The 288,358-nt window shown below is 40.3% G+C and overlaps 11 protein-coding genes across 28 annotated transcripts in view; 8 read left to right on the top strand and 3 right to left on the bottom strand.

The window, feature by feature from the left end:
* The window catches only part of RASSF1 (Ras association domain family member 1), a 34,824-nt gene extending 1,593 nt beyond the window's left edge, over positions 1-33,231 (top strand). Inside the window, exons 1-6 of the mRNA XM_034440489.3 lie at positions 1-719; positions 13,072-13,193; positions 27,293-27,397; positions 27,667-27,964; positions 29,176-29,291; positions 31,858-33,231. The exon at positions 1-719 is cut by the window's left edge and continues 1,593 nt beyond it. Coding sequence (XP_034296380.1) covers positions 389-719; positions 13,072-13,193; positions 27,293-27,397; positions 27,667-27,964; positions 29,176-29,291; positions 31,858-32,004 — 1,119 coding nt within the window. The 5' untranslated portion in view covers positions 1-388 and the 3' untranslated portion in view covers positions 32,005-33,231. The remainder of the gene's footprint in view (positions 720-13,071; positions 13,194-27,292; positions 27,398-27,666; positions 27,965-29,175; positions 29,292-31,857) is intronic.
* A 1,751-nt stretch (positions 33,232-34,982) lies between these two features.
* Positions 34,983-46,694, top strand: TUSC2 (tumor suppressor 2, mitochondrial calcium regulator). 2 transcript variants are annotated; one of them, XR_004595205.2, is made up of 4 exons: positions 34,983-35,347; positions 39,591-39,711; positions 43,483-44,019; positions 45,671-46,694. XR_004595205.2 is itself a non-coding variant. In XM_034440511.2 (4 exons), the coding sequence occupies exons 1-4, from the start codon at positions 35,202-35,204 to the stop codon at positions 45,719-45,721; spliced, it is 378 nt and encodes a 125-aa protein (XP_034296402.1). In that variant the 5' UTR covers positions 35,071-35,201; the 3' UTR covers positions 45,722-46,694. The 2 variants fall into 2 exon arrangements, 1 of the variants encoding a protein (XP_034296402.1); XM_034440511.2 differs by having other exon boundaries at positions 35,071-35,347; positions 43,483-43,542.
* A 43,230-nt stretch (positions 46,695-89,924) lies between these two features.
* HYAL2 (hyaluronidase 2) lies at positions 89,925-103,077 on the top strand. 4 transcript variants are annotated; one of them, XM_034440531.3, is made up of 5 exons: positions 89,958-90,268; positions 90,500-90,719; positions 92,498-93,470; positions 100,790-100,879; positions 101,824-103,077. In XM_034440531.3, the coding sequence occupies exons 3-5, from the start codon at positions 92,541-92,543 to the stop codon at positions 102,226-102,228; spliced, it is 1,425 nt and encodes a 474-aa protein (XP_034296422.2). In that variant the 5' UTR covers positions 89,958-90,268; positions 90,500-90,719; positions 92,498-92,540; the 3' UTR covers positions 102,229-103,077. The 4 variants fall into 4 exon arrangements, with proteins under 4 accessions (XP_034296450.2, XP_034296422.2, XP_034296432.2 ...); XM_034440541.3 differs by having other exon boundaries at positions 90,133-90,268; positions 90,500-90,731; XM_034440559.3 differs by lacking the exon at positions 90,500-90,719 and having other exon boundaries at positions 89,925-90,268.
* Positions 103,078-118,102: 15,025 nt separating this feature from the next.
* HYAL1 (hyaluronidase 1) lies at positions 118,103-127,880 on the top strand. Of its 6 annotated transcripts, none has more exons than XM_034440582.3 (4): positions 118,103-118,915; positions 122,715-123,761; positions 124,558-124,647; positions 126,614-127,880. In XM_034440582.3, the coding sequence occupies exons 2-4, from the start codon at positions 122,847-122,849 to the stop codon at positions 126,962-126,964; spliced, it is 1,356 nt and encodes a 451-aa protein (XP_034296473.1). In that variant the 5' UTR covers positions 118,103-118,915; positions 122,715-122,846; the 3' UTR covers positions 126,965-127,880. The 6 variants fall into 6 exon arrangements, with proteins under 6 accessions (XP_034296473.1, XP_034296462.1, XP_087743820.1 ...); XM_034440571.3 differs by having other exon boundaries at positions 118,193-118,874; XM_087887694.1 differs by having other exon boundaries at positions 118,359-118,874; positions 122,760-123,761.
* Positions 127,881-130,441: 2,561 nt separating this feature from the next.
* Positions 130,442-161,119, top strand: HYAL3 (hyaluronidase 3). 2 transcript variants are annotated; one of them, XM_087887690.1, is made up of 4 exons: positions 130,442-130,535; positions 154,241-155,224; positions 157,560-157,649; positions 160,562-161,119. In XM_087887690.1, the coding sequence occupies exons 2-4, from the start codon at positions 154,304-154,306 to the stop codon at positions 160,985-160,987; spliced, it is 1,437 nt and encodes a 478-aa protein (XP_087743816.1). In that variant the 5' UTR covers positions 130,442-130,535; positions 154,241-154,303; the 3' UTR covers positions 160,988-161,119. The 2 variants fall into 2 exon arrangements, with proteins under 2 accessions (XP_087743816.1, XP_034296511.2); XM_034440620.3 differs by lacking the exon at positions 130,442-130,535 and adding an exon at positions 134,478-134,619.
* Positions 130,446-140,735, top strand: NAA80 (N-alpha-acetyltransferase 80, NatH catalytic subunit). 2 transcript variants are annotated; one of them, XM_087887691.1, is made up of 2 exons: positions 130,446-130,535; positions 139,526-140,735. In XM_087887691.1, exon 2 carries the CDS (start codon positions 139,580-139,582, stop codon positions 140,588-140,590), a length of 1,011 nt encoding a protein of 336 aa, XP_087743817.1. In that variant the 5' UTR covers positions 130,446-130,535; positions 139,526-139,579; the 3' UTR covers positions 140,591-140,735. The 2 variants fall into 2 exon arrangements, with proteins under 2 accessions (XP_087743817.1, XP_034296527.2); XM_034440636.3 differs by lacking the exon at positions 130,446-130,535 and adding an exon at positions 138,704-138,826.
* A 9,464-nt stretch (positions 161,120-170,583) lies between the features above and the next one.
* LSMEM2 (leucine rich single-pass membrane protein 2) lies at positions 170,584-177,435 on the top strand. 2 transcript variants are annotated; one of them, XM_087887688.1, is made up of 4 exons: positions 170,584-170,696; positions 174,127-174,270; positions 174,476-174,715; positions 176,909-177,435. In XM_087887688.1, the coding sequence occupies exons 1-4, from the start codon at positions 170,675-170,677 to the stop codon at positions 177,040-177,042; spliced, it is 540 nt and encodes a 179-aa protein (XP_087743814.1). In that variant the 5' UTR covers positions 170,584-170,674; the 3' UTR covers positions 177,043-177,435. The 2 variants fall into 2 exon arrangements, with proteins under 2 accessions (XP_087743814.1, XP_087743815.1); XM_087887689.1 differs by lacking the exon at positions 170,584-170,696 and adding an exon at positions 170,860-170,950.
* A 3,206-nt stretch (positions 177,436-180,641) lies between these two features.
* IFRD2 (interferon related developmental regulator 2) lies at positions 180,642-203,215 on the bottom strand. The gene is made up of 12 exons (XM_034440658.3): positions 202,709-203,215; positions 193,290-193,406; positions 192,462-192,546; positions 189,487-189,611; positions 188,050-188,207; positions 187,863-187,913; positions 186,572-186,753; positions 186,201-186,306; positions 184,295-184,432; positions 183,278-183,406; positions 182,869-182,964; positions 180,642-182,117 (listed from the first exon to the last, which is right to left on the bottom strand). Exons 1-12 carry the CDS (start codon positions 202,752-202,754, stop codon positions 182,037-182,039), a joined length of 1,314 nt encoding a protein of 437 aa, XP_034296549.1. The 5' UTR covers positions 202,755-203,215; the 3' UTR covers positions 180,642-182,036.
* On the top strand, positions 202,694-234,954 carry MST1 (macrophage stimulating 1). 4 transcript variants are annotated; one of them, XM_087887687.1, is made up of 20 exons: positions 202,694-202,823; positions 205,697-205,841; positions 206,713-206,849; positions 210,721-210,853; positions 212,171-212,283; positions 213,433-213,547; positions 214,783-214,919; positions 216,185-216,305; positions 217,562-217,680; positions 218,861-219,020; positions 222,263-222,393; positions 222,965-223,067; positions 224,494-224,630; positions 225,862-225,897; positions 226,094-226,205; positions 226,771-226,848; positions 228,754-228,900; positions 230,915-231,021; positions 232,748-232,887; positions 233,499-234,954. In XM_087887687.1, exons 6-20 carry the CDS (start codon positions 213,489-213,491, stop codon positions 233,658-233,660), a joined length of 1,749 nt encoding a protein of 582 aa, XP_087743813.1. In that variant the 5' UTR covers positions 202,694-202,823; positions 205,697-205,841; positions 206,713-206,849; positions 210,721-210,853; positions 212,171-212,283; positions 213,433-213,488; the 3' UTR covers positions 233,661-234,954. The 4 variants fall into 4 exon arrangements, with proteins under 4 accessions (XP_087743813.1, XP_087743812.1, XP_034296539.2 ...); XM_087887686.1 differs by lacking the exon at positions 202,694-202,823 and having other exon boundaries at positions 205,719-205,841; positions 218,858-219,020; XM_034440648.3 differs by lacking the exons at positions 202,694-202,823; positions 205,697-205,841; positions 206,713-206,849 and adding an exon at positions 207,240-207,635.
* Positions 234,955-236,749: 1,795 nt separating this feature from the next.
* Positions 236,750-271,289, bottom strand: LOC117679059 (acylamino-acid-releasing enzyme-like). 2 transcript variants are annotated; one of them, XM_034440688.3, is made up of 22 exons: positions 270,886-271,289; positions 270,605-270,725; positions 268,454-268,580; positions 261,808-261,895; positions 260,752-260,827; positions 257,666-257,784; positions 256,732-256,869; positions 255,385-255,476; positions 254,689-254,729; positions 252,907-253,028; positions 251,695-251,755; positions 251,378-251,472; positions 250,534-250,585; positions 250,023-250,111; positions 249,101-249,239; positions 247,202-247,291; positions 246,709-246,789; positions 244,922-245,010; positions 244,127-244,317; positions 243,697-243,799; positions 242,859-242,965; positions 236,750-237,396 (listed from the first exon to the last, which is right to left on the bottom strand). In XM_034440688.3, exons 1-22 carry the CDS (start codon positions 270,916-270,918, stop codon positions 237,282-237,284), a joined length of 2,169 nt encoding a protein of 722 aa, XP_034296579.2. In that variant the 5' UTR covers positions 270,919-271,289; the 3' UTR covers positions 236,750-237,281. The 2 variants fall into 2 exon arrangements, with proteins under 2 accessions (XP_034296579.2, XP_034296569.2); XM_034440678.3 differs by having other exon boundaries at positions 249,089-249,239; positions 270,886-271,070.
* Positions 271,290-274,858: 3,569 nt separating this feature from the next.
* Positions 274,859-287,949, bottom strand: APEH (acylaminoacyl-peptide hydrolase). Of its 2 annotated transcripts, none has more exons than XM_034440707.3 (22): positions 287,716-287,949; positions 285,693-285,822; positions 284,975-285,101; positions 284,437-284,527; positions 284,074-284,149; positions 283,629-283,786; positions 282,602-282,739; positions 281,910-282,001; positions 281,413-281,453; positions 281,199-281,320; positions 280,576-280,636; positions 279,645-279,742; positions 279,217-279,268; positions 278,943-279,031; positions 278,637-278,775; positions 278,412-278,495; positions 278,233-278,313; positions 277,724-277,812; positions 277,122-277,312; positions 276,939-277,041; positions 276,725-276,831; positions 274,859-276,497 (listed from the first exon to the last, which is right to left on the bottom strand). In XM_034440707.3, the coding sequence occupies exons 1-22, from the start codon at positions 287,725-287,727 to the stop codon at positions 276,395-276,397; spliced, it is 2,184 nt and encodes a 727-aa protein (XP_034296598.2). In that variant the 5' UTR covers positions 287,728-287,949; the 3' UTR covers positions 274,859-276,394. The 2 variants fall into 2 exon arrangements, with proteins under 2 accessions (XP_034296598.2, XP_034296589.2); XM_034440698.3 differs by having other exon boundaries at positions 287,671-287,801.
* Between the last annotated feature and the right edge of the window lie 409 nt (positions 287,950-288,358).

Raw genomic sequence — 288,358 nt, 5'->3', positions numbered from 1 at the left:
GCCCTTTTAAAGACGCAGTCCGAGTTAGCACAACCGCCGCCGCCTTCCTCCCCAGACTTTTACGCGCGGGAGAAGAAGGCCGTTGCCGTAAAGCCCAGAAAGCCACCCCGTTTGTTGTAGGGAAGAATGGGGTGAGAGAAGAGGAGGAGGAGGACAAGGCTCCGCTGACTGAGTTCTGGCAAAGAAAGATCCCCTGTGGTTTTGTTCGGACCGCTTCAAAACGGAGGGAAGGCAAGCGGAGAGCTGGAGCGAAGAAACCGCAGGAGAGGGCAAGGATTCCGACGAGCTCTGAGGGTGAGGATGGGAACGCCCCCGGGCCCCCGATGAAGGACTCCATGCGGGTTCCCAAGCTCTTGCTTCCCTTCCGCCCTCGGCGCAAGAAGGGGCCATGAACCGTCCCACGCACCAAGAGATGATCGAACTGCAGAACCTGGGGCTGGAGGAGCAGCTGGACCTGACGCGCGGCCCGCGAGGCGCGGCCGACCGCCCCGTCCGCTTAGAGCGCGCCAACGCCTTGAGGATCTCGCCCGGGAAAGTGCCCGAGCTTTTGACCCGCGTTCGCCAGATCCGTCTCCTGGGCGGCCAGACCGATCCTAAATTAACCGAGGAGCTCGGCGAAGGACACCTCTTCAGATCCTGCACTCAGAGTCAACCCACTTGGTGCGATCTGTGCGGGGAGTTCATCTGGGGCGTCTACAAAAAGCGTCTCCGCTGCATTTGTGAGTACCGGAGCTTAACTTTCCCCAAGTCCCGCTCGCAGAAATTTCGGGGAGAAACAGAAGGGCGGGAGGTAATGCCTAGTGGAGGATGCGTAAAGTGGCCAATTGGGGTACCGTTAGTAGCTTTACAGTTTGGGGTAGGTTTAGTTAGCACCGTTGCTCCTATTCCATGCAAAAACCGCCTCCGGTTGTTACCTTGTTTCCGGCTGAACTTTTGTAACAACTGAGTAAGGCAGGCACAGATTCAGCAGGGGAAAAACTGATTAACTCTCTTTTTAAAAAGTGCAGTTTAAGAGCTGTGCAAGAAAACCAAAGTGACAGATCTCTTGAAAGTGGTATTTTGCATTGGTTCAAGATTTCCTTGAAAGTTGTGTGTTGGGGGAAATTGCATTTCCTAAAGACTCTGTATCCAGAGCAACTATTGAACATGGGCATGCAATACAATTAGGTCTTTTTTTCCTTTTCAATTTCTTTACCATCATTGGTGATGCAAGCTGACTGTGTGCTGTGTGTAAGAGAATACTAAAGAAGGGGGCTAATTAGGGTGTGGGCAAATGTGTCACAGTGTGTCTGTGAGGGTCTAATGGGAGGACTGAGGTGCATGTTCCCTGTGGAGCTGTTTCTGCTCTTCCATTGTGTTTTTGTGTATTTGTGCACTGGGAAGCCCAGGATGGGTAGGATACCCTGTGCTGTGGACTATAGCTATGTGCTATAGGACTCACTAGGAGAGAGCCAGAGAAGAGCTTAGTATGGAGCAATCGGCAACATTCCAGAGCCGCTGCCCAGCTGTTTCTCCTATAGAGGTTTCCTTTCTGGAAATGTTTTGCCACAACTCCTGGCCACAACTGGCCCATATTTGAACTCAGTCTTCTTTTTGTAGGCTTTTTGTACAAAATTTGGTCCAGTTTTGTTTGGATTAGGGAGAATAATCCTGTTGACAGACAAGTAGTCTCTAGGTTATTTACCTAATTTCTTTCTAGCATTTTCTTTTATTACAAAGAATAAAAATATCTCTTTTGCTCTGTAAAAGCATATGAATGAAAAAACATGACATTATTATAATACAACTACAAATTAGGGTTTAGAAATTGCTGTGAATTAGTAAAATAGGAATCTATTTAAGTCTAAGAGTACATGGCAGTATATATATTTACTATATTTTTAAACTGGGGCAAGTTGTAATTTGAAAACTGATTTGTGTAAACTTGAACAGAATTGGAACTGTTATATACTATCAAGTACAGTTCAGCAAAACAAAAGTTTTTAAAGTCCAATGAACTCTGTATTTTTCTATAAATAAAAACAGTTTCCTGAATTCTGCAATCACTTGCTTCCAAAATAGTTTTATAACTATAATTTGATCAGATCCACAGATAAACAGAAACTGCATTGTTCATGCTTTTTTTATCTCTGGCGGGAACAAGATGGGGATAGTGCAGGGGTGAAATGCTCCTGGTTCGGACCGGATTACCTGATCCGGTAGCGATGGAGGCGGGTGGTTCGGAGAACCAGTAGCAAAAATCCCTGCCCCCCCCCCATGCCCAGCTGAGCCGCAGAATCATCAGAGGCTTTTTTTTTTTTTACTTTTAAAAGCATTTTTTCTACCACCTCTTCAGAGGTGGTAGAAAAAATGCTTTCAAAAGGCTCTGACAATCCCAGCTGAGTTGCCTGATCGGCAGAGGCTTTTTTTCTTTTAAATGCCTCTGGCGATCAGGCAACTCAGCTGGGATCGTCAGAGGCATTTAAAAGAAAAAAAGCCTCTGCTGATCAGGCAACTCAGCTTGGATCGTCAGAGGCATTTAAAAGAAAAAAAGGTTTTTTTTTCTTTTAAATGCCTCTGACGATCCAAGCTGAGTTGCCTGATCGCCAGAGGCATTTAAAAGAAAAAAAGCCTTTGACGATCAGGCAATTCAGCTGGGATCGTCAAAGCCTTTTGAAAGCATTTTTTTACAACCTCTTCGCCGAAGAGGTTGTAGAAAAAATGGTTTTAAAAGTAAAAAAAAAAATGGCCACGCCCACCCAGTCACATTACCCCCCCCAACCAAGCCACACCCACAGAACCGGTAGTAACAAATTTTAGATTTCACCACTGGGATAGTGCAACCATCCTTCCTCTACTTGACCTCTTAGCAGTGGTGGGTTGCCCCAGGTTCGGACCGGTTCACAAGAACCGGTAATAAAACTGGTGGGAGGCTCTGCCCACCAACCCTGACATCATCAGAAGCTTTTGCGCATGCGCAGAAGTGTGCATGAGCGCAGCCCCATTGCAAACGGTAGTAAAGGTAAGTACAACCCACCCTGCCTCTTAGCGACCTTCAGTACCATCAGCCATAATATTCTTGAGGAGTGGTTTCAGAGGTTGGGAGTGGTGGGGGGGCTCTGTGTTGTCCGGGTTCACTTCCTTCCTCTGTGGCCACTCTCAGTGTTGAAAGGAAGCGAGAGGTCCAGCCTTCATCCCCTGCTTTGTTGGATCCTGCAGATGTTGGTGCTCTTTCTGCTTCTGTTTAACATCTGCATGAAGCTGCTGGATGAGTTCATACATCACTATGGACTGATATGCTGATGACACCCAGCTGTATGTTTCAGCCCATGGTGAGTTAAGCAATGGTGTGAGCTCTCTCTCAATGCTTGGAGGCTGTTAAGGACTGGATGGGGAACAGGGTTCCTTGGTCCATGGAGAATTGACACCATTGGTCTTGAATGGGGTGGCACTGCCCCAAACAGACCCAGTGCATAATCTGGGGGTTCTCCTGGACTTGCAACTCCTGCTCAAGGAGTAGGTGGTAGTTGTGGCCAGGAGGCCTTTGCAAAACTGCAGGTTGTTTGCCAGTTATACCCTTTCCTGGATCAACAATCTCTGCTCACAGTCACTCATGCCCGTCGCTCTAGTCACCTCTTGTCTTGACTACTGCAATGCGTTCTACATGGGGCTTCCCTTGAAAGGCATCCAGAAGCTCCAATTGGTTCAAAATGCAGTGTCCTGTATGGTTTTGTGCAGACCCAGGTGTGCACATGGTTCACCCCTCCTTCAGGAGCTACATTGGCTGCTGATTTGCTTCCAGGTGCAATTCAAGGTGCTGATTGTCACCTTTAAAGCCCTCCTGGCTTGGGACCACATTATCTGATGGGCCATCTCTTCTTGGTTATATCCACCCATTTCACTAGAACAGAGATCTTGGAAATATTTTCCGGGATGGAATACCCGGGACTGTCCAAGAGGCAGGTTGTTTAATTTGCCCAGGAAATACCTCCTTGTTTTCAATTTGAATCTCTATAAAGCTTCCATCCAAAGGTTCTTGCCCTACCTTTGGGCATTATGGAGAATTAATCTGTACCCCTTTCTCTATGGCAGCCCTTCAAGAATTAGACCACTTCTATTGGGTGTCCCCTTCACCTTTTCTTTTTTAAAACTAAATATAGTCCATTTTTTAAACTGTTCTTCGTAAGATTTAGTATCCACGATCCCACCATCTTTATCAGCATTCTCTGCATTCTTTTAAATTTCTCAGCATCTTTCCTAAATTGTGGGAACCAGAATTGAAGAGAGTATTTCAGGTGCAGTCTGTTCATGAGGCATAAAACTGAACTATCATTTCCCATCATTTTGATACTGCCTTTATTGATGCAACCCATTGCTCTTTTTGGAAACTGCATCTAAATCATTTATGAAAATTTTGAAGAGCTGAACTAGGACAGAACTCCAGGATACACCATTGGATATTTCCATCCTTAATGACATAGAACCGTTAAGTCACACACATTGGATAAGACTAATCAACCAGCTGTGAATGCATCTGGCAATCCCACATTGTTTCCTTTTATAAAGAAGGAGGCTGAAATCAACTTTACCAAATGCTACATTAAAGCACCCTTCATGCACAGCATTTCCTTGGTTTTCTAGTCATTTTCCAGAATGAAGGCAAATATATGTGTCCTAGGATAATGTTGCAGGATCCAATCTGGGTCAATCAGTGGAACCAGCGGTTTTGTCATCCAAACTTTTGGACTCGTGCTGGAGCCCATCTTCAGGGAACTCCTCTCTAGCTCCCTGAAGATGGGCTCCAAGTGATTGACCCAGATTGGATCTAGTCATTTTGTTTAAAAAAGTCCACACACATGAAGATTTATTTGGCATGAGCAGTATGCAAATAAGCGGTATGCTTGATTATCATTTCTAGGATTTTCCCAGATACAGATGTCAAGCTGATATTTTCTCAAGTCCTCTTCCTTCCTCCTCTTCTTCTTTCTAAAGATTTAAAGCAGCACTGGGACTTCTCTAATTTTCTCACATTTCCCCTAAACTTCAGGAATTCTCATCATTGGTTCTAAGACCACATTCATTAGTTACTTTAGCATCCTAGAATATTATCAGTCCAGACCTGGGGATTTGAATTCATTCAAAGTTGTATGAATTCTCTTATTAGTTCCTTATCTATTTTGACCTCATTTATCTCCCCCTCCCCCACACACACACAGTGTGACAGATTGGACCACTTTCTTTATGTAAAAAGACAGGTGCGAACTTGGAATTAAGGAATTTGGCTTTTTCCCTGTTGCCCATTACTACCTCGCTATCCTCTCCAACCAACAGATTGACCATTTTTATTATTTTCCTCTTGTTCTGTACATACCCAAAGTTCTCCTCTTCCTCTTCCTCCTCTTCCTCTCTCTGCCCCTTCTTTTTTCACACTTTCTAACATTCATAAATTTCTCAATGACTTATTAAAGAGCAAAAAAACTGGTCTGTGCAACCCCTGCCCAGGTTAAACGATCAGGCATTTATGCAATCTTTACACATAATTTACATAAATTGCATAGCCATTGTCACTGCGTTTTTGTATTTACCAGATGAGCTCTTATTTTTGAACTTTCAGACTTACCGTAGCTTGCCAAGTTCTTATCAGTAAGCTAACTGCGCATGTCCACATTTTTTCACTTTCTTCTATCCTTTCTTTGTTCTCCGGCCAGGAGAGGTGGTCGGCAGGAACGTTGCCAAGATGTAATTAATTAGCTAGTAAGATGTTTTATTTTCTTTATAACAAATAAATGAGTTTTTCTTAGAAAATATATCTTCGGGTTTATTTTCTTAACGTATACTTCAAGGAAAGGTCACGATCCATTCTCTAAATCAAGGTGCAATTACCCAAAAGCAGAATGGGATTAATTACCACCCGACAGCCATTCCATATGTAAAGCATACTCATAGTTAACTTGCTTATCCTTGCATCTTCTATCTTGCCTAGTAGTATTGATAGGACTGGTTTGAACTTAATTCTATCTCTCTCATTCTCATATAAATGTTTACTATATTCCTTCCCTCGCCTCAGCTCATCCCAAACTATTTGATCGGTTTTCTTGATTCTATTCATTCAACCGGAAACTCTTTCCTTTGTTCTTTTTATCAATTAACACTGTTAATTGGAACCAGAGTTTCCATCCTAAGTGATGTCATAAAGTGTGATGTTACATTACTGCACCATTTAGTGACAGAATACCTGCAGTATATTCACATGCTTGGGATTCTCATATATAATCACTTATGTTGTGGCAAGCATAATTTAAATATAAAACATAAATGCTGATATATAATCATATATACTGTACAGTACAATTTATATTAATAAATCATAAATATAAATGTTGATATATAAAATTTAAAAGTTAAGTTTCCTTGTGCTAGTGGACAACTGGTACTTTAAAAAGGTCTGCTGACTATTAAGGAACATGAATTGGAAGGTACTTTTGAACTGATGTATTGATGATGGCTTTAAAAGTATCTCGTGGGCCAGTGCAAAAACACATTGATGGGCTAGAAATTCTTTGTTTTGAAAAAGTAGGATTCATATTTTTTTTCAGCAAGCAAACTTGTGGTCACTATAATAAGATAGTCTTTGAAAATGGTTGGCATCCCTAGTTATCCCTTCATAATTTCAGTATCACTTTTTCTGTCAGATTACAATTTCTTCTTGAAACTAGGCTATTCATTGAATCATGCCTAGCCTCCTCTATTAACTGAAGCAGGGTATAGCTAAGTTTAATTAAATTAGTTGCTAGCCAATCTGAAATGAAATATAATTGTGTTATACTTTGGTGCTCAATTCCATATCAGAATCAGGCATGTATAAGGAAAAATGACTTTAAATTATCACTGAATCACACCGATTGGGACTGGGTGGCAAGGCAGCATACAGAGGAGGAGTTGTTGTTTGACAGGCCAAGATAGAAGGAAGTTATAATCCATGTCTTGTTACAATATGATGAAATAAGTAACAATTCTGTTGCAGTTTTTCAATATGTGAATTGAGAGTTTCATTAATAGAGAACTATTAATACATAAAACCTCTTCTAAGAATAACATAGCATATTGTCTGGTTCTATTTATTTTAAAAAAAGTATGAATATGGACATACTGTCTGGGTCCCTAATTTGCCTATGACCTTTTCCTTTCTCTAGGTTTTGTTCTTTTTTGTTTAATAATTGGCCATGCCCCCATACCTTCCATTTTGTGAAAATTGACAAATCTGGTCCTTGATAGTCCAAGCGCCTATAACATATCCTCCAAACATGTCAATAAAACAAGAAGAGCCTGATAGTACAGTGGACTAAAGCACTGTTATTAACATCTGCTGCTTGCAATTACTGCAAGTTCAAATTGCACCAGGCTCAAGGTTGACTCAGCCTTCCATCCTTTCAAAGGTAGGTAAAATGAGGACCCAGATTGTGGGGGCAATAAACTGACTTTGTATAAATATACAAAAGTATGAAGGCTATTGCTTAACACATTATAAGCCGCCCTGAGTCTCCGGAGAAGGGTGGCATATAAATTAAAGCAAAAAAAATAGGTGGGGGAAGGAGGGAGGAATTAACTCTGATATAATTGTATGATCTGGTTTATGCACTTTTCTAAACTGTATTTGCAACATGTGTAAGTATTGGTTGATGCTGACTTACCTTTATTGGCCTCAACTTTCTAGCAGCCAAGTAAAAGGTAATCACATCTTCTTTAAAATGTATCTGTATTCACTAGCAGGAATTTTATTCTGAGCCTGTCATTTTTCAGGATGTTTGCTTTGTGTAGTCTGAACTTTATCCTGATTCCCGCCCCCGCCTCCCCCCCGACTTCCTTCCCTAGTCATATGGGAAATCATTTTCTGTCTCTGGTGCACTACTATGTAGATTTATATCTCACATATATATACAGAGTAATATTGTTTTGCAGAATCAAAGACAGTGTTTACATTGTGAGTAAGGTGCCTTGATGATATAGTCATCTCTAATATAAGATTTTTATCCCATTGCTCGTTTGTGTAGTTAGTAGGGCATAGTCCAGTATAAAATGTACTCAGCATACCAATTATGACATTTACCACATTGAAAAAAGAGTGTATGCAAGTTCCTCTGATGTGGTGGATGATGGGATTAAGTCATGTAATATCACTGGCAGAGAACATACAGTACCCACCAGACTCTTTGTTATGTTTGTTGCAAGAGAGAAATACAGTTACTCATATGGAAGTGATGTAATTTTTCCATATATCCAATTAAGTGAAGTAGATATTAACTCAAGACTATCTTCTTGTGTTCTAAAATCAGCAGATGTAAATAAGTCATTAGGGGATATCTGTTTTTTAAAAGACAGTGTGACTAATCAGGCCCATGTTAATTGAATTCAACTTTTTATTCCTTCAGTATCCAACCAGATGTTTCTGGAGAATGTATAACTAGCCTAGAGTCACAATATCACCCTCTCATATCATTCATATTCCTCAGCAACTAACATTGACAGTCAAACTATCTTTGATACTAATATAATTATATAAGTATCATGACATGATATTGATAGCTTTATCCTTTATTAATTTGTCTACAGGTAATTGTCTTATATAGCTAGACAGCATTGTGCCCATTAGCCATTTTTATAACATATGTATTGTGTGGCAAGCCAAATATCATGAGTGTGATAGCATATTTATAATTTAAAGTATAAGCTTTTATGAGCTGCTGCTCACTTTATCAGATGCATGCTGTGGCTTGACTAATGTATTAATATTTCCTCTATACTTGGAGCTCTAAGGCCTATGAATTTAATTTGAGTTAGGACTCGGCAAGGAATATATATGCCACTTCTTTTTATAACTAAAATTTATTCTGCATATTAAACAAATGAAACAATAGTACGATGTTATAATTTTATCAAAATTGTTTCATTAGAAATAAAAACAATTGAATTTAGAAAGTTTTTGTAGAAATGATTAGCTTCCCTAGTTTTGCATAATTCCTGAAATTCCTTAATTTTTCTCTCCAGGAGCTATTCATCTTTACTCTATATAACAGTAACTATAGAAAAACCATAACTTGTATGAGCAGGAAATTGCGAATGGATTCAGCATGCTCATAACCAATTTATAAGGTTTTGTTATGGTGAAAAATTGGAGGAAAGAGTGCTTTATACATTGCCTTGAGCTGTTGAAGAAAATATGGGATATAAATCTAACAACCAAGCCATCTGAACATCCTACTGAAGAGTCCACTAGGTCTTTAAAAAATGATTTTTTTTTTGTCGGATTAGCTAGTTAAAATTATCAGAACCATACACATTTTAAAATCTAAGCCCATTGATTTTGTAATATTGGATACTCCAATTAAAAGCAAAGTAGAAGATTTTGGCTTAGCACAACCAAGCCAAGAGTTTAACATAGATTCAGATTAGAATGTAGTATAATCTAGATATATGAAATACCACAGCAGGTGGCAGCACCTAGCTGACCCTGTTATAACCCTGTGGGTCTTAATAGGCCAGGTTGTTTTTTTTTAAAGGAGCCTTTGTACACAAGACATTCATATACAAGCAAATGGATGTAATTGGATACAATTCTACATTTTAATGGTAGTAATTTTATTCATAATGCAGTTATAAGTCCAGTAAAGGCATAGAATAAAACTACAATCGATACATTAATTAGATACTACCCTTTGAATTTTGTGTTTTGTTTTGTTTTGTTTATTTTTCTTGGATGATGAACAAGTTTACCCCAAGCATGTTTAAACTCAGTTACTGATGATTGACCCACAATCTCCAGAGGAAGTTGTTTCCAAGTTTCCACTATTCTTTCTCTGAAGTAATTCTTTCTAACATTATTTTTGAATTTTCCTCCTGTCAGTTTGAGGTTATGCCCTGTGTTCTTGATTAATTAATTATAACAGAAATAAAATAAGAAACCTCTAAATTAAAGTGTTCATGACATATAATATTATTAATCGCTGTACATTCAAAGTATTCAAAGAAAAATAAGTATTTGTTTATTTTACAGCAACTTCACAGGAGCCAATGTAAAAGAAGCAATTTAAGACTTTTTAAAAAAACTTTAAGCACTGTAATCAAATTTTAAGTGTAATCCTGGCAGAAATCTATTGCAGTGAAATGGAGCTCCTAAGTGTAAAAGTGGCTGTTCTAGTATGTAATAGATTCAAATGACCCTGGCATAATCCTGGGACAAAACCACAGGTATCATCAGCACAAGGTTTTTCCAATAACTAGTGTGCATATATCCAGGGTGCACTCAGTCAACACCATCAATTTGTAGTGGTATCTTTCTTAAAATCCCAATTTAACAAATGCAATTTTAAAAAGTAGGGCATAGTAAGAAAGATACAGAATAGGACTACTCTGGACGTGAAGCAAAGGATGGAACTAAGTCTTGGAACCCAGCCAACAGGCTGCTATAATAATTCAAGTGTGACGCAAACAGGGTACAAACCAAGACCTTGACTCTCTTAGTAGTGAAAAACCACCGGATTCTGCATTCATTCTGTAAAAATAACAGAATTTCATATTTTTTCACCATTTTTTCTGAATCCATATGGAAAAGTATGGATAATGATATATTTCTGGGGCAGCTTTAGAGAATGGAAGGAGAAGGAACAGTATCATGATGATTCTCTTTCTCTCTCCATGGTCGATGCCAATTCGTGTTGGGTTGGGGAGAGGTCAAGCACAAGCCCCTTTTGAATGGGCTCTCAGCACTTTAGACTCTCCTGGCTCCTATTTAATATCTACACGAAGCCATTGAGTGAAGTTATTAAGAGCGTAAGGTGCACTATCATCACTGTGCTGCTAGTATCCAATTGTACTTATCCATCTTGGGCTGACCAAACAATGGCTGAGAATCTGGAAGGGGGACAACAGGCCTCGACTCAAGCACAGAAAGATGAGTTACTATGGTTTTTAAGTCCCCTTGTTCCAGACATTTTTCATCTTTGGTTGTGAATGTGGGTGCATTTCCCAGTCAGAACTGGTGTGCAATTCGGAAGTCCACCTAGATTCACTGCTCCTGCTCAAAGAGCAGATGGCAGCTACAGCTAGGAAGGTCTTTGCTCATCTTGGGCCCAGACTGCACCCATTCTTGGACTGGGAGGCCTTGCTAATGGAGAGTCATATCTCAGTCATTTTTCATTTGGATTAATGTAATATACAATACTGCATGTGGGGCTATCCTTTAAGAAGAGCATTTAGATGCAGTAGAGCAGCACAGCAATTTTTGCTATTTTTTGTTATGCTCATATAACACCACTGCTCTTCATGCTGCATACAAGTTGCTGATTGTCATCTCTAAATCCCTAAATAGCATAGGGCAGATTATTTGGGAGACTGCTTCTCTTTCATTATTTCTGCTCACCCTATGAGATCTAACAGAGAGGATGTTCCATGCCCTTTCCATCAAACAGTGTCCTTTTGTTGGATACCAGAGTTGTTCCTTTTTGGTGGCAGCACCAGCTTTATATAGTACCTGTTTTTCCAGGCCTTTGGGTGACAAGGTTCGGTGAACTCTATTGCTGGTGGGGTTTTTTGTGAGTTTTATTATTTAATCTTGGGGATCAGGGATTTCATTTGTGATTTTTAATTTCCATATGCCATCCATAGGCACTTTTGTGAGGTGATTGGCACTATAAATTATTTAAATAAATAAAATTAATTAAAGGTCTTAAAGATAGCCTATTGTTGATTTGGACTCCTAAACTCCTCACAGCTGGGCAGATCTGTAACACACAGATCTGAAACTCAAAGTGAAAAACAGGAAGAGATGAGACAAGATGACCAGGGTGAAACAGAATAGCCTCTATTTTATCTATGTTCAATCTAAGATAGTGGGAACACATGCAATCCTGTGTATAAACAGAAAACTATGCCACATTGTGTCATACAGAGTAAGAACATCTGGAAAGTGTCAACGTATATGTGGTGGTGGTTGAATTTAGAATACAAAACCAGAGAGCCAGAGAGTCTATAAAGAGAATACTAAAGGACCCGATGACAAAGCTCAAGAAACAGAGTTTGAAGACTAGAAATAAAATGAGATATTCTGAAACATCCTTTTTTAAACACTTAATTTTCACATTTGTGAACATTTTTCATCTGACTGACTTCTTAAAACACCTGCTATGCATGAGTTTCTTTCAGCTTGTTTTCACAAGTATTGTCAATTTTTTTTCCTGAAGGTATTGATATTTCCACATAATAGAAGATATCTCATAAATTCATAGGCAGAAAACTATGTAAAAATGACATCATGAGGTAAATTCTGCCCTTATATTCTTGAGTACCAATGTCTGATCATAGATTTTTCTATCATTATATAACCTGTCTCTCCACTCCAAAATTAACTGTGAACAAGTCTGAACCAGTCAGTTTATAAAGGATGTTGCAAACCATCATATAAAGAGCATAGGAAAACTGAAGAAAATTAAACAAGCACATTTTGATGTTTGACTGCAGTCCATTCTGGCTGGTCTAAGATACAAGCACAAACTACTTGGAATGTACATATTGAGAGAAAAAAGCAATCAAGGAAGGCATTTTCTCTGTTGAGGATGGCACTGTGCCCCAGCACCATATGATTGGCATTAGACATTCCTTTCAAATGAGCATATCTCCCATGCAGCAGTTACAGTTCAATAAGCAGTCTCCTTCTTTAAAAATAAGGCTTTTATCTTTACAGGCAGCAAAGCAGCTGTCAAAGAAAGGTGATGCACTGGGATACAGAAGCTCTTTCAGGCCTTTCATTTAAAGCATGGGAGATCTCAATCTTTATTTGGCCTGCTATTTTTCTGCCAATAATTGTCAATGGCTGTGCCCCAGAGATTAGGCCTGCATGACACAAAAATATGAAAGTTGAAATGAAAATTCTAAAGATTATTAAAAGAAAATGTTCATTAAAATTCCGGGGTGAAAATATGAATGAATGATCAAAGGGTATCTTTGAAGTTACATGAACTGCCTGATTGCTTGTTTGTGACATTTCTTCTCTACCTTATTTTGTCCCTTTAACTTGTTGTTTTTTTAAATTTTCCATAGACTGCAAGTTCATCTGTCACTACCGATGCCGTGCCCTAATCCGACTTGATTGCAGGGGTCCCAGATATAAAAATGAGCAGGATGAAGGCAATGAGCAGACAATAGAAAAAGACACTAATGTGGTAAGAAACAGTTTTAAATAATAATGCAACGGAAGGAGGAGGTTGCATGATAATATTGGAATGGCAAGGAAAATTCCAAAATGAAGCAAAAGATCCAAGAATCCATCTTAATATTTTCTAGACAAAGGATTTCACACAGCAAGTGAATTTCTTCTAAGTTCACTAAGAGCCACCACTAGACCAAATGGGTCTGTAGTCAACATAAAGTGAATATATATTGCACTAGGTGGTCTCTAGTACTGCTGGTCATGGTGTCTGGGGCTGCTGGGATTGCTAGTTTTACAACATCACAAATTACACCTGATTTATAAGCATTTATGAACATTCCCAGTAATAAGCTTAGTAATATCATTCCAGAAAAGTGGGGGGACGGGACTATCATTTAGATGACTGTCAATAATCCAATTTTCCTCTGTGAATTTTCCTAAAACAGACGGGAAAGCTTTATTGCATTCACAAGCAATAATATTCTATTTTCAATACAATATGAGACTTGGCAGAAGGCAAACAAGATCATAAATGTGTCAATGTGGTTTTGGAAGATTGAATTTCATCTTGTAATGGTGCTTCTGCTCTCTACAGCTGGAGCTTGATGCTGCCAAAATGACCCTGGGGTCAGGATTTGCAAAAAACAAGCACCTAGATAGGCAATACCCCATCAGATCAGCTGGAAAGGTTCACTGCAATTAACACTTTGCCATCTAATGGAGCTATAGAACCATACCACTTAGCAACATCACTCATACTCTGTTCCCAGAGGAGAACAGATTATCTAGCATCCCTTACAGAAATATATATCCAATGCTCTTCTATTTCTGTTATGCACTGCTGTATAATTTAAGTTACTGTACTACTTAAAAGTCTAGCTGGCTTGGTCTCTTTCCCTTTCAGTACTGCTTTACTCAGATTTAATTGTTTGGGGAACACTGCCATTTCAGAATGCAGGTTTGAAATTGCTTTTTTAAAATTCTCCTCCTTTTAAAGAACACTGTCATAGCAGGCAAGAGGTGTTAGATTTTTGCTCTTGCATTACTATTATACAATTATAGCATAAGGAATATTCATACATGCTATCAATGCCTGCAGTCTGAAATAATGATCCCTCTTCTTTCTTGCCTTAAAATTGAGACAAGTAGTCCTTGATTTATGACCAATCTCTTAGTGATCATTCAAAGTTACAATGGACCTCCCCAAGGCTACTAACAATCAGGATTGCAATTGGGGCAGTTGGCAACCGGCCCGCATTTACAGCCATTTGTAGTATCCCATAGTTATACGACTGCAATTTACAACACTTATTGCCAGAAACTAGCATTTTCTTCCAGTTTGATTTTTAAAAATGCCTATTGTGGATAATGGATTTGCTTAATGACCACATTTGTTTAACAACTGCCACAAAAAGAAGTTAAAAAATCAGGTGTGGTCATATGGTATCCACTTAATGACTGGCACGACTCATAACCTTAATTCTGGTGTCAATTAGTCTTACGGTAAAGACTATCTGTATTCAGCTTTGTGGTTTGTTAGTTGTAATCCAACCAACTCTTCCTGTCTTGGCTCTTATTATCATAGTGGTTGAGGTGCTGGCTTAGAAACCAAAAGATTATGAGTTCCAAGCCTCCCTTAGGCATGAAAGTCAGCAGGGTAACTCTGGACCAGTCACACTTGGCCCAACCTACCTCACAGGATTGTTGTGGGGAAAAATAGACAGGAATATTAGGAATATTGTTTGCCACATTGAGTTATATATATAAAAAGAGTGGCATAAAAAATCTAGTAATAAAATAGCAAAATTTCCACTATGCAGTGGAAAACATGAAATTGATGTAGGATTACAATACCATCCATCCATTTATATGCTATTAAAACTATTGTTCATGTAACTTTTTAACTGGGCAAAATAGTACATGACAGGATAATTTTTCAACCAAGGTACCTCCAATGGCTTAATTTACAGAATGAGTCCAAAATCTGGGACCCAGGACTCCCATTGAATTGAAATTTAGTAACTTGTATGAAACATATTAAAAGGGACGCATTGGCTCGGTGGCTAAGATGCTGAGCTTGTCGATCGAAAAGTCGGCAGTCCAGCGGTTTGAATCCCTAGTGCCACGTAACGGGGTGATCTCCCGTTACTTGTCCCAGCTTCTGCCAACCTAGTAGTTCGAAAGTACGTAAAAAATGCAAGTAGAAAAATAGGGACCACCTTTGGTGGGAAGGTAACAGCGTTCCGTGCAACTTGGCATTTAGTCATGCCGGCCACATGACCACAGAGACTTCTTTGGACAGCGCTGGCTCTTCGGCTTTGAAATGGAGATGAGCACCGCACCTAGAGTCAGGAACAACTAGCACAAATGTGAGAGGAGAACCTTTACTTTTACCTATGAAACATTTTATGACATAAGATTATAAAAGTTTATGACATAGTACAAAATATCCTAAAACATTTCTTATGCCGATGTTTGTCTGTGCTATTCTGGTTCAGCATGGGCTAGTTTCAAGGCAGGCACAGCTCTGAAGGCATTGAAAAATCTGGTAAGGAAATATCTCTTGAAAGGATAACCCAAGCGGTCACGGGTAGTCTAATAAGTATTAAATATGTATATATTGCAGCAACAGTGCTAGTTCATCTTCCTCTTATTACAGAAAAACAGCCAAAGATTTGTGTATTATTACAGCGCTCTAGGAGGTACTGCAAAAATTTCTACTTTTCTTTTTGAGTTTCCTTCTGAATTCTACTTTTCCTTTCTAGTTTCCTTCTGAATCCTACAGTTGGTAGACCAAAAAAAAAAAAAGAATTAATTGCCCTACGGCTCTGATTCTTGTTCCTAGCGAGCAGAAAGGAAAATCAATTCGGTTAAAGAAAACAAGCAAGAATAACTTTGTATTCCTCAAGCGTGCCGCCGACCATCGGAAAGGGAAGCGGGGTGGGGCGGAGGAAAAATGACTCCTATTCCGGGAGGGCTGGAAAAAACGCGCTGAAGACAAAAGCCAGCAAAAGCCGTGACGCCAACTCGCGCGCTGGCTACTTGGACGATGAAATCACCCCCCACCCCAGCCGCCCTCACAAGCAGGAAACGGGCGGGGCTCGTGGCCTGAGAAGCAGCAGCAGACGGGCTCTCTTACTCGTCCAATCAGCAGGCGGGCGCGGCCGCTGTCTCCTTTTCAATCCCAACGGCTGCAGGCGGGCGTGCAAAAAAGAGGCGGAGCTTCCTTCGCCGCCGGCTCCTCCTCCTCCGTCCCAAGCTTGTGGCAGAGGGCGAGCGGGAGCGTCGGTTTGGGCCAGCCGGGGTCGAAGTGGGGAAGCCGCAGAGACTCACTCAAGCCTTGGCGGGGTCGATTCAAAGGGGCTCCTTTTAATCCCCCAGTGCCAAGAGGAAGAGGAGAATCAATTTTCCCGGGGCTCGAGTTCTCGGGAGTTTTAATCGTTCGTGGCGTGGCGGAATTTTGTGAGTTGGTCGTAGCTCCAGCAGGGGACAAAGGGAGGCGGTGAGTCAGTGGGGTCGAATAGGAGCCTCTTGAGGAGCAGCGGCGGTGCGAAAAGAAGCTCCCTGTCCAGCCGTGCCCAGTTGCCGCTCTTCCTCCACCGGCGAAGTAGATTAATTATAGGGCATGAGGGAAAGTGAGGAGGCGGCCACTCCGTCCTTCGAGATGACTTGGAGCAGCACGACGAGCAGCGGCTACTGCAGCCAGGAAGACTCCGACTCCGAGCTGGAGCAGTACTTCACGGCCCGCACCTCGTTTATCCGCAAACCCCACAAGGAAAAGGTGAAAGGCTCACACGCTGCCATCCTCGCCCCCCCTCCCTCTCCATTTCCAAACGTGGCTTTTCTCCCAGCCGGGAATCTCCGGGAAAGCTGGTGGTTTACAGTGTTTGTTGCTCTAGCTATCCGTTACACTCTGTAGTTTGCGGTGAAAGAGAATCGAGCAACACCTGGATCTTGTTTTAGCTTGTAGGGTGGATAATTTCTAGAGTATTACATTTCTTACTGGCTTATTTATATTCTTTGCCTGTAATGTGGCATATTCAGTTAAAAGGACTTTGCCGATCCTGATTCCCCCCCCATCCACCTAATCTAGTTTACCCACAAAATGACTTTTGTGCTGTACAGCATATAATATAATATAATATAATATAATATAATAACTTTATTGTCATTGTATGTGTATACACAGTATATCCATGCAACAAAATATTAGACAACAGTTGCTCTCTAAAACCAGTAGCTGAATCCAACCATGTTTCTTTAAAGGTATTTTATTCTGTGGCTTGAATATCTGCATTACACCCAATCAGTTATTTGTTTAACCATGCTATAATATGCATATGTAATAGCCATGGAGTGCCTATATGTGTTTATTTGCTTTCGCCTAGTATCTGCTAGTTGGATGAACTTACCTTTTTCTATTCTCTGAATGGAAATATATATTTGTTTCCTATCCTGTAAGTTACATGCTCAGCAGTAAATTTAGGGAATCTTATTCTGTATCTTAGTTTGGTCTGCATGTTTTTGCTTTTCTATGTGCTAATACAGTTATTCTGATCTTTCATATATCAATAGAAGTAGGAAAAAGGAAACTAAAAGTCATGAAGATAAGGAACTATGCTTCAATAATAAATCAGTACTGTACTTATGTAACGGCTAAATGTAATTATAATTATAGCATGGTGCTATAATGTAGTGGTGTAATGATCATTTGTAAAATGTTTTCTGTTAATGGGTTGTTGGTTGATGGAGGACTGGAATGAAGGTACTTTTGATAATGTGATGCCATCAAATGAAGATTAAAAAAATTATTCCTTTAGAGTATTTCTAGCTTATTGGAAAGCAGTTCACAGGTTCTGTAGGCTTTCAGAGATTAATCTCTGTATTCAGATATTAAAATGGTTTGGAAGCTATTGACACTGCCATTTGTAATCTATAGTTGCTGTTTGCATAGTTCTGTTCTGTTTCGTTTTGTCCTTAAGCTTGTAGGGAATACTTTGAAAATATAATGTAGTGGTTTATTGAATTTAGAAGTTTTAGGGAATGTCTTTATAGGATACCATATGTTCACATAATTATAAAGCAGTACATATTCTTGCTGCACTTTCTTTAGGGACATTAACTGGGGCTAAGGGAGACAACACAATAGAGAATGGTTCTTTTGGACTTGGTAGGAAAATATTGTAGAATAATAGCTTTCAAATAATTTTCCTTTGCTATGCTGTTGTGCCACAAAACAAAATATAGTATCTAGTTTACCTAAACAGCCAGCAAAAGCAGTTATGTTACAATTATCTGAATTGAAGGAGTGTTAAAAAAAGATGGCTTATCTTTAATTTGTAATAACCCATGATAAGGTCATCTTCTTCATGTCTTAATGTGTGATACATTAGCTCAATCAGGCTTGTGGTTTAAAATATGTGAACCAAGTCTGAGCTATTTCCATTATAGTAACTGGAGCCTTCCATATAAGGGAAGATAATGCTCCTTATTTCTGGAGGCAAAAAGTCATTTAATTCTGGCTTAGCTTTCAGCAGATCTCATTGCATTGGCAATCAATAATAGGCAGCAAAATTATCTGTTACAAGACCATAAATCATGGGTAATGGGCACATTCGGAAGACATTTAATTGAAAGATAAAAGACAATCATAATTAAGGAAATATGATAGAGCAGAGTTGCAATACAGCCTGCCTGAATTAACAAAGAGGAAGTTGGTAACACAGTATATAATACCTATTAGTGTTCAGGTCTAGTAGCAAGTCAGGCTTGAGAAGTAGAATTACCAACTCTGAATCCACCAATAAAGCATCTGTAATCAGTGTGATGTTCTCACATGATCTAATGTGCCATATGAGGTTTAATTTTGAAAATCTCCACTAGCATGACTTGTTCCTTTCCAGAAAGAACATGTCTATCTTGTTTGACCTGTACTGGATAGAGGTAATAAATGAGAAGTCTGTGTAATAAGCCTAAAAACTGTAGGCTGACAAAGAGTTTCCCTAATGAGTCTGAAAACTGTAGGCTGACAAAGAACAAGAATGAATGGGATTTTTATTCATGCCCCTATCCCTATTTTTAAGGGTATGGTTGTTAAGATCAAATAATGAATTCTGTTTACCCATTCTGAAAGAGATGAATGGTGTTGGGATACAGAGAATAGCATTCTCTGTAGAAGTCTTTCTCTTGAATAGCTTGCCCCCAAGGCCGGATATGTCCCACCTTGGATATTTTTCCATAAAATGGTAAAGACAGTTCTTTTTGGAGGAGGGAAAGGGCTTGTCCTTTGGCAGCAAGTTTTGCTTGCAGTTTTTATGAATACTTTTGTTATAATTGTTTTATTGTCTATTATTTTTCTGAATATTGTATGGCTCTTTTATTATTTTTTGTAGTATTTATTGTAGGCTGCCTAGAGGTTCAAGAGCCTAGAGGTTCAAGGAGCCTTGGTGGAGCAGCGCACTAAAGTGCTGTTAAGTAGCACTTAGCTGCCAGCTGCCTGCAATTACTGCGAGTTCAAATCAGACCAGGCTTAAGGTTGACTTAGCCTTCCATCCTTCCAAGGTAGGTAAAATGAGGACCCGGATTGTGGGGGCAATAAGCTGACTTTGTATAAAAAAGAACACTGTTTGGGGGGGGGGGGGCGCGAAAGCCCTACTAAGCAGGTATATACAAAAGTATGAAGGCTATTGTTTAACGCATTGTAAGCTGCCCTGAGTCTCCGGAGAAGGACGGCATATAAATCGAACCAATAAATAAATAAATAAGAAGAGGCAGCATACAAATAATTGTAAGTAAATAGTAGATATGTTAATAACATGCTTCCAAGCATCCCAAATCCAGTGAAATTCATTTGAAATGAAACTCTGGGTAATTTACAATCAAGAAGAAAATCTCATATACACATTAAAACCCATAAGCAATAAAACCAATAGTCAAAATTGTTCTTAGTCCCAATTGCTCCCATTGCTAACTATTATTGATGATATATGCCAAGTCTGCCTTAGTATATTTTAGGAAGATTTCAAAATATGTCTCTTTTCATTTGTGATATGGAAGTCACTGCAAAACTGGCTGAAGTTGATCCTAACTTGCTTTGTGAATGTCTGCTTAATGTCATATTCTGATTGTCACTTCTATCTCATATGAGAAAGGAGTTTCCTAATATTATAAATGAAGGCCTTGGCCTACTATATTATTTCATTTGATATGTCCTAAATATAGTCCAATGGATATTTTACAAATAGTTCCAATGTTGATTTCTGGTAACAGAAATGAATGGGGAGAAGAAATGGTAAAAATTCACCCTGGATTATAAAAAAGGAACCATTTTGCTTAACTCTGAAAATTATCAGAAATGACCCAGATATTTAATGCACAGTGTAAACAAGTTCCCAGTTGGAAAGAGAAGCAATTACATTGGAGAATGGGTGGGTTTTTTATTATAAGGTGCTGTTGGAAGTGTATTTGACTGAAAGCCATAGTTGCATATACAGTGGTAAGTGGTTTGTTACATGGAAGTGAGAATTATGTATGTCTGGAAAAACATTAGAGTAAATGAACTGAGGTATCAATGGGGTGTCTAGCATACACGCACACACACACACACACACACACACACACACACACACACACACAAAAGGGTCAAGAATATATGGTGTTGAATCAATATAGATTTAATACAGATATGAGTGACCAGAAATGCTAGGACTGTCAGTGCTAAGTAATGCAGCCACTTGATATTATACTTTACAATTTCATCACTTAGTGATGGCAATCCTGGTCCCAATTGCCATTATAACATGAGAACTACCTGTATAAAATAAATATATGAAGGAAGAGTGAATAGGTCAGGAGAATTATTTCTATCCTCAAAAAGAAAGAGAAGTTTATGGAACAAGAGACAGTGTTTGAAGTGGGCTATTGATGTGATGGAAGCCGAGTGTCGGTTCCGACGGATGCCCTAATTAAATCATGAGTCTCAAGCTCATATCAGATTATATACATAGAAAAGGATGAAGAATGTTCTGAATAATGTTTGTGGAATACACACACACAGAGAGCCATCTCCCTAGTGAATAGTGATAAATATATTTCAGTATTTATTTCAAGAGTAATAATTGTATTCGCTTTGGCAGCACATATACTAAAATTGGAACAGTACAACTGGCAAGTTCTCTTGAACTAGAAATGGTACTATAGTTTGTAGTTCTCAATCAGTGGTATGAATATCACTTACATTGAGATACAAAAGTAGTTTAGATGTAACACAGTAAATAATAATGCTTTTAAAATAATACCTGTAAAAAATGTAAATGTTTTGTCTTTAAAATAATAGCATTTTGTTTCTACTGTATCACAAAACATTCAGATTCTTGGATGGTGATTAGTAAAAGTTCCTGATCAATAAAAAATTCAGAGTTATATTCGAAGATTTGAATGTTAATGCTAGTGTAATCACGGAGCATGATTTGCCACTGATTACTGTATTTGAACAAGCTAGATATAAGGGTTGTATATGCTATACAAAATTTACTTAAGTACTATAAGTAGGAGCAGTTAATTCATGCCATATTAACATGGTCAATGAGTATTTTCATAAAAAATTATAGTTATCCATCTTGGGTCCTAGAGGCAGTTCTGTATCATGTAAACAGGATATCCATGTCCCTGACATGCTGTTCTTGTGGATGGGTGGGATTCTCTATCTTATCCAGGTCATAATTTACTTCATTGTCCCACCCTTATGGATTTCCTCTTGCTCTTTTCCACAGGATGCAACATTTTGCTCATTAGATCAGATTACTGTACGTGAGAAATCCTCTTTGCCCTTATATACTCAGCTTCCTGTAAGTTAGTTGTGACTTAGGCTTTAGTGGACTTCTCATACTTCATGAAAATCACTGCAGGGTACTGAATTTATTAAATGTATTAAAAAGCTAACCGTTCCCTATTTTCAAGACTGGTTTAATTAATAGACTTTAAAAAAAGAGCTAATAAAACAAAATTGCAAGAAAACACGTGGTTGGCTTTAGTAGCATAAGAATGTCACATTAAGGACATGAGCCAAAACAAAGTTGATTAAATATATAGTGAACCTTTTATATATTTATTTATTTATTTATTTATTTATTTATTTATTTATTAAATTTATATACCACCCTATTCCTAAGGGACTCAGGGCGGTGAACAGCGAACGATAAAAATACATGTAATACAAACGTTAATAATAAAAAACCAATTAAAATATACTATACTAAAATATATGAATGGGGACACTCCAATCTACCATCTGAGTGCAGTCTGAAACACATTTCAGATCCCATACCCTCTCACTTGCAAGAGCTGATGCTCTAGTTGGCTTTTCCTGCACTTTTCCCCTTCAGGAAAGGTGAGGATGGCAGAAGCTTGCAAAATCTGATACTCAAGAACACTGCAAGCGATTGCTCCACTTTAGTACATTCCCTGCTTAAAGACATTAAGTCTTGTTTTCTAAAATCAAAGATGGTTTGATTAGTGGGGGAAATGCAGCAGAAGACAGACATTTAAGCTATTTATTTTCCTACCTGACTGATAATTAGGTTCCACTAGGTAGAATAACTATTCTCCATCCTTCTCACATGTACACATATTTTGGAACTCCTGACTTGAAAGAGGGTTTTTTTTTAAATTAATTTGCTTATCTAAAAAAATATCCCAGGGCAGTATATGAAGACTATCCTCATGTTCACCTTCTAAAATATTTTCATGATTTTAATTTAATGATACACATAAAACAAAAACATATCCTCGGGATGGAAACTGTTCAGATATGTTGATAAAATGGTTGTTCTTAGATGCCACCTGAGAGAGTGCCAGAGAAAGATAGTTTCTCTGCAAAAGTGGTGCTTCTGTTTTCACTCTTTGCACGGCAGAATATTATCCTGAAATCTCTGACACCAAAAATACTTTTTAGGCATAACCAATCTAGATGTTTTTTAACACGGTTCTTCATTCCATTTAATATGGGTGATTTTTTTGGTGATTTTCTTAATAATGATCAGGCTAAGAAAAAGAACCTCTCTCAAATAAACCTTGTTAGTCTATAGTTTGGGCACCTTCTATGTTTACTTTACAAATATAAGGGAATTGGCAATAAACAGATTGATGATAATCCTTTAAAAATACTGGAAATCCTAAAAGATGGACCTCTCGGGAGTCTCGATTACATTATTTTATGCTGCTCTTATACATTGTAAAACTCTTGTTTCAGTTGGAAAAATGGCATATAATTTTAAGATTGTCAATGTTTTGCTAGAAAATCCTTAAGATATATGTCTTGCTAACAAATTCTTCTTCTTCAGCTCCTCTGTCTACACTTCAGCTTGTTTTTTCATTATTTCCAAAATTTTGTATCCCACCTTTCCTCCAAGGAACTTTACGTAATTTTGTATCTCAACAGCTGTGCAGTAAACTAAACTGGTTTGCCTAAAGCCACCTACAAGGATTTTAATTTAGGATTACCACATGCAAATATTGCATTTGAATCTCTTTATCAAACTGATTTAATTATATAGAAATCGTTAAAAGTTTTTCTGTTGTCTCTTTCATATGTATACAATACAATTTTAAGCATAAAACTATGCATGTCTTGCCTCTGAAGGATTCTATCTGAGGAAATGGGAGCCAATCACATAAATCATTGACTCATGTGCTTACTATTGTGGTGACATAGGAAATGATTTTCAGTAATCCTTAGAGATTTCCAATTGGTTTTTAATGATCTCATCTGGAATTCCCCACAAACTCCCATCCTCCACTAGAGAATGCCAGCAGGAAAGAAGGCTGATGCAATCAGAAGCAAATAACTGAAAAGCTGGAAAGAGAAACTGTAGGGTTTTGTTACACTTGTAGGCAAAAGTTGTTTTACTTGTGCTGTTCTCTAGCGTGAAAGGTGAACATGGAACCTGAAATGTTCTTGTTAACCTAAAGTGTTAAATTTATAGAATAGAAATTCCTGTATTAAATTCTTAATTTAAAAAGACTTTTAAAAGCTTGTCTACTGAATCTTGTTTTTCTGAGTAATATCTTTTTATAACAATAGAATTATGTATTGTTCAATTATTAGCAAAACAAGGTAGAGTTATTCAGTGGTGACTGACCAAGAGCTTCTCAAGATAGTTGCACCTTGCAACACACAGATTTATTTATCCATCCTGCTATTACAAGATTGTAGTCAGTAGCTGTAGCTATGTATGAGACATCCCATTATCTCAATAAATACAATTTAATCCCTAACAATTAAATACATGATCAATCCCTCCCCCTGATTTAGGGACCAAGGCTTGTCTAAAAAAGGAAGATCTTTATCATCTTGAGTGCAGCTCTTCCATAAGTAGGGACTGCCATAAAATAAATCTTACTTTCTGGTCTATGCTTTTGTCATTTTCTGCCAATGCAGGCCTTAAGTGCTTTGTCTAAGTGTTCTTGCAGGATGGGCTGATTCAGATGGTTCCTTCTGCAGATTGTTCCTTTGCCCAGGAATATATATATCATTTCTGCCTACAAGTCCTCACTTAAAGTTGGGACTGGGAAATTTCTTTCATTAAATGACATAGTCATAATGCACAGTGTCACATGACTGCTGCTTAGCCACAGAAAATCTGACACTCCTGGTTATTGTCGTTAAGTGAATCACCATGCGTCATTAAGCAAAGACTTCATATGGTGACCATTTGCAGCCTCCTGCCACAGGTGTCATTGACTTTGCTTGCAGGATGCCAGAAAGAGGCATCTTTCGGAAACTTCACAATCACAATGGTCATGGGACTATGCAGTGTCATAATTGCGAGTCGGGTGCCGAGTAACCATGTGACAACAGGGTCTCTGCGACTGATGTGAGTACGAGGACCATTGTAACTAACACTCGTTCAGCATTCGTAAGTTTGAGCGGTTGCTGAATGACTAGTTAAACAAGGGCCATCTGTACTTGGGCAAAGAGGGAAACTGCCCTCCTCCTCTCCTAAAAGAACTATAATTATTTCACAAATTGAGTGATTAACTTTTATGAATATTGTATGCCTCCATATTGGAACTTTGCTCTCCTTTGATGACTCCCTGCCCCATTGTTACAATATTGTGAAAAAATCTTAAGAGATTAATTATCTTGCTTTAAAACAAAACAGCATCTGTTTGTAACAATAATATACAAATGTATTCAGAGACATTGTTTTCCCAATGTCTTGCTATATACAGCAATAACACAAAACAAGACTTAATGTTTATAGGCAATGTTCCTATAGCATGCCTTTTGCCATCCCTTTTATGGCACGGTATTAGAGAAATAAGAAAAAAATAATGGTAAGGTAGTAATTAAAACATACATTTATTTTATATTAGTATAGTTCCAACAAATTTTGCATAAATAAGCCTCTTTAGTTCATGGTTATCTTTACTAAATGCCAGTTTTGTAGCTGCTGGGAATTTCAGGTGGTAGCAAGATGCTGTAAATTTCAGGAGTAATTTTAACGATTTCTTCTGGCTTTCTTGTGGTAATAGAACTCTGGCTGGCAGCTTGCTGCATACTAATCATGAGACTAATTAACTTTCATATAATTGGGTTTGGTGTAACATCAAACAAAGGTGTGGTGTGTGATTATTTCAGTTTCTCTTGTTACGCCCAATGATAATACCAAAGGATTTTGTCCTCTGCTTTTTACAGCTGATGCTGGGAAATGTGAGATTGCTTCAAGAACTACAGCTCAGCACAATGAGCTCACTCATGCCTTGAGTGAATAAAAGAATTGGTGGAATAAAACATAGAATAATGACTTCACCTGAAGTTTGGGGAAGCTGGGGTTGGGGTTTGGATCTCAATATCATATTTCATTATACTATCCCTCACTATTTATACTATTGTAGTTAACAGCTATATTGTCCAGAGAGGAATGTATACTGGTACTACAAAACGATTGTTTACATGTCTAGATTTCCAAGAGAAGCTTAGATTTTGCCAGAAGCGTTTTTATCAGGGCAGAGCCTTAGTTCATATGCTATTTCCATTGTAAACGGCTTTATTAGCATGTATCTAAACTACATTTTGAATCCAGAAAGTTTCAAAGAACAATTTCAGTATTAACAACAGCTTCTTAGAGATTCAGACATATGTTTATCATTTAAATTCCCCTTTAGATTTCATCTGTAATGGTTATCCTGGTTAAATGAGGCAGGGGAAGCTGTCTGTAGGAAGCCTGAAATAAGATTGTATAAAACTAAGCATTAAAAGCAGCTTTATAACTTTTTAAAATGAAGGTACCGATAAAGGACATTATAGCATGCTCACTAGAAAGTACATATACATGCCTATATTGAGAGGCTCTTATGTATTTCAGCTTTGCTTTGGTAGACATAGTCCCTCCTTCCAAAGGTAATAACAAGATTTTTGACTTTACGCAGATTGCTGTAGTAGTTGAAAGCAGTGGCTTACCTCCAAATACATAAACTCAGTGTAAGGGAAAGTATACCTGCTTTCTTCTCTGTAAAGGAAGTTTCCTTGGGCATAGGTGATAGCAAAAACAATTGTAAAATGATATTGGAACTTCCACTTGGAGGAAAGGCCTCTGTTATATAAGAAACAGGAAGAAAAGTTGAAGTGTGTATATGTATGTATACTTTACCTGTGGGGGGAAAGGATGTTCCCCATTGATACTGTATAGGCAAAGAAGTTTTTGGAGTTCTTTGGTGAATTTCAAGTAAAATATTCTCATTACATTACTAAAATAAAGCGGGATGAGAAAGTCTTACCAAGAAATCTTTCTTTTCAAGAGCTGTGGTGGTGCAGTGGTTAGAATGTAGTACTGCAGAGTAATTCTGCAGACTACCAGCTGCCTGCAATTTTGCAGTTCGAATCTCACCAAACTCAAGGTTGACTCAGCCTTCTATCCTTCCGAGGTCGATTAAATGACCCGGTTTGTTGGGGCAATATGCTGACTCTGTAAACTGCTTAGAGTGGGCTGTAAAGCACTGTGAAGTGTTATATAAGTCTAAGTGCTATTGCTATTTTTCTCCTCTGCATTTTATTTTTTCTGAGACTGATAGACTAACTAGACTAATCTAAATTTATTGATTCTTCTGCAGGATGAACAGATTGACTGGGAGAAACCCATTCTGTCCCAAGCTGACATTGAACAAAAGATAAAAGAATATAATAGCCAGATAAATAGTAACCTCTTTATGAGTTTGGTAAGTTTCAGAACAACTGTAACTCAAAGCCCCAATTATATTTCTACATCTGGGCAAGAGAGCCCTGTGTCTTCCCTTAATCACTAACTTAGTCATTTAAAATATTAACATTGAAATGATTTCATAGTTATAATTCCTAGCTGTTTTTAGCAAACAAAATAAAAATTCCATTCAAATCTTTTCTTCCCAAATGTTGCACCTATGACTTTCTTCGAGATAATTTTTTGCTGGCTTCTTTGCGCAACTCAGCTGTTCTTCTACTCCTGCAGAGTAAAGATGGGTCCTATACTGGCTTCATTAAGGTACAACTAAAGCTGATCCGTCCTGTGTCAGTACCTGCCAATAAGAAAGCACCCTCAATCCAGGACACTAGGAAGAGTTCTGTGCGCAACCAGTCTGTAAAACGCCGAACTTCATTCTACTTACCAAAGGATACAATCAAGCATCTGCATATAATTTCTCGTACACGGGCCAGTGAAGTCATTGAAGCCCTGCTCAAGAAATTCATGGTTGTTGACAATCCCCGCAAATTTGCCCTCTTTGAGAGAACAGAAAAAGATGACCAAGGTATTCGATCTTTCCTTTTGAATTTCTTGAAAAAAACTAACATGTAACTCATTGTAAATTGGATATATCTTAAGGACCATACTGACCAGGGAAGTTGCTTGGTCAGTACACAAATGCAGTGAGAGGATGCATAAGAAGTCAAGGGCCCATGGAATTAAAACGAATCCTTCTGTGTTACAGCCCTCACCTTCTGGAATGCTTCCCCACATGAAGGTAGACATAGCAGCCTCCTTATGGGACTTCCCCAAGACTGTTAAGCTTATTCTTCTTGAATAGGCCAGTAGACTGGGAGAGGTGGGAAGTTTTGAGGATAGGATAGTGCTTTTTCCTTTCCTCTCCTCTCTTCTCATTATGGTTTTGCTTTAATTCTGCTGTAATTGTGAATCATTTGAACTGGGCAGCAAAGGAATACTTTTATGAGGGACAGTGCTTTATTTAAGCTATTAAGAGTGATAGTATATGTATCAGTGTGATGGTCAAAATATTATGTTTGCTAAGCAACAAAATAATTTTGTTATTTAGATAAAATAATTGTTAAGTGCGTTTTGCCCCATTTTATTACCTTTTTGTCGCAGCTGTTAAGTGAATCACTGCAGTTAAGTAACACGGTTGTTAAGTGAATCAGATTCCCCATTGACTTTGCTTGTCGGAAAATTCCAAAAGATGATCACATGACTCAGGGACACTGTAACCATCATAAATATGAGTCAGTTGCCAAGCATCTGAATGTTAATCAGGTGACCACAGGGATGTTGCAAGGGTCTTAAGTGTGAAAAATGGTCATAAGTCACTTTCAGTGCCATTGTTACTTTGACCAGTCAGTAAATGAACTGATGTAAGTTGAGAACTATCTTATGAACTAAGTTCATATTGAACGAGTTTAAAAAATATGAGGTTGAGAGAAAACAGACCATAAACGACCCAGGGCAAATTTATCTTCAAGATAAAATGAACAAAGAATTTTAATGAAACTTAGTGTTCGTTTAAGAGTGTTCTTGTTCTTGTTAATTATATATCAGGGCCGAAAGTCAGCTGGGAGGAAAAGAAGTCAAATCTTTAATTTTTTCCTGCTGCAGAATTTCCTTGTGAGAAAGTTTGTAACTGATGTATTAAAAACCTCTTCCCAGAAGAGATTGATTTGTCTATTTTACTTCAGTCTGTGCTACCTGGAGGACTCAATCATTCATCTCCTTCTTCTTTCATTGTGTCAGTATATATCCGTAAGCTTTCTGATGAGGAGCAACCCCTGCGTCTCCGACTACTTGCTGGTCCTAACGAAAAAGCACTCAGTTTTGTTCTGAAGGAAAATGAGACTGGTGAAGTCAATGTGAGTATAGATATTGATGTGTCTAAAGCTTATTGTTGAACCTGCGTGACTAAGTACAATTAATCACCTTGGCATTAGGACAACCTCCATAGCTATTTGGTATCTAGCAGCTTGGCACTGGCCTTGATCTCCTAGTTTTAGTTGCATGATTTTTAACAATAGTGTATATATCTGCAATGTACAAAGTGTTGTGGTGCAATGTTTTTTGCAAGAAAGCTGCCCTTTTTTTGAAAATTATAGCATACAAAAAATAATAGTGAGTACAGAACAAACAAACTTGACTATTTAACAGATGTAATAACCTTTAGGTGACTTTTGCTAAGAATCATGTATATATGAACATAGTACTGTTGAGGCTTATTTTATTAAAATGAAAGGAATTTTGTGCCACAGACCTGAATATTAGTGTTTTACAAGTAGTATTATGAAAATTTTCAAGAAAACCTTTACATTTGCTTGAATTTAACATTTACATAATGCTGCTTGTTTTTGGAAATCTTGAAATCAAAGATTCAAAGTTGGAATCCAGTTAATGATAAGGGAAAAGACCACATCTTGAATTTGAAATGCCATGTTCTAAACTTGAAAAAGTTGTTCTGCTTTTCCAGAAAATCTTAATAGCTTGAAATGGGTTGGAACGCTTCCAGTAAGGTCAGAACAGCTATTTTGAGCTTGGTTAGGCATTTCAGATTTGAAAATGTTTGCATATTCCTAATTTTAGGAACTAGAAAAAGGTTTCAGAATGTTCCACAAAACCCACAGTACTGTTGTACTTTATAATGAGGAACTAAACTGGCTAGATAACAATTTACTATACTAGAAGTTGTTTTGTTGCTGTTTCTGACTGTTAATATTCATTTATTACATCTATTTAAGAAGGTTAAATTCTGAATGCCCAATAAAGTAATTTTAAAGCCTATAAAGATCTGCATTGTGTTTGATGACTCAGTGACATAGCCTAGTCACTTCAGCCAGGGTCAATATTAGAATCATATGATGACATTTATTATCTGCTGGATATTGTTATGCTTCCTTTGTGTTAGGCTGATTTCCTGGTGAACTCAGGGATGTAGACGGGGGTGAAATCCAGCAGGTTCTGGAGAACTGGTAGCGGAAACTTTGAGTAGTTCGGAGAACCGGCAAATACCACCTCTGGCTGGCCGCAGAGTGGGGAGGGAATAGGGACTTTGCAGTATCCTTCCCCTGGAATGGGATGAGAATGGATATTTTGCAGTATCCTTGCCCTGTCATGCCCATCAAGCCACGCCACGCCCACAGAACCAGTAGTAAAAATTTTTGAATTTCATCACTGGTGTAGACATATAGTTTTCTTGGCAATAGCACAGAAGTGCTTTGCTATTGCTTTCTTCTAGGAAGTCTATTCCAAGTTACTCTCCTCTTTCTATGACCCTCATCTTCCCCTAAGTAATCTCATCTACATGCTAACAAGACCCAATCTTATTTACCGTATTTTTCAGTGTATAAGATGCACTCCCCCCCCCCAAAAGAAGTGGGTGGAAATATCTCTGCATCTTATACAGCAAATGTTGCAGAAGCCCCGCCTACCCGCTGGCCCCCACCATTTGGCCTCTGCCTCCCAGCAGTTTGCTTCCTTGCAGGCAAACAGCCTGATTTAGCACAAGCAGCTGATTGGCAGTTGGATCTGCCTCCTGGAATACTGCCTATCAGCTGTTCCAGGCTGCGGGGATCGCCACTGTCCATTGTCGGCATCGCTGCCCATTGCCGCTGCCGCCTATCCCTGCCCCCTGGAACAGGCTGAAAATGGGATGCGCAGAGAAAGAAAATGGGGCGCATGGAGGCTGAAAACGATGTGCGGAGGCCGAAAATGGGGCACATGGTGGCGATAGGCAGCAACGGTGGTGATGGGTGATCCCCGCAGCCTGGAAAAGCTGATAGACGGTATTCCGGGAGGCAGATCCAACCGCAGCTGTTTATGCTAAATCAGGCTGTGCTGAAGCTGACCAGGCTGTTCGCTGCAAGGAGGCAAATTGTTGGGAGGCAGAGGCAGATTTTTTTTCTTGTTTTCCTCCCCAAAAACTAGGTGCGTCTTATAGTCCGGAGCGTCTTATAGTTTGAAAAATATGGGTAGTTTCCAAATCCAGACAAAGTTGTTCAAGTGCTGCCACTTTCTGAGATATTCATAAGTATTTAAATTTACTAAATATTTCTTCTTTCTGCATTAAGAACGAACACCAAACTGGACATTATTTAAAGCCATACTCAAAGCTGTTTTGTAAACTGTAGAACAGGAAATTACCAATTTGCCTTCTACTTTGATTTGTATCATACCCTTGTACTATTTTTATGTGTTTCTTTTAAACACGAGCCATTGACAAAGGGTATATTTTGTGTTATGCATAAGAGATATAGTGGTCCCCTGCTTTTTCTGTGCCAGAATCTTTTGTTAGGATTAGTCCTTTATTTTAGATTCTAGAAAAATAATGTAAAAGGTGATGAAATATATCTCTATTAGTGGTTGTACTCGTAAGCTCATCACTATGATACAAACACGTGATAATTACTTCGATTTCCTTACTTTTTGCAGTGGGATGCCTTTAGCATGCCTGAATTGCAGAATTTTCTGCGTATCCTGCAGCGTGAAGAAGAGGAGCATACTCGGCAGATTCTGCAGAAATATGCCCGTTGTCGCCAAAAAATGCAAGAGGCTCTAGCTGCTCGCACCCCTGGCTGATAAAATGCTATATCCCACACCCAGCACTCCAGTAAAGAACAGATGCCAAAAGCAGTGAAGCCAAGTAGACTGCAAATGAAGTGATCCTTCGACTGTCTGTGGGATGAATGTATCTGGAGGTGGTGGGGAAGGGACAGCAGGGATGTATGGATCTCTTTGTGAGCCTTTGATCAGTGCATATGTGTGCTCCCTTGGAGTGAGTGGATAGTAAATGTTGCATGCATGGCACATTTGGATCAGGTGAGAAAATAAAAAGGTGTTTGCAGAATGTGTCTGAAGATGGGGATTTTAGGGCAATACTATAGCACTGTTACTGAAAAAAGTGCCAAAAAGCTAGTGCCACTTTTACAGTAAAAGACTTGCTGAGTTATGTTTCTCTGGGATTGGAATTGGGCAAGATTTGTGGTTAACTTAAAAACAACTAGAGTAGCTTTGAATCTAGAAGTATTCCAGGAAGAGAGGCATCCACGGCACTTTTCTTTAAAATATAAATATTTTTATTTTTATATAAGGTAATTAAGATTCCTTTTAAGGGACTAGTCTAATTCATTCAACCCTGTCTAAGCTCATCTTTAGTAGGAACTTCATGGTCAGTCTGATTAAGTGAAATCCACTGCTTCTCAGATGAAGTCATTGCTAAGATTGATCATGCAGAGAAATGGAGACTAAAGTTTGCCTTCTCGCAGAACTATAGAAAAGCAGTTGATAGAAACATTGATAGTGGGGAAAAATATTCTGCCAATATTTTGCTCTCTTAATGGAAAGATTGGAGCTAGCTGCTTAACAAATCTCAGAACTCAGGCTTCTCTTCTGCTATAATCATAGCTTTGAGTACTTATTTTTATATGGGCACATGCATGACTGAGATCTTGATGTATGGCTGTGGAACATCTTAGTTTTGGGCAGAACCTAGCAGGAAATTTCCTAAGTTGCTGCTCAAAACATCTGTGGTATGGGAAGCATTTGTACTGCTACAGTAAGTCTCTTTGGGATTTAGTAGTTGAGTATATTGTCAGTGTGTTGAAAAATATTTAAAAAATAAAACCTAGGCCTCTGCTATGTCTGAGGAATCCTGTTTAAAATTGTTAACTGTCTTGAACATTGAATGGGTTAACTAGGATTGTTCATTGTTTTGAAAATTGAATGGATAAAACATTTGGGGGGATTGATTAGGTTATGAATGATACTGCTTATATACCAATCAATAAATGATTCAGGGATGAGAAATATTTGGTGTAATATTACTTTCTTGCTCAAAATTTATGCCTAGAAATGTAGTATCTGCATGTAGTATCACATCTATTAGTTCCTACAGTACAAACCATATTCATACTGTGTGTTTTAATCCTGATCCTCTGCCATCCTTGAAACCCAAAATTGATTGATGTGCCTAAAAATTAGCTGGATTGAAGTAATATGTTCAGCCAAAGATTTTATTAGGTACACAAACCAGAATAATTTTATCAATGACTTATTGTGTAGTATTAATCAAGGTTTGTTTTTTTTGGAAAAAGCCATTTAAAAAGCTCGGTTTAGATTCTGGCTGAAGTATTACTGCCTTTTGTGGACTATTGAGAGACAATAAAATTAATACTACATCTTATCTTTTTCCAATTAAGATACAATTTTGCAGCAAAACTACTGTGCTATGTTGTTCTACATTGCTGCATTATGTTTCTTTTATATGGTGGATCTAAATCGTGGTCTTTTATCCAAACCCTGTAACTTTCAAGTGTTTTTAAATAGATTAATACTTGGTATAGCAAATACATGTACAAAACATATAATAGGCTACTTCTACATAGCTAACATAAATGCTTTCCAATGGAAACCCTCTTTGCCATATTTACCATGGAAAAGGATCTGAGATGCTTATGTTGTGGAATTAATCAGCTCAGCTGGAACCCCCATGGCATCATGGATATAGAAATAGCAGTTGTGATCTCTGAACAACATCTTCCAATGTGAAAGAATCCTCAAATCCTCAATCTTAAGGTTATCAATATTCATCATTTGCCACACTTCCCCATTATGAAAGAGTAAAACTACTTAAGACTTATTTATATACCCACCATCCTATTTTGCCTATGTCAAATAAACACAGCCTAAAGTCTATAATTTATTGCATAAAATTTGACTTTTTAATTGTTCTAATATACAAAATTATTTCATGTACCCTCTTGAAGGTTTGAGCAAATGGTGGTGTGGCTACTAAATAAACTGGAATTTAAGCCAATTATAAACAATATGCAGTATTTCATGTGCAGATATTGGTGAAATCACATATAGCATATTACCAAGTAACAAATTATCAATTAGAGGCATTACTAAAATTACCTTCTGGGCAGCACAGCTTACTGTAGATGTATAACAATAGACTGGGGCAACCCACGTTTAGCTTAAGTCCAACACAGATTCAATTATGGATCTAACTCTCACTTCAACTCACCTCACTAGGATATAAGGACAACAAAATAAGGAATGCCTATCCCCGCCGGAGCTCCGTAGAAGAGAGGAAGTTTACATGAAAATTATCTGGGTACTTATATTATGGACTGCTGATAAACCATATCTCCTATAACAGCTTGATTCAAATGGCTGGCATGACCTTCGTGGGATGATCATTCCTTTATCCAAAATATATGAAATAAAACAGCATTCAACCTAACACAAAAGGACCCTAGCACCCTGATACAATAGATGACTTTGAATTATAAATGGCTTGTGTTTTAATAGCATGTGACAGCATTAGGAAATACAGTGTTCTGCCAAGACTGTCCATAGCAATTGTATACTGTATCTGCTAAGAAACAAATACGGCATTCTGATCGCTCCGTATCAAACCGTTCCCCGCGGGCCTTTCAAAAGAGGCAATTCGCTTGAGCGGGTAACGGGACATCTTCAAATCCCCCAGCACGATTCCTCCGATGCGGCCCGCTCGCAGCCGGTTTGCGGTCAGCGTTTTCAGTTCCAGAGCCAACCGGAAGTTGCGATTGGCGTATATGCGCTCGAGCCCTTCGTATAACTCGGCGCCTCCCCCCTCAAGAGTGGACTTTCGGAATGGGCGGTGCCGGAAGTTGCCCCGTGGGAGGGGCGAATTTCCGGCGCGAGGGAGGATCCGTTGCTGGCCTCCGGGGATCGTCGGCCGCCTCGTCCCTCCTTTCGCGGTCATGCTGCTCCTCCTGCTGCTCTGAGCCATGGGCGCCAGCGGCTCCAAGTCTCGAGGCCTCTGGCTCTTTGGCTCGGGGGGGCCAGGCGGCTCCGAGAGGTCAACGGGCGATCAGACGCTGGCAAGAGCTCGGGGACTCTGCTCGGCTACCCCCTTCGTCTTCACCCGCCGCGGGTAAGAGGGAAGCTGATTGGGGGGGGGGGAGCGGATGGGCTAAGGCGGTCTTGCAAGCTCGGCTTTTTCCCTGCCTGCTTCGAGCATCGGACTTCAAGTAAGGAGGGCGGCGGCCGCTTCCCTCCAGATGCCCTCCTTGCTTCGGTCGCTCGCAGTGGGGGGGTGGGGGAAGGAGATTGAAGCTGCCCGATCTCCCCGTACTTCTCCCTCCTTCATCCGACGACCTCGGGGTGACCCAGAGACCATCATCGGAGCTCTCGTTTCGGACAGGGCCGCTCCTGAGATGCTACTTTGGGAAACCTGCCCAGGGCCTTGAGCCCACCAGTTCTTGGGCAGCTCGTTTCTCGGGAATGCACTATCTGACTCTGTGGTTACATCCCCAAACCCCCATAACTTTAACCTTAGGCTGTCTACTGTTGACCTCACCCCATTCCTAAGAGGTCTGTAAAGGGCATGCATAAGTGCACCAACGTGCCAACCATCCCTGTCCTAAAGTCCCCTTTTATTCGTAACTAACTTATGATTCATAATCATGTTTATACTTATATCTGTTATCTTATACATGTTTGACATAAAAAATAAAATAAAATAAAACTCCATGAATGATGGTGATGATGTGCCAAGTCGCTTCCGACTCTTAGCGACCACATCGATTTTGTCCGTGACCATCTGTCCTTAACTTGGCCTTTCAAGGGGGCATTCATTACCACTGTGACTGGATCCATCCACCTGGCTGCTGCTGATCATCCACTTCTTCTCTTCCTTCCCTCTTTCCCAACCTTAGAGATTTTTGCTTACTCAACAGTGAAAGAAAAGCATAGAGGTGCTGGCAGAAGATATGATCTGTCTCTCTCAGTTGTTAGAAATGCCTCAGGAGAAATAATAAATCGATCATTTTGCTGTGATAGAAGGCAGGAAACAAATGACCTTGCTTCCTCGATATTTATTTTCTGCAAAATATATAGTGCACTTCATATGCATGGTAAAAAAAAAAAAATCCCCCATGAAAGTTCAGTGGAGGAGAAAGAGGTAGGGGCACTTTAATTTAGAATATTGTTACAGAATAATTACAGCTCCTTGACAATGTTGATGATCTATTATCAGTTGCATTTATTGAGAGTGAGAAGCCTCAGTTTATAGCTCTCTTGTTCCAGATTGCTTGTGATAATGGCTTTTTACTCTGACATCGATTCACCATCTGAACTGTTTTGCAGCCCGTTTTGCAAAATCTTTGAAGAACACATCATTCATAATTCAGTAGTTTTTGTAGTCCAGATTTAGCTCAATTGTCAGGAGCAAAATCAGTTATAACTGTTAGCAGACGGGGAAATTATCTGGATAGCAACACTTCTTAAAGAATATTAGGAAAAATTGGGATCAAATGCCCAAAAGGGTAATGAAGACGATCAGAGGACAATACATCAAATCTAATGAATAAAGAAGATTGAGAAATATTTAGCACTGAAAAGAAAAAGCTGAAAGTAGGGAGGAGAAATATAGTAGAACTCTTATCTGAATGCGTATTACAAAAAAGTCCAGTGCTTCATCATCCCGAAGATCAGAATAAGGGATTTAAATTATAGTACAGAAAAGCAAGTTCCTGAGCTGAATTTTGCTGATACTAAATGGGCTTAACAGTGAAACTTAACACAGAGATTCAGTAATTGGTTGTGTTTCCTGGACAGCCATCCATCAGGGATGCTTTAGGATTTGTACATTGAGTCAGCTGTTGGATTTATTAGTCCTTCCAACTCTATAATCTGACAATTCATGTCAGATTATAGGCAAAAATGGCATGCCTGTCTTCCTGTTGATTAAATTAAATTAAATTTATCAAAATGCACAACTTTGAGATATGTGTAATTATGGCTGAGAGTTCCTAAATGAAATGTCATTGCAGTCTGACTGCAGCATTTTACTTCTCATTTGTATATGCTTGACTGTTCCAGTTTCTTTCTCCAATTCTCATTCATTTTGCTTCCATTAATTAATAAAGCAAAATACAAGTCGATTTCATTTGTAGTTGCAAGTATGGAAAAAACAAATGTAAACAACTTCAGTTATCTGAACATCATTTTTCTGCAGAACCCAGGTTTGTTAGTGAAGAGCGTCTGCAATTAAATTTGGCAATATTTTCAACTGTTTAAGTGTACAGTTTGAAGCAGTCAGTTACCAGAAAAAGTAATTTACATGTATGTAGCAAATGATGATCTACATCTTTCTCTGAAATACAGGTAGTCCTTGACTTACAATCACAATACACTCCAAAATTTCTGTTGTTAAGTGAGACATTTGTTAAGTGAATTTTACCCCATTTTACGACCTTGTCACACTTGTTAAGTGAATCGCTGCAGTTGATATGCTAGTAACCTGGTTGTTAAGTGAATCTGGTTTCCCCATTGACTTTGCTTGTTAGAAAATTACAAAAGTTGATCATATGACCTTGGGACACAGCAATGGTCATAAATATGAACCAATTGCCAAGCATCTGAATTTTGATCACATGATTATGAGGATGCTGCGAAGATCATAACTCTGAAAAATGGTCAAGTCACTTTTTCCAGTGCTGTTATAACTTTACGGTCACTAAATAAACTGTTGTGAGGACTACCTGTATAAGGAGACCATTTGGAATTAATCCCCATTATATTGGATATTTATGGTATATTAATGCATACTTGTGATATCTTGTCACTTAAACAGTTTTTCTACTTTTTCTTTTTTTTAAGCAAATACAAAAATGTGTAGTTTAAGTATCTTTGAAGTATTTCACGTTTCTGTAAATATATGTGAAGTTTTAAATGATAGATTGAGCCTCAAGAGGAGTCTCCTCTTTCATTTTAGGTGTTGTTAATGAGTGTCATATAAAATGGCAGTTATCTGCATAAGTTTTATTGAACTAGAACATGATGAAAAATCATAGAACATGGCCAGAAGTGATGCACAACTATTGTTGTTTGTTCCAACCTGCAGCAGAATCCATTTGAGACTTCATCTTTTTGATTTGAAATCAATGTCACTATATAAAGTTTGTTTTAAAAGTATGTTTCAGTCCTGCTTAGAAAATCAAGATTTTTTAAAAAAGAAAAAAATAATGATCATACAAATATTTATTTATTATTAAATCTGTTTGCTCCTCATCTCGCTGCGAAGTGATTCTGGGCAGCTTACAACATTAAAAACAATAAAACATACACACACACACACACACACACACACACACACACACAAAATAGATAGATACATATATACATATACATATACATACATATATACATATATATATAAAAACACATTAAAATAGTTTTATGACTAAAAGATGGAGATAAAAGGAGCAGGATGGGAGGTAGGTGGGATCTGCTATTGGTCCATCAGCCACTTCCGGCGTGAAACTCCCTAATTGAAACCCCCATCAACTGGCAGAGCCATGTCTCCAGGCCCTTAGGAAAAGTCAGGAGGGTAGGAGCAGACCTCATCCCAGGGGGCACGATGTTCCAAAGGGCAGGACCCACATCAGAGAAGGCTGCTCTGGACTCCACCAGCTGGAACTCCCTGACTGACAGGTGTCCGCAGCATGCCTTTGCCGGCATGGGTGAGCAGAGATCAATCCCATTGGGATAAGAGAGTTCCTCAAGTAACCTGGACCCATGCCATGAAGGGCTTTAAAGGTAATAACAAACACCTTGAATTGCACCTAGAAGCAAACTGGCAGCAACTTTCAGAGCAGCGGTATAACGTGGGCCATTTTAGTAGAGGACCCTCCCCAAACTGCCACATACAGTTGTAGCTTCTGAATGCTCTTCAAGGGTAGCCCCATGTAGAGCACATTGCAGTAGTCTAGACATGAGATGACCAGGGCTTGAATGGTTGAGCACAGGGACTCCTGATCCAGGAAAGGCTGCAACTTGTACACAACCTGAAGTTATACAAAGGCTGTCCTAGCCATGACTGCCACTTCTTTTTCAAGCAGGAGCCATGAGTCCAGGAAGAACCTCCAAGGTGCGAATCAGGTCTGCCTGGGATAGTGCCACCCCATCCAGAAGTCAAAAGATGTCAGAGTCCCAGATCTTGAAGCTCCATGCACTGAAAGCCATTCGGTCTTGCCGTGGTTCAGCTGAGGCCTGTTGGCAGCAGCAAATGCCATCTCTCTACCTCCTAATGACAGTTAACATGATCTGTACACTGCTTCATCATTTTGCCTTTGGTTGATACTTCCTTTTCAAATTTTCTCATTTCCTTTCAGCTCTATGTATTATGATGAGGATGGTGATCTTGCACATGAGTTTTATGAGGAGACAATAATCACCAAGAATGGGAGGAAGCGTGCCAAGCTCAAAAGAATTCACAAGAACCTGATACCTCAGGTAATGTTTATGATTGTGTTTTGGATTCAAACTACCGTATTTTTCAGAGTATACGATGCACTAGACTATAAGACACACCTACCTTTTTTGGTGAGGAAAACAAGAAAAAGAAATCTGCCTCTGCCTCCCAGCAATTTTGCCTTGTTGCAGCAAACAGCAAACAGCCTGCTTTACTTTCATTTTTGAAAGTCATTTCAGCATAGCTTGATTAGCACAAGAAAAAAAATCTGCTCCCAGCAATTTACCTCCTTGCAGCAAGCAGCAGAGGCCTGCGCAAAACAGCTGAGAGCAAAACAGCTGAGATCGGGAGGCCGATCCAATCAACTTCTGCTAATTAGGTTGTGCTGAAACTGAAACACGCTGTTTCTTCTTGCTGCTTGTTGCAAGGAGGTAACTGCTGGGAGGCAGAGTCCAAAGGGTGTGGGCCAGTGGGTGAGCGGGGCTACATTCAGTGTATAAGATGCACCTAAATTTTCACCCGCTTTTAGGGGGGGAAAAGGTGCGTCTTATACTCCGAAAAATACGGTAAGACTCAAAAACACTAAACAAGATGGTTTGATCCAGACTTTTCAATCTGGTCATCTTCACACTTGATAGAAGCTCCCAGATTGTGATCCAGTATGCACCAGATTAGGGAGAACTTGATTAATTTCTGTATGTTGCAAGGCTTTTTTTTTTTTTGTATTGCTGATACCATTGGATTTATTGTAAGAAAATACGAGCCTTTGAGATGGCTTTCTGCCATATGAGAAAAGATGTTTGATTCTGCAGCAGAGATTTTGAAACTGCTGCACTTAGGAGTCTATTTATTTATTTATTTTATTTTATTTTATTTTTCATATTTGTATACCGCCCTACTCCCGAAGGACTCAGGGCGGTGAACAGCCATAATAAATACAAATACATATAGAAGTTAAGAACTATTAAGAAACAGATTAAGTAATTTAGTAATTAAGTATTTCAGCCTGCTTTCTCATCAGGGATTTTTGCTATACTTGACACTTAAAATATTTATACAAAATGAAATATTGTAACTTTGATATGTTGATTTATTCCTTTGAAGCAGGGGTGAAATCTGTAAATTTCTTACTACTGGTTCTGTAGCTTGGTGGTGGTGGGGTAATGTGACTGGGTGGGCGTGGCCAATTTTTTATTTTTTATTTTTTATTTTTTACTTTTAAAACCATTTTTTCTACAACCTCTTTGGCTAAGAGGTTGTAAAAAAATGTTTTCAAAAGGCTCTGACGATCCCAGCTGAGTTCCCTGATCGGCAGAAGCTTTTTTAAAACTCAGCTGGGATCGCCATAGCATTTAAAAGAAAACCCCCTTATTTTCTTTTAAATGCTCTGACGATCCAAGCTGAGTTCCCTGATTGGCAGGGGCTGCCGATCAGGGAACTCAGCTTGGATCTTCAGAGCATTTTAAAAAAAGGGAATTTTTTTCTTTTAGATGCCTTTGACGAGCCGCGCGATCATCAGAGGCTTTTTTTTTTTTTACTTTTAAAAGCATTTTTTCGGCCGTAGTTGTAGAAAAAATGCTTTTAAAAGTAAAAAAAAAAAAGCCTCTGATGATTGTGCGGCTCAGCTGGGCATGGGGGGGGGCAGGGATTTTTGCTACCGGTTCTCCGAACCACCCGCCTCTATCGCTACCGGATCGGGTGATCCGGTCCGAACCGGGAGCATTTCACCCCTGCTTTGAAGGAATAAATGCCTCATTTATGAAGGTAAACCACATAATCTTAAGTATAAACAGATCTTTAGAATATTCCATATTTGTTTTTTAAACAATCAAATGAAACCCCAGAGACTAAAAACAGAGAACATAAATCTATACTGAATAGGCAATTATTACAATAGAGTGCCTTTGTCATCCTTGAAAATACTTTTTTTTTTTTTTGGTAACTTGATTTGGTTTTACTTTGACCAAACATTGCTCTTCTTTTTGTAGTGACCTATGGCATATATAAAATATTTATTTTTCTCCCTGGTCTCTAGCTAGCATGCCCAGAGGAATGCGTAGTTAATTGGAAATGCTGTCTCTGAAGACCTAGTCTTTGAAGGCCTGTCAGTGTAGTAATTCTACCACCGAAACTGTGAATGCTTTCCTTTTGATACTCTATACAAACTCAAGATCTTGAAAAACTGTTTTGTTCTTCGAATAACATTTTGATATTTTGGACTTCCGAAACTTACCATTTATAGTTTAAAAATAATATTAAAATAATGATGGCACAACTTTTTTTAAAGATTTTTTTTTAGTTCTGTCGTTTTTTTCCCCCATAAATAACTCAAGGTGGTGAACATACATAATACTTCTTCCTGCTCCTATTTTCCCCATAACAACCACCACCATCCGTTAAGTAGGTTCAGCTGAGAGAGAGTGACTAGTCTAAACTCACCCAGCCACCTTTTAATTCCTAAGGCAAGTCTAGAACTCACAGTCTCCTAGTTTCTAGGCCAGCACCTTAAGCACCTCAGATATTCTTTAATTTACGCTGTTGGGGCCTGCTTGGTGAGTCATGCCCAGTTTTACAACTGTTTTTGCCATGGTTGTTAAGAGAATCACTGCAGTAGGAAGTGAAGCATGTGGTTGTTGAGGGAATCCAGCTTCCCCCCCTTGTCTTTGCTTGCAAGAACTGGCTGGGACGGTCACAAAGAATAATCACATGATGCTTGAATCATGTCAATGCATGTCAGTTGCCAAGTGCCCACATTTTGGTCACCTTTAGTCTTAGGGGAGCTGCAATAGTTTTAAGTGCAAGGATCAGTTGTAAGTTACTTTTTTCAGTGCTGCTGTAACTTTGAACAATTGCTAAACAAATGGTTATAATGCAAGGACTATCTGCACACCAAACTGGTTCTTTTGTTTTGTACTATGGTTTGTTATATCTCTAGAATAAAACTTGCATAAGAAAATAGTTTTGTTTCCTGTACTGTATCAAGCTTTCTCAAGCCTATTTTCTGAGGCAGCGCTGGAAGATAATATGTTTCCTATGGGAGAATCTTGCAGACAGGTTCTAATGCACTTTTATTTAGCTGTGTTCATTCACATTCATTCAATTATTCACTGGCCTTCCTTTTTTTCAAATGGGTTTTTTGTTTTCTTTAAAAAGCTGGACGTCTTTCTTGGGTAGAAAATAGCTGAATTACAGAATGATGAGGATAACAGTGATTAGAACCTCTGAAGTAGTTAAAAATGATAAACACAGCTGAAGAGAATCGGGGGCTAAGCAAACTTTAGCTTGATAAGAGACATTAATCCTCTTTGTTAATATTTTTTTTTAGTCCTACTCTTTTCCTTTTATGTGGTTGCCAGGAGTAAAAAATGACTTGATGGCACATAATCACTCTCTTCCCTAATCCACAATATTTGTTGTTTGCTCTGCAACCTGATTCATTAGTCAAATAGCTCAGGGGTGAACTTCACTAGTGCAAGTCACATTAGAAAGAATTGTGCTTGTCTGATCACAACAGTTTGGTCCCTCTAGTGATAGAAGTAAGCTGTTTGATGAAAATTTCAAGGGTCTTACTACTTTCTGGTCCTATTCCTCAGTCTCTTTCTGCAGATAAATGACCACTTTTAAGTCATCTTTAGTCCAACGGTATGGCATGTCTTAGCCTACTTGCTTTTCTAATGTTTTCAGATTTTTGGTTATGAGCAAGACATTTTTTTTAGCACCAATCTGTCTTAGGTGGGGAGATCATCGCAACCCTCTTCTTGAAAGTTAATTTTGGTGACATTTCACTCACACTGTATTCTTTGTTGTTCCAGGGCATGGTGAAACTGGAGCACCCTCGGATTCATGTGGACTTCCCTGTAATCATCTGTGAGGTCTGAGCCAAGAGAAAGTTACTGTGTGCTGTCAGTACATCTTATTCGGCCAGTTTTACTGCACCTCATGTAAACCATGCTAGGCAGCCACATGTCCCTGCAGAGGATGAATTGGGGGCACGAACAGACAGCGGGCTTTGATGCTTCTCTGCTTGGAGGCAGTGACAGCAACTGCGGCACTGGGCACACTTCTGACTTATCAGGCATAATATTGTCTAAGGATGTATATTAGTGGGACCTGTGTCAGATGGGAAGTCAGGCCTTGATTAGGAGCCTACTCAAAATTTCCTTCACTGAGTCAACTAGAACGTTTCTAACAGCTGCTCATTGATGCTTAGGGGGCAGCAGATGTCAAATGTCTTGACACTAGAGGGCCAACTTGCACTTTTTTGGGAACAGATATTCCGCGTGATTACCCCAGTCAGCTTTTACAAAAGTTGATAACTGACATTTCAGCCTATTCCAAGATGAGTAAAGGTGAGCAGAAAACTTCTTACGCTTCTTTGTCCACTCACTCACCCACTTACCTTATAAGCATAGGCCGAAAGACTTAATACTCGACTATATCTTTGTGGAGGCAGGGAGAGTAATGTTGCACTTAATAAACTGTTCAAAACAGAATCATTTTTGAAGTGGTCGTAGGAAACAGACAGACAAGTAGGTTGTCCTCTCTTTGTTATATTTCCCTTGGGAGTTGCACTATTTCCTTTGCAGGTTTCATCTTTTTGAACTTTGCAAGATAGAAGGTGTGAAGTAGCATCCGGATATGAAGCTTTTCTGTTAAAGCGCACCAAATAGATTACATCTTAGGAAGCATTTGTCTTTCAAGAGGGCATCCTTCCCTCACCTAGAGCCCTCCAATAAATGCTAGAGCACAGTGACTGTAGGGCAGGGATTTTGCTAACTGGAGCTGATGAGATTCATAATCCAGCATCTTCTCTGGAGAGCCCCATGTCAGGAGAACAGACTTCTCTCTTCATTCTTGTGGTAAAATAACTTGTTCCCATATTGGTTTCCCATGTTGCACATGGAGAGCCTCCATCTATGGTCCTCCATGTGTTGCTGAATTGCAGATTCAAGCATCCTCCGCCATCGGCCATGTTGTCTGGGATTGCTGGAGAGCCAAAGGTTTCCATCTCTTTCTTAGTTTATATTGTCTCTACTAAGACCATAGTACTTTGGTCAAAATGTTTGCCACCTAATTTGGCTTGTGCATTTTCTCCTTCATCTCCCTCTGCTGGCAAATAATAACAAAATCCTGTGATCTTCCTTTGGCAGACTCCTTGGATTGGACCAAGTAGTGTCTGATGGGGGAGAATGCAAGCACACTTGGAAGGAGAGTTACATCTTTTCTATTTTGAAGGGCCTTACCCTTCTCCCCGATGTATGAATGTGGAATGTTTTGCTATGGTACTGATAGCTGAGCAAGTACTGAAGCAGTATGCCTACCTCTTCATCCCAGGCTTCTTGCTTTCACGATGTACAGCTATCTGCTGCTGAGAGGTGATCAGGCAAACCCCATTAAAGGCACTCTTACAAAGAGGCTTTCATATGCAATGTACAGCCAAACGATCCTTGCCTGCCTGCCTGCCTTTTTACCCACCCATCGGACTTGGTATTAAGCTTTAAAACTGGAGTATGGGTGGGTTCATTGCACATCATATTTCTTTCCCAGAGTGTGTCATTGCCTTTCTGAGCACTTCAGGCATTGCTACCTCAATGTTCAGTATAATTAGCTTGTACACAGTTGCATCGCAATATTAATTAATGTGCATCCTTTCATCTCCGCTCATGCAAAGAAATCATTTTTAAGCATTAAAAGCCTAAGTAGAAGGGCCACAGACTGCCTACAGCAATGCTGACAGAGGTCTGCCTATTCACTTTCTTATCTTTGCTCCTCTTAGCTATAAGTCTGTGTTACATATTAGGATTGATACTTGGACCATAGTTCCCATTTTTTCCTCAGTTGCCACTGCTTTGCATAATCAGGTTATGAGTTTACCAGTTGTATGATTCTGTCAATAGAAAGTGTACAAACAGCCAACACCCCTTGTGAAATCTGAATTTTGATTCACTTTTAAAGTGAGTAAAGTGATAATTAGAATCTGACATTTCTGATCTTTATTAGGGAAGGAAATGTCATTGCAGTGAAACAAGAGCATCCTGCGGATCGAGATGAGTTTGCAAACTTGCTGGACCAACAAATGCTCCCATCTCAGCACGATGGTCCATAATGAATCATAGGTTGTCATCAAGGAGCTGAACTATGCTACTTCTTGAGTAATTGAGCGGAAGGCTGCTTATTAAGAAGCTTACCTCAAAAGTAGGTCGGAAGAAGCAGTTTGCTTAGTGTTGGGTCACATTTTATCTTCAAAATGGAATATTCTACTCCCCAATCTAGAGATTTTCTTCATGGGAGACAGTGGAAGGCATGTTGGTTACAGTCTTTCTTGTATCTACATTTCTAAAATACCTGGTTTATGTTCTTCCAGTGGTTATTTTTTGAGCAAGCAAATGCCCTGTGATCAGAAAAGTACTGTGCTATGTTGGGTTTCATTTTCCTTGTGACTTGCACAGCAAGTTTCTCCCACTGTTGTTTTGACTGGCATCTAAATGGAGCCTCTGTGCAAAGGAGGTCTCATTTCTGCCGAGCTTGACATCTCCTAAGCTGCAGTAGATTCCCAGGAGAATATCGGCAGCTGACATCTCTTCAACTCTCCAAGGCCATCCCCTTGCCTGTCCACTGTGTCTCCAGCTGTGCAGTTGCTCTGCTGGGATTCTGCCACCCCTCTCATCTTGCTTTCTATAGCACCTCGGCTCCTCATGCAAATGGCAGCTGTGATGAGGGAGAGGGCTTGTGGAGAATACTTTATATAGGATGCTGATACTGTGAAAGCAGATGATGGTATATAGACAAAAATATTGATATATATCACTATCTTTGGAATAAGCAAAAAGCTCTATTTCATTTTAATGGTCCTTCTGTGCGTGTGGTTGTGTAGAACTGAACCCACTGGCACTGCCCTTTCTGTTCTTGTAGCACACAGAAAGGAATCCTGGAGGCAAACATGTACGATATCTATTTCCTCTGCCTTGAAGTGCATTTGTTGAATTTTGTTAAATTTCAATAAAATTGTTTGTATATCCCAGAATATGCCTATACTTGTGGTTCTGTTTGTTGTTCAGAAATTCAGTTACTTCTGACTCTGTGACCCGTGAGGCATCATTTAATTAAGACTGACAGTAACTGCTTCTTTGAGTCTGGTAAGCTCCAGCTTGCATTAGCGGCACTAGTATATTAGTCCCCTGTCTTCCATTAGCCATGGTTGGCCATTTGAGATCTAAGTAAAAGTTAACGGTGGTTTCCTTGGACATCTCTACCAGTAATGCCATCACTGCCACTTTTAATGACCTTGCTAATCTTGGCACACACTGACTATTTATTTATTTATTTATTTATTTATTTATTTATTTATTTATTTATTTATTTATTTATTTATTTATTATTAGATTTATTTATTTGATTTATTTGATTTATATGCCGCCCTATCTCCAGCCAGACTCAGGGCAGCTCACAACAGTAAAAAACATCTAATGAAAAAGTTAAAAAGAAATTAAATCCAAATCTCATAATCTCATAATTTAACAGTTAAAGGTACAATTAAGACTAACAATTAAAACTAATTTTAATTATTCTCTTGGAGTTGTTGGGTTAGGTTAAAACAAAAGTTCTAGAGTCATTGAACTAATATTCTAATGGTGACAGTAAAGGATCAAAAAGGAAAAATTCAAGTTCAAGTCTGTGTTGTGGATAGTCTTTGTGTGTGTGTGTGTGTCTGTGTGTGTGTGTGTGTGTGTGTGTCTTTGAGTAAGTGTTAATTCCCAGGGGCTGCCTGAATGAAAACTGTCTCTGCAGTTTTCTTGACAAGATTTCAAAAGTGGTTTGCCATTGCCTCCTTCTGAGGCATGAGAGTAAGTGGCCCAAAGTTACCTAGCTGGCTTTGTACCTAAGGTAGGGCTAGAATTTATGGTTGTACGGTTTCTAGCCCAGTGTCAGAACCACTACACCTAAATGGCTCTCTATTGTGTTTAGAAATTGATTTTAAAAATTCCTTGATAAGGCTTAAACTTCTGTGCTGTGGCTTCCTGTGTAAATCAGAGGAAGCCAAATGTCCTATTGCAATAAAAAGTGACCTATAAACTTATAGGAGACCGGTTACCCATAATCCTGTAGGAGTCATCAGCAGGCCACCAACCAAATTGAAGTCTTTCAATGCTCCACTCTATTCAACAGTTGAATAGAGAGATAGGGCCATACGTGACATGGGTTAAATGTTTCAACCCATGAGGTGGTTACAAATTGAGAAAAAATGTGGTACAAACCACTATCAATTGATAATCCCCTATAACAGGGTTGTCAAACTCACGTCACAGCAGAGTCGCGTGATGTATCGGGACTTTTAATTCCCTTCGCTAAACCAGGCATGGGCATGGCCAGAGCGTGATGCATCCAGCCCGGGAGTTTGACAGCCCTGCCCTATAGAGTATGGGAATATTCTGCAGACACAGGAACTGGGCCCTATGAGTTGCTTCATCATGTGTGGTAAAGGCACTTTTCTTGTTGCATAAATAGAATTAAATAATTGCGTGTGTCTTTATTGGCCAGGAACTTCCTTTAAACGGCAGTAACTTATGCACATGTTTACCTTACAAGGTGGCATCATTCTGTTTCACAATATATTTACATTTGTAGACCCATTAAGGAAAATTATGTAAATCGTCCAGATCTGAGGGGGGAAGTGCAGTCTCCGTGGTGCTAAAAGATGGGATCCTTTCTGTGTCCACCAGATGGCAGAGTTTAGCTTCTTTTGAGCAGGCCCTTCCTCCATATTTCACAGAGGATCATTTAGTTTTTCAGATTCATTTCAGGGTTACGAGAAGGAGTGCGGTTTGGCTCATCTAGCCTAGACAATGAGTGATTTGTTCCAACTTTGCCCTGTGATATTTCACCCTCTGCTGAAGGGTTTATTTGGAATTGCAAAAAAAGTGACTCAAAGCCATCTGCTTCTGGCTGCTGCCTAGAGAATCTCACTGTGGACATAGTTCTTGGAAGTGAGAGTTGTGACCAAAACAAAGTTATGAACAGGACAGCACTTTTATCAAATAAACAGGCCTTTTGAGGTATTTCCTTATGGAAGTTGCAAGCTCTCATTATGATGTCAAATGTCAGGTGGATTCCCTTTACGGGATGGAGGCCCCATATTCAGTTAGCTTCCAGTTACACAGAAAAAGGCTCCTTGGCTTAATAAAAGCTGCTGTTGAATCCAATACGTTACAGCAACGATACAGGAACAATACATGCTCCTTATCTCCAACAGAACATAACAGTATGAACTGTTGAGTCAAAGCTGATACGTTGACCATTTATCAAGTAGAAGGCAATATATCAGCATTTATGCCAATTCCAGTTTACATGGACATCCTTCAACATTTTGTTGTTGTTCTTAGTGTTTGTCCCACTGAGTTGCAGGGTCTGCTTGTTTTGCACCAAACTTACCTATTCACATAGCAAAATTATTAAAGGAAGGTGTGACCAGGGATTTTCTTTTACAGCCAGCCTGAGGCTGATCAGCGCTGAGAGGAATGACTGGCTCAAGGTCACCCAGCTGTGTTAAGTGCATAGGAAAAGACTAGAACTGGGGTTCCCCATTCCTAGTCCCACACTTAATCACCACTTCATACTGACCTTCTGCACTACCTTCAATACATTACAACTAAATTGGACTTCCGGTTTGACATCACAGCGAGATCGGATGCAAATAGCGGGGCTCCGCAAACTCACATTGAATCCTCCTCGTTGGAGGGCCCCCCCAAGGGGCTAAAGTCACCTTGTAGGGGTGACAAAGAAAGGAAGGGCGCCCTGCAGGTCTCCAGCTGGACCCAGGGATTCCCTCCCATCAACGATGAAATGGAGAGGCAGCCATTATGGCTGAGGTGAAGCTGGGGCAGCTGAAGAAACAAAGAATGTGCTGGAGTGGTGTAGATGAACAGTGATTGGAACTGAGTGCGGTGATTCTCTTTTTTCCTAGAAACTAACCCTGGAAAAGACTTTGAAATGCTTGTTTAAGTGGCGAATAATTACAGAGAGAAAAATTACAGACCCGAAAGAAAAGGAATTAAAGGGAGAGCGCAAAATCTTTAAAATATAGAAAGATTGGTGTTTTAAACTTTATTGGCAATATTTTGGTAAGGTATTTTAAAATATTTGTCTGAATATTGACTATTTGCAAAAACTGAAATAAATATTTGCTAGATTTTGTGCAATGTTGAAATTTAAAATTAAGGCGCCATCTACTGATTTTTAATGGAATATATAGTAAACTCTTACAATCTTGGAAAGTACTGATAAGACAAAAGAAAAAAAAGTGGAAATAAATAACATCTGGAGGACTGCTGTGCTATCTACTGTTCTATATCTGTCTACTTCATGGTTATTGGAGATTTAACTGTGAGATTATGGAAGACATCTAAAGAAAGCTACTTTTAAAAGCCAGGATCTATAACTGACCTTACAGAGTGGATTTAAGGAGATATTTGGAAATCTTCCTGGATTACCTAAATGGAAATTGACTAATTGTGGAACACAAAGAACTATAACTATTGCATTCCCCCAAGGAGCAATGCTAGGATTGAGCAAATGGTTTCTAAACTGGCTTTCTGAGGTCATAGACAATTGAGACTTTGGGGCGGTGACAGATTACTGACAGACTATTGAGCAATATTTGGACCTATCAAAAAAAGACATGATGTTGCACCAGGGGGAGATGAGTGGATTTCAAAAAGAAATGGTGTTGATGCTTCAAGGTACTGATGATATGTTGATAACCACAGGGAGATAAAAGACTTAATGCATGACATTGTGGGGAAATCAGAAAATGTTCAACAAGGGACAATGAATAAAGATCACAGGAAATAGAGGAGATAATAGAAAGACTAGAGGAAAAGACAGAACAGATAAATCAACGAATAAAACGAGAAGAAGGAGAAGACAATAAAGACTTAAAAATCAAATAAGGGACAATATATATTAAGAGAGAAAAAAATGGGATTGGATAAAAAGAAAGATAGTTTTGAAGAGAAGATAGGGGCTTGGGCAGAACCTCCAGAGGTACAGCAGCAAGAGATAGTAGAGATGGAAGAAATATTTGGGCTAACTAGTAAAGATGTAGACAGAGACAAAGACCCAAGGGAGGAGTTTGGGAGACAAGTCAAAAAACAAGTAAGAATTGAAATACTAAAGCGGGCAAGAGATGATGGTTAGAAAGGGAATGCTGTTTAGTATAAGATTGGCTTTATTGAGAGATAGAATAGAGGTAGAAACAAGATCAAGGGGGAATATTATTATACATATTTTTATATAATATACTAAAAGTAATAGATATAAAGATTAGATGTTGAAAGATGGTAGCACTATGTATATTTAAATACTATAGTGATTGTTATTAGAATGGCGCACAAAAACACTGAACAACTAAACAATGAAGGAATGCACTCTAATATAAGTAATAATACCACAATTACATAAGTATGATTAATATAACAAATATTATTAACATTACTCTTATTATTTGTATTTAAATGAATGATACCCAGATCCCTCACTGTTCATATAATGATATTGATGTATATCCAAAAATAAAAAATATATAAAAAATACAACTAAACAGGGTCTCTTTATTGACCTGCAGTGTTTATATAACAGATTTATTAAAAAATAATTTTAAGTGGTTATTGTTTAAATATTAACTATTTAAAGTATTTATAAACTAGTTGTAATAAGGTAATTGACAGTCATGAAAACTCTTCTACATTCTTGGTTGTTTAAGCAGTGGCTATATGGCCACCATCATAGATGCTGTCATGGGGTTTTCTGTGGTGGCAATGTCCAGATGATCTTGAGAGACTGCTTTAATTCTGTGGCCAGTTTCACACGTTGCATTATTATGGCTTATTTGATTTGGATTTACCGGTAGATGTTTTATAAGTGTAACCACTTGAAGTTCATTCAATTAACCAGGATTAAACAAATTATGTCTTAACAAATCTTCGCTCAAAACAGGGCTTGCAAGGCAACCAGTGATGGGGTCGTGACAGAATACTTTTTTGGCAAAGCCTTCAGCTGCAAGATACCAATTTGATGCAAAAGTCTCTACAGCAACCTCGGCAATTTTAAGATGTATAAACTTAAACTCCCAGAATTCCCCAGCCATTGTGGAATTGAAGTTGAAATATCTTAAATTTGGTAAGGTTGAGAAACAGTGCTATAAAGTGTTAAGCAAGAGTACAGTTGCAGAACATTATTTGAGTATACTATTAACACACTGCATTTGCCTTTCAAAAGAGGAACAATAAGGGCTGGAGGAACGCTATGTAAAGCTCTGACCATCTGACAACTCACCCTGCAGAGGGGATAGAATCATGGAGGAAGGGAATGGAGGAGGAGTATGAGGCTACAGCAAGAGAGAGAATTGAAAATGTCTGGAAAGAGGCTCACATGCACCAAGCACAAGGCTGGAAGAGAGAGAGAGACCTCAGTACAACTGTATGGAGACCACCAAAAGCAACTTAAAATGTATTGTAAGCTTCTACTTTTTAAGAGCATCTGAAGGGAAGCTGAATCAAAGGAAAGCACATTATTCTGTTTTGTGACTATAACACCAAGGCAAAGAATTCCCTCTTTTATATTTCTCTTCTGATTTTGGTGTGTGCAAAATGATTGCACACTGAAAAGAACCAGGGCAAAGAGGAGTCACAAATCCTTCTGATTTCTCTATTCAATTCCCATTTAAAAAATCACATCGATCGATTGGTCATTCCAACAAGGCAGCTAGGCAAAAAAAGTCAAAAGCGAATGACATCATCAAGCTTTAAAAACATTTAAAATGTGTAGTTTTATATCTGTCAAAAATGTTATTTTGTATTTTGCAGAATTTTAGAGTCTCGGCTCTTTTTAAAAATGTTTTATGTTTTTATTCAGGACAGTAGACTTCTAGGCTGGGAGTCTTCAAAGCATATGTACTTTACAAACCCCACAAGAATTGTACTGATGACTAAAATAGACAAGTGCCCTGCATAATTGATAAGAGTGTCAGTTTTTAGCATCCACATCTTCTGGATGATCTGGCCTCCACCCTGGTCTCCCAACGTTGTAACCATGTAGCTTGCTGCTAGTTGTTCTCGCCTCTTTTCTTCAATCTTTGCCAGCATTATGGATTTCTCAAGGGAGTTGGCTGTTTGAGTCCAGAGTATAATCTGAGCCTGGAAATTTGTGCCTCAAATCAGAACTTTGAATTGATTAGTTTTATGATTCATTTGTTTGTTTTCTTGGCATTTCATGATATTCTCAAGAATCTTTTGCAATATCAAAGTTCAGAAGTGTCCATATTCTTTCTAACCTGTTTTTTTCAGAGTTCACTTCCATAAAGTATGACAAGGAAAACCATTTCCTGCAGAATTATTGATATTTGTAGATAGAGATATTGTATTTTCCAAGATCTTCATAGCTACTGTACCAAGTGCTAATCGGTGATGTATTTCTGGACTGTTGGTGCTATTATTGTTGATAATCAATCTTAAAAGATAGAAGTTATCCTCAATATCTTCATTTTCAGTTTTAAAGCTGGCTGCTTTGTCATTTATTTTCACTTCTTTACATTAAATCTTAATTCTACTTTCACAATATGCTCATTCACTTGCATAATTAGAACTTACAGATCATTTGCAGCTACCAGAGTAGTATCATCAGCATGACACAAATTATTTAGGTTTCTTTCTCCAGTTTAAGACTACATTCATGTTCTTCCAATGTAGCCTCCCTCCATACAGATTCAGCATATAGACTGAATAAATGAGAGAGTATACAGCCAACAGATTCTTCATATGTCTCTATTGTCCAATAGAGGTATCTGGTTGTTTTAGGCTGGGCAGTTGGGATGACCTTCATGCCTTGGGTGACTCTGTTGGGAATATACAGTCTTGGTGTTTGCTTATCACTTCCAGGAATACCCCCCTTTACACCACAATGAGGCAACATAGCAAGGCTTAAGGGATGGGGGGAAAATGCCCTATAGCTCACCTATTATTTGGCATCACAAGTGTCTTGAAGTCACAATTTTGTGGAAGTGACAATCGTTTATCACAGAACTTTTTCTGCAGAGTGTGTAAAATGCAACAAAATTGAAATGTCATTAAGAAACAAGTCACAAATGAGTTATCCAAGAAGACCTGATGGTTTAAAAAAAAAAAAAGAATATGTGATGTATTAAGCCATAAAAAGCAAGGCCAGGTAAATAAAGCCACATTCCACTAAAAGCTGACTTCACTGCTTAACAAATCCCATACATAGTTACACAATTCAAAACTACTCCCCTACTTTTGCTCTTCCATCAGGGATCAATATGGCCACTGCTGTGCCTGGGGAATCAAGTTCCAACTAATCTTTAAATATCCCATTCTCCATAGGCATTCTGTCCCATATACAGTAGGGAACTTCACTGACATAGTAACTACATTAAGTACTAAGGATGCTCTTATAATAATATATGTAAGTTTCATTGATGAAGTGACTTTAAAATAAGATTCACTGTTCTGTAAAGAAATCCTACCAGTAAGCAAAGATGGCAATCTTTTCAGTACTTCTACATAACTATGTGAGTACAAGTTTTCTCTCTGTGTGTGTACATACCAGCAGAATACACCTGATCTGAATTGCACTTTGTCAGACATATAGAGTAGTGTAAAGAGGAGCTCCGGACAAACAATGCTCTATAACTGGTTTCTCCATCATATTCCAGAGGGCTTCAAGAGAACCAACTCATCAGTGTATTTGACATATTGGTTACCATCAAGCTTCATAATCCATCAATTGGTTTGCTGTTTAAGCAAATACTTGTATGCAGGCTCTTTCATGGATTTTAAATGTAGCTTATGAATGTGCAAATGTGACAGATAAAAACAACACAAAAATATAACAAATGCTGCTTGAAAGCGACAGGCACTCCCTAATATTGTCTACCTCTTATTCAAAAGCACTGTTTCCTAAATCTAACAGGACAGGGGACCACCCTAACCTCAGGGCCAAGTTCTTCCAGAATGAAGTGTCTGCAAATGATAATGTCTTTCTTCGAGGCTCTGCTCTGTAACCTCCTGGTTAGGGTAGAGCCTACATAGAGCAGATGGTTGGGAATATAACAAGGACCTAAGCCACCAAATAAACACCTTACATAAAAAGCCCAGAATCCTACAGTGTCCACTGTCCAGTGCATTTCCTATAATATAGCTTTTCATCTACTGAACCAATCTTCAGGCAGGAGGTTGTCTTCTGCCAGCTGTAATGTCTAGGCCATCTTATGGGTAGCCCCATGTCAAGCAAATTACAGTGGTCAAAGAAGAAGAAGACTTATGCCTTTGTCAGAACTTCCTGGCTTAGGAAAGGCCACAACCATTGGGGCAGCCAAAGCTGGTTGAAGGCTTTCCTAGACAAGACATGTACCTGCTGTTGTGATAGAAGCTGTGAATCCAGGTGAACCCCTAGTTTGTGCAGCTGCACCTTCAAAAGGTGTACAACCCCATCAAGAGCTACAGATGGGACCCCTTTGGTCCCTGAAGGCATCTGCCTAAACAGTAATTCTGGCTTGATAAGATTTCATCTGTTTCCCCCCTCCCTCAATTATACATTTTATGAAATAGTGGGAGGAAGTAATAAAACAAGTAGTGTGATATCACAGCACACATTATGTGACTCACATACTGGTATCTGAATTCAGGATGCAAGCACAAAGGTCAGGATTAGTGTCATAATGCCATGACGCAGGTTTTACTAAATTTTGGTAGTGTGGTTTGTACCAGATATGGATGACCCCATAGAGTAAACACAGAGCAGCCATGCCAGGTGTCACTAGAATTCAGTTCCTGCTTAAAAAAAAAAAATCTAAGAGCATTTCCCCATAAATTGAGGAAAAGGATGCAATTGTGCCACTATTACTATCAACCAAACTGGGTTGCCTCACATATGAAAGAAAATCTAGAGGCTAGGTTCAGCATCCATTCGCAAATGTGCCTTCTCCAATAATTCAGCAAATGCCTTTTGGCTTTAAATTTCTGAAATCTTTTCCTTTGAAGACAACAAAAGCTGAAAACACTTGCAGGGGTGAAAAGGCAAAACTTTCCAAGAGTTACTGAATACATTTCCAAATCCATCTGGCCTCCAAGCTGTAGCCTCCAGAGACTGAACTAATTCCTGCCTGAAGCATTAAAGAGGCCTCCCTGGCTTTGGTGATTATGCAGTTGTAGCCCGAGTGACAAAAGGTGATTCACTTCCACACAGCTCATACCACATGCTGTGTGTGAGATCACAGGAAGCAGCTGATAGGACTTTGGTGAATGCTGCCTGTGCCTAGAAAGAAACCATTTTCAGTCTGGAGGGAGGAGGTGATCTCACACTGCCCCTGGAGTTGTATCAGCACCAGTCCTACAAAACAGCCTTGATCACAAAGCTCATTTGCAACCAAGATTGAGAATGAGGGACAGTATATCAGAAACAGAAAGGTTGCCTTATAAACTATGAAGTTGTGGGCGCTCCATCACTTGTAGTTTCCAAGAAGAGAATAGACAACCATTTGGATTGGTATTCTGCTTGAGCAAGAGGCTGAACTTGGAGATCTCCAAGGGCTCTGTTGTCAGTAGACTAGAATAGAATAGACTTCTTTATTGGCCAAGTGTGATTGGACACACAAGGAATTTGTCTTTGGTGCATATGCTCTCAGTGTACATAAGAAGACAAGATACACTCGTCAGGAATCACAGGGCACAACACCCAGTGACAGTCATATGGTACAATAAGCAATCGAATCATACTAGGAAATAATCAATATCAATATAAATTGCAAGGATACAAGCAACAAAGTTACAGTCATGCAGTCACAAATGGGAGGAGGTGGGCGACAGTAACGATGAGAAGACCAATAGCAATAGTAATGCAGCCTAATGTGAATATTTTGACAGTGTTGAGGGAATTATTTGTTTAGCAGAATGATGGTGTTTGGGAAAAAACAATTCTTGTGTCTAGTTGTTCTGGTGTGCAGTGCTCTATAGCATCGTTTTGAGGGTAGGAGTTGAAACAGTTTATGTCCAGGATGTAAGGGGTCTGTAAATATTTTCAAAGCCCTCTTTTTGACTCGTGCAGTATAAAGATCATCAATGGAAGGCAGGTTGGTAGCAATTGTTTTTTCTGCAGTTCTAATTATCTTCTGAAGTCTGTGTCTGTCTTGTTGGGTTGCAGAACCAAACCAGACAGTTATAGAGGTTCAGATGATAGACTCAATAGTTCCTCTATAGAATTGTATCAGCAGCTGCTTGAAAAATTTGAGCTTCCTGAGTTAGCGCAGAAAGAACATTCTCTGTTGTGCTTTTCTGATGATGTTTTTGATGTTAGGTGTCCATGTTAGGTCTTGAGATATGAAAGAATCTAGAAATTTGAACCTAGAAATTTGAAAACAGTGTCTACTGTTGACACTGTGTTGTCTAGTATTGTAAGAGGTAGTAGTATGGGAGGGTTTCTCCTAAAGTCTAACACCATTTCTATGGTTTTGAGTGTATTCAGTTCCAGATTCTTCCGGTTGTACCACAAGGCTAGTTATTCAACCTCCCATCTGTATGCAGATTCATCGTCTCGAATGAAACCAATCAATGTTGTATCATCTGCAAACTTCAGTAGTTTAACAGATGGATCGTTTGAGATGCAGTCATTGGTATATAGAGAGAAGAGAAATGGAGAAAGCACACATCCTTGGGGGGGCAGTGCTAATTGTACAGGTATCTGATGTTATTTTGCTTAGCTTCACCTGCTGCTTCCTGTCTGTTAGGAAGTGGAGTAGTGGAGGAGGAGAATAGTGTCAGTCATAAAAGTCTGTCTTTTTAATAAAATTTGTTATGTCATTCAAAAAAAGTTGTTACCGGACTCCTTCTAATTTCAATAGTATCAGGTATCCTTTGGAAGATATTGCTGATAAGATGGTACAGATGATTTTAGCCTTCAGAATGACCCCAGCAAGCAGAATTCTTGCTGGGGTCATTCTTCTCCAAGCCTTGATTTCCCTTCTTCAGGCTATCTGAGATCCCCAAATAGACCAACTGTGGCACAGTGGTTAGAGTGCAGTACTGCAGGCTACTTCTGCTGACTGCTGGCTGCCTGCAATTTGGCAGTTCAGATCTCACCAGGCTCAAGGTTGATTCGGCCTTCCGGCCTTCCGAGGTGGGTAAAAGGACCCAGATTGTTGGGGGCAATATTATGCTGACTCTGTAAACCGCTTAGAGAGGGCTGTAAAGCACTGTAAAGTGGTATATAAGTCTAAGTGTTATTGCTATTGCTATAGGTGTTTTTGACAGAAATATGAAAGTGGTTTACCATTGCTTGAAGATTTTGGAGTAGTCTCTCATCCAAAAGCTAATTGGGTCTGATTACACGTAGTTTTGAGGGGATCAGATAAGTTCACATAAATATAAATCAGATTGATGGATATTCTTTCAAGACAAAAGAAAAGGGTCTTTACAAGCTACAACATCAGTAAAAAGAAGGGGGGCAGGTTGGTGTAGTGGTTAAGGCAGAGGTGAAATCCTGCCGGTTCAGACTGGTTCGGGCGAACCGCTAGGGATTATGGGCATCAGTTCACCGAACCGGTTGTAATTACCCCTCCTTGGCCCCACCCATGCCCAGCCGGTCGCCGCTCATCTCTTCCAGCCGCTCGATATTCCACAGAATTCAATGTTAAACGCAACAGAGAGAATGCTAACTTTTCTCCCTCCATTCAGAACGGAGCTGCTGCAGCCTGTCCCTTTTAAGGTAGTCCCCAGGAGGGAGGGGGACAGGGGAGGGGGAGCAGCTGGAATTGAGCCGTTTTTATGAAAGGCAGGAAAATGGGGAAGGGGATTTTCCTGCCTGTCATCCATTCCTCAATCTCAGCACAGACTGAGGGAAGGATGGTAGGCAGGAATATTCCCCTCCCCATTTTCCTGCCATTCATGACAAGGAGTGGCTGGGAGGGAAAGGGCTGGTGAGGAGCCCCTCGATGTGAGTGATGTCAAGTTGGCTATACCCACCCAGTCACATGACCTCCCCCCCCCAACAAGCCATGCCTACAGAACCGGTAGGGGAAATTTTTTAATTCCACCCCTGGATTAAGGTGCAGGCCTAGAATCCAGGAGATTGTGAATTCTGGTCCCAACTGAGGCGTGATAGTCAGCTTGATGACTTTGGATCAGCAGCCACTCTCTGTCGGTCCAACCCATCTCACAGGGTTGCTGTTGTAGGGAAAAGAAGCGAAGAAAATATATTATGTGTACCAACCTGATCCCACTACCAGGCCTCAGCCCATTCAGTCATGTGAGCCGAGGGCAAACTCGCATGCAACTCCACTTGCATGAGGGGCACCTCATTATCTATCCATCCATTTGCGCACCTGCCGGGTTGCCCATAAGACAATGCTATAATAAAGGCAGAATTAAAATCTAATCAATAAATACATCTAATGTAATAAATAAAAAGAAGCAAAACATCCACAAGGTTTATAATTGGTACAGTACATCATTATGATTAAAAACAACAACAACTTTTGTAGCCCTCTACAAAAATGAAGAAGTGCTATTTGGATTTTTCCAGTTTTTTGTAGCGGAGAAATCCAATTATAAAGAAAATCAAAGCAACAGTCACATTATTAGGAAGTTGCTTCTTTATCTTGACGTTATTTCTACAAGGTTTTATTTTTATACAGTTAGGAGCAGCAGATGATGCTCAATGTATTATTACTGTGATTCTCAAGCAATCTGGGCTGCATAGTCATCAAGAGGAAAATACATTTTCTCAATGGAAAAAGATTTCATTTTTCCAGGTAGAAAATGAGATCATGGTAGATACTTGGAAAATATGATATTCCGCTCAGTGAAATAAAAAAAAACAAAACACCCCAAGAAGTGATAAGCAAGCAGCAGGGAGGAAATAAAAAACTCTTTGCATTCGAAGCCCAAAATAAATAAAGCCAAAACCCACTTTGGCCAAACTCTTTCTCAAAGCAGCTGCCAGATAACCAAGGCCAAGTGCAGGCCTGTTCTTCAGAGATAAGGCCCTTATTACTTCTAGCCTCAATGGTGGGGGTAAAACATGGTGAACCTCAGAAGAAAGGATGTCCACACCCAGGAGAGGGTGAAGGACTCAGCATGATGTTTGCCAGGGTAAGTTGAGGCGGAATCACCTCTTCCTACCCCAGCCCACTACAACAGAGGCTGATTCCCTTCTCTTCAGATGTCCCAGAGACTGAATGAAGAAGAGGGATGGTGACTTGTGTGGGCCCAGATCTCACTTACTCTTCACAGATTTTCCTCTTATTCTTTGGCTGGCGATTTCTTTGCCTTGCAAAACTGTCTTATGATCTTGAAGTGGTTGCATTACAAGGGCTGTGAACATCCTTAGATCAGGCAATCTCCTTCTCTCCCTCACCCCCCTACTTTTTCCTGTGGGTGATTTTGGTTCCTTTGTCTCCAGCACTTTATTGTCCAGCAAGTCTTCCTGAGACTGAGCTACTGTTTTTCTCTCTCTGCACTATGCCAAGTTGCACCTTTTGTTCCTCCCAATACACCCTACCCAGCTGTCGTTTACACCCAGAAGGGCCTGGAAAGTGGCAGGTTTCCTCCTCCTCTTTCCTAAACACACACACACTCACACTCATATTCCTCCTTGCACTCAATATTCAGGCATTTTCTGCAGGTTTTTTCCTTTTCCTTTTGCCTTTTAAGTCACTCTTTCTGCACGCTAATCCTTCTGCTTGGAGCTTGTCCAAAATGTCTGCTTATGATACTTGGGCACAGGATCTCATTTTCTCACCTCTGCTCAGTCCCAGTTGCAGCTCAAATGTGTACATGCGCATGCGCGGCCAGCGAACCAATAGCAAACCGGTTCAGATTTCACCCCTGCGTAGTCCCAACACATCTGGGAAGGGCTGGTTTATACTGACCTCCTTTACAGTTTTCATAAGGGTTGGTTCATAGATTGGCTGCTTTTTTATTTGCTCACGGAGAATTAAAGACTGGCTTTTCTGAGAAACTAAAGTCGAGAGTGGTTCCTATTCCCATTCACAAGTATTCTCTTGAATAGCATAACCTGAATGAAAGATTTAATGGTATATATGACAGTAGAAATGTACTTCGGAATGAAACAGGGCCTATTAATAATGTAGAGGGGTCAAATGCATGAACAAAGCCACTGCCAAGAATATTTAACTAACTTCGGATCAGCAAGACCCAACACACTGTCTGTATCAGTAAAATCCATCATGAGTGATGACCAGAAGGAAAGTCAGTAGGCTGTGGAGAATTCTGCGGAAATGAATCATGTCTCTAAATGCTCTCCACATGAAGGCATAGTATGGTCAGCACACATAATCCTGAGCCCTTTCTGTTAACCAGGTTTGTTTTGAGGGATCCTTGGTGCTCTCTGAGCTTGGTTGTTTTTTGTTTTTTTTTTAATTTGATTTATATGCCGCCCTTCTCCGAAGACTCAGGGCGGCTTACAATGTGCTCCGCAATAGCCTTCATCCTTTTGTATATTTATATAAAGTCAGCTTATTGCCCCCACAACTGGGTCCTCAATTTACCTACCTTAGAAAGGATGGAAGGCTGAGTCAACCTTGAGCCTTGGCGAGATTCGAACCCTGCAGTAATTGCAGGCAGCTGGTCTTAATAACCAGCTTAATAACAGGGTGCCTTAAACCCCTGTACTACCAAGGCTCTTTTCTTGCAGATGTTTCATTACTGAAACTGGGTAACATCATCAGTGCTAGTGATGTTGTTGAACAAGCTATAATGCCTTGCTTCTCACTGCATGCTAAGCTGTCAGTCACAGTTTACAAATACATTGCATGATATTATCATTCAAAGGACATAAACCAGGGGTGAAATGCTACCAGTTTGGACCGGTTAAGCTGAACTGATAGCGGCGGCGGATAGTGGTTCGGAGAACCGGTAGCGGCGGCACGAGGCTCCGCCCACCCGCCCGGATGTCATTAAAACCAGGAAGCAACTTGTTTTTTACTCTCTGCACATGCGCAGAAGGCTTTGCGCATGCACAGAGGGTCCAAAATCACACGTGATGCGCATGCATGGAGCACACATTCCAGACTGGTAGGGAGGGTAAGTAGATTTCACCCCTGGCATAAACAAAATAAATTGCATCACCCATAGCTGACTCAAGTTATACAATGCATGTCATCTGCAGGATAATACCATAACAAGCGTGATATCTCTTGCCTGCCTTGCCCTTCAGTTGCAGGCATTCTCTTGGCTCCCAGTTCCTAGGAGAGCCAGTGCTTTGGATGGGGAATGGCAGCCCTTTAGAGCCACAACTTTTGTTTATAAAAACATGTGAAATGACTGAAAATTGAGTAGGGTCCTTAATTCTAGTATTTTCTCTGTGTGGATTCTTTATGTAATCCACATACATCCTGCCTGAATTCAAACATTGCACTAAGCCTTTAAGTACGGTAGTTTCTTTGGTTTGGTTTAGTTTATTGTTTGAACTTAGCTATTGTGTTTTGTAGAATCTGGTTTTTATGGCTTAGTGTGGTATACCAACGCAGAGAATTGTGCCTTACTGAAAAGCCACAGTTAGGCAAATTCTGGCTTGGTGTGATATGAAAATTCATTCATTCTCTCAGGGATTGTCTGTGGAGATGTGATTCAGAAATCCATGTGTTCTGAAAATTTGTATAAAATGTTTTATAGATGGCATTTCCCACCGGCAAGACTGGCAAAAATGTATAAAGATCCACTAAATGTTGGAAGTGCAATCAAATACCTGGTTCATATTACCATATGTGGTGGACATGCCCAAAAGCTTAAAAAATACTGGATGAAAATACATACTTAATTGGAAAAAATGATAAAACAGCACATAGACTTGAAACCAGAGATATTTTTATTGGGCATTTTACCGAAAAAATATAATAAAATAACTATGTATTTGGTTTTACGTATATTAACTGCAGCCAGAATTGTATTTGCACAACAATGGAAGAATGATGAGATCCTGACAGATGAGAGTGTAATTAAGAAAATATTAGAATGTGCAGAAATGGATAGACTAACACTTAATATTAAAGATAAAGGAGAAACTGAATATATTTTGATATGGGACTTATTTTATCAATGGTTAGACAAGAGAAACAGAAGTTAGAAATGGGGAGACATAAAAAGAGGAAATGTGGAAATGGAGAGTTGTTAAAGTATTATTATTATTATTATTATTATTGGTTAATCTTTAGTGAGATTCACAGCCTTTGAGGCTAGTTAATAGATCAGCAGCTCGAGTCCTAACCAAGGACCTAGGAACTGTTAAGGTATCGTCGGAGGATGTAAGCTGTTCCGAGTAAGGTTGTTGTTGTTGTTGTTGTTGTTGCTGTTGTTGTTGTTGTTGTTGTTGTTGTTGTTATTATTATTATTATTATTATTATATTACTAATATTATTGTGATGAATACTATTGCAAACATTTGGTTTATGACTGCTTAAAAACAATTGTACCCAGATCGCACACTGTTTGATGGAAATTGAATTTTTATATGTTATATAAATAAAATAAATAAAACATGAGAAAAAAAAGAAATCCATGTGTTCTGTTGCTTATTGAAGATTCCTTTGTTTATTCTGCCTTTTACAACAAATGGATTCATTCTTCAGCTAGGCTTGGCTAAAAACCACCTACACCTACACACACGTAACTTCTCGTACTTATTTCCTTTGGGTGCAAGCAGCATTATTCACAACTCAGAAAAGGAGGAAGTAGAAAACCAATTAAAAGTTTGGAGTATGAAAAAAGAAACATAGGGCAAATTAATGTAAGCTCACAGCATTCACTCTAGCTTTCTATCTCTTCATCCTTGTTTTCTCAACAGCCATACACCAGATGATGCACAGTGTTTTGTTCTTCTGGATGTTCCTGGAGCCAGCTTAAGAAATTCCAGTCCAGGTAGGAGTGAGTTGTCAATGGAGCCAGGTTGATGGTACAACTGGACTATGACCACCACAGACCTTGACTGGTCATTTCTCTTCCCCTCCATACAGGGAAGGCTCTCTAGTTCTGTGTTGGCAGGTCCCTCGTGCCTTTATTCTGCCTTCCAAGGCTCTCTGACACTAATGCAAGCTACCCCCTTCCTTTATTGTACCTTTGTTCCTTTGGTGCTGTAATGATTAAAGGAAAGAGACAGGTTCTCTATTCAATCTCTCATTTCACTGCAGATCCATAGAAATCTATTTTTATTTATTTATTTATTTATTTATTTGTCAAGCATATATAAGATAACAGATAAAAGTATAAACATAATTTGAATACATGAAAAGAATAAGAGTAAAAATGGAATATTAGGATAGGGACGGTAGGCACGTTGGTGTGCTTATGCACACCCCTTACAGACCTCTTAGGGATGAGGTGAGGACATGAGGTCAACAGTAGACAGTCTAAGGGGGTTTGGGGATGAAACCACAGGATCAGGTAGTGCAAGGAATTTAGCAAGGAAGAACCGAATAGCATTCATCCTAACTCTGCAGCTTCATTGCAGTGGGGTTTGTCTTGCAATATAAAAATTGTGGTTTGAGAGAGGAACTTTGCAGAACTGTGGGCAGGGGTTGGGAAATCAAAGGAAGGATGTTTCATCCAGTTTGGCCAGAAACTAAAAGGATGCCCATTGGGAAATCTAAGGTTTGAATGGGTTTGGAGGTGGGTTTGACAGGATGGGGACGGTCATTAACTTAATGACCATTATTAATTTAGCTGCCAGATAATTTTAAAAATTGCAACTGCTGACCATAAACTTCTTAAGTAGCTTCTTCCTTACTTTGTGGGGTTTTCTTTTGTTTTGTTTTGTTTTGTTTTTTGACATACCTAATTCTCACTTCTTTATAACAATATGGGCTGAAGTGCACTCTTACACACTGTCATTATTTTGCTTCTTTCAATAACATTCATTCTTGTAAAAGACTGCAAACTATCCACTACCATTCTACTTCTTAAAATTTCCTTATTTTTCTATTGTTAGTAAATCAAGTACATCCAAGCTCTGGATGGCCTTTATTCTGCTATTGTTTAAAAAAGCTGTGAAGACATGACTCTTCATTCACGGCTTTGGTGGGGGAGAATGAGACTCCTTGCTTCATTCCATCTGGTCTGTCACGCTTGTCATCTTTTCTCTTTTATGTTTTATTAACTTTATTGTGATTTCTTTGATTGTTGCGAGCTGCCCAGAGTTTTTGAGAGCTTGTCAGTATAAGAATTTAATAATGGATTGACTCTTTGATTGATTCCCAGTCAGTTGATATAGTCAATTGTCTCACATATGAATTCTGGGTAGCTCACAATAAAGTGGGTAAAACAAAGAAAACATATAATATATATATATAAAAAAAACCTAGCAGCTTAGCATTATAAAATAAACTTATCAGTAAAACTGGGCTTTATTACACAATGGGGGCCCCAAACCTGAACACAAAACCAAGTTTTTAGGCCTTGCAAAAGGCCAGCCGGATCAGGGCTAATTTAATCTCAGGTAGAATGATGTTCCACAGGATGGCTGCCTTCCTCCTGAGCTGTGGCAGCTGTCACTCCTTAGCTAATGGTATCTGGAGCATGTGGGACTGGAAGAAAAGAGAGATAGTCCTTTAAGTATCTCAGTCCAAAGTCATCATCATCATCATCATTACCATCATCATCCTCTAAGTTTTTTTTTTAATCATATAAATGAAACTTGCAATTTTTCACTTCATTTCCCTGACAAACTACCTTGGTCAGATCCATATTCCCCATTGCATCATAAAAGATAGCATACAAGATAACATGCAATTATTGCCATTCTCAGCTACCAGAAATGGGAAATGTTGAATAGGGCGAATGGTAAGAGGAATCTCAGTGTGGATGGCTGTTTGTGTAACCAAAGATTTGAAAACAAAGTTTTGAAATCAAATGATTGCAATTTGGGAAGGTCAACCATAACTAGTTCACATACTAAATATTTTTGGTTGGGCTGATCCAGGGGTGGGTTCTACTTACCTTTACTATCGGTTCGCAATGGGATCGTGCGACATCCGGGGCAGTGGACGGGGCCTCCCGCCGGTTTTACTACCGGTTCTTCCGAACTGGTCCGAACCGGGAGCAACCCACCACTGAGCTGATCCCTTGCAAAATTTCTTTGCATAGATTGTTAGTTCTTGTTGTTTCTCTAACAAGCAGGACTGAATCAGACTTGATGGAGTTCTGCTTTGTAATTGATCTCCAAAATGTTTGCAATATATTACTTCCCCCTTTCTGGTTATTCTATTCCATTTGCACTGAACTTGAAAGGGTGGAAGTCATATGAGGTTTCCCCTTGCAGGGCTCCCTCTCGTCATATGCTTTGCACTGTCTGCTCCTCAACACACATGCACACACACACACACACCCCTTCTCATCTCATATGAGCTCATTTCCTTTCTTTCTCAGCTCTTCCTGCTACTTCATTTTGGGCCACAGAAAGACTATAAGGCCTTATCTTTTCTCTCGAGAAGCCATGATGTCATCCATAATACAATGGCTGTTTGCAAGCACTAAGTTCTTTCCCTTGTGAAAACCAAGAATTGTAGTGACTAGACAAGGTTTCCTTGGCCTGATGGGACCTGTGCAGTTGTATATCTCCACATCTGGAGGATAACAGGTGGGAGAAGGTTAATTTTGGCAGGAATTAAATTATCTTCTCAAGTTTATCCTTCAGGAATACAATGTGTTCATGAATTAATGAATTAATGAGTTTGTTACGGATGATTCACATCCTGGCCAGTGTCTCTTTTCGCTTGTACCATCGGGCAGAAGACATCAAAGCATAGCCAGTCGGACAAACAGGTTTAAAAACAGCTTCTACCCATGGGCTGTCAGACTCTTAAACACAATCACAATCACTCCACGCACATACGGAAACGTATGACTAGTCTTTTTCCCCCAATTACTTGTATAGGGATTATTCTCTATACTATTTATGTTGTTTTCTATTTTCTGTTATGGATTGCACCAGAGAAGCTAAACCAATTTTGTTGTATATATGATGTACAATGACAATAAAGGCTATATTATAATGAACTATCTTTTTACTACAGTTTTTAAATCATACCTCTCATCTCTGCTGTGTCCAAAGCAATATTAATGTTGAATTATGGAAGTGGCTTAAACATTTGTATTGTAATCCTAGGAGAAATGTGACAACTTATATTTTAAAGAAGGCAAAACAATTGGAAGTGGAAGGCTTTGCAAAAACCATGACGTCTCAACATGGGAATTTCACATGTTCCAAGCTTCCACATGCACAAACAGTACTGATAAAGATTATAGATTCTAGTCTCAGTTACATATCAGCATCATTTTGAAGATGTACTTATCCAATTTATAGTTTCTTCATTTACAACAATGCTTTCCATTCCAGAACAATGTGCCAAAATATAATTACAGTAAAACATTCCTTCAAAAACCACACATACACAAAAAAAGCTAGAATGTGAAAATGGTCCAGCAAATACTTTGTGCTTGAAAATACTGTGTTGGTGCCAAGATAATCTATGCATATATGGATTAGATTTGGAGGGCCATCCAACTGCATAAGTGTCTGTGCAATGTACAACATTAAAAAAGAAGAAAGAGAGAAAAGCAAAAGCACAAACCATTGGAAGATGAATCTCTGCAAAGGTTTTCATGGCATATTGTTTGAGAAGGAGCCTGTGTCCAAGAAAAATCTCCAGAGCTTCCACCAATCTCAAATGGAGAAGGGCTTCCCCATCCAGAACTAAAGATGGAAAATTTCCAGGGAGTGAGAGAAAACCCACAATCACTCAGTTGTGTTAGGACTGAGCTTATTCCACCTCATCCAGGCCCTTATAGCCTCCAGACAGTGGAACAAGGCATCAAGAGCATTACGTGGGGAACCCAGAGTCAAGATGTATAATTGGGCATAATCAGCACGCTGATAGTACCAGAACCAAAACTACATAACATATGACACACCATTCCTGTTCTGGCTCTCTTAGTATCATCAGTATGCGCAATCGGTGATGCTTCCATGCTTTGCTCTGGCCTAAATGCAACTAAAATATGTTCAGATTATCTTTTTCCTCCAGGACCTTCTGGAATTGTAGCCCAAACACCTTTCAATAACTTTCCCTTTAAAAAAAAACAAAAAACCTCTTGCTCAATCAGAATCTAACTCCAGGTGGATTTGAGCAACTTTGTCTGCCAAATAGTAAGAATTCCTCAGAGCAGTTCTGAAGAAGATACTGTGGCTCATCCCTATTTTATCATCAGTACACAGATAATAAAATTTCCTATGATGATAAAAGCAAAGGGGGAGAGCCTTCTCTGTGGGGGCACCTACCCTCTGGAATCAGCTGCCCCCAGAGATAAGGAGAATCCAAGACCTCGGTGCCTTCCGCCGTGCCCTTAAAACCTTCTTTTTCCAGCAAGCTGTGCTGGCCTAACACTTTTTAAAATGTTTTTAATTGTTTGTTATTGTTTTTAATCATGGGGCCAAATTTATATATATCTTTTTTAATTGTATTTTAATGTTTGTAGTTTATGCTTTTACTTGGCTGTTCACCGCCCTGAATCCTCAGGGAGAAGGGCGGTATACAAATTTAAAAATAAATAAATAAATAAATAAATAAATAAGTAAGTAAGTAAGTAAGTAAGTAAGTAAGTAAGTAAGTAAGTAAGTAAATAAATAAATAAATAAATAAATAAATAAATAAATAAACAAACTATTTTTCAGGTCATATCAACATTTTTCTGTAACCCATTAGAACAGAACAGAACAGAACAGAACAGAACAGAACAGAACAGAATAGAATTACTGAAATTGTGTGAGCTAGAAAACTTTTTGCAGGCTGTTCATTGCCTATTGGATGTATATCAGAGAGGGGAGAGAGGGAGAGGAAGGATTGATCAAGGAGAAGGGTGTTTCCTTGTCAGTTCTGTATCCTGTCTCATTTTGTCCTCTGTGTGAATGTGAAGATAAAACCATAACTTCCTAATGATGTGCTAGAATTTATTTTTCATTATTTGAAAAGTGGAAGAGGGAAGGCGAGTAGAGGACCTGAATAATCAGCTTCATTTTGAAAGGTTTTCAGGTCTACCCCCCTCCACGTTTGATCTCTTCTTGCCTGATCCATTCATAACTATGGGAGATATATTTTACAGATAGACCCTGACTTATGACCCCAATTGAGCCCCAAATGCCTGTTGCTAAGTGAGACAGTTGTGAGTTTTACCCCATTTTACAACCTTTCTTTCCACAGTTGTAAAGTGAATCACTGCAGTTGTTAAGTTAGTAAGTGTGACAGACGGTCATAAATCACTTTTTTCCAGTGCCATTGTAATTTCAAACGGTCATTAAACACGGTTGTAAGTTGAGGACTACCTGGTGTTGCCCTATCTTTACCTTTTAAAGTAGTAACGTCTCCATCTACCCTGTATCTCAAAGAATGTATCCTCTACTTTAACATTTGATTGCTCCTCCTCCAGATGTTGTACTGGCACAGCAATTTCTCTCTTCTTTGACTGTCTTATTTTAGTATATGCTGCTCAGATGACAGATAGACTTCTTTAGCACCAGGTTAAATTTGCACAACTGTTTCTTCTATTTCATCTTGGATTTGCTGAAGGTCGGACTCACTGGCCACTTTTTTCCTTCCATCCCCATATAGATATGGTCTTCAGATTCTCTAATGTTTAGACGGCCCAAGGGTTTAGAAATTAATTCTGTATCCTTTTCTGCCCTCTTCCTCTCTTTTCCTGCTACATCCCCATGAGACAATTCCTTCTCTTTCCTCCTTCCTCCTTTTCTGCCTGAAGCCCGGTCTCCTTAGGGCTCTGACTGGGCAACCAGCTTTCCTTCCTAATGCCCTTAATATTTATGTAGGTAAGATATCAATGTTCAAATTATGAGGCAGGGATGGGAGATTCTCATATGTCCAGAAGCTCTCCTTCATGTTACTTTTTTTTCTGGCACTCTGAGCACTGATAATATTTTACTTTTCTCATATCAACATATACATCCCTAAAATATAATCAAGCTATGTGAACTTCATTATGGCTAGTTGTAAGGAGCAATTTCAAGATTTTTTGGGGGCTGGGTTTGTGCTTCACGAAGCCAAAGTGTGGTTTATTTATCTATGATTTACATTGTTGTGTGAAGAAAACCATTGTGGTTTTATAAATCACGATTAACAGCTTAGCATGGAGTATGACCCCAGCTAACAAGGTTCAACGGTGCTTAATGTGAAATGTAACTGCAATGTCTCACATTTCGGTTTAGCCTTTCTTGTATTCAATATATGTTTGAATAATTCAAAATGAGTAAAGAGATTTTCTTACATTCATTTCTGTTCTCCGTGAAACTGAAACTGAAATATTGTTTTTTTTATCTGTCTCATTCAGAATTTTCAAAAGAGTTTAATGAGTATTGAAAAGAACTGGAGCTAGCACGAGAAGGCATAGTTCATTTTATTAGAATACAGCATATTTAAGTATTGCAGGCCCAACATTCCGGAGAATGGATGAAAGTCCAGGTATCTAGATCAGGGCTCTCCAACCTTGGCAACTTTAAGACTTCTGGACTTCAACTCCCAGAATACTGGCTGAGGAATTCTGGGAGTTGAAGTCCACAAGTCTTAAAGTTACCAAGGTTGGAGACCCTTGATCTAGAGGAAGTCAAATACAGTAAGTTGCTCGTAAGACAAATTCACAAACAGGACATAGGGCTGAATGCAAATCTTCATTTACAATTCAATAGTATTCATTAGTATTGTATTAAATTAATGCTGTGTGAAAGAACCATAATAATGAAGTAGCTCCCAGCAGTTTCCCCAAGATTCTATTTCTTCATAATTTCTCTAATATGAAACAAACAAATGCAATTGGAAGTCTTTCTCATTAGAATTCCCTCTGCTCATATACCAAATACTCTTCTATCCTCTGGTCCTCTGTTGTTGTTTTTTTCTTTTCCACTTTCTCCATTGCCATTTTCTATTTAATTGCACTGAGGAATCCGTCCTGTGGTGATACACTTGGGAGTCTACAGTTCAGGAGATAACCATGATCAGGAAACAAAGCCCTAACATCTGGAAGTCTTCCGTTTCCTCTGAGTCTCCTTGTGATCTGAAAAGCCACGGTGTCTGAGGACAGGAAGAAACACAGGCATAAATGCTGGCTCAATTGTCCTAACACAATTATCAGCACTTTAACAAATGGAGGAAATCCTGTTATCATAGTCCTGAAATGTCTTCTCAAGCCTAAATTAAAATAACCGACATGACAAAGTTAAGAGTAAGTACTGTCCAGATAGTCCCAAGGACAGAAGATCATGTTCCTTTACACAGACTCTATTATTTATGTAACCAGGGAAAGGTGAGAAGAGGTGCATGTGAAGATTGGTTTACTTGAATAAAATTTTGCACTGCAAATATTTTGGGCAGAATCAATTGTCCCTGGATTCACTTTATCTGCTGGCTTGTTTAATTTCCAAGGGTGAATTAGCAGCAGAAGGGAATGGAAAGAGATTCCCTGCCACCTAGCAAAAGAAAGGTTGTGTCTTTCAGCTCAGACCTCTTTTATACCCAGGAAATATTTCTATAAGCAGCTTACAGAGTTTGTCATCTGGGATGCACAGTGATGCACAAATGACTTGAACAGGGAGCTTGAGTGGAATCTGGAATTTTCTGGAAGCCCTTGCTCTCATGAGGAAAGTCTGTAGATGGATGGTTCCTTTGTTGGTAGATGTGATCACTGTTAACTTCTTTTCTCTCTCTCATCAGAATGATAAAAACAATAGCTGCCTCAGCTCCCTGGAGAAAAAGGAGAAATCCAAGACCTATCAAGTATTGCAGAGACTGAATAACTGCTTGATCCACAGTGTCCCCATTCTGCTTCCTTCTTCCTTCCCACCCTTTACCAAGTACCCTGCTTCCCTGAAAATATGACTTACCCTGAAATTAAGTCCTAGCTTGATTTTTTACATGTGTGGCCAATATAAGCCCTACCCCCCAAAATAAGCCCTAATTAAGATACTACCCACTCCAGAGTGCACGGGTAAATATTAAGTTAGGGTGGGGATGGGGGGTGGAGCTGCCCTACTACTTACCTTTGGACAGTTGCAGCCAGGCCTCACACACTCCGACACCTGCCTTTCCGGCCCATTTTTTTCTGCAGCCGGCAAGACTGGCAAGGCTTTCCTGAAGGCCTCTGTAGCTGATAACAAAGCTCTGGATCAATCCAGAGCCTTCAGGAAAGCCTTGCCAGCCACAGAAAAAGAAGTTCCTGAAGCCCTCTGACAGCGAAAAGGAGGCTGGGGGTGACGCGCGCAAGTGAGGTTAGTCAGTGGATGACATCTCCCGAAAATAAGACCTGGTGCCTTTTTTCGTGGCAAAAAAAATACAAGACAGGGTCTTATTTTTGGGGAAACATGGTAGGAGCAGAAAGAGTACTTCAGACATTTCCAAATTTAAATCTTTTTATGTGAGGAAAATGGAAAGCATCTTTAAAGCATTGGAAATGACATTGAAGCATGAGCAGAAATAAGATAGCTGGAGGGAAAAGGAGATTAGACAGAAAGAGGCACTCCTTTTGAGGGAAGATTGATAGTGCCTTATAATCAACCCATCAGTTTAGGTAGGGAAATGGGATTATCTGGGATGATGATGATGATGATGATGATGGCGATGATGACTGTTATTTCAGATGGGGGGACAGTTTTCAATTCTTCAGGAAACGCTTTAGTAGGTATATCTGATAGGAATTATGAAAATCTAGAGAGCCAATAGATGGTAGCAAAGGGATAGAATATTGTACACCTGAGTCTATTCTTGCTATCTGGTGGTCATTTGGATTGTTGCAGCCTAGCACTGATAGCCATAGAAAAGACTATAACAATATTTATTTTATATGTGAAATTTAAAAGGCTGCCTAACTTTGTAAACATTTTAGGAAACATAGTGTACCACATTTGGAACAATCATAAACTATCAGACATAGAAGAATTATGTATCTCAGAAGACAAAACATTCAAATTATATCCCACCTCACACCCCAATTCTTATAAGAGACTTGCCATCTGCTCTAACTCAAGGGCTGGGGGAAAAGACACATTTTCAGAAACTTATGAAGTCAGAAATAGTCAGGGTAGAGGCATATGAATCTTTGGTGGATAGCACTAGCAATATCATTTAGACTCACATACCACTTCATAGTGCTTTTACAGCCCTCTCTAAGCAGTTTACAGAGTCAGCATGTTGCCCCCAACAATCTGGGTCCTCATTTTACCGACCTTGGAAGGCTGAGTCAACCTTGAGCCAAAGAAACTGCCAAACTGCTGGCAAGCAGCAGAATTAGCTTGCAATACTGCATTCTAACCACTACGCCACCATGGGATACTATTCTACTATTCCAACGGATAAGTTCTGTGCAGTGGTAGGTTTCAAAATTTTTTGCTACCGGTTCTGTAGGTGTGGCTTGGTGGGCGTGGCAGGGAAAGGATACTGTAAAATCTCCATTCCCTCCCCAATCCAGGGGAAGGTTACTGCAAAATCCCCATTTCCTCCCAATCAGCTGGGACTTGGGAGGCAGAGAATATATGGGCCGGGACCAGTCAGAATTTTTACTACCGGTTCTCCGAACTACTCAAAATTTCTGCTACCGGTTCTCCAGAACTGGTCAGAACCTGCTGAAACCCATCTCTGGTACTGTGACTGGGAAGGCCTGCTTCCTGTCAGGTGTCATTGTTAGATTATTGGGACCCAGAGCCTGCCAATTCTTTCTGTCTGATTGTCTTTGATTCTCTCTATGTTCTGAATTTGCATTTAGTTGTCTCAACAACTAAACTAACTTGCTATAGTTATACACTTTATAGACAAAATTGCTCATTGTTTCAAAGTCCAGTCAACTTGAACTCCTTTCCATACGAACGAAGGAACATATATCCGGTTTCAGGAAGATTAGCTACTGGAAATTAATTACGCAAGCTAGAGTAGCCGAGGGCATTTATGCTAGTACTCGTGATGTTTCAAGAGTCACTGCTTGAAAGCATCAGCTTCAATCCCAACAGCATGGCTGTTTTTCAGCAATTAATTAACAATTCTCTTGCAAGAATTTAACTCAGTCTGCACTTTGACAGCATGGCTCCTATTAAAAAGTGCCTTTGTGACTAGTCAAATCTCAGTTGCTGCTCCTTTGTAGGTTTGTCCTGGGCTTGTATGCCTTTTCTGTAATCAGACCTTCTGTGATCCTGGCTGCTTCGGGCAACTTCTTGTTCTGAGCTTCAGCAGGGTGGAGTGTTGTGAGAACAAAAATAATTCTAAACTTGGAAGGATTTTGCTGAATGTTACATCTTATAGCTACTAAATATAGACTTCCACTTTTCCAGCTTGTGATTTAGATTTACTAATATATCTTCAAATACTTTTAATTTGTGAAGCTACTGGATCCAAAATGCTTTGATGATGTCTAAGGAGAAGAACTAAGCCTAACAAGCAGCAGCTAAGGACCTGAACTCTTTTATAATGTTAGGGAGAAGGGAAGATTTAAACCACTGTGGCATAGCCACATATCACACCAAGCTTTAAGATAGCTTGTTTGATTTTGGTTTAGGAAATCATTGAAGTCAGTCATTGGAATTTAAAAGTTTTGGTACAATTCATTAATTTTGCTACTGTGGCTTATTCAACAAACTATTTGGAAGTATTTAAACAAATCATAGCTTAATGCAATGTGTGAGTTCAATCAAATTATTTGTGCATTTTGGGGGGAAATAACTTTTTCAAGGAAATTATCAGTCCTTATCTATTATCTAATGTAATATAGCTCAAAATCAGGCTTATGAGCTGGGTAGAACTAAAAAGTACCTGTGCTAAGGCAGGCCTCCAATTCAAATTTTACCGTGCAAATAGACATACGTGTATCATTCTACTTTTTATCATCAGTCCAGGTGTATGCATCAATTTTGTACTGTTTTTGCATTAATCTACACTTAAAAAACAGATCCAAAATCTTAATTTAAACATTTTCTTATACAATATGCAAATAGAAATATACCTCACCATAAAACATACATACTGTATTTTTTTTTTTTTTGGCCAAGAGCTGCTCTGTAAAAAATCTGTAATGTTTTTGGGATACAAACTCCATATGTAGCCATTAGTCCAAAGAGTGTGGACTAGGCCATCTACAATCAAATTCAGAATGATTAATTTCTCAGTCAATGCTGATTGGAGTGGGCAGCAACAGTAAACAAACAAACAAACAAATACTACCTTATACTGAGTCACATTAACCTCATATACAGTAGCTTTCCAAGTGTCTTGGAAGCAGATTTCCCAAAAGTGCCAATTAATGTGGCCAATTCTAGTTCCAACACAACTGCTGGGTGCAATGTTGTAGAAGGCTGGGCTGGACTTGCAATTTAAGCTATTTCATTCCTTTTGGATCTCTCCACAGTCCAATATTGTAATCAAGATTTTTTTTTTTTTTTTTTTTACAAAATGCACTGAAATGTTAAAAGTGATCTGTAAGGTCTTTCCATTGCCCGAAATGAATGGTGTTTCCAGTGGGAGGCAATCAGGGAATTTTGGGTGGATGACTAGGAAGCTATCAGTGGGCCTAGGCAAGGAGAGAGAGAAGAGCAATTCTAGCAATCAGGCAGGCAGCCTAGCACTCCTTGTTCTGGAATGTCAGCAAGCGTTTTCAGATTTCCTGTTATGAGACCAGCTTCCTATATTTCATCAGTAGTTTCCTTCAGTTCAGGCGGCATATGAGTTTCCTGCCCTATCAAGAAGTCAGATGGAACTGTGTGTTATCTCTTTGACAGGATGTGCCTTTTTTCACTTTTAACAGGAAAAGGGAACGATGGCTTTTATAATAGTCACACTGGGCTGACACATGGGTCACATCCTATAAGATGAGCACCTCTTGGGTGTAAAAGGGACAAAGTCTCTGCAGATAGACAACAGCACAGTGGGAAACTGATTACAAAAACTGCTGTGGTCTGATGTAAGAGGTTGTACTGGAAAGCAAGTGTGGAAGTATTTCAGGGCTGTTTGCAATTCTTGATGTCCACTTTGAAAGGTCCTGGGCTAGACATGTGTCTGGAGCCATAGAAACTAGATGTCAAGGAGAAATATTTTAGCTAGTTGATCCTAGTCCTTGGCTGTAATATTTTACAGCCACTTTATTTTACACTGGATGAAGGCTCGAAGGTTGGAATTGGAAAACTCAAATTGAAAATTAATTGTGTTGTGCTCAAGTAACATGGATGGTATCCACACATAAGAAATTGGGGTTTCTGAAAAGACTGAGAAGCAGTTTTTGCCAATATACTGTACTGGTGGCTGCAGCAAAAGGGGTTTGCTTAAAGGTAGCTTCAAATGCAATGGTGCTAAGATGCTTTTTTAGGATCCCTCCTTCACAGGCTTCCTTCCTCTTCCCCAGCATTGTTTCTCCCTCATTTCTTTCCTCATCCTTGGTATTTCTTCTAACTTCATATCCTCCCTTCACGATGTCCACTCCCTTTTTACTCTCTCAGATCATCTCCCTTCTTACTTCATCTCCTGGATTGAACCAAATTAGCTTCCTGGGTTTGTTTTGTCTTTTTGAGGGAATTTATAGCAATTAAATAACCAGAATGATACCCAAAGTGACATTGGTGGAAACTTCAGAGTGATTCTAAAATAAGCCAATTTGAAAGCTGATTAAAAAGAAAAAAACCCTAAGAAGGGTGAGATCTGACTAGTGCTTGGATGAGAAGTCACCATAAAATCATAGCAGGTTAGGCTGGGAAGCCAGGAAAAAAATCCTAGAGAAGAATCCGAATGAATCTGGTGGAACTTATATCAGGCTAACAAATTTGCTTTTGTAAGCTACAGCTCACTTTATTAGATGTCTTTTAATCAAGTTTGTTAGTCTACAACATTGTCAAACTGTGATGAAAATTTAGTTCTTCTGATTTTTGGCTTTTACCGATTAGCTACTACAGTCTAATATGACTCTCCTGCTACAATGCCCTGGAAAAAGAAAATGACCAACCATTTTTATTTTGTTTGTAAGAAAACTACATGAAAGTGTCAATTTGTCACCAGAAACTGCACTTGCCTCAAGGGGTCAAGAAATCATTCTTCTCTACCATTAAGGCTTTTGCAGAGGCACATCAAACAGAGTTTACTTTCAGGCAATCAAAGGATTAATATATTTTGAGAAAAACATTTATTTAATAATACACTCTGATCCATTTGATTATCAGGATTCATTTCAATCTGTTCTCGGGCCTCATTATGAGGCCAGGAATGCTTTGCTGTCTGTAATCACAGATCTAGGATGAAAATGAACAGGAGGGAATATGTGGTTACAGGTTGTTCTAGCCATCTCAATGGATTTCAATGTCATCAACTATAATCTCCCCCTGGCTGAAATGCGATTTGAGGTAGTGTTCTACAGAGGTTTTAATTTCTTTTGTCTTCAGGAAGCAATGCTAAGGGTCAAAATTCAGGATAAGTTTGTGGCATGTGCTTCTCAAAAAGTTGCATTTTGTCACTTGTGTTCTTTAACACATATGTGAAGCTGTTGAGAAAGACTTCCAGAATTTGGGAGTTTGGTGTTATGTCTTATTTTCACTGAAAAGAGTGCCTGGTATAGTAATAAATTAGATGGGAGGAAAAAGGGAGAAAGAGTTGCAGTATATATAAAAAATATCCACATTTGCTGAAAAATTTAAATAAATGAGCTTGGCAATATGTAAACATACATAAGGGACATGCATAAGCGCACCAGCGTGCCTACCATCCCTGCCCTAATGTTTTCTTTTATTCATATCCTTTTCATGCATTTATAATTATGTTTACACTTGTATCTGTCATAAAATACATGCTTGACTAAATAAAATAAATAAAAATAAAAAATATCTGGATTAAAACAAATACAGGAATAATAAAAGTAACACTTGTTTTGGAGGCTAATATCAAATATCCGACCAAGGATAAGAAGTGAAATACATCTTCAAAAATAAATTACAGATCTTTCAAAGAAGTATGAATCAGATATTATTATCCTGATATCTGTGCCAAGCAATCTTACCAGAAAATTCCTGATAATTTTCTCCTTCAGAGGATAAAAGAAGTACAACATGATTATGTATCCTTAACTTGGTATTAATAAGCAAGGAAGATTTATAGACACACCTGTCCTCATTGGGACTGAATCAGAGTCATTAACTGGACCATTATGTAAGTAGTATTTTCTCTCTTACTATAACACCATATAAAATCTATTGTTCTTCACCACCTACTCCCTTGGAAACTGCCAGATAAAGAGGCATGGGTGTGATCAGAAGAATGTTTTGGGAGTGCCTGGCAATGTGGTATGTTGAGTTTATTACTATATTGTGTTGTGTGTTTATTATATATTGTGTATTCAATTTAATTTTGTATTCTTGGCAACTGCTTAGATTAGTTTCCCTGCAGTTTTCTTGGCAAGGTTTTTTTTGGAAATAATTCGCCATTGTCTCCCTCCCAGGGCTGAGAGTGACTGGCACAAGGTGACCTAGCTGGCTTTGTGCCTAAGGCAGAACTAGAATTTACAGTCTCCTGGTTTCTAGCCTGGTGCCTTAACCATAATACCCAATTGGGTCTCCTTATAATTCACTACAATTCGCCCACTTTGTTTTTGACATGATCTTCTCTCTAGGCTTCCAACAAGGTAGAGAGCAGGCAATCAGACCTCAACCTCCTCTTTGGGGAAGAAGGGCCAAACATTTGTGTGCTCTTTGCCACTTTCCCTGTATTTATCAGTTTCCAGAATTTCCCTGAAATTTCTATTAGGAGGGCGGGTGGCTTCTCAGCAGCTAATCATGTTTCAATTTCTAGTTTCAGTTCCCTCAAACAAGAAGATCTAGGGGGTTGCAGAATTATGGTAAGGATGGCCTTCTCTTTGGGAATAAATGTCCCCTGGTGTCTTTCCATGTATTTCTTTATTTTGTATTTGTTTTTTGGATAATTTTTATTGAAAATAAAAATAAATGAAAGAAACATGAAAACATTTTAAGAAAAAAAGAACAAAAAAAAGGAAAAGTGCCTAAAAAGAAAAAAAGAGAGAAAAAAAGAAAATATAAGCAACTTCCAATTTTCTTTACAGCAGTTACGAACAAGCTATTTTCTCTCTTTCCTGACTCTTTAAAATTTCATACATATTTCCCCTCTTTCCATACTCAATACTTTTTAATTAACAAAAACCAGAATCACCCAGTTCATTTTAAACCATTTTCAGCAAAAAGTCCATCAAGAGTTTTTGATTTTTTAATGAAAATATTTATTATTTTACCCTTTATCAAACCAGTATACTTTGTATTATTTCCTAGGCAATCTTCATGTAGATGTTTTCTTTGAGCAAATTAACTTGGTGTTGAAGTATTGTTGTATAACTTGGTCTCCTGTCGTCTTCCCAATAGAGATATATCTCTTGAGGCATATTTTATCTTTATATATTTTGAACCAGTTTGGTTTGATAGTTAAGGCACCAGACTAGAAACTGGGAGACCACGAGTTCTAGACTTTAGGCATGAAAGCTGACTAGGTAACCTTGGGCCAGTGTCTCTCTCAGCCAACATACCTCACAGGGTTTTTGTTATGGAAAAAGAATAGGAGGAGAAGGGAGTATTAGGTATGTTTATCATTTGGAGTTTTATAAAAATAATAAAGGCATGATATAAAATTAAAAAATAAAATAAATAATAAATAAATCCATATTCCTCATTATTCCAGAATTTCTCTCAGTCTGAGACTCATTAAAATAATTTAATTATTTAAAATTATTTAAAATTCTTTTAAACTTGAGAAATGCTCAGATTGGAGTATTGGAGGAGGCAGATAAATCAACCTAGAGAAGAATGGCAAAGTCTTGAAAGTCAGACTGATGCAATGCTGTGATTTGTGGATGTTTTCTTTGCTGTTAAGTGACTTTCTGAAGCAGGAACATCAAGGGAAAAGAATTATTACCTTGCCTATACTGAGGTGCCGTGTAACGGGGTAAGCTCCCGTTACTTGTCCCAGCTTCTGTCAACCTAGCAGTTCAAAAGCATGTAAAAAATGCAAGTAGAAAAATAGGAACCACCTTTGGTGGGAAGGTAACAGCGTTCCATGCGCCTTTGGCTTTTAGTCATGCCGGCCACATGACCATGGAGACTTCTTCAGACAATGCTGGCTCTTCGGCTTTGAAATGGAGATGAGCACTGCCCCTTATGTGTGAGGGGATCCTTTACCTTTTATACTGAGGTGAGCACTTACAAATGAGGACAATGAGGACCATCTTGCAGTGATTCAGAAGCGGATAAGACGGGCAATGGGAACAGCAAATTTATGGCAGCATTTGTTGTGATCTCAAGGATGGATTGACAGTAATTTAACTCACAAATGACCCTGAACTGGAAGTGATCAGGTAGTGCTGAGTTGATTTTTTTTTTAAAAAAAGAAATTATAACTGAGACCAGTAAAAAACATTTATTTGCTTTATCGAAAATGTTACAATGATGCCAAGCAGGATTTCATGGCAGGAAAAGCAAATGGAAATAACAGCTCAAGATGGGTAGAAGTTCCTCCGACAGGAGCACCTGAGTAAACAATCCAATTCCAGGGGAAAATGGCAGACATCAGAAAAAAGCCAATATAGCTATACAAAAAGCTTCGTAAAGGCCTGAAACAAAAGAGTTGGACAGAACTATAGTGATAATGTCAGGAAAGTTGAAGCTCAGAATAAATTGTGGTTGGTGAACAATACCAAGGGCTTCTGAATAAAAGGAAGAGAACAGAATCATTTTAGCAGCTGCTCAGGGAAGATGGCAAAATTCTAACAAGTAACAAAGGGGGAAAAATGAGCTATTCAACTCTTATTTTGGCTCTGTCTCCTCCAAAAATAGAATGTGTTTCTTCAGACACATTCTGAAGGATACTACAGTTATTGTATTCGAAAGGAACTTGCAGGTGACCTAACTGAACATTTGTGTTATTTTGTGAGACATCCTGGAAAATGGGTAATATTCCAGACAGAGGAAGAGCAAGTATTGTTCCTGCCTGCAAAGGGGAAGAAAAGGGGGGATCTAGGAAACCTCAGATCAATTGGTCTGACATCAGTACTTGGAAAGATTCCACAATGGGTCAAAATGAAATTGATCTAAAACAATCTCAGAATGATCACAACTCAGCATGGATATGTCCAAAACTAATCATGCAGATTGACATTCTCTCATCTTTGATTGAATAGCTTCCTTAATATATCGTGGAATTCTGTGGAATATATCTTGATTACAGTAAGACACTTGACCAAAAAAAATCTCATTTTCTTATGAACAATGTGTGGACAAGGTACTGGCTCAAAATCATGTTCAAGAGGACTCATCTATGGTTTCTTAACTAGAATGAACTGCCAAAGTTGATTCTGGAGCCTGGACTTTTCCATGTATTTATTTATTACATCATTATTTATTATATTTCCCTGAGGTGGGAGAATACTTAACACATTTGCAGGCAATACAAAATTAGAAGTGAGAGCTAATATCCTAGAAGAGGGGTCTCCAATCATTGGCCCATGGCCCACTACCAGACCATGGCTTATTTGGAACTGGGCCGTGTGAACAGCAGGCTGGCATGCACACATGCACGTTCAGCTCAACTCACACAAATTGAACTGAGTGTGTGTGTATGTTGGCCCACCACATGCGCACATTGAGCTGCGTGCATGGCCCTGTTCCCCTCTCCCTCCCAAGCTGGGCCACCAAGCCGCAAAAGCTGGGGACCATTGTCTTAGAGGTAAAAAAGAAAATTCAAAATGATGTCTATGTGCCTCCCACCCTACTGGCATTCTGGAAAAACCTAAAGGTACCACTGTGATCTCCGTCCTTGGGCTAGGGTACTGGGGATCCTGCTGGATTGTACATAGCTGTGGTTAACCTGATTTGCCATTGGATCTTGTTTCTCTTTTTTTTCTTCCTAGGAATGAGAAATAGAATTGTAAATTGAAATTTTACAGAGGCAGATGCCAAGTTCCAAATCCATGTGAAGGCTGTATATTACCTGGTTTGCATATAGTACTTATGTGTTATTGATGTACTTTGTAAAACAGCAGGACTCCTCAACATTTACGGCTTGGAGGCCCGGCTGAGGGCGAGAGGAGAACAGGGCCGTGCAAGCACTGGCCTGGTGCATGTGCAGCTTGACTTGAGTGAGCAGCGGGCCAATGTGTACACATGCAGCTCGACTTCTGTGAGTTGAGCTGCATGCGTGCATGCTTGCCAGCCTGCAACTCGCATGGCCCAGTTCCAAATAGGCCACAGTCCAGTAGTGGACCACACTCCGGGAGTTGGAGACCCCTAGTGTAACAGATGTTTTTCTTCATTGTTCCAGGGCAGGATTAGGGATGAAAAATAATGGATTTAAGTTACAGGAAGGCAGATCATGACTGAAACTGAAAGAACAATTTGACTGTGGAACCAGTTACTCCAGAGAAATAATAGCATCGCCATCACTGTATGTAATCAAGCAGAGGCTAATCAGATGGTAACCAGGGGGTGCCTTCGATGATTCCCTCTAACTTCAAATTCTCTATGATTCCACAGGTAAAATATTTGAAATTTAATCCTAAAAAAATAGAATTGCTTCTGATCATTCAAAAGACAGAGCTACCGTAGGTATGTAGAGTCAATCTTTGTTGAATAGGGGTTGTTCGAAAACCCTAAAGACTCTGGTTTCAGGTTTAGCCATGGATGGATAAGTAGATGGAAGAATATTGCCTAATTTAATTTAGTTCAACACAATTCAATTAAATGATTGCATTAGAGTTCTTTGGATAGGTGAATCTTATTATGGTCATCGATCAAAAGGAAAAGAGGAAAAAGGCAAAAAGGAAGAATGGAAAAAGATAATTCTAGTCCTTAAGTGTTACTAAATTTTGTTATGCTCTCTGAAACCTTCATCCTACTATAAATAACAATTGATAATCAATAAAGGAGAATATTTGTAGCTCAGGGTTGAAATGAGGAGTCCTTGGTGGGGTCCTTGGAATAGCACCAATGATGTTACGTAGTTTGGGAGTGAAACATCTGCAAGAAAACAACCAAGATCAGAAAGCACCAAGGACCCCTCAACTGCAGGGGTGAAATCCAGCAGGTTCTCACAGGTTCTGGAGAACCAGTAGTGGAAATTTTGAGCAGTTCAGAGAACCAGTAGCGGAAATTTTGAGTAGTTTGGAGAACCGGCAAATACCACGTCTGGCTGGCCCCAGAGTGGAGAGGGAATGGGGATTTTGCAGTATCCTTCCCTCAGGAGTGGGGAGGGAATGGGGATTTTGCAGTATTCTTCCCCTGGAGTGGGGTGGGAATGAAGATTTTGCAGTATCCTTCCCCTGCCACGCCCACTAAGCCACACCCACTAAGCCACGCCATGCCCACCAAACCACACCCACAGAACCAGTAGTAAAAAAATTTAGATTTCACCACTGCTCAACTGGTAATCATTACCAATTGCAATTCATAGTAGGATGAACTTTTCAGATAGTATAACAAAATGTAGCAACACTTAAAGAGCTAGTATTGTCTTTGTTTTCTAATAAGTATGCAAAATAGTAGTAACCAATTGCTTTCATACTGATGCCCAAAGTCCAGAGATGGAGCTTAATGTCAAGGAATCTTTGTATACAAAACTGACACACAGTGTTTTTCCAAAGTAAAATTTCTGTTGAAAGAATATTATAGTATCATTAAACCAGTACCTATATCACAATGTTTGTATTACAGAAATGCAGTTTTTTTTCTCAGATTGTGTAGTTACAATTCTAGCAACTGGTTGTGTGAGCTGTGTCTACATGCCACAATATACACCACTGGGGCATTTATGTTGTAGCTTGAAGATTTTGGAGGCCGAGTGTATTCAACAGCTGCTGCCTGAGAGTAGAATGTGGTCAGCAAAGCTAAACTATACAATCCGCCCCCCCCCAACCACACACATGTACACACATGCTAATGATCTACTCCAGGATCCTTTTGTGGAAGGCTTTTACTTTCATTCTGTAGGGACTATCCAGTCTTTCCTCACCTCTTGAAGTATGGCCATCTGTCCAGACTGTTTTAAATGAAATGAGTAACAGCCACATCTTCCACTGAGAGTGCAAACATGCTACTTCTCCACCTGACTTTAATGAAGTCATCACAATATTGTATTTTATAAAAATCTGGGACATACTTTAACCATGGGACTATTGCAAATTCTCTAGTTTGAGCACAGGGCTTAGACTAACAGTACTCTAACTTTAAAACCAAATACATATTTGCAGATTCAAATACGGGAAGGGGTGGAATTGATAATGATTGAGATGAGAATTGTGGATTGGAGATTTTCTCAGTCGGCTCCAGGGAAAATCCTTCCTTTAGGGAATTATTTGTATTTGGGAGAAAATCCCTGGCTGATCTCGTCTGCAACCCCCAGCTGAGTTCAATGGCGCTATTTATCAGCTATGGGTTAGATGGAGTGAAAGGATTTTCAACAGGAGCACGGTGAGTAAGGAAAGGATTAAACTCTTTGTTCCAGCTGCAGAATTCTGAATATGATCACCCCTATACTGGTAATGTGTACGTTTTCAAAAATCTGTATGTTAGCTGCAAAAATATAGTTCATGCCACTCTTATTTTGGTAGCCAAAGTTCCATCTGAGATATCTGGTTTGGATGCTATAACTTAGAATCAAATAATCTGAGGGTTGGAAATAGGCTGGAAGAACGTTTAGCCCAACTCCCTGCCCTGAACAGGAATTTACTAAACTATTGCTGACCGGTGGCTCTCCAGTCCCAGTTTAAACACTTCTGATCATATTTTAATAATAGTTGCATTGCATTGAATAAAAAGTATCTAATTCCCTGATCATTTGAAACTCTGAGCTTGCTTTGGACGGGACATTTTTAGACTCTCTTTCAAAAACCTTGAATAATGCGTATATACTGGTCTTATCAGAGGCAACAATGGGCCAGGGAAGAATATCCTTAACGAAAGCAAAAGACAATGTTTACATTCAAACAATGACATGGGAAATCACTTTTTATGCCCTTTCTAAACCTAAGGTCTGTAGAGATCTCCACCTCCTTTCTTGGATTTATCTGCTGGGATTTGGAAGCTTCCCAGTCCCTTTGTGTGGGATCAAGCTCTGTGCTCCTTCCCAGTCTAGTCAGCCCCTTTGAGAGTCCCATTGTGAGCAGCTGTGGCAAGGCCTTTATCTCAAGAGATTTGCAGCCTTACTCAAGTGCATTCATTCCCTGCCACCCCTCCCACTGGGAGCTGATCCTTTGATTAAGTGGAAAGAGTCGGGCTTTTGAGGAGGCCTCTGCTAAAGCTTGCTCTCAGGGAAAGGAGGAGGGGAGAGCGGAGTCCTTTGTTTTCCCTTTTCTGCTATCTTGCTGATCAGGCCCCTTGCAACCATTTTGGGGGCATCTAAAGGACCCATCTGCTCTAACACCCTCTGCAATTTTGCCAATGGGAAGCAGCAGTTCTTGGTTTAGAGGTTTTCAACCACAACTGGAAACTTTTCCAGCCAAACTATAATGGGTTCTAGCCTATTTCTTCCCAAAGTATAGTTTTGCTATTTGAAAAAGGAGTAAAGTTCTTGCTCTGGGTGTAACTGAGATTAAGTTTTCAAGATGGATGCCTTAATTATGGCTCCACCTATCCATTTACCCTCTTCTCAACTTGGTGGGCTATGCAGCCCCCACTCAGTTATGAGGGAAGTCACCCCTCCTAGAAGAATGAAATATTTTGAGAAATATTTAAAAAGGCAGAATATTATATTTCCCCTAAAAGAGAAATGGAAATCTTAAGGGCTGTCAAACTCCTGGTTCATGGGCTGGATGCTTCATGCGTGGACCACGTCCATGCCTGGTTTCGGGAAGGGAAAAAAAGTCCCGATACATCATGTGATGTCGCTGTGATGTGAGTTTGACACCCCTGCTTTATGCTACCCTGTTTTCTCCAAAATAAGACATCCCCTGATAATAAGCCCAATTGGGCTTTTGAGTGCATGGCAATAAGGCCAAGCGCTTATTTCAGGGTTTAAAAAAATATAACACAGGTCTTCGGGGAAACACAGTATCTATATATAGAATATCTATCCTTCCTTAAGTTAGTTATGGTTTATTCAGGTAACCTTTTTCCTGTCTGGGTTTGATATACTGAAGAGAGCCAATTTGATGTAATTGATGTAATCAGACTAGAAAACCAGGAGACTGTGAGTTCTAGTCCCTCTTTAGGCATGAAGTCAGCTGGGTGACCTTGGGCCACACACTCTCAGCACTAGGAAAGAGGAAATTGCAAACCACTGAAATACACAGGCTGGATTCTTGTAAGAAACTTGAAGCTGGCTAACTGTGGCTCCCCAAGAAGCAATCAGGAGTAGGCAGGGGACAAGAATAGTAATCTGGATCATGGTGCAACAAGAATGCCCTTCCAGAAACTCTCCTGGCAGCTGCTGTAGCAGATTCCTGAACATGCTGTGCTTTTAGGCAGGTACATTTTCCTTTTTGGGTGACATCTGGTGATTTTTATGTCATTCTCCTGTCCTGAATGTTGCCAACAATACTGCTGAGGCAGATTTCCACTAAAGGTAGAACTTTTGACGTATGAAATTGATTCATTCAGAGGGAAATCTTGGGAGGATCCCTTAAAATATGAGGCCTAGGCAGAATAATTTCCTACACAGGAAGGAAAGGGAAGTCCTCTGCACTGCTAATTGCTCAAAGTAAGATGTTTAAACTCTTTGCAATTGTGGGAAGCCCAGAAGATTCCAAAAGGGGGAGAAAGAAAAAACTTTTCTGAAATGCTACACTTCCTCACCCACCCACATTCTCTCTCATGCACACACAAACACTGAAATAAACTTGACTGGAGGCCAGTCATGTTCCTCTCATGGAATATGGCCAGTGCCTCAGCCAATCAAATGCCAAAAAAAAAAAAAAATCTCAAGAGATAATTAGCTCAAAGAAAACCTTTCAAAATAGTATGGACAATATTTCCCAACCTGTCTGGAGATTCTCAGTCATCCAGGTCATGGTTGTCCCAAAGCTGCTTTTTTTAAGAGGCAACTGGACTTTCTTTCTTTTTTCTTGAAGACAGATTAACAGAGTTGGAAGGGAGGAAGGAAGCAGGAGACCCTACACCATTTCTGACAAATGGCAGTCCAATCTTTTCTTGAAAGTCTCAAGTGATGAAGCTCCCACAACTTCCGAAGGCAAGCTGTTCCATTGGTTGATTGTTCTTACTGTCAGAAAGTTCCTTCTCAAAAAGACATTTTGCTTCTCACCCAAAAAGCTTCTTCAATTGAGAACTGAAGAAACTTCTTGATGAGAAGTGAAACGTCTTCAAGGACACATAAAGAGAGCAATTGCCTCTTGAAAAAAGCACCTTTGGGATTTCCCAACCTGATGCCCTCCAGTTGTGTTGGATCAACTCCCATAATCTCTAGTCTGCTCATAATCATGTTCCCATGATTCCCAGATGTAAGACACCAAGTTGGGATAAAGAACTGAGTTGTTCTGGAAACGGTGTCAAAACTACTGGTCGTTTAGTCCTCTCTATTCACGCCAAGAAGATAATGGCACACCTGAGATTGAAGTACAGTTTCCACCTGTTTTTCTATGTCAGATTAAAAGGCAAAAATTGCAAGTAGCATTTTGGATGTCTAGGACGCTCTATAATGCAGCTGACATTTATCAAAGCCAGGGACATGTCGGTTTCTCAAGTTCCCATCAACTCCCAGACAAGCTTTTTAGGGATGTATGTTTATACAGCGGGATCCATGTGCAAAAGAGAACCAAACAACAGTACTGAACCCTATTCAAGCACTGGGCATTCTGGCTGTCAGAAGCTATTTTTCTTCCTGATTTCTAGTGGCACTTTGGAAAATCTCCAGCATGCTGGTTGGGCAGAATGTGTCAATTGTTTCAAGAGTAGAATCCTCCCCGTTGCCAGGACATGGGAGAGCTCAACCAAAACCCACCCAGTCAGGCGGCTGGCGCATTGCTGGGAAAAAGGCTCTCCTTTGCCAGACAATGGCCATTCAGTCAAAACTGCATTGCTCCTGTGGCAGCCATTTATCTGCAGTCTATAATCAATGAATACTCTGAGGGACTCCAGCCTCTGGACATAGCAACCGCTTTGTGCCTCAATAATAGAGCCAGTGCTCCCAAGGTCATCCTTATACCAATTGCTACCGAGAGATGCGGTTAGAAAGGAGGGAGGCCAGCCAGTGGACCTTCTTCAAGGCTGTTGTAGCTCTTCGTGCTAGAGGTGGCTCAGAAAAACTGGTAGAAGCAGAAACAGCTAAACACTTTAGTTAGCCTCTCTTCTTTCCCAAAGCCCAGACCTACCCACTCCTCCACTTCAGAAGGCTTTTCAAAACAGATTATTGTCTGTTTTCTCTTCCAGGTGCAAGCACTTTCTCAATGGGTTGGCCTACAACTTTTAGCTCCAACAAAGAGAAGGAGGGGGAAATGATGGATATGATAGTGTCTATCCATAGAATCTCAGTCATCCAGGTCATGGTTGTCCCAAAGATGCTTTTTCCAAAGGCAACTGGACTTCCTTGTTTTTCTTTGAAGACATTTCGCTTCTCATCCAAGAAGAGAACTAAAGAAGCTTCTTCGATGAGAAGCGAAACTTTTCAAAGAAAAACAAAATCCAGTTACCTTTTGAAAAAGCACCATTGGGGTAATTCAATAGACCTAATGCAGGGGTCAGCAACCTGCAGCTCTCGAGCCACATGTGGCTCTTTCGCCCCTCTGCTGCAGCTGTCACTCAAAATATGCGTCACAACTGCCAATGTGCGACACCCGCCGGTACGTGATTTATTGAGCTTTTCAACCCCTGGTAGGCCAACCATGGATAAATCCAAGAAAAGTTTCAGAAGAAAACAGAATGTTTTCTGAAATAGTCAGACACAGGAAGGGTTTTGTGGCTCCCGGTGTTTTCTTTTCTGTGTGAAACGGGTCCAAATGGCTCTTTGAGTGTTTAAGGTTGCAGACCCCTGACCTAGTGGATGCCAGGTTAGGAAAAAATAATAAAGGTAGTCCTCAATTGACAACCATTCATTTATTGACCGTTCAAAGTTAACAATGGCACACTTAATATAGTTGCAGTATCCCCATGATCATGTGATCAGAATTCGGATGTTTGGTAACTGACTCACATTTATGAAGGCTGCAGTGTCCCAAGGTCATGTAATCCCCTTTTGTGACCTCCTGACAAAGTCAATGGGGAAGCCAGATTCACTTAACAACCATGGCAAGAAAGGTCATTAAAATGGGCAAAACTCAACTTAACTACTGTCTCATTTTGCAACAGAAATAATGGGCTCAATTGTGGTCATAGGTTGAGGAGCTACTTGGAAGCAGATATAATTATGAATCAGCAAGTCTAAGAGCCAAATTTCTCCTTTACCATAAATCCACAACCTGACCAGCACCACCTCACTGGTTGTGCTTGCACAAGTCACTGTACCAGAAGGTAGGATTAGAAGCTGGGTCAGATGAGTGAATGTATTGGGGACCAAGTTGTTAACTTCCAGTTCTAGCCACTTTTTCACCTGTGAATGGAAAAGACAGCATCTTCAGCCCAACAACTTTTGGGAAAAGTAACTTTATAGGATTGCTAAAATCCTATATCCTTCTAAATCTTAATTGCCGATAGGGATTCATTAAGCCCTACATTATATGACATCCCCTGATCTAGAAGCCACTTTTCTTAGTTGAAAATATGAATAAAGACCACTCTGTTCATTCCATTTGGAAGTCTGTTTTGCACGTGGAAGAGGCGCTTGTCAACTGCCTTGGGCAATTTTGTTGTCACACATATTCCTAATCAACCCATGAGAAGAGCAACTGTAGGACTTGATGTTTTACTATGGATATTCCCCCCTTACAAAATCGGAGAAGGGCAAATACAACAATATAATACATTCTCCGATTCTGTAAAAAAAAAAAAAAAACAAGAATAAGACATCAAATCCTACAGTTGCTCTTCTGATGGGTTGCTTAAGGGTACCTGTCTGACTACTAAAGAATCCAGCTACTTCTTGTGCCCCAAGCGAGGCTCGCCTCACCGACAAGTTATTCCGTCTAGGAAGAGATTAATTCTTGTTTCTTTAAGAGGCGAGCCACGCTTGGCGCACAAGAAGTAGCTGGATTATACCAAGTGACCGCCATAGGTGGGGGGAAGCATTCAGATCCAGCAGACACACATGCATTATACTGTATTTATAGCCGACGGCGAAAAATCAAGATTCTGGAGGATGTTGTGTCACTTTTTTCTCTCGCTTCCAATATTTCTCCCAGAGCATTTTGCTGGAACGAATTTTTTCGTCGATGGGGGAAACTACCCCCCGTCTTTAACTCAGCATCGTTCCGTCCCCCCCACCCCGATCTTTTAAAGGAAAAGTTGAGGCGCCGGGGAAGACGAGTGGGTGGTACCGGGCTCACGGTCCCTTTAAGAGCCGAGCGCTCTGTGCCCGCGAGGATATTGTACTTAAAAGCTGGCAAGGGGCTCGATGAGTTAAGTATCCAGGTGAGTTCTTACAAGGAGAAGCCCGGGGGGGGGGGGAGGTGCGGGTGTTTGAAATGAGGGGGGGGGACTTATGGACGAGCTACTTGGAAGCAGAATCCGGAGCTTTGCTGACAATTTGAATCGGCAAAGAATGGCTGAAGCTGGGAAGAAAGAGGCGCGTGGGGAATGGGGGGGGGGGGTGTTTAATGCGGGTTGTCCGAGATCGCTTTTTAAGGTGTTTTGTTTCTGCAGAGCCGATCCTGATTCGGGGAATCCCTCAGCTCGTCTGCGGAAGGCTCGGTTTTCCTGCGAGGCTGCGGATCCCTTTCTGTGCTTGGTTTGGCAAAGCTCCTAGCCCAGTTGATTGAAATGCCTGCTCGATCGGAGCCGCTGAATGGAAAAATAACTTCTCCGTAAACTTTTCTCCAGCGCCCCCCCCCTCCCCCCCCAAACCTCCTATGAATCTCTCGGGGTGAGGAATCTGGTTTGTATCTTGGCTAAACTAACAATTTCAAACTCCTGGATTTAAGGGCGAGTTAGATCGCTTTCGCTCACTCGGAGCGTAGCCCCCTTTTTAAGGGGTTGTGGTAGCACGTGGGGATGCGCTTCTCCGGTCCTGCACCCGCCGGGATCTATTTCCTTTCAGCTGCGGATTTTTCACACTCTGCTGAGGCTTTTCTGCCTCTTGTCTGGTTGCTTCAGGAGGCGCTCCTGAAGGCCAGCATTCTTGTGTGGCTTTGTTAGTTCAACAGTTGCTGACATCCACATTTTCCCCCTGCGCCTTCCTCTCTCCCTTGTTATTTGATAGGGGTTTCTTTTCGTTTTTTTCCGCCAAAGAAAGCAACTTTCAGAGAGCTCTTTTGCTTGAAAACTTTAAAGCTTTAGTCCCATTAACTAAGTAGGAGGGTGGGAGCTGAACTTCTTGCAACAGGAAAGGCTTCTACTATACAAGTTGTGGAAAGAGCTGGGGGTGTGTGTGTGTGGTTTCTATCCAGCTCATTTTCTTTCAACTGAAGTTAAAGCATCTTTAGACATTACAGAAATTTGAGGGGGACGTGTAGGGTTCTTCAAACTGTGTTTCACAGAACCCTAAAGTTGCTTGAGAGATTGGGGGAGGGGGGAGTTTGCTGAAATTCAGGCAATTTTCTTTCACCAGAATTTTGCCTCTTGATTGAGGTTCTAGGATTTTCTTTTTTGAAACCTAAAAAGGCTCCAGATTCTGAAAAAGTTTGAAAACTATTGCTTCAAAAGAACTAAGCCTATTTGGGGAGAGATTCCATAGAATTCTTTAAACCCCTCTGCCCCAGATTCTGTTGAAATAGAATTCTTTTGGGAGACTTCTCATAGCCCTAGCACACTGAAGGGAGCATTTCCTATTCCACAGTCAAATTGATTAACTTGTTTCTTTGCACTCTGAGTGTCAGAGTGCTTCTGATGGACTCAAGAATCCATGGTGCTTCTGATACAATTTAGATGTTCATACTGAGTCAGGCAATGTCCCTTTGGGAGGCAAAATAAGAATATTCCCTGTGAAGTGTAGTTGCATTACTGGTGAGCCTGGAATTGTTCAGGAGATATATTACATGCATGTCATATACTCTTGAGTCTTAAGGCTTCAAGGAAGCAAAATGAATATGAGTGTAGTATTTACTGTTGATTGTTTGCTTTTGTTCATTTCTGTAGTGTGTAGGGGGAATTGCTCCAGTCTCAGGCGAAGAGCAAATAGATTTTGACAGGTCATATAAGGGTTATACCTTAGCAGCTGTTTGAATTGTTGGCATTGCTGAAAAAGTAAAAGAATATTGGCTGCTGGATAGGCGCAGTCTTGCAACACTAGACTTTGTAATAGGAATTCTAAGAATAAATAATAGTTTCGCAGCTCTGCTACAAACTTTGTTAATCAGAGTAAATCAGAATGTTAGGTACATCCTGATAAGGGTATTTCAGGTCTCCATTTTACATCCCAAATTAAGAAGGTCTGGTTTCCCAACTTTTGAATACAATAAAAGGTTATTGTTGGCAGAACAGATTCAAGTTAAATTTGAGGAATTCTTAAAAAATAAAAATAAACATTGCCTGGTTAATAGCACAGACTAGACATTCCATTGCTCGAGAGGGATGGAGTTTCTACTTTGTTCCAGAACTACAGTATCTTGCCCAACATTGAGATCTCTAGATGTTTTAAGGATGCTATTCCCTTACTGCAGGTTATGGAAGGCTCGTAATAACGCTTCTTCTTTTTCTCTGCAGGCTTTAATCTGCCATCATTCTGTTTTTAAGTGACTTGGAGAGAATGCAGGGGGGCAATGCACTGGCAGTGCCATGGCTCATATTCCTAGCTGTGGCTGGTGCTCTTGGGCAGTATGACAAGCCTGCTTTCACCCCCATCTTCACCCGCAGGCCCTTTATTGTGGCTTGGAATGCACCAACCCAGGATTGTGAGCCTCGCTTCAAGGTTCAATTGGACTTCTCTGTTTTTGATGTTCAGGCCTCGCCTAATGAGGGCTTTGTGGACCAGAACCTGACCATTTTTTATAGAGAACGCTTGGGCCTTTATCCCTACTATGATGCGAACAAAGTGCCAATTAATGGGGGTGTCCCACAAAACAGTAGTTTGGAGAGACATCTAATCCGGTTAACGGAGAGCATTCAAAAATACATCCGGTCCGATTCAAAGGAAGGATTGGCAGTCATTGACTGGGAAGAGTGGAGACCCATCTGGATCCGAAACTGGCAGCCCAAAGACATTTACCGGAATGCCTCTCGTAAACTCGTGCTGGCTCGGCGTCCTAAATTGCAAGAAGATCAATTGAAGAAGGAGGCCCAGTATGAATTTGAATCATCGGCTTGTGATTTTATGAGGGAGACTCTGCGAAATGCCAAGAGCTTTCGTCCACGACAGCTCTGGGGTTACTACCTCTTCCCAGACTGCTATAACCATGACTATCGCAACAACCAAGAGAGCTACACTGGTCACTGTCCTGATGTAGAGAAGACACGGAACGATCACCTGGCCTGGCTCTGGAAGGAGAGTACTGCTCTTTTCCCTTCCATTTACTTGGAACGTGAATTGGCCAACACCATGAATGGCCGCAAATTTGTGAGGTCTCGAGTAAAAGAAGGCCTTCGTATTTCTCAACAACATCATGATAACTATGCTCTACCTGTCTTTGTCTACACCAGGCCCACTTATAGCAATCAGCAGGATCTTTTCTTGAGTGAGGTAAGAATACTTTCTTCTTGGAACTGAGAAACATTATTCAAGAAATTGGGATCTTGAGCAACAGTCTCCAATTCAGGGCTAACCAACCCCTGATACAATTGGAAGGTTACCTACTTGGTATAGAATGCACTCCCGTGCCCTGTACTGCCTCTTTTACTGCCATTCTGCACAGACAAAAATGGGGACTGGGTCCAGCACTTGGCCTGGCACAAAATCTAACTAATGGTCTGCTTTTGATTTCATAAATTACACTGTGACTAGGTTGCCGCATCAATCTCAGTTGATTAATCCATTATTTGCTTAACTATTGTGTGTTGAATAAATTATAATTACGTGCATTTCTACATCATGCTAAATTATAGGAGCCCTGATGGTGCAGGAGTTAGAATGCAGTATTGCAGGCTAACTCTGCCCACAACCTGGAGTTCGATCATGACATACTCAAGGTTGACTCAGCCTCCCATTTTTCCAAGGTCTGGTAACATGAGGACCCAGATCGTTGGTGGCAATATGCTGACATTGTAAACCACTCAGTGAGTGCTGTAAAGCACTATAGAGCGGTATATAAATCTAAATGCTATTACTATTGCTGTATATAAACCACAATTTGCTAACCCCGAGTATGCTAAGTTAAGAAAAAATCAGATCACATTAGGGTTTAGTGTAATGTATAAACCCAGTCTTTGTGCAGAACCTAGTCTATTAATTTAAAACTAGTTTCATATAAAACATTAGAACTGGTAATTTGCAAAGTGTTAATATGAGGAAAGCATCAAAGCATTAAAACAGCCACTTTCTGCATTAGACTCCAAGCATTCGCTTTGAAGATTATCCCTATGTATGTGGTCTGGGACCACCATTAAAATGCTGTGCATGCATATACATGAACATACATAATGGAAATAATCTTTCAATCTTTCAAAGCAGGTGGGTTAAGCTTTCTAGAGGATGTAGATATTTTAATACCCATGTGTTCATACCCATGTGCTTTTTACAACACCCATTTTTAGTACCTTAGGGAGCCCTAAGATGTTTTTTTTAACCTTGCAATTCTTGAAAAGTTAACATTTTGGAAGTTACCTTATTGGTAGGTATAATACCACAGTTCAGCAAGATCCAGGTCTTTCCCCACCAGATATATGATTAATATACCTCCTGATGTTTTACTCCTTTATGGAAAATAGAACACATCAGCACTTAAAAGCACTGTTTTGGAAATATATTGGCCAAATAGAATTCTAAGAAGTTTATGGAGCAATGTGATGAGAACAACTGCTTTGGTCTATCAGTTGGACCTGCACTGCACTGATTTAGAATAATTGTGTAAATACCTAGGTAGGGAACATTCACTCCAATTTGTGGCTCCAAAGGGGCTAACAAATATTCATACACAGTAGATATGATTGAGGTTTAATTGAACATCTAAAAGGATGGCTTAAATTTCCTCCTAAATTGAGGGGAGCCGACTGCAAGGGCAATTTGTTCCATAGTCTATACCACTTCAGGAGAAGGCAGAATTGGCTGTTGATATTAATAGTAGAGTGTTGCACATCTGCAAAAGATCCCCCATAGAAGTTCGAAGATTGTGCGGTGGGAGGTATGGACCTAGGAAGTCTTGCAAATAATCTGGATCAATTCTGGATCCAAGACCAAACTACAAATCTGGTCCTTCAAGGTACAATAACTCTGTGGAGAGTATGCATATGTCAAATCCAAACCTAAAATTGGTAACAACCCTGTCTTGTCCAAATTCTATCTGTTCTGTACCCAATCCTTTGTGGCTTGGAGACATGGAGCTTTTCAGTTGTGAGTTTGCAGGAAAGAAATGTAGCTGGCTGTTACCACATTATCCTTCCCAGAAGGTTTGTGTATTTACTTATTTATCAAATTTAGGTACCACCCATCTCTCAGAGTGACCCAAAATATGGGTCATCAAAATTGATGGTTCTTAGAGCCCCCTTCCCCGACCAGTTTGCAAGCAGCTGAACAGAATTTTCCCATGCTGTCTTCTACTAATGCCTGGACGAATGAGGTCTCATTTTTATATACTTATATGTAGTTCTCTGTGTGTAATATATATATACACATACTTTGTATATTTCACTATCATGTGTTAAGCACAAATCTATGCAGCGCTCCAGATTGAAAGATAAAAAGGTGATTTGAAGTGGGTACGATATATAGGATGTAATATCTGCTATCTTCAACTTCTTTAAAGAATCTTTTTCTGAAATCTCCAAACTGCCCTCTATGTTGCCCTCTATGTAATTCCTGGAAAAGCCATACAACATTTATGCATCAGGAGTTACAAAAAGATGCTTTAGGAGTGCTGAACATGCTCTCAAGCACATTTCTGCCTTCAAAACTGAAGCACTGTAAACTCTATTAAAATTCCAGAAAGAGAAGGAAGCCGTTGAGTTGGATCCCTATCCCAATTAATTCAAACAGCACTGCAAAAAACAGCCATCGTGGTCTAGGTGGGTCTTTTAATTGGGATTCTACATTAAACAGGTGTAATTGAAGTAAACATGGCCTTTTAATGGCCAGAAAATGTTGAGGAGGTAGAGAGGATTTTCTTTTCTCTCTCTCTCTCTTAGGGTGTTTGGGACAGTTTGGGAATTTCTTTGTTTCTCATCTTGAACCCCATTAAGCTTGTTTTAGGATTTCCAAATCTAAAGGAAGAAATGGTTATTTCCAGGCATGAACAGGGGTTGGGGGAAATCTAGAAGTGCAGTAATTGATACCCTCTTCCTTGCGATTATGAGTAATGGCAACTGGGGTACTTGAGTGCTGGGGACACTTTCCTTCCAGCCTTTCGGAAGTTGCATAAAAATGCTTTTGACAACTGTTGGAATATGGATCATTTTTGCTTTTTTCTCAGTATGTTTGAAGTTTGTGGTAGAAGGTGCTGAAGCAAACTGGAGCTGCAGCTTAGTAGATTTAAAAGAGCTGTGATTTTCTCTGTAAATGCCTTGTGCTTGCAAAGTGCTGATGGTTATCTTAAAATAAGAGATATATGTAATAGTAACCTCAATGCACTTCTTTATTACTATAATTCATATTTCTCTCATGCTTAGCAATGGTACAATTTTGCACTGAAGCCTGCAGTGTGTCTAGGCCGTCAAACTACCATTCTATGGGGCTGCTACTTCTATGAAGTAAAAGCTTGTAAGAGGATGCTTTTAATCCCTGCAACTAGAAAATCATTGAGATGTACTAAGGAGTGCTTTGAAGATAAGCTGTACAATGAAGCATCAAAATGAATATAGACATGTCTAGACAAAGATAACTAGCAGCTCAGCCATTTTTTCCAAATTTGCTGCCTTTTCAGTTAGTATAACAACAACCAACATTAGGAATATGAACCATTGAATTCTGACAAGTACAGTTTCATACGTTGAGTGCAGTCAGGCTGAATTAGTCTGATCCAAGGTCTAATTAGCTGGGTTGTTGCTGGTGATAAAACTGGAGGTTTAAGCATTTTGTGGCTAAAGGGTTACCGGTAGTACCGAAAGGATTTATTATCCACTATCCCTATCCATAACCTAGAATCTTTTCTTTTACACTTCTTACAAAATATTGGACATTCAAGTTGTATACCTACAGTTTGAAACCTGCATCAACAGGTAACCAGTGCTGAAACTCAAATGAATGTTTGAATTATTGATTTTGCTTCTACTTTTGAACAGTGGCTTCTTCTCAGTTCCCAAGTTATGTTCCAAATTGCATTCATTCATTCAAGAACATTGGGCAGCCATTGTAACAGCAAAAGAAACGTTTTTGCTATAAGTTATTGGATCCATCCATACTCCCTGCTCCACCTCATTTTCTGCGGATTGATTTGCATAGGTAATAAACTGTCATGGCAAAGTAGCACACATTACTTTCCAGTCTTGGGTTACTGGATATTACTAGCTGTTCACATTCAGATCAACATCTCTGCAAATATGGAGGTGGGCAGATCTATATATTGGTCATTGTCCTCTAATTTCCAATGGTAGCTGGCCCTTCCATCGAAAAGCTGATGAGTTTGGTTATTAGTGAGTGGAATGTTGAGCCTGAAGAATAAATCATACCTTAGAGTTATCCTTTGGCTTCTGAACCAATTATGAGCACACCTACTATTAAAAAGGTGAATTTGATGAATCTAGTATGATCACTTCCTTCTTGGGAGTAAAACTGGCTTCCTGTTACCAGTGAAAGGATCAGGGTAGCTCAGCCCCTTGAACAGTTACTTGATTATCTGACTTAATAGAAGGGTAAGTTATGACGTGGAAGTAAGGATGAAAGCAAAAGGTTGAAAGGGTGTCTGGTTAATGTACTCATTAGCATAAGACTGAAAAAATGTTATTTTCATCTGGGTGAAGTTCTCTTTGCTTGGCTTTGCTTCTGACCCCCTCTACTGATGGGCTTCTTTGATCTACTCTTAAGTTGTCAGGCTAAAATAGTAAGCATTTGCAGAGTCCAGGCATCAGAATCAAACTAGAGCCTATTTTGCAGCCACTATAAGTCTTGTCATCCTATCCTGGCAAACCCAATGGGCCCAGAGTGGTGCTATTAGATCAAATGCCCTGACAGTGATTTCCTGGTTGGGTGGAGGTACCATGATGTTCACTGATGATTTACTAGTCCATTGGAGAGAGAGTTGTGCTCCACAAAGAAGTTGTACTCCAGAAAGGAATATACTGTAGAGGAAAGTATGGGTTGAATAAGAATAGTAAGTCAGACACATTTTGGGGTTCATCCATCTTGGAGACTATTCCTATTCTGGCCCACTTATAGAAATATATTTAATCTTACCTTTGCTTGCAAGCAGTTGGTTTGTAATCCAAACATGGAGGACATGTGCTTGGTTCTTTGCGGTGGTCAAACCTCTTCTATATAAGTTTTGAAACTTTGCAAAGTGGAGGGGTCTGTATCTTAGAATCTGGAAGACAGAGGAACCCAGGAACTTGGTATGACTTTCCTCTCTCATCATAATCCTGGGGATCACTTTATCTCTAGGAGACGAACAAAATGATGCTTGGAATACTACTAGTGAAGGATGATAAAACATGAATTTCACCAAGCATGGATACAAGCTCTCCTGTGTCCTTGTTTAAGGTTAGCTGATCTCTACTAGGGAAGGATCACCTTGCTGTTGTGATGTGTTTGCACAATATTTTGCTGATAAAGTCTCTCACAGTCTTGACTCTTCATGGGCAGAATTCGGTGACTGAGGTGACAATCTTGAGATATTTCCTGGAATTCCTTTTAGTCTCTGCTATGATGAAGTGGATAGATGCTCTTTGACATGAGTTCTTCCACCAGTGTTAAATCTATGCTCCTCATGGTTCCTTTTGGGATGAGGGAAGAATGTAACAAGATGGGCCCAAGTGGTAGTCAGTATGTCTTTGGGGAAGGACTGATGCCAGCTACCCTGAAAAAGATGGTGGTACTGTATTCCTTCTTTTAAAAATCTTTCCCTGGTGCAGTTCATTTTGGACAACTGTTAAGTTTGTCTCCAGCCTTTCCTTTTTGGATGTATCAGTTGCAATTGAGGCTTTGCTAACTGTGACTCTAAATTACTGTAAAGTGCTCTACACGAGGCTACCTTTGAAGATCAGAAGAAATTACAGTTTGTTCCAAATTTAGTTGCTCACTTCTTGGTGAATGAGACTCTACAGAGCCATGTGACTCCTGGGCTGTTAGTTCTATGTTGGCTGCCAGTAAAGTGCCTGAAAATTTGGCAATTCCTAAGTATCTTCAGGGCGAAAAATCAACAAATCAGCTCACCCAGTAATGCAAAAAAGGATGAATAGTGCCCCATTCGGGAGACATGGGATAGTTAAACAGTATTTCTCAGTAATGCCCCCTGTTTTAAGGAAGCCAATCAAGGCTCATCTTTTCTGGATGCCGAAGCAAACTGAACACTTCCAGTGTGCTGAAGGATGACGGGTTGATGCTATTGAGGGTTATAAAGTATTCCTGTTTTTAAGAGTTTAATATTTATATTAGTAATGTTCTGTTGATGTTAATGATTGAGGGCCCCTGGCAATTGTGTCAGAATACAAAAGAAAAAAATTTGCTTGCCACAGCTAATGTAGAAAGCTACTTGCTAGATTATTGTGGAATAATAATAAGTGGAATAATAATAAGTGGAACAACTTGCCTCCAGAAGTTGTAAATGCTCCTAACACAGGAAGTTTTAAAGATGAGATTGGATAACTATTTGTTTGAAATGGTATAGGGCCGTGATGGCGAACTATTCTATTCTATTCTATTCTATTCTATTCTATTCTATTCTATTCTATTCTATTCTATTCTATTCTATTCTATCCCCATTCCCATTCCCATTCCCATTCCCATTCTATTGATTTTCCCCACCTTTACCTATAAGTAGCTCAAGGTGGCAAACATTCACAATACTCCTTCCCCCTATTTTCCTCACAACAACAGCCCTGTGTGATGGGCCAAGAGAAAGTGCCTGGCCCAAAGTTACAAGCTGGCTTTTATACCTAAGGCAGGACTATGACTCATAGTCTTTTGTTTTCTAGGCCAGCACCTTAAGCACTACACCAAAGTTGTATTATTTGAAAATACAGGATGACAGACAAAGATATGGAGTAGGACTACGGTCTAGTAAAGCAATTTGGCCAGGCAATTTATGAAGGGAAAAGGCACATTTTTTCTATTTCCTATTCAGGAGATGATTCATCTGCTATGATTCTGCCAGAAATATATTACTTCAATACCCAAAGGTTTTGAATAATAAAAGGACCTTTTTAAAGCTCTTTTTGCTAAAGATTTAGACCCACGTTTAAAGTATTATTTGTTTTTATATAACTAATAGTAATTATTAGTAACTTATTGGCATCCATTCTAAGCAGGAAAACATTTTACTAATCAGCTAATGTCCAATTTTAGTACTTATATGCTTGTACAGCTGGTCATCAACTTATAACCATTCATTTGGTGACTGTTCTAAGTTACAACGGCACTGAGAAAAGGGACTTATGACTGTTTTTCACTCCATGACTCTTGCAGCATCCCCATGGTCACATGATCAAAATTCAAGACACTTGGAAACTGGCATGTATTTATGACAGTTGCAGTGTTCTGGGGTCAAGTGATCACCTTTTTTTTTTTAATCTTAAGCAAAGTCGATGGGAAAGCCAGGTTCACTTAACAACTGCAGTGACAACTGTGGCAAGAACGGTCGTAAAATGGGTCAAAACTCACTTAGCAACTCTCTTGCTTAGCAGTGGAAATTATGGGCTCAGTTGTGATCATAAGCTGTGGAGGACTACCGGTAACTCTTTTTGGCTATCTCATTCCAGACAGATCTGATCTCCACCATAGGTGAGAGTGCTGCTTTGGGGGCAGCGGGTGCTATCTTCTGGGGAGACGCTGGAAACACTGGAAGTAAGGTATGTATTATTTCCCCTCCCTCCTCCCTCATTCCTACTTTATATGATCTCATGCTAAGCCTCACACACAGTAGTTTTCCCGTGGATCTCTTGAACAAACCTTTTGATCTCTCTTCTGTTAGGAGCATGTCAGGTCCTGTACACTTTATCAAACGGCTACTATCCCAACAATGCCTCCCTGACTGTTCTCAGTCTCATTGGTGTTAGGTGGAGCTGTTTGGACAAGTTGTAAGTGAGCTTATTAAGAGGCGGGCTTTGCACATTTCTGGAAGGATGTAAACGTAAGAAAGGAATTATGATAGGTATTTTGAGTTACAGTAAAAAAAAATACTTTACATCTTTAAAATATGTAACTTTTTTATGAGCATAGAGCTAATTTACATTCTTCAAGTTGTTAATAAAGAATAAAGATACAAAAAAAAAGAGATACTGCAGCAAAGTTTAAAAAGTAAAACAAAAACATCATAAGGAGGAACTTTCAATTACTGTTTTCCCCACCTTTCCCTTTCATATCCCTAACCACTAATCTCTACTTAAGTATTGATACTTTGTTTGGAATATTGAAAGTTGTTGCTTAAATTTATTTGAATAATTTCATCTGATATTTTGATTGCTCTCTCCTTGAAAACCATATTCCAAATGCCTATGCCTGTCTCGCTATATGATGTATCATATGGAAAGAGAGCTATTCCTGCTTGAATTGAGTTCAACGTCTGTTCAGAATTTCTATATTTTGTCATCGCTGCGTATTCTCCAATATTGGTCTCAATTCTTCTATTGTTGGCAGGGTTTTACTTTGCTGGTGTTGTGAATTTCCCTTGATCCTTCTCATTTTCATTATATCCACGAACATTTTGATGGCATTTGTGAAACAAATCCTTTATATGTTGGACCCGTTTCCTGCCTTCTCATATTTTACTCATTCGGATTTTCTTCTTCTGCAGAAAAATTGCCAGCTGATTAAAACATACATAGAAGAGCCCCTTGGCCGTTACATCATCAATGTGACAACCGCAGCTGAGCTCTGTAGCCAGACTCTTTGCAGGGGCCATGGCCGGTGCCGCCGCCAAGAAAGTGAGGCCAGCATCTTTCTGCATCTCAATCCAAACAGCTTCCAGATCTACCGGAATGAATCCAAGCATCCAAAGCCACTCATGGGAGCCAAAGGGAAGCTCTCTCAGGCAGACATTTCCTTCCTACAAGCCAACTTCCAATGCCATTGTTACCAGGGGTGGCATGGAAAAGGGTGCGAGAAGCAGCTGAATCCACCCGGAGGTGGCCCCTCTATTTCTTACACGCTTGGACTCCAGTTGCTGATGACTGTCTTCCTTCTGGTCTGTTTGCACTAGGCCACCTCTCCAGTGGAATCTGTAGGGTGCAAGGGAATCCATGGTGCTTGGAACAATAGGAGAGGCGGTGCAATAGGCAAGGAAGGTAGGCAGCCAAGAAAAAGTAGGGGCAGAGCCCTTATATCTTTATTTAGCAGTAAAGTAGCAGACCTCTTAAAGAGACGGCTCTACCTCTCCCCTCAGCACTCCCAGCCCTTCATGAAGCAAAAGAGAAAGGATCCTTCTAACCACTGAGATTGCCTCTTCAGAGAACTGGACAAGTGGAAGAAAGGGTGCTTTAGAGACTGGCAAAGGAAAGATGCTTCACGGGGCATGACCTCTGTGGCCCTTGCCTTGGTTTGTCTGGTAGCTTCTTTTTATCACGGGAACCCATAACAACGCTGTAGGTCAGCTACCCAAAAGAGAGGCTCACACAAGGGACCTGGGGCCAGAGCACAGGCCCTCAATGCCTACATCCAGTCCTTCATCCTTGCTTTGGATAAGGACTAGGAAGGGGCTGCTTGGCTCTTCTGTTTTAGGGAAAGGTGCCACAAGCAATGAGAGGCCTTGAAGCACAGGTGTGGAGGTTTCATGGAGCTGCTGTAATGAAGAAAATTGCTGCTGTTCTCCATCTCTTTAGATAGGTGGTAGAGAAAGAGGTGAGTCCAGGGGGATTACCTTGGAGAGTAATTTGGAAATCACTCTTTGCTGACTGTGGGGTGGGCAGCACAGTTTTTAATGGCCCAGATAAGGCAAATGACAGGGAAAAACATGCCTGGTTTGTCTGTGGCCACTGTCAACTTGGAAGCCTGCACCTCTTACAGGAAAACCAAAAAGTTTTACCTCAGAATTAAAGAGACACAGAGAAAATCATGTGTGTTTTGTATTGTGTGAAGAAATCTTGCTGCTTGCCCTGGCACTCTTTCTTCCCTTTGCTCTTTGCCAAGAGGGACATTCCAGCTGAAAGCAACCTCTAGTATGCAATAATGGATTTGGCCTGCTCTTTGCATGACTTCCCCAGGGCAAAATTTGCCTTTGTCACAGAAGGTGGTCCCTTGATGGTGCCGATTTCAAGCTAGGGAGAATACCATATAGCCTGTGCTTGATAGAGAGGGTCCTGGCCTCTGCTGTGACCAAAGGGATAAAGATCAATTGCAACAGTTGTCTTTTTCATTCAGAGTGAGGACAGGGGAGGCTCACTTGCCCTCTTCTGGAGCAAGCACTTAGCTAGCAAACCCTTTGCCCAGTTCTTCCTGTTCCTTGCCATGAAATCAGTGCACCCTCTTTAGCGAAAGCTAGGCTGCTTTCGTGGGTCTGTGGGTCTCATGCAAGAAAAACAGGAGAGGGAATTCCCTAGATTAAGCCCTACTTATTTCTTCCTTGTGAAGAATAGCTGGCATTTTGTTGTTACTGTCTTTTAAATCGGCTCCAAAGTTTAGCAGAGCCAGACCTCCCATTTGACAAAATGCAGAAGCTCCCACAACCAGCCTATAAGGAGGAATGAACCAAGACATGCCAAGATATTTTGTTTTTCAGTATAGTAAATGTTCCAAGCTTGAAACATTTAAAGCAACAAGTGGCCATTTTATTCCATTCTATTTCTATTTTTCACTATAGATAACATTTTGCAAAGAGACTTTTACAGATTAAAATAATCTCCCTGGCCAACCTTTCTGCAGGTTAGATATCAAATAACAACATGGATTATTTCCACATCTATTTGGTAATTTTAAGATAATAACTACTAGGGAGTGAGAGTATATTTCAAGTTCTTTATGGTGAGCATTTCAAATATTTTGAATTCTTTTTTGTCTGGGGGAACAAACCCATTGAAAAATATTTCCAATGAAACATGAGTTGGGTTTGGAAAATTTTTTTTAAAATTTTGTGCATACTTTACTGGTAAAACACATCTCAGTATTATAAAAGGGCTTCTTGGATCATGCTCGAGGAAATTCTGATACTTCATGGACTTCAGTCTTAATGGAAATTTTACCAGAGTAGAAAGATGTGGTAGAAATCTAAAACGCTTAACTTGATCAACAAAAGGCAGAGATATAAAAAATTAACACCGCCCCCCTTCCATTGATTTTGCAGGACAAAATAAATAAGCACTGAACTCCTTTTGTCAAATTCTTGGCACTGGTAACTTGTTTTGTTTTCTTTATCAGAACCATTTTTAACCTTCCAATGATCAAACTGGGAATTTGAAGCCTTGTACACATGTGGCCATTTGTTTCATGAGGTTAGATTGCATGTAGTTGTGTACAAAGGACAAATACAATTGTTTTTCAGGATGGGGAGGTGCCATTCTTTTACACTTTTACCTTGAAATGGGATGTGGCTTATACCAATCCTTGCTACTCCCCCAGAATGAATCCGTCTACTATATAACCTTGGAAGTATATCTTCTAGGTATGACTCTGGTATGACAGTGATCAAGGTGGTTAAATTGCCAAATTCTTATTTTAAATTGTTGCTCAGGGACTGTGAGCCTAACCCATTGCACATTTCTGAATTGTTCTCCTAAAAGCACTAGCTTTTAGCACTAGTGAAAATATCAAGGCCACTGAATTATAAATGACGTCACCTGTTCACAAATGCAAAATCTCTCAACTACCTTAGCAGAGAACATGGCTAGAATTCAGTGACGTGGTCTGTCTATCTGTATCCCTTTGTTCCAATTCTAAAAGGTTGGTTTCTCCCGCCTCCCACTACTTACGTTCTGCTGCACAAAACGTTTTCCACCCCTAGTTTAAAAAAACGCAGCTGCCATTGGAGATAATATAGTTGCTACTGCACAACGTAGTTGGCTGGATAATTAAGAAAGCAGTGGGAAGAACATAAGAAGACTAAGCCAGAAGAAAAAGAGGAATGTTTTTGTAGCTGTTCTGTTGGAATTCCTCTGCTGGTGAAGTTCAAAAATCACTGTGTTGGTTGATGCTGAATCAAGGGATCTACACTAGTAGGTGGTGAAAAATGCTTCTTTTTTTTTTTTTTTTTTTGCTTCTCTACTTTTGCCCTTTGAGATTCAAATCCTATTGACATTTGGAGTCTGCTTAAACATGCCATGATTTTACTATTTGTCCTCACAATTCCAGCTTTTATTAAAAGCTCAAATAAAGTTTGAATACATGGACTAATCAGCAAGAAGCTGCTTGATTAGGAAGGAAACAAAAGACTGCTACAAGTAGCTACAGGCAAGGATTCTGTTCAAGTAAACCAATGGATGAAATTCAGCTGTTGTAACCACTTGCACTCATATGCTTCTCCCCTGCTTTTTAGTTCTGGTAGTAGATCCATTCTCCTTAATTCTTAATCCTCCTTCAGACAGCATCACCATCAGATGGATTTGTAACTGGATGACCAACTGCACTCAATGGAACTGCATCTACATGGAATGAAGTATGCAGTGGGGTACCCCAAGCTCTGTTTTAGGCCCAGTACTCTTCAACATCTTCATCAATGATTTGGATGAGGGTATAGATGGAGAACTCATCAAATTTGCAGATGACACTAAGCTAGCAGGAATAGCCAACATTCCAGAAGATAGGCTTAAGATACAGAAGGATTTTGACAAATTTCAACATTGAGCAGTATCTAACAAAATGAAATTCAGTAGTGAAAAAAGTAAGGTTCTACATTTAGGCAAGGAAAACCAAATGCACAGGTACAATATAGGTGGTACCTCGCTCAATAGTAGTAACTGTGAGAGGGATCTTGGAGTCCTAGTGGACAATCACTTAAATATTAATCAGTAGTGTGCTGTATCTGCCAAAAAACCCAACAGAGTTCTAGGCTGCATTAACAGGAATAGAGTCAAGATCACGTGAAGTGTTAATACCACTTTGTAATGTCTTGGTAAGACCACACTTTGAATACTGTATCCTGTTTTGGTCCTCATGATATAAAAAAGATGTTGAAGACTCTAGAAAGAGTGTAGAGAAGAGTAACAAAGATGATTAGGGGACTGGAGGGTAAAACACCTAAAGGCAGGACCAAGAATCAATGGATGGAAACTAATCAAGGAGAGATGCAATTTAGAACTAAGAAGAAATTTCCTGACAGAACAATAAGTGGAACAACTTGCCTCCAGAAGTTGTGAGTGCTCCAACATTTGAAGTTTTTAAGAAGAGATTAGACAACCACCTGTCTGAAATGGTATAGGGTTTCCTGCTGGACTAGAAGACCTCCAAGGTCCCTTCCAACTCTGTTTATTCTATTCTATTCTATTCTATTCTATTCTATTCTATTCTATTCTATTCTATTCTATTCTATTCTATTCTATTCCTAATAAGGATACTCATTGGCTATTGACATATTGCAGTTGGTAATTGTTGACCTTGTATTTCTCATTCTAGTAGAAGGGCACCCCCTGGTGCCACAAAAGAGCTAGCAAATCCATTATCTCCCGCCTAGACCAACAGAGATTGTAGTTATGTTTACATGGGTAGTAATGTCTCATTTCCTTTAAAACAAAAACATCTGTGAGCCTCAGGCAGTGATTTCTCTAGGATGTATTCTGCAACATTGCCTATCAGATGGCAGGCAGGTTACGGTAAGGCCCATCAACATCAGTTTTCTCCTGAGTGCATATTATCCCCCAAAGTAGGCCTGGATGATTCCCCTGAGAAAAGACTCATAGACTCATATGTAGTAAAGACCCTAAATCAGAACATATTTTCTATCTTTTATTATTTCATTCCATCTCATCACATAGATTGCATGGTTCCCTTGAGATCTGGAATATGCCGAATACCCTCAGATTCTATATCTGTTTTGTCACTGTAGTTCAACCATTTGCCTTGGTTTAAGACGATTAATCTTTGGATTCTTGAAATTAAGCATAAATTCTCTTTTAGTATTTAATCATTAAACATGAGTTAGAATAAGGACATGAAGCGAGTAAAGAATATTAACTATAGCTTAAAATCTATTTCACAAATTTGGCAATTCAGCATTCCAGAGCTACAACATAGAATAGATGCTCAGTTTAACAGAACACAAACGTATTTCATGCAAACCCATGATAATTTAAACTTAAAACATGGTTTCCGAGAGTGTTATTACTGATGTCACAATTATGTCTTCTGCAGTTGTATTGTTGACGGATCATTTTAGACAAATCATGATTTCTGAACATCTCACAGTTGGTGGGATCCATACAACACATAAAGCCAAAACCAAGTAAACCACTTGGCTCAGTGTAAACCAGTTCCATCTACAGCTTTCTCCAGGAGAGATCTCTCCAGCATGGGCTTAGGGTACTGAAATTCAATGTGTCTGGAGTACATTATAGTAGATTGCCTGAGGCAGATGTACTGCAACCTCAGACCAATTTTGTACAGGGAATATTGAGAAATCATTGCTCAGTAGGAGAACATAGAAAAAAAAATTGTTTTTGTTTTTTTAATCCCTGTTACTGCCTGTAATAGAGGCCTCCAATAAGTTTCAGAAAGTCGGAGGGAGAAAAACCAAGAGTATAGCCATCCATTAGAATAGAGGGCACAAAATCAGATAGGACTACTGACCAAAGCCAAAATATAAGGTGGTGAGGTGTAATGGTTAGCATGGTCTAACTAAGACTTTGAGGGAACCAGGTTTCAATTCTTACTCAGCATAAAGTTTGATAAGTGACTTTGCGTAATATGATACAGTTGGGAAATGTCAACTTGTAAACCTTGAGCTGCTGGGAAGAAAGCTATGCACCACGTGAAATATGGCAGTTCACACAGGTAGATAGGAATAAAGCCTTAATCATAACAACAATGTCAAGAGGACCTATATTCGATAGATTTTAAAACATTAGCTTTGTATTATTTTATTCTTTTTGGTGCAGCAGTACGTTTAAGCTACATATCTACACCAGTTCTAATGTGACAGAGAAGGAAGAAAGGAACATCCCATTCAGCAGCATTTATAATATCTATCAATGGAAAGGGATAAATTGATATCCTCGTTGTTGTTAGTTGCGAAGTCACGTCCCACCCATCGCGACCCCATGGACAATGTTCCTCCAGGCCTTCCTGTCCTCTACCATCCTCTGAGTCCATTTAAGTTCACGGCTACTGCTTCAGTGACTCCATCCAGCCACCTCATTCTCTATCATCCCATTCTTCTTTTGCCCTCAATCTTTCCCAGCATTAGGCTCTTCTCCAGTGAGTCCCCATTACACTTACAATGACAACCTCTCTCAATAAGGAGTATCCTAGGTGTCTATTTTTGCACTGTTGACGGATAAAACAGTTATAGCACTGGCACTGAAAGTTATTTATTATTTGTTTATTTATGAACCACCCATCTCCCTCAGAGAGGTAGTGTACAATAAAATATTAAAATATAGAAACATCATATAAAAATTTAAAAGGAGGAAGAAGGATGATTAAACTGTTAAAAATTAGTTTAAAAGCTGAAGAGAGAATCTCAGGGCACCAACCAGCCCACAGCTGTGTGCTCCTCTGGCTCCCCTCACAAGGCCGCAGAGCCATGTTTTAACTCCTACTGTATTAGGAATTCCAGGAGAGGGGGGGCTTGTCTCAACTTGGGGGTGGGGGAGAATATTCTGCAATATTTGGCAGAGAAGGCTCTCTTCCTGAATCCCATCAGCTGGAGTTCTTTAAGGAACAGAGTCTGCAGTATACCTACCTACTGACCAGGTGGGATGGGCCAATGTAATGTGACAAAGACAGGTCTGTAAAAAGATGTTTTAAAAATCTTAAATGATGCTTCCAGGCAATCCAGCTTTCAAATATTAAAGAAATGTCATTTCTTTGTGACATTTAAATATATACAGAGACAAAGACTTCCACTACTTACAAGGACAGGCAATTTGTGCTGCACACTTTTGGAGACAAAGTGTATGGGTTCCTGGAACACAAGGCCAAGGGGGGGGGGGTGTCATCACTTTTGCTTTGTTCAGGAATTCTGCTCCTGATCCCAATTTTCCAGCTGCAGGGAATAGGGAAAAAAGGTTGTTGCCTTTTGCTGAGCCAGTCTGCAGAAGAAAATGGACGGGGCTCTGTGGACTGCCAGTAAAGGGGCAGAAGGCTGTACATTGCCTTGATATTGTTCAGCAAACAATCAGGAATTCACTAATCTTAGTGCCTGCTGGATCTGGCAGAAAGCAAACCCTGAGTCATATAAATAGTTCCGAGTCCCTCCATTTGAAAGAGGCCAGAAACCTTATTTTCTGCCCAACTCTATTCCTTGCTGATATTCAAGATAAGTACTCCAGCCTGTATGCAGACAGAAGGGAACAAAGTGTAAAGCAATTTTGGGCTTTCCCAACTAAGATGCCAAAGATGGCTGGGTGAGCTACAAGATGTTTATGTTAGGGAGATCAAATTTTCTGTAGCTACAAGAAAGAGCCCCAAAGAAGTAATTGTGAGGAAGAGTGGTCGGTCGAAGAAAGTACACTCGCTGGCTTAATCCACGAGGAAGAACGTGAGTTGCAAAACCTTCTCTCACAAGTGATCATTACCCTGAAATCAGGCCTGGGGGTAGAAATTGGGCAGGTCACCTTCTGGGAGCCTTGACTATTTCCCTGCTACTAGAAGAATGAAGGCCAGGTATGCAGAAGGTGCAGGACACAGTAAGGAAGGAGAGTGTTAGAAACTGAGGGAGGAAGGGGATGAAATTAATGGCTTCTATGACGGAAACAGTAGGAGAATACCTTGTAGGGGAGAGAGGGGAGAGGGGGAGAGGGAGAGAGGGAGAGAGAGAGAGCATGAGATGTGCAATGGCTCCGAGCTGAGTCTATCACTGTCTTTGCCTTTCTGCTGTAAAAACAGGTGAAATCCAGCAGGTTCTGGAGAACCGGTAGTGGAAATTTTGAGTAGTTCGGAGAAACGGTAGCAGAAATTTTGAGTAGTTCGGAGAACCGGCAAATAACACCTCTGGCTGGTCCCAGAGTGGGGTGGGAATGGAGATTTTGCAGTATCCTTCCTCTGCCATGCCCACCAAGCCACGCCCACCAAGCCACACCACGCCCACCAAAACCAGTAGTAAAAAAATTTGAATTTCACCACTGTGTAAAATGTATACCACAGAAATGAAATAGCTCTGAGTAGAGGGGTCTTTAAAAATGGGCAACCAGTTGAGGCATGTCAGCCCAATGTGGCACTCCAGACAAAGAAGCAAATACCATATAGCCAGGACTACCTTTATTGTAACAGCAGTAACAGAGGTTTGCAAGTCTGAATGTGCTTCTTCATGTGAACTAGGAATGGGCTTGCCTGCGGTCTTTTCTTGGTCTAGGATCAAACCCCTCTTATTTGATCATTATCTTGGTAGCAGCTCTTCCTCCTGTCCTCCAAGGCTATTCCCCTTGCCTTCTAAAAGGCATGTCTAAAGGACAAGTAGACAATCGGAAGATAGGCCCTGTAGCAGATCTTTGTTCCCTCTCAGAGTTTCTTTTCCTAAGGCTTGCTTTGTCCTTGTTTCTGTCCTTCCTTGATGGCCTCACGCTGCTACCTTTTCATTTCATGGTACTGGAGATATCGGAGTTGCATTTGCTCTCTTTTCCTGCATTCTGCAAAGGCACCTAATTGTTAACTTCCCTGAAGACAGATTGGGTTAGATTTGATAATAAAGTTAGGCTGATAACCAAGGCATGGTATACAATGTCTTTGCCTTATTCGTTCTCCTTGTCCCAACCACGGGAAACAAAATAATATGTAGTGAGCACAATCAGAAAACTAAATGGATATGCTTGTATCCCCCCCCCCCCGCTCTCTCTTTCTCTCCCTCCCTCTCTCTTCTCTTCAGCCATAGACTTCATAATCAGGGGGAGGTTTAGAGGTGGGCAAGCTTTTGTAGCCAAGAGCCTCACTTCACTTCTTTTTTAAAGAGATGAGAGTGGCAAAGGGGATGGAAAAGCGTCTCATGTGTGGTTGAGATGGATCTGAAAGAGCCTTTATTGCTTTGGGTGTGTGTGTGTATGTCATAGGCCTTTTTCAGGACTTCACATTTCATTTTGCAAGTTTCCCACTTCAAGATGGTGAGAAATGGCATTGTCTGCTTTTAAGCCCATGCTTCCAGAGGCCCCACAAAGAAGAATGGGGGGCTTTAATAGTTTTTTTTTCCGGGGAGGGAGAGGGAAGGAAAGGGATTGAAATTCCTCCTCTACTTCCATTTCCTTTTATCATGTTAATACAGTCACATATCTGCCAGCCTATCATTGTCTAAGTCTCTCAGGGCTGTGATTCTAGCATGGAAAAAGGGGCCATGGGTGGCTAATCCTAATAACCCCAGAAATTAGTGCCTGCATTCATGGCCTAATGGATACCGTGTCTCTTATTTCAACATCAGGAGCTTTTGCAACAGACAGAGAACAATGCTATCAATTTGTCTAGTGCCTGGAATAACATTTGTGTGCGTCTCTGACTTGGCAGAAAGCCACATCAATTCTCTTCTAAAGTTTCCTTTCTTTCACATCACTACCATAAGCCGTGTCATCTCAGGAGACTGACTGAAATCTGTGTGACCCTCGACTCTTCTGAAATACCCGCTATTTAAATCATTCCTAGGAATCATCCAGCTACATAGCATCGTCCAACTGCAAGCAAATCCCCAACGCTTACAGTCCAAGGCCAATTCAATTTTCCAGGACCAGAAACTGGCCTTCTGCCCCAACCCTATAAAACCATCTAGGGAAAAAAAAAATGGCACAAGATGTTAAGTAATAACATGATCTCTTCTTCCATGCTATTTGCAGTTTTACATTTCATCGTGGATCTATGTTTTATTTTAGTCCTGCCCATGCTTAGAGAGAATATAATATGGGTAGGCCTACAACCACAATGGAGACCAACATTTTTGATGCTAAGTGAAACATTTGTTGAGTTTTGCCTCACTTTATGACTTTTCTTGCCACAGTTGTTAAGTGAATCACTGCAGCTGTTAAAGTTAGTAACACGGTTGTTAAGCGAAGCGGACTTGCCCATTTGGCTTTGCTTGTCAAAAAGTCACAAAAAATGATCATGTAACTCCAGGACACTGCAACTGTCATAAATATGAGTCGGTTGCCAAGTGGCTGTACTTTGATCACATGGCCACAGGGATGCTGCAACAATAATTGTAGAAAATGGTAATAAATCACTTTTTTCAATGCCGATGTAGCTTCAAAGCCACTAAACAAACTGTTGTAAGTCAAGGTTTACCTGTATGATATATGCACTACTGAAAAATAACAGAATCAGTGTTTCTTCTTTTCTCCTGCTATTACCACTGAGAGTCACTATGTGATGGGTAGTAGATGCAACAAAAATATATATACTGCTCAAAAAAATAAAGGGAACACAAGCAGAAGACATTTGAGATCTGAATGAATGAAATAGCCTTATTAAATACTTTGTTCGTTACATACAGTAGTTTATACACTGCTCAAACAACTAAAGGGAACACAAAACTACTGTATGTAACGAACAAAGTATTTAATAAGGCTATTTCATTCATTCAGATCTCGGATGTCTTCTGCTTGTGTTCCCTTTATTTTTTTGAGCAGTGTATATAATCAATAACATACACATTATTGAATTCTAGAACTACCAAATCTGGACTGCAAAATTTCCAGAACTCAAAGAAGTCATCCCTAGCATTCAATCCTAAGGAAACTGATGTCCATTGGATCACAAGGAGTCAGAAGCAACTGAACAATTAAACAAGTAGAGGGCAGCAGAGTTAATGTTTTTTTAATCTGTTTGCTGCCACCGAGTGGACATCTATGCCTTTACAGCTCAACTCCAGTAGCATTGTGGAATGCCAGGACACATGATGGTTTGTAATGAGAATTAATCAAACCATGGAGGTCCATCAGTGGTTAAATAAGAGATTCCAGACAAGAGCTATTTCGCTTGATAGTAGCAACTGCTTAACATAAAACTGTGTAGTTGCATTATTTGCAATCCTACATGCGAGTGTGTTAGAGGCTTCTATAATTTGGATAAATTGGCTGCAAATAGATCAGTATTCTCTTAAACAAAATGGTGTGAGCTACTTTGGAAGAAAATGATTATCCCAAGTGTAGAATACACACCCAAAGGTTGGGTTCAAACTTCATGGTTAGGGGAGCCTCTGTGAGTTGGAAAGTCATAGTTTAGGGTGATGCATGGATTAAGGAATTGTGGTTTATCCAATGAACCACAGATGCAGTATAATTTATATCAGTGTTTCAAACATGGCAACTTTAAGAATTTGAAGTCCCCACATGCTACATTTGCCAAGTTTGAAAATAACATTGATTTGGATTATTTGAAGTCCCAGCCAACCAACAAAAGAGTAAATCTAACCGGGCCCTTTTTATCTTCAGTCTGGCAGGAACCCTAAAATCTAAGGACTTTAAATATTGACCTAGTAATAAAAGAGTACACCTCTGATACTTACAGTCCCCTGCTGGGAAGGATTTGGAGCCTTTGGTTACTAAAGCATAACTCTCCTGGGAGCCTGTTTTGGTGGACTGGGAAGGGAGAGGTCATTTAATATCCTGTAGCTAGTTCTTAAATAGCAAGCAAAAAGAAACAATGGGAGAGGCAAGGGCTTACAATAAGATATTCAGCTAAAGCATTTGCCCAAACTCGCTCGAGTTCCAGGAGTGGGCTACACCCACCTGCCAACATTTAAAGGGAGAATTCAGAAAACTCGGAAAAATGCCAAGATGCCATCCTTTTGGGAGAGCGTCTTTAAACCCTTTCCTCCCATCCACATTTATGGAAAGGTTATTATAAAATGGCCAGAAGGAGAGCAGATCTATGGGCTCAAGTTGGGGTGCTTTAATTATGGCATTAAAGGTGCATAATGCTGCCTTGGATTTCTTTTGTCCTCCCCCATTCTCCCAAAACAATCTTGATTCCTTCCAAAACTGCCATCAAATTACAATTTTTAATATGCAAAAAAGGGGGGAAACTGCATTGGAAGCAATCGTAATTATCTAATGTAATCTGTTTAACTGAAATACTACTTCACTTATGCAAATACCTTATCCTAGCCATGGCCAATTCATCATCCCCTTGTTGCCTATTTCTTGGAACAGGTCAGGTATTGCTCTGTTGCCTTTAGTGTGTAAAAAAACCACACATGTTTTTAAAAATAATATATGGGATGTATGTGTTGCTTTCCTTTATGCACTGTATATGGTTTTTCCTCTTTCCTATTTATCCCCAGTACAACCCTGCAAAGTAGGCTGGGGGAGAGAAACAAGGGGCCCAAAGTCACCCAGGGAATCTCTCCAGTACTAGCTCAACATTCAACCCTCTTTCTGTTCCTACTATCACAACGACATTCTGAATGCTTGCCAGATATGCTGGGTCACTCAATCCATATTCCCCATTCCATCTGGATCATATTCAGAGCCCTCTGCTGGTAGTGTAGAAAAGTGTCCATTGTTGTTGTTTTTAAAAAATAGGGCAGCTTTAAGGGAGCAGGGCGTGAATTGGGGCTGGATAACAGTAGGGTTTATCATCTCCTCAGAAGCATCTGGTTAAAGTGAAATCTTCTCCCAAATCTAGAGGAAGTCTGCATAAATTAACCAGGAGAATTTTTGCTTTAAAAATAGCTACTTTGATAGAAATAGTTTTACCAGTCAAACCAGGAATTAGTACCAGCTTTTTTTATGTGGTGCTGTCTAAATTGTCTTTTATTTCTCTGAATAAAATAGTGAGTTGCGTTCAATTCAGTTCTTATACATCTTTCAGCCTGACCATGATTATCCACATTTTTATTTATAATCTTTTTATGGTCTCAAATATTAAATTGCAACATCTTCCAACTATAGGAAAATATGACATATGTAAGCAGACCAGTAATCTTCCAGGAATACTGTATTTCCCCTTTTAATTTCCTTTTAAGTTGCCAACTGCATCATTGAGAACTGATCTTTTCCAATCTGACTTTTAAAGTTAATGACATTTATATTTGATCTCTTTAAATAAAGTTTGATTTTGTTTATCTCTGGTAAAAGTGGTGTATCTGCCAAAGAAGGAGGAGCAGAATAATCTAGTCATTTGTCTCCATGCCATGTGGCCAAGAATATTTGCCACTGGGAATATTTCTCTTTTTGTATTTTTACCCTTTGAATCCTCAGAAAAGGCAATGCAGGGGGAGAACCCACACAGACGTTGGGGTAGATGCCAAGTGGAGCACCTCCAGGAAGTTACCCTAGAGTAGGAGGCAGGGCCAGGGTATGAAGATCAGTGATGGGTTTTAGCGGGTTCTGATCAGTTCTGGAGAACCGTAGCGGAAATTTTGAGTAGTTCGGAGAATCAGTAGTAAAAATTCTGACTAGCCTCACCCCCATCTATTCTCTGCCTCCCAGGTCCCAGCTGATCGGGAGGGAATGGTGATTTTACAGTATCCTTCCCCTGGAGTGGGGTAGGAATGGAGATTTTACAGTATCCTTCCCCTGCCACGCCTACCAAGCCACTCCCACAAAGCCATGCCACTTCCACAAAGCCACACCCACAGAACTGGTAGTAAAAATTTTTGAAACCCACCACTGATGAAGACCCAAAGGCTCCTGGAAGAGAACGGAGACTTCAGTCTTAGAAAAGCAATAGCACTTAGGTCTATATAACATTCCATAGTGCTTTACAGACCTCTCTGAGTGGTTACAGAGTCAGCATATCTCCCCCAACAATCTGGGTCCTCATTTTAGCGACCTCAGAAGGATGGAGGGCTGAGTCAACCTTGAGCCAGTCAGGATCAAACTCATGGCTGTGGACAGAGTTTGCCTGAAATATTGCATTCTAATCACTGTGCCACCCCCAGAATAGCAATGTTTTTTTAAAACTTTTTTACACTTTAAAATGTGTAGACAGTATGTTGCTTGGAGAATTCTGGGAGTTGAAATCATTTTATAGTTGCCATTTCTGGAAAAAAAAAACCCACATATACAGTCTCAGGCATTCTATTACAAAGTTTCTATTGAATTTTCAGTCATATTTCTTCCCAAGGAAAATAATCTAATAAAGCTTTTGCAAATTCTCTTGTCTCTCTATATAGAACATAGATCAAAATATTATTCCTGGGTTAGAAATAATTTAAAAATAATGATAGGACAGTTGGATCTGGAGATGGTAGGTGCTTTCTTTCTGCAGGCAAATACCGGCTGGGAAAACCTTCATCAACTGATTTCTTCTTATTTGGCAGCTCACAAAGGCAGAGAAGAAGCCATTCAGGAGATTTAAGGGGCAAGATTCACAGGCATCTCTTTTGGGGGAAAATGCTAGAATCTTTAAAACTGGTATCTTTAGAACCAGAATCATGATACTGAACTGAGCAGCTTGTACTTGGCTACCTAACATTCCAGCTAGGGTAGCATATTGCAAATTTAATCTGGTGTGCTTTTGGAGAGCTGGACAGAAAAGAATCCCATTTGTAACAGCAGTAATTGTGGTAATTAAGGGCAGCTGTGCATAGTATAGTTGATCCAAGTGAATGCTAGCTAGCTGGCTTGAATCAGCTGTTCCCCTTTGCCTGCTTCTCAGCTTCGGTTTCTCATTAGCAAGACTTAAGAGCCTTCCCCAACTTGGTGCCCTCTAGGTGTGTTGGATTACAACTCCTACAATCCTAGGCTGGATGACTTTTGTAACTTGAGGGGTAGCCAGATAGATGATGATTGATTATGCAATAGATCTAACCTTGGAAAACACCCTTCTTAAAAGGCCCAAAAGGTACCCCAGCGGAAGTAGAGTTACTTTTATTCTGAAGGCAACCAGCTTCTTTTTCAAAAGGAAGTAGATTGGATTGTGCTTAAATCATCTCTCCTGAAAGGTCCATCTTCAGGATGGAGATTCAGGACCTGAATTTCCTCCGCATTATTGAAATTTAACTCTGTTGTTAAAAATAGGGCCAACAAAAATCATTTTTCAAATCTTGACCTCATGTCGCTTCAACTACCTTTTTTCCCCCATTTCTAACCCAGCCGCACAAGAAATGGAAGAGCTAATCTGTCTCTTTTTCAATGCAGATTCACAAAGTGATGTGCAAGTTGTGATTTCTCTTGAACTTTGGCTTGTAATGTGCTCTTAAAAGCAACACAGGATCACCATCCCAAACAAAACAGCAGCCAAATCTAAGTGGGATTTGTCACTTGAGGATAACATGGTGGCTAGAGCCACATTCCGCACAATTATTTTTAAGCAGCTGATTGTTGTAACCCTCAACAAATGAGGCCAACCATGTTTAGCATTTCATGCTAAATTAACCCAAATTAAGCACTTTATACGGGATAGCATGTTGTACTAACCAACTTGTAATTTCAAGTGCAGCACAATCACTGTCACAATTCTGTCTATTGCTATGTTTTTGAAGAAGTAAAATATTGAAACTTGTATGCCTTTGAATTTCCACCCTCCCCTGCTTCTTTCGGTGCTATAAAATCCAACTACCAAGGGTAGTTTTCCCAAAAGACCATTGGAACCATTTATTATTTTGACAAATTGCAAGTTATAATAGTCCTAATAGTGACTGGATTCAAGAAATGGGCATCCGTTTGAGGGAGGCAATTTTATCTATTATTCAAAAATGATTCAGGAAATAAAGTTCTGCGGTACAAATTTTATGCTATTTTGTAATGTTAAGACAATTATTATGCCCCAAGATCGATTTAGACATCTGTTTGACATTTGTTTAAAATGTGACACATAATAATGATGGCTTTCCCCTTTTCCGCTCTTTATAGTTTTTCTATTTCTTTCTAAAAAACCTGTTAATAAATTATGATCAAGTTTTAAAAAGCAACAGGCCCATCAAGCCACGGGGCGGGACAATCGGGAACATTCCCTCAGTCCGCCAAACGTCTTCCTAAGGCTGCCTCTATTCCAGAGAAGAAAAGGTTAAACTCAGCCTCCCCATCTGTACTTAATCCCCCCCCCACACACACACACACCAGTCTGTCTCCAGAAGCCGGGGAACGTAATTGTTTCCTTGCACAGAATCTCTCCTGCCCCCTCCTCTCCGCCAAAGCAAGGGGTGTGGGGGGGTCGAGCGTAATAGAAACCAGACTTCTAAAGAGAGGGAGATTTCTTCCCCGCCATCGCCCCACTGTCCGCCTCCCCCCCTCCCGAAGTGCTTGGCCAGCTGTTTTTCTCAGGATGCGGGGAAAGGAGGAGGCGAGAGCTTTGTGCTGCCCTCTACCGAGCAACGCGAGCTCGCTTTCCTTTGCCCAGCCAGAAGCGGGCGGTGCAGATATCCCGTACGTGGGACCGGTTTTTGCTGTTTGTTGTTCCTTCCCAACGCCGGATTTTCGCTGCCCAACTGTATAAACTTTCTGAAAAGTTGCCCTTGATGCAGAACGCGGATCCTTCCCGCCTGGGCCGAGATCGATTCCGCACTGGAGGGAAAGCGAATCGATACGCCGAGCGGGCCAGGAAGGCTGAACCCGCCAGCAGCAGCGCCTGCGGATCCACGTCCCCCGCTCTCGCGTCCTTCCCTGCCCTAAGCAGGCGTGGGATTTTGAAACGCCACGAACGACCTCGCGGGCCTGCTTCTCCGACAAACCGCGATATAGAGCTGATTAGGTTAACCTGGAACCTTTTCCAGCCTCATGGAGATGCCAGACTAGCGTGCATTCACGTGCCTCGTCCACTCGTGTTGGAAGTGACGTCCCTTGTTAGCCCTTATAAATTTGGCAAGCGGGAGGGTCGCGCGTCATTCCTCGGCTGGAGGGGCGGGTGAGTCGCTCGCGTGCGCTCGAGGCATTTGCTGGCTGGAGGTGAGCTCCTGCTTCCCTCCGCCTGGGAGTCTCTCTCTCCCCCCTACTCCCTGCCCCGTGGTAGGGAAAGCCAAGACAGCTTTGCAATAGTGGCGAATAATTGGCAGGCTATTCTAGATGGGGCCGACCGATTACTAAGAATTTCGGGATTCCACCAGGCAGTTCGAGAGGGGGATAATTTATTGCGCCCACCCCACCCGCGCCCTATTCCATCTTTAAACCGAGGTACAAATGTTTGGGTTCCCAAACCACGGCCACAGGAGCCCAACCTGAGTGCCTAGGATGTAATTAACGCGTGTTAGGAGCTAAGCTTCGCTAGTAACTTACTTAGAGCTTTAGATAAGATCTAAATAATATAGCATTTCTTAGCCCATGTAAGGCAGGGAGCTCTTGTGCTGTATAAAGCCTCAGGTACTTTTCAGTCATGCTGTATATAGTTTAAAGATATATAAAAAAGAGACTTGGCACATAATTTAGGGTTTTTCAGATTGTGGGTGTTAATATACAGTATATCAGTGGTGAAATCTAACTTTTTTTACTACCGGTTCTGTGGGCATGGCTTGGTGGGCGTGGTGTGGCTTGGTGGTGTGGCAGCAGAAGGATACTGCAAAATCCCCATTCCCTCCCCACTCCTGGGAGAAGGATCAGGGCTGGATTTAGATGAAAAGAGGCCCTAGGCTATTTCACTTATGAGGCCTTTTCACCTATAGTGAAAGTGTAATTTTAATTTTGCCAACAATTTGAATGTAGGCCCCTCTTGATCTTGAGGCCCTAGGCTGAAGCCTAGTTAGCCTATAGGAAAATCCGGCCCTGAGAAGGATAATGCAAAATCTCCATTCCCACCCTACTCTGGGACCAGCCAGAGGTGGTTTTTGCTGGTTCTCTGAACTGCTTAAAATTTCCGCTACTGGTTCTCCAGAACCTGTCAGAACCTGCTGGATTTTACCCCTGCAGTATATTATAATATAAACATAGCCGCAGCAATGATGGTTACATCAGTCTGCAGAGATCCAGGTCAAAAGAATTAATAGTCTCCATAGGTGTCTTTATGAAAAGGACTGATTAAAGGTACATGAGGTTCTAGGTGATTTTGCCGCTGTGCTCCAAAGTGTTTTATTTCATGTTTAGTGAGATTGAAAATTTAAAACCAACACATCCTGAATCATTTTGCCTCCATGGATATATCCTGATGAGCACTTCTTCCATTCGAATAAGATGCAAATACAGTTGTTCATTATGTGGCTCGCAGGAAAATAATCCAATGGTTTCCTATAAATTGGGAAATCCTGCAAGATTGTTAATATGGGCCAAAGAGTTTAAATATTATTTAAATATGTGAACAGCTTGCAAGCGCCGAAGGAGAAAAAGTGGATTAAATTAGGAAAGTTTGTTGCTCACAGAAGCTGTTGAATTCCAACTCTGATCAGCCCATTTTGAATTATGGAAACTGTAGTCCTACAACATTTGTAGGATAAAGACTTTGCTCCTTAAATGTAAATGAAACTGAAATGTGTAAAACAAAATGGCCAGTTAATTCATATTCTTAATTTTTTTATGGATGGTGATTGGATTTAATGGTTGGATCTTTTTGTGCTGAAAGATCAGATGCTGAGAACACTTAAGCAACTCATTTCCCTATTCTTTGTTCTGACATTTTAATTCTCAAATGGCTCTAGTTTTCCTGTGTCAGATTCTCCCTTGGCAACATACTTTCTGAATAGAGGGGTGGAAAGGGAAATGTCCAGAGTTGGAAATTGCTATACAATAGATTTCCCCATATCCCACTTTCATTTTTATAAACATCTCAAGTGGCAAACATATCAGACACACCTTTCTCTTCCCATGTTCCATGCAACAGCAACTCTGAGAGGTGAGTTTGGCTGAGAAAGAGTAACTAGCCCAAGGTCATCCAGCTAGTTTTCATGGCTAGGTAGGACTAGAACTCACAGTCTTCTGGTTTCTAGCCTGGTGCCTTAACCACTAGACTGAACTGGTTCTCTATATTTGTGCCAAAGTTTAAAGAAGAATCACAGTACTGATTTTTTAAAAATTGGCTATTCTGCAGGAATAATTTTGACTCTTTTGTTCTATTAAAATAAATGGCTAAATGTCTTTCAGAATAGCTTTGTTCTGATTTGCTCTCCGAATCCTAATGTGAAATGCTGTTCTTTCATACCTTCTTACAATTCAGACAGAAGTGTTGCATTATAGGGATAATATCTGAAACCAAGGTGGCTGTGTTGCCTTTGGCCACTTGCAAATCCAGCCAGATTTACTGTTTGCCTACCTGTTTCTCTATTAATCACAGTATCTCCTAATGCCAGCCACTGCCTAATGTCCTATGTTTGTTCATAGCAGTGTTATCTTTAGGTTAGTATGTATGCATTTCTAAGGGCAAATCTCTTCCTTCTTGAACTTACATATGCTGGCAGAATCAAATTTATAGCACTTTTAAAGTTACTGCATAACTAAATTGTGACTACTAAGCCTAAGGAACAATAGGGAATTGAGAAATTGTAGGTCTGATTAATTGATCACTTAGGAACATCAGGCTTAGCTAAGGGTTGTGTAAAGATTTTGGTTTGGCAAAATTTTAGTGGTAGAAGTTTGTAAGGAGATGTGGAAATTTGGGGTAATTAAAAGGCAGCAGCTGAGATCTATTTTATGCAATTCTTGTAACTGGATTCAGCTTGATATTCCATCTCATCTAATATTTTGGATATTGGTTCTGCTGATTTAGCAAAATGGCTTTAAGAGATTGAATTATGAAAGAGGGTGTAATTTATTCAAATTTGAGTTGGGTCACAAACTTAGGAGATAATTTGAACCAATTCTCCTCTCCCAGTATGGAAATAGAAATATATTTAAGAAGATATTGTAAGATTTGCCAAGGTGTGCCAGATATATTCTTGGAACATTTGCTGCATCTTCTCCAATTTGATGCCCTCCAGTTATTTTGTACCACAACACTAATAGTTCCCAGCCAATTATAAATCATGCTGTAACAAAACAGTAATTGAAATAATCTAATCCTTCCCCTGTCCTGCACTTCTATTTCAGCTGTTTCCTATTTTCTCCATAGGAGATAGCTTTCGATATATATTCAGCTGATTTAACCATTTCTTTCAACTGACGCCCCCTGTTATGACCTTTTCCTATTGGTGCACTTTTCACAAGATGAGAAGTGACTGCCTCCAGAAAGTCATTAATGAAGCTTTCTTTGCGAGAGAACATAAAAGCAAAGAGGGATATTATTTATTATTTTAGGAATAGTAAGCAGTACAGGTTGGCCTCAACTTACAACAGTTCATTTAGTGACTGTTCAAAATTACAACAGCACTGAAAAATGTAACTTATGGCCATTATGACCTTGGTCGTCTGATGAAAATTCAGATGTTGGCAACTGACTCATATTTATGACCGTTGCTGTGTCCCAAGGTCATGTGATCTCTTTTGTGACTTTCTCACAAGCAAAGTCAATGGGGAAGACAGATTCACTTAACTGTGGCAAGAAAGGTCATAAAATGGGGCAAAATTCACTTAATAAATGTCTCACAACAGAAATTTTGGGCTCAATTTTGGTCGTAAGTCAAGGACTACCTGTACCTGAACTGTTAACCAAGAACATTGGAAAAACAAAGATTAAAAATTAACATTGAATCCCAACAACATTAAAGATCCCAGAAGGACTTCTGTTTCTCTGCCATTTGATTTTGCTCGGATGAACCTTGAAGGGTAGATAGAAAATAAAAGGATAGGTAGGAATTTATGATTTATTCTATATTGTTTCTTTTGACAGTTACCTACTCCTCTTGTTGGTGAAATTATTTTCTCCATTTACCAGGAAGAACTACAATCATTCTTTTACACAATTCACTGGCATTGAAAAGCAGAAAAGACTTGAGCATTTAGCTGGAAAATAGGTTGCAAAATGGAGATGCGCATGGAATACTTGACTTTGTGGTTCTGCTTACTAAATGTATTTCTAATGGTTTGGAACCATAACATGACTGAAGGATCCCCAGCAATATTGGGCCACCCATTCATCTCGGTCTGGAATGCACCAACTCAAATATGTGAAGAAAAATACAGAATATCCCTTGACCTGAGAATTTTTGATCTAATCGTCAACCCAAATGACTCATTTATAGGGAAAGACATTACTCTCTTCTATAGTAATAAATTTGGATACTATCCCTATTACACTAAGGATGGAGTTGCCATCTATGGCGGTCTTCCTCAAAATGCTAGTCTAAAAGCTCATCTCCAGAAGATTGAACAAGACATTAATAATACCATTTTGGATGTTGGCTTCAGAGGTCTGGCAGTTGTGGACTGGGAACACTGGCGTCCCTTATGGATTCGGAACTGGGCTTCTATGAAAATCTACCAATATAAATCCATAAAGTTAGTTAAGGAGCAGCATCCTGATTGGCCTGCTGACAAAGTGATCAAAGTGGCCCAGTTAGAATTTCAGCAATCTGCTTCGGCATTTATGGAGCAGACATTGGCCCGTAGTGAAACCCTGAGACCGAAGGGCTTCTGGGGATTTTATGGTTTCCCCAATTGCTATAACAATCAGTACCAAGATGCCAATTATACTGGAGAATGTCCAGAGATTGAGAAACAGAGGAACAACAAATTGTACTGGCTCTGGAACCAAAGCCGGGCTCTCTATCCCAGCATTTACCTCCCCCAAATTCTCAGACTGACTCACAAAACTCTTGAATTTGCTCGTCATCGAATCCAGGAGGCCTTCAGAGTTGTGAAGTGGACACAGAATGACATCCCTGTCTTACCCTATACTACCATTGTATATGAGTTTACTCATAACTTCCTCACACAGGTAAGCAATTTTCGTGTCTGGCCCAGTGCAAGATTTGATAAGCCTTGTCCAGTGGGAATTCACCAGAAAACATTGCATGGAAATAAGAATCATGGACTTTAATAGAATATCCTTATCAATATAAAAAAGAACACCGCTTAGGGGGGCCCGAAAGCCCTACTAAGCAGGTATATACAAAAGTATGAAGGCTATTGCTTAATGCATTGTAAGCCGCCCTGAGTCTCCAGAGAAGGGCGGCATATAAATCGAACCAATAAATAATAATATAATAAATATCCTTAAAAGTTTTTGGACTCAATATGGCATCACAATTAAATATCTGTTGCTGTAATTTTTACTGAAAAGCCTTTTTCCTCCCCCCTTGTCCTGGTAAATACTTCCAACATATCAATGTGAAAAATTAACATCTTTCTTTTTGGCAGTTCAGTTTTATGCTTGATTTTGGACTTAACAGCGTTTCATGTTTAGATGAGACAGGATCAAAAATTAATGTAGGTCAGATGTGACATATCAGTGAGGCTTTTTATTGCATTTTTATTTTTGTTTTGGGGTAAGAAAATTTTTTATGGAAGATTTTTCTCTTTCCTCCCATCTCTTGGGGTGGGGGTGGGGAGTAGACTTGAAGCCTAAATGCCATAATATTTAATTTTCCATCAATAACACAGAAGTTGTCCTGTTAGTGTAGAGCCAATACAGTCCTTTTATATAGTGTCTATAGTGTCAGAGAAGGGGTGCTAAAATTCAGATCTTAAACATGATGTGTTTGAAATTACCCCTTAATATCCTTGTTTTGTAGGAAGACCTGGTTTACACCATTGGTGAGAGTGCTTCTCAAGGTGCTGCTGGAGTTATCTTGTGGGGTAGTACAAATTTCAGTATATCTCAGGTGAGTGTGGCAAAGAAGTCAGAGCTGGTCAGAGGGCCATGTGATGCTAGGTAGGAGAATTACAGAGGTTCAGTTTTTAGTAAGATATATCATTTGGGTGAAGGCCTTTCCAACATTTTTTTTCAGTCCATACATTATGGATGTATAATATATTCAGTTACAGGATAAAAATGGTGTGGTTATTTCACTAGAGGACCTTTGTCAGGACTTTGATGAACAAATATGTACTGCTGGACTTCTCAGCAGCATTTGATACGATCAACTAAGGTATCCTTCTGATTTGTGGTTACTTGAGCAGGATAATCATTGGGGGAACCAAAGAATGATCAGGCCCTTGTCTACTTTAGGGAGAGATGCTTCTGGGATCAATCACTTTAACTCCCTCTCCATACACAAACATAATTCAACATATACATACACACATACACACACACACACACATATATGAAGCCACTGGAAAAGTTCATATGTTGGTTTGGATGAGATGTCATCAAAATTATAATGACACCCAGCTGTACATTGTCACATCAGGCTGTATTGGAGATGCTATAAATTATATTTGAGCTGCTGTCTGGAGGCTGTTAGGGTTTGGATGGGCAGAAAGAAGCTGAGATTAAAGCCCAAGAAAATGGAGTTATTCTATGCCTGTAAACATCAGGGCTGTCTGATAATATTGACCCCTGTAATTGTTTCTAAAGAGGTTGTCCTGTCTTTGAATGGGCTGGTGCACAATTTAGATCCATACAGCTCCTAATTGAGTGACAAGTGGAACTGTGACCAGGTAGTGTTTTTCCTGGCTTCAACTGATGTACCATTTGCAGATGTACCTGAATCAGGTTGGCACAACTTAATTCCATAATAACCATGTTTGCCATTCATGTAAACCAATTAAATTAAGACAAGTCACAATAGCATTTGTGGTGGGATGTAGTCTGGATTCCCAGGAGGGAGTGTATTCCAGAGGAGTAAAAGACAGCTGAGATAGTTTGTGTGGAAAGAGAGTTAAGGCAGCTCCTCCCAGAAGTTCTGAGAATATGTTAAATGGTGCAAGTAGTCTGCTTTAGTTTGGCAAAATTTCTGTCTATAGGTGAAGGACAATGAAGGAAACTGCTTAGAAGAATCTCAGTGTGTGTTTCTTGGTTTTTTGGGAACCTAATAGCATTTGAAATTGAGTCCAGGGCCTTACTAATAGTTAATACAACAGCCTCAAGATCATCATAATTATATAAAAAAATCCTTGAGAAAAGTCCAGTTGCCCCATTTCACCTCTAAGTCATCTTCAAAGGTATCTCCCACCTGAGATCTAAAGAGTTCTGTTGTTTTAGCCTCTCAGAGGTTGTAAAGATCTGATCTTTCCCTAAGCATTAAGCAAAGATGGGAATTGAACTGGGAGGAAGTTTAGTCTGGTGCCTGGGAGGAAGGGTACTTGTATTTTTAGCCTACTTTTAATGGATTGTTGTATCTAGGATTATCCTGAGATAATGGCCATATAAATCCTTTAAATAAACAAACCCTGTGTAATGTTTGTCCTTTTATATCAACATGTCAACCACACTGATGATGACTAGAATGTCAGATGCAAAGGATCAGGACCATACATAAAATGGCAACACAGAAGGTTTATTCAAATATATACACAAAAATCTAGTCAACAAGTTCAATATTAAATTGGTGCCAGATAAGGGTCAACGGAATTCAAGTGGGGCTGGACTTAAATTGTTTGTGGCAATGACTAGGCTAATGACATGTTTAACTGTGCCCCCCCCCCACTCCACTCTGCCTTGTCTTTTATATAGAATTAGATATGTGTTGTCATGGTCATCAAGGAAACATATTATCAAGTTAAGGGAAAATAGTCAATAATGGATGGAACTCTTGTGGGAAATGTGTTCTGAAGTAATATGATCATTGCAGACAATTTTTTAAAACTCATTTTTTTCTGGGCCTGTTTATTTGTACCTTACAGGAAGCTTGCCTTGAAGTGAAGGAGTATGTGGACACAGTCCTTGGCCCATACATTATGAATGTGACCAGTAGTACTAAGCTTTGTAGTGAAATACTCTGCTCAAAGAATGGCCGCTGCGTGCGGCAGGAGAATCACCCAGAAGCCTTCCTGCATCTCAGTTCTGCCAGCTTCACTATTAAGAAGCATCACGTCGCCCCTGGCTTTATTCTGATTGGCCAGATGTCAGTGAAAGATCAAATCAAGATGGCCCAAGAATTCACATGTCAATGCTACGATGGCTGGAAAGGATTGCATTGTGACAAGAAGTCAATCCACAATGAAGTATTCAGTCCTCACTTTCATGATATATAACACATGTCAACAAGAAAAACTCAACCTGCAGAATTAGTCTGTATAAAATTAATATCTGATCAATATCTGATTAATATTTGAGAGACTGTAGGCTACATTACAGTCAGCCAAGCTGGTTCAGAATTCTGGCAGCTGTAATCCCATCGCCTGTGAAAGGCAGAAGTGGCTGAAAATTGGGCTTCATCCTTTTGCAATGATACTCAAAGGCATTGGCAAACCTTTCCCTCCTCTGTTGAGCGTAAGCAAAAATCCTTCTAGAAATGGTTTTCTGCAGTCTCTTTGCTTCTATTACAGTTTTGCCTTGCAGCATAAAAAAGCTGGGATGCTTTTTCTCTTGATCATAATATGAATACTGCACTGACAACAAATGTGCTTTTCTTATGAATATATTATATTTGCTTTCATTGCCATCTGAAGAGTTAACATCAATTCTTTGTGATGACATGTCGATGCACACAAAGGGATGCATGCTCGGGAGAAAAGACACACTTCATTTCTTTGGGATACCCAGAGTTTATTCTTACAGTTGTATGATGAGGGTTTTGAAGGAAGACAGCTCTGTCAGCCATCAATTGCCTTTAAAATAAGTGCAAATACTTCGGCATACTATTGTTGCACTGGTGCTTTTCTAGGTTGTTGAATGACTATTTTTATGCAGAGATTTTGTGATTCAAGTAAAAGGCCTAATCGGTTACCAGATTCTGTAATTGAACTGCATGCATGTATATCTGCTAAGGCTACCTCCGGTTAGATATCCCATCTCAATTTTATGTGTGTTACATTATTCTGCTACAGCTTAGACACTGACTTTGAGAAGAGGGAACCAGGGCAATACTGGCATGTTACTGTGGAACTGAGCTGATGTAGCAGTTGTTTATTGAAATCACAAGATTGTTATTTTATTAAATTATTAAATTAATAATTAAAGGACAATTAATTTATTGAAGTGTTATAGCAATAGTAATAGCACTTAGGCTTATATACCGCTTCATAGTGCTTTTACAGCCCCTTCTAAGTGGTTTTACAGAATCAGCATATTGCCCCCAACAATCTGGGTCCTCATTTTACCAACTTTGGAAGGATGGAAGGCTGAGTCAACCATGAGTCGGTGAGATTTGAACAGCTGAAGTAGCCTGCAGTACTGCATTCTAACCACTGCGCCACCTCGACACTTTATGCATACATTGTGCTAAACCAAAAGCTAACAAATCACTGTTACCAGGCAGGAACCAACTACACATATTTTACATATTGAACTGCATGATATCTAGTACTCCATATAATACCAATAAGTGTTATATCCCCAATGTATATAAACCCACACTTGCCAAATATCCCAGTTTAGCTGGGAGAGATGGTTCCTTTACTTAAGGGGGAGGGGGAGAGGTAGAGTCATTCTTTCTAGAAAAATTAACCCTGGAAAATTCTGATTTCTTCCACCTCAATGGGACAAGAGGTAGAGAGGATGTTTGCCAGTTTTCTTAGGAGCACAGAAGCAGGCTGGCACCTGGGCTGGATACTCCTGCCTGCCTTGTTTGGCGTGCTAGAGAATACACAAGTGAGTCATCTCCAGCTGGTTTGGCACAGGCATGTGACAATTACTGTAGGAGTTCTCGTCATGTGACTCCTTGAGACAGAGTTGCAGAAGAGTGGTATATATCTATAGCACTTAGACTTATATACCACTCCACAGCACTCTCTGGATGGTTTACAATGCCAACATATTGCCCCCAACAATCTGGGTCCTGATTTTTCCAACCTCGGAAGGATGGAAGGCTGAGTCAACCTTGAGCCCAGTCAGGATCAAACTCCAGGCTGTGGGCAGAGTTTGCCTGCAATACTGCATTCTAACCTCTGTGCTAGCAGGGTATATAACAGAAAATGCTGGCCATGAGAACTTGGCAGGTTTATTTTATGTAGTCAAAAAAGTCAAGATGGCCACAGCCATGTTTGAAGCTCTGCATTGGGCACATATGATACACAATGTGGGAAAAAAATAACAAACCTATTGCACAGGAGCTGCCATTTTGACTTTTTTTTTTAAAACCATACCTTGAGATGTCATGAGCTTGTGACTTCTCAGCCTTAGGGGGGGGATTTACGAGTTCTTTGTACTGTTAATCATTGGATAAATATATGTTTCATATTCTTAAATTACCTTACATCTTATGCTAGGAAAGAAAAAAAATGCCTTAATTTGTGAAGGGCAAAACGATGCCCTATAGCTGTGTATGCTTTGAAATGACTTGGAAGTCTTGATGTCAAGCAGGACCAGGGAATTAAAGGAATTCCTTAAAACTTTGTTTCTGAATCTTGGTAACTTCAAAATGGGTGGACTTCAACTCCCAGAATTTCCCAGCTATCATGTTGGAGAGAGGAGTTCTGGGAGTTGCAGTCTACACATTAAAGTTGTCAAGGTTGAGAAACATAGCCTTAAAAGCGTTTCTTCCTAGTTGTTTTTGAATCTTCACCATTAATAGCTCCAAGCAGCAAAGCTCTTGGCAAAAGAACTGAAGATTACAGTATAATTCAAAAACATCCGGAAAATACCTTGTTATAAGTGTGGTAGGTTTACTGAAGCTTAATTCCTGGTAAATCTGCAAAGGGAGGAGCCCTGAATATTTTACTCTACTGTAAGAAAAAAAAAGGATTCTTTTTCATATTAATAACAAAATAATGCCTAACCTTTTAAAGCTGAGTTAGTATAATACATAGTACTGTATAATAGTACAGGCCAGCTGTACTAACCTGAATTTAACCAGTCTTTCCAAGCAAAAATAAGATAACCTCCTTTCTCACAGTGTTTTTAAAATGTTAAAACAGCTTTTGTTTTCCATTTTTTGAGCCTAGGCAAAGAATCCAGGCTTTTTTGTCTTTTCATCCGTTCCTTTTTCCTCCCTCAATTTACTCCACACCTTACACCAAGGGTCCCCAAATTTGGCAGTTTTAAGACTTGTGGACTTCAACTCCCAGAATTCTCCACCTTAATTTAATCCCAGCATAATTCTGGGAGTTGAAGTCCACAAGTCTTAAAGCTGCCAAGTTTGAAGACCTCTGCCCTACACACACATCTACGGAGATTCTCTCTCACACACACACGCACTCTCCAACACTTCACGCGCGGAGCACCGAATCGTCTCTCCTTCACTGCACCCATCTGTCGCTTTCTAGCCCCACGTTCTTCGATTCCCCAACCCAGTCACGCACATCTTACGCTTCCTTTGCCGGCCCTGCGTTCCTGCCCAGACGTTTGCCTTTTTTCCCCCCCCTTCTTCTTCCCAAAATGAATTAACGGCTCCGTTTTCTTTCATTTGATGCAACCGAACCTCGAAAGGAGAAGCGTAAACAGAAACCGGTTCGCAAAAGTTAGTAAGAAAAGGACAATCTCCAGAGAAGGAAAACCTCCAAGCCGCTAGAGGGCAGTGTAGCTTTCGGGACGGGGGGGGGGAAAGGAGGGTGCAGAACTTTTCTGCCCTCGCCGCTTTATACGGCGTGCAGGACCGCGGGCGAGCTCGGGTGGCTTGAAAAGGCAGAGCGTCCGCACGGCGTTTCCCACGGTTGCTAGCACGATGTTAGTATTTATTATTAAACCCGCTTTCGGCATTAACGTTGGTTGGGGCAGGGATGAGGGTTTGCAAGGAGAGAGAGAGGCAGGATAGGTTCAAACGGAATCCTCTCTCATTTGCCCGACGGGAGATCGGAAAAGCATCGAGGAATGAGAATATTCATTTGGGAGAGAAAGCAGGAATCGAGGGGGGGGGGGCGTGGGGTGCGAATAGGTTTGACTGACAGCTGCTTGATTCTTCTTTCTCTTGCTCCAGAAGAAGAAGAGTTGGGTGCCCATAAAAGGATAGGAATCTCTGAAGCGTGGGAAGCGCTGGGGGGTGAATGGTGGATCCCGGTTGAGACGCTTATCCCTCTAAAGGCAAAGAGAGGGATTCCCCAAACCTATTAAAAGCCTCTTTATTTTTTGCACCCAGGAAGGAGACGAAACGGGGGTGGGGGGTGTCGGGTGGGAGGTGAAACGTCCTAGAAGTAGCTCCTTCCAAAACGAAGCCTCTGGTTAAGCGCAACGGCAGTGTGGAGAACAACGAAGGGAACTTCCCCTGCATTTCCTCCTATCTCTCCTTGTACGGTTTGGAGAGGACCGTTTGCAGTCTCGGTTCTTTGCTGACACCTCGCGTCGTTTAATGGGAAAAGTCGTAGCTGCCTTTTTTTTTTTTAATACGGCTTCTGGAAAAACGCCACAAAGAGTCCCGGGTGACTCTGCTGGCAAAAGCGAAGGGGCGATTCAATGGAAGAAAGCCCCGAATTTGGGATGGGTGGCACAGGGCAATTTCTCGGTCTATCCTCGGATAGTGAGAGCCAGCGCTCCTGGATTAGAAGATTAAGGTGCTGCAGGGGTGGTTTTCCTCATGGAATTGAAAAAATAATACTCTAGTTGCATCCTCACATATAAGGGAAGGAGAGCTCACTGTGTTACTATACTGTTGGCCCTTTGAGATAGTCCATATTAGAAAAGCAACCTCCTGAATACTAGTTTTATTATAGATTACAGTAACAAGTTTAGTAGTTCTTCCCCATTCTCCTGCCTTTATTAGGGTGGGTCAGTTCTGAAACACTTTCTCAAATTTCTGGTTTGGGCTCAGATTTCATTTATCAGAATTTATTGCCTAGGCCAGGGGTCAGCAACCTGCGGCTCTGGAGCCGCATGTGGCTCTTTCACCCCTCTGCTCCAGCTCCCTGTCACTCAAAATATGCGTCACAACGGCCAATGTGTGACACCCGCCAGCATGCGATTTATTGAGCTTTTCAACCCCCCGTAGGCCAACCATGGATAAATCCAAGAAAAGAAAAGTTTCAGAAGCAAACAATATTTAATTCAACTACATATGCTAGTTTTGTAGCCACTCAAGAAATAGTCAGGCACAGGAAGGGTTTTGTGGCTCCTGATGTTTTCTTTTCTGTGTGAAATGGGTCCAAATGGCTCTTTCAGTGTTTGCAGACCCCTGGCCTAGGGTTTGACTTTTCCTTCTATCTTGGTGTTATTCTCACAGCATATTACAGTTACAGAACTGATTTTGCTTTTGGGGTGTGTGTGATAATGTTTGGACAATGTAGGAGGACAGCAGTGTTAGTCTTACAGTGGTAATAAATTCAGGTAGCATCATTTCTAATTAACAATGTAAGTAAAAAAGAATAAGGGTATGCCTTTTAATAACATTTGTTAGTCACAAAAGGTGCTACCAGACACTTCCTAACATTATGGACAAGAAGCTTGTTTCCTATTTTTTTCTGGGGTGAAACTGCCTTCAGGGTAAGCTGGCCTTTTATTTCTAAGTTCCTATGTATTTCTCAGGAAACAGATTGTGACTTTTCTGCAGTTTATTCTTTGTTGGCAAATACAAAGTTGAGTAATTATGTAAAATCTGGCATTAAACTGTAGTATTAACATAGGATGTTGCTTGTTTTCTATCCAGTTTAGGCACTTACTTGAGGCCACATAATTGTAATCTAGTTCAATCCAGTCCTCCTGCAGCACTCTGCCAGCTGAAAATGGGGGCTTCCATGCTGCCTGTTTTTGGCCAGCAGAGTGCTTCTGGAGGCTGGGGAGGCCGAAAATGGGCCGCATGGGGCCAACATGCACCCCCTCAGCTTGTTTTGGCTGGCAGAGGCACTGTGGGCCGGTCCTTTGATATTTCCAGGCCGACCCCGCGGACCACATTTAAGCACCCTGCGGGCCGGATCCAGCTCAAGGGCCTTGAGTTTGACACCCGTGATCTAGGCATTCGATTAAGCTCAGAAAGCTAAGTATTTGAATGGGAACCATCAGGAAATATAATGTTGTAGACTTAAGTTAGGAAGGTGAAGAAAAATTCCCAGAGACGTTCATGGCAACAATAGCAATGCTTTGAAAACTATATGGATGTGTTCACGAAAACACTATGAGCCAGACTTGAAAGACCTTTTTGTTGTTTCTTCTAAGCTCCATTTTCTGGGTAGATCCTCCACTCTGGATAATGGACATTCCTGAATATTTGTTGTTTGGGCCACAATGGCTTATGATCCCCTCAAGGAATCTTCTCTTAAATAAAAATAAATAAATAAATAATTTTATTTCTATACCGCCCTTCTCCCGAAGGAATCAGGGCGGTGTACAGCCTATTAAAAAACACAAAGACAAACATCAGTTAAAAATAATTAAAATTATTACATAATTCGGCTGAAATTTAAAACCCCAAAAATTTAAAACCCAATTTAAAAATTATTAAATTGATAGCCTGGCTTGGCGGAACAGCAGGGTCTTGAGGGCACAGCGAAATACACGGAGGTCGGAGATCTTGCGCATTTCCGGGGGCATTACTTCCTTACTTTTTCAGTAGTTATTATAAAGAGAAAAAGAGTGCCAATAAATTTCAGCCTGAAGTCCAGGACCCAGCTCACAGCACAATGGTTAAATCAACCAGGTGTTCCTTGGATAGATGCTTGGTGACTTATCTGTCACTTCTCCTTCACTATGTGTTCTCCTGCTAATACCAGTGGATAGAATTCTTATGGGGGAAAGATGATAGTTTCTTAATGTTGGAGAGGTAGAGTAATTCACTCTGTGTGTGTGTATGTGTGTGTGTGTGTGTGTGAGAGAGAGAGAGATAACATGAACACATTAAAGAAAAAGGATACAAAATAAACAAGGAAAGAATGGCACGTTATATTTGTATACATGGATGTATGGAATGTCTGAGTGTGACAAGGACTCTCTGAATTTATAAGACCTTAAATTGACATGTGAGTTTAATTTAAGATAATCACAGCCCAGTGTTCTTTCACTCTCAAGATGGTTAGAAATGGCTAAAAGATATGGGATGGGACTGTGATGGCTTTGGAAGGTAAGCATTGAAACAGTGACTTCTGACAGAAAAGAAGTTATTTGTGCCTCTCTTGCGTGTTCATTCAGTTGGTCAATAAATATCTGAGCATGCCTCAATGCCACACTGGGTTAAACACACTAACAAACTGATGGGAGGTGACAAGGCACTATAAATTAAGCTAAGCAGTGTACCCATTGTACAGTCAGCATTGTTTGTGTCCATACTTTAATGGTATAGTCTGTCTGAATGCAGAAATGTTGGGGAGGAATTAGGGCATGGTAAGATGTCAATCTAGTTTGCCTGTTCAACCTGCCCTACTTTGTCCAATGTTCCACCCTAGGTAACCCTGATTGTTGTCTTTATAATAGGACCGGATGTTGCTTGCTAAAGTATACTGGATGGTAATTTATTAGAGAACAGATTGTCAGAATGCTTTTGCCTATATTTGGACTTGCCAGCAAGGATAGTTTTAAAAGATTCACTTGAGAACCCCTTAGAATTTGCTGGCTGCTTTTGATTGTTGAGCTGGGGAAAGGTGCCAGCCTTCGATTGTAAGGGCTGGGCAGTTCAACACTTAATTTACATTTCAGATACTTCCCCCTTTACCAGTATTCAAATTAGCAGCCTCTTCTTTCTTTAAAAGAAGTAATGGACAAGAAGAGCATGTTTAGTTCCTGCTGTGCTCTTGTGAAAGCAACTAAACTGTTTCCACCTGTTGTTAGTTGGCAAGCAGAAATTTCTAAGGAGAAAGGTGGTGCTACTTGAAGCAACTCCCATTCATTGAAGGTATTTGGTGCTTTTTTCCTATTTGCACTTTTCTTATGCATAATACTTGGACAAGGATATTCTTGGCTTCCTTGATCAGATATTGTAGAGTACTAGGCAGTCTAAGTCTTGGAAAGAAGGGCTGTGAACTAAATGCTCTTGTTGCCTACACTGTAAAGGAACAGGAACTATAACGGTCACATTGTCATATAAGTTGGGTTGATTTTTGAGAGTTATAACTGAGGAAGAAGTTGTTGTTAGTTGCGAAGTCGTGTCTGACCCATCGCAACCTCAACAACATTCCTCCAGGCCTTCCTGTCCTCTACCATCCCCCGGAGTCCATTTAAGTTCATGCCTACTGCTTCAGTGACTCCATCCAGCCACCTCATTCTCTGCCATCCCCTTCTTCTTTTGCCCTCAGTCTTTCCCAGCATTAGGCTCTTCTCCAGCGAGTCCTTCCTTCTCAAAGTATTTGAGTTTCATGAGGAAGAAGTACCTTTCCCTAAGTAATGTTAAAACAGAGAGGATGAGAATCTTCACCCAGTCAGGGAACCCAAGAAGAGAAATATGGTTGACTAGAGCTTTCAAACCTGATTGAATGCTTTATTGCCATTTTAAAGCAAAGCAATTTGAGATTGACACCAAGGTGAAATTAGGGAGAGCCCAAGCTACAGATGTTGATCATTGGCCATTGCTATGACTGATATTTTCTCCTATCTCAAAGCTACTCTCTTTTTCTCTTCTCTCAATACCATTATCATAGTGTTATCTGTATTTTTCTAATCTAGCTCCAGAATTCTGATAAAAATCAGTCCCATGCAGTATGCCAAATATTCAGGATTTAAGCAAGGAAGGGATACCTGATTTACTGTAGATTAGAATTGATGTGATAGTTAGAATTCCACTTTGTGAAAAGGACAATACGTTTACCTGCGATTATGCTTTCTGCTCAGTGTTCTAATCTGTATTAGGATAATTTTCCAAAACATTTGTGGTTCTGCCATTATCATTAGCATTATGATATATTTTGTTTCTCTTATTTATTTATTTATTTTGCCAAGGGTGATTTTTAAAACATTTTTATAAGGCAAGTTACATGTTTCTCAACACAACACATTGTGCAATTATAATAAGATTGCACAATTTCAATAGAATAATGGGCTTAGTATTTTTGTGCCTGTTTTTGGGTAAGTGATAATAAACATTCTTCAAAAGTCGTTTGCAGGACACTTTACTGTAAATCAGTTGGCAAATTCTCAATTTCTTCCCATAATAACAACATACATTATTACTAAAATGAAGATGCTTAAAAAGTAAGTTTTTGACATATCTGGGTGGTGTTTTGATACAGAGGGTCGTACCTGTTTGGTCTGCCAAAGAGACACCATCAGTTATCAATTCTATTAAACTGCTACCTGTTAATTGCTTCCTACCATCTGTACTTACTTTTGTCCTTTCAGATCAGGTGAACATACTTTCAAATAAAACTCTGACCTGTACCCCCAGCAGGCACATGGGCCATTTGGGGCGAGAATGTGGACATTAAAGTAATACTGGTGCTTTGCTTTGTAGCATGACCACTTCCATTTATATATTAATGTGAAAAGTCACGCCTGTGGGCATAGTGACATCTCTGTTTCTAAAGGTACTAAGATATTGTGCAGCTAGGAAAATGAGGTACTTAAGTAGGCAATTGTCTCACAAAATTCTATGGCCGAAGTGGCTTACAAATTGCATTTTATTATTGAAAGAACATGAATCATGCATATCAAATATAAACATCAGCATGCAAAATAATTCAGTATTTTACATCAATCTTCGTTTCTGTTGGAGACTCAAATAGCACATTGTTGGCTCAGCCTTAAGATTTTACCCATTTTTAAGGAGGTAGTATAAAGATTTGGAGTTCTTAGTATTCTCTGATCTTGATTGTTTGCTTCCAGACATTTCATTACTCAACTAGGTTACATCACCGGTGCTACTGAATGTAAAGCTTGCTCCCTGTTATATTCAGTAGCTTCCTGTCAGTATTGGTGGAAGTGTGGTTTTCTCCTTAGTAGTTCCTTAATTAGGGTCCTGCTTGATTGGTATTAATGCCTGCTTAGTTTATGGGCATCTAGGAAAGAGAACAAAAGTAGTATTCTACCTAGAAGTATGTGAATGGTAGATATCCCTTCTGGCCATTCCTAACTAGGCAAGATGGAGAGACAATCCCCTCAGAGCATCTCATGTGAGTTAGATGGTATCTCAGATGCAGTGGCAGTGCTGGCTGTGTCTCTGGAGGCTATAAGGGTCTAGATGGGGAGGATCCCCCAGGACCAGATGATTCTTCATCTTTGATTCTGGATGGGGTGATACTTTCCTGGACTGAACTGGAGCACAATTCTGGGGTCCTCCTGGACTCACAGCTCCTGCTGAAGGAGCAGATGGCAGTTGTGGTAAGTGGGGGGGGGGACTTTGCATAGATTTGTCTGGTGCACCAATTGTGTCCTTTCCTGGACCGGGAGGCCTTGCTTGTGGTCATTCACGCCTTGGTCACCTTCCGTTTGGACTACAATGCGCTCCACTTGGTGCTGCCCTTGAATACCAGCCAGAAACTTCACCTGGTCTAGAATGCAGCACCGCACACAGTAATGAGACCTCTATGTAACACCTCTGTTGCACGAGGTGCACTGGTTTCCAGTTTCTTTCTAGTGCAATTCAAGGTGCTGGTCATCACCTTTAAACATTTATAGCACAGGGGCAGAGATACAAGACCATCTTCCCCTAAGGACATCTACTTGTCCTACCAGGTTACATAGAACGAGTATATTCCTAGTCTCTTTCCATAAAATTGTCATCTGATGAGAGCTAGGAAACTTTTCCATGGCAGCCCCTGCCCTGTGGACCACTCTTCCCCCTGAAGTTTGGCAGGCCTGTACCCTTTTAGCCTTCTGTAAGGTTTTAAAGACCTAGCATTTCTCCCCAAAATTGGGAGATTAGATGATGGCACATGATCACAGAGTTGTGTCATGTTATTAACAACTGCATTGTTATCTTAATATTTTATGTTTTAATTGATTGAATATTAATGTTTTGAAAACAATTTTATGTCTTTTGATTTTTAATGGGGAGTTGCCCAGAGTTGCTTGAGAGATGGACAGCTATATAAATGTTGTAAATAAAATAAATGGGTTAGAGGGATTGAGTTCTTTTAAATAAGCTCCTTTTTTCTTTGTTACTGATAAATAATGGGGAAGTCCCCCATACCTTCCCAAGTGGACCAAATGTATAGAGTGATGCTCTCTTTTCAAATCCTCACGCCAAAATGCCTCCCTTGAACAAAACTGCTCCATATTCATACTTGATTCACATATGTGCAACTCTGTGGTCTAACTGGAAACATCAATACTTCATCTGTGACTGGTTATGGGAATGTTTCAACATACTGCCTTCGTGCAATTTGCCACATCCATGGCCTCTGGGAGACATTGGAGGAAGTATTGCGTTGTGCTCTGGAGAAACATTCGAACAGTCCCACAATTGGCTTGAGCTGTTCCTTCCAGAGCTCAAATGATCACGTAAGATTGTTCTAGTATACTAACACTACATGTTCTTGCCAAACAATGGTAGGAGACTGCCACTAATTCCACACTATTGTGACAACATGAGACCTGCAAGCAATTCTGTGTGCCCTAGTTACCTAGACGTGATCTAGGCTATTGTGATGGAATGTGTACTCACAGCATCAGAGGGGGTGTATTTTGTTAATTTAGAGCCTTTGCCAAGAAGCCTGGATTAAGAAACTGCTTAGTCCTGAGCTGGACTAAATTCACCTTAGAATCTCTCAAGATATATCTGATAGGAGAAAAGGTAATATGGTAGTTTTAGTTTAGTAGGTTTCTGTCCATTAGGTGCAAGCAAATAAAAGATTTAACTTGATTGGATTTCATTGTCTCATCTGTTGACTTGGGCCTTACAGTTATGGCAGGCAGAAATGAGAAGGCATAATAAGAGCCATATTTAGCTCATATCTCCTGGTGAGGACCAGAGATGTGAAGTCATTATGACATTACCCATCAGTGATGTCATATTACAGCATCTTAAATGCAAGGCTGCTTCCTACATAAAACTTAACTAGAGTCACCTTGACTGTTGAGAGAAGATAAAAGAGCAAATTGGACTTGGATGTTCCTTTAGAGTAGATTGCTTTTTTACATACAGATCGTCTTTTGTGGCCTATAAGCAGGTGATCCAGCTATTTCAGCAAAGGTTTTACAGAGAGTAATATATTTTTTGAAAAATAATGGTCTTCTATGCTTGTGGGATAAAGAGGAAACCTACAATCAGTTCCTCTTTTTTGTTAAAGGTTTAAAAGCAATAGAATTTATATATTATTTCCAATGGGGAGAGTGAGTTACCAGACTGTTTTCTCCTAATCTCATGCAACTATATGTAATCTATTGCATTTGCGTAGCTTATTCAGGGTGGTATTCCATACAGACATTCTGCTTGTTGGTTAACACATGGTAATTTATATTTGGACAGTAAAGAAAATGAAAAGAAAGTTTCAAAGTAGCAGCTTGTAGGAATTTGCCTGTTTTCTATTTGAATGCCTATCATCTTCAGATATCAGGCCCATGAATGCAAGCTGTACTCCAATCTTTCTTGAAACTACTGGAGCAGGTTGGGGAAATTACTGGGATAATAGAATGGTAGTGGTTAAAATAATGTTTATTTCGATGTACAGTATGTGCTATTAAATGGATTTCTGTATTAGGTCCATTTGTTGCTGTCTGGGTGTATTTCAGAGGACGCTAATTTGGGCTTAACCTAGGCAAAAGAAAGAAGGAACTGCTGAAGTTTCCCTGTAATGTCAGTGAGATGATTAACTCTCTGGGAAGTAAGTATGGATTGCAAGCACATTTCATTGTGTTTGTGCTTTCAGGAGTGCACCAAACTCTCTCTCTCTCGCTTGTGAAGTTTCATCACGGTGAGAAAAATGGGTTCGGTTTCAGAGATGCTCACAGCAGTCCCCCTTCACAAGAGGCCTGATCTCCTGGAGGCCTGTGCTGACCTCATCAACGAAGAGTGGAAACGGAGCCGGACCTCCCGTATCCACTCCCTGCAAAAATCTAGTGACAACTTTCCCATGTGCCTGGTACTGATCAGAACTTTGAGGCTAACGGAGGAAACTGCAGAAGGGAAGACGTCTAATACCCAGTGCCAACTTCTAGGACATGCCAGGTTATCCCGTGTGGTTGGCCAATCTAACAGTTTGTTTGTGGAGACCGTGGTGGTTGCCAAGGCCCTCCGTGGAAAGGGCTATGGCAGGAAGCTGATGGAAGCTGTTGAGAACTTTGCCAAAGCCCACAGCTACCAGCATCTGTATCTCACCACACATGACAAACAGCATTTTTATGCCCACCTGGGCTATCGCTTATCCAAGCCTGTCCAGTGGGCTGGATTCATCAGTTCTCTGGTACCTATGGAATTTTTGGAGAACTTCTCTACCCCTCAACATAAGATGGAGCTTCCTGCACAATCTGGGAAGCATAATACAAATGCATCTTACCAAAGCAGATCTGGAGCAAACTTTCCTCCTTCACCATGTGCTGTACCTCTTTCTTCTTCTCCTTTTTGCTCAGTAGCCCCCCCTTCATTGCCTTCTCCTTGTTCTTATCATTCAGGGACAGCTACCATTTCTCCCCGTCCTCCGTTGCCAGGTCCCCACCCATCCTTTGTCCAGTCCAGTCATGCTCTGGTTCACTCTTCACTGTCAGCTTCCCCATTTGCCTCTGCTGCCCCAGCTCTTCCACCTTCTCCTCCTCCTCCTCCTCCCCTTCCACTTCCAGTGCCTCCACCAAGAGCCTTTTTAGTAGGCCAACCAAGCTCCGGAAAACCTGCCTCTTCCAGGGTTTTGGAGAATACATTTGAAGAACAAACGCTTTTAGAAACACCTTATCGGGATCTGAAAGGGCAGCCCATATTCTGGATGAAGAAGGATATTTGATTTTCTCCCGTCATGTGACTGTAAAATAAAGATGAAATAAATGAATAAGGAGGAAAAAGGGAAGCCTTTCTTGTTTTAAAAGGAAAGCCTGGCTTTGTGAGACAAAAGATCGCCATTTAAAATGAATAAAACAATGCATTTGGTTTTCTGTTGTTCTTATCAGTTTCCTTTCCGTTGAAAGTTCAAGATGCTAAGACTATATATGTTAGATACACTTTGAAGGCCAGCACTTGATTCTCATTGAATTTCAGTAATTATTGGCAAAGTTGTACTGTTGGGGCTATACCGAGCTGCCCTATAGATTCCCTTGCTTCTCCTGCATTGCATGTCCCAATAAACAGAGCACCTTCAAAACTCTGCAAGGTGTCCCTTCTGACTCTGCAGGGAGCATTCAAACGAACACGTACATTTGCAAGTCTGTGGTGCTGATGCATAAAGAGACTACCTTTGCCATCCCTTCTGCTAGACTTTATACAGGGTTTAACTACGTTTTATTGAATAAATTTGAGTTGATTTGGTTTATCAAACTTGCTAAGTGATAAAGCTAGATTTACAGCCATAGCAGTCAGCTTCTTGTAACTCATCGGTTCAAACTCAAGCTATATTTATTTACATGTATTATAGCTGTCCCACTCCGATGAACTTGGAGTATACAAGACCAGAAAAAAGAATCCATAAGATCAAAACCTAAATACATAGATATTTATCTAATATTTGATTTCGATGGATGAGTCATTGCCTTCACTTGAATTGAATAGAACTGAGGTGCTGCTTTGGTGGGGTAATAGTGGAGCAAGCTTGCTGCTTCAGAAATTTGTCCCATTCTTAACTTTTACCTCACGAATGGCATCTGTAATAAAAGTTCTTTCCCATTAGCCATCATACACTTATAAAGTGATTGTGTTTAAAGTTTTGTGATTGTGTTTAAAGTTTGGTTTGAGGAAAAAACAACTCTTTAATTATATTGACTCCCAGGACTTCTAATCCACACAATCTGGAATTATGGGCTTTGGAAGCTCTAACCTGGTGCCTTCCAAAGAAGTTTGTGTATAGGTTGCTGTGATAGCTTAATATTGGCTCCCTGGTGAATCCACCTGCAAGAGCATTGCATATTGTGCAGCCAAGTGTTGGATATATTCAGACAGTTTATGGATATAAGTAATTTAAATACATGAAGTAATGCAATGTGATACTTCTATTACAGTATTTAGAATTAACACTTGACTTGCAATTCCAAATTCTTTAAATTGCTTTTTGAAAATGAAGAGGGCAAACCCCGTCAGAATTCGTTCACGAAGCAGCAACCTTGATACAGCTGTAAAGGAACTATTAAAACAGCATGTGCATGCAATTTTTTGAGGGATGTATAGGAAATGGTATTATTTCTTCATTAAATGTTGTACATTAATGTTTCTTGATACTTAAAGTCCTTGAAATGAAAAATTTCCTTTTCATATTAAAAGCTGCACAGGTGACGTTGGGCATACAGAATACCAGGTGTTGGCAGATATGCAACACTTCGGCCTAAAGCAGTATTTCTCATTTTTGCCAATTTTAAAACGTGTGGGCTTCAACTCCCAGAATCCCCCAGCCAGGCTCGGAAAATCAGAGCTCAAATTCACGCGTCTTTAAATTGCCAAGGTTGAGAAACAGTGGTCTAAAGAATATTGTTTTTCATTTTAAACAGGAGGAAGGTCATAGTTCTCAACGTATGACCACAACTGAGTCCAAAAGTTTTGAGTTCAAAATTGAAAGAGTTGCCACGCTTCTGAATTTTGATCATGTGACCACGGGAATGCTGCAACGGTTGTAGGAAAAATGGTCATGTCACTTTTTATAATGCCATTGTAACTTTGAACAGCCACAAAATGAACTGTTGTAAGTTGAGGACTACTTTTACTAGTAATTTTTCCAATATAATGCTTGGGATGGCAAAAGTTGCTTGCTCCCTATTCTATGGAAGAGACTAGAGCAGTGTTTCTCAACCTTGGTAGCTTGAAGATGGGTGGACTTCAACTCCCAGAATCCCCCAGCCAGCAGCGCTGGCTGGGGGATTCTGGGAGTTGAAGTCCACCCATTTTCAAGCTACCAAGGTTGAGAAACACTGGACTAGAGGTTTCTTCCTCACAGCTCAAAGTGCTTTCCTCCATGCCTGAGCTAGAAGACCAACTAGCCATTTGCTGTCATCTTTAACAGCCCTAATTATTATCTCTTCCGGCTTGAGATAATAGCTGGAGAATGCACTTCCCATTTTCAATGCGGGGGAAGCCTGTCTGTCTTCTCAACACGCCCAGCTGATGGAGAAACCAGTTTTCAGTCTTAGTACTGCTGTACTTGTGATGTCCCAAAGGTGCTTTTTCAAGAAGCAACTGGACTTTCTGGTTTTTCTTCGAAGACGTTTCAGTTCTCATCTTGGATGAGAAGTGAAACGTCTTCGAAGAAAAACCAGAAAGTCCAGTTTTCTCTTGAAAAAGCACCTTTGGGACAACTGGATGACTGAGACTCTCCATAGACATGTACTTGTGATGATTTTTGCTCATCAGCAAGGTGATGCCTGACAACATCCACAAGCTCAGCCATTGATCAGAATTCACACACCCTTTCAGAGGGGCGCCTCTCCCAGTTTGGTGGAACCTACATCAGCTGACTGATTGAGTGATAGTAATAACAGGTGACTAATAGCCGATAGTGATAATAGGAGTGGGGGCTTTTGATCTATGATGTCTTCAAGCCAACCCTGATATAGAGATCTGATTTAGTTCTGGTAGCTTTTAGCTTGAACAATGGTTGACGGATAACAAGAGGCTGCATAAACTGATTCTTCGCTGCATCATTAGGCACCCACCTTCTAGAAGAAGACCAATTTAGCAATTATGTCCCTGACAGAAAACAGAATCAGAATCAAACGGACGTCAGAGTTCTTCTAATCCAATCCTCTGCTCAAGGCAGGAAACCTTATACCATCCTGGTGAGACCTTAAACCAGGGGTGAAATCTACTTACCTTCCCTACTGGTTCGGAAGTGCACATGCTGTGCATCACATGCAAACCCTTCTGCGCATGTGCAGAGGGTAAAAAACGGAGGGTGGGCGGAGCCCCACGCTGCCGTTGCTACTGGTTCCCCGAACCACCCGCCACCATCGCTACCAGTTCAGCTGAACCAGTAGCATTTCACCCCTGCCTTATAACATCCTGGTAACTGCTTGTCCAGTTTAATTTTTAAAAAGCTCCAGTGATGGAGCATTCACAAATCCAGGAGGCAAGCTATTCCGCTGATTAATTGTTCTGTCAGAAAATTTCACTTCTAGGTTGGATCTCTCTTTAACAAGCTTCCACTTGTTAAAGTAATCCTTGAGATACGACCACAATTGAGCCCAAAATTTATGGTGTTAAGTGAGACATTCGTTTAATTCGACTGATTTTATGCCCTTTCTTACCTCAGTTGTCAAGTGAATCACTGCAGTTCTTAAGTTAGTAACGTGATGGTTAAGTGAATCTGGCTTCCCCATTGACTTTGCTTATCAGAAGTTTGCCAATGGTGATCACATGACCCTGAGACACTGCAACCGTCATAAATATGAATCAGTTGCCAAGCATCTGAGTTTTGATCATGTGACCATGGAGATGCCGCAACGGTTCTAAGTGTGAAAAACAGTCATAAGTCACTTTTTTCCAGTGCCGTTATAATTTTGAACGGTCACTAAACAAATTGTTGTAAATTTTTTTTTTTTTAATTTATATACCGCCCTTCTCCCTGAGGACTCAGGGCGGTGTACAGCCAGAATTAAAAAACATGAAATACAAATATTAAAAAACAATTAAAATATATATAAATTTGGCCCAAAATTAAAAATACAAACCAATTAAAACATTTAAAATTTCTTCTTAAGCCAGCCCGGCTTGCTGGAAAAAGTGGGTTTTAAGGGGACGGCGGAAGTCACTAAGGTCTTGGATTCTCCTTATCTCTGGGGGCAACTGATTCCAGAGGGTAGGTGCCCCCACAGAGAAGGCCCTCCCCCTGGGGGTCACCAGCCTACATTGATTTATTTATTTATTTATTTATTTATTTATTTTTGAATTTGTATACCGCCCTTCTCCCTGAGGACTCAGGGCGGTGAACAGCCAGATAAAAACACCAGATACAAATATTAAAACACATTTAAAAATATATATAGATTTGGCCCCGTTAATTAAAAACGATCAGCAAAACAGAACAATTAATAAAACCCTTAAAAAGAAATTAAGCCAGCCCGGCTTGTTGAAAAAAGAAAGTTTTAAGGGAACGGCGGAAGGCACTGAGGTCATGGATTCTCCTTATCTCAGGGGGCAACTGATTCCAGAGGGTAGGTGCCCCCACAGAGAAGGCCCTCCCCCTGGGGGTCACCAGCCTGCATTGTTTGGCTGATGGCACCCTGAGGAGGCCCTCTCTGTGGGAGCGCACGGGACGATGGGAGGTCGTCGGTAGCAGCAGGTGGTCTCGAAGATATTGAGACCGAGGATTATTGTATTTGAGGATTGTATTGTATTGTAATTGAGGATTATCTGTATTTCTTGTCCTGCCCTCTAGTGCTTTGGAAAAGGTCAATCCCCTCCCCTATGGGACAGCCCCTCGAAGTGCTGTAGGACAGTTATCATGTCCCCCTAATACTTCTCCAATAGGCGTGACATAACCTTGCTCCATCAACCATTCATCATATGATTTATCTCCAGGCCCTTTATCATCTTTGTTGCTCTTCTCTGTATGTGCAGTACATCAGTGGTGAAATCCCGCTGGATCTATCTGGCTCGCACAAACCGGTAGTGCCGGTGGCGGGAGGCTCTGCCCCCCCCAGGAGTCATTACGTCCCGTTTTTGATCCTCTGTGCATGCACAGAAGAGGCAGGCGCGCGCATAGCACGCTTGTGCTTCCGCGCACTCCTGTTCCTAAACTGGTAGCAAAGGTAAGTGGATTTCACCGCTGCAGTACATAATGCACTATGAAGTGGCAGAGAGAATGGGATCTTTCCTGCTTTACCCTGTATCTCCAGTTCTCCCCATCATGGTTAGGCTTCTGTAATTTGGCTGATCCAGGTCTCTGAGTCAGAAATTGAGTGAAATTCCATTTTGGAAGAATCAGACTTGCTGACCTAAGCGTAATGGTCTTTCAGGAGAGTACCACGAGACAGAAAAGGAAGGGTGTGGCATGGTGTGGTGTGGCTGCACTATTGACTTGGATATCATGATCAGGTCAGCAAGTGCCAGGCTGGTACCATTCCCAAGAGATCATCTAGCACTGCCATTGACAAAATGTTGCAGAGGCATATCAGAAAAACTGCTATTGCTTGGTGGCTACTGAAGGGAGAGAACACTGGACATTGAAACATCTAAATACTTCACAATGCCTATGGATTGGAGACAAGAGGAAGCAAGATTATGGGAACATGCTGTGGTTAATTGCAAGTGGGATAAGACACAAGTGTGGCTTGGAGAATGATCTGAATCTTGCGTTGCTTCCTTTTTCAGCAAATTGGAAGTTCTCATCAAAAAAGGTTTGTTTAAGTTCCTTAAATGCAAATCTCGCATCACATCACATCCCCCTCTTTATACCAAGCATAAATATTTGTCTCCATATGAGCATGGACTGAACCCCGGAGCATAGATAGTATTTGAAAAAGAAGGTCAGAACAACATAGACTGTTACTCCAGGAAGTAAAAAAAAATATATAGCTGGGTTACTTCTGAAATAACAGCATCATTTCCCATTGTTGCACTGTTTTATTAAAGGATAGCCAGGCAGCGTGCTTTATGAATTATTTCTATTCATGATGCTTTCTTTCAGATTAATATAGAACTGGTGTTTTACTTGCTTTCAAGGTAAGCTTGTCTGAGTTTTTTTAAGCAGTTGAAAAGAGAGAGTCCTTGTTAATTTAAAAAAACTTAGTACTGCATTATGAAAATTATAAAATTATAAAAAATTATAAAAATTTGCATTGCCCTCAACATACAGTACTTCAGGTTTGATATAGCTATTCTCAATCTGGTCCTTTTCCTATCCAAATTACTAATCAGAATATTGCAACATGCTTTTCCTCCTTTATGAATATATAGGTTGGTGAGAAAAGAGGATAAATAGAGAATAAATAGAAGAAGCTGTGAAAAGTGTGCCTTGATTTGAAATTGTTTTCTATTGCCCCATAAAATTTTGTGAGCTGAGTTATTATAGATGGAAATATAAAAAGGACTCATCCAGTCATTCCACTAAACATGATAGATTTGCTTCTAAGAAATATTTGCTATACTGCCCAGCTGTTAGTGCTCGTTTTTTTTCTAGTAGCAACTTGGATTTTACGTGAAATTAATGCTTTTTCAGATTTAGCCAACAGAATGAATTACCGTAAGTACTACAATTTGCAGAACATTTAGAACAGTGCAAATAATAACCTGTTTTTAAAAACTGACTTATGTAAAGGAATGCCTAAAACATATTTTCATCATTAGTTGAAACATTAGAAATAATGTTCGTGCTTCAAAGTTCTTCACACTTTTCCATCAGATAGAGGAGACAGCCACAAATGAAAGGAGTTTCTTCAGCTTAAATAATATTTATTATGTGACCTACTGGATTTTGTACTTGATCTGTGCTGAAACAACAGAGAAGGGAGTTGCAAATGGCCAAAAGAAATGGTCTAAAGCAGGGGTCTCCAACCTTGACAACTTTACGACTTGTGGAGTTCGACTCCCACAATCCCTTAGCCAGCGCAATGCTGGCTGAGGAATTCTGGGAGTCGAAGTCCACAAGTCGTAAAGTTGCCAAGGTTGGAGACCCCTGGTCTAAAGAAAAGAGTCTTTAATTTGCTCTCAGTTTTGTTTTGTTTTGTTTTTTGTGGTAAAGTTGGTAAAGCCAAAGGGCAGGGGGCGGATGAAAAGTGGGGTTGCTGAAATTGGCATTTGCGTTTAAAAACAGTCCTGAGCTGAAATGTGAAAAGAGGTAGCAGGCATTTTTCCATTAGGTACTGCAGGTGCTGTGATGGTTCAGGCAGCAGAAAGGACATTCTAGATTTGCCAGGTGAAAAGAACAATGGCTTAGCATATGAAAGCCAAATGTTACTCTGAATTGTCCCCCTCAGTGGAACACAGGTTCTTTTGGCATGCAAAAGAATGGAATGGAAAAAGTGATTTATGTGATAGGTATGTGTACTTCAAAGAAGTCACAGCGGGATGCGTGTGTGGGAGAAGTAATCAAAATTCAGCAAGTAATTTTTTTAGGTCAACTTTTTCCCAGAAGATCACAAAACAATGTAATTCTTTATAGTATGAAACTCTTTAAAGAGTAACTTCATAAACTTCAGAACTTGGGTAAATAAAGCCAAAGCTTTTGCTATGTTATCTCACTGTATGGCTGTTTCCCCTGAGTCTAAAAGACAGAATAGAATTTGACAGCTGAAAAGCTATTTCCTTAGATTAGATCAAATTGTTTATTTAGGGAAATTATATGACCACCCGTCTTAACCAAATAACTCTGGCCATCTAACAAAACTGGTACTTAAATAACACAATGTAAAAACCATAAGGCATCACATAATTAAAAATGCCCAAATCTGACATCCTGGCCCCAGCACCTAAGAAAAAACAGGTCTTCAGATTTTGTGGAAAGCTAATAAGAGTCCCCCCAAGACTCAAGGGGGAGGCTGTTCCAAAAGGCAGCTCTCACTGGTCATAAGATGTACCTCGTCAGTATCACTGAACAATGTAGTTCATGAAAAGAAACCAGAACATGCCCATCCTGCTGGATCATGTCGCAGCGAGGTTACATGGGCATACCATGGACTAATGGTACAGTGGTGAAATCTGAACCGATTTGCCACTAGTTCACTGGCCGCGGATGTGCACTGCGTGCCAAATGCATGCTGCGTGCGCATGCATAGTGCGTACCAAATGCACACTTCATGTACACATGCACAGTATGCGCCAAACTCGCACTTCACACAAAAAAAGGCTTGGGAAGATAAGTAGAACAGTGAGGGGGGGTAACAGCTGTGCCGCTTAATTTAGATTCACTAGGAAGCAGGATTTCTATTTCTGATCGTCAGAAATACCGGTTCAGAGGAACCAGAAGCTTTTTTTTTTACTACCGGTTTGCCTGAACCGGTAGTTTTTATCACTACCGGTTTGCTCGAACCGGTGCAAACCAGTAGCATTTCACCACTACAATGGTACTTTTGAATGATTTTATTTATTATTGTGTTAATTCGTGTCCTGTTTTTATTACTTTTATAAATAACTCAAGGTGGGGAACATACGTAATACCCCTTCTTCCTCCTATTTTCCCCACAACAAGCTTGTGAAGTGGATTGGGCTGAGAGGCAGTGACTGTCCAGGCTTTTATGCCTAAGGCAGGACTAGCACTCATGATCTACTTGTTTTTAGCCTGGTGCCTTAACCACTAGACCTTTTCAAAAGCAGCCTGTAGTTGCAATGCAGGAGGCCATTGTTATTTTGAGGAATTTAGTGACATATTTTGATTTATCCTTCATATTGAGAAAAGTCTAGAAGGTTAGAACTCATTCAGAGCTGACCTGCTTGGTTTGCACTCTTGTTTAATGAATAAAGGAGAAGGTGGGTGGTGAAGCTTCACATAATTTCAAAGCTTTACTCACTGTGAAAGTTCCAGGCTTTCAGTTCCCATGCCTGTGTCATTTGCCAGCCAATCAAGACCAGGTCTTGCAGTCTTATCATCATAGCAGGGCTATGAAGTCATGGTGCCAGGTTTTGATAAAAACTTTAGGATTATTGTTGCTTGTTGGGAGCTTCTGCGTGGAATCTAGCATTGGTACTGTGGAAACTGGCTACCCTTGGATTATCTCTGCTGTTGTAATTAAGGAGCTCCTGGCAGCTTGTAAGATATTTGGGTATTATCTTGTTGGTAGGTATGTTTTTTTATGTTATGCTTTTAACTGCTTGTTTGAGCTAATAATAAAGCTTAAAATTCCTTCCTTTATTGGATTTTTATTTACTGTTCATTGCCTCTGGGTCAAAAAAAAAACCAAAACACACCAATTGCCTGGGCACCTGATCACTGCCCTGATATTTGGCAAAACATAATTGGCAACTATGGGGATGTAGTGGCTCAGTGGCTAAGATGCTTAGCTTGTCGATCGAAAGGTCAGCAGTTCGAATCCCTAGCACTGCGTAACGGGATGAGCTCCTGTTACTTGTCCCAGCTTCTGCCAACCTAGCAGTTCGAAAGCACGTAGGAAATTCAAGTAGAAAAATAGGGACCCCCTTTGGTTGGAAGGTAACAGCGTTCCGTGCACCTTTGGCGTTTAGTCGTGCCGGCCACATGACCATGGAGACGTCTTTGGACAGCGCTGGCTCTTTGGCTTTGAAACGGAGATGAGCACCGTCCCCTAGAGTTGGGAACAACTAGCACATATGTGCGAGGGGAACCTTTACCTTTAATTGGCGACTAATGTGTGATCCAATCACATTGCCCTTTTGAAGAAGAAAATGTCCTAAGCAATGTGATAGTGGCCAGAATTATATTCCTGGTTGGCTCAGCAAATAAGTCTGGGGGCTAGTGGCTCAAATATTAAACTGCCCCACCTGTGGCAACATAACTCTGTGGCAGCACCTGCCCTCTGGAATGACCTGCCCCCTGAGATACGCATGATATCAGACCTCTGGACTTTTCGTCGGGCCCTGAAGACACACTTGTTCCATCTAGCTGGGCTGGCTTGATCCCATCCTCTCAGTTTTTTAATCGAAATTCGGTTTTAATTGGGTTGTTTTAAATTCGGGCCAAAATTATTTAATTGTTTTTTAAAATGTTTTTAAATTTTATCCTGGCTGTACACCGCCCTGAGTCCCACAAGAGAAATTTCTATTATATATTATATTATATTATATATTATATATTATATTATATATTTCTATAATATATTCTATTATATATTATATAGAAATATAATAAAATAAATAAATAAGTTGGCTTAACTTCAACTCCAAATGTGGTGCTTGCATTCATTTATTGGAAGGGGGAGAGAAAAAAGGACAGAAGTCATTGGATGGATTAGGATGGGTCTTTTGCATTGCCACTACACAGGGATTGAAAGGAGCATTCTTGTAGGCTTTTACAAAATATTGCCCTCCTCATTACTGAATACTGAATCCCAAATTATTTCCAATTAGTGCTTTTCAAAATATAAAGTTTTGTATTTGGTGGCTTTGAATTTATCCTGACTCTTGGACAAGCCTCTAAGATTTATTGGCTAGGTTTTTGGGAAGGGTTGGTCCTTGCTTTGCTAGGGCAGAGAGAATGGCTGGCCCAAGGTCACCCAGTTAGTCCTGGGCTAGAATTAATTCTCAGTCTCCCCGTTTCATGCCTGGTGCTTTTAACCACTTTATCAAGCTGGTTCTCAAAGATAATTTATCCTAAGCAAATTTACATTCAATGCCTCTCATTTCAGCTATGAATATGGCACATCAAAGAGGGCTTTTCAAGTGTCCTATTATTCAAAGCACAATGCTATTCTGTTTCTGGTCTTCAAGTACATTCCTTGAGCTATTTCTACCTTCTCCAAGATAAAAGTTGCTCTCTTTCTGTTCACTTTCACACACATGGATGGAACACACACAGAAGCATGGATAGATATTAAATAAGAGTATACTGTATTTTACTAAAATAATCTCCATTAGTATATTTCTCATACAAAAACACAGATCAAACAAAAGCAACAAAACAGAAGCAGGAACATTATTGACAAATATTATAGAATTATAGGCTTGGAGGTTGCATTTCACAACTTGTGAAATAGCAGCTAGGAGAAAAGACTTATTGCCTTACTGCTAACAGGAAATATTGTAAAATGGTGAGGTGACTGTTGGAGTATTCCCATGATGATCATGTTACTAATGTAGACCCCAAAGTGTGAGCAAAATATTGTACAGAGAATTAATTTTTTGGGTCTGCAATGAAGTTTGGATTTTAAGCCTGGGTATAAGTGTGGAAAAGAGTTTGATGTTGACTTATCAACTACATGGGAAGTTTGTAGTTTTTATTTGTAACCAGTTTAGTTGAATCAGAAAGTTTGGATTGGAAGAAATGCTCTGGTCTAGCCTGCCCTAATATAGTGCCTTCCAAGTGAAGGTGGGGGGCGGGGGATCAGTTCCCATAATTTTTCTGGCTGAGGTTTATGAGAGTTGACATCTATTTGACAGCAGAATGGGAAAATTGCATTTTACCTTATCTTGGTTTCTTTAAATGTGGGAGAAGTCAAAAGCCTCATCAATGCAAACTAGGTTTTTGAAATTGTAGAAAGAGGTTGGTCTGCAGTTTCTTCAACTAGGTATTAACAAAGCAAACAATCCAAACCACCAAGTGGAAGCTGCCCAGACAGGAACTTGCACATCTTGGTTGGGAAGATACATAACTGCCATAGAGTCATTCCTCCCAGCATTTTCTGTGTTGATCCAAACATGTTTTACTCATCAGAATTTAATTTTAGGTCATCTAATTAACAACAGCCTTTGCCTGGCAGTTCCCACTTAAACATTCTCACCATTTCCACCTTAAAAATTTAGTCCTTGGATTTATCTCCTGAGGAGTTCCTTCACCTGTCTGGATGTGCTCAGTCAAGCTGTGGAGAATTTTGCTTCGTCCCTCCTCCCCTATGCGTTTCCTTAGGAACCACATGCCAAAGCCTATTTATTTTATCCTTTTTATGATTTGAAGGCCACTTATCATAATCAATGTCCTTAAGTTATTTATAGCAGCTATAAAACATGAAAAGCATCACTTAAAAAGACAAATATTAGAGACAGGTGCACCTCAATGCATTTCAAACATGGTCCTCCACTGTGAAACTGGCCTATTTAAAATATAAACTATTGTCTGGATTTTCATTTTCTCCTGTTGGTTTTAGCTCTCCTTTTTTCCCCAGCTAGTTTGGCTCCTTTAATTATGATTTGATAACTTGAGTTTTCCTGGTACCAGGGAGATATATGCCAAAGTATAACTTTATAGCCAACCATCACTATGATGGATTATGAACACGCACTAGCTGATCTCAAACAGCAGGCCATTGATTTAGAGCTGCAAGTGGACTTTCCTGTGGTACCCAGAAGCACCTTTTTGAGGTACACTTTTTCCAATCAGCTAGATATCTTAGTTGCATAATGATCCCAAAATTTAGAAGGGATTTATTCTTGGCCAGATTCAATGCCCTCCCAACAGCCATTACTAAAAGGAGAGGCATCACTTAAATGGTAGAATATATTATTCTGTAATGTCTCCTCTAGGCAGGTGTTCGGCAGGAATATATTTCCCTCTTTATTCTAATTGTGATTTTTGTGTTTTATTTGCTATGATCTATGACTGAATAAAGATTGATTGGTTGGTTGAGACGAATAGTGGATTGGGAAAGCTCAATGGAAAAGATATATTTTTAAATTTACCTAACGCATACCTACTGTAAGACTTGGTTTGTTGCAAAAGGAAGATGATTGATCCGCACAGGACATGCCCACCACAAGGAAGACTGTTTCCTAGTTGTTATAGAATGATATTTTGCAAGCCATGGGCCTAACAAGTGAACTATCTCTTAAGATCACAGATGTTTATAAAGCTGATCTAATAGTAGTAATTCTGTAAGGCAACTTGATTCCTGATGATCTACAGCAGGGGTGTCAAACTCAAGGCCCGGGGGCTGGATCTGGCCTGCTGGGTGTTTAGATCTGGCCCATAGGCCCATCCTGGAAACAGTGAAGGACCAAACCGCGATGCCTCTGCCAGCAAAAACGGGCTCCTGAGCTCAGTTTTTGGCTGCAACAGCCTCCTGCAACCCTCTGCCAGTGAAAACAGCTTGGGAGTCCATTTTTGCTGGCGGAGCGCTCGGGCCACAATAGGCGCCCCTGACACAAGTGATGTTGAGCTGGCCACACCCATCCCAACCACGCCCCCCGTGGGCCCCCCAAGGTCAAACACAACCCTGATTCCGCCCTCAATGAAATCGAGTTTGACACCCCTGATCTAGAGGTGATGCTTTCTTTTGCTCTTTTGGCATCTGTTTTAATCCTGACACCCTTTCTTTCCCTCTTCACTAGCAGGCTTTTAGAAAAACAGCAAGCAATCCTCACAAATCTGAACAAGAGAACCTGAGGCCAGAAGCTTCATACTTCCTACTCTGTAATAAACAAAGCATTTCTCTTATGAAGCCGGATTCTCAGTTTAAAATTCAGCTTGTACAATGAATGTGTCAGATAATTTGATTAAATGAATGAATTGATTGATTATATTTCTGTTCTAGTTTTCCACAATGAATAGATTATGGGTCTCTCCGCCCATCCCTACACCATTGTGAGAAGGTGACAATTTGAGAAATAATGACTATCCTGAAGTCAGGACAGTGATTCATGAATAGTATGACCTTAAAGCTGTCCCGCTGTCCATAGTACAACTCATTGGTTATTCTGAGGGAGGAGGCAAACCTGGGTGTCCCCAATTCTAATCTGACATTTTAACTGCTATGATTACAAGGTTCTCTGTAGCTAGTGGTTTAACTTTAATTAAGTCAATTTATTTTTTAATTTTCTGTGTATTATATGCTATTGAGTTAGAAGTAAATAAGAGGCAGACAGATTTTATTTAATCCATCACTCCCTTTCTCTTTGTCAGGGGATACATTTATGAACAAAGCTTGAGGAGTTCCAGAATAGATACTAGCTTATTCCATCCACCATGATCCTGGAGAGAATTATCTGGATCTGCATCACCTTCTGTACTGCGTCTGTTAGACCCCTGGCAGGGAATAGCTGGAAGCAGGCAGCTGCCAGTCCCATCATCCAGCATAAACCATTTGTTGTGGTGTGGAATTTACCCACAATCAGATGTCAAGAGCATTTTGGGATCAGATTACCTCTGGAAGTCTATGGCATTGTGGAGAACAAAGGCAATGTGTTCCGTGGACAAAATATGACTATTTTTTACAAAAACAAGTTTGGACTATATCCCTACATATCTCCACAGGGTGACTGGCATAATGGGGGGATCCCTCAGAAGGTTAAACTGAAGAGACATCTAGAGAAAGCCGCTAAGGAAATCACAGAACTCTTGAACAATAACTTCCAAGGTCTGGCAGTAGTAGACTGGGAAGAGTGGCGACCTCTCTGGAGAAGAAACTGGGGGCCCAAAATGGCTTATAGGGAGGCCTCTAAACAATGGGTGAGGAAAAGATTTCATGGACTCTCTCCTGAGGAGCAAACTCACTTAGCTCAGGTAGAGTTTGAAAAGGCCGCACGGGTGCTGATGGAGACTACTCTAGCTCTGGGAAAGAAGCTGAGGCCACATGGTTTCTGGGGCTTCTATAGGTTTCCTGATTGCTTCAATGACAAATGGGGGAAAGTGGAGAACTATACTGGCCAATGTAATCCGAAGGAGGTCCTGTGGAATGATCAGCTCATGTGGTTGTGGAAGATCTCCTCAGCCCTCTATCCCAGTATCTACCTTCCACTGAAAGTACCAGTTTTGTACCGCCAGCATTATGTACATCACCGTCTTGGTGAGGCATTCCGTGTGGCACAGTTTGGCACAGAGCATCCCCTTCCTGTGTTACCATATTCCAGGGTTTCCTACAGGCGTTCTTCAAAGTATCTGACTGAGGTAAGCACTCTGGGGTGCTCAGAGTAGGGGGTAATGATAGATCCAGGGTTTGCAAATCATAGTTACATTATTATTTGGCTGGAAAACATTTTTTGAGCTGTATTCACTTCTATGGTACATGATTCCTTCGTTATATTTATCTCACTTTTTTTCCATAGTAGTTCTGAATGACATATATGGTTTCCCCATCCACACAGTCTACTGTCAGCCCTGTACTGCATTCTTCCAATTATTCTTGGAGTAGATTAAATGTGGGAGAAATTTCCTGCTTCATGGCCATTCAGTAAACAGTATTTCAGTCTTGAGTCATCAACTGCAGTAAAAATACTATGTTTAAAAATGGAACTGCAGTAAGTAAGGTCCATTCATTAATTTTGCAGATTATTGTTTTAATAGAAAGAAAAAAGCTACTTATTAACAACAGCTGTAGAGACAAATTGCATCTTTTTCAAACAGGCTAAACTGAGTAATTAAGCAAAAGGAGTTTGCTCTTGTTAGATTTTTATTCTGACTATAGGGCTATTCAGTGTTGTAGATTTTCCTGAACATTTTGAATTGGAATTTTTTAAAAGAAAACAATTCTATGGAAAATGTTCAGTTTGCATTGAAAAAAAATCTCATATAAATAATACTATGCATAATGGAAAATAGGAGTTGGGAATTTTTTACAGAAAATATTTTTCCATACCATTACTGTAATGTAAAGTATTACTGGGTAGTTTAATTTCTTTCGGTGTTCCAAAAATGTGTACACAGAACTAAAAAATGATTATTGCTTGGATTATAGGTATTCACTTGGTCTTTGGTGCAATAGTCAAACAAATCTGTTGGGCTCTTCAGCCATGAGGACACATGCAAGATTTGTTTGACCAGTGAATTCAATAGAACATAAGTGTCTCTTGTGAATAATAAAGTCTCTGGCTGGCTATATGACTTATCCCAAGCTGGTGATCCTCCAGCTATTTTAGACTCCAATACCCAATTATGGTAGCTGAAGCCCAGTTCATCTCATTACTCTTCTAACTCATAAGTACTGATTTGGGGTATCTATAAGGAAAAAGATTACGCTATACCTCTAGGTCTCTGAAAATAGACCTTTAAGCTCCATTAAAACCAGCTTAATAGAGACTTTATATCACTAAAATTATAATGTGAATCTCTCATCAGAGTCCCAAAGGTGCTTTCTCAAGAGGCAACTGGTCTTTGTTTTTTCTTTGAAGTTGTTTCGCTTTTCATCCAAGGAGTGAAATGTTTTCAAAGAAAAACCAGAAAGTCCAGTTGCCTCTTGAAAAAACACATTTGGGACAATCATGACCTGGATGACTGAGAATCTCCATAGACATCTCATACAGAGTTATTCACTATCCCAGTGGTGAAATGTAAAATTTATTACTACTGGTTCTCTGGGTGTGGCTTGGTGGGGGGGTAATATGACTGAGTGGGCGTGGCCAACTTTTTTTTTTTACTTTTAAAACCATTTTTTCTACCACCTCTTCCGCTGAAGGGGTTGTAAAAAAAATGCTTTTAAAGCCTCTGACGATCCCAGCTGACTTGCCTGATCGGCAGAGGCTTTTTTTCCTTTTAAAAACTTTTTTTCTTTAACCTCTTCGACCGAAGAGGTTGTAGAAAAAATGCTTTTTAAAGCCTCTGATGATCCCAGCTGAGCCGTGCGATCATCAGAGGCTTTTTTTTTACTTTTAAAAGCATTTTTAAAGCCAAAGAGGTTGTAGAAAAAATGGTTTTAAAAATAAAAAAAAAAAGCCTCAGCTGGGCAATGGGGGTTTTTGCTACTGGTTCTCTGAACCACCCGCCTCCATCGCTACCAGATCGGGTGATCGGATCCGAACCAGGAGCATTTCACCCCTGCACTATCCACTATCATGTCCTGCCATTCTGTTGAAAGGGGGGCAGGGAAGGAAGGCTTGCTGGCATTTTCCACATACTTTTGCTTTTGCTGTAACTGCTTGGGAATTAGGGAGGGGGATTGTCTTCAGAGATGGAGCAGACTGCTTTCCAGCCGGTTCCAGCCTGGTTCCAAGGCCGTCGTGCCCTGAGACTACACTGTTATCTGCCTAGCACCTCAGCGTTCTCAAAATAACCTTGCGGCATCACATTGGCTGCTGGTGGACTGGTCAGGGGGGTTGGGTTTGGGGAACCAGGAGAATTGCTTTGTGCTCTGTGGGGGTTTTTCAGATTCTGCCTGACTTTACTGCAACCACTTTCTCTCAGTAAAAGTTCCTTTGATTCAACTTAATGGAATCAAGAGTTTTGCTTTCCTGAGGGACCAGCTGGGACAGGTCCTTACATTTTCTCTTCTTTCTTTTGTTTGATTCAGGCTGACTTGATAAATACAATTGGAGAAAGTGCAGCAGTTGGCAGTGCTGGGGTTGTACTCTGGGGCGACCTCTCCTACTCCCGGTCACTTGTGAGTATTTCTGAAACATTTGTATGCTCCGTACTGTGAAGGTGAAACTTGAGCACAGGTCCATATCACTTCCTCTGCACCAATGGCATTCCTAGCAACTGTTGGGGAGATTCTATCCAGCTTTAAACTCTGGTTTAGGCAAGATACTGTAGATTCATGAAGTAATATGTTTTCCTAATAGTGAGATTTCACTAATTCTCTATAATTCTTTTATGGTTGGGTCTTCTTAGAGGACATTGTTCATCTATTTGTGCCAATAGGCCAAAACCTGTAACATTTTCAGCTTGAGCGGACCTAATAAAATATATAAATTTTCTGGAAGACAAAATCACTCAACTTCATTCCCAGTTAGATGCCAGCGTGGTTGCTGGTCCAGTGGAAGCCCCTGAAGCAGGTTCTTGCCCTGCTATCTGGGAATAGTTTGACCCTGTTGCTCCCGAGGAAGTGGACAAAATCCTAGGGAGTATGCGCGCAAGCATTTGTGGATTAGACCCATGGCTTGTGAAAGCTTCCCAGGAGGTGACAGGCAGGTGGACTCTGGAGGTGATTAATGCTTCCCTACAGGAGTGGACAGTGCCCCAGCACTTTAAGGAGGCTGCGGTCTGCCCTCTTCCATTGCTGGACTCCACCCAGTTGGATAATTTCTGACCTGTCTCCAATCTTCCCTTTTTGGGGAAGGTTGTCGAGAAGATAGTTGCAGGGCAGCTCCAGAGGTTTCTGGATGAAATGGATTATCTCAACCCCTACCAGTCATGATTCAGGCCTGGATTTGGGACACAAATGGCACTTTTGGATGATCTCTGGTGGGAGCGGAATGGGGGTAGTCCATCCTGCCCTGTGGAATGAACTGCCCCCAGAAATGTGCAAGATCTCCAACCTCTGTGTATTTCGCTGTGCCCTCAAGACCCTGCTGTTCCGCCAAACCGGGCTATCAATTTAATGATTTTTAAATTGGGTTTTAAATTTTGGGGATTTTAAATTTCAGCTGAATTATGTAATAATTTTAATTATTTTTAACTGATGTTTGTCTTTGTGTTTTTAATAGGCTGTACACCGCCCTGAGTCCTTCAGGAGAAGGGCGGTATAGAAATAAAATTATTTTTTATTTTTATTTTTTTTTATTTATCCATCCTTGCTGTACTTGACCTCTCAGTAAATTTCAATACCATCGACCATGGTATTCTCCTGGAGCGCTTCGGGGGATGGGAGTGGGAGGCCTTATGCTATCCTAGTTCACTTCCTTCTTCTGTGGCTGCTCTCAGTCAGTGTTGATAGGAGGGGAGAGATCCAGCCCTTGCCCACTGCTTTGCGGGGTTCCGCAGGGCTTGGTACTCTCTCCACTTCTGTTCAACATTTATATGAAGCCGCTGGGTGAGATCATCCGTTATCATGGACTGAAGTATTACCAATATGCTGATGATACTCAGCTATATGTCTCAGCCCGTGGTGAGTTAAGTGATACCATGTCCTCCCTCTCGCAGTTCCTGGAGGCTGTTAGGGGTTGGATGAGGAGCAACGGGTTGAAACTAAACCCTGGCAAGACTGAGTGGCTCTGGGTTTGGGGTTCGTTGGCTCAGGGAGAATTGCCATCTTAGATGGGGTGGCACTACCCCAAACAGACCCTATGCGTAATCCGGGGGTTCTTCTGGGCTCACAACTCCTGCTCGAAGAGCAGGTGATGGTCGCGGCCAGGAGGGCCTTTGTGCAACAATGAGTTGTGTGCCAGTTACACCCTTTCCTGGACCAACAGTTCCTACTCACAGTCACTCATGCCTTAGTCACTTCTGTCTTGACTATTGCAACGTGTGCTACATGGGGCTGCCTTGAAGAGTATCCGGATGCTCCAGTTGGTGCAAATGCAGCGGCCCACATGGTTTTGTGCAGACCCTGGTGTGCACATGTATCACCTCTCCTGTGGGAGCTGCATTGGTTGCCGATTTGCTTCCGGGTGCAATTCAAGGTGCTGGTTGTCACCTTTAAAGCCCTTCATGCTGGGGACCAGGTTATCTGAGGGACCGTCTCTTACCAGTCACATCTACCCAACCCATCAGAGCAGGGAGGCAGGGAATGCTGCGGGTCCCATCCCCGAGGGAGATACACCTGGTGGGACCCAGAAGAAGGGCCTTCTCCGTGGTGGCTCCCTCTCATTCTCCCAGAGATTAAAATGGCCCTCACTCTAATTCTCTTCTGGAAGGTGCTGAAGACCTGGTTCTGCCAGCGGGCCTGGGGAACCCAGAGTGGGATGAAGCCCATTAAATGGCTCGTGTGACCGGCTGTCGCTGGGGTGGGGGGTGATTTTATTATGATTTTATTATACTATATTAATTTATTTGATTCTTTTTATTAGTTTTATTGTTTTAAATGTGGTTTTATATTCTGAAGCCGCCTTGAGTCGCCATGGGCAAATAGGCGGCAATATAAATTTAATAAATAAATAAAAATAATAAATAAAATAATAAAGCCAATTTGTGTTTAGAGAAAAAAAAGGGAAACATTGCCTTCTTCTATCACAGTATTAGAACACACAATGATCAAACAAAAATTATAGGAGGTTGAGGCAATATTTTATATATCACATAAATCAAAATATGGAATTTTCTACTGCAATATATAATGTTTACTGCAAAGCTGGATGTTTTTAAATCAAATTCATGGAAGAAAAGACTATCAAACAGTATTAATCTATGTACTGCCTTCCAGTATTGATGGCAGTGTACCTTTCCATGCTAATTGCTGAGAACCAGGCATGGAAAATACTAATGTGATCCATATTCTGCTTATGAGTAGAAGTCCCTGATTTGTCCCTCTAGTAACAGAATGCTGGAATGGATGGTTCTCTTGGCCTGATCCACCCTGCTGCTTTTTGAGTTCTTCAAAATCCAAATCCTAATTCTGATCTTAATGTTCTCCAGGAGAGCTGCAAGAGTCTTCACCATTATATCACCACCACACTGGGACCTTACATCGCTAATGTGACTACAGCAGCAAACAGATGTAGTCGCCAGCTATGTCATGGGAATGGACGTTGTGTGAGATGTGACCTGAGTGAATTAGGAGCCTTTCTCCATCTGGACCATCAGCTACAGGAAGGGGACTTTGGGATAACAGATTTTCAAGACCAAAATGTGTCAATGCAAGATCATTTTCAGTGTCAATGCTATCCAAAATGGGCTGGCACCCACTGTGAGAGGCCACAGAGGATAGAGCCCTTTGAGATACCAAAACCTAACCAAGCTTCACACTATAACAATGTATATGATGCAGTTCATGATGGTGACTTTGATTTGGGATCAAATATCTGTCCTACCTCCATTTATGGTAAAGAAAAAGAAAGATAACGATTTCTCCAAAGCAGCACTTTATTGAGTAGGAATCTTGATAGGTTCTAGGAAGTGAATGTTTCCTGATAACTTGAAGAGAATGACAGAATTCTTGAATTATATTTGGATAATTGCCTTTCTTTTACCTCATATTTTCTCTCTATTGTCTTTATTTACATTTAACGATGCCCTTGAAGTGATGTCCCGGTGCCTGGAGGCCATACGGATCTGGATGGGGAGAAACAGGCTCAGACTCAACCCATCCAAGACCGAGTGGCTGTGGTTTCCGACGTCCCAATATAGTCAGCTGGTGCCATCGCTGACTATTGGGGGCGAATCATTGGCCCCCATGGAAAGGGCTCGCAACTTGGGTGTCCTCCTGGATTCACGGCTGTCTTTAGAAGAGCACTTGACGGCCGTGACCGGGAGGATTTTTCATCAGGTTCGCCTGATCCGCCAGTTGCGTCCCTTTCTAGATCGGGACTCCCTACGCGCGGTCACTCATGCCCTCATCACCTCCCCTCTGGACTACTGTAACGCTCTCTACATGGGGCTCCCCTTGAGGAGCACTCGGAGGCTCCAACTGGCGCAGAGTGTGGCCGCGCGGGTGGTAATGGGAGCGACGTGGCGCTCCCATGTAACACCTCTCCTGCGTGAGCTGCACTGGCTCCCGGTGGTCTTCCGAGTGCGCTTCAAGGTCTTGGTTATCACTTTTAGAGCGCTCCATGGCTTAAGACCTGGTTATTTACGGGACCGCCTGCTACCACCAATAGCCTCCCACCAACCAGTACGCTCCCATAGAGAGGGGCTCCTCTGGGTGCCGTCGGCCAAACAATGTCGACTGGCAGCCCCCAGGGGGAGAGCCTTCTCTGTGGGGGTACCTACTATCTGGAACGAGCTCCCCCCGGAGATACGGAGGATCCCGGATCTGCGTACCTTCCGTCGCGCGCTCAAGACGTTCTTATTTCATCAAGCTGGCCTGACCTAAGTTTTTTTCCCCCTTTTTAAATGGAAATTTTAAATTTGGTTTTAAATTATTGGGGTTTTAAATTTTCAGCCAAATTATTTAATTCGTTTTACTTTATTTTAAATTTTGTATTTATATGTTTTATTCTATGGCTGTTCACCGCCCTGAGTCCTTCGGGAGTAGGGCGGTATACAAATTGAAATAATAAATAAATAAAATAAATAATCTTAGCACGAACATGTTCTGGCAATAACTGTACTCCCTTGACAATGTCTTAATCTTGCCTCAGTTCCTAAGGGAGACAGGCTTAAGTCTTTTGCTATATTTGTATTAGAGTTAATTTAGCAGGGAATGTAACTTAATTCTACTTTTCTGATGTTACTGGACATGACAGAGAGAGGATGGGGAAATGAATTGCCCAGTAAGACTGGCTTTTGATGCATGTGTGGATCTCTGTATCACATCTGCTGTGTCATAATTATTTTTCTCTGTCTCTCTTTCACAAAAGCACACCTTACAATTGTATGCAAACAAAGTAGGTTGAAAGCACATCATCTCACCCCATTGTCAGGTTGGATTTTTCTCCAAAACTATTTATTGGGTTCATTTAACAGAGCACCTCATGCAAGACTCTGAGAACTTTTGGCCATCTCACCGAGTAGAGAAGACCAAAAGGCCTCTGAGTCTTGCATCAGAAAGGACGTTCTATTTTGTCAGCAAAAATGATAATAATCAGTCACTTCACACCTAGTGTCATGATGGGTGATTGAACATAGGACTGCATGAATTTGATCAGCACTTATTGATAGTATCATTTTAGAATTCTCACTTGCACTTTGCGTTTGAGAGGAAAGGAAGAATTAAGCCTAAATTAAATGCAATTATTTTGAAGCTAAACCGACTATATCAATTCCTAATAAAAGAATAGTTGCTTTTATTAACCTTTAAAGGAGAAACAAAGAATTACAAACACCAACAAAACTATCTTAAACCAACAAAATAATGCAACAGTTGGAAAAAGGCTACCAAAAGTGAAAGGACACTGTTGCCCCTATTTTCATCTGACCGCAAATAAATTCACACATTCTGTTTCCAGACATGGTTCCTTTGCCACTTGCTACTAAATAAATCGACAGATGTGGGGCTGAGCACAACGTTTAGTCTCTCTCATTGTATTTTCCAGAACCCAAGTAGAAAGATTTTTGTTGGAGATTATGGAAAGCTGCTGCTGGTCAGAGTCCTATAGACCATACAAAGGTTCCATGGACAAAGTTAATTCAATTCAAGGCAGCTCCATATGTTATTTACAGTATGTTCTTGTGTGTTCAACTGTCTCCCTGAATATACCGATTCCTAGTTTTTGTACAATAGGAGATTAATTCCCTGAATGTCAAATCTCTAGAAAGTCTCCAGGCATCTAAAGTAGATGTAGAAATAAATTTGATTCATCAGTACATTAATGGACTTTCTAATTGTGGAAGAACACCATGGAATATGAGCCATTGTGAACTTGGATCATAGTCTACTGTACATTTGTAGTCATCGGTAACAGTGGTGGGTTGCCCCCGGTTTGGACTGGTTCGGAAGAACCGGTAGTAAAATTGTCAGGAGGCTCCGCCCACCAACCCAGATGTCATCAGGAAGTTTCTGTGCATGTGCAGAAGAGCGTGCGCAAGAGCAATGCGAGATCACGCGTGCAGTCCCATTACGAACCAATAGTAAAGGTAAATAGAACCCACCCTGATTGGTACTGTATTCATATGATTCTGGCCAGTATTGAAAGATTTAAATACTTTCTCTAAAACAATATATTCAACAGCCTTCTAAAGCACTACAAGCTGCACCCTCGGACAAGAATGCATTTCTTTGTAAGATGCAATGTGAGACCTAATTTCCTGAATTCTCATTTAGGTTAAGCCATAGTTTACTATAATTGATTAAATAAGCCACAATTGTCTGAATTCTCACATCATCATAAACTATGTTCCAATAAATTAAAGCAATACACGAACTTAACCAATTTGCTTTTGTCTCCAGTCCCAAGATAGTTAAAATATGATGTTAAAAAAATGAATAACTGGTATGCTTGAAATGGATCTAACATAAATAAACTAATATTCAAATAATTATTACTATAAGTGAGGAACATTTTATTTATTTATTTAAAACATTATTCAGCTGTCCATCTTATACAGAACTCTGAATGGCTCCCAATCAAGAATTAAAACAACATTAAAAACCATATGAAAACTATTAAAACCATAAACATTAAAAATAAAAACCTGTTGCCATGTCAAAGGTTCAACATGCAGCACATGTTGAGCCATCACATCCTATCTCAGTGCTAGGGCTTGGAAAAGACAGATCTTCAGTGATTTTTAAAAGATAGGAGGTTTGAACCTTTGGGCTAAGAATTTTTTCTATAGGGCAGGGGCTGCCATGGAAAAGCCATACTTCCTGGCTCCTTCCAATAAGATGGCAATGTTTAAAGGAAGGGACTAGGAAGGAGGTGAGCAACCTATGGCTCTGGAGCCGCATGTGGCTCTTTCATCCCTCTGCTGCAGCTCCCTGTCGCCACCACAATTTTGAGAGGAGCTTCTGGTTATGGGGAGGAAAAGCATGGTGGATCAGGAAGAGACTCTATGGCAAGGGGTGGGTTTTCTGGTCAGCTCCACAATTGATAGGTAGAGGAAAAAGGGTGCCGCACTAGGAGGAGACACTCTGGTGGGGGAACTGGACTTTCGGTCGGCTCCAGAATTGAATGGAGGGCTTCCTGTTAGGACCTTTGTGGCTCTTTGAGTGTTTAAGGTTGCCAACCCTTGGCCTAGGAAAAGACCCACCTATCTAATGTGGACCAGTAGATGTTTTTAGAGAAAGGCAATTCCACAGATAACCTGGTGCTGTGCCATATTGGATCTTAAAGGTAATAACCATCACCTTGAATTGCCCCCAGAAGAAACCGGAAGCCAGTGCAGCTCATGTAACTGAAGTATTAAATGCGTAATCTAGAGACACCCATCACTGCGCATGCTGTGGCATTCTTTATCAGTTGTAGCTTCTGAACGGTCTCGAAGGGCAGCCCCATGTAGAGCACATTGCAATAATCCAATGGGAACTACCAAGACATGAATGATCATGAGCCCGGCTTCTCAGTCCAAGAAATGGTGCAATTGGTGTACCAGATGAATCTATGTAAAGCCCCCACCCCACCCCTCCCCAAGTACAGCCACCACCTGCTTCTCAAGCAGGAGCCATGAATCTAGGAGGACCTTGAATTTGGGGACCAACTCAGTCTGGGAGACTGCCTCCCCACCTAGAGTCAAAAGAAAATATCATTTGGGCCTAGGGTGTGGGCAAAATTTAGAGCCACTCCATCTTGCCAGGGTTGAGTCAAAACCAGCACTGCCACAGCATCACCTGTCTGGATAGGTGCAAGGGATGTGAAATTAGGTACTACTACAGTCATGTCAGGAGCATTGAAGCACTTCTGGGTTTAAAGGATTGAAAAGTATCACCATTGCCCAGGAGGACGCCCAGTTGGGGTCTTCTTTCATGTCCCTTCTTTCATGTCACGTTAAATATAATTAGGTGTTATTCACATAGTGATGATACTAGACCCCATACTGATGGATGATCTCCCTCAGTGTTTCATGTAGATTTTAAAAAAAGGGAGGTGAAAGGTTCAAGCCCTGGAGCATCCTACATTGTAGAATCCTAGAGCTCAACCTCTCTTTTTGTACCAACACCAACTGGAACCAATTACAGAAGTAGGAGGAGAACCATCGTATCCCAGTGCCTCCAACTCCCAACCTCTGAAGCCGGTCTCAAAGGATACCAAGGTCAATAGTATCAAAACCCTCTGAGAGGACCAGGAAGGCCAGACTGGTTTCATCACCCCATCCCAAGCCCTCCAAGTGTCATCAATGCCATTTCAATGCTGTGCTTTGATCTGAATCCAGACCTAAAAGAATCCGGGTAATTGGTTTCATCCAGGGTTCTTTGCAGCTGGGCACCAACCACTTTCTCAACAATCTTCCCTAAAAAGGGAAGACTGGAGACTACATAAATGTTGCCTAATACTATTGGGTCGAAGGAGAGCATCTTGAAAAGGGGGATGCACCACTGCGTCCTTCAGGGTAGGAGGTGCTACCCTCTTCTGGAAAGAGGCATTAATCACTGCTTGAATCAAACCACATGCCACCTCTTTGGAGGCCTTAACCAACCAGAAGAGGCATGGGTCCAGAATGTAGGTGGCCAAGCTCACACGTGGCCCTATCCCCTTCCTCAAGAAGTCCCCCAGAACCATACATCTTGGGAACTCCATTGCTAGCCCAGATTTAGAATCCAAGAATGTGGGCAGGGATGCTGCTACATTACAGAGAATAAGATAAGTGAATAGTAATTCCCACTGATCCCTATGGACCAACCTCACAAAAAAGATCTCATACAGTACTTGATGATGTCTGGTGCAGAACCACTAATGTCCAGCAGAGGCTCATGGAAGACAATAGCTACACATCCACCCCTATCTTGGAGTCCTAGTTGGTACGACATTCAAAATTCCAGTGGCATATTTCAGAGAGGGTAGCCCCCCCCCCCCACTCCACACTCAACCCAGTATCAGGCCAGGCCATAAAATGGTGTAATGGTATGTGGGAATGACCTTAGGAGACGGGCGAAGAGCCACAGCCGGGGGAATGGTCAGATAAGTGGTAATTTACCCTGTAGAGGAATGTGATTGCAGCAAACATCTCAGAAGGGACCCTCCCTAGTTGCTTGAGGTGTAAAGACAAGGGGGGGAATGTATTTTTAGACTTGCAAGATTCTATTAATACCTTGCAATAAAATAAAATTACCGTATTTTTCAGAGTATAAGACGCACCTACCTTTTTTGTTGTTTTTTTTATAAAAAGTTTTTTTTTATTTTTTAGGCAAACACACACACATACAAACATACAATGTATTTTCTTTGAACAGAGTATTTGGTCAGTTCACAAATTTAAACAGTGTTTAGTCATTTCAATTAAATTTACAATTTCTATATTTACTTTTTGCCATATTTATTCCTCATCTATTTTTTTTAATCCAATATTACCCTTCATCCTCATCACTAATCTTAATCAAATTCCATTTTTCCCTTCTATTCTATATTATACCCCTTCCCATTGTCATCTATTTTATATCCCTCCTCACATTGGTTAATTATGTAATATTACAATTGTTTAATACAAATTCAATATGTTAATATAAATCAATTAGTTATATAACTATTGTTTTTTGTATATTAATCAATATGAACATGAATATTCCAATTATTTCCATGCAATCTAATTTCTTACAAATCAATTATATTTACCAATAATAATAAACTAAATAATTTTCCCCATATATTCCTCCAAACCACAACTTAACCATTTCTACTTTCAATACAATATACAATAGTATCTCAATTATTACAATTCCCTAGTTAAATAGAGCTTTCCCCTTATGTGACTCATTTTCACATCTTAAACTCTCCCAATAACCCAAATAGTTTTGCCCATATAATCCTCCAAATCACAACTTAATCATTTCTACTTTCATCACAATATATAATTAAAAATATTTCAATTGTTACAATTTCCCTAATTAAATTTAAAAATGTTCTAGCTGTTATCCAAGCTACAGCTTAATCCTTTGTACTTTCACCACCATATACCATATTTCAATTGTTACAGTTTATACTTATTCATATTTCTAAAAAAAATAATAAAATGAAAACTTATCATTGTCTAGATTTTAAAAATACAAAGACAAATATTCCAGTTATTATTCATTCATTTTTACAATCATGATTTCCCATTTATTTCTTACTACTATTCATATTTCAATTTTAAATATGTATAACATCTTTCTCTTTCATTTCTTTTTCTTTTTCTCCCTTCCCATTTTTATTTTTGCCTTTTTCTTTCTCCTTTTTTTCTTTTGTGTTTTAAAATCTTGAACTCTCCTCTTTTGCCCTAAATTTCCCATTGTTTGCACCTACCTTTTTTGGTGAGGAAAAAGAAGAAAAAGAAATCTTTCTCTGCCTGCCTAATTTTGTGATGTTACAGCAAACAGCCTGCTTTATTTTCATTTTCGTTTTCAGCATAGCTTGAACAAGGGGAAAAAAAAATCTGCTCCAGCAATTTACTTCTTTGCAGCAAGCAGCAGAGTGCTGCGCAAAACAGCTAAGAGCAAATCAGCTGAGAGTCGGAGGCCGATCCAATCAACTTACCAATTCGATCTTACTTACCTGGTAAGATTCGATCCAATTGAATCTTACCAGGCTCAAAGTTGACTCAGCCTTCCATCCTTTCTAAGGTAGGTTAAATGAGGACCCAGTTTGTGGGGGCAATAAGCTGACTTTGTATAAATATACAGAAGTATGAAGGCTATTGCTTAACGCATTGTAAGCCACCCTGAGTCTCCGGAGAAGGACGGCATATAAATCAAATTAAAAAAAAAAAACTTGTGCTAATTAGCCTGTCTGAAGCTGAAAGGAGCTGTTTTTTCTTGCTGTTTGCTTGCAAGGAGGTAACTGCTGCGAGGCAGAGGCCAAAGGGTGGGGGCCAGTGCGTGGGTGGGGCTACATTCAGTGTATAAGACGCACCTAAATTTTCACCCCCTTTTAGGGAAGAAAAAGGTGTGTCTTATACTCCGAAAAATGTGATAGGTCATCTAGGTAAGCTTCTTGATTTGCAAGGCTGACACCATTGGTAATGCAAAAAGGTAAGTGCAGAACTGCCTAGATCCCATTATATTACAACAGAGAATCTGGTGGAAAGAAACATATTTTTTTAAAAAAGTAAGACTATGGACAGACCACAAGTTGAGACTAGTCTCTCACAAATGATGTTCTCTCAGAGTCTGGAGGTGTGTGTGTGTGTGTGTCCCTGCATGTATGAGACAGAGACAGAGAGAAAGACAAAGACAGAGACAGACAGACAGAGAGAATGTAAGAGAGAGAGATTCAGACCACTGGGGTAATTCAATATAACAGTCACCAAACTGATTTCCTGGAACATCTGTAAAGTTATCATGGGTGAGTATTGAGAAATTGCTGGGAACACAGATTTAGAAATATAGTAAAAAAAATGAACGGGTTAAAATATTGTGGGAATACCAAATACAAACTGATGAAGTCTTGGCTCATAACACACCAGATTTAGCTGAGGTTGAAAAGAATAAACTGTGAACAATTGATGTAGCAATACCAGAGGATAATAGAGCACAAAGAACTGGAGAAGGTTACAAAGTATCAAGATCTTAAAATCAAAATTGAAAGATTATAGCATAAACTATCAGTGGTAGTCCCAGTGGCTATTGGCACGCTAGGTGCCATAGCAAAAATCTTGAATGGCATTTAGAAAATGAGCATTGACAAAATTTCCACCTGTCAATTGCAAAAGACCACAATCCTTGGATCTGTATATATATTATGCCAATATATTATGGCATATGTGTTTGGCTGCCCAAGAACAAGCCTTGCAGACCAATTAAATGAAAGCAAAAATTCAACATGTCAGCAACAACAGCAAATGTTGCTTATGCAACGAGAAAGATGAAACAGTGGATCACCTTCTCAGCAGCTGCAGCAAAATCTCATGGACTATCTACAACATCATGATCGAGTTGCCACAATCATACACTGGAAGCTTTGCCAGAAGTTTGGGTTCGAATGCAGCAAAAATTAATGGGAACACCAAATTGAGAAAGTTCTTGAAAATGAGCAAGTCAAGATCCTTTGGGACTTTCAGATCCAAACAGGCAGACCTCTGGCCCACAACATGCCTGGCATCACTATTGCGGAAAAGAAAAAAAAAAATCTGGTTCATTGATATTGCAATATCAGGTGATGCAAAATTGAGGTGAAACAACTAGAAAAAATAACAAACTATCATGATTTGCAATTTTAAGTTGAGCAATTATGGAGGAAGAAATCAATGGTTGTACTGATAGTAATAGGAGTCCTTGGAGCAATACTCAAAGGGCTGCTGAGATACATGGAAATTTTGAACTTATTAGACCTAAATATCCTGACTTTACAAAAAAAAACACAACAAAACCCAAACTCTACCCTACTCAGATCTGCCTATATACTCAGACGCTACTTTAACAACTCTTAGGTCCTTGGTTAGGACTTGGACTGTTCAGTTTTTACCAGTCCCAGACTGAATCGAATTAACTATCATCATCATCAACATCATTATCATCATCATCCTTGTTTTAAGGTATGCAATACAGAATTCCAGAGACTTGGGAAATACTGCCAAGATGCTCACTATTCCTTACGGCTGAAGAATTTTTGTTCAGAAGGTACCAGAGAAGAAAGTTGCAACTTCCCCATTACTCTAACCTAAATGTCCCCATGTTTTCTGATTTTCCCTTTCCATCTAGCATTTTCTGTCCATAGGGAATTGTCTCTCACATCCGCAACTCCTTCTCTTTTCAACCAGCTTTCCAATATTTGCTGTAGCCTTATATAGTTCATGGTCTCTCCACCCAGCATTTCTTTTCTGGCTCTATCAATAGCTCCTCCTTGGGCTCTCTTATTCCTATTTTAAGCCCAAACAGCTGACCTGACAGGCAGAAGCCTATGTTTACTTCCCTATCTGTTCCCAGAGGACCTGATAGGCCTCGCATAGCGGCTTCTGAAAACTTGCCCCCACTTTGAGCTACCTCCAGGACAGCCGTAGAAAAAGAAGTTGATCTATAGGATGTCCGATGAAATTGGAGAAGGTATGGTCTGTGTGAGGCCTCTTTTGTAGAGCACATACCGTATATTTATCATGCCAAAGGGATGAGCTTTCTACCTTCTAGCTCCTAGGTGTGTGAAGCTGTACAGCTGGAAGAGAAAGGCTGTTCACCTGTTGTCCTAGGAAGAGTGAAAAAAATGTTCATGGGAGCCGTTTCTAGTATTTTTCCTCAGCCAAAGTATAATGGTCAAACATCCCGTTTTGATTGTCAGTGACAAAGAAACCTATGGTATGCAGGTAAATATGTGAAGGAAAGAGACCTTGGTCTGATTTATAGAATTTTGTTCAGACAAATGTGTTGCTATTATTGTGCAAATAGATATTATATTGCATGGGCAGTTATTTCTTAAATATTCGTTCGTAGTTCCTGCAGCCCAGTTATATATAATGCATTATTACGGTATAAATTTCTATGGAATAGCAGCAGGTGATTGAGAATCCTGATACCCTTTTTTGTTATGTTGTTATGTTTTATATTGTTCTGTTCTGTTATAGATCCTGCATTATTGCAAATTTCTATAGAATAGTGGCAGGCAACTGATTCCTTTCTTTGTGGGTCTCCAGATATCCTTTCAATTGTCATTGACAAAAGTCAGTGCTAGCATTTATCTCTTCTGAAATAGAAGGTATGTAGATAGATAGTGTAAGTCCTAAAAAAAAAAGGGGGGGGGGTTGTCATGGTTTAAAAAACAACAATAGTTGCCTTCAAAAACTCAGTACAGTCACGAGAAAGTCTCAGGCTAACCCTTTTTACATTATTTTCCCTTGCCATTAGAGCTTTTGCCTACCATGCAAAAAATTAGGTGGTGAATGGCACAAAGGTGAAATGATGCTGGCCTCTATCATGTCATTGTTATTTTTAGTTGGGGTGGGGGACCATTTCCAGTCCCAGGGCTGCATGCAGCCTCCCACCCACCTGTCCAGGATAACTGAAAACCAATGGCAGAATTTCTCATGATTCTGATACCCCTTGCCCTAAACAGACGTATCACCATCGAAATAAATACATAAATAAATCACATAAAAATTCACAGCCCACCTGTGATTCTGCCCACATATATATGCCACATATATTCTTAAACATTGCCTGTACATTAAAAACATTTAAAAAATGTAATGAACTCACTCAACGGTCTTCTTTCTTGTTGCCAAATATCATATATCAGCATTTGACTGCTGTGAACCAGGTAACATTATTCCTCTGATCTTTGGTGCTCTTCCCTTCCCAAAAATCTAAGAAAACTAATGCAGCCTTTATGACTGGTACACATCTATAGCCTTATCTGACATTAGCCTTATGTGACACTAATCCTTGTTTAAAGGCATATAAATTGATGAACATGACCACAATCTGATGAAGTGAATTTCATAGTTTATTTATTTATTTATTTATTTATTTATTTATTTATTTATTTATTCGATTTATATGCTGCCCTTCTCCGGAAACTCAGGGCGGCTTACAATGCATTAAGCAATAGCCTTCATACTTTTGTATATACCTGCTTAGTAGGGCTTTTTGGCCCTCCCGAGCGGTGTTCTATTTTATACAAAGTCAGCTTATTGCCCCCACAAACCGGTTCTCATTTTACCTACCTCGGAAGGATGAGTCAACCTTATAAGTTGGCTTGTATACTATAGAAAGAAGCATTTTCTCAATAAATTCAAGCTTTATGACCTGTTCCACATGATGATGCGGCCTAAATTCATATGTGTTAGTGCTTACCAAAATGATATAATTTTGTCTAAACTCACAAACCATTTAATTTTTCTTCACAAAGCTCAACAATTCTAAAACTGTTGTTCTTCCTCTTATAATTAATTGTGTGTGTTTTTAAGACCCATTGTTATTATAGTGAGAGCATTTCCTGCCGTATCTTACTTTGGAATCTTTTAAATTGTTCATGATTACCTGATGGCTTGGCACTTATTGTATGTAGTTTGTTCCTTTGGCTGCATGTCCTGGGCATGCAGGCATTCCTTATTGTCATTGTTCTAAGATTAAGATAGTCCTGTACAGTCCTGTAATTCCCCTTAACCATCTGAGAATCTTTAAAAACTCATTTTCTGTTCCCCTTTCTAAATTCCAACTTAAGCTACTTACACCTTGCCAAGTTGTGTAGAGCTCCGGTAATATTCAAGGGGTGCTTTCACAAAAGATGTTTTTTGTAACCAAGCAGCACAAAGCATCACTTTTCCATCCATCCTTTAGGTCCAAAGGGTAGGAAGGGATCCCTGCCTTCTAAGTTGTTCTTAAAGGTGCAATTATGCTGTGAGTGTGTCCATTGTGCCCTTGAAAAACATGACCCCAAATTGAAAACCAAGATCTAGCTGCCAGGAAACTTGTCCCGCCCAGGGATCAGTTGCCAGCTTGGCAGCAATTTGGTTCATTAACAACTGTCTCCCTGGCAGAGGTTCAGCAGGCAGAGTTTTCATTCAGACACCCTGTAATCTATTGTTGTGACAACAACCACAACCTGATGGGTCAGAGTGAAAGAATTGTGCTAAGGAGAGAAAAACAGAAGTTCAGCAAAAGCATCCAGTTGCATCTCTTGTCAACAGTTTTGCAGACTGACAGCCTTTCCCCAACTCTCTCCAAGCGGGGGAAAGGGGAGACACTGTCATCACTGGCTGTCACTGCCAACAATAATGTGGCAATGAAAAGACGGAGGATTTAAGTCACTGGCTGTCTGCCTTCGGAGCCAAATCCACTGCACTCTTCACCCTGCCCCATTGCGTAGAGAATTTGGACCAATAAAATTGCATTCATCCTTTGCCTGTACCAAGAGGCTCCACAGGGTTACTTAATAGGCAAATAGTATTCTGATGACTCCGATAACAGGAACCAGATTGTTGCTCTTTTCCTGGTGTGAAAGGAGACTCTGCAGTTCATGGGGTACAGTACAGTAAAGGATACTGATTGCGATAGAAGGTACTAGCCTCAAAAGAAGGGGACACGATTGAAGTGTTTGTAGGAATGCCGAATTTTGGGCCATTGGCCAGTAAGGTCATTCCACACAGAGGCAAGAGTTTCAGTTTAAATAAAATTGTATTACTGCATTTGCTTTGTGGTGTTGCATGTTACAGTAACATGATCCTTCATATGCTGGCAGTTGGCTCAATACTTGATTCCAAGAGAGTTATCTAAAGGTGAAATGATTTTAGAAACATTAGCAATAATTGAATAAACAGATGGATTTGGTTGTTTTCCACCTCTCCATTGGTTAGAAGCTGCAGGAAGCAAGTAGGAAAATAAAAAAGGACAAGTCCCCATTTAAAAAGGGCAACAATCTTTTTCCCGTCTAGGGTAGAAAAATATCCATCGGACTTTAGAGCACAAGGAGATCAAATTTGCAGCCAGTTCTGGAAGACTGGTTGCCATTCACCTGCCAAATGCCCTTTCCTTTTCTGTGCAGATACTCCGGTGAAGGAGTCTGCTTCCTCTGACAGGGATCTTGTTGAACATGATGAGATGGAAGACATCAATTTGCACACAGTGGAATCTATTAGCGATCTGCACTATGACTCCATCAGAAGTGAGGACACCAAGGCTTCTGAAGGTAATCAAGTAAATGAATGAATGTTTTCAAGAAGATTTGAGGTTATCTATGCCCTTTCATTGTTTGAACTGTTTCTGGCAAGCTTGCGTTGACTGAAGCAGATGGCTGAAGAGCCCTGGGACAGTCCCCTGACCAAAAACCTATTACGGTTTTCTTCCATTTCTGTTCGTTCCACCCCCCCCACCCCCACCCCTTTCTTCTGCAGGAAACAGCCAGTCCCAGGCCACAACTCCAGGGTCTCCACATAAGGCTTCCTTCAAGCATTTCTCTTTCCCAAATGAAGATAACTCAGCCTTTCCCCCAGCCCAGAATTTCCACCTTCTCTCTACTTTCACCTGCTGCCCTTGCTTCAGACCTGCTTGTTGCCCCACTGCCTTCTTTGCTCTCCTTGGAGTGCTTGTCGTGACCAGTCTTGGCTTAGCAACCCTGGCTGTGTACCTGAGTGGTAAGTCTGAAGTTTTGTGGGCTACACCTGGGGTGGGTTTCAGCAGGTTCTGACCAGTTCTGGAGAACCGATAGCGGAAATTTTGAGTTCAGAGAACCAGTAAATACCACCTGACTGGCCCCGCCCCATCTATTCTCTGCCTCCCGAGTCCCAGCTGATCGGGTGGAAATGGGGATTTTACAGTATCCTTCCCCTGGAGTGGGGAGGGAATTGAGATTTTACAGTATCCTTCCCCTGCCACACCCACCAAGCCACGCCCAGATCTGGTAGTAAAATTTTTTGAATTCCACCACTGGGCTTAGTTATTTCCATAACTAAGGAGATAATGAAAAGTTCAAGGTAGTATCTAATTTGTATTCGCCATAGGGAAGAAAGCATTTTCATTGAGTATTCCCTTTTGAAGTCTGACCAAGCAGAAGTTTTGATGGGAATTCATTATATGCCACAAAGGTTCTTCTGGATAAGTTAAGAGGAAAAACATAGGTTTTTGAATACACACTACTTCTAATCACTCTGCTTCTCTTTTCTTTTTTCAAAATGTAGCTGTTGACATAACATTTATTTTTTCACATTCAGTATGTGAAGCTGTATTTTAACTTACATTGTTGTGAAATAATTTGATATCTACATAGTTATACTTTGGCTTGCCTGTTACATAAATCACATGGAATACTCTTCCCACTGTAAACACAAATATGGAAGCTCATGCTTAAATTTAGCCAGGTGCCTTCTTTGCAAATAAAATATGGTTGCAAGCTTTTGTAAGCCCCCTTCTACCACCAGGAAAGAAAGAAAACAACAACAAACACCAGAATTCTAGGTTCTCTTATCTGGGTCAGCCCTCAGGATTACACCAATTTAGGAAGGCTTCAGAATGCCAGCGTAAATAAGAACATATCTGTATAACATTTAAAGCAGTTTACCAGCTTGCTTCTAATAAACAATTGTTGTCTAAACTGCAAAACCGGGTTCACACGACACAATAAACCCTAAGGGTGATTTGTTTAGATCTTGTGGTGCTCCCTGGTGGGGTGCCTTTTGTTATTTTGGAATGAAAGTATCATCCCCAAGACCAATTAATTTTTCTACTACCACTAAATCCTTTTCTGATTTGGAAATTTTTCCAAATTTTTTTCGTCTCCTTTTCTCTAGATAAGAGGTAACACAATTGGTGGGATGTGAGGATGGTACAGAATAGCAGTCATTTTTTAAAATAACATTTGAACAAACAATCAAATTAACATTTATTATTTAATTTTAAAAGAATTGTAAACAGGCTCCTTAAAATTACAATTCAGGTTAAATTCTTCAGAGTATTCTAGCTGTCACAGTAAGATTACAAAATATTTGTAGACTTCTAATCCTTTCTTCACAATAAATATCCATTCCTAACCCTGTTGCTTTGACAGAGGATTCCTGTGATCAGAGTCTGAGCATCCCTCAGACCTGTCCTTTTACCTACTTATGCTTCCCAAAGCTTCCTTTGCTCTCCCTGAATTTAACTCGGGAGGGAGGGTTACTTTTTTTTGGGGCGTGAGTTCTAATAACCAGTCGCAAGTTTACTGTAGCATGTTAATATAGCCATTGTAATGTCCAAGCCATAGTTCAAAGCTTTCTTCTGCCAATCCAACCTCTTGGGGTTTATTCAGGAAACTCATCTGCAAAGTGAGCACTGTACTTAGTCAAAATGTGAACCATGAGGGAAAGTGGAATATTTCTTCCCAGAACATTAAATAGCTTCATGTTGAATCAATCAGCTTCCTTGAGCTTGGGATGACCCCAGTCCCTCTCAACACCAGTCAAGCAGAGTGACATTTTGACATTAGAAATGGCTGGCTGCTCTATGGTCACCACAGCCCTCTCAATAAGTCCAAGCCCTCTTCAGTCTCCCATCCCCTAAGTACACATATTTTGCTGGCATGGGAAGGCATGTTTCATACACCTAGTTGAGTCTAGTTCCTCACCAAGATGTAAGGAGGGTTTCGATTTCAGCTTGTTATCTCTGCTGACCGGCTTTATCGGCTCAGAGACATGGGACTCGTAATCCAAAATTTGCAAATGGGATAGGGATCTAAATGTAAAGGTTGAGAGGTTTGGATATATCAAGGTGACATGGGGTCATATCAAAATGGTGCAGAAAGAGAAGCCCTATAAACGTCTTATATTAGTCATGTGATTTCTCTTTCTTTTTAGTCTTACAGCGTGAGTCACTCCGTAATCTTGCCCAGTGGCTGGAGTCTCAAGAGGAGGCCATCCGGCAAATGAGAGCTGTGAGTTTACAGCTATGGAGACAGCTAAATGCCAGTGAGGTGGAGGTCCAGACCTGACCTGAGCCAGACTTCCATCCTCTCTTTTGGGGAGGCTTAGTTCCAGAGCAGAAGAGTGGAAGCCAACTCATTGCTTTGCCAGTTTGAAGGAAATGGAGCATGGTGGCTTGGATGATCTAATCTCTAAAGCCAAAAGCAGTCCTACAGAAGCACTGAAGGGTCTTCCAGCTGCTGCAATCTGTAGGACAAATACAGGGCCACTTGAGATTGTCCAGGGAGGACACTGTGGGGCAGATACCTGACCAAGAATCCTATTAAGCAGGCTTCCAGCAGCATAACACATGCTTTGTTTCCCATTGATTGCAGTACTTTAAGAGCTACTATTGAGCACCTTTTTCAAAATGCACTGCTCAATTTGGTATGTATTTTTTTTTAAATAAAAAATGTTGCAGATAGGGATGTTTGAAGAATTATAATTAAAAACCTTAGGTTTCTTTGATCTTCAGGTTTTGCTGAAAAGGGGGTTCCATCTATAGAAAAGAGACCGTTAGTATGTAAAGAACAAGACTTGGGCACAGAATCCAGTTATTGTCTTGGGTTAATAAAAGAGGGGGGAGAGCATTTGTTATCAGCCCTGAAAACTTTCTTCAGAAAATTTCATTCTTTGTTAAGTGTAACAGAAATCAGCCACACAAGCAAAGCTATTTCCTACCTAGCTCTCCACAAGTCAAAATAGGGATTAGGGATAATCCTGTAGCTCAAACCAAGATTATGAATATGTACAGATTATAAATTTCCTACCACCAAATTTAAATTTTGTTTTTTGTTTTTTTTTTAAATAGGAGAATGCCCGTTAGAAAAATGCCTGTGGTCACCCTTTTGTTGAACAATGCTAACTTTTCTTTGGAAGCAGAGAGGATAATGACAAGGTATTCCTTTTCCGAAATTAGGCTAGGTTGATCCACACAGCAACACCGTCACTTGCCTGCTGCCCTTGGAATTGAAAGAAGGGATGGCAATGCAAAAATCACACCCTTCCCCTGCCTATCTTCAGCAATAGGGCTAGATATATTACCGCTGGCCAGAGTTTAATGTAGATTGCAGGACAGAGATTGGAGGATTCCTTTATTCCCTTCCCGATTGCTCAGCTGAGCATACCGGCAGACAAAGTAATTGGGCGCTAGACGTGGGAGGGCTAGAGAAGTTGATGCGGTAGTACTACACATCTTCAGAGCAATTTTTTTGTGTAAATACTATTCCTTCAAAGTCATTCTGCTCTGCTCCTGAAGGAAGAAAGCATGCTGGGAACAGTAACATTGACCTGACTTGCTAGAGATGCAATGTGGATGGAATTGTTCCACCAGCAAAACTGCAATCACTCTGTGGTTCAAACTGAACCCCTTTCCCAACCTCTTTTCTTCACAGTCACGCACCTACCCAAGCAGTGGCATTAGTGGGAAAGTGGGAGGGTCCCAACTGCTGCAGGTTTCCACCTGATGGCTGCTGGTGAAGATGGCTTCTTAGCCAAACTCTATGTGGCTACAGCACCATGGTATTGTAGTTGTGCTTTTTCAACTTGTACTTCTTAGGGAGAATGTAAAGGTGGGAAGAGCTGGAAGTGGAGGCAAATCCTGGCCTCCCTGACTCATAGCCTTGTGCTATGGGTGAGGGACAGAGGGCCCATCAGAGATGCTGCTTCTTGCTGTCTCACAGATAGTAAAAAAAGGTTCCCCTCGCACATATGTGCTAGTCGTTCCCAACTCTAGAGGGTGGTGCTCATCTCCATTTCAAAGCCGAAGAGCCAGCGCTGTCCGAAGACATCTCCGTGGTCATGTGGCCAGCATGACTAAACGCCAAAGGCGCAAGGAATGCTGTTACCTTCCCACCAAAGATGGTCCATACTGCACTATATACCATACTGCACTAGATAGCGCCCCTACAGCAGGAGTGTCAAACTCACGTCGGCACAGCAGCATCCCATGACAGATCGCAACTTACCCTCCCCCCCTTTGCTAAACCGGGCGTGGGTGTGGCCAGTGCATGATGCATCCGGCCCGCAGGCTGAGTTTGACAGCCCTGCCCTACAGCATATCTTTGTCTTCTGCTGCAGGACCCACAAGAGAGAGAAGCCCTGCAGGCATTCTTCTCCCTTGGGGAAATAGTTCTGCTTTCTGCTTTCCAGTAGGTGTTTCCATTGGTAAGCAGATTTTTTTTTTTGCTTTGTTCAATGTTTTCTTAAAAAAAATTATACAAGAGATGTCCAGTTTCTTGACAGTCGAATTAGAAAAGGTCACAAGGCCCAGCAGCTACTCAAGCAGTGTTGCAATGGGCCAATGAGTGACCGTTGGATCACCAACTTGTTGACTCTTCTCCCACGTGACCTAGAATGGTTCCAAGGCTGATTTCCAACCTTTGTTGACTTCTCCCCCTGACCTTGAATGGCTCCATGGCAGATCTCATTGGAAAATATCCCCCTTCTTTGGGAACACCTTGGACTGGTTTCAACCTGCTTCAGTGGTAGTCTGGCAAGAAGATGGAGACTCCAGAGTGGAGTCATGTTCTCAGCAAATGGCAATCAGCTTCAAATTAGGGTAAGGAGATTGTGTGGGAGATCTCTGCTTCTGCAACCACCATTCAAAATGCACTGTGACATAAGAATATGCAACTGGTTAGAAGCAAATGCAAAGCCAGCAAGGAGCTGCATGTGCATTTGAAAGGCTACATCTTGGTAATCTGGATGGGATGCCATCAGGAACAACATGTACAACAGGATTGTACATGGGGCAGGGAAAAAGCAAGACACGGAAAGCTGTCATAAAGCACTTGCATGTTGTTGGAAAAATTAAGTGGGGATAACTATGAAATCATCAAGAGCTGGCCTTGGCTCAGCTTTGCCTTGAGTTTTTTTTTTCTTTTGAACCTATCTAGGACTAAATTGTTATTTTTACTTCAAAATCAATCTCTCTTTCTCTCTCTCAGTCCAACTCACCTCACAGGTCATTTTTGTGGGGGAAATCAGGAGTATTAGGTATGTTTGCTGCCTTGAGTTACTTATAAAGTAATAAAAGAGGGATAAATAAAATAAAAAAATAAATAAAAGTTGGTATTTATCAAGGAGACATTGAGAATATACAGGCATTTTTCTGATAGTCATCCTCCTGAAAAAAACAACAACAACAATTTATTCCTATAGCTAATTGCTGCTCATAGTCTGAAGTCCAGCAGATCAACAACACAGATTTCTCTTCTGGGAAAAACAGGCAAGGGAGGCAGTATATTAGACAAAAATCCAAATAGATTTTCCGAAAAAAGAGTCTTATTAACTTCCTTTGCATATCACTTACATAAGTGCTATGTTTGTGTTCCTTTCAATGACGTTTTCTGAGGAGCATGGCGGTTTAGCACACCATATATATATGTGTATGCTCTGTGAAATCTCAGTGCTTTTAAAAAAAGATATGTCTTAGTGCATCTCTACTAAGTCAACTTTGCCTTAGACACAATGATTTTGACCGGGATAGGGTACCGAACTGGAAATTATCTGGGATAAAGAACTGGATGCATGGGAGTATAAGTATGCCTCAGACATCCCCCTCAGCAGCCATACAATTTCCTGATCCATTTTATGTGATTTAAAAGCATATTTTAAAAATTAAATAGAAAGTTCTAGCACCGTATTTATTTATGACAACTTTTGAACTGCACAATGACCCACTGGGGTGTCAGAGAACATGTTGGGGGAGAACATAAGATTCACTTTTGGGCATATAAATTTAGGTGACTGATCATGTTAACCAACGCAGCCATTTTGTAAACAGACTAATGTCCTAGTGTCACCATTTTTCTCAGTATGTACTTCAGACACTTCAAAATTACAAATGTGCCCCTGACTCAGAAAGGTTGCCTAGATTAATATTTGAACATTGTTGTTACATCTGCAAATGCCTGCTGGCAAAAATCAAAGTGAAAAGTTAGCCAAAAATGAAGTAGTTACAAAGTGAAGCACCACTGCCATGGCATTATGGATTTTTTTCTCTCCCACTCCAAAATGAATAATAAAAACAAAACTAAATCAATTGTGGTGTCAAAGGCCTGCTGCTTTTTTTTAAACCAGACCATAAACCAGAGAACTTCCTCACAATAGGATCGATTCTTCCTGTCTGGACAAAAGAGGAATGCTCAGGCCTACCAAAAACCCCAAACACAAGGAAACAACTTTTTTCAGCCTGAGGCCCAGCTTTGTTTGGCTTCTCCTTTTGTCTTCAAAATAGAGTAGTTTCCCATTAAAAATAAATAAGAAAGTGAGGAGCAAAGCTGACTCCCAAAGAGCAGGAAGAAAACGACAAGTGGTGATAAATAGGATAGAAGAATTTGGCCAACAATGTTAACCAACTGTGTCAATAGAGAAGAGGTATAATTTCTTCATGTGCTATCAAGCCTAACTTAATCATCTACACTGATCTGTAAAGTACATTTTATCCTTCTCACAGCAAAAACACCAGAGGGGAAAATCCCAAGGCACCCAACCTCAAACCAGTCCTTTCGCAGCCTCCATTTTGGATGCTGCTGTTGATAACCTTATCCTAAAACTACCTTCTGCACCAAGTCCTCACTGGGAAAATTCACAACTGCAGGAGGCAAAGGGAGAAGTTTCAGTCTTTGATTAATACATTCAGTAATGGAGATAGGGGGAAAGGGGTTAAAAAATTACTGGCTTAAAAAAAGCAGCAGGGGTGAGAGAAAAATCTCCCCACCACCTAACCTCGCTTAAATTTTTGGTTAAAAAAATAAAAATGGCGCCTGCCCATTGTCATCCCACCATAATTCAAACATCCAAGACATTTAAATATTATTCTGTACATATATAAAAGCCCCCAAAGAAAGGTGGGGGTGTTGAGGGGGACAGGGCCCAAGCCCAATTTTTCAATGGGTTGAGGCCATGTGGGGGCTTCTGCCTCAAGATCTCTCCACACTTGCAAGGTTCACAGTGGTCCAGGTCTGTCGTAGTTCATTGGCTTCTATGGAAGGCAGGAAGAGGAGAAGGGAACAAGTCCTCAGAGGACGTCAGCTCGCTTATCTCGAACACGGCTCCTTGCTTTCGTTCGGGCTTTGAAGGCAGCTGAATTATACAGGTGCTGGGGCAGCCAGAAGGAGAAGAGACATATGTCACAATTAGCTCAAAAAAGTGCTAATTAAGAACACTCAGAGGTCACAAATCATGGTCTAAGTCTACCACACCCAAAGTAATTTCTGTTGTTATAGTGACACTGAACCCCTTTACATCTTGTAGGACATTCCCCATTATTAACATAATTCTGAACCAAAGAAAGAACAGGAAATTCTGTAACAGTAAGGACAGAGAAGCCTTGCTAGAACAGCACAAAGATGTTTAGATCAAAAATTTTCATTAATTTCTTCAACTAGTAAGGTTACATAAATCCTAAGGGTGGTGGTGGGGGCTTACAAAAAATTAAAAACAATCATAAAAAAGCCATGTCAAGACACTCAAAATTAGTTGGCAGCTGAGGACCCCAATCAAAGTACTACCATGTCCCCTAAAGACAAACTCTGCCCTAAAGACCAAGGAAACAGTCAGACTTGCCAAATCTAACGAAAGGGCAAGAGGACCGAGTGATCCAAATCCTGGGATGAAGTGATTCCAGAGGAATAGAAGCTTCTGGAACATTCAGAAGCAATGTTTGCCCCCAATACCTGGTTTTTAAATATAGCTGGCGCATTGCTTAAAATGAGAAGTCTTTTATTTTACACTAGCATCTTTCCCTTTGAGGCGGTCTTCTTAGTTCCCTGATATCAGAGAAAACCACAGAGAGCCTAAATAAACTAAAGGAGAAACCGCTAGAAATATCAGCAGGATTGATGACCTACCTTCTCAAAGCGTGAGATCTTATTCGCTTTAACGGTGGCTGCATCCAGGACTAGTGGCGGCCCCAGTTCAAATGTGTCCCGTAACAACTCATTGTTCTGGGGTGAGAAGTGCAAAGAGAAAGGAAGGCCATTAGCTGATATATTGGGAGAGATTGTTGACATAAGCAGATCCCTAGAGCTGAAGATCAGTTTTGCATCATACTGTGGTGGTCCACCGCTGAAATCTTATGCCTGTTTTACTATCCACATTTAAACTGAGCAGCAATATTTAAACACCACTGAGTCAAGATTAGTTCCTGATGATTGTATAGATCAATGCTTGCCATCTTGATTGGCTTCCCATAATTACCCAAAGCTGTCCCAAGCTACTATCTCTCAGTAAACCCACACACATTCAACATCTGCTTACCTGCAGGTGGTGTCTGACACCAGAACCAAGAGCCTCTTTGAAAGCATTGTATGTTCTTCTCCTTGCCCAGCTGTCCACATACATGCACTCCAGTCCAAACTTGATGGTCTCCTCATGGCACTCCCCATTCTGGAGAAGGAGAATATATTTTTCGGGATTTCAAAAGAAGAGCTTTCGTTAACCCCACCCACCTCACTATTGAAGGGTGACCCTTGGGCTCCTTTACTTCCTTAAATGCTTGGAAAGCCCTGAGGCTTCCTGGATGCTGAATGCAGGGACAAACATATAGGATTTTTTTAAGCTGTGCAAGAGTTTATCAAGGAACTGCCAAAGAGGGCTCTGAACAGTCACAAAACAGCTTTATGATAATACCCTAAAAACAGGATAGTATTGTACCGCCATCTACCTACTTGGGATGGGTATTATGATAAAGCTGTTTTGTGACTGTGTTTTGCTTCTTTTATTGCAAGGAGCTGTACAAAGCACAATCACCTTTCCTCAGCTCTGGATGGGAAGGGAGGAAATCTCTAACAGATGTCCCTCCTTTCTAGAACAAATAGGATTTTAAGGTAAACACTGGAATCTATTTTCTATACCTAAACTTCAGCCTTGGAACATTTAGGTAACATGAAAAAGGAGGAAATTTCTCCCAAATATGCACAGAGTATCTGTTCCTCAAAAGTGAACAGTCACCATCTGGATTACAGCTGGAAGAACATTCAAGTCATTAGGTCCCCTCCTCACTGCAAATGGAGGCTTCATTCCTGACAGATGATTCTCTAGCCAAGATTCCCAAGCATTCATTTTATTCGAATGCTTCTGACATTTGGGATTATGAGAGTGTAAGGATCTGAAATAAAAGTGCCTGAGGGTCTTTTGAAAAACCAACAGCCATAAACCCTGCTAACAGAAGTGGGGGGTAGAATGCCTTCTGAGCCACGTTTCCCATCCAACCTCCCACAATTCCAGTTAGCACAGCTTTTGTAGTGTCCATTAAGCTCTGACAGGAAGAGGCACCTCAATATAATGCAGGATATCACGGAAGATGGAGCGTTGCTTGCGTCGATCTGTTTTGGCTCGATACTTGTTGCTGTCAGTGGCCAAGGCTTTTAGTTTGGTGCACAGCAGGTCAGTGTCCTCATAAAAGAAGTCCTCCTGGGGCCAACATGAAGACAGATGTTAAACCTTAAGCTTAACTGTAGAGGACACAGTCTAAGCAAAGGCAACCCATCTTGCTTGCGAAGAAAGGAATAAGCCAATCTCTTTCAAATGTTATTATTTTACTCTTCCCTATAAAAATGAGAGGCCTACAGTGGATGCTGGGTTGGTTATGACTTTTCCAAAATATCACCTATATCTCCATTAAAATAGGTTTTAATATATGTACTTAAATATGTTCAAAATACGGAGAGATTATTAATCTTGCATAACATCTCACACCTCTTGAAGTGAGATAACTGAAATCTCATAATGTTTAGCTTGTTCATAGGATTTCAGCAATGCAGGAGGGGATGGGGCCTCACTCTAAGATCAGGTAAAATTAAAGAGTTACCAGCGTCGGTTCTGGTTCTTAGGATCTCCTGTGCAAACAAACTGATCAAGCTCACATTTAGTTAATTAAAAAGGAAATGGTATCTATTGATTTACCACAGGCTGTTAATGAGAATACAGACTCACAAATATGGAGTAAGGGTGCTTTTTTATTCAATTTAGGCTCCAGCTTTGGCTGGAGATCATTCTGCTTAACTAAGTTAGAGCTCAATGATATTAAGTCCAAAGTTATGAGTTATCTACATTCATTCATCCAAACCACTACAATGAGCTCCAAGGACCATAATACTTCTGCTGTCATCCTGGGTGTCATGGTCTAAGGGCCAGGCTTCAAGTGTAGGTAGATTAGACCCTGCTGGGTACTGGGCCTGCAAATTCATCAGTGGCCAGCCCTTCCTCTACCAACATCTAAACCTTGCAGACAAGTTGAGTGCAATGGATTCCCTTCTTTTGCGGACCCTCTGCTCTGCAGACCCAAAGCATCTTGTGAATAAGTGGTAACCTGTCGATTCTTCAAGCAAGCCAAGTGCCTTATTGTCAGCAATAGCTGAGTAGGAAAAACTTTATGCTGTGCATCATAATGGGATGAGGATTTAAACCGCATAGAAACTTCCTTTTGTTACTGGAAGCAACTTTGACATATAGTGTATCATGCTCTGATTTCACGCTTTCTCATTCCCATCTCCTCCATTCTCAACTTTGGCATGCTCCTGACTAAGCCTGTGGCTTTTCTCTCAAGGCGTTATGGGATTACGAGTGGTTTGACTTAGCTTTGCAGCTCCTCCTCTGACCCTGGCGAGCCTATTGAGCACACACATGCTTTTTGCTTCTCCTTCCTAATTCCACTCCTGTTTTCATGGCTCATCTGCTTCCACCGTGGCTCTTCATTGTTTTTCTGCCACTGCTACTCTTATCAACACTCTCCTGGTGTGGGTCCAGCAATAAACATCCCCTCAAGCCTCACCCACAAATACATCCTTCAAACTGCCTGCACTCAAGCTTTCTTTTTGACACTCTCTCGCCTTCCTCTTGCTAGTTTTCTTCTAAAGCTCACTCCCCTGCATGTGCTTGGCCCCTAGTGACTCCAAAATCTTGCACATAGTTGCATGCACCACACCTGCCTGCCTAGTGCATGAGTGTTGGTGTCCTTAGTTAGGACATGCTACTGGGAAGTCCAGAATGAGCAACTAGATGTGCCTGAGAAGGTAATGAGTCCCATAATTGCTCACTATCCACTAATACTTAATACTTCATTAGCCTCAACACAATGGACCTATAAGGCATATTAACTGGAAAATGCTCAATACAGAATTATATGTTTTTGTGCATGTGTGCATATATACTTGAAAGAGTCGGAATAGTAATTTCATACCTCTATGTCCCGGGCCAGTTCAAATAGAAGTGCAATTGTTTCACCTGCCACAATCCGCAGGTTGACATTATCACTGGAGAGCATCAGAGGCAGTTTAGGTAAATGTCTGTGGAAGAAAATAGTTAAAGATGACAAATGAAACAATGAAGGGAAGAATCATCATAATCAATCAACCATTTTTACAGCGAGGTTGCTGCTATATCTTTTTTGCAACAATCATCCTGTTCTCTGCATCTAAAAGATCTAGGCAAAGCTAACTGTGCATTCTCTACAGTGAAGCACTAAATCCTGGTTTCTATACGCCAATTACAATGAAGAAGGTTTTCCTACACCTTAGAAGAAATACTGCCTGATAAGATCAATAAACTCACTCATCCAGGATCTTCTTAATCTGGGTGCTTGGACAGATGGTGAGGAGCAGCGACCAAGACTGAAGCGCATTGCAATGCAAGATCTGGAGCAGAGGACTGTGATGGGAGGGTGCCAAGCTGGCATCCTTGCTGCATGAAGTGCCAAAGATACCTTCCAGGCAGACCAGACAGGATACCAGGTCCTGAAAAAAGGAGAACAACCAGTCAGTTCTCACAAATAAAAACGCAATAAGCTAAACAAGCTCTAGTTACCGTATTAGGGGTCAGGGTGTGATGGCTTCCAGTTCCTGACAACTATTGACTAGTCCAACAGCTAATCTGTACTTGGCAAAATTTAGGGACAGGGATTCAACAAGCTCATTTTAAATCCCAACCACTATGCTTTCCAAATAACCCATGTGGTATAATGGACACATATACTTCCTCAATCTAGTGTCTATCAGATGTGGTGGATCTCAACTTTCATTTTCCCAGATAGCACTGGGGTTAAAGAGGTGAAAACAGTGGTCTCATACATCTTGAAAGCTCCTGGTAAATGATGGATAAGTAGACAACATGATTCACATGATTGTCTACTTCAAGGAAGAGCTGATTCACATTGTCCTGTGAATTTCATCAGGTAATTGGGAGCAGTCACTGTTTCTTGATCTAATCTATTCTAAAGAGTTGCTCTGAGGATAAAATGAATACAGAAACTAAGTCACCATAAAGGCAGGATAAAAAAGGAACCAACAAATAGACTCCCTAATATAGCATAATAAGTCACCTTTTAGGGAGATGGACAGCATAAACATTTAATAAATTTAAAAAATATAGACATTATTCTAAGAATTCAGACTAACACTCTTCATAAAAATGATGCTTACTGCACTGACAGAATCCCATTTCCCACTCTATTCCAGAAGTTTGGCAGGAATTAATAGAAAATTGAACATATCCCTCTCGAGAACCACCTTAGAGTTCTGCTGTTAATGAAAAGAGACAGAACATTCCAAATTCTGTTTCTCTTAGGACACCCCGGATGAAGAACAACATCAGGTTCACATAATGCAACTGATAAGGAGAGACATGGAGGCAGCCGCAAGGGAAAGCCTGCCATTTATAGCTTTGTGGTGCTCTCCGAGCTTGGTTGTTTGCTTGCAGACATTCCGTGGCCAGACTAGGTAATATCATCAGTGGTATAGCTTCCCAGTTAAAGCAGTCTTTCCCAGTGGCAGCACAAGAGAGCTATCAGGCTAGCCCTCTGCTAATTCCAACCAGTGAGCCCAAACGCTGAGAAACACTGGCATACCTCCATATCCGCAGCAGCAATATAGCAGCACATCCCGAGAGCAGTTGCACACTGTCAGTGGGGAGACAAAATAAGAGAAGGAAGGAAGGAAGGAAGAAAAGGTGAAATCATTCAGATGCATCTCCCTCCCACAGGCCTTCTGATGCCTCACCCTTTGCTACAAACCAGAGAAAGAGACAATACTCACACTCTGCCGAGCAACAGGGCTGGCCGAGGAGTCAGTCAGGATGGTGATGAGGAGCGGCTTCAGGCTGCGAAAGATCTCTTCCCCTTCTGGCCCAGAGCCCATCTGAAGGCACAGTAGTGTAAGAACGGTAGCAGCAAGGGCCTGCTCCTCCCCTTTACCTGGCAGGGAGAACAGATACAGAACTATTAAGGGGCTCCACACCAGGAAACGAAAAAGCAGACAACAAACATCAGACACTGGAAGCAAAAGGACATTGGATACAGTGGGGGACACGGGACACACAGTATGGTCTCCTTTCAGTTTAGGCACAACCAAACCTTTTTTTGATTTTAAGACTGTGAGTGACTTGCAGGACATAAAGAGAACAACAAAAGCTAAACCAAGGCCACAGATACATGCATGTCTGATGTAAATGAATCCAAACATTAATATGGGACATGTGTTTAATTCCTTGGCCATCAAACACAGGAGATCCTCCTATACACCTCTACACTAATTCAGCACAGGTGGAAGAAAACCAATTTATGATTGTCGTAAGACACCTTTTGTTTCCCCTCTTACAAAAATTTTAAGCAATTAAAAGCAAAAGTTGCCATTACTTTGGAGAAATGCCATGTTATTATTGGCTTCTATTTTCAGTTTGATAATGGCAGTTATATCTGTCTGCATTCATGGCTACCCTGTTTCCCCAAAAATAAGACATCCCTGATAATAAGCCCAATCAGGCCTTTGAGCGCATGTGCTAAAATAAGCCCCCCCCCAAAATAAGCCCTCCCTGAAAATATTTAAACGCATGCGCAGCTGGTCGCTGCCATTTCCTCTGGTTAGGGTTAGGGAGCCAGTGCTGGAAATCAGGTAAGATGGCAAGAGGAGCCCCGTCTTGCTCCACGTGCCCCAAAATAATAAGACCTCCCCAAAAATAAGGCCAAGCTCTTATTTGGGGGTTCAAAAAATATAAGACAGGGTCTATTTTCGGAGAAACACGGTATTATAAAACTAACTTGAGCCTTCCCAAAAGGATACCACCTCCCAGTTTCACAGAGTAAGCAGAGGCACTTAAGAGAATGAAGTTAAGACAACATGCAAAGACAGGAGCTCTTGCTGAATATTTCATTGGTGTACAAGTCAGCCTCATCTTCCATCCCAACAGCTTCAGAAACCAACTTATCTTACAAGATCTTTGCAATGATTGGTGAGATCACATTTGATACGCTAAGTATTTTACTAGTTCCAAGTGTCCAATTACAGGAAGGGTCAAGTTAAAAAGTGACACACTGAAGAACTAGCAAAGCAACAATTAACACTATTTCAAGCCCAAATGATTTACAATGGGAGAAAGTGAAGCAGATGCTTAATTCTGCCTTTAAACTAAAAACTTCTGAAGTATTTTGACTTCAGTGATTCAAGTCCCAAACGCTGAGATCTTGGGAAGTTCACCTTTCTTCAGGCACTTCTCTAAGGAATCTGTGACAGTTAGCCTGCGTTCCAACAGGAAGTCAAAGAGCGTCTTGGAGGAGAATGCTAGCCGCAGGCTCTCGAGGGCAACCTGCCGGGTCTTGGCACTAGAATAGCAAAAAGATGGTGGGGTGGAGGGTGAGAAAGAGAGAAAGAAAATGAGATATGACACCAAACCATCCCTGTAAAATCCTCCCCCCTCAATCATCATGAATGCTAATGATGCATCGTACTCAAATATAATGAGCTATTTAACCTGAGATAGCTCAAAAAGCACCACTGGGCAAAAATTGCCAACTTCTGGATACGCTCAGACACATTTGCCTAACTGCTCCCTGCCAATCACATGCCAAAACCCTAGCCTGCACTAAGCCTCTCAAGCCCTTCCCCAACACATGTGTGACCTGCATTGGCCTTAACCCGGCCTTCCGCTATCCCCAACCACTGCTTCTTACCTGGGATATCCGTTTACAATATGCATGTCTTGGGATTATGACAGCAACAGGGATTGCTGTTATAATGCAATATGATCATGTGACGTCATGCTAGAATAGCCACATCACTTAGCAAAGGCAATCCCAGCCCCATTTGTAACTCCAGAACTACCTGTAATTCTTTACTCTATTATTCCAGAAACTTTGTAGACTGATATTTACTTCTGGGAGCAAAATGCAATCCAGAAGCACAGCTGGCAAACCCCAGGAGCCAAAGTGTGAAGATATAACCATTTTCTTCAGCATTCACTATTTCAGGCTCCAAGGTGGAATAAAGAAGAATCACTGAAAGTTATCAGCATATAGAGGATTATGTTGATTTTTTGTTGTTGTTAAAAGGATGAGAAGGAGAAGAAGTGGGAAGTTATTGTCCAGAGTTCACTCTGTACAACTGAGAAGCTTGGCCATAAGGGCAGCAGTAATTCGTGCAGTGCAGATCGCTGTGCCAAGCGTTCAGTGAACTTTGGCCAAATCTTTTCAATGGATCTGCATCGAGCCAAGCCTGGCTGGTGCGGTAATGATTTTGGCAAAGCTTCAAGTTTCCTATGTGGTAAAAGGAAACTCGGATCTCCAAGCGCAGGGTCTTATGTAAGCAAAATGAATTACACACAAGTGGGAGGTGCAAGTAAGCTTGAGTGAAGCTTCATACTTAATTCCACCCCTTTCCCTCCATCCTGTGTATTTAATCAATCAATCAATCAATCAATAATAAAAAAACCACAAGGAAGGTAGGAGAGCAGCACCTCCTGAATGAATACTGCTCATCCTCTGTGAATGGATAGGTGAGGACTAGCTCTTGGCTGGGAAGGGCCAGAAGAACTGAAAACCAACGGGAAGATCAGAAAGGACATAGCTGGCTAACACTCCAAGAAGAATCCAAGTTTTAATGTGGAATCTTTGGTGCTCTCTGAGCTTGGCTGTTTGCTTGCAGATGTTTCATTACTTGACTAAGTAACTATCAGTGCTAGTGAGTATGGGGTTTGCTTCCTGTTTATGTCTATGGAAATTCTCAGTCATCCAGGTCATGGTTGTCCCAAGGATGCTTTTTCAAGAGGCAACTGGACTTTCTGGTTTTTCTTTGAAGATGTTTCACTTTGGTCATTTGCATTCTTTGCAGTTTTCCTCCCAGTGTGAGGATATGATTTTTCCCTACAGTAGGTATTTCCTCAATTAAAGTACTGTGTTATGCTTGGTTGCCTAGAATCAATCCTTGCTTATCTGGATGTTTGTTGCTAGAGAGGATATGTTCTGGTTATTTTTGTTTCCTTCTCAGATGTTTTTTTTAATTGTCTCATTTGAAGGGTGTGTAAATGTGGTTTAGCTCTATTTATCTACTGATGGCTGATTAGTCTGAATGCCAAGCTTCAAGGAATTTCCTAGTCATTTGTGATTTGGTTTGGTCTAGGATGAAGCTCCCAGCTGAAGCTATAGTTGACTGTCCATGAGTTGTCCATGACCATGTCCATGTCCATGTCAAAGTACGTCCATGTGAAAAGAACTGAGCAAACTACTGTATAGAAACAGGGAACAAACTCCACAATTACCAGCACTGATGATGTCACCTAATTAGATAATAAAAGATCTGCAAGCAAACAACCAAGCTCTGAGAGCATCAAGGACTCCACAATTGAACCCTGAGTTACATATATTCTCTTCTATTGGTACAAGCCTTAATTTCAGATATTTGCCAGAGGTGAAACAATTAAAAAACTGCTCAAAACAGGAAATGACAATAGAATTTCCTAAAGGTAAAAAAAAATGCACAGAACTTAATATCTCCCATGAGTAGGTGATTGGGCTGAAAAATATATTCAGTTTTGTGTTTAAGAAGAGTTCCCATTATTCTTTCTTCTATGCCTCCACCTTGTTGCAAGGAGAATTGTTCTTAGCATGTTGTCTGATGCTACTTCTGACTTTCAAGAAACAGAGTTCCACACAATCAAGATAATTCTTCTTAATTTAGACCCTGCCCCAAATAAGTGCTTGTGCTAAACAAAATCAAAATCCATGCCACAAAATTTCCAAATATACAAGCAAACCATGGGTAGTGTTGCCCATTTGTTTCTGATTAAATTTGTGACAGATGTTGTTCTGTCCAATTTTATTTTCCATAAATTATGAACTTTAGGCAGAAGGTGCAGGAGGCTGTGGAAGAAGAACTGATGTGTCGTCACCTTATTAGTCCACCAGCTGCTCAGTCTGCCTCACTCTCCAAGATGGGGCAGAAGGTGGAGCCATCATTAAACCGGCTATAGTGGTTCAGCTACATCAACTAAAATGATGAAAAGGCTATTGGAAAATAATACATGTCACTGTTTACCAAAGACAATGTACATGTCTACTTACATCAAAGGATTCATTTCAAAATACAATAGTTTGGATATTTTGGTCAAAGTTTATAAATTTTTGGTTTCAAAATTAAATACTCGTTTTGGCTCTGGGCACCCAAGATATGTATCTCACCTTTTGTCCATCACATTGTCAATGCATTCTTTCAATTTATCTTCCATCTCCTCTTGCTGTGCTTGCTCATCTACTGCTTCCCCTCCTGAGAAAAGCAGCAGAAGAAAAGAAAAAAGATCAAAGCTGTATTAGACCAGCCAGACTCAGAACCTGGAATTCCTACAACCTTAGAATAAAGAGGACATGGGGTTAGAAATCAGGTCTGAATGGTACTGGCAGAACTGCAAAAAGGATTCTTTATGCTAGCAGTTCAACAAGCTTTTTGTTCCACACACTTGTTCGATAGGGTTTTGGCAGTTCTTGTTCTAGAACACATTGTTCTAGAACACATTGTTCTAGCTGTGCTCTTATTTTAAAAGAATTAGTTCAGATGAAATTAGTAACAGGTAAGATTGTAATAATAGCATAAAAATGCTTACAATTTTTTAAATCATTCAGCTGAAAGTCATTCAGGCCATCAGCTTGTGCAATAAATCCCATGTAAGGCATTTTTAGAGCCCTGATTTTTAATTCCGAAATTTACCATATTTTTCGCACTATAAGGCGCTCTGGACCATAAGACACACCTTCTTTTCCACCCCTAAAATACACTCAATTTATTAAAAATAAGCAAAAGTTGCCAATAACAAAAATACATTGTGTTGGGTTTGAAGATTAAATAGGCATTTATATAACCAGTGTTTTTTCATTATGGAATTTCATTGAGAATTCAGCACTTGCAAGCTAATACTGTACATATCTATATACCAGATTAGAAAAGTCTGGTCTATGGCTTTTTCAGTATATAGAACAACCAGATTTTTGAAACCACCTTTTGCCGCCACTCACCAGTCACTTCCTCAGCTATACTGGTACTTTCACTGGCACTGCTGTAATGACTGAGCACTTCACTAGCTGCTTCATCATCACTTGCTGGAGTCTCCATCTTGGGGTTGCTACGAGAACCTAAAGGAAGACATAAAGAAGATCACAATTGATCACCTAAAATGAATTCAGAACTTGTCTAGCAAATGTTGTATCTGAAGAATGTGAAGTGCATTATCTTTATTCCAGGGAAAGACAATTTGCCAAGAAATAATTTGCCATGATGTACGTATAATCACGACAATCTGGTCACAAGACCACTACAAATGTTACCATCCGTGATCAGAAATCTAAAAAATCAAGAGTAGTAATATTATTTTCACTTCATTTCATAGAACTCACTAACTTTCTAAAAGATGACTAAAAGATAACTATTGCAACATATATTTGTACCTGAAAAACTCCTTTGGAATTTTTGAGATGGAATAGCTTAATTCAGAGATAACATAGCTGTTTGGATTCACATACCCTCAGTTTATTAAGACTGCTTAATAAATTAGCATTCCTCAATGTGTCCATCATATTGTAAGGGAAACTGGTGAAGGTTGAGGTATATGACCTGCGAGGTATATCAGGATTTAATTTCCTTTTTACTCTTACCACTAATGCATTTCTTCTTTTCATCAATAACATTAATATTTATATTATGCTTTAGAACTAAATCAAGAAATGGCAATTACTCTATCTTAGAATATACAAAAATACAACATAGAAAAGTTATCAACTCCAAGCTTAAGGGCGATTCAAACAACTACCCATTTCACACACATAAAAGAATAAACTACGAAACTTACTGACAATGATATCACAAGCAAAATTAAACAATATGCAACATAAAAGTCAGAATATGGGCCACCAAGGCTAGTTCTGGAACCACATGTACTTCAGATCTAGGTCAGGAGGCAGAACCTATGGTCCCTTTCCTCTTTTTAAAAGTACATTTCCCCAAATAATATATCTCTTTCAATAATATCCCATTGTTGTTTTAATTTACGGCCAGAATATTTAATTATTTTAATACTGTTTTTTAAATTTTGTATGCTTTGTTTTTACTTAGGCTGTGCACCGCCCTGAGTCCTATTTGGAGAAGGGCGGTATAGAAATTTAAACAAATAAAATAAAATAAATAAATTTCCCCTTCCAATCTATAATAAACTTATAAAATTATCTGTCCCAAAAGTTAACACAAGACAGAACAGTTAATGATCAATTAATTTACAGTCATTCTGGTGTATAAAAAAAAAACTTCAACCAGAGAAGGTTTTAAAGGTGGCAGATAAATTTTTTTCCCTACTCACCTAAAGCCAGAAGAAAAGCCATCCCATCTCTTCACATTCCCAAATAGCTCTGTTACAAGCAGACAGCAATAAGCCTGCTAGTGGCCTTTGAATAAACTTAGCCCTATCAGCTTTGACACACTCTACTGGTAAATACTGAAGGCCTGGACCAAGAGATAATTGGTATTAACCGCAAAAAAAAAACAAGGAAAAAAACAAGGAGGAACCCAATCACCTTTCTCTGACTTTAAAGGACCAGGGCTTTGCTCAATACCCATATAAAAGCCCTCATGGGGTAAACTTATGACAAATAATCTTGTTCCGAATCTGAGTTATGTGGTAAAGTGTCTTCTCAGGTGGAGAAGTACTAAAAACAAAAACAATGCAGGAATAAAACATCAGCCTTCAAAAGATAGTCCCAATAAGCAAAAAGTAGACTTAAAAGAGAAGGAAGCTCTTAATGCTTTCAGACTTCAGAGCCCAGCTACAGAAAATCATCCTTCTGGGTCTGGAATAATCACTACGCAGCTTCTACGAAACCATCCATTCTGTAGAATTTCCATCATTTGGGCACCCAGGTCAAAAAGCCATGCCTGCCTGCTGCAGTCGCGTCTATCAATTCCTTCTGAAAGAGAAGCTGGCAGAAATGTAGACTAAAATGGCTTCAACGTACTTAGCTGCCTGAGAAAATGTGTCACCTCCGCTGGCCTCTTGGAAAGCAAAGTATAAGATCTCAACAGTGGATATCAGAAGTAAGGACAGCACCTGCTCATAGGCTGCCATTTCGCACGTGAAGACTTATTACAGGCTATTAAGGTGAAGCATACACATGGCACTTGAAGGGTACTTGAGCCAGGTGCAGCATCAGGAAGGTGTGACCTAATTTTAAACCAGTTAATCTCATGATGCATCATGTTTTGTTTTTTTTTAAAAAGCAGCAAAGGTATTTTAATATTAGTTGTCTGTCTCTGTCACCACTACAGCATCCGTATTCCAAAAAACGTTCTCTGAAGCATCTCCAGTCTGCTTGGTTACTGCATTTGAAAGAGTGCTTCACCTTAGATAGCCTGATGGAGAAGTAAGGCTGGAGGCAGCTGGGAAGGCAGCCAACTCTTCTGCTGAGCCAGCTAGTCTTCCTTGTTAGACCGTGATAAATCAAGCTACACAAGGCCCAACACACTGGTGATTAGCCTGTAATAATTAAGATATTATCATTCTATCATAATAACAAAAGGATATGAACTGTGAAGAACAAGCATACTTAGGTTCAACGGTCTGCTTCATAAGCAAGCACAGAAAGGAAGACCAATGATCAAATGCTCCCAAAACTGAAGATATTTGTTACACAGGTAGGCCTGTTTATGTAGCTTTTGATTAAAATATTTAAATGTGGAGTTTCTTTTTTATACTTTTTGGGGGCAGAGGTTATTCTACTAGACAGAAAAGATGACACAGCCTACAAACCAGGAGTGAAATCCAGCAGGTTCTGACAGGTTCTGGAGAACCGGTAGTGGAAATTTTGAGCAGTTCGGAGAACTGGCAAATATCACCTCTGGCTGGCCCCAGAGTGGGGTGGGAATGGAGATTTTGCAATATCCTTCTCCCAGGAGTGAGGAGGGAATGGGGATTTTGCAGTATCTTTCCCCTGGAGTGGGGTGGGAATGGAGATTTTGCAGTATCCTTCCCCTGCCACACCCACCAAGCCAAACCATGCCCACCAAGCCACGCCCATAGAACCAGTAGTAAAAAAAAATTGGATTTCACCACTGCTACAAACAAGTTCAGGATAAGACAACGTAAGTTCCATTTTTCAGTGTGATCAAGTAGCGGAGAAGCCCCAAAAGCATGAGACTAGAAGACTGGGAACAGGAAATGTAATTTAACTCCTATTCCTAGCAACAATGTAGCCGGGACACGAAACTTTACTCATCTACAACTCTACGCATTGTAAGCCGCCCTAAGTCTCTGGAAAAGGGAGGCATATAAATCGAACCAATAAATAAATAAATAAAATAAATCTCCCTAAATAGAATTTGGCAGTTAACGTCAAGAGAGTGTCACTAAAGGGTTACTAGCTTTCCAGCTGACACAGCAGAAAGCTGACCAGTGGCAGAAGCCAGATGTGACTGAGCACACAGGTGGGCCCCAAAGCAAATAGGGCTGTTTGGTGCCAACCTGGGATAAAGGGAGACTGGAGTTACCACGCAGCAGGGCCTGTCAATCACCAAGAGGTGACCTGGCATTTCTAACCCAGACAAAGAGCAAGAACAACGAACTAACTGCAGGACTAGCCAGATGCACTTGTGCAATTGATGTTGTATTTAATGTGAGCACTTGCAAACAGCCTGCTTAACACATGCCAAAAGAAACCAGCATCTTGATTTTTGCAGTTATTGGAAAGTCAGGTTTAGTTCCACTGGGGGCGGGAGTCAGTGGCTGTCCAATGTACCCATGTTTTCCCAAAAATAAAACCGGGTCTTAATTTTTGCTACAAAAGACGCATTAAGGTTTATTTTCTGGTTAGGTCTTATTTTCAGGGAAATATGGTTACTCAATGTATCCATTTGGTTGACAATCTTAACTGGGGCTTATTTTTGGGGTAGGACTTAAATTACAAGCATCCTGAAAAATCATGCTAAGGCTTATTTTCCGGTTGGGTCTTATTTTGGGGGAAAACAGGTTATATCAGAATGGTCTTCACTGAACCTGTATCAGTGTTTCATTCCCGGGTGGATTACCCATAGACCATTGTTTTAGCATGTATTTAGTTTCCCCTCATGGCTTCATGGAAACCTTTTGGGGAATTGAAAAATTTATCTACTGATTGAGAACTATTTCATTGGCATTACAAGGTCTTCACTGCTCTTTTGTTTTTCTTACGGAACTGCCTAGTGGTCTCTGCTAAGATTCTCAAGGCTGAAATCAGGGGAGATAAAGACTACCACATAAGCTGCAATTAAGCCAGAAATGTCTATTATATATATATAGGAGGACACAGAACTTAGAGAGGGAGGGAAGCTGAAATTAAGACAGTCTGCGGGGAAAAGAAGTCACAACAGATGGGAGAGTGGGAGAACATTCAGAACAGAGTTTTTAAGGCAATGCTAGTGTAAAAGGCTCTGGCAATTCAGAAAGGAATGTGCTCAATTTTTTTTTAAAAAAGTAGCAATTTTCAAATACATCAGCAGAAAATAAAACGAACTATGAAGAACATTCAATAGACTCTACAATGATCTGGCTAAAATCCTAAAAGACCAACCCTAAAATACTAGATGCCTATTGAAGGAGGATATTCCAGTTAGGATTCCACCAGAGAAGAAGTCCCCATGCATCTGAATCTCCCAAGTGTGCAAATCTAAAGAGGGGTGGTCCCAGGTAATTTTAAGGAATTGACAGGTTTGAACGGGAGCAGCATCCTTGGCGCAATCATTGATAATTTTGAATTGTGCCTAGAAATACATGAGAAACCAATTAATTAAATATGCTTTGTTATAGGTTTGCAGCCTATCTGTTGTGTATTAAACCAAGTCCTCAAAAGTAGCCATATACCCAATGAAAATTAGGAGCTATTACTCCTTGATACTAGAGCAGGAGTGTCAAATTGGCGGCCCGTGGACTGGAAGTGTCATGCGCAGGCACCCATCCCAGCTCCGCAAAGGGAAAAAACATCGCAAAACGTCCTGTGATGAGTTTGACACCCGGGTACCAGAGCATGGAGAACTGTGATTATTTTGGTCCCTGGTGTTTTTTAGTTTTATAAATAAACCAGCCAGTTGAAAGCTCAGTCTGTCAAAAGATGTTGTACATATAAAGGAGAATATTTGTAGCCCAGGGTTGACATGAGAGGTCCTTGGTGCTCTCTGAGCTTGCTTGGTTTTTTTTGCAGATGCTTCATTATCCAAATTAGATAACATCATCAGGGCTAGTAAGGAGTGGAGTTTGCTCTCACTTTATATTCTAGTGCAGTGATGGGTAACTTTTCCGGACCGAGTGCCCAAGGCATGCATGCAAACCCTCACAATGCAATACATGCGCATCCCCCGTGCATGCCCCCTGCCCCCTTCATGCGCATGCACCCCTCACCCCTGTGCACACGGCCCCTTACATGTGCACGCCCCCCCCCATGTATGCGCAGCAGAGACCCAAAGAGCTGGTCGGGGGGAGGCATGCGTGCATGCGCAGCGGACCTGAACTGGGCTGACGGCTTGCATGTCCACAGAGACGGCACTGCATGCCACCTCTGGCACGCGTGCCATAGGTTCGCCATTACGTTTCTAGTGGTTTGCCCTGTCAGTGTTGGTGGGGGTGCTCTTAAGAGATCATTTGGTTGGGCTGTTTACTGTTTTCTTGCTGGCAATTCCTTGATTGGGGTATTGTTTACTTGATCGTTGGTCTGATGTTAATCTTGGAGTTAATCTGTGTTCATCTGGGTGCTGATTGCTTGTTCCCTTTTTAGGTTGTTGATTGTATCTTTTGCATAGTATATAGATTTTATTTGTGTCTATGTGTCTATTGATGACGAATAGAATAGAATAGAATAGAATAGAATAGAATAGAATAGAATAGAATAGAATAGTTTATTGCCCAGGTATGACTGGACACACAAGGAATTTGTCTTTGGTGCACATGCTCTCAGTGTACATAAAATGTACACTCAGTGTACATAATCTGTCAGAGTGCCAAGATACTAGAAATTCCTAGCATTTCTGGACATGTCTTGGTTTAGGACCAGGGTGAATAAAATTGATGATTTTTTTTAAAATTAAAAAAAAATCAGATTTTTTAAAATTTAAATTGGATATTTTTGATTTTCATCAAATTTATTGTAATGAAATGCTTTTGGAGTAAAAATCTATCTAAAGATAGTTTTCTATTTAAGATACATTCATAATTTAGTTTATTCATCATGCAATGGAGCTTAGTTATGTAGCATGAGGCTGTTTATTCTGCAATATTGGTGAGTCAAATACTGTTGGTGAGTCAACAGTGGGTCAGAGGAAGAGTCACTGCAGGACAGAGATGACAGTTGCTCTTTAAAAATTGTGATTTAAATTGACTTGATTTAAATGAAATCCACCCTGTCTAGGACGGTCACAGTTTCCCGACTAAAACTATGGATATTTCCATATGTTGTGAAATATTGTGTCTTATGACTGCTTGTTGGTGTACAATCATTGTAATGAACGTTGTAGATGGCTCCTGTTTTTTTTCTCCTGGGGCTGATGGGTCCAAAGACTGCATGTCTTCTGCACTTCTTCTAACTGCAGAAGGCATCCATGAGCACCACTCAGCAAAGTGTTTTTAATAGAGGACATTACAAAATAATACTAAAAAGAGAGGAGACCGACCAGCCAGTACTGTATACAGTTGTCTAGCTGGAGAGTCCCATGACAACTCATGCTAAGTGTTAGGGGCACCAGCAGCTGGGTGGCCTTGGAACCAGCTCGATTCATGGAGTTTAGCCAACGACGTCATGTTTACTTTCATGCATTACAGGAGGATTTTGTGACATTTCTATGGTAGATCAGCATGCCGCGTTTCTTTTCTTTTTGAACTAGCGCGATGAAAAGACACACATGATACGTGTCACTGCTTTCATTTCCTCAGAAAAACTGCACTGTCTGGAAAATTTCACTTTTCTACAATGAGAGACCTCTTAGATAAGAATATGGCCTTCTGCAAGGTAAAACTGACCTGCTGAATTACAACACATGCTAGACTCGAATGTGTTTGATAATTCCTTAATTCAGTATAAGATCCTTATTCTGTTTGCACAACACAATAGAATACCCCATAGTCAGTTGAATCACAGTTTACCAAATTAACCACACTGAAAAATAAGCCAATCACAATGGCTGCATTTACTGTGTACAAAAATTTCCAGCAGAAGCTAGTCACATCTGGTATACTTTGTTAGATGAATCCAGCCAATGGACTAAACCAAGTAATATTACTTTACATAAAAAAGCAGAAGCAAGGGTGAATGAGATGCAGTCAATTAGGTTACATCTAAGTGTTGAATAATAGGAAGGCAACCATCATGTCTTCTATAATGATACATGTATACCTCAACTTACAACCATTCATTTAGTGACCATTCGAATTTATAAGAGCACTTTTTCCGAAAGTGATTTATCACATTTACAACCCTTGCATCATGCCCACAGTCACATGTTCAAAATTCCAAGTTTGGCAACTGGCATGTATTTATGATGGTTGCAGTGTCCTGAGGTCATGTGATCCCCTTTTGCAACCATCTGACAAGCAAAATCAGTAGGTAAGTCAGATTCACTTAACTGTGTAATTAACTTTAAAACTGCAGCAATTTACTGAACAAGTGTGACCAGAAAGGTATAAAAAATGGGGTAAAACTCACTTATAACTGTCTTACTTAGCAACAGAAATTTTGGACTCAATTATGGTTGTAAGTCAAAGACTATCTGTATTTCCTTTCCATTTCATTCAAAGGCCTTTCATTTTAGAGTAAACCATGGTTTGTTTTAATCATATTTTCTAGAACAAGCCATGGTTGTGTCCATATGTCACACTAAATCAAAACCAAAGAGTATTATGGTTTAATGCAATGTGTGAAGCCAACTACATAACTCGTTATTCATCCCATGGTGAAAGTTTCATCACTCATATTCTCACTCTGGGTTTCTGTGCACAAAAGCTGTTAGTACTTGTGAACTATCACCTGAGTTGTTCAATTTTGTACACAGTAATGCACAGAAACTACTTGAGATAATACAACGGTCACCAAATAAACATTTGATGACCACAGCAGAAATAGTACAGAGCTGACAAATATTGCTTTCTCCGAGGCATCTAGGTCAGAGAGAATTAAGTGTTAAATGTTTAACTATGAAGTCAACATGTCTCAATGTAATCCTCTTTATGCAACAAGAATACAAGCATTACTTCTTGACAACTGTGGATGTGGCTACTTTCTCACTTACAAAAAAAAATCAAAGCACAAAACAGAATGAGAAATTAGTGAGATGAAAAGTGAACACCAAAAGTTATTTGTTCCCAGCAGCCCACAGCAGATTCAACTAGATTATAGAGATACCATCAGCAGTTGTAACTACAAGTTCCAGCATTGTTTTTCTGATACAAAGGCAAAATTAGACGGGCACATGAAAAGCACAAGATTTGGTACATAGGCAACTATGCCATGGCCACAGATCCTGTGAAAAATATTTCTCTTACTCTATCAAACCTGCTTTATTTCACACAGCTTAAAACACCAATAGACTTTAGGCTGTCTGTCCCTCACACTATCCAGCTAGTTTTGTGTCAGAGCAGGATGGGCAGAGAGAGAGAGACGCCACCCTTCTTTCCTTGCTTCCAGATGTTAAGAGGAGGCATCCTCACTCAGTCCACGTGGCCCGCATAGCCCACCGCATAAGGCACCTTTTAACGCATACCCAACTGATGTGTAATGCAACCACGTAGAAACACAACTTGTTTTCCCAAACAAGGATCTCTATGTGGGCTTATATTCTGGAAACCATTTCGTCTCCCCTAAGAAGCATGAAAAGAGAAGACCAAAGGTTGTTTTTTATTTTGGGGGGGGAGGGAGGGGGAGGGAAGAGATATTCAATCAGGATCCAGAACTAGAAAATAGGAAAGTGAGATTTTTCTTCTTTTCATTTAAAAGGCATTTATTTGCTCGAGTTTGGGGAGAAGAGCGTTTTCAGACGATAATATCCTCGCCTATCATTTCCAATGTGCCCCCCCCACCCCACTGAATTTACCACCACGTTTAGACTTCTTCCCCACAAATCCCACCCCACGCAACACTTTCCACCCACGCTTCTCCACCCGGGCGCCTGGCAGAGTCAGGAGGAGCCGAGGAAAAGATCCGCTTTCCGGGCGGGCTGGCCGGTCCCTCTTTGACACGCGGAATTCCAGCCTGGCTGGTGGCTTTGGCAGCTGCTACAGGTCCTCCGAGGCCACAGTGGAGCCGAGCCGGCGGCCACAGCGATTAAAGCTCGCTTTCTTTCCTCCGAGGGAAGGGAGCTTCCCGCCGGGCTTCCACCACCCCACGAAGGCAGGGCTCATCGGTCACCCAATGCCGTTTCTCTTTCGCCCGCGCCTTACCTCGCCCGCCTCGGCGGGATCCTTCTCCCCGGCGTGATCGGGGCATGGCTGAATCGAGCGGTCTATCAGGAGACGGTTTCTGACCGGGCGGCGCCTCTACGTTGTGGATCGACGGGTACGGTCTTTGCCTCACAGGGGAGCCACGCCGTTCGCTCCACCACCATTTTCCTTTCCGTGATTGATCACTCGCTCTCTTCCCCCGCCAAGCGAGTGCCGGTGCCGCTGGCGCCGCCGTTCCCTCTGGGAGCTGAAGTCCTGGCGAGCCAGGCTTGCCCAGCTAAGGCGCTTTGTGACAAAGGAGGGGTGAACTACGAGCCCCATGATGCTCCGCGCGCCTCCCTTTCAGGAACCTGCCGGGAAACAGAGGTCTCGGGGATTAAGGCACGCTAGTAACGTAGCGTGGGAGGCAAAGAACTACGACTCCCGAAAGGCCAGAGCAGAAGTTTGGCTGGCCCATAAGGGAATCCGCGGACTTCGGTGCCGCTTGCTAAGGACTCCCGCGAGTTTATAGAGATTACCTCTGGCGCCCTCCGCTGGAGAAATGGGGAATTCCGCACAGCTGCATCCCCAGCGGGGGGAAAAGGCTTAAGGAAATATTATTGAAAATTACTGAAATATATTTGGCCGGGTGTGGGGAAAAAAAAATCATTAAGCAAACAGCACTCAGTGTTGTTAATTTTGAATAAGTCGAACGCAAATCGCGATAGCATTTGGATGCCTTTCGCGCCGTTTAGACTTGTGGGGCGAAATCATCACGCAGCCGCAGCCTCCTTGAGGTTTTCAGCAGGAAAACGACCCACCGGGCGGGCTGCCACTGATCTAGGGGCGAGAGATGGGGTCACTCTCCCACCTTTTGTCCTTGGCTGACAACCTTTACGAATGGCCCTCCATTCATAACGCATGACTTCGGGCGGGGCATCGCTTCAGGATCAGCCCATTAAAAAGGATCACCCGTAGTCGGAATGGTGCAGTCCATTGCTTTCGTGTTAAATCCAACGTGGCTTATATTTTTCCTTCGGAGGTTGAGTTATTTGTTTGTTTGTTTATTTATTGGAATTTGTCAAACGAGAACAAGAATAAGAGAATAAAAATACAACGACAGGCATCTTAGTGCACTTTATGCACGCCCCCGCGTTCTACTAACCACTTTAGTATGAAGTAATGTTGTCAAATAGATGACCATTCAGACACATAGTAGAGATCACTTTGCAAAGAGTTTTATCTTTCATCTTATTTCAATTTAAACTTGAAGAAACTTTCCTATGTTCAAAGGCAGTTTGACTTTTCAAGAAAATGGTTCTTTTAAGGTTTCTTTCTTTCCTCTGTTTTTTATTACAATTTGAAAAACACCTTTGTTTTGGCCAAATTAGGTTACCAGCCTTGTCCTTAACCTTGGTCCATTCTCCACATAATCACTCTGTCTAAACAGTCTTTTTTTCTTCTTCATTTTTTCATTTCATGCAGTCTACTGTCCCAGGTGTTTCATTTGGATAAAGGATCTTTTATGATTAATATTGATTACTAAAATAAAATACTTTCCACACAATGTTGCGTTGGGGCTACTATATCTAGCCTGCCAGAATCCAGACCATATTGGCAACAAAAAGATACTGAATACTCCATCCTGTCTTTGCTGCAATCTCCTAGTTGTCCCGCTTTTACGTAGCCCAGGTTTGATACTCTTAGCCAAGTTGTCTGTCTTACTTAATTTTATTTTTTTAATTTTATTTTTACTAAAATAATAAAATAACCTTGCGTGCTGCAAAACAAAGATCCAGCCTCAAGCATATTTCTGTCTCTCTCACAATGCTTCTAGGCTCCATATAAATAAGAGGGATGTAGTCCTTGTTTAGTGAATGAGTCACTTAGAAATTATTCACAGGACAATGATGAAAATATAATTATATGACCAGCCTTTCCATTTACTATCTTTGCAAGTGTGTAAAACAAAGGAAAGCTGATTAAAATTGTAAAATTGTGATGGTTTATTTAGTGACTGCTTCAAGTTGCCATTCCTAATTGCAGTTGCTAAACAAGGACTACTTTGTTTAATAAAATGGTGAATGGGTTGCAGGCCAGTTATGAGAGGGAATCATCAAGTAGCCAATTAGAGAACATTAGTGAATCAAATGCATATCATAATCATTAAGGTCACTGAGGCTAGAAAGGTGTCTGGCAATAAAGCAGATGGAAAGCATCCTTTATTTCTTTGCTGGCATCTGGTGGTTGATGAACCCTATGAAAGATCATGATATCGGTGGTGCTCAATCTTTAGTTCATTCTCTGCTTTGCTTAAATTAATCTACCCAAGAATTGGCATACTATAAAAACCATTTGACACAATTAGCATTTGTATTTAAGCTTTAGTGTAGAAGTACATTAGTGATTTGATTAGGTGAACGCTAGGCTAATTTAGCACGGATGCAGTGGCCCAGTGGCTAAGATGCTGAGCTTGTTGATCGAAAGGTTGGCAATTCAGCAGTTCAAATTCCTAGTGCCACGTAACGGGGTGAGCTCCCATTACTTATCCCAGCTTCTGCCAACCTAGCAGTTCGAAAGCATGTAAAAATGCAAGTAGAAAAATAGGTACCACCTTTGGTGGGAAGGTAACAGTGTTCCGCGCGCCTTTGGCAGTTAGTCATGCCGGCCACATGACCACGGAGATGTCTTCAGACAGCGCTGGCTCTTTAGCTTTGAAATGGAGATGAGCACCGCCCCCTAGAGTCGGGAACGACTAGCATATAAGTGCGAGGGGAACCTTTACCTTTACTTTTTGCTAATTTACCTTTGCAAACTGAATGTCAGTCCAGCCTCTTTTAAGCTTCCAGTAAAATGAAAGTCATTTTTGTCTCATGCACAATTTTTATATAAATACACATGGTATATAAATGAAGCAGGCCCACTGTTTTATAGCTCTACTGGACCAACTTCTAAACCAAAACAGCTACTCATATTCCATTGATGTAGTTATCTTTTTTTTTTTTTAAGGGCAATGAAGGCAGCGACCAGAGGGAAGAAAATGTTGCTGCACCCAGTTGGAGTGGGATATTTGTCTACAATGAAATGAAGCACAGCCAGAGAACCAGACAGCGCTACTTGACTTGGCACAAGTTGGAAATACTACTTTTGATATGTAATGGGATATGTGTTGCTTTTTATTTAATATCCACAAGGAGCAGTCAAGATCAGCAAGATCGAGCAAGATGGCAAATTGAGGATTGTGAACCAAGCCCCACCCTTTTTGAATGTGAATGTGATGTTGACATAAATTGGAATGGGATGGGGGTTTACATTGCAATGCTCTGTCTGACATCTTGCTGATTTTGACACACGCCTGCAATGGTTACTGTCTTTGCCCCTGAGAAATGGTCTGTGGTCAGTACTTAATCTGGGGAAAGCTGCCCATGTGAATCAGCCTTAAGATTCCAGGAAACAGGGAAGCTGGATGGTGCACTTCACAAACTTTGATTATATCCCCTGTTAAGTCTGTATCTATGAGAAGTATTCATTTAAGTCCAATGAAAAATTATACAGAACAAAAGAACAACAACAAACTTTTGTGGCTGATCCCAATGTATTCTCTTACAATCCTGTGTGTAACTGTACTGCCCCTTACACAATCTGGACTGGATATTTATAGATCCTGACAAAATACAAACACTTCGAAAACTTGAACTGGATTTTTAAATCGGTCTAGTATTTTAATTAATATAGAATCCCACTATGCAGTGTTTGAACAGAGGCAATAAATAAACAGTGGTCTATGTTTACTATGATTAGCTTGTGATCAGAGGAATACCCAGGATATGATCTTAAATTTTAAGTATCTCTACTGAAGCTTGGAGATGTCTGTCATAACATATTTGTGAGGGGAAAAATACTCTGGAACTGTGTGGAATCTCTGAATAAACATGTTTTGGAACAAAATGTTAGACAAGTGATCTGGCAAATGGCTTTGTGCCATTAACTGCTGTATAACCAGAGCATTTCCTATTATTATTCAGGAATGTTTGATCTTTTTGGATTTCTAATTTTAAATAATGCCCACCCATCTCCACCCAAGAGACAGAAATCAGTGGAGCGCCTTTTTCTCCAAAATAAGAACATATTCCCTGCAAAGCCTCTTCTCAGTAATGGAAAGGTGAGGATATTCTTGCTTTGTATACTGAAGCTGAACATCTTTTTCCAAATGTTACTTTTTCTTTATTGGTCATATATAGCCAATGTTTAAAGGCCGTGGTTTCTCAACTTTGGTAATTTTAAGCTGTGTAGACTTCAATTCACAGAATTCCTAGTCAGTGCTGGCTGGGGATTCTGGGAGTTGAAGTCCACACAGCTTAAAGTTGCCAAGGTTGAGAAACACTGGCATAGAAGACTGCCGGGCCGTAACTTGGCAACTCTCTTTTTTAGATTTGGCCTGTGCTGGACTCTTGGAAACTTTCCAATCTGCTTGGCTTGGTCAGCAGTAAAGATCTGTGAGACTGTAGGGCGGTCCCATTGTTTGACCACTAACAGGAAGGGGAAGGCTCTTGATCCAAGGCCAGCCGGACTGATGTGGAGCAATTTCCCAACCTGACTTTTCATTGCATTTGGGGAAGTTGGGGAGTGATTGTCTCTTTTTGGGAACTTTTGTGAAGCGGGGGCAGAGTTGAAAAAGAGAAGTGGAGAAATACTGTTTTTGAGGGCTTACTGTATTGAGGGTCTAATGGGCAACCGTACCCCATGTGCTTTGAAGCTGTGGAAATATTGCTGATACACAAACCCTAAGTAAATATTTAGCCAGCTGTAACTTCCTGCCGGATATTCCTGGACACATAACCTTGTTGGCATATCTATGTGACCATGTTGGGAAGACTGCGTGTGGTGGAGAAAGCCATGCAGGAGACAGCTGTCTTGATCCTTGTGTTGCTCTGCACCTCCAGCAAAGGTGAGGATCTATCCATCCACCCACTCTGAATCTCCACAGGGTGCTTCTTTCTTGTTTCAGTAACTCTGCAGAATGCAGAAGGTACTGCTTCTCTATACTGTAAGTTCTGTAATCAGGATATTTTCCCAGAAGAGTTCTTTTTACTTTGCTGTTTGCCAAAGCTTTCTGCCCTGAGGTACTTCTGTCTGCATATTAGTGGATTGTGTTTTTTTTTTTAATCTTGCCTTTATTATTTTTATAAATAATTCAAGACCAGGGGTCAGCAACCTGCGGCTCTGGAGCCGCATGTGGCTCTTTCATCCCTCTGTTGCGGCTCCCTGTCGCTGCCACAATTTTGAGACGAGCTTCAGGTTATGGGGAGGAAAAGCACGGCGGACCAGGAAGAGACTCTATGGCAAGGGCAGGTTTTCTGATCAGCTCCACTATTGATAGGGCTTTCAGTTAGGACAGGTAGAGGAAAAAGGATGCTGCGCTAGGAGGAGACTCTGTGGTGGGGAAACCGGACTTCCGGGGCTCCAGGGGTTTCCTGTTAGGACTTTTGTGACTCTTTGAGTGTTTAAGGTTGCCGACCCCTGTTCAAGACAGAAAATATATCCAACACTCTTTCCTCCTCTTATTTTCCCCACTGTAACCACCCTGGGAAGTGAGTTGAACTGAGACAGTGACTGATCCAAAGTCACCCAAATGGCTTTCATGCCTGAGGAAGGACTAGAATTCCAGTGTCTCCTGGTTTACCTTCTTCCATAAAGAACAGACATTTCTATCCTGGTCTGTTAAGGGTTGTCTCTTTAGAGAGAGCAATAGCTGTTATCTCCCTCTGCTTTGTTGGCTGAGGTTTTTCATGTCTCTCCAGAACCATTGGTGTTTTACTAAAAACTTTTTTTCTGTCACTTCATCCTGACATTGCCTTTTCTTCAGGGGTGAAATACTACCGGTTTGCTCTGATTCGGGCGAACCGGTAGTGATAAAAACTACCGGTTCGGGCAAACCAGTCGTAAAAAAAAAGCTACCAGTTCGGGAAAACCAGTAGTTTTAAATGCTACCGGTTCCTCCAAACAGGTATTTCCAATGATCAGCTGTGCCGCGTGGTTTAGCTTTGCTAGAAAGCAGAAAATCCTGCTTTCTAGCAAAGCTAAACCGCGCGGCACAGCTGATTCCCCCCCCCGTTCTGTGTACCTTCCCAAGCCTCCTTTTGGTGTGCATTGCGCATGCACATGCAGCGTGCATTTGGTGAGCACTGTGTATGTGCGTGTGCAGCGTGCGCTTGGCACACAGCACACATGCGCAGGCAGCAAACCAGTAGCAAACCGATTTAGATTTCACCACTGCTTTTCTTCATCCTCAAGATGTATCTGAGAGTAGCTTAAAATCATCTTTAGTTGTTTCAGTATGTTGCCATTGAAGTAGGCAAGAAGCATTGTTTTCCCATGAGTGCAATATAGCAAGTTTCACCCACCTTTTAGTAGATGTTATAGTTAAATCCCACCTAGAAGGGTAGGGCCAAGGGGCCACCTAGGCTAGTATGAGTTTATCCCCTCTCCTCTGGCCCCTTGGTACATTCTGACCTTCTCCATTCTGCTTTGCATAGTGGGAGAATGATGTTCTTTAAAACCAGCCTCATTCATTTGATGTACTAATAACCAACACAGAGGTCTGGGTCTTCCTGAATAATATCTGACTAGCAATGGCCGCACAATGAAGGGGAAAAGAGAGAGTTGGTTCACTTTCCTGCATCACAATACAGTTTTCTCTCTACTGATAAGCTGCTGTTGGGCTTCTTTAGAATATAGATTTAGCAGTGTTCTGAACTAGCACAAAACACGTGTCCTAAAGATGGACAGCTGAGGTTTGGCAAAAATGATAGAAAAAGTCTATGTCTGCTTCAGTTCACTGACCAAAAAAAAAAAAAAAAACTTGTGGCAAACCAGACATTCCTTGGCAGATGTCTATCAAAACTTCCCTTGTTCCCCAGCCTTAACTCCATCATCCACCAATGTACGGAGAGTGATTGGGAATTGAAATCCAGACATCTTAAAGTCGCCAAGGTTGAGAACATAGGTCTAGTGTTTTAAGATGCTGGAAGAGGATCAAGGAAATCTGAGTTCTTGTCCTACTTCAGGCAGGGAATCCGCTTGGTGACTTTGAGCCAGTCATTATCTCTAAGCTGTAGAAAGAAACTAATGGCAAAAGTGTTGCCTAGAAAATTGCATGGCCATGTCCTTTTAGTTGACAGAAGTCAAGACTGACTTGAAGAAAAAATAAGTTTACTTCTATCCATGCCATGCCAGAAACCGGGCCGCATAAACAAGCTAAGTCCTATTTATGGGATGCAGGGAGCACATGAAACCACACTCTCTGGTCTACAGAAAAACCTTTCTCCATGGAACCGGTCCCTGGTGCCCAAAAGGTTGGGGGCTGCTGCTGTAAACTCAGGGACTGGTAGATAGCATTTTAACACAGCCACAAGGAAGAGATCTTTAACAGATTTGTGACAAGGATTCATTAAGTAAAGCTTTCTGGCTCTGTTAGCAAGCTTTTGAATGTCTGTGGCAATAATTGAAACCTTCTCATTTTTTCAAACTTCTTAGCCACACATTCTGCAAATAGATTTGCCATTTTTTAAAAAAAAACAGTGCAATAATGTATCTGAGGCAGAAATGTAGTAAATGCAATATTTTCCCATCTTCACACTGGAAAACAGCTATGTATGATTCTTGTCCACCTGGGGTGCATCTGTTAAATGTACAGCACTTTGCCCAGAAGTCTCAGATATAAGAATCACGCAATCTCATTTGCGTGAATAAGAATCACACAATTTTATTTGAGCCAAGGAACTTTGTTCATACTAAGTTGGTCTCTTTATTCTATTTCCTGTTTCTTAAAAAATTGATGACATTCAATTCTCAAATTCTTAGAAAAGACTATGATTTAACTGTGCTAAGTTTTTCTCCTATTTCCCCCTTAAAGACTACCAGGATGCTATACAGTATTATTGAGGCACATCTTTATGCTTGTTTTCGGTTGAGAGTTGATTCTGTTTTCTTTGCAGAGATCCAGAATGACAGACATTTTCTATACTTTCCAGGTCACCGTTCTCCACTGAATGATTTCCAAAGACTAAAGGCTACTCAGCTGATCACTTTGGCTCAACAGAGTGTGGAGCAGATCAGTGAAGTAGAAGAATGTGCCCGGCACTGTAACACCCTGGTGGACTGCAGGTAAGGGGGGAAAGCCATAGCTTCAGGCAGGTGAGCTGCAGAGCTTACTAGAATAAGCTCAGACAATAGCTTTACCTTGAGTCAGGCATTGGCTTTTTTAGCTGGTAGTACCTCTTAAGAAAGTACCTCTTGAGAAAGGGACGCGGTGGCTCAGTGGCTAAGATGCTGAGCTTGTCGATCGAAAGGTTGGCAGTTCAGCGGTTCGAATCCTTAGTGCCGTGTAACGGGATAAACTCCCGTTACTTGTCCCAGCTTCTGCCAACCTAGCAGTTTGAAAGCATGTAAAAAATGCAAGCAGAAAAATAGGGACCATGTTTGGTGGGAAGGTAACAGCGTTCCGTGCGCCTTTGGCATTTAGTCATGCCGGCCAAATGACCACAGAAAAGTCTTCGGACAGTGCTGGCTCTTTGGCTTTAAAATAGAGATGAGCACCACCCCCTAGAGTCAGGAACGATGAGCATATATGTGTGAGGGGAACCTTTACCTTTACCTTACCTCTTAAGAAGCAGCAGTTCTCCAGGATCCCAGCAGAAATTTCTCCTAGCTCTTCCAAGATTCAGAAGTATTCTTAAAAGGTCATTTTAATCTGGGAAGGCTTTTCCTAGTCCTACTACTACCCAACATCTTTAACTGGGAGACTTTGTGCATGCACCTGATTTTGGTCTAGCAAGTTCAAATTTGAATGAGAAACTATTAGGAACTTCAGGATGGAAGACAAAAAAAAAACAAACATCCAGAGGTGACAAATCTCTTTTGCTCTCAAGAAAGTGACATGAGCATGTTATGTGATCCCCAAGAGTTGGGCTTGATCCAGAAGAATCTTAACTCTTCTTTACTTGAAAAACATACATTTTATTAGAACGTTGGGGTGAGTGATAGTTGTCTTATGTGTTAATTTCACTTCATGCATACATGTCTCTTCAACATGTACATGGGTATTTAGCTGCACACACATCCCCATACATACATAGATGCGCACATACCAAGCTCTGAATGAGCTCTGAATGAGACATTGAAGTTTGAGGAAAAACCGTGAAGAAGTTGCACTGAAATTAGTCTACCATGAAGATTTACTGAATAACAAAAAGTCCAAACTGGTCTACAATAAAGACCAAATGAAGAATAGAAAGGAGACATGGCAAGACAAAATATTATATGCCCAGTATATTAAAAATAAAACAGGCAAAGTAGATAACAACTAGATATGGCAATGACCAAGAGCAGAAAAGTTGGAGAAAGAGTCAAAAAGTTTAGGCAAACAAGCAATTCCCAATGCCAAAGGTATCTCATGAGACTGCTGTCTATGTTTTCTTCCAGAGCTTTTCACTACAACTGGCAGAGTTATGAATGCCAGCTACTGACTGTGACCCAAAATTCACCGCATACCCGGTTGCAAAGGAATGTTCATTATGACCTCTACCAGAAGAAAGGTAGGTTGAAGGTCTGCATGGAAGTGAAAGACCAGGGAGTGCCTATAGTTCAAGAGAAGGAAGATGAAAATGCATATTTGTGCTTCCTCTGGCCAGATGACCTAAAAATTAAATAGGGATTCTTACTTAGGACTTGGGTTGCTGAAAGGAGAGAAGGAATACACATGCATGAGAGGCTGTGCATAAAAAAAAATGGAGGAAGAACATCTTTCCAGCTGATACACATCTCCTGTCTTGATCTATAGGCTCTCAAGCAAATAGAAGTTGCCTTCTCTAATATGCTTAACTGAGTGCGCATCCATATCCATCTTAATATCTGATGTAAGTCTAAGTATCTGTCTGATCTCCAACTTGTTCTCAACATCTGAGAGGGCATCTGGAGTAAATTGATCTCTGTTCACATATGTGCCCCCCTCCCCTTTTTCATCCATACCCGGTTAAGTCGTTATAGGAGACAGCACAAGAGTCCTCGGCATCAAATTTATTGAAAGCTCCATACATCTTTTTGTTTAGTTTTATCTTGCTGTAAGGGACAGACAGAGTGAGTCTTTGGAGTAAAGCCTTGCTCAAAGTCCTATGAACTTAATGGGAATCCTGATGGGCCACTTTCTCCATTACCTCCTATCAGCGACTTTGAAACAGCAAGATATTTATTTGTTTATTTGTTTATTTATTTATGGAAATTTATATTGCCACCTATTCGCACATTGCAACTCAAGGTGGCTTACAAGAATTGTTGGCCCAACATTGGTTATTGTGCCTGGATTTGTGTGTTTTCCTTCCTAGATGTAAGAGATGTGAACCTTGTTCCTAGCCAAGAAGCCCATAAACCTCTATTATCTGATAAAAGATCATCACAGCTTTTGAAAAAGGTTGGGTTTCACACTATTGCCAGGATTGGGACAAAATATCCTCTAACCTTTCCAGACAATCTGCTGATGAATGAGAAGGCCAGCGATGACCCATATATTACAGTAGATGAATAAAAAAAATACTCATGTGTGGCCTTCCTTTTTCTTGAACTCATGACAGAATGCTCTTATCACATGAAATACATCAGTGACTGCATTCCCAAATAAGTAGCCCCACTCTTACTTGACTACCATACCATCTTGCATTAGAAGTTATTTCTCAACTATCACTTCACAGGTTATGTAAGGAAATGCATCATAGGAGACGGGACAAACTATAGAGGGTTCCAGTCTATGACTGAAAAAGGAAAAACCTGTCAAAAATGGCAGCTGAAGTTTCCTCATGATCACAGGTAAAATCTATGCATGCCACCCTTTGAACTTCTTGAAAGGCAATGTGTAAATAAATTAAATAAAGGCAATGTGGAAATCAATCCCAGCAATTTTACTGTGGGTGGATTTTGACTATCAGAGTTTGTCCAGCCAGCATGCTAGTTGGGGGAATTCTGGGAGTTGAAGTCTTCACATCTTAAAGTTGCTGAGCTTAGGAAACACTGGTATAAATACATGAATTAAATAACATAAGAAGAAGTGGGTACTGCCTACGCAGGAAGGTGTTGCATTCCTGTATTGTTGTTGTTATTGCTGAGGCCAATGAGAAAGAGAGAAGAGTAGGACAGAAGGGATGTCCCTGAGTAATACTTTCAGAAATAATAGAACAATAATTGGGCAGTTCTTCAAGCAATAACTTGCTATGTTCAAGATTCTTATAAGACATACTGTACATCTCTGCACTAGTAATCTATTCTATATCATCTATTATGGTCATAACGCTATGCACAATGAAGCTTAGTGATTATACTTTGGCTTTGTTGATGCTTTCTAAAGCTAACCAGGTTTTATGAAGCAAAAGTTTTAATACTTCCAGGAAGAATCTCATTTTGGAAAGATGGCTTAGGGAATCTGTACAAAACTGCTACTCCATCAAGCAAGCCAGAGGCTGTCCATAAGGGAATCTATCTAATTTGCTTGGTCTGACAGGAATATAAAGTTTTATATTTATATAAAGTGGTGCTTTATATTCTTGTCAAGAGCAGCATTACACTGTCCTAGGAAAATGGGATGCAGCTGGCAAGAAAACAAACAGAAAACCAATGCATCCAAACCATAATTAAAATATAAGTCTTTTTCATCCTGTTTCCCATTTTCCTTGAATAAACTATTCCTTTACTGTTCCAGTTCTCAGCTGATGGTACTGAGGGAAGACAACAGAAAAAATATCTCCCCAAGCCCCATTAATTGCTGTATTTCTGCTTATCTATGACCTTTATAAAAAAAAAAAATCTATCCTCCCTCCCTCCATCTATCCATCTGACATTTAAAAAAGAATAAAAGATTTGAAACATTTCAGGGTATTGATTTAAAATGATTTCTTGTAATAAACAAGCCATCTTATATTAACTTCAGTGATTTTCACCATTATTAAAGTTGCATAATTGGAGGGTGATAGTTTTGCGGTGAAATCTAGATCAATACTAATGAGATAATTTCAGTTTCTTTGCCTTGTGTTGTCTTTTTGTTTCTTAAGATTTCGCCCATCCCAATATAATGGTTTGGAAGAAAATTATTGCCGGAATCCAGATAATGATTGGCGTGGCCCCTGGTGCTACACAACTGACCCTGCTACCCGACATCAAAGCTGTGGCATCAAGAAATGTGAAAATGGTAATTGATTTAAGATGTCTGCAGGACACACATAACTGTATATAACCAGCCCATATAATTAATTAAATTATAATTAATTATATATACATACATACATACATACATACATACATACATATATATATATATATATATATATATATATAAAATAATTACTTGATCAGTAATTCAAGGTGGCAGACATATAATACTCCTTCCTCCTCCTATTTCCCCCAAAACAACCACTTTGTGAGGTGAATTGAGTCGAATTGAGAGAGAGAGTGATTGACCCAAAGTTACCCAGCAACTATTGTGCCTAAGGCAGAGCTAGAGCTCATGGTGTCCCAGTTTCTAACCTAGTACCTTAATCACTTGACCAAACAGGCTTTGGTCTATGGCCTAGGCAGTCATGAAAAGTCAAACTGACTTGAAGGCAATACATGATTGCAAAATGAATAACTATGTTTTTGTACTGTTGATATTTATTTTTAGTTTTAAATAGTAGTGCCCACAGAATTCCTTGTCAATAATGAAAGTAAATATTCATGCTACACAGGAAAGATGATGTTTACCTTGTGGATAACTGCCACATGGGTCAACTGTATGGACCAAGTTTTGATCTGTTTCTGAAGTGGAGAATATAGCAAAATGCAAGCAGCACCTGTTCAATGGGGTCAGATACTCAAAAAAACTACTATAATCTTTTTGATTGATGGTCCTTCCTAAACCATATGTCTATTTGATCTAGTACCAAGTGCTGTTTTGCTTCCAGAGGCCTATTATGCCTATGGAACTTTGTTAGCTGGGGCATGTGTGTTCTTTGGTGACTCTTGTGTTCTCTCTGTCCAATGTTGTAATGTATTTTTTTTTTTTTGTTCAATCCTGAGATCGTACAGAGTGTGTGAATTCTCATGCTCTCTGCCTAGTTCATTCATGTAAATTAGTTTTCTTAGTTACCTTCTCTTCAACCTTCTGGTCAAAATGTATGGGGAGCCATGGAGATGATTTTAGAGAAATTATCCAGAAGTCACTAACATAACAACAGGAGCAAGCTTGGAGCCCAGGGCACAGGAGAAATTTGAGAAAGAGACACACACACTGGCTTCTCCTGAATCCCAAAGTATGAGAGGGAAGGAAGGGGAAACAGTCAGACTTGCAAATTATTATAATCTTTTAAAATAATGTTGAATCACTTTCCTGATTTGGACAACTTTGCAGGACTGACTAGATTCTGAGTGACTCTTACTACATGCCTCTTACAATAATACTCTGTCTTTGCCTTCCAGCTGTCTGTGTGTCATGTAATGGTGAGGATTATCAGGGATTTGTTGATCACACTGTGTCAGGCACAGAGTGCCAACGCTGGGACCTGCAGCACCCTCACAAGCATCCATACCTGCCAAACAAGTACTGATTTTAGCCATTGTGTAATCTGTAAAGCAGCAGGAGAAAGTGTGTTTTCTATGAAATGTTGCCATGATGATACTTGTCAAGGAAATCCTTGGGAGATGGAGCTACTAAGATCAGTCAGAGGAATTGGCTCATATCAGTAATGACTTTGCAGTTGTCACAATCCTTTTTCATACTAATGTGAAATACATGTAGTGGAGACACAGAGACACTTCCAGGTTCAATTTCAAGCATATCCAGGGCAGACTGGATCCATAGCAGCATAAGAGGAACCTTGTTAGATCAGAGCTAGTTCAGATTTTTTTTTGTTGCCACAAAAGTGAATTATATACCTTTTGAAAATGCATACTGGTTATACTGCAGAAGCACTTGTTCTTGTGTTTTATACATTGGCATCCATATATAATAGTGTGACTTTGATAGTCTTAATCCTTTATATTTTTTAAAGCTAAATTGGTGGCAATTACTTATTCTAAGCACAACATTTCATAGTACATCGATGTTTACCCTGGAAATACAATTCCCTTTATCATGCCCAAATTTCCCAATATTCAGCTTTGTTGTGTTAACTAAGGTCCCAGGATTTTAAGAGAAGGCGCAAGACGAACTTCACCACAGTGTATCAGGCTTCCGCTTACTAATCTTTTTTTAAAAAAAAATTCTCCGTCTTTGCAAGTTTTAATAGAGAAAAGCAGAAAGTAACATACATAAATAAAAAACAAAATTATAAATAATCGCCTGTTTCAGAGAGGAGTGCAATATTGTCCCTAAATGTAGTAACCAGAGTATCCTAAGTGTGTTTGCGTCACAGTTTTGTTTAAAGAGAGCTACTAGTTTTATTTACACATATTTTTATAATGATCTTCAATATGGAAATTATTTTTTTCCCAATGGCTCACATTTTAATTGGGCATGACCTTTCTTGGTCATCCATTACGGTTGATATATACGTGAAATTAGGATTGGCTTATTCCATTTCACATATGATAACATTTCTGCCTGAAAACTGTCAAGATGGGCAGAGCTGAGCTAAACTGACCACTGGTCTCATTTGGTATAAAGCACCAGGCAGCATCCAATGCGCCTATTAGCCTCTTACAAGCCTGCTTCCAATGAACAAACACCACAGTTATAGCCACCAGAAGAGTCTGTTTTTTCCTTTGATGTTGACATTATGAAACACATCATGTCCATTTTCAATACTGAGAATAGTGTTTTAGCTTAATTCTTCCTTTCTCTGTTATTTTTTAAAGATACCCAGATAAAGACCTTGCTGATAATTATTGCCGCAATCCTGACAGTTCTGAGCAACCTTGGTGTTACACAGTGGATCGTGCCAAGGAGCGTGAATTCTGTCACATTCGTAAATGCAGTAAGTCCTTCTGAGGTTCAGGACCTATTTGGAAATAAATCACGAAGGGATCAGTCTATTTTTCAAACACCAAGGGGAATTTGAGACCTTATGTGGAGATAAACCTGAATAATGATCTTTTAATACATTTACAAAAGCTACATGTAATAAAGAAAAAATAATAATCTTCAGATTACTTAGCTACTATTTTATGATGCACAAAATCTGTCTCTTAATATATAAAATGCACTGTGAAAGCTTTCAGAGTGGTTAAATTAATTTGATTAATTTCTAGTTCAGTTTGCATCCTAGTCAGCCCCTATATCCAGATCAGAGCAAGCTCATGTGCTACTCAGTTCACTGAGCAAAAACTATAGCTTGACATTCTCTTATTAAAATATCTACAACAACCTAAACAAATTAGCTAAATTGTAGCTAATGGGACAAAAGACAGGCATAAATAGAGAGAGAGAGAGAGAGAGCTATAAACAATAGGATAGAGACAAAAGGACAGAGGGCCTAGTAGCACCAATCTCTGTTATCTATCTCTCAAAAGGTACAGAACTTTCCAGAGCCCCTGAAAACAGTACTGTACTGTACTGTAAAGCAGTCCCAAAGGAAGCAGACATTGTTTATTCCAACCTTAACCCTTTTATGTGCATAACAGCAGCAGAATAGAAGCAGATAAATTTGTTTTTTGTTGATTCAGTGTGGTCTCTAAGCCAGTGTTTCTCAACCTCAGCAACCTAGTCAGCATTGGAATTCTGGGAGCTGAAGTCCATGCATCTTAAAAGTTGAAAACACCGCTTTCATCCATTTTGTAATTTTAGATTGCACTTAATGAAAACTGGAATGTAAACTTTACAGTTTTAAAATTTTGAATCTTGAATAAATAAAAACATTCTTACAAGTGAAGGTGAATATATGTGTCCCAGGAAAATGTTACAGATCCAATCTGGGTCGGTCACTGAGACCAGAGGTGTAGTTTTCTGAGCTTTTGGACTCGTGCCGGAGCCCATCCTCAGAAGCCCATCTCTAGCAGAATGTGACCGACCCAGATTGGATCCCCAAAACATTCTTTTCCAGCGTCTTTGATGTAAATTCAAGAATGAATGTAGTATTCTTTTTTTCATTCATGCTATGAAGGATTTGTGATATACTTTGTGATTTGATTTCCATGGATTCTCCCTTTTGGAAGCAGAGAAACATCCACATATGTCTATTACAACCAGCTGCTTCCGGCTGAAAGGAAAAGACTATCGAGGCAAGGTGAATGTCACTACATCGGGCGTCCCCTGTCAACGCTGGGACTCACAGACACCACACCGACACAATTTCCACCCTGAGAAATATCCATGCAAGTATGCATTCGTGATGCTATTCTGCCAGAAATATAGTCAAAGTAGAAATGGGAGTGGAAGCATTTCCTCTGAAAAGGTTTCCTGCTGCTAGGCATAAAAAGTCCCTCCGCTTGAGCTGCATCCCACTACATGAGATTATCCATTTTGGTTTGGGATTAAAGTAGAGTTTCTTCTTTTTTGGTCTACCCTACAGCCAGGTAATGGGCTAGTGATCACCCATTCAACTGGGTGGACCTTTGCTTTATTGTTTTGAAGATCAGTGTGAGGCGTTGCAAGAAATGCACCCATAGAAAACGGAACTCCGAGGCAGGTAGATTCCTCAAGCAACAATTTTATTGGATACATCATATTGGCACAACTAGTGAAAACTGACTCTGAAAGTTCCTGCAGTTTTCACCTAATTAAAAAGAGAAAATTTTCCCCATCTCATCAGTCACATGGTCCAATAGAGGTGTGGCCAGTTGTTTGGTTACTTCACTCCTCCTTTCCCAGCCACCTTGGTTCCCACAGGAAAACCTTTTGTTTTGACTGCAAAACTCCAGTTAACTTAGGGGTGAAATGCTCCTGGTTCGGACCGGATCGCCTGATCCGGTAGCGATGGCGGCGGGTGGTTCGGAGAACCGGTAGCAAAAATCCCTGCGCTGCCCCCCCCACCACCACCATGCCCAGCTGAGCCGCACGATCATCTGAGGTTTTTTTTTTTTACTTTTAAAAACATTTTTTCTACAACTACTTCTGCCGAAAAAATGCTTTTAAAAGTAAAAAAAAGCCTCTGATGATCGTGCGGCTCAGCTGGGATCGTCAGAGGCTTTTCAAAGCATTTTTTTCTGCAACCTCTTTCGCCCAAGAGGTGGTTAAAAAAATGCTTTGAAAAGGCTCTGCCGATCAGGCAACACAGCTGGGATCGTCAGAGCCTTTTCAAAGCATTTTTTAAACCACCTCTTCTGCTGAAGAGGTTGCAGAAAAAAATGCTTTAAAAGTCTCTCTGACGATCCCAGCTGAGTTGCCTGATGGTCAGATAGGCTTTTAAAAAAATATCTGACGATCAGACAACTCTTTTTAAATATGTAAATTTTAATCTGTTTTTAAATTATTGGGGTATTTTAATTTGTCTGGGCCAAATAATTTAATTTGATTTTATCGGGTTTTTAAATTTTGTGTATTTATGTATTTTATTGTTGGCTGTTCACCGCCCTGAGTCCTTCGGGAGTAGGGTGGTATACAAATCAAATAAACTAAACTAAACTAAACTAAACTCAGCTGGGATCGTCAGAGAGGCTTTTAAAAAAATGCTTTGAAAAGCCTCTCTGATGATCAGGCAACTCAGCTGGGATCATAAGAGAGACTTTTAAAGCATTTTTTTCTGCAACCTCTTCAACGGAAGAGGTGGTTTAAAAAAATGCTTTGAAAAGGCTCTGACGATCCCAGCTGTGTTGCCTGATCGGCAGAGCCTTTTCAAAGCATTTTTTTGCATTTGCAGAAAAAATGCTTTGAAAAGTTAAAAAAAAAAAAGTTGGCCATGCCCACCGTCACATTACCCCCCCACCAAGCCACACCCACAGAACCGGTAGTAACAAATTTTACATTTCACCCCTGATTTAACTATTTCTCTCCCCTTCTATCTAATGGCAACCCTGAAGCCTCAAAGATGGCCCCAGCCAGGTTCGCTTCAGGGTTGACAATCAGTCAAGTGATGACACTTGGGCATAGTATGAATTTATTATTTCACTAGAGGCAGGAAGGCTGTTTCCTTTCCGTCAGAGTAGTTTTACACATATCAGCCCAAGAAAAAGGGACATTATTTTTTTTCTTGTTTGCACAGCATGATAAACAGTGAAACTTTAGAAAATGACTCAGAACCGATTTTCTTTAAACATCATGCATCCTATGCTTTAAGTTTAGGGAGTGTATATTCAAAGAAAGGAAATTCTTATTACTGTTCAAAAGGGAAAAAGGAAAAGAAGGCAAATACTACTTTTGCTGCTTTACTATCCCCTCCTTTTGAGTTTTCTCCAACAAAATGTTCTATGAAAATTGCTGGTGAGCTTTGGCTTCATTTAGGAATTCCACTTGAATACAGTATCTGTGCCTGTTAGTGTCTTCTATATATTTCACTCCCTGTATCTTTTAATGCAGAAGTCCACAGGATTGAGGATGGATTGCTGTGCCTATCTCCATCACTCTCTCTTTCTTTCCTCAGAGTGAGGCCTTTGTGCTGTGGCATCATAGACTGTGGCCAGATTGCCTGTAGTGCCTCACTCTAAGCCTTTTCTTATGAGTGAGTGAAACATTATTCACAAATTTTATCTTGGCCCCAAACAATGCCAGTTGTATCATTTGTGACCTCCATTGCTTGCCCCAAACCTGTCTCTTCTGTATCCAATTCACTTTTGGATGGTGGTATCCTAATTTTTGAGTATGCTGCTCCCCATCAGCAAGCTGAATGATTTCTCCTCTGGCTTTGCTGATGCCCCCTAAGCAAAGGAACTAATATGGAAGCTGTCTTCTTTTCTTTGGAAACTTGGAAAGTGTCTGGCAGGTTTCTCCAGAGACACACTTGCCCCAAGGCCTCATTTTCAAGTCTTAAAGCAAGGCATGAGGATAGGTAGGATAGCTTGACCATAAAGATTGTCCAGCTTTGAAGAAACCCTGATTCCAGATGTCACTGGTTTTCTCTCTGAGGACGGAGGCACTCTAGGCCAGGCCTCTGGTGACAATAGCAAAGCATTTTACCTAGAAAGGACAGTGTCTTGGGTTCCCCAGTTACAAATCATTTAGAGATTTCAAAGTTAAGACAATCTATTGAAGGAGCTCAGAAACTGACTGAAAGCCTATGTAGTAAACCAGGGGTGGGCAATTGTGGCTCTTTTACAACCTGTGGTAACCTTGAGGGGGAAACATCACAGTGAGAACGGTACATCCTCAGTGATGTACCAAGCTGTCTCAGGAATTCTGGGAGTTGAAGTCCACAGGTTGTAAAAGAGACACAATTGCCCACCCCTATAGTAAACTAACTTGGATGATTATAGAACTTCACTAACCACAGGTCTGTGTAAGTCTAAAAACAAATCTTATGACTACAGTCTATGTTATAGCTATGGACCAATTAACCCTGAAGTATCTTCCAGAGTGCTCAGTCTTGGAAACTGCAACAGAGTTTATGTTGTGTTGGAGGCCAGCCAGAAGCATTTGGATCCATCTTCAGGAGGGTACTGAGGTTCTGCCTTGCTTCTACTTTCTAGAGACCTAAGTGAGAATTACTGTCGGAATCCTGATGGCTCAGAGGCTCCCTGGTGCTTCACTACCATGACCAACCTGCCTAGAGCTTTCTGTTTCCAGATCAAGCGTTGTGCTGAGGATGTGGAGGCAGAAGGTAAGAATGGTGGCCCCGAGTTGGGATCTAGAAGGAGGTTTTTCACAGTGACTCTTCTCACAGGAGTCTGGGCTGTATTATTCCTAATGTTTGAAGTACCACTGTTTATTATCATGGCACGAGAAAAGAAGCAGCAGAGTTCTATCTGCATATCATTTGAGTGACTATAAGGATTCTATATGTTACCGGGATTCTATAAGTCAGAGATGATGAGATTAAAAGGGAATCTATAGCAAAAGACTGAGTGCTTCTATTTTTCCATCCAGCTCCTGATTGTCTGTTCCCTCTTTCAGCCCATCTTTAATCCAACTTTCTGTAGTCACTGAGGATGTTCCATTCTCACTGTGATGTTTCCCCCTCAAGGTTACCTCTTCTAGCACTTAAGTCTTGGTTTCTCAGAGATTCTTATTAGTTATTGAACAGAGATTGGTAATCTGTTGCTCTCTAGATCTTCCAGGAGAACACAATTCCTTGGTAGTTGGAAAGCGTAATGTTTGACACTTAAATGCTTGTACATAATGTGTATACCAAGATAGGCAAATGAACTCAGGTGAGTCTTTGATTTCCACAGACTGTTACTATGGAAATGGGGAAGATTACCAAGGCACAGTTAGTAAGACCCGGAAAGGAATTACCTGCCAGAAATGGAAGGAACATACTCCTCACACACTCCAGTAAGTGCATGAATGATGAGAAATCTATCAGTATGCTGTTTCCACTTCCCTCTTTGAGCGTTGGGCATGACAGGGAGAAAGAATTAACCCCATTAGCACCTAGACTTCATGAAAAATGCTCAGATTGCAGCTATTTGGCCTGATTCTGAGAGAAAGTATCTCACAGGTGAGCCTGTGCTCACCTAAACCATTCATTATTTTTTGAGGGCAAGATTGACAGGATCTTAAATGTATCATTAGGAACCATGCCAAGTTTTTGAAAAATAAATATTAATAATAATATGGAATATACTTCTATTAATGCTGAAAGTATAAAAAATGGACCTAACAAAAATAATATTTTCAGTGGCAGGGGAAAAATATTTCAATGGAAGACAAGGAGAAAAATGGTGGCTGGTCACTTGCTGTAGGGCCCTTTCTTAAGTTCTGGAACGATGTCAAATTGGTGAGCTCATAAAGCTTAGTGAAAAAAAGGAGTTCTAGAATAGTACTTCCCTATTGTATGGCTGCTTTGGGAGATAGAAACCACCTTCTCTTTGGGTTGAAGGAGGTGGGCAAGGCCATAAAAATAGAAATGACCCATGTTCACAGTCCATTGCAGCTCTTCCCCACAAAGATGATGGCTATCCATCCAAGAAAGAACATCTGTTGAATGATGTGAATGGATGATTAAGAAAGAGAGAAGTGAGAACAGAAAGGGTGATTGGATCATTTAAAGATCAAATATCGTTCATTTTATGTCCTTGTATCAGAATTCTGCCAAACTCCTTCTCAGGTTCTCTTACACTCAAAGTTCCCTGTAATTTTTATTTATTCTTGTTATCTTTGCCTTTGATTATCATTAGGGGAACAGTAACAGCCTATTTCCAATTGTCAAACAGATACAACCTTCACACATTCAACCAATTGTACATCCAGTCTGCAAGCAAAATAGATCTGTATTTTAAGATGTCTCCATCACTCTGTCTCCACCTGCAGCCATATCATTTTTCAACATTCTCACAGCATTGTAATTCTTATTCAAAGCTCTAAAGTACTCCCTCCAATCAATTATCAAAGATCAAGGTAGCTGACAGAGGCTATACAGTGAAAAAGCGCAATTTATATGTAAATAGAGAAGAGCTAAAGCAGGTAGATGTAGCACCTTTTTTGAGGGGAAATGTGGTGTTTGTTAGAAGTGTGCAAATAGATGTGAGTGAGTATATCTCTTGGTGACGGAAAACTGCATTTCTTTCAGGAGTCAAAGATGAATTTTAGGGAAAAAATAGTATCTGCTGATGGAAATGCTTTCAAGTGTCTGAATCATCCATAAGAACACATTGACAACTATATGTAACTTTTATGGGGAAAACCCCCCCCAGTAATCCCCCAAAGACGAAACAGAAAAAATGACACAATACTGAATGGTCTTTTTGAATTTTTTTAGGCACTTCTTTCCCTTACTACCTAATGTGCGTCTTGAACAGAACTATTGTCGTAACCCTGACAATGACAGTCATGGGCCCTGGTGCTACACTATGGATCCTAATACTCAATTTGATTACTGTGCCATTAGACCATGTGGTAAGTTTGATTCATGATGAAGTAATGGACACTGCCTTAGTGTCTATTCTTGGGAGCCAGCTATAAGTGTCATCTTCTTGCCTAGATTTTCTTCAAGAGGCCAAGATTTTTCATGCCCATGTTGACCTCTTTGTGGCCAGATGAAGTGAAGGATTTGGCTTATCTGTCCTGTTTTGATGCAGTAGTTGTTTCTTGGTTTGCAACATAAATCATTTGAGCATTTGAAAGCATAGTAATAGGTGGCGCATGCATTCACAATATAAATTAAACAGTCTAGCAGAACTGCAACTTCCATTTCCATTTCCAAGAGGGGAAGATGGGCAGCATATAAATTTAATAAACACATGAATAAAATATACTACTATATGATTTTTTGTTTATTGTTGAGGTATTTATATTTATGTTTATAATATAACTGAGTGTCTCTGGTTTTCCAGATGTTGTTAGATTCCAATCCTAATAACTTCAGACAGCAGGGCCAGTGGTTTGGGAATTTAACAATCCCTGGAATACATGTCGCTTCAAATACTTGCAAAGAAGTAGTTTTCCTTTGCTTTTTCAAAAAAAATAAATGGAAGATTTCATGTCTTACTTTTTTTGGCTTCAGAAACAATCATGAATATGTAATGGCATATGATTCTGAATGCCAAGTATTTTGCTAAAACTAATGCCTGAAATCTGGTTTGGCTGGATGCTGTGCTAGAAACCAGAAAACTATGAGTTCTAGTCTTGTCTTAGACATGATATATAGCTAGGGAACTTTGGGCCAGTCAATCTTTCTCAATCCAACCCACCTCAAAGTGTTATTGCTGTGGGGAAAATAGGAGTTAAGAGCATTAAATATGTGAACCACCTTGAGTTGACCAAAATAAAGGGGCGATACAAATCCAATGAATTAATGAATGCTTGTTCAACACCTTGTCAAAACATTTTTCTACCAACTGCTGTATAAGGTGCGACAGACACTTTTGCTTCTTAAAATGATCCTGAACCAGAAGACGCCACAAGAAAAGCTCACACATAGTTCAACTCACAATCAATTTACAGAGACGTGCTTGTCACTCACTCAGGACAAAACACATGTATTTTGTAGGAACAAAAACCTTCTACAATGAGTATGAATGATAAGCTTTGTAGACTTTGGCACCTCAGAGACTGCCACGAAATAAATAAACAATACGTGGAACGTAGCAGTGCGTGCATCAATCCATGTTTTGTTTTGTTTCTACAGCTGATGATAAGAAGTCGTCCCATTTGCTGAATCCAGGTGAGCTTTCTGCCAGGCATTCTATCTGTGGTAATTTTGTGAGAAGAATAGTTTTGATGAGAAAGGGAAACAGGTGCAACAAGTTTTCCCTCTGCCTTTGGCTTCAGGAGACTATGTGAATAGTTAGAAATGAAGTGTGTTGCTTTTAAAAAAAACATTTAAGGACCATATTCATAACTTGACTCCCTGGTTGCAGAGAACGTGGTTTTTGACCAGTGTGGCAAGAGGAATGAGCGAATAGAGGCACGGGCTCGGATCGTAGGAGGCAGACCTGGAAACTCACCTTGGACAGTCAGCATCCGCAATCGGTGAGCAGAATCTGACTGGTGGTGGGAGATCAGGTGGTGCAAAAAATATTGGCTGCAGATACCTTACACAGCAAAGCAGAGAATGAATCTTGATGGGAGAGCTTAGTAGTTCTTTTAAAAGAAGAGATTGTAATCCCGTGAGCAACTTTGAACTATCAGTGTTATTACTCATTGTCTTCTGGATTGGCAACTCATAAAAAATTGCAAAAAAGGGAAACTTCTCTGTGCTTCCCTGCAAATTAACCAAATTAGGGGTGTCAAACTCAATTTCATTGAGGGCCGCATCATTCTTGGTATTTGACCTTGGTGGGGGGGCATGGCGGACCGGTCCTTCACTGTTTCCAAGGCGGCCCCTGGGCTTTGATTTTAACGCCCCTGAACTAGATGTTCTTATGAGGCTGTTTTGTGCACTTGGACCTCTTTTTACCCAAGACCAGAAAGGGGCATATAGTGCACAGCCATGGACTGCCTCGTTGCAAAGTTACATGTTGCTGACAACCTGGACCTACTCCCCCAAGAGGTAGATTTTGCCCCTGTGACATGTGCCACTTTTTTTGCTTTCCAGAGAAGGAGTCCATTTCTGTGGAGGATCACTGGTAAAAGAGGAGTGGGTAATCAGCACCCGGCTGTGTTTCTCCTCTTGGTAAGCAGAGTTCTGGCAAAACTTATATTAGAAGTTCCCCCCTCCTTTTCTTGCACATTTTTCTTTTTATTTGATTTCTTTCTTTTTCTTTCTTTCTTATTTCCATAACTTTTTGCTAGCTATTATCTTCTGGTTTAAAAGTTTTGTTAAAAATGATAATACAGTGGTGTTAAATAAGTTGTCAATTACAAATCGTTTTTGTTTTTGTTTTATATTCAGCACTTTCACAGGCCACATAGCCACAGGGTTACTGACACTACTGTCTGTCGTTCAGATCTAGATTATTTTCATAGGCCAGAAAGGATCTCTAAATTGCATGTTGAAGTTATTAATGGCTTTACCACTGGTATATTGGATGATTTTGTCCTTTTTATAGTCTAGTGAAAACATTTTTTTAAATTTAAAAAAGTTGTTTTGATTTTTACACATTATCTTTTGCCTACAGTTGGTAGCACTCTTGGGGGATGTAGGCTGAAAAGTGGGATATAAATAAAATACAGTAACAGACAATGTTATATAAATCCATAGGCCTATATGTTAAACAGCTGTCATTCACAGACGCCAGAGCATAACTAGCTTTGAGTCATTGGACTGTTTTGTATGTTTAACTAAGCAAATATCTTGCTTGTTGTTTTGTTGAGCAATTTCTTCCAGCACAGAGAGAAATGGATAGACAAGTGGACTCAGTTCTCAGGAATGGCAATATTGTTTGGGGTTACTGAGGGTTGAAGGCTCCACTTCTAGAAGACCACAGGGTAGAGGCTGCCCCAAGAAGTAAGCGCCCCAAGTGAAGTGGCTAACCAACCATCCCTCTGTAGTCTGAATTCAAAGTAACCAAATAACAGGACAAAGTTTGCTAACAGCCAGAGAACAGTCTGAGAACATATCTATAAATAAATCAATCATCTAAAACAAGCTATGGGTACATTCTGTGATTTGTTCTAGCTGTGGATGACATAAATCCTGCATTTAGGAGATATACTTAGTATACTTAAAATCAAAGCACATTGGGGGAAGGACTCATTGAATCAGGCTAAGCAAGCCAGTTATGTGTAATTAAAAAATGCATATTTTTGGACAATGTATGTCCGTGGTATCTCTTCCTTGTCTTTTCTAAAGAGTCTGTGGTATTCCTATGCTCATTATCCTCTGATGTCATGACTGAGTATGGATTGGAATTCGAGTCTCACCAATCACCAAAGCCCAAGATTACTCAGATTCTGTTATAGGAGTGATAGCACCAATTAATAGAGCAATGTATGCCTGCTTCAAAAATGATTATGAAAACAAGTGCAGCGCTTTTGTCCTGTTTGTGGAAGAGAATATTTTATTTCCCAGGTTCTTATATCTGAAAAGAAATGGCGCTGCTTTAAAAATTACTTTGATTAGTCATCTCCTAAAACAGCAGCCTCTTTTCTCAGGCTTATGCAGAAATCTGAAATAATGGTATCTGCTTTGCTCTGTTGGCAGAGAGGTCATATCTGGCATTTTGGTGAGATCCAAAGGATGCAGAGACTTAGTGATCAACATTTAGGTAGGGGCAGCCAATAAAACAGGGGCAGCAGCTAGTTGACCATGGCTGAACTCAGAAAATGCCAAGCAGTTTAGACTTTGTTAATATTTTGATGGGAAACTATCAGGAAACTATCAATTCCAGAGTGATGGACTAGATTGGAAAGCCAAAAAATACTTGGAAGAAGACAGTGACAAATCACTTCTGTATTTTTGCTATATAAATGTGATGCAGTCAGCAGAACTCAAAGGAGTTTTACCTTTATAGCGGCAGAAAAGTGTATGAGAGACAGAAATGATTAATACCCTATTAACTTTTCCTGCTTGGGAAGCTGCTGTTGATGGAAAGGCTTCAGTCATCTTGTAACAATTATTAATTCCTCTTCTTGGCAGTGATGCTGACTTAACTGGTTACTACGTCTTGCTTGGAACACTCTTTAAGAATCCTGGTCCTAATGACCCAAACAAACAGGCCATTCCTATAATTAAGATTGTCTGTGGTCCCTCTGAGTCACTTGTGGTGATGCTGAAATTGGAGAGGTAAGTGACCTTTCAGATATTCTATATCCCATATAGTATGAAAGCAATTTAGTTTACATGCCAATAGGTGGAGGTCAAGGCTTCCTCAATAGAGACTCCTAAGAGCCTTCTGCACCGTTGTATTTTGGGATCTGCAAGATACATACTTCGTTATAGAGAAATCTCACTGAGATGGAGAATCAGAATGGATTATGAAACAAGGCAAAGGAAAGGAGCCTTTCACACAGTTAGCATTTAGTAATGGATGTACTAGACTTGGACAACAGAGGCCCCCAATCTGTCAGTGTGTTTCACCCTCCATCCTGAGTTGTATGGCTTGTGGGGAAGGAGCTGGTGAAGATGGTGGTATGCTGCAAAAAAGCTCACAAACAGAAACAATTAAGAGAAGTGATAGCAATAACAATAGCACTTAGACTTATATACCGCTTCACAGTGCTTTACAGCCCTCTCTAAGCAGTTTACAGAGTCAGCATATTGCCTCCAATAATCTGGGTCCTCATTTTACCCACCTTGGAAGGATGAGTCAATCTCGAGCTGGTGAGATTTGAACTGCCGGCAGCTGGCAGTCAGCAAAAGTAGCCTGCAGTACTGCATTCTAACCACTGTGCTACCACAACTCTGTAGGATAGGAATGTCTAGTAGGTAGATTGGGTTATCCAGTGCCAAGACTAAATTTGGCAGCCATCTTACTATTTGAAGATGTTTCTTTTTTTACTGACAGGTAGCTTCCTTCCTTGGACTTTGCCGGTAATGTTTTAGATTTCCTTTCCCTAGTCAGTTCCAAGAAAATTAAATTAGAATTACTAGATTCAGTGATGCTCAATCAGGTAAACAGATCTCTTCACGTCTCCTCTAGAAAAAAACTAGCTGGGGTTTTTACCATCAAAGACATCCCAGAAACAGGGAATTAAGTTGAAATGCTATTTTTTCTTGTCTCTGCTCTTAATTGTTATATATATTCCTGCTTCAGAAAGTGAAACCTGCATCCTACCCAAGGCTGATCTCATATCTTAAAAATCTTTATGAACAAATACATAATTGCATCTTTAGAAAATACATTCCAGTATTGTGCTATGGGTGGCATAGCAAAACAGAGCAAAAACATGAAGCCGGGCAGGAAAATCACATCCTAATTGGCAATGATGCTGACTTAACATTCATCAGTAGGCATTTATCCACATTATGTTACAGGGCTCCCAGCCCTTCTTTGAACTGATGGAAAGCTGTATTGGTCTAACATTTGCTTTCCCATTGCCCATCTCTATCTGGACTTGTTGCCTTTGTTCCGAGTTCTGCCATCTGACTTCCCCTCAGGTTACAAAGCCTAATACTATTTACCTACTTCCTTTGGATGGTACTAAAATAAGGGCGGGTAGTTATACTAATAAGGGCTAGGCTGACTTAAATGTGCCTTACTATTAAGCTGAGGATGTGATGAAGGCAACACGATGAGGGTGCAGTGGAGAAAGAGGTGGCCAGGGCAGGTTTAGGCAGTGGTTAGGTGCAAGTGGAAATTGTCCTGGGATGAGAAGACAGGATGTTTATAGCTTTCAGGCAAAAGGTGTTACAATGCTAAAGATATTTCCCTGTGCGGTGTATTTTTCTTCCTCTGCTGAAAGTTGCTTTGGTGACTGAAGCTGCTAAAGAAACTGATACAAAGGAGTAGTCAGTTAGTAGCTTTTACAAGAAAACAAGCTTCCATGAATTTGGTTTACAAGAAGGAATTTAATGGGATAAAAACTTAAAAGGCTTGCTCAAGATAGATTCACAGTCCCCAAGCTTGTGATGACTCCTTGAAAACAACTCCCTCCTACTTATGTTTTTGCTGAAGGCCTCATGCAGCAGCTATCACCGTTCATGGCGTAAAGATCAGTCATGGGTGTGATGCCAGCATCAGCAGACATCCAGCCAATCTTGGCTGCGCTTGGAATGTGATCAGCACTTTGAAGTGGCTTCTGGGTACAGAACAAAGATGCGAATTAGTTGCTTTATTTCCTGCTCTTTCTCACCACAGGCCTGCGCTTCTGAATCAACGTGTGGCATTGATCTGCCTTCCACCCGAGCGTTACATTGTGCCCGAGAACACCCAGTGTGAGATTGCAGGATGGGGTAGCACTGGAGGTACATACAGTCTGGAAAAAGGATTGTTTCAGGAGATCTCAAAGCCAATTGGTCCAATCTCTTATTCAAGAATTCTATCTTGTTGGGACAAGGAAGTAAAAATGTGGGATTTTTTCCTTGGATATAAAGTGTGTGACAGTTTAACCATTAGTTCTCAGGACCTGGCTAGGTAATATTCCCCTCACATTTTTATTCCTTGTCCAGTGGGAGAGAAAGCCTGGAACATGACTGGCAGGAATTGAAGTTCGCATGTGTAAGCAAAGTCACAGCCCTGGCAGGATTGTATTCCACACTGTCTAGATCAGTGATGGTTAACCTTTTCTGGACTGAGTGCCCAAAGCGCAGGCCCGAACCCCCAAAATGCAATAATACACCCATATGTGCCCCACCCCTGCACATGTGCGCACAAGCCCCCCCCACACGCTGCACCCCCGCGCATGCACAGCAGAGACCCGATGACTAGCTGGCCGGCGGGAGGTGCATGCGCATGAACGGCAGAGATGAACTGGAGCAACAGCTCGGATGCCCACAGAGAGGGCGCTGCTTGCCACATACCATAGGTTCACCATCATGGGTCTAGATAGTCAGCTTATCCAGACAGAGTACAAATTGAAAAACTGAGCTTCTATCGATTCCTTTTTAGGAATTGCTTATTTAGGTTAGTAGAGTTCTGAGTACAAAATTTACTCCACTGACCCAATTCTAAGCAGAAATGTGACCAATGAGTTTAGGATAGTAGCTGATACCTCTTAATTGGAATAGTGTTTGATCAGTTATGAAATCTGTCTACTTCTTTAAACCAAAAGGCATCTTCATATACAATATGAATGAATAATGTTAATTCTATTTTTTTTTAAATAAGGAAGCACAAAAGCCCTAAATTCTCTACTGCCGTTATGCAAATTTCAGAGGGATATGAAGTTATTAGAAAAGTGAAGACATAAATAGGAATATCCTCCATATTGAGAATCTCTCAGAAAAGTAACCAGGACCAAAATTTCCAATATTTTATTAACCAGCTATCCTTCCAACATCTTCCCTACATGGAAGATTTTCTAAACTATTGTATAATTCACACATTTCAATGAAACTTTATTTAGAACACACTCCTGAACTCATATTATTAAGGTGATGAAAAAAATCCTGTTTGAATATTATCAATTTGCCTTATTTGAAATTTGAGTGGTTCACGGTACTACATAGTTTGATAACTACTTATCGCATTGTTTTTTAACACTTTCATTTAAATAATACAGATTTTGAAAGGGATATTGGCATATCCTGACTATTAACTATTGTGATATTTAGCATTTTGAAAGGCTATCATATAGTTGGGATGGTTTGCATGATGTGGGTAATAACACTGTCTTGATTATTTATTCATGTTTATATGCACCTGCCCAATAATATGGTTCTCTGGGCAATCTGTTACGTAAGATGAGAAATACACAATATTATAATAATCTGCAGCACAAATATTTTTAATACAGCAAGTAGATATAGGAATAAAAAATATATACTCTAGCATATACATATTGATTCTGTTATAAAAGCTCAAACTTTTTACAGGTGTGAGAGCACATAAAATACTAAACTGCAAATAAATTGGCCGAAAGTAATATGAGTTGGCTGAGGTGAATTGTCCCATTCCAACCATAAAGAAGATCTCGCCCTCAGAAAGGTGTATAACATGTCATCTAATGCTCCGGTTCTTCTTTGTACACAGGAACTGGGAATGAAAATGTCCTCAATGTGGCTAGGCTGCCAGTCATGAACAATCAAAACTGCAGTGTGGCACTTAAAGGCCGTCTGAAGGAGAATGAGCTATGTACGTCACCACTGAAGGTTGGCGTGGGAGCCTGTGAGGTGAGCAGGGCAGGGTGGTGGATTTGTATTGAACTGAATTGCTTGGCTTGCATTGAGATCAAGGTTGATGACAGGAAACTCCATCAAGTGACTGGTTGAGAGAAGTAAATATACAAATGAGAGGCCAACATCTGGAAAGTTGAATAGTAAAGAAAAGGGACAAGCCTTACAGAAAGGCCAGAAACACGGTACCTCCAATAACCCGTGCCTAAGATGCTCATAATTTGAATACTTTTAAATAAAATACTTTTCGTTTTGAAAAATGGCTCATCTCCTAAATCACCTAACATCACAGTCTTACAATATTCTTGTAAACATCTCAGACTAGGCAATGGAGATGGGCTTGGGCCCTTATGACCTCCCCTAAAAAGCTACCTGCCAACCTCTTGGTTTTTTTGTTTTTGTTTTAAAATATGAGCAGTGGGAATTAGTTCCCCAAGATATGAACTGAAAAGTGTAGCTGCAGATAAATGATTTCATGGCAAATAGGTCGGGGAAGCCATTTGAACAAATGTCCGAGGTAAAAAAATCAACCCATGTACTTTGTCAAGTGTTGCTGTGCTCCTTAAGCTAGAGCTTGTTTTTGACTTGACTTGGTCTTTTTTCTGCAGGGTGACTTTGGAGGTCCTTTGGCCTGCCTGACTCAAGAGTGCTGGGTGCTACAAGGTGTGATCACCCCATTGAGAATATGTGCTCGCAAAGATGTGCCTGCCACCTTCATCCGAATCTCTATGTATGTTGACTGGATCAACAAAGTGATGAGGATGAGCTGAGCTGTTGTATATTTATCATAAATTCCTGCCCGTCTCTCCATTCTCAGAATTAGGGTGGAGCAGTCATTCTCATGTCATGTGAAAAGCATTGCCAAAAAGGTTCCTGATTTTACAGAAAAAATACTTTCCAAAAGCTGACATCAGTGACAAGTTTTTTGCTCCATTTTGTGGAGTTTATCTAAGTGGCTAAGAGGATCTGCAGCAATTAATTGCTTATTATGCTGCATCTTTTGCTAGACGCTTAGCTGAAGAAATATTGATGATAGTGACCATCATGGCTTCAAACATTATCAAATTTTATAAGAACAATGGAAGCTTCCTCTAAGAAGTATGAACTAATAATATACCAAAGTCACTGAACATATGACTAAGTTAATATGCTTTAACTAAGCATACGCTAATGTGCTGCATTATTAAATCACCCATATCCTTTTGATAGGACTGGTTGGTTGTTATCCATGAGTATCAGCTCTTTCAGTAAATATATTCATGGGCAGAAGTTTCAATATGTAAGGCTTTAACCATAGCTTCCTCATTGGAGCAGTTCTTGGCTTTATATTTAACATGGACATTGTCTGCAATTTCTTTTTTTCTGTCATCAGTATTAAAAGTTCAATTGAGGCTGAATATTCCCCAGGTTTAAAGAAATATTGCTGCTCTTAGAACACATGTACCATTTCCAAGTCCTGGGATAATTTCTGATAAATAGATTCTGGAGACCTTCAGTGTGGTTTTCTGAAAATTCCTTTTCTCTTTTTGTTATCACTTGTGATCTGGTGTTCTCCAGATGTCAAAAGATTACAAATCATAGCCACCTCCAGCATTCATGGGAGGTATTGTCCAAAGCAGCTGAATGTAATCAGACTCTGAACCAGCATACGAAATATTGTACCATATCTATTTTTGCAGTCCAGACATTTGGTTTTTTTAAATGTTAATGATTAATGTATTAGTGCATTATAAGTCTGTTAACCTATATGTGGTTCAAGTTTTTTTCACATCTGAAATGACATTTCTGTAGTCCAGGAAAACCTGAGTTTTTTTTTTATTGTATAATATTTCTATCTTATTCTCTGAAATACTATTTCTCCAGTAACATATGAATTATAGCCATCACAAATGATTGTACTGCATTTTATCTCTTATGTAATCAGTTATATTGTTTGTAGCAACGGCATGCCAAGTTTTATATAGCCATTCTTACAAAGGCCTAAATTTTGATGTAAGAATTAGTACTCCTGTCATTTTTACTGTAATAACATTCATATCATTAAAGAAATCCTGGCTTTGGAAATAAGATATAGGATGATTTGTAGCAGTTCACTAAGGATTTTGGACGCAATCTAGCACACCAAAATCTAAAAGGTTTTCCAGCCCTCCTCTTTAAAAAGACAGTATTTGGAGAAACCCTGCAGCAGGGTTTTGAGTGAAAGGATATCTGATCTTATTCGAATATTGGTTACCAATCGGTGAATATGTTGAGATGAACTCAGCATATCTTTAGTTTCAGTTTCCTTTCATGGCATCGCTGTACTGAACTTTGTTTCTGATCATTATTTTCAATTCAACAAATTGAAATTCTCCCAAATAGATAATTACAGACAAAACCATGCTGTGGTTAAAAATGCCTTGACCCCTACTGTAGTCTTATTGTATTTCCTCCCAGTACCAGATATTAGGAACAAAAACAAGTCATAGCAATTAAATTGCCTCCTAACCAAATTAAATATTTGCCTCACAGTATTTCTCACAGTCATTGTATATAACACAGTACAGTATTTAGAATTGTGGATCAATCTATATTCAAAGGGCAGAGAGGTGATTTGGAACGTGTGGAGGACTGATGCCACATTTGCCACCATCACCATTAAATCATATCTGCCTGGATCTTGTGCAACTCCAGGAAAAGATGCAGTTTCAAGAATTTACTGACTGATAGATCATGAGCAGACTTGAGCATGTCAACTCATTTTATTTTTTTTTGCTTCAAAAAGCAAACAACAAAACCAAAACAACAATCCTACTCTCTATTGGTATCTCAGTTTCAAAGAAGGAAATTCTAGCCCTACTTTGAGATACCAGATGAATACTCTTATATCCTATCAAAAGTCAGGAAAGTCTGTTTCCAAAGCAGGGGTAGGTTCTACTTACCTTTACTACTGATTCACATCGGGGTTGCATACGCATGCTTGCTTCACTCGCGCATGCGCTCTTCTGCGCAAGCACAGAAGTGTTTTGATGATGTCGGGGGCGGTGGGCGGAGCCTCCCGCCAGTTTTACTACCAGTTCTATGGAACCAGTGCAAACTGGGGGCAACCCACAGTGTTTCAAAGGACTAAGAAGAAAGAACATTTTCCAATGTAAATTAAGCTGCTACTCCTGGGTATACTCAAGATCCTTCCTACTTCTGGTGCTGTCTTTTCCTCTTACATTTACTGTAAATGCAGACGTTATTAGGTTGGAAGGTAGTCTATAATTATATATACCATAGCTTATGTTCAAGATTATAGATTCCTCCTATCGCCGTCATCTAGAATGGACCTTTCAAGAACAAGAACCACTGTCAAACAGTGTTCCCCCACCAAAGAATAATATGGTTGATGGTGTCAAAAGCTACTGAAACCAAAGTTAGGAGGGTTTCATTGTCTGATCCTGATCTTTCCAAAGGCAATCCACAAATGTGACCAATACTGTTTTTGTGCTATATCCTGACAGCCAAGTATCCATCTGATCCTTCCTCACCTCAAGGTTGCCCTTCTGTTTACTCCCAAAATTGAGTCAACATGGCAGAGTCATAGATCACACTTAGAGTTTGCTGTCTTCTTCAGAACTTTCCTCTATTTTCCTCAACCCCACGAAGACCCTGCTGATTCATCTCGTGTGTGTGAGACTGTGTTACAGCTTCATAAGAGTCCATCACTGGTGAATGAGTTTATCATTAATATCTATGGTAAACATAAATATTTGTAATTTGCAGAATATCCACATTTATTGAGAGAGGAAAATGGTGGGCATTTTCCATCAGAAGTTTCTAAAAGCAGCAAATATTTAATCAGAGAACTGAGAAAGAATAAAAACAGTCTTTAATATTTGTTTGTTTGTTTGTTTATTAAATTTATCACTCATGGTTCAGGCGATTCTGAGTGGATATCATTAACCATTCCTTAATCATCAAAATATCATTAATGCTGAGACCTGCTCACATTTAAAACCAACCCACTAAAAAGTATTCAGTTGCAAATGAGAAGCCTTATTGGAGAATTTCTTTGGATTATGTCAGCATACCCATCTATTCAAATAAACAAGTTGGCTTGATTGATTATATCATTTAGCAATCTAATAGCAGAGCTTTTTTTTTGAAAGGCCAGTTATCAGACATTAATTTTGCAAACAGAATTAGGATTTGAGTAGACATTTGTAACATTATTAGCAGAATTCCTCAAAAACATTCTGAAGGGATTATCGGCAGAGAAGAATCTTCAGATGCTCACAATCTGCTTGCACGTTGAAGTGGGGAAAAAGAAACTCCTGACACATTGTGAAAATCACTGTAGTGCAACTGGATATACAGTTGGCTTTTCAGCAACTTAGATGTCTTCATATTTAGTTGGCAATTGACTTTCAATCTACCTTTCTGGAAAGGTGATGTGTGATCCACTGGGCATAGTTCATAAAGACATCTGCTTCAGCTACTACTCCACTTAAGGCATGATTCTCTTCTGGATACCACATCAGTCTGTAAAAAGGAACATCGGTAAAATATTTTGCAAAAGTTCTTCCTTATTTTTTTTCCCAATTTTTTATTGTTTAAAAAAGAAAAACAACAGTAAAATACAAACAAACATAAATACAATAAAACAATATGAAAAACAAACCAACATCAAAAAGAACATAAATTTGTTGCATCGGTGGATTATTTTCCTGTTCCACCTGTTTTCCTCTATACATATCTATTTTACGTATTCATTTATTCACATAGTTATACACAAATCAGTTGTAATCTACTTCTTGCTTAGCTATCTGTGGCTCCTGCTTAGACATTCAGGCTACATTATTTTTCTATATTTATCTTTCCCTCTAACCAGGAATACCATCTCTGCCAAACTAAATAGTATTCAGAATCATCTTTCTCTTGTAATTGCTTTGTAAGTCTGTCCATTTCTGCACATTCTGTTATTTTGGCAACTAGTTTGTCTTCTGTTGGCAGTTGTTCAGATTCCCAAATTTTGAGCATACAATATGCGTGCCGCTGTTACGATATGTATAGTGAGATATTTTATTTCCTTAGTAAATTGTGGGGTAATTATTCCAAGTAGAAAAAATTCCGGTCTCATTTCAACTTTCAGTTTTGTTATTTCTTCAATCATTTTCTTGATTTCTTGCCAGTAATGTTGCGCCTTTCTGCATGACCATCAGAGATGATAGTATGACCCCTTCTGTGACTTGCATTTCCAACACATTGGTGACACATTTGGGAACATTTTAGCTAAACGTGCCGGTGGTAGATGCCATCTGTAGAACATCTTATAAAGGTTTTCTTTGTAAGGTATAGACATTGTCATCTTATAATTTTATTTCCATAATTTATTCCATTTATTCAATTCAATAGTATATCCAATGTTTCTTGCCCAAGTTATCATATTTTCTTTCACAGTCTCCTCCTCTAATTTGTATTTTATTAGGTAATTGTAAATTTTGGTTATAATTTTCTCATCCGTACTTTTTAATATCTTGTCTAATTCATTTGGTTCATTTTGAAATCCGAATTTTGCCCGATCTGCTTTGTATCTTGATTCTATTTGGAGATACGGCCATCAGTCAATGTTTATACCCCGGTTCTTGAGTTCCTGCCTCGTATATAAATTCCCTTCTTTGCTCAGTAATTCTTGATAGCTCCTCGTTTTTTCTGTGTCCATTACATTTGGGTAGATCGATGCTTCCATGGTTGATAACCATCTTGGGATTTTAGTATAATGTTGCTTTCTAATTTCTTGCCAGGTTTTGTAGAGTGAGCCTCTAATAATATGCTGTTGGAAGTATCTTTTTGCTTGTCAGCACCCTCCCACAAGAAAGCATGCCAGCCTCGGTTCAAATCAAATCCCTCCAGATATAGCATTCTCTTATTTTTTAATTCTATCCATTCTCTTATCCAATTAAGTGATGCTGCCTTATAGTATAGCTCCCAGTCCGGTAAACCAAGGCCTCCCTTTTCGCAGGTATCCCGTAAGCATTTTATTTTTATTCTGGCCTTCCTTCCTTGCCAAATATATTTCGCTATTATTTTATTGAGCTCCTTAAAGAAGTTCTTTCCTGGGCCAATCGGTATCACTTGAAAAAGGTAGAGCAATCTAGGTAGTATATTCATTTTTGCTGACGCTATTTTATCTAAAAATGATAGTTGCAATTTATTCCATGTTTCCAGATCATTTTTAATTTGTTTCATCAATTTAATATAATTATCTTCTCTAATCGTTGTTGCTTTTGCGGTAAGCCAGATTCTTAGGTATTTTACTTTCTTTACAATTTGTATTCCTAATTCTTCCTCTAATTGTGCCTCCTGTGTCTTTGTCAAATTTTTTGTTAAGACTTTAGTTTTTTGCCTATTAATTTTAAGCCCCGCCACTCTATCATATTCTTCTATCTTCGCTAATAACTTAGTTCCTGTTGTTTCCGGTTCCACTATGAACACGACATCGTCAGCGAAGGCTTGCAATTTATATTCCTCTTTCCGTATCCTCAAGCCCTTTATTTCTTCTTCCTTCCGTATTTCATTCAATAGGACTTCCAATGATATTATGAACAATAAAGGGGATAATGGACACCCTTGCCGTACGCCTTTCTGTATATCCGATTTTTCTGTCATGTCCCCATTAATTGTAATTCTTGCCATTTGGGATGAGTATACTTTCCTAATCATTTTTAGAAATTTATCGCCAAATTCCATGGCCTCTAATTGCAATACAAGAAAGTTCCAATTCAAATTGTCGAAGGCCTTCTGCGTGTCTAAAAAAATCAAGGCTGCCTGTTTATCAATTCTTTGCTCATAGTATTCAAGGACATTTTTGATTGTTCTCATATTATTTTTAATCTGTCTCCTTGGGACAAAGCCATTTTGATCAGAGTGTATGTACTTGTGAATGACTGCCTTCAATCTTTGCGCTATGATTGTCATGAACAGTTTATAGTCCACGTTTAACAATGAGATCGGCCTGTAATTTTTAACTAGTGTTGGCTCAGTGTCTTCCTTATGAATGAGTGAGATAATAGTTTCCGTCCACGATTTAGGGGTTTCTGCTTCTAACAATGCATCATTAAAGACCTGGAGTAATAACTCGTCCATCGGACACTGGCACTTTTTATAAAATTCCGCTGGGATTCCATCTGGGCCTGGCACTTTGTTGTTCTTTTGCTTTTTCCGTGCTTCCATCAACTCGATCATTGTAATTGATCTGTTTAGTGTCTCTCTGTGGGCTTCCTCTAATTTCGAGATATTTGTTTTGTTTAAGTATTCCTTAATATCTTGGTCCTGAATTTCCTCTTGAGTGTAAAGCTTTTGAAAGAAGTCCTTGACTATGCGCTTTTTATCTGAATTCAAATGGTATGTTTGTCCTGTTTCGTCTTGTAATTGGTATATTATTCTCCTCTCTTTTTCTTTTTTTAATCTGTACGCTAACCAGCGTCCTGTTTTGTTTGCATGTTCAAAGTATTTCTGCTTTGCCAGTTTGATTTTGTGTACAATTTCTGTTTGCATAGTTAAATTCAGTTTATGTTTAGCCAAATTTAATTTTTGTTTTATTACTTTATCGGGATATTTCTGCAACTGTAATTCATATGTTTTGAGTTCTTCCACTAGGTTGTTCCTTGTTTGTTGTTTATCTCTATTTTTTTGGGCTGCATACGCTATGGTATGTCCTTTTATGTAGGCTTTTGTTGTGTCCCACAGGTTCTGTAATGATGTCTGTTCTTTTGTATTTATTTGAAGGAATATTTTTACTTCTTTCTCAATCATCTGTATATATTCTTTGTCCTTTATTATTCCTGCGTCCATCATCCATCTCTTTTGTTTTCTATATCCTTTCCATGTTATTTTTATAGGATTATGGTCAGCCCAAATATTCGGTATAATTTCAATCTCTTGTATTTCCTTCCTGAGATCTGGTGTCATCCAGGCCATGTCGATCCTAGACCATGACTAGTTCTTTCTTAAAAGTTCTTTCTTAGAAGGATGTTGTTACAAGGTAGTTTTTCATTACTGTTTCTTTGGCATGTTTTAAAAATATTCCTGAATTGCTGAGGGAAATTCTTTGCTTTGACTGACAGTCAAAGACAGTACAGTACTGTCAGTACACTCATTTCAAAATAAACACATGCCATTTATTTTTTAAAGAAGCTATGCCAATCTACTCTTACTGTCAACTTCTTTGTCATCTGTCACTGGCGAAGTGGTTCCTGGCCTTTTTACAAGGGGTTGTCTTTTCAGCATTAATCCCATCTACCCGATTTGGTTTGTGATTTGAATTATTCAAATCACAAACCAATCTATTTTTTAAAAATACTGAGGAATCCCTGTGTATGATTTCTCAGGATAATCACCTATAATAAAATTTTGCAATAAGTAACACATACAAGGAAGTTGAACACTTAGGCATATAGTTTTCCTGCTATTCTTGCTTTCAAAAAAAAAAAAAAAAAGCCTGTAGCAGCAGATTGGAGCAACTTGTCATTTGTGTTCTTTGTGTATAAACTCCATTGGCTGTACTTGTTTTCGGTTGGGTCAGTTTACAATATAATCTCTGATGCTGCCTGCTGCTCTGAATTCTTCCTCGCTTGTAAATTTGAGGATATGGACAGAGAATTGAGAGATAAATTCTTATTAGCAGTTATTAGCAGCTTGTTAAATCAATGCTGTTCGTGGCTGATTAAATTACTCAGAAAAGGATTGGACCCTTAATTAAGGGTCTAAGGCAATCAATGGCACCACCTAAATGGGATATGTTCCCCTGTATCTAATATTTCAACTGAAGAAACCCTTGCCTTGATTCATATTATTGATCTGTGCAATGTAACTCAAACATTCTATCCCCGGGGAAAACAACTGAGAAAATGGTGGGCTTTATGCACCTATACAATACACATCTAGATAATGCTGATTATGTGCATCTATATGCATGGAAATGTTGCTGATTAGCAGGACCCTTTTCAATCATGCCTTCAGACAAGATACAGTATTGAGTGACTTACTAGTTTATGCTGTAAACCTGATGGAAGCCCAGCCCTAACATTTTTCCTGGATTTCTCAGTGTTATTCAATCCCATTGATCATGATATTCTTCTACAGAGTCTGGAATTGGGCCTCTAGTATTAAGTCAAAAGCTAATGCTGGAGGAATGCTCTTGACCCCTTCCCCGTTCATTTGTTATGTCCCACAGAATTCAATTTGTCTCCCATGCTAGTGAATGTCAACAGACAGGGGGAGATCATTTGGAATCTTGGAGGGGGATGCCATCCAACGCTTCCAGTGCATACTGATGCCTCTAAGATGTATTGTTGCTTATCATCCAACACTAAGAAGCACTAAGATGTCTTTAAACAATGTCTAAGTTGCAGAAAGGGCTGGGTGAATGATAAACATTCTAATTAAATGAAAACAAGAGGGGAGTGCTGTTGGAAAGAAGAAACTGGATACGATATTAAGTTTTGGTTTGTTTTACATAGGTAAAGATAAAGGTTCCCCTCGCACATATGTGCTAGTCGTTCCCGACTCTAGGGGTGGTGCTCATCTCCGTTTTAAAGCCGAAGAGCCAGCGCTGTCTGAAGACGTCTCTGTGGTCATGTGGCCGGCATGACTAAATGCCAAAGGTGCACGGAACGCTGTTACCTTCCCACCAAAGGTGGTCCTTATTTTTCTACTTGCATTTTTTTTTACGTGCTTTCGAACTGCTAGGTTGGCATCCTCTAATTTGGATGTCCTATTTGGCTAAGAGCAGTAGATCTCAAACTTTTTGTTTGTCCCAATTACTGTCAGTAAGCGAGGACTACCTGTATTCAAATTCAGTTTTGTTCCTCCATTCTGCTGGCAAATCTACTGCAGTACAATTAAGGCAGGAGCCACAGTATCTGGCCATGGGAATGTGTCTAAACAAAAAAGTCAAGAAGACATTATCTTGCTTTGACTCAATATATTAAATGGGAACTCACTGCACAGGAATTCCTCTAGCTTTCAACACACGATAATATTCCAAAGCTTGGTAAGGAGACACTCGACGATCTTTTGCCCCAACACACAACAGCAGAGGTGCTCGTACCTAAAGGAGAGGGAGGAACCAAGAGATAACCAGGCAAAAAAACCTCACATAGCTTGTAATATTGAATCAAGCAAGTTTGTTCATATTTGTTTTCAAGCAAAATATAATAAAACAAGTACCGGTATATGTTGGACCCCAAATGGCAGAATACATCTATGTGAATTATTCAAATTAAGCTAATAATGCAATTTGTCTTGTTATTTGCAAGGTTGGTTCACAACAGTCTTCTAGTTGAATGAGATGGCACACACACATCAGTACTGACAGACACATAAGGTTATAGACATGCACAATCGTTTTGCTCTTTCTTTTCTGTCGAGTTGTCAGGAAACATGCATTTATTGGAATGAACAAGCTGCTATCTGTCCTCTCAGGGCAGCTTACAAACATTCTGACTATAGCCATGTGATATAAAAAATATATGGTTGCTAATTGTTGATGCTGACTTAATGGCACAGAATCAATCAATGAAATTTGGAAGGGGACATTTAGGCTATCAACTTGTGTCTTCGTTAAAACATTCCCTACAAATGCCCATCTGGACTCTGCTTGGAAATGCAGCACAGTTCTAAATTCTACATCTGAGCACTACTTATGCTGAACTGTGAGCTGATCTTTTTTTTTTATTTAATTACAGGGCTTTAGACATGAAATAGAGAGAGAAAACACAAGATGTTTGCTGGAGACATAGGTTCTGCAGTAAAAGAGCAGCTCCACGTACTGGTTCTTACCTTTGTAGCATGAATAATGGGGGAGGAGAGCAGCATGGCAGCCAGATCCTTTACTGTAGGAATCCGCTCGTAGGAGTATGGCAGACCTAGAGAAGCGTATCGCCTGGGGAAAGTGTACAGAATATTTAGCCCTATGACCTCTGCCTGTACTGAGGTGCCAAAAAACCTGATTGCTAGACAATTGGAGAAATAGCATTTGTGAACGGCTCAGAAAGGAAAAAGGAGGAATATGTGGGCCGCTGAATAGTGAGGATCAGGCAGACCTATATGGGAGCTGAATTAGGATGAGAAGTTATGTAACTGAGACATGCACAGATGAAATTGGCAAAAGACTCCAAACCCGTGAACTGGGTTTGTAATGGATGGGAGGCAAAAAAGCCAATCTCTTGGGCTGGACCATGCAGGAGGCTTGAGGAGACATGCTTCTTACCAATCGGGAATGTCAGAGGTCCCCAGTAGAGTGGCCATGTTGGTGACGGAATTTCTGACTGCACAGGCTTTGTACATCTCTGGAAACCGACCAATCAAATGGCAACAGATAAAACCACCATGAGAGCCTCCCAACAAGGCAATTCTATTTGGGTCCAAACATGCCATCTGCAGCGCCACTTCTACTGCCAGCTGTAAGAGGAACATTTTGCAAATTAAGCAAGTATCTCAGAGGCTATTGCACAACTAGACCTGCACTGTAGAATGCAACGCAGTTCACAAAACTGAACTTGTGGCTTGTCATGCCCATGATATACGAATAATTCTTCCTATGAAGCTCAGCAAATATCTCTTGTTTATGCAAGAGAAAGATTTTTTTCCCAAAGGGATGCTGACAGACAACACAAACATCTGCATGAGGCTATGCCAGTAATGCTCTGCTACACAAAATACTGAGTTTGCTCTTCCAACACCCATAATCTGACCACTGCATCGCACTGGCTGGGATGAATCTGCTAAGGACCAACTCATCCAACTGTGCAGAGAAGTCAAAAGGGATGGAGAAAAGAGGAGCCCTACTCTGACAGGACCATTATGTATTACAGACCTGCCTTGCAGGCACCTTTTCTGTGACCATAGCTTGTTCTGCTAACCCCAAAAAGAAGGCAGATTATCCACCATTGTAAAAAGGACAAAATATTATATATTAATGTCACCTTCTAGTCTAACCTTGAACCTGACCTAACCTCAGGTTCTTCCTGGGGGCGGGGGGGATGAAGAAACAAAGGAGACTGACCTGAGTGTCTGCCACATCTTGCACTCCAATATGAGAGATCAGTGAATCAATGCTGTCTTGGCCAAAACCCAAGGAACCCCTGTAATTCACTGTTTAGACAAAATAAAGCACAAGAGTCAAGGGAAATCTTCACTGCTTTCCAAGTCTCTTAAGATTTTGAGCAGCTTCCAAGAAAGGCACCTGGCTATCAGGCTGTTTTCAAAAATCAAGCATTTCTATCGTCAAAGAAAACTCATGTATACAATGTGAAGCTGCTCATGATAAGTACAAGTTACTGTGCTGTTATTGGTCTCCCATGGCTTCGTTCTGATGTCACTCTGCTGCTCAAATAACTGTGGCTTTAGTTGCAAAGGGAGTAAGTAATTAGCTCAAATACTCCAATAAGGTCATTCTCTTGTTTGTTAAAACAGTTGCCTATATAGTTTTAATTCTAAAACTGTGGCGTGAGCATTGCTTACAAAGACTGTAAGTCACAGTTTGATCTCCACTGATAAATCAAAGTTCTATGTACTATTAAACTGTTTTCCTGGATACTGTGATTCAATAACTAATGAAACAGTACGTTTCCTCTCCGGTGAGCTACGTATGAATGAAGAATATGCACTGAAAATAATAGCTCACTCCATTCCAAGGGGAAAGCTGGGGCCATGAGTTTTGCTCAGTAGGGATTTAATCTATTCCGTTGTTCATGCTGAAGCAAATACTGCAATGGGTATGTTTTCAATGAAGAAAGAGCAGATATTATACTCCTGAAACTGTATGATGAAAGTTGATACCATCTCAATAAAAAGGTGAGGAGGCAGCAATATTTTGGATGTGCATTTCATGGAGGATATGTTCTCACACTGGAAGGAAGTGAAACGATGTTGTAAGATTTTGCATCTAAGCTCACTTGATGCTGCTGTCTTGTAACAGCCTCTTCTTTTGGGAAGTGTGCTGCAAATACCGTAATTTATTGTCCAATTTCTACTCTTCCTGGTAGTTTTGCCCGTTTTTTTGGTAATCTGCCTTCAAACTAGCAGAAGTTATTTCATAGAAAAACAAATGAGGAAGTGTAAGGATCCTCTCAAGGAATCACAAGATTCTTCTCAAGAAAAGTCTAGCCTTTTTATTTAATTATCTGAAGCATGCAGGAGCATTTCCAGGGGTGGGTTTTACTTACCTCCGCTACCGGTTTGCAATGGGAGTGTGCTGCACATGCGCAGATCATCCATGATGATGTGCGGGTGGGTGGGCGGAACCTTCCGCCACCTTACTACCAGTTCGCAAGAACCAGACCAAACCGGGAGCAACCTACCACTGATCATTTCACAAATACAGGTAATCCTCACTTAACAAGGGTAATTGGGACCGAAATTGCCACTGTTAAGCAACATAGTTGTAAAGCCTGACATCATGTGATTGCGTCTTTTAGCAATGGCAGTTCTGGCAGCCCCGTTATCATCATCAAGCAAATTATTGTGGGTCTTTAAGGAAGGATCTGATGTGACCAACTTTCTGTCGGCTTCCCCATTGACTGCTTGTTGGAAGCTTGCAGAGGTCGCATATGATGATCTCATGATTGCAGGACATTGTGAGGTTGGAAATCTGGGCCAGTTGCTGCAATGGCTAGAAATCCGAGGACTGGTTATAAGAACCACTCTTTCAGCACCATCATAATTTCAAATGGTTGCTGAACAAGTGATCATTAACAGAGGATCACCTGTAGTAAAATGCATGCAATGTCTCTTTGGATAAAACCTTAGAAAGGCAAAGAAAATTAAATGCAGAAATCCTGGGCCACTCACCCAAAAGCACAGCAAAACCCAGCCGGCAGAGACCTGCCATAGTTGGACGCCAGCAAGCATCAAAAACTGAATGTGGACCACCTGGAAAGAAAGAAAATGGCAGAAATACAGAAATGGACTGGTGCTCCTTTTTCCGATTTTAGAAAAGTGATCTGAGAATCTGAAATTTTCTAACATCACTCTTCTTCATAAGTAAGAAAACAGAAATCTAGAGTTGAAGGAGAAAAAGGGAACAAGCAGAGGCTGGAAATCCTGACAAACAAATTACATTTAGTTTCTTGGAAATGTGGCCCGACTCATTAAAGCAGCAAACTGCAGCTCTACATAATAGATAACCTTTGCCCCTTTAAGTTTCAAGGAGAAATTTAAACACCCTCACCAGTTTTGATAATATGCTGGGAAAAAAAATGAAAATGAAGCAAGAAAGCTAGGATTAATTGTTAGCACATACAATAGCTTACTTAAGCCAAAGAGAAGAATGGATGTGACTTACCATGTGGAGAAACCACAAGGGGAAAAAAGGCCTCTTCTCCTTGTTTGCTTCCTCGAGGAATCAGCAATATGGCTTCAAATGACTGGTCAGCTATAAGAAAGGTCAAAAGTGAGCTTTTGAAGGTCATCTTTCAATCTTCACTGACCAAGGGAAATCAACCTGTAAAGTACATCCCTCCTTTGCTTAAGCCTGTCAGTTGCTCTTGTTCACATCCCCCAGTACAAGATATACTCCTACATTATGCAGAACCAAGACATTTTGCTCCTGGGCTAGAAAATCTAAATCCAAATTGTGATAAAGAAACATTAACACAAATAAATATCCTAAAAATTGTTTCCTTCCAACAATATATGTATTATGTATGTGTAGACTTTTGAGATTAGGCAACGGTTTTCATTTTTAATGTGTGCCAGGAAAAAAATGACAATAAAGGTTATCTTATATCTTATTTTATAGTAATTTCATAAATAAGTCTATGTTTGCTTTCTTAAAAGCAAAAGTTAAATGTCATTCCTTTCTCCCATGTTTGTTTCTGACCCAAATCTAGCCTATGGACCTTGACCCAAATCTACCCTATGGACCTTCTGAAAGTTTAATTCAAGTATTAACCAGGTATGGCTCTACATAACTTTTTGTGACCAGCACTGTCATCTATTTGCAGAAATCCCAGAGTAGACTGCTTTAGATCAAAAGTCCCCTGAATATGTAGTGCTATTAAAATGTCCTTCAGTCCACAATGTAGATCAAAAGAGGGGGGGGGCTTTTTCTATGGATTCTCAATTTACATGTGATATAAATAGATTTACTTGTCAACTATAAATTGAAACATTTTGGATAACAGAATATGAATATCAGCTGAAATACATGAGCATGAAATACCAGAAATACTAACACTAGCCCTGAAAGTAAAGTATATGAATAAAAGGAGAAAATTCCAGACTGTTGTTTTGATTTTCCAATCTCACAGGAGCCCTGGAATTTCCTGATGGCCTCCCATCCAAAGAAGACCTCAATCTTATTTAGCATTTTGAGATTGGCTAAGGCTGGTTAAACATTGCCATCTAGCAAGCTCTATTCCAAATGTTTTACCAAAGGAATTCAGTTTGTTACAAATCAATTATTAATGCCTTCGGCCTAGAGCTTCTCTATTTTATATAGCATGCAACAGGATTATACGAAATTCTCTTCCTATCCTTAAGTTATAAGAAAATAAAATGAGAGCAGTTTCTTTCTGTTAAGCAGCACAAGGGGATGAGAATCTAGATGCATGCAATATTTATTTTACCCTCTTCACTCTGATTTGGATTCTTCCAGGGCTCAAGAACAATGAGTCTGGAATCATCTTTATGCCAAAAGCAGACTAAAGTTTATTTTTGGCTAAAGGATATTACTCTTCTGCACAACTGTCTTGTCACCCCCATAAATCTAGTTGTTACTCTTTACTGTGTCCAGGAACCAAGTCTAGCTCCATCAAGGATCACTAAATTTATTTATTTATTTATTTATTAGTTCAATTTATATGCCGCCCCCCTCCGAAGACTCAGGGCGGCTTACAATGCATTTATAGCAATAGCCTTCATTCTTTTGTATATACCTGCTTATTAGGGCTTTTAGCCCCCCATAAGCGCTGATTCTACAAAGTCAGTTTATTGCCCCCACAATCCGGGTCCTCAATTTACCTACCTCGGAAGGATGAAAGGCTGAGTCAGCCTTGAGCCTGGTGAGATTTGAACTCGCACTAATTGCAGGCAGGTGGCAGCTAAGTGCTACATAACAGCACTTAGTCTGCTGCACCACCAAGGCTCTACATGCAAAGCCCACAATATATTCCAGCAAACTAGCAAAGCAAGTGAGATAGTCGTAAGTCTAGGAGGAAGCTCTGTGGACCTGCTTCCTTACTGTATGGGCTGCCCTTCTCAGACAAAGCAGGATCGACTGTGAGGATTTTCCATTCCATGTCAGGTAGTACAGAAGATTCCTCCACACTGATCCACTGTAGCTCCAGCTCACTCCCTGCTGGGGGGAGGACACCCACCTTCTACAAAGCAGATATAATACGCTGTTACTAGAGGCACTACCTTGAATGGTATAGTGTTACACAATCTCTTAGCATTATATGTGGCCTGATGGGAGCTAGTTTTGTCCTCATATTTGTCAGAATATATATTTTTATTGCAAATTCTAAAGGACTAAGCTCATTAGTTTTCCTCTCATATATAATGCCTAATTAGGATACAATATCAGTTCATTGATCTGAGGTGACTTTGAAAACAGTTTGTGCTATTTGTGGCTTGCTGGTTTAAACCTGATTTCAGAAATCACAGTGATGATTGGAGGCCTGCTTCAAAAGTGGCTGTAGGAAAAAAAAATGATGAATTAATGAAATTGAACAAAAAAAGAAAGAAAGCAACTCAAAATGGTGCTTTACCTACTGCTCAAACTCTTTAATTACGATTAGCACAACTCATGATTTGGCAGCGTGCCTGTAACAGTCTTCCATTTTGAGATTTTCTAGGGCACCAGAGCTTGGACTAAGAATTATTCAGGTGACTGTATGTTGATGTACATAATGTAAACATATAAATGTCCAAACTGATTTTTTTTAAGGGAAGGAGGATTAGTTGAAGTCTTCTTTAAGGAAGAATTAAGGAAGAAGACAACCACAAATGTCTCATGCAAGTACAGTATATGGGAAAAAGTATAGTAATGATGATAGCTTACCAAAGTCTCTGAATTGTCATGGTTCCATGGAAAACAGGGTAATGGGGAAATGGAAGCTCAAAAGCAACCCTTATCTTGACCTGCACAGGAAATTTCTTACCAGACTTGGAGGGCAACTGGGAGATGAACAGCTCACCACTAGCAGATCTTGCTGAACTCCTAGTAGAGTCCAGCTACCTTCTGATGTCCCTAGGCAAAACATCAAAGATATTATTTCAGATTTATCTTGGTTATCTTGATTCATGACCCAATGCATGAAAATTCCTATTCAAAGACCTTTGTGGGAAAGGAAGTGGGAGAGGAATCTGATTCTGGAGGAAAATACCATAATCTTGATATTTGCTTCTTTAGAAACAAATGAAAAAAAAAACCTGCTGGACATGTGCTCTAATCCCAGTATGGCATTAAGCTCTATATAGAAAAATGGTATGAAGCTTTTAAAAAGAAAAGGTGTCTAGATCAAAGGAACTGCTGGCTTCACTGAAATCTAGATTTAATCAGGAGTTAGTATAAGGCAGCAAAAATTTGCCCTCCTTTGAAATGAGCATGTTTGTCATATCAAAACTGACTTGAATGCGCGCGCACACACAAAATTTAAGATTACATTGTACCTGATGTAATAGAATTCACACTTCCTGATTTGGTATCCACAATTAACACTTCCTGCAAAAGATAGAATAGAATAACAGAGGTGGAAGGTGCCTTGGAGGTCTTCTAGCTCAACCCCCTGCTTAGGCAGGAAACCCTATATCATTTCAGAGAAATGATTTTCCAATCTCTTCTTAAAAACTTCCAACGTTGGAGCATTTACAACTTCTGGAGACAAGTTCCACTGATTAATTGTTCTAAACTGTCAGGAAATGTCTTCTTAGATGGTAAAAAGATTATGCCAGTGGACTTAAATTGATGAATGTGTGGATAATTTACTTGTGAAAAACACTTTCCTCACATTCTCTCTCAATATAAATTGCAAGGCTGATGGGTTCTCCCAAGGTTTAATAAATTTTATATTGAGCCCTAATCTTTCAGTCCTAACTTAATTTTTAATTTCAACAGACAGAAGTTTTCTTCTAAGAGTCTTTGTAATCCACAGGACTCATCATCATCTTAGATGAAAATAATGGATTGCATATTTGTCAAGTTCCTTGTAAAACAGTGGCTTTAGTGTCTCATAAGTTATAGGAAGTCAACTTTCTGTTGAGCTAGAAAACTCATATTAATCATCCTTCTGATCTACTTTTTGAGAGTTATGCTGCTCCAAGCCCCTAAGTCAGAATGTATACATTAAGACGCTTGGTGTAAACCAATTGTTCTTCATCACATAAATTTCACTGTCTTATCGCTTCTTTCTCTTTGGCTTTTCCGCAGGGTAGTGCCTGGTAGGAACAGATATACAGTCCTGTTGTTAGACCTCTTTTTTCCAACATGAAGTATTTTCTGCTAGCATCAACCTACCTTTCTACTCCTCTGAGGAGTGCTAAGTAAGACTCTTTGATTATCAGAGGCCCAGCAAAGCATGGAAAGTGCTCCTGAGTAAATCCCATAAAAACCTTAAAAAAAAAAAAAAAAAGTGTTTGTGGAGATATTTCTCATCAAAGATACAGTTTAAGAAAAATTCTACCATTCACTAAAATATTCCTCTTTTTCAGTGCCTATTTAAGTCCATGTGGCAATAAGACAATACATAAAATGGAGATATGTAACTGAAATGGAGGGTAATCACAAAACGTTATTCAAATTTGGGGTATATATTCTCTGAAATGGGGACTTACCAGCTGTGGAAGTTCTGACTATGTCCACTACTGTATAGGAAGACTTTGTTTGCCAGTTGAGCTAAGCAAGAGAGAAGATTGCACACTGAGCATTTTCTTAACTCTTAGATTTCAGTATTAGTTTTATAATGGTAATCAGTGATGGCATTCAGTAGATACAAAAACAAGAGACATTGATTATATGTCCCATTATATTTTTTTAGCTTGCGTTTCATTTAAAACTGGAATATAATAAAAGTCACCGAGCAATTTCAAGTGACTGAAAATGTTCTGTACTAGCTGGCTAAGATATCATCATTTACCTTTCTAACTATAACTGATCAATGACAATGGTCTAGGACAGGGGTGTCAAACTTGATTTCATTGAGGGCCGCATCAGGTTTGTGTTTGACCTTGGGGGGCTGGGGTGAGTGTGACCAGGATTGGCGTGGCCAGCTTGACATCACTTGTGTTGGGGGGTTGCCTGTGGCAACCAAGCATTCTGCCAGAGAAAACAGGCTCCCAAGTTCCGTTTTTGGCTGTGATGGCCTCCTGCAACCCTCTGCCAGTGAAAACAAAGGTTGGGAGTGCCACCTGTGGCTCTTGTGAGCTCCGTTTTGGCCTCCTGCAATACTCTGCCAATGAAAACAGAGCTCGGGAGGGCCACATGCAGCCCTCCCGAGCTCAGTTTTCACTGGCAGAGGCACTGTGGACCAATCCTTCACTGTTTCCAGGGAGAACCCCTGGGCCAGATCTAAGCACTCCGTGGGCCAGATCCAGACCCCGGGCCTTAAATTTGACACCCCTAGTCTAGGAAGTCAGTCTTTCAGATATGTTAGGCCTGGTATTTCTGACTGAAAATATTGGGAGTTTTTTTATGGTGGAGTCATACATCATGCCAAGCAATAATGTGATGGTTTTGGCTTAGTGTACTGACCGAACCCAGCCTTATAAACAGTACTTTATGGCTTAGTAGAATGTTTGAATCCAATTAGTTTTAGTTTATTAAATATCTTTTGAGAATAAACCCTTATTTGGGAGGGAGGACTGGACCACTGAGAAATCCTCTTTTCCCCATCTTTGAGAAATGGAAGCCCCGAGAGTGGAAATAGCATGCAGGGGCATGATTATTATTTCTGAGAGAAAGGAATTTTGGAACGGAAAGGATGAACTAATGTTCCTTTGAGCTGGTCTAAGTTGACAGGTATAGACAACATATTTTCAGGCGCTCACCAACTGTAGCTTCAAGCACTGGCGATGAGACCCAAACATTGGTCCCTCCAAGTACAGCAGGTGAGTTTGGTCAGGGCTGAGCCGGGGAGAAGAGACAGACTGATCATCTGAAGTCAAGAGTTCTGCAACCAGAATGGGGTGCAAAGTTGAGGAAGGAGTTGTGTCTTAAGACAACTACATATGTGGCAATAAGAAAGGTTATTTAATCTCATTTTGTTGCAACAATTGACCAAAGACAAAGTGATAACAGTACCAGAACATGAATTAACATTTAAATTTACATTCTGAAAGTATTGCCTATACTTGTTCTTCCAAAGTTCCTTCTGAGAATCTATTTCGTGATGCTTTCAATATAGAAAACATTTCAGCTCAATGGCTACAGATACTACAGTATATGAACTTTGAAATGCCCAACAACTATGCTTGCTCAAAGTTCAGACATCAGAAAATGACACACCTCTGGAAATTCTCTGGCTTCCACTCAAAATATGAGAATATTAGAAACAGTATCCCTACATTGCAGAATCCCAGTATTTGACATGACTTTGGCGGTAATCAAAAACGCAACAAGAAGGCTTGATGTTTTTCCTTTGGTGTCCTAAAGAAAGAAAAGCAGTACTTTTCTTCTTTATAGTTACCAGAAATCAAAACACTTGACCCACATTTGTATATTTCATGTAGTTCTCAACTTACAACTATTCATTTATTTAAGAAAATTTATATGGCCACCCAACTCACTCTCAGTGACTTCGAATGACTTACAAAGATAAGAACCCAATATAAAAACAATAAGAAAAAGCAATAAATCCCCACTCCCTGGTGACAACAATCAAATGAGCCATTTGATGGGTCCAGACCAATTGGCAAAACCAAGTCTTCAGGGCCTTACGAAAGTGTGTCAAGGTGCCAATCTTATTTCCAGAGGGATGATGCCTCATAGGGAGGGAGTTACCACAGAGAAGGTCCTTTTCCTTGGTTCTGCTAGATAGACTTCCTTAAGACTTTCTTCCTTGGAGGCATAGTGGAGACCAAGCCACACCTGCCCCAGGCACCCAGTGCTCTGTTCTCTATCGTTTGTGATCCCTGCAGGCTTTGGCCTGCTTCCAAACCGGTGGCTCAGTCACACAAGGGAGCCTGTCAGTAGAAGCCACTGGCACATGGAAACAGTTTACAGCCTGTAGGCTGAGGCCTAATTCCCATGCAGCCACCCAAGGGTACTCAGCCTGCTCTTCGGTCCAGCAGCACCCAACTTACCTTTTTGTTTTTTTGCAGAGGAGCCCAGCCTATGCAATGGGATGCAATACAAAGGTCAGCTTTCTTACAGAGGCTGCTGGTTTTATGGCAACCTTTTGCTATTCAACAAGCAAATAGCACTTCTCACAAGAGTGTAGGGAGATCAGTATTTTAAGGAGGCGCCATTTTTGGAATTGCCTGCTTCTGCTGATCATTTTAGGTTCCTGTGTGTGGCTGAGTGGCCAGCTTGGGAGGAGGCAAAGACCTGGGGGACCCAGTGGGATGTGGGGGAGGAGATGGGGGTGCTGCAGTGTCCCTGCAGTTGAAACCGGGTTATAAGTACCTTTTTGGGAGAGAGAGTCTGAGGTAACTTTGAATGGGCGCTAAGCAACTGGTCATACATCGAGGACTATCTGTATACAACGTAGTCAATTGTGTAAACCTGTTTGTGGCAGATTCGGGAAAGCAAAACATTTTCTCTGGACTGCAAGTGTTTGAAGAAACTCCTTCACTTTTAGGACACTTAAAATAATCTCTGAGATGACTTACCACAGCTATTTTCAGACAGATCGAAGAGAAATAGAGCTGACCTATAACAGGGAGAAGATTCACCTGAAGGAACCATTTTTCACCACCAACCCAGACATCATGCCAGCCTGAGAGGGAACTCTCTATGTTACAATAAGATCCAATATTCACAATCTTTACTTAAAAGAAAGTGGTATAGCATTAAGGATTTGGAAGCTTAAAATTTCTTTTTCGGTAGGAAATGCTCATATTTGCTAATGGTAATAGAACCCATGAATTAAGCAACCCTAGGGATGATGCTTTACGTGGTTTCTTGGAAGTGTGGACTTGCAGCAGGCCTTGGCTATCCTGTTTAAGGAAAGGCAGATATTAAGTTGGGTTTGTCCCTCATTTGTTTCAAATGGGGGGACAGCTTTTAAAAGCTGACTGACATTTCCGTATAGGGCATGGGTGTCGCGGCGTCACGTTGCCATCATGTGACGTTTCGTGACGTTTTTCCCCTTCGTGGAGCTGGGCTGGACAAGGGCTACGCATGACGCATCCAGCCCGCGAGCCGCCACTTTGACACAACTGATATAGGGGAATTTCAGAAATCATTACTGATCTCAGAATTGAATAAAAACCTGTTGAGTTTTTCAAAGCAATTTTTCATGATGGCCCACTAAAAATGAGATACATTTATAATATGCTCTCATGAACCTGTGAGATCTTACTTACCTTCTATTGGAACAGGCGTATAATCCCAACCTGAATGGCTCATGCCACCAGCCCACAAATATTATTCCTTTGTCACCTGGGGACCACAGGGCCTGGCCAGAGAAGCAAAAACAAAGTATTAGCATGTGAGATTTTGAGCACTAAGTGCTAAACTATGCTATGTCCCACAATCTTCTTCCATAATCTGAAGGATGCTGCGCAGGAGATCTGATTCTTCAAAAAGATCATCTATTAGGAGCCGATTCAATCCTTGGAACTGCTATTTGGTAGTAACTGTCCAATTACTCTCTCCCCCCGTTAGAAATGCTTGGGAGGAAATAGTCCTACAAATCAGTGGTGAGTTGCCCCCGGTTCAGACTGGTTCGCAAGAACTGGTAGTAAAACTGGTGGGAGGCCCCACCCACCACCCTGGCTGTCATCATCAGCGATCTGCGCATGCGCAGAAGCTTCTTCAATGCGCGATCATGTTGCAAACCCCTGCTGCAAATATATTTTTTTCCAACAGATTCCTGCTGCCATTCTACATTTCAGCTAAACTTGCATGAAAGGCCAAGGCACCATCCAGCAGTGAAAACAGTAGCAATACAGTTGAACTGGAGCACAGTATAAATGTCAGACTAAGTACTGAATAACAGTTTTCAAACAGTGTTTCAAGCTGTTTTAAAGGAAATGCAATTACATGGCTTCGATTAGCTAATTTCCTACTAAAAATCTAACCCAATTAGATTTCCTCCTATTTCTTTCCCTTTAAAGGAAAAGCTGGAAGAAAACAGAATGAATGGTTTTAAAAACCATGCTACTACCATGCCTCATAAACAGAATTTTACACAATTTCAAACCAATGTAGATTTCCATTTTGTTTCCAAAATTTCTGCTTTTTCCCCACTTTTTTTCTGACCACCAATGTTTTATGATTGATAGAGTTAAGAATGATCCATCTGGAAGTAGCAGCATAAATGTGGGTGGAGAGTTAATGTGACAACATCTTGCCCCAGATTAACAAATACACTTATAAGAAATATTTTCTATCTAATGCAAAGTTATCCTTGCATACTCATAGCATCTATTATGAGGTCACTGAATATTACCTATTCAAAGTATGGAAGTAATGTATAGAAACTGCACTTATAAAAGAGGCAAACATGTCAAGGGCCATGTTAAAGCTCAACTGAGCAGAACAGTTTCCAAAACTCATCCTAGCTGGCTCGCACCCTGAATATATCTCTTTTATATATGCTTCTGCAAACAAAAAAAAAAAAAACCCAATGTAATGCTCCTTAAGCAGAGACCTGGGGTATTGTTTTTGTCTTCTTCCCAATTTAACTTACCAGGCTGCATTCTACTAACCTGTCCAGGGGAGAGGTGCCCTGGGATGTCTCCTAGTACTGAAACCTCAGTGGTTTCAATATTCAACACACATAACACAGGGACACTTTTGTCGCTCAGTGTCTCTCCCCAGTTGTCATTGTACACAAACCGCTCATTCTAGAATGTAATCAAATAAATAAGTATTTTAGAGAGCTATGTATCTATATTCTTTCACAAGGTAGACTGAATATAACTACTACTACAATTGTGTAAGGATTGAACGGTGATATCACCATTGCCTGGGGGCCCATTGAAGTGGTACCCATCTATCTATTTGTCACCCACTTTTGAACTGCTATGTCAACAGCAGCTGGAGCATGTGATGGGAGCTTACCCCATCCCATGGTAACAACTGGGTCTCAAACACGGATCTGCCGATCGTCAGCCCAGTGTCCTATCCTCATGAGCACTCCTTTTACTGAATATAATTTACAGCTTTCCCCCCCCCCAAGGCTTGCTGAATCCACTAGTAAGACTGGGTAGTGATCAAATTTGAAATCTAAAATTTGCAAACTATTTTCTAGGAACTGAACACAATAATGCAATGCAATGATGAATTTTGTACGTTTTTTCTTCAGCTTATATTTGCCTATAGGTTAATATAAATTCAACATGCAACGGGCCAAAAGTAAGGATTTATAATGTCCTCTTTACAGTAAACAATACTTCGATCAATTCTTGGTTGGGTATTTTAACAAACTTCATGCAAGGTTGTTTTTGGAGTGACTTGGAAGCTGCAACTGATAAAAATACAGTGGTAATATTGCTAGCAGATCAACCTATCTGTTGAGTCAGGCCTACTTTGAAGTTGCTGCTGGTTACTAATAACCTCTTGGACTGTAAGATAGTTGACATAGTTCAGTTATTTGAATAAATAAAAAAAAGGAAAAACTCTATGGCTTTCTTTATTTACCTCCTGTGCTTCAGTGAATTCCTCTTGAGAGAAAAAATGTTGTTTTGGAGAGTGCTTTCTTTCTGCAACATACACAATCTGAGTTTCTGAGTTGGACCAAGCAAAGCATCGAAACTGCTCTGTGGTAGGACAGAAATAGGGAATAACATGTGTAGGTAGAGTACAAGTTTGCAGCATCACCTGACCAAACTAAAAAAGCTAGCAGAACTTACATGCTGATTGTAAACTGTGGGTCACAAGTTACCTGAATGGGTATATTTTCTAAAACCACTAAAAGGAATGAACATTTGACTCCTGTTTCATATATTATATCTAAATCCTAATGTGGTTTGTTTAATTTGCATTTAGCTGATCTAGCCACTGTGGCTTGTGAATCAAGGATTGTGCATTAACACAATGTATAAATGTAGACAGTAAAATGACTGAGCAAATTATGATTTACAATACTGTGTGAGCATTTACTGTAATCCCCTTCACAATTTTTAAATTGAGAAGTATGGTAGAAGCAATACCCAGAATACTTATCAAAACAACAAATGATCCAAATGATCATTTTGTTGCTAATTGGTAAAGTAAGTTATTGGACCTTTTGGGGGCCAACAACCCAGAATAAAGTTTCCAGGATTATATATAGGTTACAAGCATTTAAAATGGATTATGTGCATTATGCACTTTAGAAGGTAATTACATAGGCCATTATTTATCAACACGGCTGGAGATAAGAAATTAGCTGAGATTGGAATATTTTTAATGACTAGATACAAAGTTCAACTTATTTCTTTGTCATGGCAGGAACTGTTGTGATAAGAGTATGTTTCAATTGTCACTTGTCCTTGGTCACCTGGAATGTCTACCTGCATCAAAAGCCCCCCTCCCTCCACTTTTGCTGTGTTTAGCACTACTTTATAGAATTTTAAGCATTTAAGGTTGATTTGAAGCTAAAGCATGTGATGAAACCAAGTTACAGCTACCACTGATGGCAAAGGGATTTTTCCTCAGGTTGCAAGTGGATTTGCTTTACATACTAGATATATCTTCCACGGAAACAGTATATACCGATGTTTCAAATAAAGCAAGTAAATAGAACAATTCCAAATGATAACAGTTCTGACTATCCTTAAAAGATTATGGCTGTTTCACTTAATTCTAATATATTGTTGATAAAGACAAAGGGTAACCAAAGTTGAAGATTACCATGCGCTTATACAACTATTGTAATTTATGTTATATTGTGACTTTTATGACAACATAAAAGTCAACAAACAATTTTGCACAAATGCAAATGTCATATTTTCATGTATGTCATATTTTAAAGAACTCAGGATTTTGTTAACTGAGAGGTAGCATGTTCAATAAAGCCAGAGAAGAAATCTCAAGTAGCACAGCTTGGCTTTTGGGGGCTTACATTGCAAACTCTGGTTTATAACATTAAAGCTGTAAATATAATCACAGGGCCAGTCTATTTTGTGGTGATGAAAACACTGCTGACATTTCTTTTTAATTAGAGATTTCATCATCCCCCTTTTTAGAAGCAACTGCTGCTTCTTACTGCTTTATTTCTTTGACACTAGCCATAATAATATTGAATATATTCTTTCTGTAGCTACAGGAAGAGGAAAGTCCTATGCAAAGAATTTATGGATAAAGTAATAAATTACTGAATGAAAATTGGTGTTTAATGAGGGAACTGGAATGGAGTAATTTGTGAAAGGAGAGAACCTCTGAGAAAGTTATTAAATATTTGGAATTGAGCAGTAGAAGACAAATTTGAAAGTGAACTACGTATTTACATCTAATTGCTAAAATGTATAAACTTGAAATTTGAAGTAGAACAAGTGAAAGACTGTATGATAAAATGTGCTAAGAACTCTGGACACAATACACATACAGTGAGAAAATATGTGGTTAAATGAACTAAGATTTACATTTTGTTATAATCTAAAAGAGATTATTTTATAAAATGTACCACTGACATATAACTGTAGGAAAACTGTCTACAATATATAAAGCTACTTCAAATTTAAGTTAGAAATGTGGACAACATGAAGGATCATTTCATTATGCCTGGTAGATTTGTAAAAAAGACAGAAATTTTTGTGCCGAAATATATATGATGATACAAAATAATTTAAAGGTCAACATTCAATCAAAACCAAAATTTTTCTTTCTGTCTTGGACTAATGGACAGTCAATTGGAAAACAGCCTTGGAAGTTTTTTAAAAAAATATATAATTACTGATAGGAGACTAGACTCTTAAATATCCACAACAAAAGAACAGTTGATGAAGATGAACTAGCAGAGATGGGAAAATTAAGTTGTTTGATTAGAGGACAAGCAATACTATATTTATCAGTGACTGGAAACCGACATCTGACAGAGACAATTCAAGGTTGCTTTCACCAATGGCTGACTATTCAACCCTGGGTAACCTGTTTCATTTCTAGGCACCCCACCTTGTGGACCAGGGACTGGCCTGAAGCTCTAGAGAAACCCCAAAAGCTTAATTGACCCCAATCAACCTTCTATTAATTTATCAACCATCTATTGATCCCCCCCAGACTTTTACCTTTTGATCTTCAGACATTTATCAATCCCTTGGATAGTCTCATTGACTCTTGGGGATCAATACGGACAACTTTGGGGAACCCTGGCCTAGACCTATACTTGCTGTTAAAAAAATTAACCTGCATGGTCAGGGACACTTGCGTTTCACAAAACATAGCACTGCAGTCTGATTAACGCAATTAATTTGACAAAGCAGCAGGAAAGTATGGGTGATATTCATGGCAGGATGTCACCCAACATCTGCCACCAAGATTTGAAAGTCTGCAATCTCCAGGCTGCAATAGCCAGCAAAGCTCTTTAAGAAGACCACCATTTGCAGAAAAGGCAAGAAAAAAGAAAGTATACAATACTAGACAGCTAGGAGAACTTCATTCTGGCACTGGGAAAGGGATGTTAGTAGGAAGAAGGAGCATGGTCAAGGGCTATGCTGGTGGAGTGCAGAGCTCACAGGGCTGAGAAAGCACCATCGCTAAGCCTGCAGAGAGCAGCATGCGGCCAAGCCTACTGTTACTGCCCTTACCATCTGTGTACACTTTGCCATGTTTATCCAGCGCTGTGAGATTGATATTTCTTACCCTCCCACTGTTGTTCCAAACCTGCTGGGACACAGAAATCAGTACAGGGCAAAATCTGCCACCACACACTGAGGCCAAAGAATCAACAGGCTCATCAGAATTCTTCTTCCTTGTTCTACTGTTACAGCTGAAAAAGTTTTGAATTATGAGGGGCTCCGAGGAAACGAAGGATGACCGTGAATTACACAGAGCTACTTGGAACTCATTTCCCTATTAAGATCTGTAACTCTAGGTCTCCATGGGTAGAACTATTACCATTCATAGTGGGACAAGAATGATGTATATGCCCAGTATGTTACTGCAAAGCACCAGTTTCCATATACTGTATATTTGACCCTAGCTATGCTAATTCCTTTTACAAATGTCTTAGATCTAAGTCCAGCACCTACAGTATAAGGCAGTGATGGCTAACCTTTTTGCTGTCGCGTGCTAAGGGGGGAGTGTGGGGGGTCACGCACACGCGTGCCCCCACCCAGAATTCAATGTGCCCCCCCGGTGCATGTGCACATAAACCCCCCCCCCGTGCTCCCTCCACTCTTGGTACACAATGGCACAGTGGGCCCGGCAGGCCATTTTTTGCCCTCCCCAGGCTTCAGAGGCTTTCCTGGAGCCTGGGGAGGGCAAAAACAGCCTTCCCCAACCCCCTGGAGGCCCCCCAGATGCTGGAAATGGCCCATTTCCCGACTTCCGGTGGGCCCAGAAGACCCGAAAATCAGCTGGCCAGCGCGCACATGAGCTAGGGCAATGTTCGTATGCCCACAGATATGGCTCTGCATGCCACCTGTGGCACGCGTGCCAAAGGTTCACCATCACGGGTATAAGGTTTAATGAACAAACATTTTATTTGTTCTTATTGATTCTCCTGAGTCTGTATCTGACTTTTATGTTGTAGCTAAGGCTGCCATATCTATATCAGTCAGTTTCAGCATGCAGCATTTTCAGTGCTATCCTTGCTCTCTTTGGAGGTAAGGCGAAACAGCCGGGAATAGCATATACTTTACCTCCAGGACCTCCTGTTTCTGCCCCGTTTCCAAATAATGGGTGAGAATAGCTTTGTATTTCCCAGTAGGTGACATTCCAATCAGCAGCCTGTATTATAAGAGAAAAGGGGGCGCAGCATAAACAGGAAAGCCAACTTGGAAGCAATTTACAAGAAAAGCTTAGAGATAAGTTTATTTCTTTCTATCTACTTCAGGGATCCACAGGGAAGAGAATTCAAGACTGATGCCTATGCGGTTTCCGGTTACGTCATCGTGCCAAGCAAGACGGGTATGGAGATCGCTCCTGTCCCTTTCTTGTAAACTTTCCAGCCTGGGCGGCTTTTCCTTGCCGGCGGTGGCCCCGGAGAGGTGGCTGTAAGCGGAGAGAAGCAGAGAGCGCGTGTGGAGTGGCAATCTGACGCGTGAAGGCAAATCTCTCCTGTCACAGGCTGGGAAGACGGCGCCGGTAATGGCAGCCCTAAAGCGATGACTACCTATATTGGAAGGGAAACCCGATCGCAGACAGGCAAAGAGCCCTCTTCTAATTAAAATTAGTCCACACTGAGACGGACCTTTGATCTTTTTGATCTCCCTGTTGTGAGTGCTGTGGTGGTGGAGGAATGTTCTGAGTGCTCTTTTACGATTGGAGCTAAGACGAGGAAAACGGCTGCTAGTTTATCATACCATGAACTTCGAGCAGTTATTGAATTGTGCTGACTGAAAGAAATATTGGATTTGTATTTGATTGGTGGGAAGTATTGCTGGATGGTTTATTTCCTTCCTCCCCGCTGATAAATTAAGAATTAAAAATTAAGAACGGCGGTCGAACGGACAGATATATCCCTTGGTAGAGAAATACTCTTCTTCCTTCTTTTCTATCAATAGAGGGTGTGTGTGTGTGGAACAGTACTTTATCTCCCTCTAGTGGCGAACTGTAGAATTATATTATATATTGTGCTCTTAGGAGAGAAGAAATTTGAATCTGTTCTGTACCTGATTGTACGTGATTGAATGAGTTACCCCCATTGACTATTATCTTTATTGACTAAACTTGACGTGAAGGACTTGGAATATATTATATTTGTTGAATTGACTAACTTAAAAGCTGATTAAGATATATTGAAAGAGATCGGGAATACCCCTATAAGCAAGATGTCAAGTGCAACAATTGTAACAACCACAAAAGCGGGGAAAAAAGTTTTGACACTCCCAACGGTTGCTACTCCAGTCACACCTACAGCATCATCTTCATCTTCATCATCATCTAAATCTTTGGAGGACTTAGCTGCTGCAGGGAAACCTCCATTGTTATCATACAGAATATGCTGCAGGCAATGTATGAAGTGTTGACAAAAAATCAAGAAGATATCTCCAAAAATTTAGAGGACTTAACATCAGACCTTAAAGGGGAGCTGGGAGCTGTTAGAAACGATATCAAAATGTTGAACGAGAGACTGGAAGGTGTTCAGGGGGTGTTGACACAACAGGAGAGTAAAGTTCAAGACGTAGAGAAGAGAGTGGGACGATGTGAGGAGAGTTTGGATGGAAATGAAAGAGAGCAGCTCTCGGTGAATAGGGCCCTTGAAGAAGAAATTATTTTTCTTGAAATGGAAAGGTCATCTTTTTATCTGAGGATACAAAATGTGGTGAAAGAACGGGGGGAGCCTTTAAGAGATATTGTGGCGGATATTTTGGCTGGGATTCTGGAGGTAACTAAGAAAGATGTCCTGAGAGATATAGATGACGTTTTTCGTGTATTTACAAGTTACGCCAGGAGGCAGAGACTTCCGACAGAGGTCCATGTTAGACTATCCAAAAATGCTCTTAGGGAAGAAGTGATTTTGAAGTCCAGGGAGAAAACGGTGACATATAAGGATAAACTATTGATAATACTGAAGCAACTCCCCAGACGGGTACGGGAAATATGGCGAAACTATCATTTCTTAACTACTCAACTAAGAAAACACAAAGTATTATATAGGTGGATATTACCGGAAGGGTTACAATTTACCTGGGCAGATAAAAAAGTGAGAATTGATAACCTTACAGATGTCAGAGATTTTTTTATAAGATATATGAACCCTTTAGAAGCAGATGTGGGAGAAGAGGAAGAGTGGGGAAGAATTATTAGAGGAGGAAGAGAGAGGGGAACCAGAACAGCTAGGTGGGAGAAAGAAAGGAAGAGGACAGACGCAGATACAGGCAGAAATAGGAGCCGAAGGACTAAACCAGAGAGAAACAAGACAAACAAAAAAGAAACTCCAAGTAGAAGACAAGTAAGGGCAACAGAAGGGAGAAGGGATGGGGGAGGAAATTCGTTTATTGTCAGTTAACATCAATGGGCTGAATAGCCCAAATAAGAGAAAAAAGATCTTTAATAAATTAACAAAAGCATGTTTGAATATTATATGCCTTCAAGAAGTACAGGTGAAAAGAGATCATCTTTATTTACTGAATTATACCAAATTGGGTCAATTATATACATCTTTAGCAGAAACTAAAAAAAGAGGAGTAGCAATTTATGTTCAAAAGCATATAAACTCGAGACTAATTTTTGCAGATGAAGAAGGGAGACTTTTGATGATCGAAGTAGAAATTTGTGGTAAAAAATGCCTACTGGTTTGTATTTATGCACCTAATGGGAATCGAAATTTTTTTTTCAGAATCTTTATAGTAAATTGATAGAATATGATTACTCACACATTTGTGTAGTGGGGGACTTCAACGCCATAGATGATAAGGATAAAGACTATATATCCGGAAATAAGAATCAGGAGGGAAAAAAGAGATCAGCAAAGAAAAGATTGCCTACTATTTGTCATCAAATACAAGAGGAATTTGAACTTAGAGACATTTGGAGGGAAAAACATCCGGAAGATAGACAGTACACATATTTCTCCGCCAGGCACTCATCTTGGTTGCGGATAGATGCGGCTTGGATGTCGGGGGAACTGAGGCAGGGAACACAGAAAGTAGAAATAGGTATCAATGAGTAGGCAGACCATAATCCACTATGGATATCATGGGGAGGTTTGAAAACAAGGTCTAGGTGGAGAATGGATGTAAGGGTCCTCAAAGATGAACAATTCTTAAGTTATTTAAAGAAGGAGATGGGTCTTTTCTTTCAGGAAAATAATAAGGAAGATGCGAACTTTTTAAATGTCTGGGAAACAGCTAAAGCAGTGTCTCGGGGTTTAGTGATAAACTATATAGCGGGGAAACGGAAGAAGGAGAGGGTTAAATGAGATAAATTATTAGAAGACTTGACAAAAAGCGAGGCTATGTTGCAACAGGACCCAAACAATAGAGAACTCAATATGAATTTGAAATTAGTACATCAAATTAACTTATTAGATCAAGAGGACTTAGAAAAAAAAATTAGGTGGATGAAACAACGACAATTTGAAAACGCAAATAAACAGGGAAGATGGCTCACATACCGATTAAAAAAAGAAAAGGAAAGGAGTAGAATTCACAACTTGAGAGATGGGAATGGTGAATGGATTACAGGGGAAGAAGGGAAGAAAAGAATAGCGCAGGAATTTTATACCGATCTATATAGAAAAGAGGATAAGTCCGAGCAGGAAATAAAGAAATATCTAGAAGAATCTGACCTACCCAAAATATCGGACATGTCTAGGGAAATACTGGACAGAGAGATAACCGAAGGGGAAATTGAAAGGATTATGGGAAAACAAAAAACAGGAAAGACTTCTGGTACAGATGGCCTCCCAACAGAATATTATAAGGCACTTTGGGAAGTCTTAAACCCTTGTATGACAGAATTATTTAATGGGGTAATCTGGGAGGGACAGATTCCGAATTCCTGGTCAAAAGCATTAATAACCCTCTTGCTGAAGGAAAGCAGTGACTTATCCCTGATCCAGAATTATAGACCTATTTCGCTTCTTAATGCAGATTACAAACTATTTGCGGCAGTACTAGCAGAAAGGCTAAAAGGTTTCCTAAGTCAATTTATACATGAAGATCAAAATGGTTTCTTACCTTGTAGGCAGATTAGAGATAATGTGAGAATAATTATGAACGTCTTGGAACATTATGAAACCCATATTGATAAACAATTGGCTTTGGTCTTTGTGGATGCGCAAAAGGCCTTTGATCGAGTGAGTTGGAGTTTTTTAGTGGGTTTATTACAACATATGCAATTTGGGGAAAGGTTTATCCAGGCAATTTGTTCAATCTACTCGAAGCAGTCTGCTAAAATTCTAATTAATGGAGATGTTTCTGAACAAATCTGCATTGAGAAAGGAACTAGACAGGGCTGCCCGCTATCTCCATTGTTATTCATTCTAACATTAGAACCTTTATTGAGGGAAATTAGGCGTAACTCGGGGATAAAAGGATTGCATATTAAGAACCAACAATAAAAGGTACAAGCATATGCTGATGACCTAGTATTTATATTGGAAGATCCCATTTTATCGGGTCCGAATTTGACTTATGAGTTAGGAAAATATGGAAATGTAGCGGGCTTAAAAGTAAACAGAGAAAAAACTAAGGTTATGATTAAAAATTTGACAACAAAGCAGGGGAAGGAATTAGAAGCGAATTTGGGATTCCAAATTGTCAATAAATTACAATATCTAGGTATTATATTATCAGCCAAATGCACAATTAAAGAAGATAATTTTTTGAAATTACTCCAATGAACAGAACAGGACTTAGAGAAATGGAAGAACCTTCAGACATCTCTATTAGGTAGGATCGCGATTATAAAATCCTATATCCTCCCAAAATGGACATATCTATTTTATACAGCACCAGCTAGACTAGACAACAATTTTTTCAAAAAGTTAAATCAATGTGTCCTTAAATTTATCTGGCAAAATAAAAAGCCCAGAATTAAACTTAAAATGCTTCAAGAGGTGAAAGAAAGAGGGGGATTTGTCTTACCAAAATGGGAATATTATTATCAGGCTGCAAATTTAGTTTGGGTAAGGGAATGGATCCTGCTGAGAAGAAGACGGTTGTTGATTCTGGAAGGTTTGGGGCTACAACAGGGTTGGCGCTATTTTCTTTGGCAAGATAAGGTTAAAAAACATATGAGTTTTGCAGGACATTATGTAAGGAATATCCTAACTGATACATGGAGGAAAATTAAGGGTAAACTCTACTCCCCGACCCCTTCTTGGTTAGTCCCGTTAGAAGCTACAACATATAGTTCGCTTTACAAAAAAGAAAAACATCTATCCTACCGGGAATTGTTGGACGCCCAAGGCTGCTTAAAAACAAGAACTGAGTTAGAGCTTCAAGGAATAAAATTGGACTGGTGGTCTTATGCCTAGATCAGCTCTAAATATAAGAAAGACAAGGAACAAAGTGGTATAGATATGATCCAGCAAGAAATAGATAGTATTATATTAGGAAAGGAGGAAAGAATATTATCTAAGATCTATAAATTATTAATAACCTATTGGATAGGGGATGAGATTGTTAAAGATTCAGTGATCGCCTGGAGGAGAAATATTGGTTACTCAATTGAACTGATAAAATGGGAAGAAATATGGACGAAACAATTGAAACTTCTAATGGCAGCCACTTACAAAGAAAACTTGTATAAGATGGTGTATAGATGGCATCTCCCTCCTGCTCGATTAGCCAAAATGTTCCCAGGACTCTCCCCAAACTGTTGGAAGTGTGGGGAGATAGGTACTTACTATCACATATGGTGGACCTGCCCTAAGGTAATCGAATTTTGGAGATTTATACAGAGGTGGATATCAGAAATCACGGGATATAAATTACAATTGAAACCAGAATATTATCTATTAAATATTAGGCCAGAAGATAGGCACGAATATATGGTGTCTGATTACATATATCACAACTGCAGCAAGAATATGTTTTGCTCAACATTGGAATGGGAAAGACCTACCGGCTGAAGATTTGATTTTGGGAAAAATTATCGAATATGCGGAAGCTGACAGGTTAACAAAAATTCTGAGAGATCAAAAGGATTCCGTATATTTTCAATGTTGGGACCAATGATATATCTGGTTGAATAATAGAATAAAAAAAGGATAAGGTTAGTGTAGATTTTTTTATTTGTATATCTTGACTGAAGTTAATATACTGTGTAAAGCGCCCGTCGCGATCTGTGTGTGAATAAATATTTTGTTGTAAAGAAATAAATAAAAAATTAAAAAAAAAAAAAAACGACTGATGCCTATGCAATCCTATGACCCCTACTACCTCTGGCCAAAGAATTTCAGGTAGCTGGGGAAGCCCTTTGCTGTGAACCTGAATGAAGTATAATCAGTAGGAATTAGACTGGTGCAACATGAAACTAAGTGTGCATGCAGCTAATGGCACAGAAAAATAAGACCTTGGAACTCTTTATCATCCATCTTCAAGATTAAGGAAAGCTAATTATCCTTACTCCAATAGCTATTTTATTGCACCTGATTAAGCATAAACTACTAAATGGTGGCCAAGGTATTTTAGGGACTACCTTACTTCCACTATTTCTATCCATCCTATGAAGTCAGGTAGGAGGAGAATGCGCTGGGTATTTTAAGTCTTTATCAGCTAACCAGAGTTGCATTTGTGAGATGGGTGACCATATATATTGATTTAAATAAAATAAGCTGGGCAAGAACTTCTAAAACATGAAAAAGACGTGAGGAAACATAGATGTTTTACGTACTGATTGTGAATCTCAGCTGGCACACCAACGGGAGTAACAGAAACTATTTCTCTGCCATCGTGGTGAAGGATGTATTGGCGACTGAATCGCAGTTTCTGATGGCGCTCCAGATCTGTGTGGCGCCACTCTGCAGAAAAGGAGGAAGTTGAGTGAGAAAGCTGAGGCTTGCCCAGGTCTTTGGTATATAATATTGTTGTCTTTGAAATGACTAATATTTTACTCTTTAAATTTTTTTGGGTTAAAATATATTTTAAAAAAATAATGCGATATCCCACTTAGAAATATGACATAGTTATGACTGATGATATGCCACCAAATCAACGTTGACTCAGTGAACACATCAATAGATTTTCTCCAGAAGGTGCTGTCCCCAAACAGGTCTTCAAATGATGAGTCAGTTGCCATTACAATTCGGCCTTTATTAGATACCTTTTCTCTTTTAATATCTTTGATCAAATGAAAGAGAGAAGCAAGTCAGACTAGTCTGATATTGTATTGTTCTTCTAAGAGCTGCCAGGCAATTGTTGTTGTTGTCTTGGTTGTGGTAGAAGTTCAGACAAGAAGCTATACTGTTCCATATTTAACAAGCTTTGATCAGAAGTCTAAAACTCAATTTCTTTAAAGTCCGGAGCATAGTCTTAAACACATACTTGAGGACATGAACAGTAAAGTGATTATGTGCCATCTAGTCATTTTTGTCTCCTAATGACTACATAGATAGATCTTTTCCACTAAGATTTATCCTTAACCTGGTCTATCAAGTCTCCCACAATGCACTCATTGCCACTATAACTGATCCCACCCATTGCTTATTGTTTGCTTCTTCTCTTTCCTTCCATCTTCCCAGAAAGCTGGTTCTTTACATATGTGTCCTAAATAGGATAATTTGAGCATGATCATTTGTGCCTCCAGTAAGAACTCTGGGCTGATTTGTCCCATATGATCCATTGGTTTGTTTTCTTGGCTGCCCATGGTATTCTTCTGCCACACCAAAGTTCAAAGGGATTCTTCCTATCCTGCTTCTTTAAAGTCCAACTTTCACTTCCATAGATGTCACTGTCTGTACAATTCTGATTTTTGTAGGTATAGACACGTTTTGGCACTTGATTATCTTTTCCAAGACCTTCATGGCTGCAGTAGCAAATGCTAATCTGCAGTCTATTTTTTGACTGATTGTTCCTTTACTATTGAAGGTTGATCTTAAAAGGCAGAAGCTCTCCACTACCACTTTGATAGCTTCATTGTCAATTGTAGGACTGGTTATTCCACTGTTGTCATTAGTTTGCTCTTCCTTATATTGAATTTTAATGCCATTATTTCGCTGTGCTCTTCGACTTTTAATATTAGGACTTGCAGACCTTTGCATTTTCAGCTAGAAGGGTTATTAGTGTATTTGACAAAACAAAATTAACACTGGAGATATGCCTAATTTTATTTTACTATTCAATTGCACTCAGAATTCTCCCCTTCCAAGACTCCCTCATCTTCAATCATAATGTACAGAAGGCACAGGCTAAACAAAGTTTATCCAATTGATAGACTATACATCAGCTTGTGCCAGCCCATTTTCCCATGTTTGCAAAATGCAAAAAGTACTTCAAACACTATCTCATTCATAGGTAGTTCAAGAAACCGGCAAACCAAGAGAACTTGAAAGTAACGCTGTTCCCTTCCTAACATAGACTACAGGTAGTCCTCGACTTACGACCACAATTTAGCCCAAAATTTCTAAAAGTTGCTAAGTGAGACATTTATTAAGTGAATTCTGCCCCAATTTATGACCTTTCTCACCGCTGTTAAGTGAATCACTGCAATTGTTAAGTTAGCAACACGACTGTTAAACGAATCTGGCTTCCCCATTGAGATTGCTTGCCGGAAGGTTGCTAAAGGTGATCACATGACCCTGGCACACTGCAATCCAGTCATAAATATGAATCAGTTGCCAAGCCTCTCAGTTTTGATCACGTGACCATGGGGATGCTGCAATGGTCGTAAGCATGAAAAATGGTCATACGTCACATTTTTTCTCCAGGTGCGGTTATAACTTTGAATGGCCGCTATACGAACTGTTGTAATTCGAGGGACCACCTTGTACTCTGAGAGCCAGGACTAGCTGGAATAAGAAACAGGGGCTCCAGTGAAGTGGCTCACCCGTGTAGAGGGGCAGGCACTTGGCACCACAACGGGCAGCAATCTCGGGTCCCACGTTGGCATAAGTCACTGACGGAAAGCGGCTGACTTCCTGGTAGACGGTCCCGATTCGGCCGGACAGCTGGAGAGAGAGAGAGAGAGAGAGAGAGAAAGCGATGAGTTGAGGGCGCCTCCTTAGGAGCCGCTTCCCCGTTTCTTCTTCGCCATCCGGGGACGCAGCGGGGCCAGTTCTGCCTCCCTGCCTCCCTTCCTTTACACTCCTCTCCTCAGAGTCGCCCTACCGCTTCTCTCGCGCCTTCCGAGCTGCGCGCCATGATACCCCCGTCTTCTCCCGCTGCCCGAAAACCTGTCCGAGCCCCGGCAGAGCAAAAAGCAGGCGCGAGTGCAGGTGCGTCCGCTCAGTTTCGGAAAGGCCGACGCTGCAGTATAACAAGCGGGCGCGAGATAAGGAATAGCCGCGGTGATTGGCTCGGCCAGATGGCAAAAGGCGGGACCAGCCTCATCTCGCCCGTCTTCCTCACAGCCCGGGAGGGCAGAGCGCGGCTTTGGCATCCGGCGCTTCAGGCGCCCGGGAAGACAACGCGCTGCTTTCCCCTCCGGCGTTTCTTCTCCTGCGGGCGTCCAACCTAAACGTCCAAACGCGGCTTATTTTGCTTCCCAGGCTCATTCACGCAATCCGCCCATCAGTTGTCAAAACGGCAAAACGTGGGGATAGGGAAGAGGACGCGCAGGGCTGGACAGGCAAAGGGAAGGCGGAGGGGAAAAGCAGAGCTATTTTCGGCTGGCGGGTATACAGTAGCTTGAAACCAGCAGCGTGGCTGGCGATACGCTCGTGTCATGCGAACCTAAAAAGCCGTAGCGGAATGAATTGACTACGGGACGAAGCGGGAGTGTGCAAGCACGCAATGTAGTTTTTTTTTGCCATAATAGGGGGAAAATAAAAAATAAAGTAGACATTGTAACAACAACAAAAAGAAACTCTTAGGAGTAGGGCCACCATAAGCTATGAAAAACCAGCATTTTTTCTACTAAGGAAATTGATCTTTATTTTTTTTGCTTTTCCTTTTTGAGCTGATTTTCATGCCGGCTGCTTACAGATGTACACTATTCACCAGTTACAAGAATCAGGTATTATCACAGTATCAGAATAATTCCCCCCACTTTGTCTTTTTCACCCAGTTATCCCTTCATCTTGTGTCTTCCTAGGCAAAGGTTCTCTGATTGGATTCATCAGTAAAGCACTTCAGAAGTTGTTCTGGCAGAAGAGAAAGAAATACTTTCAACAAACATTGAGGCTAGAGGCTAAATTCATTTATGGGGAATATCATCTGTTTATATTCTCCTATTATAAAGAATATAAATATGCATATCCTTAATCCATGTTATTTGATCAAAGGAAACTGTTATGGCCTGTCGGCTGCCGGCCCCTCCAGCAACTGGATCAGAGGAGGCGGTGGCTTGGGAGTCAGGGTCAGCATCAAGGCAACCTGAGAGCTCAGAGTGGGAAGAGGGAATGGAGCTGTCAGAGATAAGAGACAGAGGCAGAGCCTGGGCCGTCCACCAGCTCTCAAATGGAGTCAATAGCCCCCATGTCTGGAGGTGGCTGATGAGGAAGAGGAACAGCTGGGTCCAGTGCCTGACACGTGGATGCACAGAAGGCAGAGGAGAGGAAAGCAGTGGTAATCTATGGGCCGATACTTGGGATGGAAGACCCACCACTGCTAGCAAAGCTCCACTCTAGCTCTGGGGATAAAAGGCAGGGGACAGAAATGAATAGGTGTGGCAGACAACTATTCACTTCCCTGCTGGACAGGCTTGTTAGCCTGCTGGGTGAGAGAGACTTTTGCCGGGGCTGCTGGCGCTCCTAACAAAAGAATCATTGATTTAACTACAGTGGGTTTGTCATGTTTGGGAGCCAGATCAGAACAGAAACTTTCTGTATCTCTGTGTTTTAATACAGTAGACTTACATCCAGATGCTTAGTGAGCATTTGAAGTTACAATGGTGCTCCCCCAAAAGTACTTATGACCGAATTCTGAAGTTCACTCATATACACACATACCAGTCACATGACTATGTTGGACACTTGGCAAACAGCCTGCATTTATGGCCATTTGCAACGTCCTATGACTGCATTTTAGGATGTTTTTGCTGAAAACCAAGATCTATTTTGTTTCATCAAAAATGGCCCTTAGTGAACAAAGTATGCTTTACTATTGGTCACATAATGACCATTGCAAAAAAGGTCATAAAACCAGGTATGGTCATGTGGTGAACTGCTTTACTACTTACTGGATAGGCATCTTCTCACTCCTTCAGTTTTAAGTTGAGAACTATCTTGGGCAAGCTCCAATATTTATTATTTATTTATTATTTATTTATTAAATTTATATACCGCCCTATTCCTAAGGGACTCAGGGCGGTGAACAGCGAACGATAAAAAATACATGTAATACAAATGTTAATTAAACAAAAACCAATTAAAATATACTAAACACTCTGGTCCTAGATAATTCAAGACATCCCAGTTTAAAATAAAATCGAAAGCAATATAAAGGGAAAGTTAGGCCAGGCCGGCCTGCTGAAACAGGAATGTTTTGAGGGCACGGCGGAAAGTGCGGATCCGGAATCTTCTGTATCTCTGGGGGGAGCTCGTTCCAGATGGTGGGTGCCCACAGAAAAGGCTCTCCCCCTGGGGGCCGCCAGTCGACACTGTTTGGCTGACGGCACCCTGAGAAGCCCCTCTCTATGGGAGCGTACTGGGCGGTGAGAGGCTATTGGTGGCAGAAGGCGGTCTCGTAAGTACCCCGGTCCTAAGCCATGGAGTGCTCTAAAGGTGGTAACTAAGACCTTGAAGCGCACCCGGAAGACCACAGGGAGCCAGTGCAGCTCGCGCAGGAGGGGAGCCACATGGGAGCGCCATGCTGCTCCCATAACTACCCGCGCGGCCGCATTCTGGACCAGCTGGAGCCTCCGGGTGCTCCTCAAGGGGAGCCCCATGTAGAGAGTATTACAGTATTCCAGGCGTGAAGTGACGAGGGCATGAGTAACCGTATTTAACGAGTCCCGATCCAGAAAGGGATGCAACTGGCGAATCAGGCAAACTTGATAAAAAGACCTCCCGGCCACAGCCGTCAAGTGTTCTTTTAAAGACAGCCGTGAGTCCAAGAGGACGCCTAAGTTGCGAACCCTCTCCGTGGGGGGCAATGACTCATCCCCAATAGTCAGTGATGGCACCAACTGACTATATCGGGACGTCGAAAACCACAGCCACTCGGTCTTGGATGGGTTGAGCCTGAGTCTGTTCCTCCCCATCCAGATCCGTACAGCCTCCAGGCACTGGGACATCACTTTAAGGGCATCATTGGGGTGGTCTGGGGTGGCGATGTATAGCTGAGTATCATCAGCATACTGATGATACTTCACCCCAAAACCACGGATGATCTCGCCCAGCGGCTTCACATAAATGTTGAACAGAAGGGGTGAGAGAACCGACCCCTGTGGCACCCCACATACAAGGGGCCTCGGGGTCGACCTCTGCCCCCGTCAACACAGACTGCGACCGATCAGAGAGAAAGGAGAACCACCGCAACACGGTGCCCCCCACCCCTAACCCTTCCAACCGGTGCAGCATGATACCATGGTGCATAATATGATACCATAATATGATTGTAGGTTGAGGACAACCTTGCATTATATGTGCTATATGTGCATGATACATGATTCACCCAGCTAAATTGCCAACACTAACACCACCAGGCGCATCTCCTTCAACACATTTGCTTTTGCCAGTAAAGTGGTGGTGTGATAGTTATAATGCAGTATTGCAGGTTAACTCTGCTGACTGCCAGCAGTTCAATCTTGACTGGCTCAAGGTTGACTCAACCTTCCATCCTTCAGAAGTGGGTAAAATGAGAACCCAGACTGTTGGGGGCAATATGCTTACTCTGTAAACCGCTTAGGAAGGGCTGTAAAGCACTGTGAAACAGTATATAAGTCTAACTGCTATTGCTATTGCTAATCAGGGACCAGGAAATATTCAGTTCTGGAAGCAGGTGGCAAAGATCAAGTGGTTAGTTCAATAAAAATGTCAACAAAATTTCATTTATAGTACATTCTTACAACCCATGGCCTGCAAAACATTACTCAGTGCAGCATCACTACAAACCAAAAATAAAGCAGTGTAGTATGAAACAAAACACAGGAGATTGAAGTCCTTGTTCAAATTACTGGTCTTCAGTAAATCAGAAGCTATCCTATGAAGGAGTATATTTTAATTTAATCATTCTTTCAGTTGGAAAAAGATAACATTTTATAAATAGAACAAGTAACAGGTTATTTTCTTAATTAGGTTCCTTTAATTCTTTTTCTGTGAACAAAGATGTATGATGTCCTAGATGTGAGAACAAAGAGCAGGCATATTCCAGAGCTAATCAAACCGTTAAAAAGGTTTATTACTAGATACTTGTGCACAGACGGCAGTGACAGTAATTCTTTGGTCTGGTAGTGAATTATTTTTCTTTCCTAGACAATCCTTAATATGTTGTGACTTATTGCTACAGCTATTAAAGTTCATTGTCAAACAGATTCAGTTTTGGAAGGGACCAAAGAAGTCATCTAGTCCAATCCGCAGAGTCTTGGATCCACCATAGCATGTGTGATAGATGAGCTTCCAACTACTGCTTGAATACATTAGTGAAGGAAAACTTACAACTGGTTCACAAGTAATACAATCAAGAAGTTCTTCCTGGTGTCTAGCCTGAACCTGCTTCACTGTACTTTTAACCTTTGGTTCTGTTCATGCCCTCTGGGGAAACAGTATAAATCAATTCCCTCATCTATGAAACAACTCTTCAGATATCTGATGACCGCTAACATGTAGAATAGAACTTTTTTTTTAATTGGCCAAGTGTGATTGGACACACAAGGAATTTGTCTTGGTTCATATATCTTCCCTTAGCTGTATCTCTGTAGGCTAAACATGATTTCCAGTTCATTCACCATCTTATTAGCCCTCCTCTGAACTTGCTTCTACATTACTGTGCTATTTGAAATATGGTGCTCCAAACTGGACTCTGCAGAATAGAGTGGAACAGTTACTTCCTATTATCTGGACTGTGTTCCTGTTAACACACTCTGAGATAACATTAGCCTTTTTAGTAGCTTCATCACACTGCTGGCTTTGTTTAACTTGTAGTCAACAATACCCAGATTCTTTTCACATACACCACATCAAGTTTCTCCAATCCAAGCCATCAAGAAACTTAATTTTGTGAAACATAATTTCATTATTTAAATTTCAAGTTAATGATTTTACATCACTTCTTCAAAATACTGCATTCCAGTCATTCCCAATCTAAGTATTTAAACTAAATAATTTAATTCATAGAAATTAATAAGATTATCCCAAGAATATATTCTGCAGCTTGATTTCTGAAATTCATTCTTTTCAGTTTAGCGCCAATCATTTAAATGAAATTACAGAGTGTCTAATACTATCTAATGAGAATATTTATCAGTGCTCCAGTACTTGACCGTTCTGCATAGTTATAATGGTGATATTATTGATAAAATGCTAAATTTGGCAAAATGACGTATTTGGCCAGTGTAGCCTCTCTCTCTACCACAATTGAGAGGCCTCGAGGATGATGTCCACATTGTTATGTGCCTGTTCACACTTTGGAGACTAGGGATCAGAGTACCAATCAGCTACTAGAAGGTCTTTCAAACTGAAGAGACTTGACTTTCTGTTAGCTGGCCTCAACCCAAAAGTGTAAGCTTCTGTAATTGTTATTTCAAGTGTTGGAGAAGCCAGAGTGCAATATTCATGAAACCGTCTGCCTCGGCCTCCACACTGGATAGTGCATGGTTATCCCTTGGATACTGCAACATCCTAGAAATATGAAGAGACAGAGGCATCAGCTAATATAGAGTTACTTTGCTGACATTTCCCTCATCATCATCATCATCATTTCAGCCCCATCTTCTGCCCAGGTTATCATTTTATTTTACCCACCCCCCCCCACCCCCCCACCCCCGTTGCATGTATTTCTGTTTTTCTCTGATTTCTCTGATTTCTTGTAGACACCCAATTTCTTCAATTCTACCCAAGAGGCTTACCGGGTTGGAATACCCCTGGATCTAAGTGCACGGTAATATTCCAAGCCTTGCTTGGGGGGAACACGTCTATCTTCTTCTCCAATCAACAGGAGAACTGGTGCTTGAACCTAAGGGAAAGAATGTAAGATGGAAATCAGAATACCGAAAGTAAGAAAAAAATATGATGATCTGAGAGTAATGGATATACAAAAAGGGAGGGAAAGATGTATTGTACCTTGTCAACAAACTGCATAGGTGAATGAAGCAGCATCTTTTCCCATTGTTCAGGAACTGGGAGAGCAGCTTGGTCATAGGGTAGCCCAACCTCAGTCATGCACCTAGAAGGAGCCACAGAGCAGGCATCAGTAACGACAGCATCTGCTCAAAAGGGAGAACATAGTTGTTCATAAATACTCACCAATCAGGGATATCCGTGCTTCCAATCATGGCGGCCATATTGACCACAGGATTCCTGGTCACACAGGCTTTATATGTGCCGGGGTATTGGCCAATGAGATGACAAGATAAGAAGCCTCCATGAGATCCTCCAAGCAAAGCTACTCTCTTTGAATCCAGAGGTTCTTTCTGTAGCATTTGCTCTACACAGAACTACAAGGAAAAGAAAAGGTTTACCGAGGGAGCAAGGATTACGGCATCTTGAATATACATGTGGACAAAGGAAAGTCCAAATGTTTAGCTGAGTTCTGATAGGACTATGATTAGGTCGTCTCAATGTATACCTTGAAAAGTACAAACTACATTTGGATAGATCCTCGTGAGAAAGTTTCCTGTTCTTGTATATATAAGAACAAATATATTACACACATCTCTAAAGGAGGTATAGTCTCACAAGGACTTCACACTTATCCTACTGAGAGTTTGATCTGGCAAGGGAATATAAACAGCCATTCTCCTTGGTGACAGTTGAATTCCCTTCTTGTTACAGTAAATATCTACATTTCTCCATGTAGTGAACGTTTCAAATAGTCTTGTTGGAAATGGAGGAAGGGACTTTCTTACCTGCACATCTTTGACATCCTGGCAGCCCACATTTCCTGGTAGTGAATCCACACTATCCTGGCCAAAGCCCAATGATCCTCGGTAATTCACTTAAAAGAGAGGGAAAGCACAATATTACGATAGCCAAACTTTCTCCGGTTTCAAACTTATTTGCCTTAGCAAAATTTCACTACAATGACAAATGCCTCCAATAATGTTAGAAGCTCTGGATTTTACTATCGGAATTAGCCTTGACATAGCTCCAGTATCAAAAGACTCCAGCTTGTGAATATGACTGTGTGGCTGAGACTTCTAAGAGATTATGGCCATGCACATCTGGAAGCACAAGGCTGGGGAAGCTTGTCTTTCTAAAATAATGTCCATGTCAAGAGTTATGAACTGACTATCACAGCTCTATAATCTATCATTGCTCACTTAAAGGATGATCTGATGGCTGCCCAGGGTATGCACAGTCCTTATGCCAGATGACCCAGCAGACATCTTGGTGTCTGAAAGAGATTATTACCTACCCAACAGCACAGCAAATCCCATTCGGCAGAGCACTGCTGGATATAGCATCCAGGTGGTGGTGAACACTGAATGCGGGCCTCCTTTCAAGAAAAAAAATGGAGTCAAGCTCAGATGAATAGTGAGGGAATGACATTATACAGGACTAGGATGAGGGAAGGGAACAAGACAAGCAATTTACCATGTGGTGACACCACTAACGGAAGTTTGCTTTGCTCTGGTACCTGAGTGGGCTTGAGTAGTATGGCTTCAAAATCTAGGCCTCCTGGGAATACAGGAAATAATTTGCAGGTTAAGGAAAATCACTATCAGTCTTCCAAGTTTTTCTGTAGAAAGGCAACTCAAACTGAAGCATAAAAATAACAGATGGTTAAATTGGTCCAAAATTTCCCCTCAGGATACTTACTGTACTGGGGATTGTCTTGATCTGCAGAAGGTTGAAGAATATGGACATCCCAACTAATACCTTGAATTGGACTAGTTTCTTCTAGACATACCCAATTCACGTCTGCTTCCTTGCCTGCAGGAGGCAGAAAAGCTACCATCTGCAGCAAGATAAATTATTAAAAGAGATATCCAGCATTAGATCCTATTTTGTTTGATCAATAATACAATATTTGGATATGCAGAGTTTAAACTGATGTTGGGTGGAAAGCACTTAAGCATGACATTGAAGCTGAAGGATTTCCAACATAGGCCACACAGAACTTACAAGCATAGGAGGAGAGTTAGGAGTGGAGAATCTGGCCACCATCAGATCTCTGTCAATGGTGAGCAGCACCCAGCTTCCAAGAGAAGAGCCTAGTTTAGGAAAGGAAAAAAATAGTATCAATCAATGCTTCTGTCTGGGTAATTTCCTTATTCAAGCAGAAGTTTGCCTACCTTGCCAGTTTGGTTCTAAGCTAATTTATTAGAATTTTTTCCATGGGATTTCTCAGTTAGGTAGCAGCATCTGGTTACTGAGATAAGGAAAATTTTATACTTACTTTTGGTGAGTGAACATACACTTTTTGATGCCATATCCACCACAATCAGCTCCTAGGGAAAAACCAGCATATGAAGGATCTACTGTACATACACGCACACATATGTATTCATATATACCATACCATAATTTATAACAAATTAAACACATGAGACTAATATAGAAGAGAAAGGAAAATAAAGGAAAGACAACAAATGCCAGGACCCACATAATCCACAACCATCTCTACAGATGTCCTTATGTCATTATAAACCTAGATCAGTTTGGAAACCTCCATGTGACTTTAAGTTTAGATTATTCCTTGACTCAGCAGACCTGATGCTTAAAAATCATCTATCTGGAAGAATCTTTAGAGGATAGCCAGATTGGATACATTTGGTTTGTGAAAAATACTCTTGGCTCAGCCTAACAATCCAGCAATATCCTTACCTGCCTGCTGCGGTGAGTTGTGTCCAGCACAACTCTTTGGCTGTCTGCTGCCCAACAATGCTCAGGCAGTGCTGTGCTATAGATTCCAGCAAATCCATCTGCAAGAGAGAGCAAATTAATGCAGGCAGCAGCTGTTTTCATGGTTAGACAGAAAGGCTCCATTGGAAACTATAATTCACCAGATTCTCTAAATGTTCAGCATTCAACATATTTAGGATAGATATGTACAGGTGTTCACGAATCCCCTTTTGTTTTCAGGTCTCTAGCATTTTCCAGTTTTTCAGAGGGAAAAACCCATCACAGATTGGCCTATTCGAATATGTATTATACTTATTAACGTGAAGATAGTAAAGGATTCTTTTCAGCTTTTATTTTTAAAGAAAATATGAAACATGTATGGGTTGGGCTTTATTTATTTCACAAGTATTCCTTTTTAAAGCACTTCCTAAACTGGCAACGTAAACATGTTTACAAGACCCGATGGCCTAGAGATAGAGCTCTTGTCTCACGATCAGGAGGTTGTGATGTAGGATCTCCTGCTTGGGCAGGGAATTGGACTCGATGACCTGCAAGGTCCCTTCCAACTGTGTTAATCTGTTAAATCTGTTAAATATTAACACGATCCTTCCAAGAAGTGCCAGAGAATGGAAGAAGCTCCTATAGAAAATACCCGGCAGTACTGTAAGTATATCAGGACTTCCAAAGGTTGAAAAACAAAAGCCTGGAAGGAATTCTAAAGTCATCCCTTGCATTAAAAAAATGAATGCCATTTCCCAGCCACTAAATTATTTCTTGTTTTTAGAAAGTAGAATTAAGGATAGATCTTTTGTATCTAATGCTCCTCCTGTCACAAATTCATGTGGAGCAAAAAATCCAAGAGGAATTATTTTACATCCATAGTTCAGAATGCCATTTGTATCACATTACTCACCTTGGATCTGTCGCGGGACAATATCGACTATCACGGAAGTGAGCTTTGTGTACCAATCATACTGAAAAAAAGGTTGAAAGGTATCAAACTGGGATGTGGCTGGAACAACTTCATGGTCTCTCAAATTAAGAAATGTCATGGAAAGCTATATTGCTAACCACTAGGAATCAGAATAGAGTGAAGTAGTGTATGAATGAGAAAATATATAGAATAAATAAAGTGATACTTCATAAATCCATTGACTTACTTCTCCTGCAGCAAAAGATATCATCACTTCCAAGTTTGGAAGATCAAACAAAATTGTTGTCGGTAGGAAACACTTGACCTCATTCTCCTTACTTTCATTACAGACTTCTGCCTCCTTTTCTCACAAGGTTGTTGAAGAAGCAACCCTCCTAATCCATAACAGCCACCCCAAACTCCCAGAAGTTCTTAGTCTAATCAGATCAAACTAAACTCAGGATCATTTAGAACTCTGACCACAATACGTGAAGTTCAAATGCTCGAGACTACAAAGAGCTGAAAAGTCCTGTACAAATTAAAGACTAACTCAGTGACTTGGCTAGATGCAATCAGGTTACCTGAAATTGTTTCTGTGCCAATAGTTCAAAATCAGTGCTCACCATGCAGATACGGCTGCATTGCTGATGAGGTCCAGAAGCCTGATTCTCCAGGTATACGATGCGACACTGGTCTGGGCTCAACCGTGGAGACCAAATGGCTTTGTTGTCCTCTGACAACAGCTCTGTAAGGTGGGGGGGAGGGGAGATAATGACGCAAGAGAAATCACCAGCAGAACGCACTGACTGAGAGATAAAGATGGATTCCTGTACTCACCACACTGACCACCTGTCAGATCGACATGGAAAAGTGATGATCTGGGGGCAGAAGGGAAACAGCTGGTGGTAATGTAGGAAGGGATCATATAAGACTGGTCAGGAAAAGGGTAGAGAGATACCTTTCTTTTAAAATTAAGCTACTGTTTTATTCAACCCTTAAACAGAAAAAGAAATATTATGCTTTGACCAACTGAACCCCTCCCCAATGATCTTAGAAATGGACAATACTAAAAATAAAAAATAATCCCTATGTATATTGGGATGTTCCTTCATCACCCTGGATGGCAGAAATCACAACTCATAAAGACTATAATGCCCTTTCCATTTAAATGCTATTTTTTTTTTTTTTTGGAGAAAACCAAATTATCCTGGGAAAAGGGACTTCTAAAGCTTTCCTGAGTTTATCTGCTTAATATTGGATTTTATACACCTCTTGCAGTATAGACAGTCAAATTCCACTTGGATTTCTCCTCCAGTTTTTGGAAGGAAACTCACCTGCGATTGATGCAGTACTTCAAGCCTAGACGGAAAGGCTCATGGTACCAGCCAGTGAATACCACTCCTGTGTCATTTGGAGTCCAGAAAGCCTTGAAGCAGAGAGAAGATGATGTTAAGTTTGAAGAGGTGGGCAAAGTTAATATTTTACTCCAGAAACCATCTTTCAGCATAGCATAGCTTGGGGGGAAAAGCAATATTTGCAATGAGTGAACAGGAAACACAACCCATCCCTTTGTCTGGGAATCTAACGTGGGAGATAAAAGATGCTATTTCCAGGAAGATATTTTCTCTCCCTCTCAAAGGATGAATCTTTCATTATATAGCAGCTTTTATTTCTTCTGTTCAATTGTTTCTAATTGTTGGCAACTGCCTGGACAAGTTCCTGCAGTTTTCTTGGCAAGGTTTTTCAGAAATGGTTTGCCATTGCCTCCTTCTTAGGCCTGAGAGAAAGTGACCAGCTCAAGTCACCCAGCTGGCTTTGTGCCCAAGGCAATACACCATCTTGAACTCACCATCTCCCAGTTCCTAGCATGATGCCTTAACCACTTCACCAAACTGGCTCTTTCTGAGGTAGTTGTAGTATAGCTATTATATTCTTTGCAACAAGATATAGCAAGCACATATAAATTCAGCCATAATTGTGGGTAATCAATCCCCCCCACCCTCAATTCCAAGTGCTCTGTACTGACCTGACCAGGTGAGATATATTCTGGAACACCTTCTAGCACGGAAACATTGTTGCTCTCAATGTCCAATACACACAGTACAGGGATACTCTTAGCCACCAGAGTTTCCCCCCAGTCTTCATAAAATACAAACTGCTCTCCCTGAGAAAGGCAGAAAAACAATAAAATCAGAGGCATCCTGAGATACATAGCATGCTAGCAAAAGGATTCTCGCCTGTCTGGAAAATGGCCAATGATTCACAGTACTGTTCCCAACTTTATATCTATCAAGACCAAGAATGTTTTAAGGCATACCTCTCTTAAGAATGCAATAATTTTACAACAGGTCACAGCATCTTAAACTGCTGTAGAAGATAGTTGCTCCTTCAGAACAGACCAGGATGAAGGCATCAGATTCCCAAAGGATCACATTAAAGCTATTTTCATAATGGGAAAAAGAATGTGACGCCTTCTCCTAGATGCTGATATCAAGTATTGCACACCCATCAAGGAGCTAACTTTCATCCAAAAGAACAGGCAACAACACAATAGAAGATGAATGCTATCCAGAACCTGAAAATCAGACCCCTGGCTGATTTAATGACTTAAAAATCAAAGCACTCAAAACAGACCTATCCAGGTTATCAAGTTGCTCTTTAAAAATTGGTTCTCACACTGACAATAAGTTAAGCAGCAGTTACCAAAAGAATGAACAGATGCAGATGCTCATAAAAATAATTTTTAAAAACCCGCATTCATGGAAGTGGGAGTTTTCAGTCTCCTCTACTCTAAGGCTTTAAGAAACCAGAAGAGAGTTTTGTCACTATAAATTGTCTGTATGTTGGAGGCTCATCTGAAAGACAGGGATTTATTGAATGTTGTACAACTTCCCTTTGATAGATGAATTACTAATCACAGTCCTGAAAACTTGCTTTTGCATTAACTATTTCCTATCCAGATTGTTAAAAGGATAGTGTGACAGCTTTTCTAGATCAAGGAAAACAGAAATGTTGGCTTGCTGGGAGATCATAAAAGGTAATGTTCATCCCACCTTCACTGCTTTGTCTCGTTCAGTCTTGGCCAGTTCTTCTTCAGTGTTCAGCTCAGGGGCTCTGGGCTTAAAGAAAGACTCTGTCTTGGGACGCTTCTTTTCTGCCACGTAGAGAAGGTGAGTCTCTGAGTGTGACCAGGCCAAACAGCCAAACTGATCTGGGAATAGGAGATGATACCTGGTAGGCTCAAGCATATGCATTTTCTTCCCTAAAGCTGCATCCCATTAGCCTCCTATCAGAAAGCAACAGCATAATGGGCATAGTTTTAAAATGTTTCTATCACCCAAACATGATTTTGGAATCTCTAAGCCATCCCTGAAATATATTAAAGGACTCAAGACTTTCTTTTCCAAGATTAACCAAGGTTTTCCTACTATTTGCCATTATACAGAGCTGGTCTCTTGCCTCTTAGGAACTGAAACAGAAACTTATACAAAGCCTTACCATCATCATATACTTGGCCATGCTTCTCTAGAGCTGTCAACTCGAGGCTCTTCACCTTCCGGTTCTTTTCCCAGACCTACGAGAGCAGATACACTACAGTTTAGCTCACAGAGCCTTTTCCTCACTGAAATCACTAATTAAGGCTTCCCTGACAATGGCGTCAAGGTGGGAGAAGACTACACAATTTCCTTTCCTGCAGGAAAATAAAACAAAACCCCCATAAATCATAGCTGCTGCAACATTGCTTCCACAGATAGAAGCAATCTAAGAATGAGACAAAAGTAGGAAGAATGAAGGGGCCCCCAATTCCTACCGAGCAAACCCCCAAGCCATGAAGCCTTACTGAGCAGGAGTGAAACATACCTCCAGGAACTGTTTTTCCTCGCCTTTGCTATTGTTCATCTTTCGCACAACAGCTTTTTGAGTTCCACTTGGAGAATCCCGACTGAGCAGTCTAGGTGGAAAATATATATAGATATACAATATATATTCTATAAATATAGAATCATAAAATCATAAGGTTGAAGGGACCTGGGTGCCTTTTTATTTGTTTATATCCTGTCTTTATTATTTTTACAAATAATTCAAGGTAGTGAATATATTCAATACACCTTCCTTCTCCTTTTTTCTCCACAACAACAAACCTGTGATGTGGTTGGCCTGAGATTCAGTGATAGGCCCAAAGTCACCCAGTTGGTTTTCATGGTTAAGGTGGGACTAGAACTCACAATTTCCCACTTTCTAGCTTGGTGCCTTAACCACTAGACCAAACTGGCTCTTCAAAGCTGGCTTTTAAACAATCCTCTGCCCGGGGTGGGAATCCTTAAATTAGTCTCAATGTCTGACCAATATATTCCACTTAGGTCAGCAGCAAGGAGAGGCCAATGCAGTCTAGACTTACTCTCCTTTGACTTCAGTGCAATTGCCTGAGGGGCCAGAATAGATGACGGACTGGTTGTCATGGAAAACGAGGTACTGACGGCAGAATTTCACATTTTCAGCTCTTTCCAAGTCCCGCTGTGACCACTCTGTAAGTAGAGATTTTACTATTATTTGATTTACATAAAGAGTCCTACTTCTGTCTAGTCTGGCACAATAGAAAAAAGCCTCCTTCATTGAATGCAAAGAACCGCTATCAGAATTGGATTCACACACTGCATCAAGTTATCAAACGGATTTCTTAGCTTAGGTTTATTGTATTGTGTAAACCTCCCAATGCAGTGTGTTTTGATTAAGGAAATTGTCACCCATTATGCTTTCTTCAGTAAAACAGACACTTTTTTTTAGTGAATTGGTTTAAAAAAAGTCCACCATCATCCAATAGGGGAAATAGTCAGTAACAATCTATCCTTCTCATCTTTTGTCTGCAATAGAAACTCTTACAACTACTGTTTTTGAGTTTTTAGTCTCTTGGGATCATCAGGAAAGAAGAGAGATGTCAATCAAACACAGCTAGAAAAAAGTAATGCTTATGCTTTGTGTCCTGATTTATTTTGTTTATGGGGTTGAGGGCCCAATGTTACATTTGACCGTTGATAACAATATTGCACAACGGCTATTTAAATTCCATGGAGCCAAATATACACCCAATGATGTGGGTTCAACTTTAAAGAGCTTACCTGTATAAATATTGCAATGTTTGCCACCATACTGAGTTGTTACTTCAGGCCCAATACAAGCATGGGAAAGCGAAGGATACTGGCTCAGATCACGGTACAAAGCAGCTATTTCTTCTATATCATTCAGCAACTATACATTACAGATATAAAGAAATAAAGGACCGTAATTAGTTGTGATGGACTCATCTTTTTCTCTAATCTCTAATAAAATGGAAAGAGTCTTCTTTCGTTGGGGTGTTACTTGGAACCCTGACACAGCCATTTGTTCAAGTTAACAATCAACCAGTGAAGGAATTATGTCACAGACTAATCCTTGGTACAGCAGCCACAAAAGCCTTGGAAAACATAAATGGGGTATGTATCCATATCTACAAAGACCAGAATCACAGAAGCCATTCCCTGTGACATTCTATGGCAGAGGTCTTCAAAGTTGGCAGCTTTAAGACTTGTGGACTTCAACTCCCAGAATTCTGGGAGCCAACTTTGAAGCTGCCAACTTTGAAGACCTCTGCTCTATGGAAGTGAAAGTTGGACTTTGAAGGAGGAGGATTGGAAGAGTATTGAGGTATTTGAATTTTGGTGTTGAAGACGTCTGAGAATAACATGGCCAACCAAGAAAATAAGCCAATGGATCACTGAACACATCAACTCAGAGTTCTCACTTGAGGTACATATGACCAGGTTCAAATTATCCTACTTTGCACATTTTATGCAAAGACCCAGCTTTCTGGAGAAGGCTCAAATGCTGGGAAAGGTGGAAGGGAAGAAGATGGCAAAAGCAAGATGGATGGACTCAATTACAGTGACAATTACTGCATCTTTGGCGGTCCTGAAAGAAGAGGTTAGGGATAGATTGCCATGGAGGATATCTATCGCTAGGAGTCAAAAACAACTTGATGGCACAAAGTCAAGTTATAAAAATTGTTTCTGTGTGAAAAGCAGGGATCCGGAAATTCATGAGCTGGGAGCACTATGGCAATTTGCACCCAGCTAGCTGGGAAGTATTGTCTCTTGATATAACAAACTTTGACCTTCTGCAGGGCAAGACGTCGATTATATCAGGAGTTCCTAACCTTTATTCCTTCCCAAATCACTGGAATTATCACCATAAAGGGCAGAATTATATCAGTGCTATAGATAGAATACACTTGTCTTTTATCTTTTTGTACAGGCTGAATTCAGACGGGACTGCTGAACTGAATCCCTGATGCGAGGATGAACAGAGTGAATTGGCCAGATCAAAGCTACTTGCCAACTCTGCCCCGCCTCAGCTCATTCATTGCCATTCAGGAAGTTCACCAACTGTTGGATGGAAACGGTTTCACCTAAATGCACAAACAATTAACAGTAGCTAATTTTACTAATTTAAACTAAGTACTAGTACAGGAGTACTAAAATACATAAAATTGGCAACAGGAGGTGGGTCCTGGAGGCAGTTGCCACAGGTGCTGCTCTAAGAGGAGCAAGCAATCCCCCCCCCCAATTTTTTGCAAACAATGAACAATGAACAATTTTTTGCAAACAATGAACAATGAAAGTAGCGCTTCATAAGGACGGGCGTCAGCACAATCAAAGTAAGTTCAGCTCCTGACATCTTTTATCCCTTTGAGGATAAAGATCCCGTTTAAGGGCTACGAGAAGAGACTTTTTTTCCAAGGGAAAAGGAGATAAACTGACGCCCTCTCCGTTGGTAGCTTCCTCGCAGCAAGCAGCCATAGAGGAAAAAGCCTCTTTCTACCTGTGACATGCATAGAGAGGGTTCACCTGTTGAGCTTCGCGCTATGTGATGTGCAGGTATTGGAAGAGGGACCCAGGCAGCCTTTCCCAGGAATAAGACGGAAAGAAAGGGGAAGAGGAACGCCAGCCCTCCCGCCCCCTCCATCGCTCCCGCTCCAAGCGGAGGGAAAGAGCGACTCACGCCGTCCCCACCATCACACTACGGCCTTTGGGGAAGCGCCGTGCAACAGGCCCTACCCACCCGCCGTTCACCGACACGCGTGTCCGGCCCCTGACGATCCCTCACCGGGGGTTCCATGGCTCTCTGATCGTCGTCCCGATTCCCGAGAAGTCGCGGAAGCTTCAGTTCGATTCCCCTCGAGAAGGAGGAGCATCGTCTTTGGAGCTGCTTTGTTATGATTGGTTCCGGGCCTGTCCGTCAAATAGAGCTGCCAATCTTTCCTCCACCCGGAGATGCGGTTCAGCCCCATCCAGGGCGGGCGGAGGGGCGGCTGGGCGGGGACGCGCAGCCTTTGGATCCAAGGCATCGTAAATTTAGAGCCCTTTGCCCAATCCGCTCAGAGGAAGGGCGGGGCTTACTTTTTCCCCCCACCCCGAAGCCGGGGTCTTTTTCCAATGGAAAGCCAGCAAAAACCTTTATGCCACTTAAACGTCAGGTGCCAATAATACAGCGTTTGGGAAATGTTAGGATTAGGGAGGGAGCTGGGCGTGGCTTCAGGAGCTGCGCGTCCTTGGAAAAAAGGTGCGGCTGCTTCAGTAATTGAGAGGAGTGCTTGGAAGATACCACTATGGGAGGGGGGGGAATGCCCGTTTTCCGAAAGGTGTACACAGCTCATCTTTTAACCCTGTATGACAGGCTGGAGCGAGATGGTCTCTTCCATATCTGAAGGAAGGCATCATCTGCCCCAATCACTCCTGGCCAATGTGAT

This window comes from Pantherophis guttatus, chromosome 2, assembly GCF_059756535.1.
Source record: "Pantherophis guttatus breed Tessera chromosome 2, ASM5975653v1, whole genome shotgun sequence".
Lineage (NCBI taxonomy): Eukaryota > Metazoa > Chordata > Lepidosauria > Squamata > Colubridae > Pantherophis > Pantherophis guttatus.
Note: the sequence above shows the minus strand (reverse complement) of the source record. Positions and strands in the feature narration are given on the sequence as shown.

Coding starts and splice junctions, on each gene's coding strand:
- TUSC2 (XM_034440511.2), top strand. CDS start 35,202: ATGGGCGCCAGCGGCTCCAAGTCTCGAGGCCTCTGGCTCTTTGGCTCG. Junction 35,348..39,590: donor TTCGTCTTCACCCGCCGCGG/GTAAGAGGGAAG, acceptor ATTTCCTTTCAG/CTCTATGTATTATGATGAGG. Junction 39,712..43,482: donor ACAAGAACCTGATACCTCAG/GTAATGTTTATG, acceptor TTGTTGTTCCAG/GGCATGGTGAAACTGGAGCA.
- HYAL2 (XM_034440559.3), top strand. CDS start 92,541: ATGCAGGGGGGCAATGCACTGGCAGTGCCATGGCTCATATTCCTAGCT. Junction 93,471..100,789: donor AGGATCTTTTCTTGAGTGAG/GTAAGAATACTT, acceptor ATCTCATTCCAG/ACAGATCTGATCTCCACCAT. Junction 100,880..101,823: donor CTGGAAACACTGGAAGTAAG/GTATGTATTATT, acceptor CTTCTTCTGCAG/AAAAATTGCCAGCTGATTAA.
- HYAL1 (XM_034440582.3), top strand. CDS start 122,847: ATGGAGATGCGCATGGAATACTTGACTTTGTGGTTCTGCTTACTAAAT. Junction 123,762..124,557: donor CTCATAACTTCCTCACACAG/GTAAGCAATTTT, acceptor CTTGTTTTGTAG/GAAGACCTGGTTTACACCAT. Junction 124,648..126,613: donor CAAATTTCAGTATATCTCAG/GTGAGTGTGGCA, acceptor TGTACCTTACAG/GAAGCTTGCCTTGAAGTGAA.
- NAA80 (XM_087887691.1), top strand. CDS start 139,580: ATGGGTTCGGTTTCAGAGATGCTCACAGCAGTCCCCCTTCACAAGAGG.
- HYAL3 (XM_087887690.1), top strand. CDS start 154,304: ATGATCCTGGAGAGAATTATCTGGATCTGCATCACCTTCTGTACTGCG. Junction 155,225..157,559: donor CTTCAAAGTATCTGACTGAG/GTAAGCACTCTG, acceptor TGTTTGATTCAG/GCTGACTTGATAAATACAAT. Junction 157,650..160,561: donor TCTCCTACTCCCGGTCACTT/GTGAGTATTTCT, acceptor AATGTTCTCCAG/GAGAGCTGCAAGAGTCTTCA.
- LSMEM2 (XM_087887688.1), top strand. CDS start 170,675: ATGTCCGATGAAATTGGAGAAG. Junction 170,697..174,126: donor GTCCGATGAAATTGGAGAAG/GTATGGTCTGTG, acceptor TTTTCTGTGCAG/ATACTCCGGTGAAGGAGTCT. Junction 174,716..176,908: donor CCTGGCTGTGTACCTGAGTG/GTAAGTCTGAAG, acceptor CTTTCTTTTTAG/TCTTACAGCGTGAGTCACTC.
- IFRD2 (XM_034440658.3), bottom strand. CDS start 202,754: ATGCCCCGATCACGCCGGGGAGAAGGATCCCGCCGAGGCGGGCGAG. Junction 186,754..187,862: donor TTGCTGCTGCGGATATGGAG/GTATGCCAGTGT, acceptor TCCTTTTTTCAG/GACCTGGTATCCTGTCTGGT. Junction 182,118..182,868: donor AGATCTCACGCTTTGAGAAG/GTAGGTCATCAA, acceptor TGGCTGCCCCAG/CACCTGTATAATTCAGCTGC.
- MST1 (XM_034440642.3), top strand. CDS start 207,551: ATGTTGGGAAGACTGCGTGTGGTGGAGAAAGCCATGCAGGAGACAGCT. Junction 216,306..217,561: donor CATCCATACCTGCCAAACAA/GTACTGATTTTA, acceptor TATTTTTTAAAG/ATACCCAGATAAAGACCTTG. Junction 225,898..226,093: donor GTCCCATTTGCTGAATCCAG/GTGAGCTTTCTG, acceptor CCCTGGTTGCAG/AGAACGTGGTTTTTGACCAG.
- LOC117679059 (XM_034440678.3), bottom strand. CDS start 270,918: ATGGCGCGCAGCTCGGAAGGCGCGAGAGAAGCG. Junction 249,240..250,022: donor CCAGTTGCCCTCCAAGTCTG/GTAAGAAATTTC, acceptor TCTGCTTTGTAG/AAGGTGGGTGTCCTCCCCCC. Junction 246,790..247,201: donor CCTTGTGGTTTCTCCACATG/GTAAGTCACATC, acceptor CTTTCTTTCCAG/GTGGTCCACATTCAGTTTTT.
- APEH (XM_034440698.3), bottom strand. CDS start 287,727: ATGGAACCCCCGGTGAGGGATCGTCAGGGGCCGGACACGCGTGTCGGT. Junction 282,740..283,628: donor AACGAGACAAAGCAGTGAAG/GTGGGATGAACA, acceptor TGCCTTTCTCAG/GGAGAGCAGTTTGTATTTTA. Junction 276,832..276,938: donor CTATGCAGTTTGTTGACAAG/GTACAATACATC, acceptor TCTTTCCCTTAG/GTTCAAGCACCAGTTCTCCT.